The sequence below is a fragment of the Larus michahellis genome, chromosome 3 (genome assembly GCF_964199755.1).
Source record: "Larus michahellis chromosome 3, bLarMic1.1, whole genome shotgun sequence".
Lineage (NCBI taxonomy): Eukaryota > Metazoa > Chordata > Aves > Charadriiformes > Laridae > Larus > Larus michahellis.
Genome location: NC_133898.1, coordinates 79990314 through 80199756, shown reverse-complemented (window position 1 = coordinate 80199756; position 209443 = coordinate 79990314). Strand labels below are relative to the sequence as shown.

General features: G+C 43.3%; 1 protein-coding gene across 6 annotated transcripts; it reads right to left on the bottom strand.

Annotated features, from left to right (window-relative positions):
• Positions 1-1624: 1624 nt before the first annotated feature.
• On the bottom strand, positions 1625-141381 carry FYN (FYN proto-oncogene, Src family tyrosine kinase). Of its 6 annotated transcripts, none has more exons than XM_074580925.1 (15): positions 141017-141381; positions 114219-114364; positions 78829-78899; positions 54383-54517; positions 40175-40432; positions 39489-39585; positions 35910-36008; positions 34711-34814; positions 29902-30051; positions 26570-26734; positions 22141-22320; positions 20216-20292; positions 19959-20112; positions 11349-11480; positions 1625-2308 (listed from the first exon to the last, which is right to left on the bottom strand). In XM_074580925.1, the coding sequence occupies exons 5-15, from the start codon at positions 40419-40421 to the stop codon at positions 2100-2102; spliced, it is 1614 nt and encodes a 537-aa protein (XP_074437026.1). In that variant the 5' UTR covers positions 40422-40432; positions 54383-54517; positions 78829-78899; positions 114219-114364; positions 141017-141381; the 3' UTR covers positions 1625-2099. The 6 variants fall into 6 exon arrangements, with proteins under 6 accessions (XP_074437026.1, XP_074437030.1, XP_074437027.1 ...); XM_074580929.1 differs by lacking the exon at positions 26570-26734 and adding an exon at positions 25945-26100; XM_074580926.1 differs by lacking the exon at positions 114219-114364 and adding an exon at positions 90316-90426 and having other exon boundaries at positions 141017-141364.
• Positions 141382-209443: the final 68062 nt, after the last annotated feature.

Below are 209443 nucleotides of genomic sequence, written 5' to 3'. Positions count from 1 at the left end.
ATCATGTACATAACATTACTTACAGACTCTACATGTAGAACGTTAACCAATTCATCATGGAAATCTGGTAACAAGCAACATTGCCATATAAATTCACGCTTCAAGAAAGGCTAAGTGTGGAACCTTCCTTTGCAAGAGGATTTTCAGTCAGTGTTTTGTATAGAAAATATTAAAACAACGACGATAATTTGTTCTCTGAATCTCAATTCATTATTGGGTTAGTTTTGAGGAACGGAAAAAGGTTCTCTTTAGAAAATGTATGAATAGTCAGAATATGAATTCACAATCTACGTATTAAATAATTAAAAAAAAGTTTCAACTGTCAGGAAGTCTTACTTGGTTGCAATATTTCAAAGTAATAACAGCAATACAAGTCAGAAAATCTTTTCCTGCAGCACTTGTAAATGTAAAATTACTCACGTTAAATGCAACAGAACTATTAAAGAATAAACTGCTCACAGAACAGAGAAATGAGAGACTAGCTACGCATTCAACCATCTTCCTTGCAGTTGAACTCCACCTGCTTAAAAACATATCGACTTCATAATTTGGAAAACGATGCCCCATAGGTAACTGGTCTGCGTACTCCTATGAAATATGATGCCCCAAATGGCACGACACCCCTTCTTGAAAAGTTTTATCTCATCTCCACCGTTATCTTCACAGGTTAAACAAAAGAACAACTATCCAAATGTAAAATGCTCTTTTTTTTTTTTAATTACTAAATTAAGAAAGTTAAACAGTTTTAAAATGTAAACTTGCAAATAAACCATAACAAAATGTAATTAAGACTTTTAAATTTGCAACTCAGTATTAAAAACTCAATAGAAATAGAAAGGAATTTTTTGTTTTTTTGGTTAAACGTAAGTAATTCAAGGCTGGTACAGACAACTGAAAAGGTAATACTTTGTTCTGTGCATCCCCCATGAAATGTAAAGAAGTGCATAGTAATTCCACTGGAGAACTTGCAGACACAGAGAAAGTAATTTCATTAGCAGTACAGGACATTTAACACACTTATTTTACAATGGAAAAATGTTACACATAAAACAGAAAAGCCCTAGTTGCATGACCAACAGTTTAGCAGGTGGACATGGCTAAAATGCTATGGTTTTAAGACCATCTGAATGTGGTTACACTGTTTAATAAATCTTTTCGAAACATTTCAGTATACATGTTTTGATACAAGAAGTCCTTGCAGTTTCAATTTTCCAGTTCAAACGGTGATGGTGTAGTTTTCTTGCTTTAAATATGTTCGTTTTAATTTCAAGAACAAATCATCACACACTTGTCAAACATTGGAAACATTACTGTAAATACAGCACATGATTCCTGAAAGAGCAAAGTTACAACCATCTACAGGTACATAATCATAAACAAAAAGTGCAATCCAATTTAAAAAAATCATGCTTGGCAAAAGCCAAAAATTAGATCACTGGCTTTCAGAATCCCACCAGTGTTTTCATGTCTGCAGTAAAATTATCGCTTTCTGGGTACTGCTGCAGCAGGATTCATTCAATCCCAAATGAGTTTCCTCTGCAATAGCACCCATATACTGTATGTACAGGTATGTATATATATTATATATATTTTATATATAAAAAAGCAAAAAACCAAACACCTGTCCTGACTTTTTTTTTATTTTATTTGTTAAAACATGAAAAAAAATGTTTTAGACAAAGAGGCCACTTCTGGAAAATAATACTTTTAGTTGAATCAGGAGAAGACTAGTTAAAATCACATAGATTTTGCGTTTTAAAAAAAGGAAAGCACTAGGATCAGTTATTGGCACTGAGTTACTATTTACAATGAACAGAGGTTTTGCAGTTTACATAACATCAATACAATGCAGTTTTGGAGTCTTTGATTAAGAAAAAACAAGTGTTTTTCTCCTTTTCATCCAGGACATTCAGAGCGTTAGGACAAGTGGTCACAGGCAAGGGCTGCGGAAGTTCCCAGCTCCAGCCCCTCCTGTGCACGGCGGTGCTGGAAGATGCTGCACTCTGGAGAAGCCGATCACGGAGTTGGAAGCTGAAGGGCAGGTGGGGCAGGGCTGAGAAACACCTGGTAATTCATGACAGTGTCTGGAGACCAGGGATTTACAGGTTGTCGCCGGGCTGGTACTGGGGTTCTGTTGCAGTGAAGTAGTCTTCAAGGAAACCCTGCAAATATTCGAAAGTTGGGCGCTCCTCCGGGTCTTTTTTCCAGCAGTGGATCATAAGCTCGTGCAAGGAGATGGGACAGTCCTGAGGACATGGCATCCGATAACCACGCTCTACTTGCTCCAAGACTTCACGGTTATTCATGCCTGTAAAGGGCAGACAAATCCCCACGGTTAAATTACAGGAAAATTAACCTAAGTATATCTACAATACATATGGTTTTCTCACTCGTACCAATTTATTTTGGATCAGACACAGGAAAAAAAACCACCCCAAAGTCCTCTTTCAGCTCTTCCTCTACTGCAAGGTAACCTGGATTATTTTCTTTCTTGGTAGAGGGTTTTAGGATCCAGTGATGAGTAAAACGCTGCTCCCATGGTTACCCTCTTGGCTGACTCACAACGGGCAGGATTTGGCATGTTCCCTCCCCAACAACAGTAGCTGTGAAATATATTACGTTAAGTGGTTAAAGAAAATAACAAATACTATTCCAAATTCTAGAAACTAAGATGAATTTTTGACACCCTCAAACTGAGCGTGGGCCTTTCTTGAAGTGCTCTGTGAGGTCACGCTGCAGAGACAAACTCTGCTACTTTGGGCTACCAAGGATGTCCAGCAGCATCGCACCTTCAACACTGGTTCAGAAGCTTACTACTGCTGATAACCTGCGCTTCCTCCATCTGTGCTGGTTAGTATTGTTTCCACCGTATTCCGCTGTTGCATCCCAACCCAGAAGAGAACAAAGTTGCTCGGAAGACAAGTCAATTGCCAAGAAAAACAGCTCCACTGCAGAACCACAGTTCTTCTCACTAAAGGTAAAATGTTATATTACCATCACGCTTGTCTCTAAGAGGCGAGCCAGGCCCTTCGCTACCTTTTCTTTCCTATGCTACCCCTTCAATCCTTGATTCCTCTGATGAAGTGGTTTTTTGCCGTACATTAATTGCAGTCAACCTCAACTTTAGTTTAAATAGCTCTTCCAGTAATCCTTTTGGCTGTTTAGCAGTACCAGGAGTAAGACTAGCACCGCAGGCATGCAGAACTATTTCAGAGAAGGCATGCACGTTGACTGCAAGCTTTGTGGCTTGCCAGTTGGCAAGCCCTGCCCCAGTCCTCTGCTGAAAAATATCTGCAGGCTCCACTCCCCTGCCTTAGTGGGTCCTGCCAAGCAGCTCTGCAGGAGAACTAGGAGGGACGCTTAAGTTCCTCCATGACCGAATCTGGAAACCAGCACTTTGATGTTGCTCTTTCCATTAGCTTATCCTCCCCCTGTCTTCCACGGCACCATCCTTCCCTGGGTCTCTTCCACTCTGTTTTTTCAGGGGGTCCTCTTGAAGAATTTTCTTGTCCCACCTTCAGGACCCAGGGAATCGTCTCTTTGCCCTCTACCCTGTATTTTTTGTAAACTTATTTGTGAGAAATAATCCAACCACCTTCTTCAATACAGAATCATTTGTCTACTCTACACCTTGACTAGAGGGAATAATATGCTTACGCTGCATGGCATTCAGGCTCGTAACTTCGCTGTTTCCTTGCATTTGGTCTTTATTCTGTGTCCTCACGTCCTGGCTGTGTTTAATTCTTGAAGATGTTTTAAAAAAGCATCCGCAAAATACAGCCTTTCCTGACCATCCATATTTAGATTCTCATCTCAGGTTAGGATTACAAAACACCTTTTCCTCTTATCCTGACAGGGTAGTTTCCTCCTGCTGATATCCATTTGCAAGGTCTCTGCAAAGATCATTTTCCTAGCCTGTTGCTGTAACCACTCCTTGCTCGGTCTTGCCGCTTGCTCCTCGTTGCCTACTACGTGAAATACAAGCTGCGTGTCTTCACTTTCGAAGCCTCTCACAGGCCACCTCGCCAGCCTTTAGACTCTCATTTGGCCACATCCTGGTGAATCCACAGTTCTGGTTAGCCTACTGCAGCATGTTCCATTTTCAAACAAGCACTGATGTGCTGTTTCTTACGCTGCCTGTTGCACATGGAGGAACCTCCCCGGAAAACTGCTTCATCCTCCTACAAACCATTCCCTTCAGCAGTGATAATTGCAAAAACAAAGGTTAGGTTTCTCATTTACAGTATTTCCTAACCTGCAGACCAACACTTTAGCACTGGTTTCTTATGTTTGATTGATCACCTCCATCCATCCACTGTTAACATGTTTATGAGTAGAAGCAAACACTTTGTACAGCACCTAAAGTGGTCCGTGGTTAGGACTCCACAGAATGATGAACATAGAGTAATAATGGTCCTCTGCAGACATCCGACTCTGCATAGAGCTAAGGTTCTCCTGTATTACTGACTCCAAACTGATGTTGTTAGGGCACACAGGCTCACAACAAACCAGAAAAGCTTGCCACACACTGAACAAATGTTTGGGTGTTCCTCATTATCCAAACATATTCTACTTTTTTATTAAATTACAAAACAACGCTAGTGGTCTGTTAGTCATCACCAACCCAAAGGCAGCATCAACCCAAACCTTCTGGCCTTGCTGTTTTCATGATGCTACAAGAGAAAACTGGGCATTTTTCTCATGTTCTGTTCTCAATATTAATTTTTTTAATTCGTATTTTGAACAAAAATCTGCACCCTTTTTTCATATGCTTGTCTTTGAATCAGCTGATTTACCTCATGTTTTGGGGTAAGAACTTCTGCTGTGCTTTGCTTCCCTTACATATTAAAGGCTACAAAAATAAGCATTACCAGTAACTCATCTATTTTATATATCTAAAACACAAACTGCGTTCTTTGTTTTTATTTTGGCAGTACACCTCTAAGTACAACATGGGTGGTAGCAACAGCAGCAGCAAAGGTCCTTCCCAACTGATTTGTTATTCTAAGATATCAAATGTTTGGTACTTTTATCCAGTGTATTACTCAGTGCTGCAAAGCACACTCTGAAACTTGATAACGAACTGTATGCTGGAACAAAAACCCTGAGGAGAGAGAGGGGGGAGGAAAAACATCAACAGCTCTTCACTTCCCTTTGTTAAAAAAACCATGGAAAAAAGAACATGAAAGAGACATTGCTGTCTGAAATCATAGTCATTTTTTGTCTCTGGGAAGTCAGTGAAGCCAGGTTTCCTCATCACAGTATAATCCAGGAAAATACCCTTCTTTTCCTCTCTCCTTTCCCCTCCCTCCCAGTAAAACCCAGATATGAAACTAAACCAAGTAATCCTCATGTTCCTTACTGGAATCCATACAGCCAGTAAGGGCTGCGGCATCTAGGATTTGCCAAAGAAATTCTGTCGGTTTTGACATGTGCTGCTAATTTAAAAAAGGAGTTTCAAATACTTTTTTTTTTTGAAATTAATTGGATTATTTGTCAGACTTATAAAGATAGCAGTGTTTTGGGTATACTTTTTATCTCTTAAATGGTCTATTTTTGTTTACAAACCTATTATCTAGTTTCCCTTATCTTACTCTACAAGTTTTAGTGTTTCTCTTTTGATAGCAGGAGCCTGTTGTATCTGCACTTCTAACACCACAGACAGAATATTTGAGCAGTCTGTACCACTTCTCTCTCCTAATGAATACCCGAGAGTTTCAACTCTTTTAGTAAATAATAAATGAAATTCTGCTTACAGTACACTTCTAGACCCCTTAAAAATTTATCCTAAAATCCTTAAATCTGTGGAATAAACTACTCAGCAATATTCTTCTGTAGACTACAGCTATTTCACCTGCTTGAAAATCAGTTTGTGCTCATGATGTTTCAAGAACTACCATTTGGACCAAGAAGGAAACATCCAATTTCCAAAAGATGGCTTTTCCATTAGCTTTTTATTCCCTGAGAAGAGTAAAAATGAAATAAGCTCCCACCATTCAGCTTTATTAATGAAACCTCCAATAGTCTTAGGATGCCGCAGGATATGGCCACTTTAATGCTCAATACAATAAAAATCTACTGCCCATATAGCCTGGGGACTGAAATGCAATGCTACTTGACTTTTCCTAGAAAAGCTGCAGTAGTAAGAGTTACTGTGACATAAAAGAGATGTAAAGTTTCCAGTTGGGGCTAAAGAAAACACCGGAAAGTGCTTTGGAGTGCTCTGAGGACCTTGATTAGACGGAGGGCAGCAGATGTGCAAATAGCACAGATCTGGGCAACGCTGCTCTTCCAGAAGACAGGAAACATTACTGCAACCAGGCAGCGTCCCCACGTCCAGAGCTAATAGGCTATATAGGTTACTTTGGGCAACGTGAAGTCCAGTGAGGACAGTGATGGTTTTAAGCCACTTTTTCTGTCAGACTGAGAACTATGCTCCTTCAGGACCCACTGCATGATTTCAGACCAAAGATCAAATTAATACAGACACAAATGCTCAAAGCAGGACTCTTAAAGCAACAGTTCAGCTGCTGTCCATCCCCAGAAATGCCGTATTTCAGATTCTCCAGGAACCCAGAGCTGTGCCTCTGCTCATGTTCAAAGGTTCCTCAGACATGTTTGCCCTTCTCTAGTACAGTTGAGAAGGTAAAACTGTGTAGTCCTCCAGAGGGGCTGGATCATGTTAGGACTCAGAGCATGCTCTCAAAAGAGAGAGGTACAATGGAGACAGGTTGATTTTGGGGTTTTATTCATCTTGATCTAGAAGCAGAATTTCTACCTTCCATGGTGAGCGCCAAAGAAAAGCCAGAGGTGAGGGCACAGGGATGGGTTATGGGCCTTAGGCAGGGAGATTATTCCATACAGAGGCACAATAGTTGCTCCTAAAGGAAGACAGCCTTTGAAGCATAATGCTCTTCTTACTGAATACAATAGTTATTTTGTGTGCAATTCCGTTATTTCTGTGCAAAAGTAGTAACAAGTTTTAAAAATCTGGAAGTCATGCCACTTCATTTAGAAATTAAGGCCTGAAAACCCCCAACAACTCCTCATACTCAAAACACCCACAAAGTTAGGCTATCTATATCTGTTGGGGGTGGGGTGGTTCGTTTTGGTTTTGGTTTTGTTCTTTAAAATAAGTTGTTATTTGCTTGGTATAAGAGACGCAACTTTGAGCCACAGCATTTGTAAGTGGAGCTTTTCTGCTTACAAATAAACCCACCTGAGCTTATCTGTGCTATGTGCTGAGTACGCATCTCTCCCAACTCCTTACCTACCATCCATGGTTACGGTACACACTGATGTGTACTCAGCCCCAGCCTTGGGCAGCTGTACCATCCGCTCTCTGGCACTTGTGACCCGGCTTCCCCCAGGGATGAGGAGGCTGAACACAGCTCCCCAGGGACTATGGAACTGCTGGGAGCCCAAACTCAAAGACCTGCCTGGCCGGAGGCAGCAATGTGGATAGCATCGTGATGGCTGTCACACTTGACATAAAATGTAAATGCTTTTGATGTGACAAGTGCAGCAGAAAGCAGAAGGGACGAGTTCAGTGGTGCTTGTTCAGTGCAGCTGAGATTTTTGCCTATCCAAAAGGCAACATGTTAAAACCCCCCAAATTCTCTGACTACTGCTAGAGAAATGCAGCCTCCTACTCTTAAATTCCACTAAAAAACCCAAAACTAAGATTCAAGGGGAATTTGTGAAAGGGGAAAGAAACAGACACTGAAAAAGGTTGACTAAGCAGACTGTTTTTTAAACTTGGTTCCTCTTCTGCCCATATCTAGTTTTTATTTCCCCACTGTAATTGTGGAAATAGAACCTCAATGCCCAGAAAGACTGTGAAAGTTGCTTATTTCAATCTGCTGCCTTGTGAAAAAAACTGGGAAAGCATTAGGGAAGGCTAGGAAAAGCACTAATAAATTAGTTATCATAGTGGTCCATCACATCCATTGACAGAGGAACGGGCTTGGTTGAAGGACAAAGATGAGGACACCTGTCAAAAAGTCAGTCTTGCTTGTGGGAGCTGTAGGGTCTGGGACAAGGCTTGGTTATGAACTCTAGCCTGATTTTCATCTCTGCCAGCAAAATCTTTACAGCTCACATGTCCCACCACTGCTCCAGCTTGTCTTCCAAAATGAGTCATCAGGACAGGAACTGGTTGAAATCTGGGGGACAATGAATGTCAAGTCCTGTTCCACACAGTCTGTTCCCCTCCTATATACTGCTTGCCTTCTTCTTCTGTCCTCCTCGTTGTGCTTTTCCCTCCTTCTACAGAAGCTTAAAATAATGCCTGGTTCCCCAAGGCATGAGGTACAATGCCCTGTGGGCATGGTTACCACCACAGGACTGGGGTGTGTGCTATAAATAACCTCTCCAGGCACAAAGATCTTGTCAAGTGAGACAGCAATCCCTTTGTCTGAGGGCCTCTCCCTGCTACCCCTGGCCTGCTACAAGCTGTAAGCAGGAACATCAGGAGAACAAGTCCACAACTATTTCAGAAACAGATGAGTGACAGCCTCATGACCCTCTTTGTTTCAAGGCTGACCCTTTCCAGAGCTTGCAAATCCAAATGCCTTGGGTGTGAAAGTGGTTGGCAGTGCCTACAAACTGCATTCTCTCACCTATAGGCTGTCTACTTGGGTGAAGAGGGCTGAGTCTTGCCTCTCAGGGTGGTTGAACTCCCATCTTTTCCTCCTTGTGCAAGCCATGCCGCTATGGCAGGAAAAGCCCTGTGGGTGCATCTGAACGCTGCTCCCTGCTCCAGACAGGGACTTGAATTTATGAAACCTTATCCTTCCAAGAGGTCCTGCCTCTCCCCAGCATGAAGCAGGAGATGAATGATCCTTTTTATGTCAGGGGAAAATAGAGTCTTTTTTGAGGAGCTCAGGAGGTCTTTGTCACCTTGGGAAGTCTGAGCCCTCTTTTCAACCCACATGCAAAGACAGACACTTTTGAGAAGGTCCCAGTTCCCCTCCACCATTGCCTCAGCCTATCAGAGCTTTCCCAGTAGGGTCTGGGGAAAGAGATTGCATTGAAATCTCTAAAGACTTTGGAAATTCAGATTTAAAATAGAGGCTGCCCTTAGGTAAAAATGACAGAGAGGGGAGTAATGGTGACCATGAGGATGTTCAAGGCCTCCTGGCTGAGGCCGGTGGGAGTCCCGGTGGGGAGGAATAGCACTGGTGTAGAGTTTGGGCAGTGTGTAACTGAGGAAGTACGTGACCATCCAGAGAAATTGCTGTCTCTGTGGTATGTAACACACAAAAAAGTTGCTTCCAGCTACTTGATGTCTTCCTAGCATGGGTGGGGGAGAGCGAGCCGGAAGGACTTTCAGTGTGTGAGGGCTTTGTGCAGTGAGGGATGAAGGGGGAGGGCGGCGCTGAAAGCAGAGAGATGCCGCTAGTTGTCTTTGATGTGCTCAAACTGCCACATAATAAAACTGTCCACATGTTCAGGACACAGACCATGCCTGAGATTTCTGTCATGGGTCCTACAAGAAGTTATATATTGCAAGCACTTAAACACACATCCAGTGGCCTCTTTCTGCCTCAGGGAGGGAAAGGAACACTTGGGAAATGCAGACATCCTCTGCTGCCAATGGCCAACACTGTATTCAATTACAAACGCGTGAGTTAACACGGGGTTTAGGCAGTCACTTTTGCTCAAAATAGTATTTTTCCTGCGTGTTTGAGTGTGCCTGTGAGAAGGCTAGTCACCAAGCATCTCTGCCCCACCAATGTGGAGCTCAGGGAAAAAAATTCACCTTAACTCTGCCCTGGCTGGCGAGAGCCCCTGTGCACCCACTCTGCTGGTAGTGACTGGTAGAGCAATTTCCTCTTCCTGCAGCTCAGTGAGGAGCGTTGCCCACCCTCTGGGAGAAACTGTATCAGCCTAAGTCTTACACATCTTCTGTCTTCCACCTTTGCACACTGTGCCATGTCTGCATTTAACCCTCAATAAACCCGCAGAAATCACGTCTTTCCCATGCCACTGCCAGTAATCCTCATGGCAAGAAGACCTTTGTGCCAGCGACTGACACAGTCGCTCTGTGGGGTGGCAACACCTGCTTTTCTTTAACTGCATGGGGAAGTGCTGGGCAGAGGGACTCATCCATCCCACAGAAACACGTCATCTCACTTTCTGCTACCTCATTCTGTTGTCACTGTGACATCTTTATTAAGCTGCTCCCTGTTAATCATGCCAAAATTCACTGCCGATCACGAGAAGCCTTCCAGTCCCCATATTCTCTTCCCAAAAATCAGCTACTGGCTGCTAGGAGCTAGCAAAGTTGAAATTCCTGGTAAAACTCTGGGAGTTTAGTTTTGCGGAGCTCAGTCTTCTGAAGTGACGTGAGATACCACGGGATAAACCGAACTCCACCTTGATGCTTTTCCTGCACAATTTGATGTATAGATCTGACTGCTTGATTATAGCACAGACTGGAAAATCGAAACTGCTTTAGGGCACTTTCCATTAAATCATCTGCAGTGCACACACTCGTACTGGTGAGTATTTGGAGACATTAAAAAAAATAATAGAAGAATACAGATGCAGCTATGTTTTCAATATCTGTGCTGATAAGAAAATGAAGGGATTAAATTCTTTTCCGTGTAAGGCACTGCTTTCACCTCACCCCGTTCCTCTTCACCTGAATGCCTACAATCTTCAAGGGGGGCAACAGAATGAAAAGCTCTTTCTGCATAGGCAGATCTAATCACCCCTCCTACAAATCTTAATCCATTGGATACTTGGCAGGGTTTCAACAAAGAGCCATGGGGCCTCCGGTTCCCCCATGCAGAGAATCTGGCCCCGCTGTGACCCTGCCATGAGCTCCGGCCTGCACATTACAGAATTATTTTCTTTCCTTCCCATCTGCCTTGAAAGTAAGGTTTGAAATTTAAGAGTTTATAAAAAAGTGATTTGGTAATGCCAGACATTCAGACAGTCATCAAACCTTGTAGAGAACCAGACTGACAGAATAAATGGCAGAATAAACTCTGTGAGTTTAACCATTGGTATCTTAAAGTGAATGCGATACTGTGGAGAGCTCTTTGCTCCACAGTATAGTAATTTTACATTGCTTTCATTATTTGGCTAGAAAGCATATTAGTTCAATTGAGAACAATTAAAAAATGTAGAAATGAATACGTTGGATTTTCTGTCCTCTTGACACTTTTATCATGACCATCACACAGCGGCTTTCAGTCAGGACCATTTTCAAGCATACACAGAACTTATGCATGGTAACCATCCTCCTTTGAGCCCAATGAAAATAAATACACATTCCAATTTAAGCATACGGCTCGTTCCCACTCCTTTCCCCAGATGACGCAGGGCTGTTTTCTTACCTGGGTATGGCACTCTCCCTTTTGTTACCAGCTCTGTCAGTAGGATGCCAAAAGACCACACATCTGACTTTATTGTGAACCTTCCATACAATGCTGCTTCTGGTGCCGTCCATTTAATGGGAAACTTTGCACCTAATGAAAGAATAAATGAGACTTCATCAGAACAGAGACAGAATCAAAGTACCGGTTGGCAGGTGAGTGTTGTGTTCTGCAACACGTGCCGGAGGACAGAGCTGCAGGCAAGTGTTAACAAACAGCTCCATGGACTACGGTCAGAGAGGACGGGCGGGTGGAACGTGTAGGGCAGAAGGAAAGACTTAGCAGGGAAGGGGTGGGTTTGTCCCACATCCCAAGAGAAGGCTAAGACATTTTAATTCAGGTTTGAAGTTTCATAAAAGAAAAAAAAAAAAGTTTTAAAAACCAATAAGCCCAACATAATAGAAATTCTTTCTCGCGAAATGTTTTAAATTAACATTTCCCTGTGATATTTGCAAGTCAAACACAGTTAGCATGTATGAATAGAAGTGAGATTTATTAGAAATGTACCTCCCAGTTTCCCTGCTCAAGCTGAGCAAAATGCAAAACAAACAAACATGGTAAAAACGTAAATTGAAAACAAACCTAATATTTCATTAGAAACATGCAAGGACTTAAAAATAATACTGCCATTTGAGTTGCTTGGAGTGCAATGATGTCAAGGCACGACTTTGGCCTGTGATTTATAACTTGACAGTGTACTTTAAGCTCCTGGCACTGAAAAGCCTGTAGGGCCTTAAATACGTGCAGTTCTAATGTGCTCATCCATCATCAGAGCTTGCAGGAGCCAGTTGTGGTAAGGATGGTAAGATAACAAGCCTTTAAACGCTGATTTATTTGCTTTTCCAATCATTTACTGTTTTCTTAGGGAAAATATTTTCAGTATGACTTTAAAGAAAAGTCTTGTGGTAATAATTAACTCATAGTATGTACGAAAAAATATGCAGACATTTCCCTGGTGCCTTGTATTAACATACAGGCAAAAGAGTTGCATTGCTTATTGCTGATCCCTAGTGACAAACACTCTTGAATTTGGAAACAGGCTGACTTTGACTTCTCACCACTCTCTCATAAAAGTTCCCTTAGCTTTCAGGAGGAGTGTGGAAAGTGTAACAACATGGACAAATCACTTTCAGGGAGTGAAGTTACGGCACTGTTTACAGTTCCTGCCGGCACCGTTCTGCCGTCACATCCAGTGCCTGATGCCCCGTATCTTCTGCTATATGCCGCAATCTGACTTGACTCAGAGTATAAAGTAAACACAGTAATTCTCATCTCCTTACTTAGTAGAACATCAGGTGTGCTAAAGTTTTTCCTGCTCTACATGTAAGTGATCCTAAGAGAGAATATTACTCAGAAACAAACGCGTTTTTCTAGGGAAAACGGCAGTTGCTCAAGTACGCCATGCTAAATTAAGAGACGAAAAACAAAGTTTCAAATCCTTAGTGCCTGAAGACAGGAACTTAAATCTGGTTAAGCATCAACACGTCAGTGGTTAGATTTGCAAAGGTGCCGGAGGATTTTTGGATGCCTTCACTTTCAAAAAAGCCTGTCTCTTCTGTATTTTCATTAGTTGATATGCAAGGCAGGAGCTAAAATTTGGGTGCTCGGCTTTGGTCTCAGTCTCCCTAACTTACACTTCTTCATGGGACCAATCTTAGTTTACAAGACTCAAAATTTACTTAATCTTCTCTTAAAATTCACCTTGATGCCCCATCTCTGGAAGTGTTCAAAGCCAGGCTGGATGAGGCTTTGAGCAGCCTGGTCTAGTGGGAGGTGTCCCTGCCCATGGCAGGGGGGTTGGAACGAGATGATCTTTAAGGTCCCTTCCAACCCATTGTGTGATTCTGTGATCTCTGCAGCAGCAGCCTGCCATCACTTGAGCCTCTCTCCTGGAAGCTGTCCCCACTCCCGCAGCACCAGCAGCCACATGGGGTTGGCAACCGGCTCCCCCTGCCACCGGCAGGTCCTGGGGATATACACCCCTTACCAATCCCCGGAAAAACTGCAGGCTGTGTGTATCTGGTGCGTGGCTTTAGATGGGCTTATATGCAGGCATGCCATGAATATGAGGGCTAAGGTCCCTCTGCTCTCTCATACGTGCAGCTGAGATAGTACACAAACTCCACGCCAGCTGAACGAATAGCTCCAGGCTGGCCAGTAGCCTGAAGGCCTGGACGTTGGCTGGTGGTATGTGAGACAGCCAAACATGAAGGCTCGCTCATTCACTTGTTGCACACATTTTATTCAACAATTTTTATTTTTATTTTTTTTAAAGCAGCTGTGTTTTCCAGAGAAGCTGAGCCAAACCTGGTCTAATTCCCTTATGCTTCATACTCAGATCCAAAGGTAGCAACCACCCACAACCCATCTTTGGGGAAAAGAAATCTCTTCAGACTCCTTTGTGGCCAACTCCCCTGGTATTTTTGCCTTCCTCATCTACTGACAGTGTGGCACTGGGAGCTGAGTACATGGAATGTCCGGGGCCCATGGGAAGATGAGAAGCAAGCTAAGTAGGTGAGAAGCGGGGACAATTCCATCACATCCCCTCTCCTAAGAGCTAAAGCAGTACAAACACTATTGGACTGTGATGAGCACTGCTGGAGAAGACAAATGGGGTCTGTGCTGTGGATTTTCCGATGACAGGATAGCTACTCATTACATTTCTATGTTGCCCCTGCTGAGGGTGATTCTCTGGCTAAAACAACTAATACAAAAATCCCGTGTCCTGCCTTTTGTGCAGTATTTGCTGAACTTTGGTTTGAAGTGATAGATGGGGAGGAGGGACAGGCAAGGTTGGCAGAGAAGTTGCTAGTAGGGACCTGCCTCATGGTTTTCTGGCCCTGCGATGCATGCTGGAGGCTAGATTGTCCAAGAGAGCCTGTAACCCAGTATGGCAGTGCCACCAGTAAGGGGACAGCAGACAAGTGAGGATGTACCAGCCTGGCCACCTGCACAGCTGCAGGTACAGCGTGTGTGTGTGTGTCTGTGTCCAACGGGGCCCCCCAAGGTGCTACCTCCCATCTAACGCCTAGCACTGAAAACACAAAAGTCCCTGTTGGGCGCTGCTCCAAAGCCTCCCAATTGCTACAGCTGTACCAGGCGCTCGCACAGGCCAGAGGCTGTGCACGGCTCCTGACCGACACATAGTCTCCGTACTCACTCTCAAACCAATACACCAATTAAAAAACCCACCCCCTCCCTCTGCCCAGCTCTCAGCAGCTTATTAAACCAGCTGAGTTTGTGCTGCAAACAAATTACAGCATCACAACATCAGATAAAATGCGTATTACTGACAAGCATGTTAATAAATCTGATAAGCCAAATTACCCCAGCTGACAAGGCAGCCTCTCTCCTACTTTGAAGGCAGATTTTACATCAGTGGGGGGGGATTTGTCTCTTTTTTTTTGCTGGAACCTGTTCCATTACAAACTAGCAGGTCAGTAACTCCACACGTACAAACCAACCACGCACTGCGTTCATTAGGTCAGGATAGCCTGTCTTTGCCCCAGAGTGAGGTAATAATTTGCAGCTGTTATCTCTGTCCTTTTTTTTGAAACATTTCAGCCTGGGGAAAGCCTTTTTTGGGTTTCTGCACTGCTTGCAACCACATTGAGCCAAAGCTGCTCGTACGATTTACTGTTAGGGCAGCCGGCCCTGCCTCCTACCTCTGAGGATTTCTGTGAGGCTCAAACCTGTTCTTGGGACCGCTGCCCAGCTCTGCCCAGGCATTCACACAGGTTATCTCCCTGGGGGATTTCCTTGGGAAAAATCAATCCGTGTCCCTGCTTTAATTCTTCGTCGGCTATAACCAGGTCGCATGATGAGAACGAGTGGAGCGGGCTGGGATAACTGAGTGACCTTGACGTACAACTCTCAGCATGGTTTCTTCTGAGGCGAGCGAAAATCCCTCAGAGCTTTGTTTTTTCAAATCTAAATCTCGATCAGGCAGAAACCTCTGAAATTCATGCCCCAGAGCCACTGCCAGCTTGATAATGATCCTGTTTCTAGAATTGCTACAAATTCTCGTACCTCTCGTACCTTAAAACCAAACCCAACGCAGCACCCCTAGCAACTAAGACCCAAAACCCACGGGAACTCTTGGGTTAGTGACCAGAGAACGTAGCACAGCAGTGAATCGCTCCTGGGGCTGGAAAGGGAAAGCCACAAAAGGTAAAAACAAAGTGCTGAAGCAAGCATGTAACAGGAAACGAGTCAGCCCTGGTAGGCGATGATGAGTGCCGTGTGGGAGGGACTGCGCAATTACATTTCGTTTGTGCTGTGAGAACGAACATGAAATTACAAGCCTGGCAAAACATCAGCGATCAGAAGCGGGCTCCGCAGGCTGACCCCCTCCCCGGGAAGCGGGGGACAAGGGGCGGAACTGCGGGTCTAAACACCCCTCTCGCCCTCTGCCAGCACGCCCCCCTTCCCCTTGCCCTTCCTCTTGACCTGGCCACGCTCCTTCTCGCAGAGCAGATGGCGTCTCTGTAGGAGCCTTATGAGCGATCCCCCTCTGGGACGCCGGGGGCTGGCTGCTGAGAAGCAACAGTCCTTCCTCCTATCTGCTCTACGGCTTGCCTGTGGAATGGCAGGCAAAGAGCAAGAACAAAGCCCTGGACGTTACAGCCTGCAGTACAGTCAGTCGCGAACAAGAGAGATCTGATTAGCTGGTGAGCTGGGAGCCAAGCCTCTACAAAAGGACTGGGGAGAGCCTGGAAGGGGAAAAAAATCCCCACTCATTTCTAGGAAATCAAAATAAGAAGTGTCACTTGTTTTTAAGCAGGGCAGGAAGGAGATATTTCTAAGTGTTAAGGAGGCAAAAATGATCTGAGAGTTTACAAACATGTACTGGAGCTCCCAGAATAGCTCTGACTTGTCTGGAAGGCATCAGAAAGATCCTTATTGTTTCATGTGTGCTTGGAGCGGCATTGCTGCAAGTGCTGCCAGTGCATGCAGTAGAAACAAGGCCTGGAAAATAACTCTGTTCTTTTTTTATTAAGGCAATTTTAAATTTGTATCAGCTGCTACTGCTTAGAATAGTAACAACTCTTCCCCAGCAACTCTGTAGAGCACTCGGCACTCTCCACAAAAATGCCATGTGCTTGGCCAAAACTCCATGTAGCTGTGAACCAGATCACCGTAAGGGTAGCAGAACTGCATGGGAAATCCTGCGTTGGAGGTGATGGGAAGTTTCGCTCTGTCCTGTTGGATACCAGAGGTTTTAAGGCTCACCTTACAGGACTGACACAAGCATCATCACGGAGGGAAGGAAACAAGACTGAATGCCTGACACTGGTGGTGGTGGTGGGGGGGAAGATGTTGCAACAGCAACAGCCAGAAGAAGCAAGCCCTGATGGTGCAGGCTGCAATACAGTCCATCGGTGTAGCCTTTAAAATGGGCGTCACTTTAACAGGCGTGTTTTTCCCCTTTGATTACTCACTTCCTCTAAAAGCAAGAGGAGCCAAATGCTCATTACAAGCCAAGAACTTTTTTTTGGTATTATTTAATGGCAGTGTATAGCTGCTAGTCACACACTTTAAATCATTAGTGGCATGACCATCTCTTTCCTTCCTGACGATTGCTGAGAAATAGCAGTGCAGACAACAAACTGCTTTTTATTTACCTCTCATAAATCAGGAGCAGTCAGGCCTCCTTTGTTCAAATCAAAAAGAAAATAAACCGGTCAGTAAAACGTTACCACCAGGCTCAGTAATACCCATACAGGTTCAGGAATCCTGCACTCTAGCCCGCTGGGGCTCAAAGTATCCCCATCTGTTTCCTTTCAAAATATTTAATCGGAGACAAAAGTGACAGTGGGGGAAGGGAGCAGGAGATCAAGCAAGGCTGGAGAAAACCACCCCTGCCCCATGCCAACAGTGAGCTCTGTACTAACACACTTAAGCCAAGAGAAGGATGACTGCTGAGGAGAGAGTGACCAAAGGCTTTAATCTTCATATTTTGTAAGGCAAAACATTTCCTTTCTCTCATAGGAGCTGCCAGGCTGGAGTGCTCCCTCTCCCCCTCCCCTCTGCTGGCCAGGCTCTCCTCCCGTGTCAAAATTCCCACTGAAGCAGTAGTCAGCTAGATAAACACAGCAGTCCCCAGATGCATCCCCTTGGAGGCTAAAGTAATAGGTCATGGGAAACAAGCAGAGGCAACCATTTCCTTCTGATACTGTGGTCTCCACCAAGCAATGCTCGAATCTGAAGTTTAACTAAACAAATCAGGACTGAATCCCACTGGAAGAAAAATTCCAGTGGCACATTAGAAACCATGTTTCTTCCTCAATAAATTAAAGGTCCTAGGCTCACCCTGGCTGCCCAGCTGGCTTCGAAGCCAGGTTAATTGCAATGAAATGTAAATTGAGAGTCTGCTGCTCGGTCAAAAACGCACCCCTCCCTAGAACAAGCTACTGCTTAAGAAAGGGTCAAAAAAACATTAGTGAAAGTAGCAAAACCTTTCTACAAGGTGTCTGTGATTACAGCTCTGTGGGTCTCTCTCTCAAGGAATTCCGTAGCTCTCAAGTAGAAGGACTTAAGCCTGACACCCTCAGGTCAGGGGAAGGAAGTCTTGTCCATTGCCCTGGAGTACGGGAAGTACGGGTGACTTCTCCGTGCTTGCACCATGAGATGAAGCCAGGCAAACGCAATTCACATCTCCTGATCATCAGTCATGCAGGTTAAAAGCCAAACTAATTCTCTCTTCCCAGCCACTTTTTCCACAATACAAGTGATTTCCGTCACGGAAGAAGGCAGAAGATACCCATGACTACGCTCCCTCTCCCTGCCAGTCCCAGCATTATGCTTTTCTCAGATCAAAGTTTTCCCACCCAAAATCCAGTAATTTTTATTATCTGAAAAATCTAAGCTTCTCTCCAACATCAGTCAGGCAGGTTTTCATGGCTTTCTAACATGTGAAGAGGGCAAAACTATTTTGAGAGATTTAAACCAGGAAGCAAACAGGTCATCAGAGGATTTCCTAGGGATCAGGAGCCTGAAGACATCTGGCCAGAAGTAGGTCACATACTTGTCTATTAAACCAAATAATTAGTCGTGTCAAACTATATGTCAGGTGGTTTCCAAAGGGAACAAAAACATGGCAATAAACCAGACAGAAATAGAGATAATATAGGACACTGTTTCAAAGCCATTTTGCAGGCTGGATCTGTCTGCCTTGTTCAAGGAAAACTTGTCTCATTTTACGCAGGGGAAGGGCAAGCAGGCAGCTTTCTGTCTACCAGAGCCTGCAGACACTCTTGTTACTCTGGAGAGAATGACATGAGGCTATTTTTCCTAGCAAGAAGCAATTCCCACCCTTAGGCTGAAATCAATAGTGCTTAACTCTCTGTATTTGTACCTACCACAGGTTCTTCAAGGGCCCCCCTAAAATAATCAGGCCTCACCGCCATCCGAATGTGAAGCGGGCAACTTTTAGGGTGGACGGAGGCTGTGGTCCACATCCCTGCGACTGGGTACTGCTGACAGCAGTTGAGGGGGGTCTGAATGGCGTGAGAGCTGCTGCTCCCAGGCCAAGCCAAGGCATGCTGGAAACTCTCTGGCTTCTTCTGTCAACACTTGAAAGTTACAGAAAGTGGTTAGCTCTTTCTTAAGAATTAATGGCAAAATCCATGGTGAAACCAGGGCTTCTGGTCAAGAGAAAAAACCTCACAACTGGAAGGGGTAAATGCAGGTTATGAAGTACTTAACCGACCCGTGCTTTCTGATGACATACAACAGGGTTTAACGGGACACTCCTCGGCTTTGGCACTGAAATGGACGGAGTGGTATTTACCGACACACACTGAGCAAGCACTACCAATGTAGTGCCAACAGAAAGAGAACAAAACTGTAGCTCTGCAAACTTGGACCAACATCTGACAACTAAGCATGACTTGTAAAGAATGACTAACTACAAAGAGCCTGTGTCATGGCTCAGTCTGAACACACACATGCTTTTTTAAAAAAGCTACAATACTCTTTGATACATTTTTATAGTGTATCAGTGGTCGGCTGTGCCCAGCACTCTGTGTGGCACTGAAAAATGACTTTTCTATTAAAGTAACATTTTAAGTTCCCAGAGAAAACATAGTGCTCAGAGAGACAGTTCCATTGCACAGAGACACAATTCTTTGACCCATCTGAAATAAAGAAAATAAGACCAGCACAGCAATGTTGATAGTGGTTTGTAAATACTAGAAGGCACACTACAAAAGAAATAGCTTATATAGGCTTTTCTGAATTACCCCATTCAGGCTTTTAAGGCTGGTAAGTTAAGTATCCTCTTTGTTTTGGCACCATGAGGATCTTGTCCTTCCTGTCACTTCACCCACCTGTGCTCCCACTCATCATCTTTGTTTCATTGTGGTCAGTATTTAAAGGGAAGACAACTAAATAGGACGTTCTCTTTAGGCCATGCATTCAGCAGTGAAGTTCTGGGCTAGGAGTTAATATGAGTTCAGGATTTACTGAAAGCGACCCCAAAGCACAGGAGAGAAAGTTTTTTAAAGCCATGTTCTGCTCTTCCCTTGTCACAAGAATGACCCTCAGTGCTACGCCTGCCGCTGTATCTACCTTGTCTGGCCGTATATTCGTTGTCTTCAATCAGCCTTGCCAATCCAAAGTCAGCAATCTTGCATATTAGGCCATTCCCGACCAGAATGTTTGCAGACCTCAGATCTCTGTGTATGTAATTCATTCGCTCGATGTACGCCATTCCTGCAGCCACCTGCGAGAAGCGTGAAACACAATTGGTGCATTTTAAAACAGACTCAGACGTACACGGGCTATAAAACATATACACCGAAGTGCTCAATACTCTGAAGACAGACCTGGGCTGCCATGTCCACCAAATTTGGTAACTTCAGAGCTCTTCCTTCTCCATCTTTTAAGAAATCTAGCAAACTCCCTGTAAATGCAAAGTTGACACAATAGAGAGATGTTAGTAAAACAACAGCTATTCATCAAGATGGAGGTGCAGCAATATTAAAGACCGCAATGCTTCAAGTTCAAGTGGACAGTTTCAAAAAAACCCCCACAATATCTTAGAATTCTCCTATTATACTTGTGTCACTTGGCTTTAAGGTTGGCTTGCAGAAGAACACGTCACTAGGCGAAAGAGAGTTGCAGGGAAAAGAAACAACATTGTTTTTAATTTTCCTGACCATTACTGAGAAAACTGATCTTTCTTAACTTTTCCAGTGCTCTTTGAAACTACATACCTGCTGATCTCTAAAGGCCTCAGTTAGCTACAAAGTATCAGCTCAGTTCCAAGCCACACAAGCTATGGAAAGTCAGATCCCAGCTCAAACTGCTCCAAAAGAAAGGTCAGCCTGGAGCCTGGTAAGCCCAAACGGGCTAGCATTAACAGAGGCTAATTCTCCTTAGATTAGTAGTGCTCCTTCTCTAGGTAACCCATAACTAAGTGTAGCACGAACCATTAATTTTAGAAGACCACTATGCAAAACTACAGAAGACAAAGCAGAGATCAAATGAAAGCAATTTTCGCAAAAGCAATAAGGACACAGTTTCCCTGTGCAAAAGAAAGCTAGGAGGTTCCCTGCAGCTTTTAAAAAAAGCCTAGGATGCTATAGCTGCCTTCCCAACCATGTATTCAAACAAAGCAGTGCGGCAGTCTCCTTTAAATAAGGTCAGTGAATTGGTTTAACAAATAAGAGGAAAAGACAGATGATTAGGCGTTTCTCCCTTGATAGATCGTCAGCCTCAAGCTCAGATCCAAAGATGTAAAATGTTACTGTAAAAACTAGCAAAGTAAGCCAAAATAAACCACGTACTTCAGAAGGATTTTGAGAAGTCTTTTTTTAAAGGGGAAAAAGCACATGCTTGTCACTGAGACATATGATTAAAGTGTGAGTTAGTCAGGGCTTGGATGCCTCTGAGAAGGGAGGTGGGCAGGCACCTGCCAGGAAAATAAAAATCAACTCCAAATAGACTGAAAAAATGCACTTAAAATTTCAGAGTGTATCCTCCAATGTACAATGAAACTTCCCTGTGAGAACTTATGTTTCCTATTTGGTTCATTTGCTTTTCCAAAACAAGCAGATTTTTTGCTATGCTCTCAGCACCCCTGCTGGAGATCTGACGGAGCGAAAAGTTTTCCTTTTCTCATTTTACTGTATCGTTACCAGTTACTGTATCGTTACCAGTTAAGTAGCTTAAAGAAAAAGAGAAGAGAAAAGGGTAAAGGGAAGGGGAAAGAGGAGGAAAGAATCATATGTGCCAATGATATTAAAATGATAAATGGGGTAAACTGAAAATGAAGCTGTGATCTGGGAGCGAGGTGCATGTTACAGAACTCAGGATTGCCGAAAGAAGAAACAGAAATCTTAGGCTGACAGGTAAACACTGAAAGAAGATGCCATATGAACTCTCTGGCACCAGGAAAAGCTAGGATCTTGGGAAGCAGCATGTAATATCATTCAAATCTAGAAAATTCAAATCTCCACTTGTCGGGGAAGCTTAGATGCTGATGCAGTTGGAAGTACTTAGGCTGCACCAACATCTCCCTTCCCCACCTACTGCAAATTTTCTTTGTACATCTAGGGGATGGCAGGTTTTGGGCTTGCTTCAGAGCTAAATTCATAATTCTTCTGAAGCCAGAGGTGAATTTAGCTTCCTGTTCCTTCTCTCCTTCCTCACACGCTGTTCACACAACACACTGGGCCTCCCTGTGTATCCCCAAGGAGCATCAACAAAGAAAAAATATTGTTATCAAGGGCAGCAGCTCTGGCTTCACCTTTGCTCATGTACTCTGTGACAATATAGATAGGTTCTTCAGATACCACAGCATAAAGTTGGACCAGTTTGTCGTGTTTTAGCTTCTTCATGATTTGGGCTTCCTCTAAGAAGGATTCTGGAGACATAGTGCCAGGCTTCAGGGTCTTGATAGCCACTTTAGTATTTCCGTTCCACGTACCTACAAGCACAGATACTTAGTTAGATTAAACATCTCCTGCTCCTTTTTCTGCCAATGTAACCAAGGAATAAACTAGCAAGGACACTTAATATAATTATTATTTTTTTAAAATGTGGTTTCCCATGTTGCCTTATCATCATATTCCTCCCACGCCTCCCTCATATTTTAGTCTTTTTCTATTATACTGAAAAATAATACTCCCATTGGCACTGGGGCACAGTCTCTGCTATCCTACTCAGACAATGCTTCCACTGATGACCACAGAAACCTTCTCTGAGTAAGAAACTTGGGACCTTGGGACTGCTGAAACCCATCTTATGTATTCCCTTGCTAACAAGTAATTGCTCCAGAAAACAACACAGCTGCAGTCACGGATTTGGATAACAAAACTGGTTAAACCCAGAACTTTCCATTTGCAAGACATTTTGACATTTTGGTTTTGTTCTGAGTCAGAGGAAAAAAAATATTCTAAGAAAAATTCCCAAGAAACAAATTCTGAATCGATTTCATTTTAGAAACACGGGTGTGTTTCCAAACCAAAATGCGTCTTTTTCCTTCCCCTCCTCATCCCCAGAAGCCCAGCAGCTGCTGTTTGAAACCGAGGTGGTTCCTGTCCACTTCACTTTGTTCTTTACTTGTGGTCAGCACTGAAATGGACAAGTTGCATCATTTTTCAGCCATCATCTACCAAGCCTTCTGTAACACCTGAAAGCCTGCACAAGGACCTGGAGAGAGCCGGGGAAGGCTGACGCTGTGGCAGGCATACCACAAGAGGTGGGGCTTCACTCAGGTATTTGCAAGGGGGAGGAGGACAGGAAAGAAGAAAACCCAACAAAACCCCACCTACCTACGTTAACAGCTTTTTTGGGGGGATGAGGCAGCGGGGAAGGGAAAGGAAGGAAAATTAAAACGGGCAGAAATATCACTTTCCCAGCACCTTCTGGTTGTCCCTCACCTAGACTTGCCAGAACCCTGGTCCAGAGCCAGGGCCGAAATAGCTTTGAATGGGACGTGTGATCTGCTGATAGGGAGCTGCTGTGTGATAAGGCAGAACAATACTAAATGACTTCAGGAATTAATCACATTGGGTAAAAATTACTCCTCTGCACTTAAGCATGAGGATAGCAGAAGGCCTACAAAGTACATGAAGACTCAGATCTAGTTACTATAAATTATGAAGCCATCAAAAAAGGTAACATGTAAAATACGCCTGGTTTGTCTTTGTTAAAAGCACACTAACAGTTACCAGGGCTCAGCTGCTGCACGGGAACTGGTTAAGCCAAAATAACTTCATCATGAGCTTTTGCAACCTGCCAGAGCATAAAATCAGCTGGATTTTGTGCCAGTGGTCAGGTCCCAGCTGCCACCTCACCTAGCCGAGGACAGGGGAGGAGCGGTGGGGGACAGCCACCTCCTGTGTCATCCCTCACTTGCAGGGCAATCCCTGCAGCAGCACACGACGCTGTCTGAGGGGAGCTTGAGGCATGTATTAGCCAAAAGTGTGCAGCGTAAGTTCAGTTTTCATTACGCCTTGATTTTCTTTTGCCAGCTCAGTCCCCGATGCTGTCACCTCTACCGGTGTGGAGTAACGTCTTGAGCTACTACCACCGCTACCCCAGCGTGCCTGAGGAGGTCTCTTGAGGTCTTAGTTCCGCTCAGTCCTTCAAATCAGAGCTGAATCAGGACTTTGCTTTTGTGTCACTCCTGGGTAAGTTGTGGAAGATGCAGTTTCACCTTCTAATTTCAAGCGGGGTGGACAAAATCTTTCCTGATGGGTAAAAGGAAGCGTGTTTTATCTGGAGTCACTGAGGCTCCGACCGCAGAGTTCCATCAGTCACAGCCACTTTGCAGAGGTACCACAGATTATACGGACCAGGAATGAAACCCTGGTCTCATGGCGCCAGGGTTTCTGTCACTGGCATTAATCAACTAGGATTTTACCTGGTATGTTAACAGGATTAACCGTGTATTATCTGTTTGCATTGCCTTAATAAAAATCCCAGGACTCATTCTATTACTGTGAAGTGTTTTCAGCAGTCCTATTTTTAAACAGTTTTATGAATTTCTCCAGTTAAAAAAAGAAAATTCTCTCAGCCCAGATTTCAGTTTAAACTGTTAAATTTCCTTGTTGTGCTTTAATATTTTTCTCTCTAATAGAAAAATTAGCAGAGACCTCCCTCTGAATTCCTCCCATATGTAGATAGTTAATGCATTTTTTGTTAATTTTTACTGTGCTAATCTATTACTATTTGGTAATACTTCAGGGCTGTTAACATATTTTTACTATATCTTACTTTAAGAAACTTAAGCATTTCTGACAGATATTTGGTACCGATACTTGGCACTGTATTTCTCATGGCTGGTTTTTTTTTTTAAACTGCATTTGCTACTTTAGCTTATTGTAACAGTTTAAGAACTATGGCACACAGGGCTGACCACTAAGTATTAACATCCACTTGGAACTCTCACATGCATTCAAGATGGAGAACAAGAAGGTGAAACTGCAGTTATCTGGGGATGCTAATATAAAACACAGGTAGTTTTCTTTGCAACAGGTCAAAGTAATTTTCTGAAATTACATAAATGTCTGTATTTCTATTCTATAAATTCTATACATTTCACAGACTTGCTGCCATGCTCCTTGCTGTCGTCTTGCAAAGGCAAACAGCTGCAAGAACCCAGGAGAGCCTGCTGGTTATTTTGGTTGTACATACTTTTGTGTCACTGCAACAAAAAGAGCGTCCAAACTGCTCCACCAAATGATTCTGACATAAAGAAAGGGCATATAGCAATTCTTTATTTGAATCGGTCATTTTAAAGAGGCTACACAGAACGCAATTTGGCACAAAAATTGAGCCCACCTCTCATTAAATGGCCACTATATTGTGTTTCAATGCTATGGCTATACTAAGATTTATGTATATTTTAAATTGCTATTGTTTTATAGTGATTAAAAGAATGAGGCCCACAGAGAGGGGAGCAGTAAGTAAAGCTGGCAAGTGTGCAGAAGACAATGTCAGTGGATTTGGAAAATGTCAGTATTTCTGGACTTCAAAGTGAGGGTTCAGCTGGGCTGGGCAAGTCTTGCCTCTATTGTCCCTGCTCTCTGTACTGAGTTACAGGGTTCTGCTGCAGACACAAACTTCAAAACAGACTTAAAGAAGTGGATGCATGGGAATGCTAGCTTGACAATATCAGCTTGCTGATACTTGCCATTACTTTTAAACTGGGAAAGCGGGTAGAAGCTCAGGGTCCGACCCCATCCATGCTAAAACACACGAGGAAAAATAAAGTCTACTTACCAGATTAATTTCTGGCTAGCCATTCTGCCTTGCGAGTTTCCTTACATCATTCCTATTTTAATAGCTAGTGATTGTGTAGTCACCCAAATAAGCCCAATGCAATTAATGAAGTTTAGTGCCCTAACCTCTCATACCAGTGCGTACAAATGAAAGGAAGTTTCCCCCTGGATTACTGTATTTAGATCTGACTGTTTTAGGTGATACAGACTAACATTTCATACTATTCTGATCTTTACGCTTTAAGATCTCTACTTGAAATGTTTATTTCTGCCAAGAGGGCCTTAAAAGATCCATCCAAAGCAAAATATATTCTCTGCCTTACCACGCCACACTTCAGCGAAACACCCCTGACCAAGCTTCTGTTCCAGAAATAATGAATCACGTGCAACTTCCCATGCATCTTTAGCCAATCCAACAGTTTGTGGGGTATTATTCGTAGCAATCACAGTTAAGTTAAAACACAAACCATCAGCTTTCTCTATAGGAGAGGAAATTAATAAAAAAAACACACTTATAATCCAAAATTACGCATGCATTGAGAAAGATGGAAGGTGACTTTTCTCTCAGTGTTGCATTAAAGTTCATTTGCAAACACTGATTTTTGGATACTGAAGGTAAGGACGTTTTTGTTAGCTTGCAGAAAAAGGCTCCTTGGTATAATTAATAGATTACTATGTGAGCCTTGATTTATTATTAAGACAGTGGTAATTTATCAAAATTGAAACCTTCCAAGAAAACATGGAATTTCAGTTTTATTTTGCCATCAATTACAGTGAAAGTCGAAGATTAAAGAATTTCAAAGTCAAAGAGATGTTTCCAAAGGTATTTTTCTGAACAGTTTGAGCTTTGCTCATTTTTTTCTTGTGGATCAGTGTCCTACATTTTCACCTTCCATCTTGTAATCCCCACACAGAGAGCTATTTTAGAATAATTATTTTGCTCCATACCCATCCATACTTCCCCAAACTGCCCATTTCCCAGTCTCTTGATCAACTGTAGGGATTCTCGTGGAATTTCCCAGACATCTTTGGTTTTGACAGACAGATCAGTAAGCCTTGGCATTCCTTTATGACAGGGGACTACTAAGCGGCAGCAAAGACCTGCAGCTCTCTCTGATGGAGCCAGAAGTGAAGCCAACAGCAAAGGAGAGGAAAGAAAAAAAAGTGTGACATGAAACAAAAACAGTAAGCATAAAAACAATGCTACTCACAACAGCTGTTAGTTGCATACCACAAAGCATCCTGGAAGATTAGAAATTGAACACTGAAACGTATTCATTTGAGACAGAACAGGAAAAATTTTAGTCTCTGCTTCCACAGCCTGGAATGAAAGGTGACCGACAATGGTTTCTCTTATGGACTCAGGATTTCCCTTCTCCCACAATGCTGCGTTAAGATAACTTCATGAGTAACTGGTATGCTACAGTATCGCTTGTAAAAATCATCTGTAGGTCACAAACTGGATTGTTCCTGAACTGAGGAAAAGAAACACGGAGAAGACTCACTTTTTCTGAAAATCACAGCAATGAAAATTTGGCGGACTTTCTTGTTAATTTTTTTTCTAGTTATCCTGGGAAAAGGAATTTTCTGTCTTCTACTCTGTGAAAAGGTGCTTTTGTAGGTGTAAAAGACTTTTTCTGCCGATCTTTCTAGAGCAAACCTTTATTAGCATATGCAGCCAGTCCTACATCATTCGTGGCAGATTCATTATACTTATCTCTTGCAAAGCTTCACAGAAGACTGAACTGTGACGGAAGTCACAAGGTATTTTACAATTATATATATACAACACATATATATAAACAATGATATATATGTAGTCTGTGCAAAGCAGACTACAATATAAAACTTGCACAGCAACTTGTATCTTAGAACAGCTGCAGCAGAGCAGAACAAGGTGGGGAACTGCAATTGTAATTGAGACTCAAAAGTAATCTTTATTCTCTTGTGCAAGATTTCTTTCTGGGCAAATGAACAGTTTGTTTCAGCATCACAAGGTGGGCAAGCACTGAAGCTCCTTGCAACACCAAGCTCTGCCTCCTCAGAACAAATGTCGTGGACCTTGTTGTGTCTCCTGTAGCAAGACAACAAAGACCACAAAACAGGGAAGATTAGCTGACCAGTTGGCATGTCTTCTTCCAAGGCAGTTCCGATGGGAACATTAGAAGAGGGACAACTCAAAATATGGATAGTATCTGAAAAGCTTCCATAAGAGTTTGGAAAGCTGGAGAAAGAAACTGGAGGTTTTAAGACCTTGTTTTCTTTAGTTGAAAAAAAAAGCTTGGCATGCTGGTGCTCTAGCTAAGCCTAGACTGCACGCACAAGAGCTTATGCTTGACAGGCCAGCGGCTAGGGATTGCATGAACGGTGCTTTGACTGCAGACGTGCTGTTACTGGACTTTAGTCTGACGTCAGGACACCCTGGGGATCTCAATATTTTTCATTTGTAAATCTCATCTGTGAAAGTCCAGACACTGCAGTTGATTTTATCACCCAGGTAAGAAGGGGCCGGGATTAGAGGGAAGTCTGGGTTAGAAGTGCAATGGGAGTGCAGTGCAGGGATACCTGTGCTGCGTCTACACAAAGGTACACTTTGTACTTCCAACTCCCGAGCCAGGACTACTTACGTGAGACCAAACTGCACGCTGTCTACCTGGGTAGCCTGGTTTCCAGCTGCCTGGACAGGAGGGGTCCTCCAGCCTGAACAGCTATGAGATCAAGGCTGAAGAAGGCTGGGCTGCAGAGCATACTGGTTCTGCTGTGAAGGCATTGACCTGTGGTTCTTCAGGAACCATGCTGGTCTTTACAGAGTCATTTGGGCATCTTCAAGCTCTCCCTAGAAGTAAATCTAGGCACTCACAAGGAGTTGTGCAAATCTACCTCCCACAATCCGGACTGCAGGGCAGGTGGTTAGAGGCAGCCTTTATGTTTCGAGTCAGCTGGGGCTGGCATGGAACCAGGGCTCCTGTGTTGACCTGGGTCTGGGAGACCACAGGTGAAACCTCTGGAGTCTGTATCATGCCCTCCTGAGCTACCCTACCTGGATGCTACTGATTATGCCCCTGTGTTGCACAGAAATAGCTGTGTCCATATCTATTTGTTTCCGTGTCTGTGCATGGAAAATACACCACCCAAATAATTTGACCACAGAAAAGTAAAAGTTGGCATGTACCAGCTGGTATAGTGGGGTTGAAAATTGTCTTCCTTAGATGTGACTTTTTATAGATTATTTAGCTTAGTTTAATGTAGAGTCACCAGAAACAACTAGAAATTCTCCCAGGCAGCACACACCCATTAGAAACTGGGCGGAGAAGACAGCCAGATGTCTAGTACAAATAGCATAAGAATACAGCAGACAGAATACAAAGAATACAGAAAAAACACCCCACAGAGAAGTTGATTTCCCAAGTAAAAATTATGAAAAGTTTTTGAGCAGCGAGCATTTGGGGTCATCTGTTAATATTATGAAAAGCTAAAGTAAGGAAAAAATAAAAAGCAAAATAATTCAAATTACAAATTTCTGCTTAAAAAATGACCATGTTGAGAAGCACGGCAGCAGCCTTCTACGTAAGAATCGGTTGTCCTGCACAGAGGTTTGGGGGACTTTAAAGTTGTATCTGTTGTACACCAATCACCAGTGACAGCAGGATGCACTTCTGAGTTGAACAGTGCATGCCACAGGACATTTTAACCACAGGAATTTAAAAAAAAAAGAGTCTGGCAGGTAGACACAAACAGTGTGCATAAAGAAACACCCACCTTGAAATATTTATTTTTAAAATTAGACTGATTATAATTTAAATGTTAATACTTTCCACATTGAACACAAATCCGGTGGGAAAATTTGAGTCAGGTAATATATGCAAACCTTTTGGTCATTGCTTTAGGTGACTGAGCTCCACAACGCAATTCCCTATTTGCTTTATTAGCAATACTGTGCTGCAAAACGGTACGTATTAGCACTGGCTTCTGCACAGGGAATTCATGCTCTGAGATGTGCAAGTCAAATTCAGTAATTCTGTTTGCTTAGACGAGGGAGAGCGGGCAAAACCTTTACCTCAGTAGAATGGTAGCTTTATAAGCTCTGCTGCTGTACACTGTGAACAGCACTCAAAGCCATTTATAACTGTAATGGGAAAGGGGTAATGGAAGATGCATTACAACAAGCAAGAGACATAGCTCAAATGACTCTTCAGGGTGTCTTACACATACATCAGCTCAGCAGCAAATACTTTTGTTTTAAAATACTTCAGAATGCCACGTGTTATCTGAAAAATTACCTGAATAATGCTGAACCAGCTGCTGAAGAGTTTCAAATTGTGCCCGAGTTGTGATATAATATCCACCATTGTCAAGTTTACGAATCTTATAATGTTTGACATGATCTCCTTTCATATCATCCCAGTCTCGAATAGACAGGGAATAGGCACCTGTTCCAAGCAAAGGAGAGACAAAAAATTGTAAGTAGCTTTTAGACACAAAGCTTTTGGTTTGCTGCTCAGTTTTTAGGAAGTAAAAGAGAAATTACTTCCAAAAAATGCTTACTGTACCTTCAAAAAGAACAAGTGAATCTAACACAATGAAGTAAGTATGACAGAAATGTTATGATGTTCACACCATGTCCCTTTCACACTTTTCTAGAAAAAAATCAGGACTTCTATGTAAAGGAAAACTAACATTTTAACATTTACTGCTTCAGGTTGTTAAATTGACTTTTCCTATTCTAAGTGTCAGGTTACACCGCAAATACTACACTTTAGGTAAATGCCAGTGGGTCTTAAATATCAAGATTTTCACAGGAAGCGCTGGAGATAATGACTTCATATGTGTGTAGTGTTGTTACCCAGATGGATCCCAAACTTCTTGATAAACACTAAACAACCAAACTAGCACACTTTGCACGTCACAGTCTTTGGAAGGTGGTACCACACCAAGACTGTGCACCAGTAGATCTGCAAGAACTACATGTTACACTTTCCAAAACCAAGCTGGAGCTCTAGAGCTTACTGGTGGGATTCAGATGCCCAAACACAGGGGTTAAGTGACACGTGAGATGCCCGAGGACATTCTGCTTTGCAGTCTTCCCACCGGCCTTCACCTTTGTCCGATCCACGTGGATGCTCTGCAGGCATTTCAAATTGCTCTGGGATGCTCACGGCCAGGTAAAGGAACCCAGTTGAGGGGCTGGATTTAGTTTTAGGTGTAGCGATGTCTGTCTGCAGGTGGGCTATGGGCTCGATTTCGATGCCCACACATAAGCTTCTGGTGCTATTAGGGCAGCTGAATCCCAGCCTAGTTTCAATGAGTGTTGTGGCACTGTAGTCATCGATGGCATAACGCAGGTTTGAGTACTTGGTGTCTGCAGTCGTGGGCAGCTGAACTGAACCCCAGCTTCCCGTTGACTGTAAAGGGAGTTTGGCCACCTACATGGGGACCTGCACATTCAGGTGTCTTAATTTGAAGCACAGTCCTGTCCTACATACAGTGATGCCCACGTGTTGGTTCTCTACAGTGTCAAAAGCAAAGCCACATTTTACAGCATAATGCAGTTTCTGAGCAAAAGCACGGCCATTTCAAAGGCAGTGGAGAAGACATGTCTTCACTCATGGCTCAGAAGAATATTGTGTTTACTCAAAGGTAATTCAGGCATTAAAAAGAAAAAAAAATGGAGGTAACTGGCATCTGCAGAGATCTCAGGAATGTCCTCCTTCTGAAGCCTGGGCTGCTTTCATTGGTAACCATGTCAGCTAAGGGCAGGAAAGGAAAACCACCAGCAGACAATTTTGGACAACGTGAAAGGTGGAGTGATTTCCTACAGGTCTAATAGGAAACAGCAACGACTGCTGCTTACCCCCAGTCCAGGTACTTTTCAACACACCTGGCAGACTGACATCCTCCATAACTACCTCCAGACAAGTTAAATGGTTTAAAGAATCACCCACAGTTAGGTGGTTCAGATTCCTGGTGTAAGATGTCTTTCCTGGATGTCTCCCCAGGAAGAAGTTTCCCCAACCATGTTAACCTGCAACAAGTCGCGCTGGTGGGTGGCTCACTGCTGAGGGAGCTGCAGTGAACAAAACGTCTCCACCCTGACTCCAAGGACTTCTCAAATTCCCTGTTCTTTATCCTCTAAATAAGAGGAAAAGAGCCAGCACTTACACAGATGATTCTGGTTTATGCGAATGGGAGACACCCCGAGAGGAATGACAGGGTTTTTATTTCTAAGTGTAGAAAAATACTGCTTGTTTAGGATATTTTTCTGAGGAGGTTCTCCCACTGAGTAAGTACCTCTGAGTTCAAAGTATTTTGGGGATTTGCAAGGACATCTTGTGTATGCTTTGTACCACCACTCTGTGTTGTACACTGTTAGCCAGCCTACTTTCAAAATTTTCCAGGCAGTGCTCTCCACCTCCGCATTTGTGAGTTTTGATCCACTGGCAGCAGCTGTATTTTCTTTAGTCACGCTCCTTGCCTATCTGGTCACTATTTTAGATTCTTTAGGAAAACGTAAACAATCTGTGGCTCCAGGTCTGCAATCAGAGCTGTGTGGGTGGCCCTCTGTGGACCCCCACTGACCTCAGATCAAGTTGCAGGACTGGAGCTTTAGTTCAAATCTGGACAAAAACAAGATCCAAGATGGATTTCATTATTCATTTATTTAGGCTGTTGGTTATTTATACTGTTCATTATTAACTCATGATAAATTCAAATATAAGAGATGTACATAATAAAAATTTGGGTAGAAATACGACATTACAATATATCATACTAATGAATTTTTTAAAAAAACAAACCTAAAACCAGACAGCCTTGGAGGGTGCAGATTGAAACCAGGTGAAGGATTATACAGACAAGAGCTGATGAAGTACCTGGGTAGTCAGGCATTGAAAAAATGAAAAGCCGGCTCCATGTGATTTATTTTGGAAGTAAGAAGAGAAGGCAACCATGATCAGGGGAGGTTAAATTCATGCTGAAGTCATCCATGATGATACTTTTAACATGATCCTGATTAATTTTATTATTGTTATTATTTAAAGCAGAAGGGACGATTCTAGGTCACAAAACAATTCCTGCCTCAAGCCCAAGACTAGTTGGAGTAAGGCATTTTGAGAAGACTCACAGGAGAATGCACCATCTGAGCCCTCCCAGCTGACTTTTTTCTCTCTCATGAACAACAAGCTCCCTCTGCTTTCTTCTAACAACTTACTGAAACACCACAAGGATGAGAAGGGAAACAGGCATTTTTGACAAAAACCATGCATGTTTGGTTTTTTTTCCAACGGCTTTGATGCAAACTTAGCCTGAAGATGTAGAAAGCCTGAAGTTCAAATGGAGGGAAATTAAGCTTGCTGCTATAAGTTCGTCCTTGATGGATTACTCCATTTCTCCAATGCTTTTGTGCCTCACAAGAAGCTCCAGAGAAAAGCCCTGACTTAGCTAAGTAAACAGCCCTGCAAAACATATCCCCTATCACTGTATAAAAAATGGTCAAAACAGACTAAACTGGTAATGTGGTTCAGAGAAACAGTGTTGTGTTTGTTTTTAGGATCCATGGATGCCTATACGAGTGAGTTTTTAAACTCGGCACAGAATGGAATGAAGTCCTCCTCCTCGCGCACATCACAACAACTGCTGGTGAAAACGAACAGGTGGAGGCTATTTGCAGAAAAAGAGCAAGTTAGAGCCTGTCTTGCTCCTGGTGAGAATGTCTCACTGCTACATGAGGTATGGTGAAGCTGTGGGGTGACAAGATGGGAAATTAGCTGTCTGAAACAACAGCGTGTCTATTCAGATTTTGCATCAGAAAGAGTTTTCAGAGTTACAGGCAGCAAAGGATGAATCCAGTGACTGCAGGAGGCAAAAATGTAAAACTTACAATTTTAGATGACAGAATGCATCATCTGAAGGTAGGTCAGGTAGAGAGGAGTGGGAAGTAGTGCTTCTCTTCTTTAAGCCTCTTTACCAGCCATGACTCCAACCACTTTGCATGCTAGCTCTAGCTGTCAAGAGTGTGCTCTGATCAAAGCACTGACAAGTCAGTGCTTCAATTACATGAACCATCATTAGACTTCAGAACTTACATGGAATTAATTCTAGCGACTTACGCTTCCCACAGCTATTGTTTTGGATTGCTGGTTAATTGAGAAATGGCCAGGTTTGTTTTCACTTAGTTGCAGGTTTTCTCCTCGATCGTTTTATGAGTTAGAGAGATCTTTTAATACATTTGAAGCTTTGAAGAAGATGTTGACAGGCCTCATGAGCAAAATGTAAAAGCAAAGATAGCACCCACCAAGGAAACTGGAACTCTTCCAATATTTTCAGAGGGAAAGAGGAGAATACATCCTTCCACTTGACTTCAACAGAATGGATACAGTTGAATACTTTATGAATGTATTAATTAGAAATATTTTCAAGTCTTTTCACTGTTAAGCTATGAATTTAAAACGGCTATATCTTTTTTTTTCTTTTTTTTTTTCCCCCAGCGATGCAGCATTTCAAAAGGGAAAGGCCAAAAAATCCCTTAATCTTCCCAAACCAATAACTCCCTCCCACCATCTTATCTTACATCTTCCAGGCCAAGAAGGTTCAAATATTCTGCTTGTTCAGATGTAAGTAGTAATTTTCACCAAACTAAATTGGAGATTCCGAGCATCTGTTCACAGTAAGCTTGCTGATTATGCCTGGACTTGAATATGGACACCAGGAGGTCTGCCTCCTGTAGCCCCACAGCTGCTGTTCTGAGGGGCCGCTCTCCACCCAACACCATTGCAATGGTAGTATCCTCAACACATGCATGGAGAGAGACAGTGTGATGTTCAGAATGTGACAGCAGAGCAGAGCACCCTGCCTGTGCATGACTTGCACTGCAGGTACCATGGGTTAAGTGTGGCATGGGTTGCACTTGGATTGTTCTCTGCTTTGAACACTCACTCTAAGACCTGGGATGTCCAGACATCTAATTCCCTAGCACACATATATGCAAGACGACACTTGTCTCTACCTTCATACCACTGGAAACAGTAAGAAACTTAGCACAATTTTTCTCATATATTTCTCACTGATAGTCAGAATAGCTTTGGCCGGCCTACCTTTGGTAGTTTCACTTTCCCGGATCAGGAAGGTACCTCTGGGGTTTCCAAATGACAACAGCTGCCTCTCAGCATCTTTTCGGCCAAGTTTGCCAAAGTACCACCTTAGGGAAACATCAGAAATAGTAAGACAAATGCTACATAGGATTACTAGGTAGTGTCATGGAGCTCAGACATGGAAGATTATTTGCAGAAACTATGGTTACTCAAGTATATTCAACCATTTTTGTCATACTGTGTCTCTTTTATTGTGGTGGGACGCTAATGTAACAAACTGCGCAGTAGATGTTGTATACGTTGTGCAGTAGCACTTTGCATTAAACCTATAATCAGTAGATGCTGAGAATGCTTGTTTGGTTGGTGTCTTACGACAAAGGCCAGACTGAGAAACAGAGAGCAAGACTTGGCAGGGGGAAGGAACAGACACAGAAAAGGGCAGAAAAATGCATTGCTGCTGAAGAGTAGCGTTTTTACAGATGTTACTGTAAACTACATATTTGACTTACATAGTGATGTATCAGTATTCAATATTTTTGCTGCAGCACAGCTATAAAACCTCAGTAGAAGGACCAGATGCAACCACTTTACTGTGGTTGTATAAGGCTTTCAGAGTTTCGATACCTTTTTCCTTCCTGCAGCAATTTTTTTTTTTTTTTGGTTTCACAATCAACCAAGTACCAGCTGGAGTACAGACTACAGTAGTATCTGCTCAGCTATATAAGCTCCTCCAGTGTACCTTTTATACTGGAAATACTATGGATACACACAGCACTCCATTTTTCGCATAGATATGTCCTCATTATGCTGCCTACTGTTGTAGGCCTCCTACCTATTGGTAGGTATTTGTTGATAGAACATGCCCCTTTTAATACACAGTTTGCACACTAATTGACTCCAAATATTTTTACGAGTTGGTTCAGGAGAAGCAAGGGCACCTTTGAAATTAGTTGACACTGGAATAAAGGAAGGAGACCTGTGTTCCTTTAGGTTTCCTTCCTTTGTTTTGACATTGAAAAAGCACGGAGCTTGTGCTTCTTTTGTTACTAATTACCTAATTATTTATCAGTGCAGTTAAGAACTGAAATAAAAATAATGTAATGTAAGTCATTTGAAAAATTGCTGCAATCAATCAAAACCAACTCCTCGAACCTCCTTCAAATACAGGACTAATGGGTCTTTACAACAAAAAGAAAACATACTCCTCTGCTTGGATGGAATCGACTGGAGCCACATAATTACTGGGAATGTAACCAGTTTCGCCTGTTGTCAAGGACCGGGCCTCCCACCAGTCTCCTTCCCTGCAGAAACAAAGGTGAGGAGGAGAAGTGAGAGCGAGACACAGCTGTAAAGACAGTGATTTGACTTTGCTAACAGCACCCGCAGCTGCGCGGTGTACGAATCCACAGCAACTCACCTCTTTACCACCCGCGTGCTTCTGAGAGAGCTGTTTGCATCTAAACCCAAATAATATACTCATTTCTTTACACCTATTATTATTTCAGCAATGATTAGTAATGTAGCCTTCCAAACGTAGCATAATGGCATAAACAGGCATAACAACCCAGTGAAATCAGGTTTGGTGAGGGCTGGATTTGGACTAGAAAATTGAAAACCGTCTCCATAGCAATTATTCTAATACACACCCTTGAGAGATATTATAGAAAAACTGCCAAACAGAACACTGTCACATCCACTGCTAATTTTAAACTTCTATGGGGATAATTAATCTGAAACCCGAAGGCATCAGAAAGCTATCTATCAACATGGAGTTTTAGGTAGCTCTTAAGGATCACACTTCATTGTCTAGATTCCCTCTCCTGGTCACCTAGAGGAGGTATCTGAAGTAGCAAAGGACTTATCTGCATTTTCAAATACTTACAGAAAACAATTCTTCTCCAACATTTAAATACAAAGATGTCCATACAGGACCATTATATGGCAGTGTTCCACAGGCTTAGTGTCAATTTTGGCCATACACATGTGTGTACACGGTACTGCCCTTCAGACAATGCACATTGCTGTAGAATGCACAGCTTTAAGATAAGTTTATTCCTCAGCTTTTTACAGGATGCAAGGATTTGGAATTTAGCAATTTGTATTTCATTCTCAGCAACAGATTCACTGATGTTTAACTCCTACCGTTACTAATAAGCATCCTCTTTTCTATTTCTGGACTGCTTAGAAACTCTTTCTCAGTTCTCCTCTCTGTAAAACAGAGATTGGTTCACTAAATAAAACACTATTATCAAACATGGCCAGAGAATTCAGCCTCTTCTGTAAGCAACCAGTTACAGAAAACACATTGTCTAAGCTATTACTGGCAGGGATGGTTGTGTCAAGGTGATCTCTTATTTTAAACTCTCAACTCCACTTTAACAGTTTGAAGGAGTACGAACTCCATGGAAAACAACTAGAAAATGGCCGTGATTAGTCAAAAAGGAGAAGTTTCCAATTCTACAGTTAAAAAAAGTGAAGAACAAGTAGCTTTTCTAGAGGCTGGCAGCTGACACTATTTTAATACATCTTGTGTGCATTAGTATGTCAGGCAAATGGCCCTGTCTGTTTACGTCCCTAATTTTATCAGCTGAAGTGCTAACCCTTTCCCCATATGTTGCTGTAGAATATTTCTGAGAGATTATGCCATACTGTGGTGGATAAATCGTACCGTTACATTTTTTCTCCTTACTGTACAGAGAGTCCACTAGGTGGAGGTATTTTATCATGTCTAGGGCGGAAAAATGCTGTCTCGTAGGTGATCACAACAGCAGGAACAAACCCCCTCTGCTTTGACAGAGAAGCTTAAATCTCTCAAAGCACTGCCAGAAAGGAGGAGGAGGAACGCATTGTTTTTTCACAGCTCTTTACGTTAGGCACCCAACTGAGGTAGGAGGAGGGTAGTCAATGGGGCTAGCCGAGGTGTGCGGCGGCGGAGCTGGGGATGCTGGGCATGGCCGGGTGTTCCTGAGCCCTGGAGGCAGGCTCTGCTCTGAACCATCCCTGCAGTTACCTCTTTTCCCCAGACTGCCCTTCGTATCGTACCTGACTTCAAATCACCGGAATAGCTCTCTGTGTGCCATCTCAGGTATTGCTGTCCGGAACTTTTAATTCAAAGCGCAAATGAAATTTCATTTGTTGAGAGTTAAGGAAAAATCCAAACCCTCCAAAAATTCCAGACAAACCAGTTTTATGCACATATATGCTTTCTGGCTGCAACCAGCATGAGCAGATTCTTAAAAAAGCAGGCTTCTTTCATATAATTTCTGATATAAGTGAAGAGAAGAAGCATTCCCACAGAAAAGCTGCTTTCTGGAGATTCTCAGCCTGACTGTCAGCACTCCAGAAGTGTGTTAGGTCCACGTTTACAAGCAGACAGAGCTGACTATGATGGGAACTGAGCTTCTATAATCCTACAGGAAAATCATTGATTTTTTTTTCTCTTAGAAAACCCTCCTCCAGGCAGTAATTACCTGTATCAAAACGCATGTACTGAAACCGCCCACATGCAGGGGAATCTCTCCGTCCCACTGACTCCAAGTATGATTGCTCCACAAGTCCCGGTGAGCCCCTGATTTCATCACCTGGCACGTGTAAGGAATTTATAATGTGTGGAATTTCTTTTTGTTTCAAGTTATGGCATAGTTTGTGCAAGGTTAGGAAAGCAGCAGGCAACATGAACAAAAATGGATTGCTAGGTTAAAAAAGGGTTTTTTCCCAAGTGCTAATTTAGGAGTAGAGAGGTTTTTAAACTGCTGCTCCCTCTACAAGTCATAACTGAAGTTTTTGTGCTTTCATCTACATCAAAGCTCTTCGGCTTCATGGCTTCATGAAATATTCCACAGAATTACCTGTTGGGTTTTTTTTTTTTTATTATTTAACTTTAATGCACATTGAGCCAACTCCAACCCTGGAGTTGTTCTATTAAAATTAACAGGAGTTGCACCAGGGATGAATTTGTCTCACTGTCACATAGTGCAAGAAAAAAAGATCAGAACAATATCACAAAGTCTCTAGAAAGTGACATACTTGGTTGTTAACCCATTTTTACCTCTACATGATAGAAATACTGAACATAACACAGAGCCTTCAACTTTATATTCTTAGCCAAGAATTATGAGATGTTCAGATATAGGTCAGTAGCACAGTAACTTTTAGATGTTATTTTTAACTTGCTAAGGGATTTTTTTCTATGGGCAGCTCATAAAATGAATTTTAAGTCGATGATTTCCAGGATGGAAGTGTGGTTTTCATTCCAAATGCAACTGTACTATGGTGCATTCTCACTTAACAGAACTTCCTAGCATGTTCCGACTGTATCATCTACGTTTTAAAGGAAAAAAAAATGCTTTTAAACTCATGGCACGCAAGTCTGGGTAACATCTCTTTTGTGAATCGATTTTTAGCTTGCTTCTGTGTAGAGATACTTGGAGCAGATCGCAAAAAGTGTTATTATGTGCCTTGCAGAGCTTCTGTGACAACTGGTAAAGTACAGAGCTGGTGCTCTCAGTTCTGAATGTGAGTTTACTGTGAAACGTAAGCAGTGAATCACACAATCTAACACTTATTTTTGAAGTAAAGCTACATGTCTTTGAAGTTTGGGTTTTTAAAATAACAAAGTACTTTGCAAAATGCAAAGACAAGTAAGTAAGCATAGAGTAAAACCCCTCCATATCTTGAATATCCAATATTAGATTTTACTAACAAGATAAGCAGACAAATATGACTGTCAACATTATAAGTTTAAAAATATTAAAAAGCATATTCCCAAGCCTAAAACTTACGAGCTGTTAAGTATTTGAAATTTTTCTCCTTTGTGAAAACTCAAGTCATCCTCTGTTCTTGCTTCATAGTCATAAAGCGCCACAAAAAGAGTTACACCTAAAGAAGAAGATAGGTGAGTTACACTCCATCACAAGAAACAGGAGGGAGAGGAGCCTCAAGAGATGAGGTGGCTAAGCCAAATGTAAGTTACTCCGTTGCTGAGGAGCAAAATAAACCAAAGACTCCTACTTTTTGGTTGACTATTCTAATCCCTCTGCTTTTATGCAGCCAGCAGGCACACCACTGCCTTCAGTTTGTAGAGTCATCAGTCCTCTTGGTTTGGTACCCACACACAATGCAGGATCCCACGCAGGCAAAGGGGATTTGGAGGGAGGGTTTAGACGTAACCGTGCCAAGTATTTCGTGTTAACTACTTGAGGTGGCTCAGACCACACTTTCTGTTCCCTGGTAGAGGGATGAGGCAGTCAGTAGGCCAAATTGGGCATGAATATTTAATTTCTCAACTCCCAGGTGAACTAGCACCTGCAAGTTAGCAAAGGTAGGGCTGAAGATCCAGCTCCACCCTGACTTCAATTCTTTGCACTATTTCATGACATAACTCTTCCCCAAACCAGGATGCTGAGAGTCGTGCCCCTGCTGTAGTTGCGTGACTGATACAGCACTGAAAGAAGACTTTGAAACTCACCTGTTCCTCCTCTTGTACGCAGCGTCCCTGTATGAGAGGAGGAATTGACTCCACCAAACACAGTCAGTCCTTGGCCTCCTGTGGCATGGAAGTTGTTGTAGTTTGGGATTGAAGTCACACCAAAGCTAGGATAGTGCTGTGGCGTGGGATCTGTCCCATAGCGGTAGCCTGAGCTTTGAGTTAAACTGCCATCCCTCTCGTCAGTCAGTTTTGTTGCTTCTTTATCCTTACATTGCACACAGCCCATTATCTAAAATCCTAGGAGAGGAAAGAAAGGACAGATATTCATCCGTTGATGCTCCCAAACCTGCAGATGATGAGGATCAAATTAAGTTCCCTGCTTGAAAGTGAAGTACTTTGAAAAAAACCCCACAGTAGTTTGAATATAGGCAGCAACATGTTGGGAAAAGCTCACGCAAAATCTTCCTTGCGGTGGTTTCCCATCAGGGCCTGGGGAAGGAGGTTCTGGCTGCTCTTAAGGTGGTGGCAGCTCTCTGCCAGCCCTGCGGGCAATGGGGCAATGGCTTGTGGGGAGGCAGCAGGAGCTTCCCCTCTTGCTCACCCTTTGCCAGAAGGGCACAACTGGCAAACGAAGGCCACAGCCAAAACATGCAGCTGGAGGTGTCCAAGTCTGCCCCCAAAACACAGAGCGAGGCACTTAGCTCATGCTTCATGTTTGACCTTGCCAACTACACAAGAGCTGACTTCCCCTAAAGGCAATATTACCTTTTTGCATTGATGGAGCTCTGCATGACAGGCAGCAAAGCAGACACAATGAACCGATAGTTATTACAGCACAGGAAAGTAGGAGAGAGTTATCAGATGGCACAACTAAAACAAAAGGAAGCGCCCTTTTATGCAGTACCGAACAGAAGGGTAAAACCTGTTGGTACCAGACGGTGGGGCTGCCAAAGGTCTGCATGAGTTAAGAAACTAGAGAAAATCCGAGAAGAATTAACAGATCAAATGCAGAGCATCCCAAAGTCCGGATCCCAGACAGGAGGAAACCAAGAGGGTATGGCCTGGAAAAGGTTGCTTTAGGTTTTTTAATTCTTGTAACCTCTTGTTCAGCCCCGTCATGGGGCACTACCAGGGCCTGGGTTAATCTCTCTTAATTTTAGGTGCCTACCTCTCTTTAGTTGGAGGGAGACAGCAGGCGATTCGCCACATCTTAGAAGCAGCCCTGAAAGGTTAGTCCTGCTACCTGGTATTGCTTTTCATCTGTGAGCTCTCACATCTTGTAATCCGTTTGCTGGTGTTACCAAACCCTTTCTTATTGACTCGAGATGAATCTAGACACAAAACCTGAGTTTCTGAAGCCAGGCGTGACAAATCTAGGGAAACAGATGCTCGTCTGGGTGCGCCCTTGATCTGAACTGGTATGGTGATGCTTACATGCAACTTGGCACACAAGCAACATACTCTAAACCCTGGGGCTGCACGATGAGCAGTGACAATCGAAAAATCTTTACAAAATTAGACTTACTAGACATACTTTGTCCAGAATATATAAATAGACATGGAGAGAATGCAGAGAACTCTGCATATATAGCATAGCAAAGCACATTTTTTTCCCTCCATATTTCTTTTCATATTTCAGCCAATATCTGTCACTTAGAATAAAAAAAAAAAAGCCTATCCTTTTTCAAATATCCTCATTTTTCTGTAGCTGCCAGGCTGGCTATTTTGTATGCCTTACCCCAACATCAACACAAAAAATTGGTTTTGACAAACTCATGGGATTCAGAAAAAAGCATATTCCTCTGCTGCTAATGCTTGAAAAATTATACAGCAGCTCCCTGTTTGTCTGTGACAGTGCACAGTCTTTTTGTTGGCTTGCAAACTCACCTCCCTGTGAAACTCTATCGCCTCCTCCCTTTCTCCTCCCAGCTCTGTTTCTCCTCTTATTTTTTCCCATGTGTTTTCACGGGAAAAAATAGAAAAGAAAATGAAAGAAAAAAAGAGATGGCAAACAGGAAATCTGGGAGAGCGGTGGGGGGAAAGGGGTTTTCTTGTTGTTCATTCACAAACATTCAGCTGAGCAGGGAAAAAAATCTCCGCTGAAATCTGGTAAGATTTCACATACCGATTCACAAGCGCTGACAAGACAGCCCTACATGCTTCATTTACACACTGGTGAGGGAAAAAGCTAAAACGACAAACCAGGCGCAAAAATAAAACTGTTCAAAGTATTAATTCCGAAAAAAGTGAATAAACCAGGAGATGGTAAATATATGTACTGGTAGTTTCAGAAAAATAGTGGTTTGGGGTTTTCTTTTTACTAGAAATGATATAAATAGAAAACCAGCGAATTATCATTTTCTTGATTTTTGTTTGGGTTTTGCTCCCTTTATCTTTTTGCTGGCAATGGCAGCACACAGGGAAGAAGAATCTGATGCAAAGTGAATGACTGACAAAAAGGGCTTGTTCTTTCACTTGCCCTCTCCCACTCTGTCACAGCGTCTAGACAATCTGAGCATAAAGATTGCCTCTTGTAAAATGTGACAGAGGGTGTTACATGCACGCATCTTTTCAAGCCAAGCCCCTGAAAGTTGTCTGTTCCTGGCTCAAAGAAAGCGGCATCACGGGGATTTGGCTCAATGTGGGAGAATACATGTCTGCATGTACATGCTTAAAGTGATTTCAGCTAACTCAGGGGTTTCATAGACAATAAATATAACCTCCATTCAGCATTGGCCTTTGTGTCAATGAATGGATTCCAAAAACTAATCTCCTTCAGTATCACAGAGCGGGCTTTTAATATCCGAAAGTCTCATCTCCCTGCATGTCAGCATTTGGAGCTGTGGAAGGCTGGAGTTATTCAGCCAGCTCTGAGATCACCAAACAAAATCTGGAGCTGTTTTACACTAAACTCTCTGGAGACGAGCACACAACATTGTTCATCCAACATGCTGTGCAATTTACAGTAAAGGATCAAGATTTTATTCCAATTCCATTAGGAAAGGCAGCATTTCTCAGATGTGTGAATTATGGGTCACGCAGCATTATCATAATTTGACAATGATATTGTTAAAAGGTACGTTAGTAGCCTAATTAAAGTGAACTTTTCTGATGCAAGCAAGTTGTGTTTGTTTATTTTAAAGTTGTGTTTTTATGGGCAATATAAAACATGTGTTTTCATAAAAACATAAAACTTTTACATGGTTTTTGAGACTTCCTTAGAGACAAATGAAAATAACCATTATGTTATTTGTCTCCTTTTTTATCCTTGCTATACTTCTTGGACTCTAACACTGCATTTACATTGCATTTACATTGCAATCCAATATCAGCCTAACGAGAACAGTAGTTTCCTCCCACATGGTGGAAACACTATTCGACAAAGATATAAAATTAATTGTATCATTATTAATTATTTATATAGTCATAGCACCTTGATTGCTTTCAGTTAAGAAACAGATGAAGGCCAAGGAGATGTTATTAACACTATTATTATTATTGTAAATCACCCTCCTTCAGTTTTTCTGTTGGTTCTCGATGAAATGGAAACCAAGACTGAAACACCCACCAAAGCCAGACATCCATTCCATTAACAGAAACAAAACCATTCTCCTGTTAGCTAATCAAAACCTACCAAAAGTCGATATTTCGATATTTGAACAGCAAAAATTATCGATAAGCCTTCGCTTTGTCTACCTTCTGCAGCTGCAAGCCATCAGGAAAAGGTGATGTAAATTTGCTCCTTCAGAGCATCAGAAGTTTTTCCATAAGATTTTGCAACTCACAGCTGATACTCTGAATTATGATACTTCTTCAGAACCTGGTTTTTGAGTGTTGTAGGAGAGAACAGGTCCTTAAAATGTTTGAGAGAGGGGTACAGGGGGATGCAGGGAAACACCTGTCTATTCTGCACCCTCCTAGCTATGCCATGGCCTCTGTCCTCCAACCCCTTGCATGGGAAAGGAGACCACCAAGGGAGAGGGCTTCAACCCATTGAAGAGACGTGGAGGCGGTTCAGCCCCAGCAGGGCACATTCTCCTTCCTCTTGGTTTTCTCTGGCATGAAATTTGATGGTATATTTTAGGAGAACTTCTTTCAGTGAAAGACATGAAAGGGAAATGCTGGATGACTGGTAACTGTCAACTGTCTTTTTCTGACTGAATCTTACAAATCTTGTCTGGAAAGCATCAGCAGAAAAGCCGAGTTAAGAAACAGTTGTGTTAAAAGGGAATCAGAACAACAAAATCCTTGGCTTTTATTCAGTCTCTGTGGTGAACATGCTTGTTAATCAAACCAAGGATTGTATCCAGCATGGCTGTGAAAAATATATTCTCTAAGGGATATCTTCTTGGTGTTTTATGTTTTGCTGAGAGCACCACAGAAGTATCAGTCTGTGACATCAAATAAGCCAAATTTCATGAGCTACAGTAGGATTTAATATTCAAAATGCTACATTCTGAGTTACCGTGAAGATGCAAGAAGGACAGAAAAGGCTTTCCAAGAATAAGAACTACAAGAATTTTTAAAAGAGATTTTAGTTTTCTGTGGAATTCTTCCTGCAGGCTGGGGAGGGGGAATAATCAACACAGAAATTTACCCTGAAGTTGAAATGTCTTACTTTCCATGCCACCATTAGTAGCTCTCTAGAGAGAAACTGATGGAGTACGTATTTTGAAACATAAGCCTAAGACACATTAAATCCCCCAATTTTCACCCACTTTGACTATTACAAGTCGTTAGGAAGGCATTCCAACTTGGGCAACAAATAGGCACTTAAAACTAGTCCTATGTAGGTCGGCAATTCTCATGCTGTCTGCTTGTTGACCTCTCTTTGGCTTACATCTATGCTGATGGGAGCATTTTGGATTTCCAGAATTAATTCTGTGTCAATTTCAAGCCAGCTCAAATTAAACAGACGGAATAAAACAGCAACACTTGTTGCCTTATTTTTTGTTTTTAATCTGTTAACTCTGGGACCTTTTAGAGGATCACCTTCATTCCAGCTTGACCAGTGATTCCACAGTTGTTAGGTATCATAAAACAGGTCAGAAAGACACAACAAATACTTTAAAATAATTGAACTCTTGGGTGTTATTCATTATTTCTCAGGCTTGTGGTTTACTATATATATACATATAATTTTTATACTAATGGCCCGATCTAGAAAGAACAGAATTCTACTGCAATGTGATAGATCTGTTTCATCCTTGAAAGAGGCTGGAGACTGGGGATTTGTGTAGAATGCCTTCAAATCGACATGTGCACCGCACCTGTCATACAGCATTAAAAAATGTAAATCAGAGAAGACGCAGTACTACCGCTGGATATCCTGTGACTATTAGAGATATGCAGAAAATCTCACAGACACAATGTGGTATTCCTGAACAAAAGGCCAGAAACACCAGGGCAAAACTTCAAGTCAAGTATATAGCAGGATCAGCGACTGCATTGAAACAGCTTTTCCATAAGAAAAAGAGCACTAAAAAAATGCCTGGCCTGCATTAATTTGACTTTTGAAGGGAGTCCTTTAATGCTTCACTCCCAGATTTTGCTTTAGTGGTCTGAGTAGAAAATCTCAGTAGTTTAATTGCTTGTTTGCCTGCAGCAGTCAAAAGTCAGGCCACTGCTCAGTGTCAATGGACATCCATAGCCGGAGGAATAGGAAGAGCAGTGTTAGATGAGCTCCTGCTCATCTCCGACTCAAAGCAAATGCCTTTTACAGTGCTGGAGTGCTCTTACTATTGTTTCTTGTCAGCATACAGTTGCTTTGGAAGTCTTCTACAATGGTGGCAGAAGGGACTTGGGAAAAGGAGCAGCTCCTGCTGCCATAAGAAGAGCAGACCCTGCATAGAGTTTTGAAGTGACATATTCTGCCCTGCTGTTCCTCCCCATTTACTGAGTGACTGGGGATGTGGCCCTGGAAATGACAGCTTCCTGACACTACAGATGATGTTTAAGTTGTAACACATGTCTGCAAAGTATAGCACTGTGCCTGCCTTTCCTCTTTTCCCCCTTTGGGACCTGAACTAAAAGTCATTTCTGAAAGATGAAGATTTGGGCTTCTTGTCTGTTTAATTTCAGCCAGCCTCAGTGGCCAGGACCAGCAAAGGTGTGTGTTGAAGGATTTCACTGAACTACAACCAGACCCTTGGCTTCTGCCAGAGGTTGTGAGCATAACTGTCCATGGAGCAGAGTGGGTGGCCACTGAATGCCAGGATGAAAGAGAGATGAACGTCTTGACAAACAGATCCATTGTCCTGCTGGTGGGGTATAGTCCCTCTCCGGCAAGAGATTTATTACAGTCTAGACAACCTATTTATTACAAGCTAGATAGGAGAAAGGAAGTCAGTGTTCCAGCCAGGCAGGAGGGACAATAACCACGTCCACCTGTGGTTCTTGTTGGAGGGACAGTTGTGGTGGTGGGACTAACTGGTAGCTGGCTGGTGGGGAGGTCACCTGGCAAGGCCATAAGAAGATGCATTAGCACAATGCGGCTGTTCGAGCAGCAGTAATCAAAAGATCCTCAATGCAACCGATGCAAGAAGAGGAGACAGACCCTCCAAACTGTCCACAAAAGGACACATCGCCACCCTTCCAGTTTTCTGCAGCTTCTTTGCCAGCCGAGTCTGTGAATGTCATGGCCTCATCTTTTTCAAAAACTAGTGAATTCTTTTCCACTGTCTGTGATACATCCCTTTCAGCAAAACCAAAACAGAACAAAATATAAGAAGCAATTAAAGCAGAGTCTCACCCTGCAATCTCTTAAAGTAACAGTAACTGAGTTACGCCTTGTACTGTCTCAGGACTTTTATTACATTAAAAAAAGATGCCCTAGAAAAGCGCAGCACAGGAAGATCAGTCCTGAGGAAAGATTCTTCTGTGTTTTTTTCATTTTTCGCATCAACATCCAAACTTCACTTGTAATCTAAAAGAAAGAAGATTATGTACAGCTAACTTGAGAAGGAAGGCCTGCAGGTTTTATGTTCATAAACCAAAGAGCAAGTCAGAATCAAAACTGCACTTAAGATTTCTTTTTTTTTTTCTTCAAATGAGTTAAAGGAAGCTTTGAAATTAACAGCTAAAGGCAGCAGCTACACACAGTAAGCACACCGCTTACTCTACAGTTTACAGCTAAACCGCAAAGGATAGGTCTATCCGTCGTTCTGAGCAAAACCCAAGAACACCATGTAAATTCAATAGCGTGATTTCAAGCTACGTTCCTCCTTCATCAGGCTGCTTGTGGTAGCTCTATTCACGGGCAGAAAGAAGTGGGTGGATGGTCTGCATAAGCATTTTGAGCTAATGCGCCTAAATTTTAAAGTGCCTTTTAAGTATATAAATTAGAAAACCTGTATCAAGAGAACAACTGCTGCAAATCCCAGAATCATTTCATCTTGGAAAGAGAAGTGAAACAGTGTCTCCACTGATTTCCTCTTTCTTTTCCCTCGTTAAGAGAACAGAAAGATGATTGCAGGTTGATTCACACTGTTGTGATTTTTTTTTTCTTTCAATTCTTATTTTTAGAATCTACCTGGGATTAATGGATGTTCATCTGATCCACAGTATGGGAGCGCATGGAGCAGAATGCAAGATGTGAATCAGGATGGACAGGGAAGGAAGCGGGGAAAGGAAGCGGTATAAAAGTTCTGCCTGTTTGCTTCTTTGGAATATGTAAGAAGCATGGAGCAAGATTTTCTCTCAAAAAACCCCATTGTTTCCTCCCCATCCCCCTTTGCCTATGCACAAATGAAACTAACCTCTTCTCCACCTTGTCTGATTTCTGATTTATGACTAAAGAACTTGGAGGATGTGACAGTAAGGAAATGGGAGCAAGCTGAGTCTCAAATTAGGAGATTATTTATTTTGAGACCAGTCCAGACACCGTTCCCTCCCAAAGGGGCTCTCGTTTCACCTAGGTTGCTACTGCTAGTATTTTAGAAGCGTTATTTAAATTTCTTATTTGTAAAGTTACATTGGGGAAAAAAATACTCCCCTTCCTAAACAGGAGCAAAAACTTGCCTGTGGCCAGCCCACAAAAAAATCCCCAGTCTTCTCACCATCACTGCAGCTGGCTTCAGCTACAACAGCAAAGGTGCTTACAGATGGAGACCCCAGACAAGGTGCCAGCCACATAGTGACAAAGGCCAGTGAGCAACCAGAGTGCTGAAGGTACTGATTACATCAGTAACGGGAACACACGAAAACTCTGCTTACAGTTACACGCGACGAAAAAAGTGCTACTAGTGAGACCTGTTTTCTCAAACCCAGCTGTCGCCCCTGTGGTTTCAGGGTATGACAGTTTACATAAGTGTCCTGGGTCTGGATGCGGTTAGGTTCCTTCATAGCAGCCCGAACCCTGCTGTGCTTTAGATTTGTGACCAAAACATTGCTGATAACACATCCACAGAACCATAGATGTCTTAGCTGCTGCGGAGCAGGGCTTGCACAGTGTCAAGACCTTCTTTGTTTCTCACTGTGCCGCCGCAGTGAGTAGGCTGGGGGTGGGCAAGAGGTGGGAGTGGACACAGCTGGGACAGATGACCCCAACTGACCAAAGGGATATTCCATACCATGTGACGTCATGCTCAGAGATAAAAGCCTGGGGGTAGTTTTTTGAAAGCAATCATTGCTCAGAGAATGGCTGAGCATCGGTCCGCTAGTGGGACGTGGTGAGTGAGTGAGTGCCTTTGCATCACTTGTTTCCTTTGTGTTTCCTTCACTAATTAAACTGTTTTTATCTCAACCCACAAGTTCTCTTGTTTTTGCCCTTATGATTCTCTCCCCCATCCTGCTGGGGGACAGTGAGTGAGTAACAGAGTTGGGGCTTAGATGATGGCCGGGGTCAACCCACCACAGTGAGTAACATGTGATGTTCTTGGTCCAGAAAATAACTTCAGAAGCACACAGGTTAAGCACGTTAACTGGACAGGCAAGAATTCAGATACTGCCTGGAGATGAATTTGTCAGGATAACAAATATGACACATTACCATCTAGTCCATTTTTAGCAGAGATTTTGAAATCTAAAAAACAAAGAGAGTGGGAGGCTGAGGTGACAGTAAAAAACACCCTGGACAACGGGATGTGGAAGGAGACAGGTCCTAATTTCCTTCTTAGAGAAGAGTGACGGTGTTGATGCATACAGTCCAACCACGAAGCCACTAAGACCAGTAATTCTCAACTCTGTTTTGCCAACTACCCTACAAACTGCAGCTCCCCATATTCTACAATGCTGTGCTGCCACAGGCTGCCTCTGTGCCACCAGGGATGTCTTCTAGGAAGTCTATGGTCAGTCTTTCGTTCCTTTTAACCATACACTGGTTATGTACATACACTTGGCCAAACTGGACATCCATAAGTCCATGGGCCCTGACGAGATGCACCTGCGAGTGCTGAGAGAGCTGGCAGATGTTATTGCTTGGCCACTCTCCATCATCTTTGAAAGGTCATGGAGGACAGGAGAGGTGCCTGAGGACTGGAGGAAGGCCAATATCACTCCAGTCTTCAAAAAGGGCAGGAAGGAGGACCCAGGGAACTACAGACCGGATAGTCTCACCTCCGTCCCTGGGAAGGTAATGGAGCGACTCGTGCTGGATGTCATATGCAAGCACGTTCAAGAGCAGGAAGTTATTGGAAGTGGTCAACATGGATTTACCAAGGGTAAGTCATGCTTGACCAATCTCATAGCCTTCTATGATGTTATAACTGGTTGCCTAGATAAGGGCAGAGCAGCAGATGTCATCTACCTTAACTTCAGCAAGGCCTTTGACACTGTCTCTCATAACATCCTCCTTAGGAAACTGAGGAAGTGTGGACTAGATGAGAGGACAGTGAGGTGGATTGAGAGCTGGCTGTGTGACAGGACTCAGAGGGTTGTGATTAATGGAGCAGGGTCGAGTTGGAGGCCTGTAACCAGTGGTGTCCCCCAGGGGTCAATACTTGGACCAGTATTGTTTAACGTATTCATCAACGACCTGGACGAGGGGACAGAGTGTATGCTCAGCGAGTTCGCTGATGATACCAAACTGGGTGGGGTGGCTGACACCCCAGAGGGCTGTGCTGCCATCCAGTGGGACCTGGACAGGCTGGAGAGCTGGGCAGAGAAGAACCTAATGAGGTTCAACAAGGACAAGTGTAGGGTCCTGCACCTGGGGATGTCAGGCACCAGTATGCACAAGAATGTCAGGCACCAGTATAGGTTAGAGGTGGACCTGCTGGAAAGCAGCTCTGAAGAAAAGGATCTGGGGTCTTGGTAGACAGTAAATTATCCATGAGCAAGCAACGTGCCCTTGTTGCCAAGAAGGCCAACGGAATTCTGGGCTGCATAGGGAAGAGTGTGGCCAGCAGGTCAAGGGAGGTAATTCTCCCCCTCTACTCTGCACTGGTGAGGCCACAACTGGAGTACTGCGTCCAGCTCTGGGCTCCCCAGTTCAAGAGGGACAGGGAACTGCTGGAGCAAGTCCAGCGAAGGGCAACAAAGATGATTGAGGGACTGGAGCATCTCCCTTATGAGGAAAGGCTGAGAGAGCTGGGACCCTTTAGCCTGGAGAAGAGAAGGCTGAGGGGAGACCTTATTAATGTTTACAAGTATCTAAAGGGTGGGTTGAAGGAGGATGGAGACAGACTCTTTTCAGTGGTTCCCAGTGACAGGACAAGCGGTAACGGGCACAAGCTGGAACATAGGAAATTCCGATCAAATATGAGGAAAAACTTCTTGATGGTAAGCATGACAGAGCAGTGGAACAGGCTGCCCAGGGAGGTTGTGGAGTCCCCTTCTCTGGAGACTTTCAAGACCCGCCTGGATGCAGTCCTGAGTAATGTGCGGTAGGCAATCCTGCTTTAGCAGGGGAGTTGGACTAGGTGATCTCTAGAGGTCCCTTCCAACTCTGAAGATTCCGTGATTCCGTGATTCCGTGATTTTCCAAAGGAAGCCAGCAAACAGACAGAAGTTCCTTCCACTTTGGTCAAAATACCTAAGAATCACTAAGCATATGGTAGTTCTATTTTTAAGTTTTATGTCCATGTCTGAGGGCAAGCAGAAGAGAGAATTTGATTTCATCACGATCCTGAGGTCATTACACATACTGCTCAGGGAATGATCTGCAAGGGAGGCTCATGTGTATTGGGACTAGTACTGTTTAATATCTTCATCAATGACATAGACAGTGGGATCGAGTGCACCCTCAGCAACTTTGCAGTTGACACCAAGCTGAGTGGTGTGGTTGACATGCCTGAGAGATGGGAAGCCATACAGAGGGACCTTGAGAAGTGGGCCCATGTAAACCTCATGAGGTTCAACAAGGCCAAGTATAGGGTCCTGCACCTGGTTCGGGGCAATCCTTGGTATCAATACAGGTTAAAGGATGAAGGGATTGAGAGTAGCCCTGAGGAGAAGGATTTGGGGTACTGGTGGATGCAAAGCTGGACATGAGCTGACAATGTGCACTTGCAGTCCAGAAAGCCAACTGTATCCTGGGCTATATCAAAAGAAGTGTGGCCAGCAGGTCAAGGGAGGTGATTCTGCCCCTCTACTGTGCTCTGGTGAGACCTCACCTGGAGTACTGTGTCCAGCTCTGGAGCCCTCAGCACAGGAAAGACATGGACCTGTTGGATTGAGTCCAGAGGAGTGCCACAAAAATGATCAGAGGGCTGGAACACCTCTCCTACGAAGACAGGCTGAGAGAGCCTGGAGCAGAGAAGGCTCCAAGGAGACCTTGTTGTGGCCTTTCAATATTTAAAGGGGGCTCATAAGAAAGATGGGGACAAGTTTCTTAGTAGGGCCTGTTGCGATAGGACAAGGAGTAATGGCTTTAAACTGACAGAGGATGTATTTAGATTAGATATAGGAAGAAGTCTTTACAATGAGGGTGGTGAGACACTGGAACAGGTTGCCCAGAGAGGTGGTAGATGCCCCATCCCTGGAAACATTCAAGGTCAGGTTGGATGGGGCTCTGAGCAACCTCATCTAGTTGAAGATGTCCCTGCTTATTGCAGGGGGGTTTGGACTAGATGACCTTTAAAGGTCCCTTCCAACCCAAACTATTCTACGATTCTATGAAGATGACCCTTTTCAGTTTCCTATATGCTAATTACAAGCATCTGAAAAAATGGATAAACCCTCTGCCTGCAGAATAGCAATGCAAAATAATACTCCAGAAAACTAGTAGCTAGATTTACACTATTAGAAAATTAAAAGAAATAGTTGTAACAAATTTAAGATGTCCAAATGAAAGAGGGGAGCTGATAGGCACTATATGTCACAAATGATGTCTGAGTGACTGACAACTTGGAAGTAAGTAACCTTGGATATTTATAAATCAAGATACACACAAGATGGGGTATTGGTATCTGTTACAGACCATTGGAATCACTGCAGAGCACAGGATGACGGGCTTCTTCAACACCTACATACAACGAGCACAAAAAAACCCCTTGCGTTATGTCAGGGCCATTCAATCCGAACAATTTATGCTGGAGACCTTGTATCACTGCACTAAAACATGCCTGGACTTTCCAAAAAGCTATGAATGACTAGTTACTAACTAGTAATTTAAAGGAAAGATCAGCCTTCCTAACCCTGTGAACTAAAAGCTCTTGCCAATTAGCTAAATGAGTCACAAAGCAGAACGTTACTGGTTGTTTAGACTGAAAAGGACCAACGCTTTCCATGCAAACAACTAACATGGTCTGTGATCAAATCCAGACTGGTAAAAATTTATGCAATATACGAACATATCCTCTTCATATATACATAAATTAAAATCACAGTGCATGCTTCCTGACAGGCAATTTCACAAAACTAGAGTGAATGGAAGTCAAATCAGGCTGAAGACAGAACGTACAGAAAGTTGCTGACATCTGCGAATGGTTTAAGACATTTCCCAAATGCCTACAATGTTACAACCATGAAAAGAAGACTGGGCTAGATAAAAATAACACACAATGAAAAAACCCAACAGCTGGGTTTACCAGGGAAGTGAAAAAACATATAAAGCGTTATATACAAAATCAACACATGAAGAGCAAAAAGGAAGAAGATAATCACGAGTAAAAAAACTAAAATAAAGATTATCTAGAGGAAGCATGAAGATACTAGGAAAAATTAAGGCAGATAGACTCTAAAAAATGTAACTTTTTATCTTTCTAAGCAGATTATGAAAGATGCATCCTGAACAACAAAAGTGGTAGAATCGTTCGTAACAGCATGACAGAGGCAGAAGTTATTCAATAAATATTTCTGATTAGCACACAGGTAAAAGGCCAGACTATCTGTTTATAATGATGATGAAGTAACTTCCCACCACAGCAGCCCCGGGAGAGGGGATGTTAAGCAGCAGGTACACAATTCTAGGTGTTTCCGATTAGTTGCTAGAAATAAACTTGTCTCAGAAGGTTTACGAGAGCTCAGAGCTGCTCACTGCTGCATCTAAGGCAGTTCTGGGCCCCTGGAGAAGGATCAGGGGCAGGAGGAAGCTCATGTTCAGCGACTGTTTGAAAAGGGTAAAAAGTAATTACAGGACAGTTAGCTGAGTTTCCAGTATTTTGCATAGGCTAGAACAATCAACATTGGACTCAATTAATAAAATCTTAAAAAAAAAAAAAAAAGCAGCTCTATAATTAAAGTCAATCAACTTGTCTTTGAGGAAAACAGATCCCGTCAACTAATCTGATGTCATTTCATGCAAAAATTACAAGTTCACTTGACGAAGGCAGCGTTGTTGACAGTATTACAAGCCTAAGTCATTTGACTTGTTCTGTAGAACATCTTTATGAAGAAACTGAACGATTTGAAGCCTGTATGGCGTGTGCTCCATCTGTACAAGGAGAGCAGGACTCCATAGGTGGAAAGCACTGTATGAGGCCAGACACAAAAATCTCAAACATATTTTTTATTGAAGTCACTTCTTAGTCCACAATCATATTAAATGTATTAAAAAGCTGATAAATGAAGGAAACCAAAGTGTAACTGTAAATGGGAAAGTATTTATTAGCAAACAGATGGGTTCCTACTGGGTTCCCACAGGTATTGGTGATCATCCCTTTACTATTTAACAGCCTTATCAGCGCCCTGGAAAATTGAGTCATTATAGTTACATACAAGACTGGGGACAACAGAAAACAAACAATGGAAGGACAAACCTGACACAGCAACTGGGGTCTGTAGAAAGATGGGAAAAACCAGTTTAGGTGTTAATATGGCCAAGTGCAGAATCACCTTATAAGAATAAAGAATACAGGCCATACTTACAGGATGAGAGGGAGAGAGAGGACTCTATCCTCCGAAGCAGAGACTGAATATGAGACCGGGGGTCCTGGGTGGCAATCAGCTCGACATGAACTCCCCACACAAGGCTGTGGCCAAAAGGGCTAATGCGAGCCCCAGCTGTACAAACAAATGAAAATCAAAAGATGAGTAGGTAGGTTACAGTGATGCTATGTTTGGCTCTTGTTCCTCTGCTCCATGAATAATGCATCGGATTCTGCTGCTCCAATAAAGTGTTGGAAAACTGGAAGAGTGTTCAGGGGAGAGAGATTAAAGAACTGAAAACACTGTGTAGTAGAAGGCTTCGTAATAAACAAAAAGCTTAAAGGGAATTTTGTATTAGAATATTCATATGGGGAATAAATTTGCTACCAGCGGGTTCTAATCTAGCAAAGGTGGAAAATGCATTGGAACTAGAAACTAATCCAATCCAGATTACGAACAGGCAATTTTGTTTTGCTTTTTCAGCAATGAACTCTTATGGGCAATTAACCAGTAACTAACCCTTTACACCACAGGTTGTGATGTACTGTCTGTCTCCGCAAAGTTGTGAAAATAACAGTGCTTGATTTAAAAAGGATGCCCATCCGTGCAGTTTGGGTTATTAGACACGAAGCAGGAACTCCTGCAGGTGAGATCTACTGCCTGCATAAAGCTGGGGGTCAGGTGAGTGGTCACTGCATCAGACTGTGCTTTGTGTTTCCACTAAGAAACACTCACTCCCCTCTCAGGGTAGTAATCCTGGCAGCCTTCCTGCTCATGGCCTATAGAATGCCTCCAGGGGAAACCCCAACTTTTTGGGGCTAAGGTGCCATCTAAGTACGGACGACATCCAATTGTCCGTTTTCTGCAGGATCTGCAGGCAGCCGTCTCTGAATTCCCAGCACCTGGCTCCACACAAAACCTCGCTGTGCAAAGCTCCTCACACTGAGATGTCAAGGAAACAATTTTTAGGAAACCAATGGGAGATATTACAGATCTACCACTGAGAGAGTACCAGTGACTCCTTGTTTCAGCAATTCACTTTGCCTGCAGACTGCTACTGGGATCTAGTCCCAGGGATCTGCCTGGGATCCCATCCCGGGATCCCTCAGCCGCAGAAGGTGACCTCAGAGAATTAGGCTGAGGGAAGGAGTCCTCCATTCCTTACAGATATTTCCTCTCCTAACTTCACCCTTTCGGGATGAATTGATGTACTGGCTACCTTCTTCAGGAAAACATATTAGAGCCTTTAAGCGGGGTGAGTGGATGTGAGCACTGCTCCTGCAGGAGCACCTTCCTGCTCACTCGGGATATCCACACGACTTCTCCTTCCCCTTCATGCTGCTGAGGGAATTTTGTGCTGCCAAGAAAGCTTTTGGCTCTGCATCCCAAGGACAGGGTCTGGCAGGTGGGCTCCTAAGGACCACAAGATCAGCAGGGGGCCCTGGCTACCGAATTTGCTTCATCCCACAGCCTGCCAATATTTAATTCTGGTGGTTTTTAAGGATGCAGTGCAAGCTTTTGTCTGTGCTGCCTGTCATAACCTGGGCCTTTGGCCAGAAAGTATTAATCCTGTCAATGTGCAGGAGTGGGGAAGGCAGAGGAGTGTTTGAGTTGTGCCAGTTGCTGGCATCAGCTCATTTTAAGCTTCTGGAATGAACCCACTTATGACTGAATGCTGCAGTGTAAATTCTGCAAATAAAACAGATAAAATAATCTCAATTACTTGATCTCATCATTGGTTCATATATATGCCACTCTAGAGATTTACAAGGCATTATTTCATACAACATTTAATTATATTTAATTATGATTCTACAGATATTTCTCTGTTCAACAGGTGGGAAAAAAAACTGTTTTTCAAACTTCCAGTCACTTTCAGTAAGTGATGCCTGCTAAACCACAACATACATAGCATAGTAAAATCTCAGTGCTATGTTACAAACATAAAAAGAAACATCCCATCTTAAGCAAACTATTGTAGTACAAAACTTCTGCAGCGTGAATTAAAGCAAGAAAGCTTGTGAAAACTTCAGGGAGGAAGAAGGCCTGCCCAAGTGTGGTGTAAAAATAAATACATGCACATGCATTCACACCCCCCCCACCACCTGGTCTCTGCTGTACCTGCTATTCCTATCAACAGATCTCAAGACTCAAAACTCTGATTGGCAACTCTTTAGTAACTAAAAGAGCGAAAGTTTTGGGAAAGCTGATCCAAGAGTGAGGTTTCAGAGCTACTAATAAAGATGAATCAGTATCTGCTAATGTACAGTTTGAATTGTGCATTTTTGCGTCTTAATGCTTTCTGTCCTCCTGGATGCATTTTTCTCCCTCTTCCTCTGTCACAATCCCAGCTACATCCTACAGCATTAGGATGTTCTGTTAAGCACATGTCCAACTGTGTTTTTAAGCCTTGTAAAGGCTTGCTTATGTCAAAAGATGTACCATTACAAAGATCACACAGGCTAGACTCCACAAATGTATTTTTACAGATGAAGTAACTGTGGTAATCTTCCTAAACATAAATGATAAAAAACACATAGAAGCAAACAACTTTAATACATGGATTTGAAAAATCTTTTTGAAATATTAAGAAATAAGTCAGATGCAAGCCTTGTCCTTTTACTCCAGACACACAGAAAAGGAATTAAATGGGAGAATGTGAGACTAACCATCCCATCTACCTTTGTAAGTCACCCAGACCAGACGCAGAAATGCTATGGAAGTTAATGCAATGAACCTCAGAAGTGTCACTTTCACAAATCTCAAGAGGCATCATTGACCCGAGGCTGGCTGCAGTTTCTGCCCCAATTCCAGTTTAATGTATTCCAGTTTGACCCTCAAGCGACAGTGCTGCTCGAGAACACGCTAAGAAACAAATGCAGGCAATTGCTTTGACATAATTCTTTTGGACGCAGGCAGATCGAATGTGCTGATGTCAACAGAAACCAGAAAAGAGTTTTACCCGACCTCCTTTTCTCACTGAAGAAAACAATAGGAGAAAACATAGCACAACCCAAAACATAGCCAAACACATGCCCACCTCTCAGCAGCAAAACTAATACATCCTGTCTAATAAAGGGAGAACCAAGACAAACGTATCATTTGGATGTATACAGGGCATTTAATTTATAGCTTAAATTTACCTGACTTGTATGTATAATTGGCTCCTTGCACATAACACACATGAAACATCTGTTCTGTAGAGGATATTAATCCACAACCCCAGGAACAGCGTAATTCAGTCCTTTATGGCCATTGGACGTTCAAAAGAGTTCCTAACATAGTACCCTCACCTTGAAGCAAACTGTTCTTCTTCCTTCTCTCTTACTCTTCTAAAATTCAGGGGATTGCATGGACCTGCTTTCAATCCGACTGTCAGGATGAAAATTTCCTGCCTTGCCATTCATTTAAATGCCCAGGCTTTAGCAACTTCGAGGCTGCATAGTTCGATATCAGAGAACATTGAGGCAACACTGATAGGGACTGCAAGAATACTAACTGAGCATATTTTTTTCCAAGGGAAAGATGAATTACAGTAGGAAACCAGATCAAGGAAGCCACGATGACTCTTGAGAATAAAAGATTAAACTAAAGATTTTCTTCTCTACCTGGTTGCTGTTGCTCCTGAAATAACTTTTTTATTAAAGGAAAAGAAAAAAAACATACATCAATGGTATGGTTTTTCAGAACTCGTAAGGGAAAATACCAGGGTTGTATGTGGCTCGTCCCTCAACTTTATACAATGAAAACAGAAGAAGCAGATCCCAAGCTCATTCCCTCCACCCTCTTTTACTTCATCTCCAAAGAAATTCTTCTACCTCTGCTACTCGCAATTTTCCTTTTCTTCTGTTCCTCCAGGTCCCCATCAACTCCGTGCAGACAGATTGTCTGTAATGGTATCACGCAAAAACCAGATGAGGTCCTCAAGACTTCCCCTTTCTGTGTGCCTAGAGTGCTTCCAAGAAGAGAAAGTCTTGTGAAGAAATGTACTCTTACTTCCCTTTTCGGCAGCTACTTGTGTGAGTCACTCTACCACAATAAAAGTCCGCATTGCTATCTGACCACAATGAAGACAGAGATAAAAATTACCATTTTTAGTGTCCATAAGAAGCATGGTCTCCGAGAGAAGACTGATCCTGTGTTACAGCCACTGAAACTACTTGATCTAGAATGACAAGTCACCCTACACAAAGAAAAACCAAACTTTTGTCTTTCTTCATCTCTCACCCTTTATGTGATCTGCTCCCAAAATGTGGTCACAAAGCATGGTCCACACTTTGGCTGATGATCAAAGTCTGCAGGACCTTTTCAGCTTTGTTGGGACCTGTGTAAATGTTGTGATGTTCAGGGAATAAGAGTTTTAAGACCACCAATCATTAGGAATTATCAAACACTTTAGTCCCTGGAGCATGTGGTGTCCTGCTCCTTGCGTAATCTTCCAGAGAGAAAACTTTGGAATCACTGTGCTAGAGAGTCAGAGGAAAAAGGCTGATCAAAAACGTGACTGAATGTCATAATGAATTCCTTTAATTTCTCATGCTGTCATGTTATATTTTTTTAAAGCATTTGTCAAGATGCAAAAGTATGGCTGAAACATTTTTTTAATACTAGCAATGAGAAGGAGGCTTTAACGAAAATAAAAGTTTACTATCTACCTTGACTTCTGTAAGGTCTTTGACACAGTTCCATACAACATCATGTCTCTAAATTGGAGAGCTATGGATTTAATGGATGGGCTATTTGATGGATAAGGAATTGGCTGGATGGCCACATCCAAAGACTTGCAGTTAACGTCTCAATGTCCAAATGGGGATCAGTAACAAGCGGTGTCCCTCAAGGGTTGATACTGGGACTGGTACTGTTCATATCTTTATTAACGAGATAGACAGTGGGATTGAATGCAACCTCAGTAAGTCTGCAGATGACACCAAGCCAAGTGCTGCAGCTGATACACTTGAGGGAAGGGATGCCATCCAGAGGGACTTTGACAGGCTTGAGGAGTGTGACACTGTGAACCTCATGAAGTTCAACAAGGCCAAGTGCAAGGTCCTGAACCTGGGTCGGTGCAATCACCAGTATCTGCACAAACTGAGGGATGAAGTGATGGAGAGAAGCCCTGACGAGAAGGACTTGGGGACAATGGTGGATGAAAAACTGGACATAAGCTGGCAATGCGCACTCGCAGCCCAGAAAGCCAACTGTGTCCTGGGCTGCATCAAAAGAAGCGTGGCCAGCAGGTCAACAGAGGTGATTCTCCTCCTTAATCCACTCATGAGACCCCACCTGGAGTAGTGTGTCCAGTTCTGGGGTCCTCAGCACAAGACCTTGGACCTGCTAGAGTGAGTCCAGAGGAGGGCCACAAAAATGGTCAGAGGGCTGGAGCATCTCTCCTATGAAGACAGGCTGAGACAGTTGGGGTTGTTCAGCCTGGAGAAGAGAAGGCTCCAAGGAGACATAAGGTCTTTCAATACTTGATGGAGGCTTATTAGAAAGATGGGAGAGAGACTTTTTACCAGGTCCTGTAGTGAGAGGACAAGGGGAAACAGTTTTAAACTGACAGAGGGTGGATTTAGATTGGACATAGGAAGAATTTTTTTACGATGAAGATGGTGAGTCAATGAAACAGGTTGCCCAGAGAAGTTGCAGATGCTCCAACATTGTAAATGTTTAACTTTAGCCAGGGCTTTGTGTAACCTGGTCTAGTGGAAGATGTCCTTGCCCAGGGCAGGGGTGTAGGACTAGATGATCTTTAAAAGTCCTTCCAACCCAAACCATTCTATGATTGACGATTCTGTTATTAAATTGGCTTCCCACCTCCATGACACTTATCACAATACAGAGACAATGCAGTTAGCGCAGCTAGGACGTAATGGTGCTGTAAGACAACTTGTGGAACAGGATTACAAACCAGTATTACTATAGACAGAGGTAAATAAAGCACCTGCACTCTAGCATTAAGGCACATGAAAAAGAGAAGTTACCCACATGATTTTCTCTAAATGCATAGATATTACAAAACAAAAAGCAAGAAGCAAATACACCCATATCTTTACATTGCCATTTGTATGAAGAGTTGAAGTTTATTGTTTCTTCCATACTGTAAAGCTACAGCTGTTATGACAATCACAGCAGTTATTATGTAGTTCACGCTCACTATCTTTTCAGAGCACAAGAGATCCAATCATCTGCAGGCTTCAAACATTTCCTTTTAAACATGCTCGCCTAATATGACTCCAGTTTTCAGTGACAGTAGATTATCAGTTGTTTGGCTCCTGCAGGCAGTTACAATATTTTTACAACAGGAAATGTGTATTCCATACCTAAGAAGACTACACTTACAAGAAATAATGCAGGAAAGGAAAGTGATCTAATTTCTGCTGTGCTTCCTTCCTTCTGCAGCGTGCTGCATTGAGATGTTTGTTCCAAAACACAGATATTAGTTCAAGGCCAAGATTTTATTTACTCTGATCCTACAAAACAAGCCTGCAGCTAAACTGCAATTCAAACACCTCAGGCTGTTGTACTGCAGTCACATTTATGTAAGTGATTTAGGTAAGTGGGTTTAAAATTTATCTCTTCAAGGTTATTGAGCCTGCCTTGTCCATGGCTGGTAATTTTTGTGTCAATGACATAGTTTTAACCCCCCTGTGAATTAAGAACACTTCCCGAAGATGCAAACAGTACATCAAGCAGGAAGCATCAACTTTGAAGGGTCTTTGTTGTGGTCCTGACCCTCAATATTACAGACTCTAAGAAAATGGCCATTCTGCTGCATTTAGGGAAACAGCACAACACCTCCATGAAGCACTGCACCCATCCATGGATGTTACCCACCTACCACTGCCAAACAAAGAAACCTGACTGACTGCTATGCTTCACTTCTCTGCTTTTGCAAAACCAGTTTTTAATTCAGAAAGTCTGAGGTAGCTTTTTAAGAGAAGACTTTAAAGCATTCTCTTATACTTATCCCATTTATTACTGTGACCAACAATAGATGTATATAATAAATAGATGTATATAATAAATTATAAATGGCCACATGCAACTGCCTCCTGTCTGCAAGCTAAAAGCTGGCAAGAAACTCTATACCGCTTTGGTGCCAAATCTGCGTCAGGCATGTTGGTGAATCTGGGGAGTTTTGAGCACCAGCAGATTTGCAAGCTGACCGATCAGTGCCGACTGCTCATTGCCGGAGCTCTTAGGCAGGGTCAGGAAAGGAGAGGACTCTGAACTGGATTGCATAGCTGTAGAATTAACATCCAGGGTTCATTTGTCTCTATCTTCCATTAAAAACCATCAAACCTTTAAAACCCTCCCCACTATATCCTGTATTTTTGGTGAGCTGACAGCACTTACTCTTTCGTATTTATGTGCTAGAGACTTAGGGGAGTTAAAAATATACACAAAATCAAGGGACACTTCAAAAAGTTATGTTTGTTTTGTTTATGATGTGAGTAGTGTACTCTTCTGTCAAGGCAATATTGACTCTGAAATGCAGAAGATTTCCCCACGGCTGGGCTGGAGCTTCTGCCTTTTGTCTGCATTTGGGTACCTAACCATCTTCAGTGAAGATTTTCTTGAGCGTGAAGAATGAGGCTGCATGTTTTCTTTTGTATATATTTTTTCAGAGCAGTTTTTCAGATGCCAGGAGCATAAATGTAAGTGAAAGAAAACAGTCCCAACTTTGTGAGCTTCCCAGCACTATATTTTGTGTGCTAGTGCTTTTGTTTTCTTGCAAGTTCAGCATTGCTTTAATGGCAGCACCCTGGATTCCCCCTGCCCCCAAACAAGTGATACATATTAGTACATCTGTTTTCTCTGTAAAGTCTTTTTGCATTCTTTGCAGGGCACAGGAAGGATGTGGGCTCCTTTTCACATTCAAATGAGGCAAATTAGCCTTTGCCTGGTTCCTACAGTATAATGCTTATTTTACATTTAAGCGTGAGAAAAGGGGAGGAAATAAAACCCAATGCGTTAGGTGGCTTAGATGTTTCATTTTGGTACAAGCCTCACTCAGCCTTCTTTTGCGAACTGCTTTCCACGGGACGTAATTTCAGGATGGGGTTCAAAAGTTTAATCATGTAAAGTGACTGAATAGTTTGCACAAAGAAGCAGCAGCCACAGAAATGTTGAACGTGAGAAAAAAGCTGAAAATGCCAACCTGAATCAGCAGGGCTCAAGCAATCCAGGAGATTCCTGAAGAGCATCGATGGCAACTTCTTCAGACAGGTGACCAAAGAGTCAATAATGGGAAACGCTATCCTGGACCTTACACATGCAAACAAGCACTGACCATGAGATGGTGGATGGTCTTTTTTCCAAAAAGATGGATCACAATCCTGGACTTCAGGAGAGCAGACTTTGGCCTCTTCAGGGATCTGCTTAGAAGAACCTCGTGGGATACAGCCCTGGAGAAAATGGGGTCCAGGAGACATAATTGATTTTCAAGGATCACCTCCTGTGAGCTCCAGAAGGGTCCATCTCAATATGCAGGGAGTCAAGCACAGGCAACAGGAGGCCCACATGGACGAACAAGGAGATTCTGACTAAACTCAAACAGGAAAAAAGATGGAAGCATGGTCAGATAGGGTTAGGAAAGCCAAAGTCCACCTGGAGCTGAACCCAGTGAGGGTTGTCAAAAGCAGCAAGAAGGGTTTTCACAGGTATTATCAGCAGCAAAAAGACGACTAGGGAAAATGTGGGCCTGCTGCTGAATGGGGCATTAGTGGTGTACCCCTGAAGTCGATACTGTGGCCAATACTGTTTAACCTCTTCATTAATGATCTATATGATGGTAGACAATACATCCTTAGAAGGTTTGAGAGGAGTAGTTGATACCCAAGGTGGTTTTGCTGCCATTCGCAGGTACCTTGACAGGCTGGAGAAATGAGCCAACAGGAACTTTACGAAGTTCAACAAAGCGAAAAATACAAAGTCCTGTGCTTGGGAAAGAATAACCCCATGCTGGGGGGTGCATGATGGGGGCTGACCAGTTAGAAAGCAGCTCTGTGGGAGAAAATCTGTGTGTCCCAGTGGACACGAACATGAGCCAGTAATCACAGAACCACAGAATGGTAGGGGTTGAAAGGGACCTTCAGAGATCATCTAGCCCAACCCCCCTGCCAAAGCAGGTTCACCTAGAGCAGGTTGGACAGGTTTTGAATATCTCCAGAGTCCCTTATAGCAAAGAAGGCCATCAGTGTCCAGGCCTGCATTAGATACAGTATTTTCAGCAGGATGAGGGAGGTTCCCTTTACACAGCACTGGTGAGGCATGTCTGGAGTGCTGCTTACAGTTTGGGCCTCCCTGAAATTTTGGGGCACCCCAGTACAGAAAAGACATGATCTTACTCAAGCGGGTCCAGCAAAGGGCCACAGAGACGTTTAAGAGTTTGGAGTATCTCTCCTATGAGGAAAGGCTGAGAGAGCTGGGACTGTTCAGCTCAGAGAAGAGAAGGCTCAGGGGGATCTTATTAATGTGTACAGACACCTGATGGGAGGCAGCAAAGAAGACAAGGCAAGACCTCTCAGTGGTACTCAATAACAGGCAAGAGGCAGTGGTCACAAATTAAAATACAGGAAATGCCACTTAAACACAAGAAAAAAAACCCTTTTTTACTGTAAAGGTGTTGAACGCTGCAACAGGCTGGCCAGAGAGGCTGTGGAGTCACCGTTGCTGGAGATACTCAAAATTTCTAACTGCACATGGCTCTGAGATAACAACTTTAAACTGACCCTGCTTTGAGCAGGGGGTTTGGACTAGATGATTTCCAGAGGCCCTTTCTAACCACAGCGATTTGTGATTCTGTCAGGTCATACTCAGGCCTGCTGCACTCATTCTTTCCCTCCTTTTAGAAACTAGAGACAAATGCAACAATTAAGTAATGTAACAAAAACACTGTACACATTTTGCAGGGAAATGGTGTTGTTCAAATTCCTGCTTTTTTTGGAACCTGTGCTCTCATCCAAGTGGTAAAGCTAAGAGATGGCATGCAAGAAGCGCCGAACAAGTGCTTGGTAAACTGTGATTTAGTTAGCACTAGGTGGAAATTCAGGGCACACTCTTTATGCTACAGCAACTTCTCGCACACTTAATCATGCTATGCGTGAGGTAACATACTCCATATACAGGGAAGCAGTACGTTGCTGTAAATTTACACTTGGCTTTACTAATGGCAACCTCCCAGGGCAAACAAGCCCTTAGTTCTGGTCACAGTCATGTGCCAGGTTTGACTGAGAAAGCTGGAAGAAGTTTTGACGCACCTGCTAATGCATGGAAGTGCTTTCTCCAGCTCTGCTGCCATCCTCGTCCACAATTCTGGGATGGATGAACTGTGGCTCTGGTCGGCCATGGTCCAGCAACCGATGGTCTGCGCGCTTGGTCTGAGGACCTGCAAGATCCACGTCCCAAGTCCCTGTTCTGCTCACAAACTACCTCCTGAAATCAGTTACTTGTTGTTTCTTCTTGATTTTCCCTCTGTTCTGACCTGAGTCACTGTACAATGACCTCTTTTCTGGTCCTGCATGAGCACAGCCCTGCCACAGCCTCCCACTCACCCCCATGGGAGCCCTGAAGCCTCCTCCGGCTGCAACAGGGAGGCCACGGAGGAGGAGCAAGAGTTCCTACTGCCTCAGAGCTGACACTGGTTTTCCAGACACCTGGCTGTCCAAAACACACAAGCGCCTACTGTTCTCACCCACCTCTCTCCCCTTTAAAGCCAAAGGCATCCAAATTGATTAGTCTTGCAGCATACAACAGAACAGCGACACCATTATGTGTATCGGCCTGAACTCCCCTTCTCCTTCAAGGTCTCTCCTTAAAACAGCAGTGCAAAGCTCCAGCTCAAAGACCTAGAGTAAAGATAATCGGGTCTGGATTTAGATCCAGACTTCCACCAAAGCCTGAGCTTGCTTGGTGTCAGGCTCTCGCTGTCCTCAAGCCGTAAGAACAACGAGGCTGCTTGATTGGAGCCTGATGCCTTTAAACTGTTTTACTTAAAAGTGTTGCACCAAAGGGGTACATAGAGGGGCCTGAATAATTCAGGAAGTTCTCGAAAACAATGTAAGTGAAAATTTATTTTTGGCATGATAGGAACAGCCAGTTTCTCTCTGCTGAGGCATCCATAGCACTTTTAATCCATAATTTCCATTGTAGCCTCTTCAAATAATGAGATTTGTTATTCCCGTCACATGCCCTTTCTGAAGACGCTGGGAGGGTGTGGGAGAGGGAAGAGAGAAAATTAGTTATCAGTCACCACTTGCCAAGAGTAGATTAAGCACTCAGGAGTTATACATTCATGTATAAATGACTCAAGGGAGTTTCATTTATTCCTTCTCTTCTACCTTATACTTTTTTCCTCCTGTCCTACAGCCCTTGTTCCCCTGTTGTACTCGGTCACAACCCGCCTGCAATGGACAAGTTGGAGAGTGGTGAACGATTCTGGATTTTTCCCCCTTCACCATGAGATTTCATTTGGACTCTCTTTCCCAGACCTCAGAGCATGCCCGATTTCTGGGAGCAGAACAGAGAACAAGAACAGAGTTAATCTTTAGTGATGTGATAAAAATCACTCTCACACAGGCAACTGGGGAAAGATTTCAAAAGAGGTGTTGTGCCAAGCAAAACCTGAAATTGAAGCCAGCCCACACCTTCCTGCTCATAGACACAGCTCACTCATTTTCTCCCCAGCACTCCTTCTTCTCTACTAATGCTACCTGGTACTAACGTGTAAGTCACCACTGAGTGTATCCTCACACCAAAATGTGCTGTGCTTTGAAAGACGCCCCTATTTCCATAACAAAAACAGATTATTTTTTTTTTTTAATTATAGTTCGTAAAAGCACATTAAGCAAACAAATTGGAGAAATGGGAGAGGAGAATAGGACACATGGATATTTGATGGCTCTGGTGCAATCTGAGATGGAGAGGAGTGGGCAGGTGAGCCGAGCAGCTGGGAAGGGAGGGAAGGAGGGGGCAGCAGGAGATGCGGAAAGGGCTAGCAGCTTGCACTCTTAAATGCCAGAGTGCCAGCTGGCAGCTACGTGTTGCTGGTTGCGTGTGGGCTGTGAATATAATAGAAGAGATGAGCCTTTAGGGGAGGAGCTGTCTGATAAATCATTAATGAATGAAAATATGAAGTAATCTGTCTGCCTAGGAGGCAGAATCGTCTAATGATGAGGATGGTGGACTAGGAAGCCGGAGATGAGGTTCCTATCTCACCCACAAGACCGCTGGCACACCAGCTCCTTTTGCTGTGCGTAAGAAGATACACCCAGCCTCCTTACATCGAAGGGCTGCTTTCTTAAAATCATCACGGAAAACCCATGACCTAGATGAAAACGTGATAGTAAAATTTCCAGCGCCCTTTGTGAAAACTGCACCCCCTGCTCCTCTTTTGTCACAGGCAGCGCACAAAGAAACAGTATCACTTCTCAGAGAGCTTTCAGTAAAACAGGAGATTTGTCAAAGCCATAACAAAACCTATTATGACCTTTTGCCGGCACTGGTGGCATTTAATTCTAAATCGATTAACTACACACACAGTACTAATTACCCATGCGTATTTTTCAGCAATCAGACTATTGGTTGGAAACGCGAGGGTATGTCTGTGTGTGGACAGGGACACTGTGCTTTTTCTGTGCTCTCCGAAATGAAGAGGAAAAAGCTCAAGAAATGACGTTGAAAGGTGCATTAGTGTTTATAGAGAGAGCTGCAGGGGCACCAGACACAGGCCGTCGGGAAGCGATGAGGTTGTCGGAGGAAGTGGCAGGGGGTTAGCGCGGTTTGTTCTGCACAAAGCCCTAGTAGGATGTGTCGTGCAGCACAAAATCAATACGGACCCTGCATGAAAAGATAATCGTTGGTTTTGTACAATTCTTAGGCTGATTTGGAAAGATCTTCACAAAGGTGATTCCCAACTTCTGTGAAACCTTTAACTGTCCTCTCTTTACTCTGTCTTAAAACCCCCTAAATGTTCAGGGATTAAAATAGTTCTAAAATAAACACCTCAGATAGATACGGCACAAATCAGTGCAAACCCATCTATTGTTGGAGCTTTTGTGGGATATGAGATACAAGTGCTTTATCAATAAGTGTACTTAAAATAATGATTTTCCAGAGTAGATTGCAGCAGAAATCATAAATAGAAGACACATATGGCCATGACAGAGCCTATGCATACAGGAACTTAACCAAGCACCTGAGCAGATCTGTAGAGTTTCACTGCATACCTACTTGCGGCAGTGAAGTCCAGTTTAATTATCCTGCCAAACACCCCTGAGCCACAACAAGGTTATTACCGTTTACCAAAGGACCTGCTCAGGCAATTTTACAAGGAAATTGCCTGTGCCTAATCTAATTGCTAAGAAGTAGCTAAAATTACCTTAGACCTGGAAATACCAACAAAGAAGCAGGAAGCTCCAAAAGGTTCAAGAAGCTTCACAAGGCTGTTCCTGTAAATCACAGCTGCGGCGATTTGAGCTCCCTGGAGAGACTCCCAGTCAGAGCCAGTCACTGTTTTCCACTCAAAGCAAACATAACGGAGGTGAGATGACTTACAGTCCACAAAAGTATGATTTCTGACATACATAAGCCTTCTACCGGTTACTGAATACATTTACATGATGATGTCACACAGATTTAAATAATCTGCAGCGTCAGTCTGCAATTTGCAAACCATATCTTTAACAGCCTTTGCAAAAGATTTAACTGGTCTCCACTGAAGAATCTTATTTTTCATGCTTTTGTTTAATCATAAAATGAGCAACATCTATAAAATTCAATGAACGGATTGAGATGGCTTAGATGGTTCCAGACCCTTGCAGGAAAACAGTACACAACATCAGAAGGAATTACTTCTGTAAATTACAGAAAGTTTAATTGGAGACTGCTGGACATGTTAAGCTACAGTCAAGCTTGTTAGTACAGTAAACCTACAGTATTACCTGCCAAATAACCACAGAAGTACATGTGGAAAATCACTTTTTAGTTTATGTCCAAACTGACCAAGAACAGATTTCTCTCGGTGCCGTTACCAACAGCTACTTAGACACGTTGTGTGGACTGTCATGATTTTGACTTGCGTACTGCCTGCTATTTTGCTCATGTGTTCTGTGTTTAAAAAAAAAGGGAAAAATAAAAAAAAGCTCCCTTCACACTCCACCACTCCACTGACATAGATGAGCCGAGGACAGATGACCTGGATTCAAACTGGTTAAATACAAGAAAGGGCAAGTCGCGAGCAGACAAAGCAAGCTCCAAGGGGATTTCTCTCAGACTTTCACAGTTTTCTGGTGCTTCAACCAACCCTGACTTGCAGAGCATATTAAATTTGCTGCTCTCCCTGTCCAATATCATTAGAGAACTGTCTGTCAAAGAACAGATTTCTACCAAAGATGGTTATCAACCTGAAGAAACTACACAAGCAATTGTCAACCGTGCATAGAGTGTCTTCGTCCTCCACTATGGAACTGAAGATTTATTTATATCTCTCTATATATTATTTCCCCACCCCTATTTTCTTGTTTTAAATAAGGAAAATTCTTGTCCGGGTGATAAGTAGAAGCATCTCCAACCCAGAACAGCCTAGAGCTACACCTTAAAGCTCCTGAAATTTATCCCAGGCGTAGGAGATCCAAAAGAAAAAGAAGATAGCAAGACATTGACTATATTCATGGGTAGCTTCTAAAGGAGCTATATTCTGAGAAAAAAATACTGTGAGAATAGCTGGTTACAATGGAATTGAGGGCAGCAGTGATAATTTGACATAAAAATTCTCTACACAGCAGCACTCTTACAGTTCCTGCTGAAGCAGGATGGTGGCCTGGAATGGTACTGGTCTCTCATAGTATTGAAGAAGACTTTTCTTAAAGAAGAAGAGGTGGTTAAAAGTCATGGCTTATGATTTTTTTTTTCCTTTAATCAGAAGTACAACTTGGGAAATATTTAATACAGTAATAGAAACTTTTGATGATAAGCAACACAAATATTTAATACAGCAATTAGAAGTCCCCAGCAATACAGGTGACTTTCAACGATGTCTCAAATATATGCCTTAAAGAAAAAACATAATTTGATTTCTGGAGACTTAAAGGTGCTGTAAAAGGGGTCTTGCAGGTCTGTTACTGGAGTAACAGGTCTGCGTTTCCTACAAAATTTAAAACTCAGGTCTCATACATTCACCCAAATCATCCATGCATAAAAGCATGGGTAAAAGCAGACGCACGTTTGGTGACCTACACTGGATGGGGAAAGCAAAATAACAACAACGATTGAGTGTGAGATCTTCCCAAAGACCGCTCCTTGCCTGTGCACAGTGAGCAGCTCGAGTACTTTGGTCTTTCTGCCTGGAAACGGAGCTCCTTTCTCAGACTTCTGCCCAACATCCACCTTCTGAAATGTCTTTCTGCGTACTATGCAACACACAGTGCTTTCGCACGCTGCTGCAAGAGATACTAGATGAAGGATGCTACATCTTCTTCTGAGCATGAGCCACGTCAAACTCCTCAGAGCAAGACAGGAGCCACAGTTACGTGCAAGATTCACTATTGTTGATAATAGTCAATGGCATATTCCACACGCATGACCAGACAAGTTCCTCCAACTAACTGCTTCTGGATAACATCTACACCACGTGCAGAGGATGACACACACGTGGAAGGCACATGCCGTGCTAACACAGAAAGGATGAATACTTTAGTATCAACATGCAAGAATTCTGCTTTACACTAGCTATGCAGCTTGTGTCTTCAGCATGCTCTTACTTCCTTGGGGTTAGTAAGCAGCCCCTGGATTCAACGCAAGCTTTTCTTCTGCTTTGTCAGCTTTGAATAGTGTTCTCTGACATGTGAAACACTTGTCTTATAGAGTCTAATCCAGAAAAGAAAACGAATGTATATACTGTCATTTACAACTGTGCATGCTAATCCCCCCAACAACATCTAATGACATACAGGAAAGCTGGTGGTTAGGCTCAAACTAAACCTCCCTGTGTAATTACAGTCAATTAGAGGGCAAAACTCAAGAGCAAAACATTTAAAAAAGCAAATGGTATGATCTTGGGCTCCTGCAAAAGCATTTAGCATATACCAAAATGGCCACAGTGGATCTCTTAAAAATAAGACTGTGGATGCTGCATAGTCTTCCTAGCCAAAAAATATGCGATTTCACTCATATACAATTTTTTTTCCTGTGTGTTTTGACACATTTGGCGTAATTACCATGGTAGAAAACAATGAGAAGTCTACAGCATCTATGAGTTGTCAATCTCTATGTTTTCTATATATCTACAGATGTATTTGGAGATATGCTGCTCTACAGACAGAGCAGAATTTCATGTAATGGATCTTCCATCAGCCTCTGTCTTACAAGAATAAAGACACGTAGTTGCCTAAATATTTAACATCAAAGGACGTAAATGGAAAGAAATGCGGAGAAAAGGGGATTATGTTTGCTGGTAAACGGCATGCAGAGAGAGACTGATGCCTCAATATTGAAGAATTAGCCGAGAGGGGGAAAATGGACAACTCCTAAGTGTCATACACAACCAACAACTACCACAGCAAAATGAGGACTTCCCTAAACTGATGACTCAGTCCAACTACAGCTGACTAGACCCAGAATCCATCACAGCGATGGGTGCTGGTGCACTGATGCAACCACTACCTTTAAGTATACTGTACTATAATTTGGCGTATGTTACCACTGAAAAAAAGGGAAACTTTTAACTTTTAATAAGCAGCAAAAGAGGGCAAAGAAATGACCTAAACGCCTGTTTCTGAAGCGGGCAGTGGAAGTTTCTTTTCACAGGCTCTTCTTTCTAACTACCGTCTTAACTGCATGAACGGGAAGGTTTGTTAACCAGGGAACAAAGCAGTTAACAATTCAGATCACATCTAAGATCTACGTATATTTTCTAACTAATAATTTTACAAAGAATCTAAAAAGTCACGTGCTATTTGTATTTTTATCCTTTTGCCTGTAAAGCCACTTACTTCAGTTATCATGATTTTTGCCCAAAATAAAATACAAGGTAAGAAATGCAGTTTGAGAAAAAAAAGGGCAAAACTTATGTCGGTAAATTAATATGGTCTGAAAGGCTGTTAGAGGATTAGATACCACCTTGTAAGACTAGAAAGGCAGGATTCTCAGCACTCAGCACAGCATTCAAAACCCTAATAGACCGAGATAGTAGATTTTATATTTCTCACTACTGCTGTTGCATGACATGATCAAGGATGCACACAATCTTCAAGGCTTTTCAAGCTTTTACCAGAGGGAAAATTTCAAAGCAGACTTCTCCCTGCCTCATAATACTAAATGGGCTGGGCAGGAATGACATTTACACAGTTGAATCTTTTATTATTTTCCCTTAAAGAAAAAAAGAAGCAATATGACTTGCTCTGTTGGATATATTCCTATAGGTGGGCAGAGAACAGGTATAAAGGCCACAAGGACAAAACACTATTTATTAGAAGGCTGTATAAACCTCTGTTAGCTCTGAGGTTTCCAGGGTGATACCTTCAGCACGAACACAAACTTCTCATGAATTTATGCTCACTGGATATTTTTTAAAAATCGCTGTCAGTGATTTCCCTGATAACATGTCTAGGGAAGAGCTGACTCTCCCAGACCAGTGAAGGCTGTGTGGGACCCCTTGGAGCCCATGAATACTGCTCACCGTTGCTAGCAGGGCTGCTGCAGGACGATGTGGAGCGTTCCTCGACAGAGCCTTCCACCTCAGCTGATGGAGAGTGACTTGTCAAGCAGGAATTTCCCCCACCACTGAGCACTGCCCTTCAAGATCCACCCATCTTCATTTTTATTTTGAAATGGGTATTGTGACACAGTACTGCAGGCATTCTCGAACCAGGCACTAATGCATGATCTTCACACTATCTTCTTTAGTTTCTCTTCTTGGTTTTTCTGGATTGCTTCCCAGGCTTTCTTTTATCTTTGAGCTTAGCAAACTGATTAATATAAATAACTCAATGTCCAAAAATATTCAGCTTTGGTAATCTGCAACGAGATCTCTCCTCTTCTCTGTGCTCCTTTTTATGCAGTTTCATTATGTTCATGCCAGATGAGCATTTAAGCGAGAGGGAGACGTAATGAGAGATGAAGAACTAGCGCAGTGTGCTTATGCTGTGAGGTGGAAACAGACACTTGTGCCTAGACATCCATACCAAACTCTTATTGAAGAGATAACTTGTCTATAGTATTTAGTGCCCAACATAAAGATTCACAAAAGGCACAGAAAAATCTCCTAAACAAATCCCACAATAATTAAATCTTCTTGATACCACAGCATCCTATATCACACACACACATGCTTTCTTTCCTCCATTTAGTTTCAGCAACCTCCACTGTGCTTGGCCGATAAAATAATCTCCCAAATGATTCTAGCTCTAAAATCTATTAAATCCATGAAGTATTGATGAGGCAGAATTAATGTCGAGAGAATTACATTAACTGCCCCCCTTCCCCTGTATTTCATAAAAGAAATTCTCTAGGAGTAAAGCGGCACTGTGGCTGTGCTACAAAATACAGCACGCTCAGGTCAGGAAAATCTACATCCGTCCACACACCTTAAACTCTACCTATAGACTTATTTATCACTGCAACATGTATTCATTTAGTAAGAGTCTTATCCACAGAAACAACCTTATCTGACGCCTCTATTCCTTTTAATCTCTGGTATGATTCGTGTCTTGCGCACAGCTCATTATGCAAACCGGGCACTGGCTAAGAGCCCTGCCTCTCTCTGCGGCGTTCCTCGCTCCCTGCGCTGCGGGGCTCATTAGCTGCAGGTCGAGAGCGTTACCTACTAAGACCCTGTTGCTGCCTGATAATAAACTTGGCACAAACAGGCCCAAGTTTGGCAATATTCTCCATGCTGGATGCTTGCTGGGAGATTTTTTTTTCTCCCTTGCTTTGTTGTTGTTTTGGATTTTTGGCATGACGTCAGCCAAAATTTTTCAAGCTAATTCTGGAACAAAGCATGGGAAACTGGAGTGATTTGTTCACGTTAAAAACTTCTGGTCATCCCTTGAACAGCTCGAGAGGTTTCGTGATTTGTGATTTGGACCATAAACTTGCAAGGTGTCAAGGCAAAATCTTTGTATTTTGATCTCTGCAGAAAACTCCCAAACATGACTAAATTACTAACTTCTGAAAAAATAAATCTCTATTTGCATGAGCTCACTAAGGAGGTAATGCTTCCTAGCAACCAAAGTCCCCGGAGATCCCACCTACAACACCCCAGGATCCTGCTACCAGCTGGGTGGGACCTGCCTGGTCCAAGCTGCACTTACACTTTAATATTAAATCATCAGAGCTGGGCGTGGAACCAGGTGCAAGGCTATTCCATATCTAAATCTGAACTCATAACGAGTTGGATGGTAGTGGCCCCTGCATTCTATCACATGCAGGTTTTTTTTCAGTCCTCTAGAGGGGAGGAAAGGGAACAGAAGGTATAAGAACATGATGGAACAGGAGTTTCTGTATCAACTGCACAGTGACAAAAATACCTTGATGCACATATAAAAAAGAGCAAAGTTGATATAACACTCCCTAAAGCAACATCTGAACTTTCAAATTTAATTTTTTTCTTTCAATAGAGCATTTGGAGGACTTGCTATCTAGATGTAAAAAAAAACCCCAACCAATTTACCACTTGCAAAATGTTATCATGGATCTTCAAGCTGCTGTGACATCATGACCCACTGCAAACACCTCTGCCATTGAGCCAGCTAAGAAAGCTGGGAGGTACAGCTGCATGTAGTGCTCTGCTCCATCTGCTGTCTTAACTGTCCTTCCCTGTTTCTTCTCCAGGGACTACAGCAAGAGGGACATCCAGATGGATGGCCCACAGACCAGCTCTCTTTTGCTGAGCAATCCCAACAATTGGATCACCTCAACTTCAGGGGAAAAAAGAAAAGAAAAAAAAGAAAAAAGAAAAGCTAAACTAAAGGGATTACCAGTGAGATATAGGAAGACACTTGGGAAAATGACAGACACAAAGATCTCTTCTGCAGGAAACTGGAACGTAACGTCCCTGTGTAGGGTTATCTGATTTAATGAACACAAGTATAACAATGCTTCACATCTCTTAAAAGAGCAGACTAAATCCAACCTGATCGGGACTGGAGACATGCAGTTCTGGGCAGGGAACAGGCCCCATTCCTTAGAAATCTTATGGACCAGATTTAACATTTACCACACCCAGTGGCACCAACATGCTCATCTTTTACACAGATTAGACTGGAAGAAAAGAAACAGGCTAAAATAGAAGGATTTACAACCGTATCATACCAAATCTTGGTAAACCCCAAGATATTTTAAAATGCTCAAGCATTTCCACACACTTTCTTTCCTAAGGATGCATGATAATCTTCAGCCCATAGAAAGAAATAATGAAGATACATACCAGAAGCACATTATGAGGCACATTGCTGCCCAAACTAATGACTCTGAAAAATGAAGAGCTACTAGAAATAGGACCAAAATGCACCAGGTCAGCCCTAATTACAGAGAACAGCTAATGATTCCGGCAGAGCCTCTTGTGGGCATGGCAGAACACAGGTAATAAAGCAAAAGTTACAGCGCAGCGGGTTATTTTTGCAGTGAGAGACCATATTCCAAGCTCTTTGCAGGTAATGCATAGTTGCTCTACAATAGTTTATGTCAGAAACCTGACATAAGAAGAAGAATCACCAAGAGAAATTCAATATAATTTTTGGTAGACATCAAGGATGTAAATAATTGTATCATGCAAATCGGACACTCAAGAATGCACAGGACATCACAGTATTTCTAAAGGCAAACAAATTTAATATGCATAAAGATACCAAAAACCTGTGTCTATATAACTTCTAAAAATCAAAGCAGGCACTGCCTGCTAAATTGTTGTTTAAAATAAAGAGAATAAAAATGTGACTGTCCTTAATGGGACAAAAACCCAAACCAAAACACCAGATGAGTGTCTTAGCAGCTGAAATCCAAATTTTTCACAATACAAATAAGCAACTACGAATAACAGAAACCATTGTTTAAGATGTGCAATTGCTTCTGATCTACAGAAAAGTGTGCCGATAGGGACAGAACACCATAAGAGAGCATAAGTGACGCTTAGAAATACAAAAAACACTTCTGAAAGGCAAGAGTTTCAAGGGGAGTCTGAACTGGCAAAGAGCAGCCTGACTAGGGAAAAAATTAAAACACAGATCATCCCAAGGTTTTCTGTCCTACATCAGCCATGCTTCTTGGGAACCCTCTCAGTTGTGTAAGTATCTGATGCGGAGCGATGGCTGTTCTTTGGCCGCCTACCAAACGCTGTGCTCAACACAAGACAGGTCAAACCTGTAGTGCCATGCAAATATCTGCTCTGACATCCGCAAGGCTGCTTTACAGAAATTTCATCCAAAGAGGTCTCTTCTCACAGTGCTCAAAGATATCATCAGCTTAGCTGAGGGAGTTTTAAATTCAGCCAAGATTTTCCTCCCAGCATTTAAGTATACTTCTCTAATCTAACCTAAAACCACTATGAATTTTTGATCTGGAGGTTGCATGACCTTTTCTAGGACTTTGATACAAGATGAATAAATAACTGCTGAGCCTCTGAGCTCAGCTGCTACGTCAAGATAAATTCAAAATGTTCTCTTGATGTCCAGTCCTTCTTGGATTCAGTGGGTTAGGAAGAGAGACTGTGACTGATTTTTTGTAATTATTTTTAAACTCTCTGGGAATCTGGAATGCCATAGTCAAACCTACAGTAGGGTCAGAGATATTTCAGAGATCCTTAGAGATAAGAAACTCAAGGTTCCTGATCATTCTACCTCAAAATAAGATTTTGCAAACAGTTCGAAGTGGGAAGATGGTAAAGGACAGCTGGAAAAATAAGAAAAGTTGGAAGAGTCTGTTTATAATGGCTACAGGAAAACAATATTAAATTCTAGGGCAGAATCCTGGAGCATGGAATGGTACAAACGCAGCTCCAGACTGGCTTGAAGAAATTCCAGGATGTTTACAATCCAGCAGTGAGAAGTGTTTCTTTTTATTGGCTTGTATCTCTAACCAAGTCAGGAAAACATGTAGTTTTCAGGAGCATCAGTTTGTCAGCTAACCTTCTCCCAAGTTTCAAGATTCAACTAAGTAAAGCAGCCATGCTCTCCAAGCCTGAACATGAACTATAGGTTAAGAAACATTGCCTAAGTAGAACCTCTGTGAACTAGATTGTGTTTCCCCCCACCGCAACAAGCTTACTGCATCTATGTGACACCACATTTCCTTGGAGCTACAAGAAGCATCTTCCTTGATTTTGGGGTCTTCTCTAAGACTCCCCTCTCACAGTCACAGAAGATGCAAAGTCCACACTGGTTGACAGTGAGCAACAACGATGAGAAACAACAAAGAAGCACTTTTTCACTCTGAGGATGGTCAGACATGGGAACAGAGAGACTGCAGAGTTTCCAGCCTTGGCATCCAGTTGAATTTTAAAAATCTAGGTCCTGACCTAAAAGGACCTGTTTCAGATGACATCTGGAAGTTTCTTCCAACTAAAATTATTCTATGATTCTAAGAAACAAGCTGCTTCTGTCTCTTCCCCCTTGCTGCTCTTGAACTACGCTTTTTTATGCAGCTATGGAGATGAGGCTGGTCTCAGCTGATGCATCTTTGAAGGGAAATTAAAACACAACAATCTTATTACCAGGTCTGACAATAAACTTTTTTTCCATGGTGTTACACGGCATCACTATTTCTGAATCATGACTCTACTCCCTTTACCTGTGAGCACCATGGCTTTGTCACACCCCACACAAAGATCAGCTAATCTGTAAGGACACTGGACAACTTTGAGGATCAAAGTATTGTTACTACCACCAAAAAGAAAACTAAGTATAGCTCCTATCCTCTTTTGCAGTAACAGAAGTCAGCACAAAATCTCATGGACTAATGAGCTCATACTGCTGGTCTGTAGCTCATCTTTGACCCTACAACTAAACTCTAGTTAAATAATTGTTGTTCTTATTTCCCAGTATACGGATATAGGTGCAAGCTTACAACATGACATGGTCAGAAAAGCCCAACTGTAGAGAGAAAATTGTTTAAAAGAATGAGCTACAGTAGGGTTTACCCAGGTACCATTGTACAGGACTTTTCACGCGTTTGGCCAACTTCTTTGTAAAATTCTGATCTTGGTTATCTTGTGTTTTCTTATCTTTAAGACTATAAATTCTGCAGAAGGCTAAATGATTTACATTTAAACATCTGTTAGCTAATCCAGATCTTTCTGTATGATGTAACAACATCTGTTTTTTTTTAAATGGCAGAAAAGAACACGTGTTCTCACAGAGCCGGTCTTTGATTTTCAGTTTTCTACCCCGCAGGCTATCCGACTCTTAAGTCTTCTGCCAGTGGAGAATAAGTCAGTTTTCATCTGCAATCTGCACGTGCTGGCTGAAGAAAAAATGCCAGTCCAAGGGTATGCTTGTCCAAGGGAAAGAAGGGACACAATCTTCTGCTGGCTTTTTTTTTTCCCCAAGGGCGATGGTGATAGATTGGCACCAGTCAGAACTGTATATATTGTCAGTCTCCTAGAGGGAAAAGCAAGATGAGCCTACAAACTGCTCCAGATCTGCTGCTTTTTTGCAGGTTGGAAGAGTTTTCTCAGGATTGCTGCCCTCCAGTTGAGGCATGTCACTAATTACCACCCATTCTTCTCTGCTTCCTTCTCCTCGCAGCAGGGCAACTCAGCAGCACAGACACACCACACATGACGTGCCATATTCCCAAAGTGCCTGTAGGACCAGAAGTCTGTAGGAAGTTGGGGCCTCTGGAAGTGTTGCATACAGAACAGCCAGGGAAGCAGCAAAGCTTGTCACGTGGGATGGAAAGGAGGAACAGGAAAACCGGTATAGCACACAGGAGCATTAACTACCTCCCTATCTCTCTGGCATAAACAAATCACCCTAGCTCCATGTGGCAAGTGTGCCAGTCAGACATTCTGGGAATGGATGGAAAGATTTCAGGGTGACTGGACACCCCCACCACTTAGGGAGGGATGTGCTCCCTCTACATTATTTTTGCTCCTGATTTTTTATACCACTATACCATTTTTTTGTTCCCCTTGTTTTTAAATTAGGCCTTTGTGTTTCTTCTACTCTAGGTTTTAGCTCAACCACTCTTCAGCAGAATATAACAGCTACAAACACAATAAACGGATGCCACTGGAGCAAATGAAACTACATTCCTTGCCCTGAGGCCTAGCATACTGTTTTCTGTCAATGCTTCTCATACTGCGAGCCTCCATAGCAGAGGAAGAAAACCACATACAATCAACTGTCTCTCTGTATTTCTCATCAGCTAAAAAAAATTTAAACTGAAAAAAGCTAAAACAATCTTTCTGAAATTCTCATTGAAAACTAAAATTGATCAAAAGCAGCACTTACCAGAATTTCCCCCCAAAACAGAGCAAGTTTACATTCACCACATTTCCTCAAAAATGGCTCGAAAACATGCCCTGGAAAATAACAGAGAAAGGGAAAGAAAACGTTAGTGAGTGGAACACGACAATTTATGTTACATGTCTTTCTCACTCTGCTAGCATTTATTACCAAACTTCCACCATTTTTTCTGTTTTAGGGAAGGAGGTAATTGGATTTGAACCTTCACAACTAATTATTAAATTCCACCGGTATTATGCAAAATATTAAAATAATTGCAAGACTCCCTCTGACTGCTCAGACACATCACTGTCACTGGCACGACAGCTATTCAGACTTCAGGGAGACGAGGTCAACAACATGAAACACGCAGCAGCATACAGCAAGCGTGCCAATTATTTTAGATCCAGCCCTAAAAAAATTGGTCAACCCAGTATCTCTTTGTGATTTTGCTTTGACAAACTGTTTTTGAAATAGCATGCACGTAAGGCTCTCGACAGCCTCCTTGTTTGAAAACTACACACACACAAAAAAGGGTTTATGCCACACTTCTTTTTAGACTGTATTAATTACTCGTTGTTCTCTAGAAGAACAAAGAGGGAGAAGAAGTAAGTCAATGCAATATCTAGTATGACACACACTAGGGCCAGCTTGAGGAAGATGGAGAGCAGAAGTGACAAATGCCATCATTTTGCCAACCCTGAGTAAATTTCAAATGACAGCTACTCCTTATCTTTCCTTGAGGCAAAATCTTTGAAAGAACAACTCACAGAGCACAGACTAACAATGATGTTAAAACGTTTAGTCTGTAAACTCCTAGAAGACAAAGGGGCTATGATTCTGCTGGTGTTCAGGTTTGGGAACGGTAACTATAAAGCAAACGGAGAAGGACACACGTTTCAGCGCCCAGAGGTCCGCACCAGTGAAGCTAGACTGAATTTGAATTGCTTTAAACTCCCGTTCCCTCCCAAATACATGCTGAATTTTCCATGAGAGAGGCATCTGTGAAATTACTGGTGGATGAGTAACTTTACAGCTATACATGGAAAACTTGGAGCCCTGCATTATTGATCGCAGAAATCTGCCTCAGCTGCAGAAGCAGCAGTATCTCTCCTGAAGGATGCTGTAGGCATCCACAGGAGAGGAAGGGGGAATGACTTCTTAGGTCAAAAATGACTTTTACTGTTCATCGTTACATGAAAGGTAGCTAGGAAAATAAAATTTCTATTAAAGAATCACCAAATAAATCTTCCTTAAAACATGGCAACTGGATTACACTGCTCTAAATCCTGTGATTAGTAAGCAGACCTCTGATCTCATAAGGCTAAGACTTCATTTTGGGCGGAGAGTTCAGGGTGGAGAGAGAAGAAAAAAAATCATTACAAATCAGTGAAAGATTTTAGGAAGAGACATTTTTAATCACAAAACTACAAACCATAGTGTCTTCTTTTCTACTTGCTTTCTTTGTTTAGTAGTTGAGAAAAAAACCCGGGCATATCAAGAAATAAAGAAAAAAACCCAACACCCCCTCCTCCCTCTAAACCTTTTGTACAGCTTGGCAGAATTTGTGAAAACACTGAAAACAAGATGGGTCTTAACTGCTTTGCTCAAGCTCGGGGAAGGTGGTTATTATTCCAGTGTCATCCATTTCCCTCCCTAGCTTCCAGGCATTTGGCCCGGAAAGAAAAAATCAAGTCTAGAAACTCTACTTCTGCCTCAGAACTAATTGGATAACATCTGCATGCAGAAAAGTTAGGAGCTTAAGAGACGAGCCAGGTCCGAAACAATCCAACAGCACCTCGACTCCAGATTAGCTCATTATTTTCTTCTACACCAAGAAACTGATTTAATAATTTCCCGAGAGAAGTGACAAGTAAGGGAAACGCTGTACTCTACACTGCTGGTCCCATGAACATTTGACAGACAGGGGCTGGCACTGCTGCCAAAAGGGGCTGAGCCCCCCCCAGCACTGGTGCGGAGCTTCTGGATGTGTCCCCAGCAGCGCTCCCTCCTTCCCTTCCTCCCTCCCTCCTTTCTTCCCTCCCTCCCCACAGCACAAATGCCTGTGCAGCAAACAGGGCTGGGGGAGCAACTGGGATTAAAATGAACTGAGTGAATTCTTTAGCCCAGTTTGCAAATTAACTATAAAAAAAAAAAAAAAGAAAAAAAAAGGTGTCACTAGGGAAAAAGTGACGAAAGGATGGACAGACAGATGTAGGATTTGGGGAATGGCAGGTCGGCTTATTTGGCTGCAGTGCTAGTTTCAACCAACAGTAAACTCCACTGTTAGGGTACTGGATTGCAGGCAGCTGCCTTAACACATGCTAAAGGAGTCTAGTCCAAGCCCTCGGTTGAGACCGTGTATGACGAAAACTAGTAAGAAGACTAGGTAAAGGGCTGTCGAGTTAAATGTGAGACAGAGACGTGATTTACCACATTTCTAAGCTTGCCAGATCTTTTGAACTTTGGGGATGGTGGGTTGAAAGCTTGAAATCTTTCCAGAGGATGCGTTTTGCTTGATTTTGGTAGATGATGCAAAACATGCCCTGTCTCTCTGGCTACAAAGGAGATGAGGTATCTGGGTGTAGAGCAGGGCAGGAAGGGAGAAGGGAAGGGAACGTTTTTTGCTGTATAACTGGGGGCGAGGGCTGGACATGGCTTGCAGAGAAAACCAAAGATTATTCACTCTTGCTTTGTATTCACCCTGGGGTCTGTACAGAACTCAGTTTTGCCTTGGTGATTTTCATTCTACCTAAGCACATAGGAGGAATATTCATTTTTCTTGAAGGCTTTGGATAATGTTACTTATCTCCAAATTCTGACCAGCACTTTTTAGAAAAGCTTTGCTGACTTTGGAAAACACAGCGTAGGAAATGCAAAATAAATTAATATAGGCTTCAAGGCACACCAACTTTGGCTTCTTTTGCAATTAGTATAATAAATAGAAGAGGTGACAAAAGGGTTGCCTGAATAGAATTACTAATGGAAGAGAGCTTGCCTTCCCAAGATTCTGTGCTTGGGAAAAATGAAAACCTGGAAGTAGCCATCTGACTATTCAGTGAAAGGTGCACTTCTTTCAGATAAGTCTATATTCATAAACAGTTCTTTTAAAAGAAGGCATTGACCATAAAAGGTTTTGATTTGCTTCTGTTATGAAGACTTGGCTATGAGTGTTCAAAGGTATACCCTAATATCCAACAGGCTGCTGGCACCAACTGAATGGCACATAGTAAAAGCTGAAGTTTATTTGTTATCCCAGCCAGGGGAAGAGTGGGCAAAGAAGAGAAGTTGCAGGCAAAGGAAAAGCATTGAGAACGAAAGCCTTTTCTGAAAAATTTCACATTGAACTCCCCTTCTGCTTACCATCTAAAATCAAATACAGAATGAGAATGGCTTTAGAGTACGATCAATTGAATAGTATTAGATTTAAGCAACATCAGCTTCCTGCAAGTAGCTGCAACTTGCTACCCATCCCAGGCCAAAATATTTACAGCAGGGTCACCCCAAACGGTGACACACACACCACTGCCAATATGGAAGTGGTGACCAAATGAAAGCTGTCTAAGCATCTCCTTTTAAATGGTAAGATATGGTAAAATACTTAGCACACCAACAGACATGAAAAGTTGCTCTGAAGCTCAAAAAAACTTGATTTGAAACTTTAAAGAGAAACAAAACACTCTTAGGAGATAATTAAGCTTACTATATGCCAGGAACAGCCGTTTTCCTCTAAGCAGCACCAGCTTCAACAAATTGGATTTTTTTACCAAAAAATTATACCACCCCCCCAGCATTGCACATATACCAGCAGTCTTTTTATGTAGCCTTGTGTAAAAATTACTTTGTTTTTGTAAAGAAAAAAGTATTTTTTGAAACAATGCGGTGAGTAGCACACCCACACGTCATTCGTGTATTGTGTTTCATGACGTTGCCTGCTTCATGAGACAATCCCTGCATATTCCCATCAGCTTCCACATGCGTTTTTGTCAGTTCATACTGAGATCAGAATTAAGTTTATTACCATGGGCAAAAGAGAAATCACTGCCAGGAGACATAGTAACTACTGTTTTTTCAAGCCTGCCGTCCCAAATCTGTTAACATCCACCAACTTCAAGGATCTCTGGATCAAGTCCACCGTGAACAATTCTAGACAAGAACCCACAAACCCCCCTTATTTTTCATTAGAGGAAAACATTGTTAGGTGACAATTTACCCAACGTTTGAAAGAGATAAAAACATTATTTAAGGCATAAAAACAGTTCCACGGAGGATTCTGGTCTGGTACATGTTGCAGTTGCTGCAGTTCATGCGAGCGTCACCCAGGTGGAGGAAGTGGGCTGGCTGAAGTCGTAAGTGGTCTTAAATACTTTTCAAACGCTAGTAGATGCAATTCAGTTTATGATACTCAAACACAGAAGAAAATCTACATAATGATACGCATCTGTCAGTTTTCTCTTAGTAACATGCTTCTGCTGCCGTTTTTTTCAAACCTCAAGTAGAAGCAGGCATGCCTGGTTTTTGCGCTGCTATTTTACTTGGCAAAAAACTGGGAAGAAGGTTTTCAGGTTGGAGAACAGTTTACAAATGGATGTATCTGGGTCAGGATGTCTAACCTGTAAATAGGCTGGATGAACTTTGTAGAAAAAGTGCTGGGTTAGTCTGCAGAGAAATAGCCTTTCTTTTTCACGTGTTCTAATGTCATTCGTGCTTATTTTACAACACATCGTATTACAAAGATTTTGGGCCGTGCCATGAATTAATCCAGAAAGTATTTTTCAGTAGTAGGTTAGTACGGCCCTACAGCAACAGAGTCTTCAGTCACCCTTTTTAGACAGGTTCAGGACTCTGTTACCTGGGAGGCTGCTGACGCTGGTGTTTCGACAAATGTGGAGAGGGGTGCATGTTCAGTTTTGCCTAGAGTGCAGTATTTTCCACCTATTCCTACCACCTTAAGATTTCTAATCCTACTAAAACCCCAAAAAAGCATTAAAAAACCCAAAACCTTCTAAAGGCAACGCTGAACACAAGAAGAAAAACAATCTCCTGCGTGCTGACTTTATATGACCAGTTTATAAAGGAACTGCACATTTTAACTTACATAAAGCAATCTTTTACTACACAATGCCAGATTACATATAAAGCTTTCTTTATATGTAAAGCTAAAGAACATCTGAAAGCTTTCCAACAATGAAATGTTTAAAGTTTAAGGGAAGCTTATAGGCTTGCTCTTAGACAGAGACAGAAGCCTCCCTGTTACCCTGAAACTACCCCTTTCTGAGTGAGGGTCCCAGATAGCGGGCGCACGATATGAAAAAGCTCGGTCACCAACAGCGGGGGGAGAGCTGAGCGGCAGAAAGAGGGAGCGCCAACAGAAAGCCATTCCTGCAAGGAGGACAGACACAAGCCTGGACACCAGCAGAGGGGAAAAAACCCCAGTAACATCATTAGAAGACTCTACGAAGACTAAACACTACCATTCTGGTGGTTCCTCCTCCCATGCAACAGTGCCAAAACTTAGAAAGAGGACAGTGGCTACAGGACAACCACCCTGCATTTTTTCATGTGACACTCACTGGATTTCTAAAATAGTTACTTGAAAGCTTCATGCAGTTGCAGGATGTAAATAAGGATAACTACGTCCCTCTCTGAAAGGAGTCCCAAAGGAGATTAGTAGTTTCAAAAAAAAAATACGTTTGTGTGCACCATCAAACTTGCAGCTGTCTAAAAACACATCTTTCGAACTGTTGCCCTTTCACTTTGGAGCAGGAGGAACTCAAATGCAAAGTCACTGTTGCAGCAGCAGCAAGTCCTAAGAAACAGGAAACACAGGAGAAAAACATCAGGAAAATACAGAGACTTTGCTTGAACTTTTTCTACTCTTATAAACAGAGATACGAAGAGAAAAAAAACCACAAACTGTGTTAAAGATCATAAGCTGAACTGCTCCTTTTCTGTGCCACTTTAATCTCCTCACACATCAGATCCATTGACTTTTCCTTAGCAGACGTGCTGCTGTCAGCTGGTCCCCATGTCCTGTGTCCTGCGGCTTCCAGCCCTGCCGAAGCACGCCGCTTGCTCTCCTTCTTCCCGGGATGCTTCACTCTCACAGGCAGTTTAAGCCCCTCGATATTGCCAGGTCAATATTGGCAATACTAGTACCTTTTTCCGCTCAACTTTCAAGCAGGATAAACTAAACTAAATCTTCCTTACATTCACAGCCGCTTTTCCAGGCATCAGCTTGCTTTGTAACAACAGCACAGAGCTGAAAGCATAAAGGAGCTGGGCTCTGAAAACATCAAGGCACCATCTAACCAAGCATTCCAGCATGGAAAGTGCCAATACAGGTACAGCGAGGGGATGCATACAGAGACGTAGCAGAGGTGGATGCAACAAATCAGAAGATACCAAAAGCATTAAGAAACACTCGGTGGGACGGGTAGTGGTTAAGGTGAGCAAGTAGAGCACAACACTGTGAGGGTACCAGCCGCAGAAAGGCAAAAGCGGTGTCACTCACAGCCCATTCTTAAATCCTGTCTTTTGAAATCATCCTGAGAAGATCCCACGATCTGTGGCGTCCCTTGCCATCCACACTGCCTGGGAGAGAAGCAAGCACTTCTCTCTCTATACGCTGATAAGCCAGCCTGTGTATTGCCTACCTTGGCTGCCCCGTTGGAACTGCCAGCCCCCGTGCCAGGCGGCCATCAGCCATCACCAGGGCCGAGCAATCAATAGGGGAAGCCATTAGCGAGCTCAATAGTGAGCATGCACTTAGACTGTTACTCATACATGAGGAGCATGTGATTGCAGCAACATACTTCAGTTCTCAAAACAGTAGAAAAATGACTTCATTAATTGCGGGAAGAGTGCTCGCATTTCTCTTTGCGGAAAAATGAGAAGTACTATGCCCCAAACAATTTTTTTTTAAAAATAAATGAATGGAGCCCATAGTCCTAAAAATAGATTGCACTCTCCAACCCTCTGAGCTGGCTCCTAGGAACGCTGCTGGGCACCCCTGGAGCTAAGGGAGGGCACGGGCAGCCAGCGAGGCTGGGACGAGGTGGCTGGAGCCAGCACTGCGTCCCTCTGCTGCACCCTCAGCCTGCACATCCTGACCTGCCTGCTATCCCAGTGGCATCAGTGAACCGCCTCTACGGCCAGATATAAGCACTCACATCATTATGAAAGTTAAAAAAAATAGCAAGGAAAAAAAAAAGTAAGCATAATGTAAGATTTTAGAAGCTTTTGTTTTAATAATTGATTTTGCAGTTTGTCTCGAAGAAGAAAATGTTTTTCTTCTGAAGATACTGGGTTGACCCTAAAGAACCTTTAGCAGAAACTGACTAAACAGCAAATTTATAAACCCACTATAGAAGCAGTAAAGGCCAATTAGAAATACAAATACATTGCAACGTAAATACTGGGGTTTATATACAAAAACTTGTTTTTATAAACAATTTTTCCTCTCCCTCTTAAGAGAGAGTCTTACTCATGCAATAAACATTTTTGTGCTTTAAATCAGTGCGCAGGGCTTTCATTTAGGACATTATATCCATGACATACAATGAAAATGAATGGTGTATATATAGACTATATATGCTAATGTTGCAATACAATGTCATTCATTCCCATTGTGCAAGAAATCATAAAAATACACGCATGGGAAGAAACAGTCTCATGTCATGGACAACATACTTGCAAGCTTTAAACCTTTAAAGAATTCAGCATATATCCTGTATTCTTAGGACAAATTGGGGGTGCAACGGGAATTACTAAGTGTATTACTAAGAACTTCTTGCCTTTGAGACAATTCATAGATTTAGCTAGTTTTGCGTATGTCAACTCATATTTATATGTACAAGTAATACTTTAGTGCATTTAATCACTCCCTATTTTGTACATTTAGTTTTCCTTAATTACTGTAATTCCAAAAATGTCTTGAGAGTGAGACGAAAGCGTGGCGTGGTCTGCAACTGCGCCCCATGAGCTGAGGGGGTTGGGGGGAGGAAGGCACAGCGCGTCTTTGCAGAAGCTACGCCACCTACACGTGGTCACATTTCCTGATGTGAAATACAAAAATGTTGAAAAAGAGGCTGAAGTTTTGCAAGACTAAGCTATTTGTAAACCTATTTCTGCATCAAAGAAAGGCTCTGAAGGGAAAAGTAAACTGTGTAAGAAAAGAACATAGCAACACGATTAAAACACAAACAATGAAAATGCTGCACTGTAAACTAATTATTGACTACAACGAGTCGAAAATAAACTGTTTCCTTTTTGCCATGTTCTCTTTAATCTTCTAAGAGGCAGGAAGGGGGAAGACGGGAGGAGGCTGCAGTGTCAGACTTGTGGAGCTTATCAAATCCCAGATCGGATGATTAGAGCAAAGCTAAGAAGAAAACATCCTCTCTCCACACCTCCCTCCCTCCCCAGAAAGGAAGCACAGCCTTCAGGACCAATCTGCAATGTTTGTTTGTTGCTCTTTAAAGGATTGCTCTGGAGAGCATTTTTCCTAAGCTGTTTTTATCTCTTTCTGGAAGTTTCAAAATAAACAAGAGTACTAGAAATGGAAGAACAGAAAACATTGCATTCTGTTTTTTTGTTGTGTGTTTTTTTTTTTTAATAGTGAGACAAGTAAAATAAATAAATAAAGGTCCTTGATTGTCATACAACACAAAGCGGAAGGAAATAAAAGCTTCTAATCTGAGAAGCATCATTGCAAAACCTAGGAAAAATCACCAACGGGCCGAGGGTGGGGAAGAGTGAAAAAAAGTGGGCTGTCTCTCATGCTGCTTCATTGATTATTTATTTACTTATTTTAATGATGAGATTTCATATTGGTGAGTTCTATATCCAGGAAAGGAAAGAAAAAAAGAACAAGTCAAGAAAGTCACCATATTTTGACAGTTTACTTTCCAAAAACACCCCTGCTCTCTAGTGACTTCCAAAAAAACCTCTCCCATAATGAAAAACAGGAAATTATATTCTCAGGACAACACACTAGAAGTACAAGCGAAAAGATTTTGCAGTGTCATAATGCTTCGGCGTCGAGTGCAGGATCAAGTCTTTATTCTTTCACGCTGCCCTTAAATACATCAGGTCTCCTCTTAGAAAGCGAGTGTCCCAGTGTGAACCAGAGTAAACACAGGGTTCATGTAATTCCAGGATTGTGCTACAATAATATAAACCTCTTTGCAATACAAAAGCCACACAAAAGCATTTATTTTGCTGAAATATTCTATGGATTTAAAATGTCATTACTATTCAGTATAACCCCCCCTACTTGTTTTGTTTTGTTTTTTTTTGTCTTTTGTTTTTCAAGATTAAGCAAATGCCTGAGTGGTGGAACTAATGAAACTGGATTTCCAGCTTGTTTGGGCTCGTGATGCTAAATTTACTACATGAGCCCCTCCCGGGCTGCTCCTGGCTACCCCAAGCCCCACGGTGCCTGGTACCCGGCCACATTTGCTGGGCAAGCCTTGATGTAGCTGCTGGCCAACTGGTGCTGGCGTGCCCGTGGCACCCTGCCCCTGCCACCCCACACCCAGCCCACCTCCTGGCAGCAGCTACTGCATCGGAGAAAGGACCGGGAAGGCTGATGCTGTCCCCGAAGCCCCCTCCCTCCCTGGTTGGAGACAGCCTGCAAAGTTATAAAGAGGACTGGCGCGCAGACACACCGAGTTAACAGCCTAACCCCCACTTCCTCAGGAAACCAGGCTAAAAATCTGGTTTTTCTCTTGCTGTGCCCCCCCGCTCCCCACCCACAACTATGCAGATGCAGTAAAAAAAAAAAAAAAAAAAAAAAAAAAAAAGCATAAACGTAAGGCTTAAGGGCTATACTATATCCCCGAACAGCATCTGGATTACTGTCTCAGGCATGTTTCAGAAGTGTCATTGGCTTCCTGTTTAATATTCATGTTTTATAGCTGCACAAAGTCAGCCTCCGCTCAAAGACCAATATATTACTCTCACATCCTCCAAGCAGATCCTTAATGAGGATATTCTGGTTTCTTGATATTCAGAGACCTTCTGTTGGTATCAGCAGAAGATCAGCATATGCTTGAACGCACAGCACAAAGGGAAGGAGAAGTCAGCTCTCCCCATTAAAACTGAGCCACAGGATTAAAAGGGACCTTGAATGACTATCTAGGCTGCTTCCCCGCTCAAGGCAGGATCAAATACACTTATGTTATTCTTTTTATTAGGCCACCTGACCCAGCTGGGGGAAAACAGATATGCTTTGGGGCTCTGAGTCCCTTCCTGCGCCTGAAACCTCACTCTTGAGTCACCCTGGTCCAGCCTGCAGCCATGCCGGTTGGCCTAATAAGAGATCCCTGCCTGAAAACCCTGTCTGCCTTGCATTGCCATGGTTACAACGCTGCTATTACCATGCACGTCGAGCCTATTTTTAAAAGCCTGCAATGACAGGAGGTGCTGGTTAAGGCCTTAATCTCAATAAGGTCTAAAATTCCTCCAATGAGTGCTTACTATTTGTACAACTGCTGCACTCTGAAAGCAAGAGAGAGGTGGTGAGCTGCCTCAGGCAGGGAGTCTGCATCACCTGCATCCCAGAAAAAAAAAAAGAAAAAGAAAAAAAAAAAAGAGTATTTTAAAGGAGATACCTAAAGGACAAGAAGAAAGTAGTCCTGCCAACATTAATGGGGTGGGTTAGGTCAGCAGAAAACACGTAACTACTTGTTAGAAAGCAAGTCGTGTGCCGGAGAGATGGTCATCATGGGTGGCCGGAGGAGAAAGACGCCCACTCGGAGCTGGATGACAGATGGGAAGCAGAGGGGGAGTGAGAGGCTTTGGTGATGAAGATGAGCACCTTGTGCTGAATAATGAAGAAACCAGTAGAGGAACACATAGGGGAGGTTACGCTGTTAAAAAATGAGGAAACGGGACAAGTTCCTTTTGCAAAGACATTCTGGACAGAGAGAATTAGAATTTGAAGAGGCCAGAGAAACGGATGTTGCAGTAATTCAAGACATCAAATGAGTGCTTAGATGTGAATTTCAGCCGCGTGGTGTGGACAGCACAGGGCATTTCTTAGGAGACATTGCACAGGAAGAATCTGCTGAACTCAGAGTAAAGACAGAGCGAACTGGGAGATGGACAGATTTTTGCCTGACTGAGGGACGCTGGCGTTGTCCATGGCAACAGAGGCAGGAGATAACGGGGAGAGCTGCAGGTGGAGGGAGGAAGGGATGTATCAATGGATATCTGTTTAGCCACGCTGAATGAGACTTCATGGCTTGGTATCCACAAAGAAGTGAAGAAAGACGAATTGAAGTTATAGCTTGGACAAGGGGAGAGAGGACTAGTCTTACGTACCAGTCTTAAGAATCATATATATGTATATCTACGTATCTATGATGATTTATATATATTTGTGTATAAATACATATTTACATATATACATGTATTAGTTCTGTCTGTAGGCAAAGGAATCTGAAATAATTATAGTCAGAAGAATAGGAGAAGAGAAAGAACACAAACCTGCACTCCCTGCCAAAACCAGAAGTATAAAAAGGTCCTTCCCCTTATTCCTTTTTCATAGCTTGACAGGTAACAAAGCATGGAGCAGCAAATTGCTTGCCTGTTAACTCCCTGGAAAGTTTAAGCAGACAAAAAAATATATTAAAAATTTTTGTTGTAGCCAGATTCCGCATCCTGCAGCTCAACAAATCCTTCCACGTTTGGGGGGCAGGAGTCCCACACACTCACACATTTGACGGGACATGCAAGGAGCTACTGGCCCGGTCAGCAGTCGCTTAGCTGATACAACACCCCTTACAATGCCGGGGACGTGTATTTTGGTCCAGTGATAGATGCGTGTGTAGCCATGTGTCAAATCCGCCAGCACGCTGAGCCCTGGAAACAAATGGCACTTTCAGAGCAGCGCATCTGGGTCACTGCCTGCTCTCGCTGTGCCTGTGAGGACCTTGGGGAAGAAGAGTGGAGTAGGGAGGAGCAGGCTGCAGATTTGAGGAGCTGGCAGGTCTTATCTAGGCCACTGGCCATAAACTGGATACCTTCACCCTGAACAAGAAAAGTGGATTTTCAGTTCTGTAAGGGTAAGACTTTTGCATCCCTAAGCGATGAGATGGCACTGGTTTATTTTCTTCCTATTCTCAGTTTTGCAGGTGTAATCAGGGTTATAAAAGCACATTCAACCTACCCCACCCCCAATAAATAGACTATAAATTGCTGAGAAATAACACACAAAAAGCACTCACAGGCTCCGCTTTTTAGTTCTGTAACTAGTTTGGACTCGCGCATTTAGGAAATGTCACATTTGATTTTGACCTAGAATCAAGTTCACTCCGCCTCGCTGAAACACAAGACGCGCCATTCATGCGGCGCCCGGAGCGCAGCCTCCAGCTGCAGAATGTGGGTTACCAGAAGCAGGAGACATCTGAGAAGGAGCATTCAGAGCAGCACGTGTGCCACTTGCAGCCGCGAATGCATTCGATTATGAACTCTGCAAAACGTATGAATGGTACGGGCTGATGATACAATCCCTGGAAGTACATATCCATAACAATCCTATGGAAAAAAAAAACAGGGATGCATACCTGAAAGCCACAGAGCCAGGACTTTTTTTGTGTATGCAAATAAGCTAGTTAATTTCCCCTCCAAAACCAATTTGCACAATCTGGGAGCTGTTGCAAGGGCCAGTTGTGAAGATTTCAACAGCAGACATCATCAGCAACAGCTAAGGAGCCATTAAATCAATAGTCACATTTTAAAACTAAACTCTACATGCCAAAAACGTCAAATTCGTTTCTCACACATATACTTTTACATCTAATGGCGAAGCGTCAACAGAATCTGGGTCTGTGACAGTCCCACAAAGCCACTGGCACTGCAGCTGGACAGCCTGTGCAGAAACCTACCTGACGCATCCAACACGCCCTCCTCTCCAAACACTGCAGTATCCACCATGGATGACAACCAGTTTATTTGCTCTGCTTCCTCTCACCATGTTACATACGTCCCCGTCCACTGCTTACTCCACTTCTAACCCACCAGCACAGACATACAGCTACAGCAAGTACTTTGAAGCACCTCACACACAAAAAAGGGAATTGTATTTGACCTTGCCATACATGTGTGTGGGTAGTGAAAACAGTACGGCCTCCGCCAGCAGACAGACGCATTTAAAAAAAGGACAGAAAGTAGGAGCGAGCATGCTTCCTCATAAACACGTGTGTTTTATCAACTGCCTGAACTCCAGTTCACTTCCCTTTTCCAGACAGACACCTCTGGGTCACATCTTTCAGCTGTGTTAAAATTTCAACAGCTCACTGGTTGCCATTTCATGCGAAGAGGGGGAAGGGATGGGGACTGAACATCAGATAGTCAGACACAGAAACGTGTTTAAACAGAAGCAGAAAATCTTCTCCAAAGGAGAGGGCTTCCAGTATCAGGAATATGTAAGAGGAAGAAAATAAAAAGCTGGAGTTCTGCAGAGTGACAGATGCGTGTCATACAGCTGGGACCATTTATGTCCACAGAGTTTCCACTGCACTAGCAGTAACTGAAGACTTTTTCCTCCTGGGCAAGCTCTTTCTCACTCTAGGATTCACAGTGGAGCAATTACAAGTTTCCTAAAAGCCCTGTGAAGCTTTCAAGGCTTGCAGTAGCTACAGCTTCTGACCCAGACCGACTGCAAGCATTAGCAGAGAGCAGGGTGGTCGAAAACATCGCAGCCTAGTTGAAGGTTTAAATACCGGTGAGCAGGGACTTCAGCAAGTTCTGCCCTATTTGCCTTAAGAACTTCCAATGATCCTTTTGCTATCAATGATGTAAAAAGTTAAAGCCGTAAGAGGTCCGTTTATGAAGGCTGACTGCCTCACTCCGTCAGCGGAGCAGCGTCACCCTGCAAGTGTCAGGCTTAGCGCTCATTTTGAGGGGGGAAGTGCCGGCATCCGAACAGGCACGTATGAAGTGACAAGGGCATGCACAGCATTTTGTAGGCTTGGAACAAACCCCTGCTTGTAGGATTCACTCAGTGAAAGAATTTATGTTAACAGAGCAAGCTATTTATAGAAAGTCTCCACAGAAATGAACTGTCTCTTGGTTCCTGTCCTCGTGAAATGCAGCTTTCTAACCAGAGAAACCCTCTCTTTACTCTAAAAGCATGGGCAAAGGGGCGCAAACGGGGAAAGGGAAGCTATTCGCCAACATACACCCTGCCACCTCTGGTTATACTGGAGATAAGGTGTCCCTGTGCTGTTGGCACAAAAGGTCACGCTCATGGTTTGAGCCCCTGTGCAGTCACACCGCTCTTCCCCAGCCCCGTTGGTGAAAGAGCTGCCCGTGCCACAGCCCATCGCTGGCAGCTCCGAGCTGCGCCCATCCTGCCAACAGACGCACATAATCGAGATGGACTGCTCTTCCCAGGCTCCTCAATCCACGTGTGTTTAATTACCAGCTCTTAGCCAACATTAAATCCCATATACCTAAGGAAGACTGCATTATCTTGAAACAGCAAAGGGACAAACCAGGAAGGAGAGATCCCGGCCTTGCCCCAGCCAGAACCCTTCAGAAGATCCCACACCAGAGCATGTTCACTTATCCTCACATTTCATACACGCTCTGAAATAAAAGTATACATACTTTAATCACGCACAGCCAGCCAGCTAGAAACCCACACCCCTGTATACACACCTCATCAGGTTCGCAAAATCATCGCACAAAATCTCACCTACTTGTTACAAATGACCCAGATCCACGGTCTGCTTACTATCCAAGCTTAATTAATTATTTCTGCAAGTTTGCTCAGACAAGAAGCTGAGCAAACTGCAGACAGACGACTTTTCTTAAGAAAACAGAAAGCTGTTTTAGAAAAAAATGAAACCAGCAGATTTGCTGTTTCGAAGTACAAAAAAGTAGACAAACAAATAAATCAGAAACTAAAACATGCACATGCAAACAGACAAACCAAATAAGAAATATTTCCACTTAGCTCTCCCTCTTTTCTGTTGCTTAATTATTTCCACAAATAAGATACAATTAATTCTCTACATACATATCTGGGAGAGTTGTGCTACTGGGCATTTAAATCTCGAGACCAGAGCTACTTGGGCTATAAACTGTACCACACTGTTCAGAGCTTACAGTTTAGATCTGACTAGTGGGGAAGAAAAACAACAAAAAAAAGATTTTTTGATCTACAAAAGGTTTTACTTTTCGGCAAAAGCTTTATTTCAGACTAAAATAACCTCACTTTTTCCAGCTGGGACCCTACATATCCTCACTGTCCCCTGCCCTTTCCAAACTCTAAACAAAACACAGGCTCTTGCTCCATACCCTTTCCCCCGCTAAATCTCATCCATCGACAGCTTTGCAATAAAATCCCTCAGAGATGGTTCCCGCATACTGCTTCTTTACAGTATCTCACACTGACACTCTTTGTTGGTTAAAAAAAGGCGTATCTTAAATCTACTGATTGCACCAATAAACCTAAATTAGACTAATGGGAACCCTGAACTGAAAATAAAGCTCTAAAAGCTATAGGGTATACATATATCATGAAATGTTATTAAACTATAAATCTGTTGATTACAGTCTTATTTTCTAAAGACAGAATTATCTTAAGCCAATTTGTTGCCCAACATAATAGCATTTGGTGTCTATAATAAAAATTAGATTATATCAGGGTAAGTTTGTTTATAATTTTAGATTAATAGAATTAAACACAGTAAAGTGTTCACATAGATGAAATAAGGAAACATGATATGTTTTCCTTTTATTTTCATGACATAATATCTGGTACTCTCCAAGTCATAAGCAAGCATCTTCCTTCACAGTATTTGAAATATTATTTGAAAAGAGCAATTTCTCCTTCGTATTCCACAAAGAATTAGATTAATCTGATATATGACATCAGTTATTTTAAAGGTGTAGATCCAATACAAATTGGGAGTGCTGATGAAGAAAAACCCTGAGCTGTTCCTATCCCTTAGATGCAGAGGCTGTTCTGCTGCAATTCCTCACTATCTCAGCTCAAATGATTTGCCTGTTGGTTACACTGCTCTGACTGCTGGGTCCTGGAAACATCGGCATTTAAGTCAGTCACTCCAAAATGTTTAGTTTTAAATTCTGAAACAGTGGTGGGTGAGCTGCGCAGGAGAGTGAGCATGAGCAGGAACTTCGGAGATTGGCTATTTGACACTGTTCCCCATAGAATTCTCATGGAAAAACTGGCTGCTTATGGCCTGGATGAGCATACCATCTGCTGGATCAAGCACTGGCTGGATGGGCGGTCCCAAAGAGTGGTGGTCAATGGAGATAAATCCAGCTGGCGGCCGGTCACAAGCGGTGTTCCTCAGGGCTCAGTGTTGGGACCATTTCTGTTTAACATCTTTATTGATGACCTTCATAAGGACATAGAGTGTATCACCAGTAAGTTTGCAGATGACACCAAGTTAAGCGGGAGTGTTGATCTGCATGAGGATAGGGAGGCTCTACAGATAGACTTGGATAGATTGGATCGATGGGCCAACGCTAATGGAATGAGCTTCAACAAGGCCAAGTTCCAGGTCCTGCACTTGGGCCACAACAACCCCATGCATCGCTACAGGCTTGGGGAAGTGTGGCTGGAGAGCTGCCTGGCAGAAAAGGACCTGGGGGTTCTAATTGACAAGCGGCTGAACATGAGCCAGCAGTGTGCCCAGGTGGCCAAGAAAGCCAATGGCATCCTGGCTTGTATTAGAAATAGTGAGACCGGCAGAAGGAGGGAGGTGATTGTCCCCCTATACTCAGCACTGGTGAGGCCACACCTTGAGTATTGTGTCCAGTTTTGGGCACCTCAATACGAGAGAGATATCGAGGTGCTGGAGCGAGTGCAGAGGAGGGCAACGAAGCTGGTGAAGGGCCTGGAGAATAAATCTTACGAGGAGCGATTGAAGGAGCTGGGACTGTTTAGTTTGAGGAAGAGGAGGCTGAGGGGAGACCTCATCACTCTCTACAACTACTTGAAAGGCCATTGTAGAGAGGTTGGTGCTGGCCTCTTCTCACAGGCAATTAGTGATAGAACAAGAGGGAATGGCTTCAAGCTGCAGCAGGGTAGGTTTAGGCTGGACATTAGGAAAAAATTCTTCACAGAAAGAGTGGTCAGACACTGGAATAGGCTGCCCAGGGAGGTGGTGGAGTCACCATCCCTGAATGTATTTGAGAGTCGTTTAGATGTGGTGTTAGGGGATATGGTGTAGGGGAGAACTTTGTAGAGTGGGGTTGATGGTTGGACTCGATGATCCCAAGGGTCTTTTCCAACCTAAATGATTCTATGATTCTAGGCCACCCCAGAAGACTTGTCCTCAATCACACTCCAGAGGGAAAAGTAGAGAGCACCCAAAGTTTTAAGACCCTTGCACTCAATATAAGCAGAAAGGTACACACACTAAAATGTAAGCTAAAATGTAAGTGATATATTCTTGGGCCATCTGACAACTCAAATTTGGAGTCCTTCAGACTCACAGATCATTGACTCAGACTTTGCACGAGCTTATTCATTGTTGACTGACCAAATCACAAACCTCTGCATGAAAAACATCGTGCAAGATTCTACGTGGCCTTTTCACCATCCCCATCTCCCCTTCCAGCAATGGCTGTGTGATATGGTTGTGCCTGTATCATATCTAGCTCTCAGTCATGGCTGCATTCCGATTCCTTCAGGAGGAAATGGATGACATTTGCTTTGCCTCAAGCCACAGTTTTGATGTATGGGCTGTTTGGGAGGGTTGGGAGGAGACGAAGCAATGGTGGTGAGCAGCCAAAGCTGCTTTTAAGCTCTTGCCCTGCCCTACGCAGCCCTTCCACTCAAACTGTTTCTTCACGGTTCCTGGAAGTCAACTGCAAAAATGAGAAAATTTTCCTTCTAGCAAGCAGTATTTTTAATTCTCTCTCTGTCCAGTGTGATAGGCAAGGAAGAAAAGCAAAGGGCGACCCCACTAGTTATTTATTTAGGTTTGCTGCAAATATTCAGAGGTCTCAGTAGCCCTGATACCCAAAAGGTAAACAGCAGTAGTGACGCACTCCAAGAAAGCATCCCCAAGCCTACTCCGAACAACAAAAATAACTACTGCCAGCACCAACTGTCATGTGTCAAACCTCAATGCTATTCTTGGAGCAGATGCAGGCTCAGGATTTTTTTTTTCTTTCCTTTTTTTTTTTAAGCAAAGTAATTTCAAAGTAATCCAACCAACACATGTAATGTGCGTGATGGTCTTGGCAGCCGCTAATTTTCTAAATGATAATTACTGGCAGTTTATCAGTCTTAACAGTTTGAGACAGGCAGTTTGACAATGTTAACGGACACTGCTGAACCAAAATACAGTTCCCACGGGCTCCCTCGTGTACATTTCTTCCTTCCTGCCGGTTGGAGAATTTCAAGTGCTCTGCTATGATCTGGCAAATCCTCAGATCACTGCCAGTGGGGCTCCATTACATCTCCATAGCTTATACCATTCAAAAAAAATTTCATTTTTACAATGTATTAATTGTACCCCCTCTGCCACATGGTTGCAAATAGCTCTGGCAAACAACTGCACCTCAATGAATAAAAAGTTTGTTTGACCAAAGAGTAATTGGAGTTGCTTGGCACTGAAGATGAATACAGCAATGCTCCAGCTGACACATCTTGCACAGATAGTCCTACCGGGTCTCCCATACTTATTGTACACACAAAACACAGCAAATAACTTTTCTTGGAGCTTCGGACGTAAAAGAGTGAGGTTTCTGGGCAAACTGAAATATTAGCCTCTCTAGACTCTGAATGACTGAATTTATCTGCTAGCCCTTTACATTCAGTAAGCCACAACAAAGTGCCTTCACAGATGAACTTTGACAAGTTCTATTATTTTCCTCTACCACGTGCAGAATTTTTATTAAACACATCCATAGTCACAAAATAAACTGTCATTAAATGAATACCAGCAAGAAAAAAAGATAGCTTTTATACTCTTTTTTTTCCTTTAAACATGAAACCTGATCTTCCGCATCACATTAAAAAGCTGTAACTCTATACTTGGGTGAGTTGAACAAGTTAAATCGCAGGTCTCTGGAATGTCAGAGTGCCATACCCACTTTCAGACAAACTTTAGTTTGGCTGCTCCTGTAAAGCCCACTTCATGCTGTTCTGTGTCCACATGATGCAAATAATCATCAGCTATGTGTGGTTTTCCCCTCTTGCAGGTTTTTACACCTTCCGTCTCTTAGAGTTTCTAACAATAATCTCTCTGTGCTAGCAATTTCAAAGTTTCTGCCACAGAGGAAAAATGTGCTTTTTGTCCTTATTCTGCATCCAGAACTCACATTCTCATTGCCAAGGATTTTATGGAGTAGGATCTTCAGAGACGCAAAGCCAGATGCTTTACATCAAAAGGACCAACACCACTAAGGACTCCTAGTGCGGAAGCTTTGCATTTTTCTGATCATCCTTCCTGCCAACATCAATGGGAAAATTCCCACTCATTTCTATAGGAGCAGGCTCCAGCAGACAGGGGAAAAAAAAACACAAAGCACGTACAGCTGCTTCCTACTGTCAGTAAAATGGAAGAGGTTCCTTTTTAGGGGATAGCAAAATCCATCAGAAAGGCTGCATTCAGAAAATCACAACTATTTTCTTCTAACATAAACTACAACACCTTAGTGAAAATATAGTGCAGGCCTTTGGAAAGGTAAAAGGTGAAACCTTTTCGTTTGAAAACCTCAGACACGAACTGCAACCTTTCATTTCACCTTATCGCTACCGTGGTAGTCTGAATCCTAACGCAAAGGAAACTTTTGAAAGAGAAAGAAAACGATCCAAAAGCCCGGAACAAAAGCAAACCCCAGCATGTACCAGAAAAGTAACCCTGGGTGTTGCTCCAGATGACTCTCTTGATTGCCACTCTGCCAGGGATGCTGCTCTCCAGCTCTGAAGCCAGAGAGCATCCGTAGCGAGTCCATGCCCAGCTGGGGAAAACTCCTCGTCCATTACCACCATTGCTCACAGCAAGGCTGACGTGTGAGGTGACAGTGGGACCTGTGGTCCCTTGCACGCCCCCGGGGCAGGACCAGGGGCTCTCAGCAGGGACCGCAGGCACATAGCCCAGCCTCAGTCCCTTCTGCCTGCCTGACAGCTCTTGCTGTCTGTGGTCTTCAGAGGGGAGAGACTCAGTTTGCCTGAGGGATGCTCAGAAAAAGCATGCAAAGCATCACCTTTGTCTAGATTTTTATTTATCGATTGATTTTTCTCACAGATACCAACATTATTATGAAACTAAGTGCCCCCCCGTGAGTCAGAACATTTTCGATATTGAAAAGAATACATTTAAAAAAAAAAAAAAAAAGGACGATTTTTTTGGCCATCCCCTTCCTTTTCCAACATTTCAGTAGAAACATTAGTTACAAAAACCCAGGCAGTGGGAGAGGAACTAAAGAGGACACACACTGAAGGCAGGCCGATAGTGGATCAAACATTCACCCCTGTGTAGGAACCTCAGAAGAATCTTAAACTGTGGAGAGAGAGGACTGGAGTAAAAACCTACGAACGGGCAGAAAGAAGGTGAAGGAAAAGGAATTTCGGTTTAAGTCAAGGGCAGGTGATGTTGCCCAGTTACTGGAGGGAACCCAGGACAGTGAAGAAGGGGAGGGGTGGGTGCGGGGGGGATGTATCGCCACAAAAAAATCCCCACCAACACTCCTCCCTTGCACAGCAACACAAACAGCTTACCATTGGTAGTATCTGATCTACAAGTGGTTCAGCAGAGATCTGCACAACGCTCCCCTGGTGGGGACCAGGGCAGGGAGGCACCGCTGGCAGCAGGTGTGAAAACCAGCAGGTTAAAAATGTTCATGGGTTCTGGAAATACTGAAGCCCATCTCTTCTCGGGGAGATGTGGTGGGACTTTTTACAGAGTCCCTCCAGCGCTGCAGACCTCATAACTAAGACTCCACCAGCCACATCTTAGGATGTCAGCGTGCACATGCATGTGCCCTGAATGGTTACAAAGCAGAACCTCACCAGCAAGAGATACCCAGACTCTGGTCAGGCAATATGGGAAGGCAGAGCCCCTGTAGGTTGGTACGAGTGCTTTGACAAGCAATTGCTTATAGGTGAACTTATAGCATCATTTATTTCATGCCACCGTTTTCTTCCAGGTAGGTACTCATTCCCGCTATGAAACCGCTACTCGCTTTTTCAAAGGAGTACGTGGTTTCTGAGGAGGGAGCAAGCAGCTAGCACATCCCCCTGGACTACATCCCTCTGGACTACATCCCTCTGATATGCAGAAGAATAGTTTGTAGCTTTCTCAGCTGTGACAAGCTGTGAAGATGAACATAGCTACTGTTGTTAAAAGATTTAGGGACAAATCCAAAAAAAAAGGTGTTTAGGAATCTGGCTTTTAAATCTTATTCAATGTAGGTTTAAATCCTTAAGCACCTCTTTGGCCTTAGCCCTACAACTTTAACAGGGAAGCCCCAAAACATTTTGAGTAATCACGTGTTCTTTCAACTTTGCATTCTTACTTCCATGAAAGAGAATGTTGCAAAATAACTAGATTATGCTTCTTATTTAAATAAAAAATGAGAAAGTCTGTGTTATGCACAAGTGACTGAAAAAGGAGTTTAAATATTTGGCATTTGTAGTTCTGAAGGTAATCTGCATCAGAAACACTCATCCAGACAGCTAAACACAATTGCAAGCAGCCATGAGATTTATACATGCATGTAAAACACAGAAGCTTTCATTATTTGTAACCTGATTGAGATGGGTGACCATGCAACTCTCAGCCTGTGAAACATCTGTGTCTGTCTGCTTTCTCTTTCCCTTTGAGCTCACCCCCTTCCAGTTCTCAGTAGCTGTGATTAGTCATGTGTGCTTGGGAGACGAAGATCACTTAGTAGCACAGCAAGGTCAGTGGGTCCATATGCTATTTATTTCTATGGTCGCTCTACAGATTCCTCAATGCACCCAAAAATAACATCCTCTGGACCTCACTATGTTCAGCAGAGCACCCAAAACAAAGTTGGGTAGTACTTGAATAGGCTTCTGCAACTAATGGGGGTGGCAACTCACTAAACAACACCACCTGTTTTGAAGTGGGGAATTTAGGTGCTAATGATCGCCTGAGCATGGTGCTGGAGACAGAGGAACAGCAGTTATTAGTTACCTTTCACTGATAAAGAAAAAGAAATTAAGGTTCCTTCCTTGCAAGTGTAGAAACCTTGACAAACCCTTAGGGACCAACAATTCTTTAGGAGAAAAAGGGAGAGGAGAGGAACAAACTGTTCAATCCATTACCCTTCCAGATGCTATGCGGTATCTGAGATGCCAATTCCCCCAGCCATGTGTTTGTAGGATAGAGGAAGAGGGAGAATAACCCAGGGCTCACCACAGGCACTAACAACTTTAGCTTCGCAATGTTTTCTTGCCTGTAATTTAGTATGTTGAGCCAGATATCTCACGAAAGAAAAGAGCTTCCAGTTTCAAAAGCCTCACTGGAGTGCTGTTTCATGGGAGATTTCTATTGACACCGAGATCCCACTGAAAGCACCTGAGCATCTCCTTGTTCCTAACAGAAAATGGTGTCCCAAAAAGGAAAATATTCCATTAAATATCAAAGGAATCTTGTAGTCCACATGTTTGCCCAGCTCTCAAGACCAATATTGGAAAAGGGCAAATAATTTGTGATTTCATACGTGTGCTTTTCCTCAGACACATATGATAATAAAAACTCAAGGCTTCAGCCTACCTATAAGGCTACATGGGAGAATTAAAACAACAACAACAAAAAAAACCCAAACCCCAAACTATTCACTGTGTATATCCTGGGGAAACAGCACTTGCACAATTTAAAATTGCTTATATAAAGCTTCCTCAAAGCCTCAAATGGAAAAGTTATTAATATCTCCTACTCCTAATAAAATCCCACTTAAGAAGTTGCTATGAAATGATTCTATTCCATGCTAGAAAAGCATACCCAGTCTGTGAAGCACCCTGAGGTCTATGCAAATAGGAACTGAATATTATACAAAACAGCTCTAAAACACTAAACAAAGTAAGTTTCTATATGAAAATAATAAGTTTCATTTTTAAAAAAGTGATTAGTTACCCCAGGCATACAACTTGGCATTTGGATGAGGCTGGATTTTTCCAGGCAGTTTTCTCAAATAGCCCCAAGAAGCACAGGTCATTTTGTGACGGCAGCACCTTTGGGTGCCCCATAAACAGCTAGAGATAATCATAAGCATCCTTATTTCTTAGGAAGCCTGATGCAGAAAAAGGTAGTTGGAGAACAACCTAAAAATCTTAAAAGCTCATCTGAATGTCGTACAAGACACACATTTGTACAATCAGAGTAAGAATCTAATGTGCGCTCAGATTAGTCATATGCTGAATGTGCCCAGGCTGGCTTGCCTTGTGGTGCATATCTCAAATATGGGACAGTGATCTGTGCTGCCAAGGCACTGCCCACCAAACGGCTCTCCTCCTGCACACCTGAGCAGCAGGTTCTTGAGCAGCACCGCAAAAGGCACCGCTGCACCAAAGGACAGCCAAAGACTTGAAGCAATTACCTCTTTTTCCTCGAGGCCACACGATTCTCAAGATAGCTGCTGTTATTGCACCATCAATTGTAAGCTCCTACGCAGGAGGTTAATGGCAGCTAACTCCCTTCACGCTTAGTGGCAAGAACCGTTTCACAGACACAGATAATCTTTTCTACCAGTTTCCTTTTACAGTTTAAAAAAACCCAAAAACAAATCAGTAGGCAGTATTAACTCCTATCTGCAGATTTGTCTTCACACAGCTCTGCCTATAAACAGTCTCCTAATTCTCTTCAGCAATCAAATTTTGTTTCTAGTTAGGAGTTGCTGCTCTCAGCTCCATCATCTCTTGCTCTGCAGTCACTCAAGAAGCAGCAAGATAGAGATATATGATTAATTCAGATACTGACCATGTGCCATGAGATCAGAGCTTTTATGCCAGTGCGTCCTCTTCACTTCTACCCACTTCAAGTCCACCATTACATGTAGTTACCATGACTTACTCAACAGTCAGTAGTAGAGCTGTGTGTAGGATGGCAACTCTATAGAAATGATCTCTGACACGCTTCGCTTTTTCCCCAGTAAAGTGAACACAGGCAGTTTCTTTGGAACATTTGTTCATGGATTGCACAGGGGACATTGCAACACAAGTCAGCTTTAGCATTTTCTACGGGAAACAAGTCATCTGCAACTGGAAAGTCACATGTTTACGTCTGAAATAGTGATACACTTATGCCAACAGATAGCCAAGAGGCAACTCTGCACAAGCGATACTGTGTGGGAAGGAGATAGTTTTGTGTAAGGGTGACAGAGTCACACCTCATAGACCAGTCTCCCACTTGAGCACAGAAGAGTTACAGTGAACACTACCACGCAGGAAGGAGCATCTTTAAGGATGAGTACATATTACCCAGAATATTACTATTTCAGCACATTAGCTGGACTTCACAGGGCTGAGCATATCGATGTCGGCTTCAAACAGTCAATATAGGCTCATGCAAAACCATGTTCACCACCACTTCTACTAAACCATGTGATGACACAGTATTATTTCCAGGTAGGGATAAGACCTTGGTTACTGTAACAACTCCGCGTCCAGCTTTTGCTAAGGTAGTTGATCAGCATCCCATAGAACTTCAAGTTCATCAGAACTTGGCTAGATTATTAACAGATTCATATAATACAAGCTGCAGAGTCATTTATTTTCAAGATGGAAAATACACAAGGAATCCTCTCATAAATAAAGTTTTCGGTGTTTGGTTTTTTGGGGTTTGTTTTTTATTTTTTTTTTTTTTTACTTATTATGGGATACTGATCTCTAAGTCTTTATGCAACTTTTATTATACTTAATAGTATTCAAGTAAATGGAAAAGGGCATTCATGATTGAATGTTTTAAGGAAATAACATATCAGGATGTGTAGGACTGTCAACGTCAGAGCAAAGAACAGTGGCAAAGTTGGGCTAGCTTTACATTTACTTCCTTTTTCCTAGCTCCAAATGAGTCTAGGAAACGGGAGACTTGTAGAATCGTCTTTGGCTGCTAATTCATGCAGGAATGAAAATGGAATGCTATCTGGGAAAAGAAAAAACCCCAACCAGCTGTAGTTCTTTTGGATCATGGAAAGCACAAAACATGAGAAAAAATGCTAATTCTCGATAAACACAAACAACATGACACTCTGCATTACAGTGAACTTTAGGGAAAGGACAGTCAGAATTCACTTTTAAAAGACCAAACTCCTAATTCATCGATAACACTAGATCTATCAGAAAGTAGTATATAGCTATGATTCTGCATGGTTTATCTATTTGAAAGAATTAGCTCTCTGAAGTATTGCTTTCATTGAAACAGTTTTCATTGCAAAGATTTTCCTGACTTCGCAATCTGAGGTATTGGGAGACTGTGTCAGTAATTCAAATACAAGAATCAGGCCTTCCTTATACCAGCTGTCCAAAAGGATTTGGGAAAGTGATACTTCCTTTTTTGCCAAATATCCAATAATACAGAGCAGACATGCAGAAGTACAAGTATTTTGTACAGAGTACAAGGATGAAAGCGAAACAGGAAAGGAAGAACAGAAAAGCAGACAGATCTGAGATTCAAGAGAGCTCTCCAAAGAAAGCTAGTTTTTACGGCACATAGGCTGAAGAAGTTACCTCTTTTGGTTTGCATTGCAGTAGCACAATAAGGCCTGACATACTGAATTCACAATCTCAATTCAGTCAGGATGAAGGTGACACGTTCCTTTGCTCTTTGGCTAGCATGAGAAAGGAGAGATGCAGAAGGAACAGTCGCATTCCCTGAGCTGAGATGAGGGGACGTGACTGCCTCGAGAGTGATGCTGTTGTGCTCCAGAGAAGTTACATCAGCCATCTCTGAGGTTGCCACTTATTTAGGAGCTCTTAAGTGAGATTAGAAGTCACAGGGGAAAGGAAATAGACACCTTTCATCCCCAAAACTGACAGGATTTGGAGGTTTCTTAGTGAAAATAACCTCACCATCACTTTGCCAAATTATCTAGAAAAGGAATTAAAACCATTAACGTCAACAGCATGGTATCTGGAATTAGAAACATAGACCTGTCCGGTTCTCAGGCCTTAAAGTCTTAATTCAAACAACTTCAGGCAGAATCTTTTGTGCATCTCTCCTAGGAGCCATTATAATGAAGTCAGTGACTACGAGAAAGTAGATGATGAAATCATTAATACATTATGTATAAACACATACACATGAATTCCTTGGAAATAAATCTCAACTTTTGAACCAAATAAGGATGAGAAATTATGCTAACAGGTATAGAAAAAGTTCATCTGGACTGAGATAATTTCTATTTGTCTTGATCCATAAGTAATTAAGAGATATGTTCAACTGAGCAGATGCCCTTGACAGAATTTTATTTCACGTATTCCTCACTGCGATGTATAATGGGGCAAAACCAAAGAGAAGCTATGGCTGAAGGGAAGCACAATCCCTCCAGCTACTTCATGATGCTGCGTTTTCCCTCTGGACCAGGACCAGGCATGCCAGGCTCAGTAGGCAGGTGGGCCGGTCAGCCATGGGGTCCCAGACCCAAAGGTACTCACTGCTCTGCTGAGGTTCCTGGAGCTTGTGACATGGAACGGGATAGGGTTTCTACTGTGGGAAGAACCTCATGCACAAAACTTCATGAATTGGAGACCTAATTGGTTAAGACCGATATCCTTCAATGTGCAAACAAGAAGCTGCAAACTAGGAAAATACTCTGATCACCTTATGGGCAGGGCTACCAGCTCAGCACAAAATTTACCATGTTGTAAAACCGTAGGTTGCCCACTAGAGGTATTCGATCTATGGTCATCAACTTATTCCACTCCTGATACTAATCTTTTCCAAAGTGATAATGAGGGAAAGAAATACTTCCAGGGTAGTAGGTAGTTTTTGTGTTTGTCCATAAAAAATGCCTATGGGGTTATTCTGTTTACTTTTTAGGCTACATACGACGCCTTAGCATTCAAATGGATACACCTTCTCTGTATAGCTTTAGTTTGGTGCATCGATAGAGACAGAAGGTTTCTATCTTACATGCACTGCTTAGCCGAGCTGTCACACAAAGCAAGCTGTGTAGCAGGAATGACTAATGAATAAATCTCAAAAAACAGGGATATAAAAGGATGTTTACAGATTTCCACATGGATGTGGACTATTATGAAGCTATAACTTCCTATCTATTGAGTGTTTACTAGAAAGGCTGAGAATTAAGATAGAGTCTTTTGTGGACAGGAAATGATCCAAGGAAAATTAAACAGATACAGCAATTCACCGTCAAAATGGGAGGAAACACTTTAACCACTAAATAACCAAATGCTTATGCAGTTCTAGAATACTATTTAAAATTAGGAATAAAGATTTCTCTTTGTCAGGCACTTCCTCGAGACCTTATATGAGATTTTATATAGCCCTCCTTTACTTGATCAGATGGCTATAAGCTCCAGTGTGAGTTTGACAGATTAACAACTGTAGTATTAGATTCATGTTTAATTAAACACAAAAAAACACGTGATGTGATATATATGTTTTAAAAACCTATTCATTTTAAGCATGATTGATGAGATATCCAGAGACACATCCGGACTTCAAAAAAAAAAAAAAGCATTACACACCCATACATGAACAGAGAACTTGCGGGAAATAATATGCAGTAATATTTCAACCCTAGGCTCACACCTAATGGTCAAAACACCGCTTAATTTTTTCCTGTAAAAATTTCATGAAGTTACTTTAATATAAACAGACACCGCTGAGCTTGGGGAAGAAAGATATAATCCAGCAAAATTATATCTTTAACATTTCAATATCTGTTTTATTACAATCTAATCTAGATTTTCAAAGTGCAGAATTATATGCTATGTATGGCAATTTTAATCTAAATTCCACAGGAAAGGCACTTCCCATCTGCAGCCGAGCTCTCAGTACACACCCAAAGGCTTCACTCGAAATCTGCTCTTCAGCAGCCAGCGATAGCACTGCACATGTAGCCATGCACACAGCAAACACAAAGAGCTGTTAACTATTCATGGTAAAGAGCACATGTAAAGGGACTGAAAATGGTTACACGCAGCCATAGGTGCACTGCTTTTACAGCAGTACCCTGAAAGAATACCACAGAAGGACCTTTTCGTCAAAGAAATTGCACTGTAAATGCCTGGTTCAAGTCCCACTGATGTCAATTTAAGGTCTTCCCATTAACTTCAGTAAGCTCCCCATCAATTTCCAGATTTTTGTTGTTAGAAAGACTTAAAATAGGATGGCAAAGAATCTCATCTCATCTTATAGCTGAGGCTGGCAGCTTATCACCCTGCAACATATAACGGCCTGTACCAAATTTTACGTCGTCACAGGAGGGTTTATAGCCCCCCTCAGTGCTGTGAAGGAAGCTTCACGTGGAAGTTGAGTATCACTGGTTCTGAACTGGATACAGGGCAGTTGTTAATGGTGCTGCTTTGATTTCCAGCTCCTGTGTTACGTTCAGACAAGCATAAGTTCATCATATGTATATGTTACCCGACAAATTTTATCCAAATTACTAAACTGCAAAATGATTTAAAAATGTGGTAGCAAAATTATTTTTCATTAACAATTACTTAACAGGACATCAGAATGTTCTGTGGAAAGAAAAAAAGGAATAGGTTTAATTCTCCTTCTCATTTCTGTCCTTCCTCTCACCACTTCAGATCCAAGTAGTGTTAAGTTTTTGGCTTCCTCACCACAACAAAGCTGAGACTCCTCTATGTTTTCACCAAGATAAATGTCAGCTTGACACATTATCAAGGAATGAAATTTGTGCTATCTATTTATATTCAGAAAGGCAATAAAAAAATAAAATTGAGTTTTGATCTTAGATTACTGCCATTGCGAAACAGTGAAAAAACAAACAAAACCAAGTGTCTGGTTACTTATGGGCTATTTTAAAGTGGGCTCAGTCTTAAAGTTACACATCCAGCATGGCCAGAGACCAACAAAAAGTGGCAGCTCAAGAGAAGAGAGTGATTAGATCCTGAATCCACATATTATAACTGGTGATAGATGCAAGTTTACCTAGAAGTTTCAAATGTCATCGCCATTTGGAATTGAACTGAACACGCATACAAAGAAAACTACAGTCCTTACCCTGATTAATTGGGAAACATTGTTTACTATGAGGGAAGAATATGGCCCCCTTCAAACCAACCATCCATCCTAAAATGCAGATTGGACCAACACGGCTACATGGAAAACGTTTAACACAGATTTGTTTGTAGACGGAAACATGATCTGTGCAGCCTAAATTTCATGAACCTTGGGCCACTTTACGATCCCAAATGCTACGTAATAACTTGTGGTAGCTTGTGAACTTCTACTAGAAGGTGCATATTGTGTGTTAGCTATCCACAAGCACACTTTTATCCTGCATTATAGTTGCAGGAGAGTATGGAGTTACCCAAGGCAAAAAGCTGAGCATTTCACACAGCAGTTGCTGCTCAGAAACCCACAAGCTGCATGCATGCACCCCAACTTACCCCATACTGGCTTGTTCCCTCTTAATGCCTTGTTTCTCTTAGGTAGATAGTGCTCCCAACACTCATTTAAGTGGATAGTGCTCCCAACACTCATTTAATGGGGGCTATAGTAAATAAAGATAGTGCTGAAATCACCTTTAAAAAAAACTTTTGCAAGCAGTTTTTTACTTGCACACATCCACTGATGGCAAGTGTCTTAGAACTTAATTTCCCAGTTGGAAGCAACCAAAAGGACGAAACTGTACTCATTAGAATACACAGAAAGAAAGCAATAACCAAAAGTTCATGCATGCTTATCAGAAAATTTTGAATTGCTCTTCTTCTTGCTGGTCAAATTTAAAAATAAAATTATATCAACTCATTAGAACTAAGATTCAGAAACCAACCATTTAAAAGTATTTTAAAGGCTAAAAATAAGGTTTTAGACTAATATAAAATATTTTTAAACAAAATAGAGAAACCAAAAATGAAAAAAAAAAATCCCATAGGCTTTAATTAAACCCCTTAAGTGCTAATTTCTAAAATAAAATAGAAAACCATCTGGAAGCATTACTAAACATATTGCTAAATTAAAATTTACACGTCAACAACATAAAGGTAATCTCCAGTGCCATTCACACCCAAAAAGAAACAAATCAAATCCATCCACTAAGAAACTGCTATACGCAACAGTTTTTGCTCTTGAAAAACTTACAAATGCTTCTGCCGTGCAAAAATGGGGCAATCTATCAGTCGTCTTGTCAAAGGAAATGCCTCCGAAGTTGTGGCGTTTTGTGTGCGTGCAGCCTGCGAGGCTCAGCTTAGGTTGCAGACTATCAAGATTGCATTCCCAGGCATAAAGAGAAAAGTAGGAAAGCAACCTAAAACAGCGAACTAATAGAGGTCAAATTCAATTAAGAGAAATCCTGGCTTGTGCAATGAAATCTCATCAAGCCCCCAGAAGACATTCCTATGCTTCCACTGACTGGTGAAGAGGTAAACAGAAAGTTAAATTTGTTTTGTCCAAATCTAGCTCTGATTAGTGCTACTGAAACACGCACAATAAATTACTAAATTGCTTCAGTAGCCAAGATGATTCTAGCTTTCTTACGGCTGCCAGTGACATATGTAGTGGAAGCAGAGACCTTCAGCAAATACTTGAGTTTGGTGGAAAACACTGTTTCCCTTTTATCAAAGCCACACAAATTTGGTCTGAATAAATTCACGGGAGGAGGAGGGGAAGAAGGCGATGCTGACACAGAGATGCTGACTGGGAGGAAGACTGGAAGCTGAGCTCCCTGTCTCACTGCCCCATGTCCTAAAGCGAACCACTAGATAAAAGGAGACAATTCCGACGAAGAGGCAAACACTTGCTGGAATTAAGCTCTTGATTTCATTTCCCAGGACTTGAGAGTCCTGAGGAATCTCAAAAATACAGACTGATGAGACCAGGATAGCGAATAAAGCCTTACAAGAACATTGGGGGGGGTGGTGGGGGGGCGCGAGGGCAGAGCGCTTTCTCCAACATCAGGCACCACACTAGACAGCCACATCTCTTGTTTCATTTTACAAACTAGTCATGAGCATTGCACTAGCATTTCCCTTCACAACTGCCGAGTTTAAACTCTGAATCCACCCTGCTGCTGCTGCCGCTGCCACCACAAGCTCCACCAGCACTTTGCACCTTGTGCAGGGGTGTGTGGGAGCTTCCCCTCCACGAGATATCAATCCAAGCTCACGATGTTATTTAACCACAAATTTTGTCTCTTCTGCCCAGTTGGCTTCCCAAGAGTTACTATGTTTAAGACCACTGACAGAAGAGAGGGAGCAGGGGCTTATTCACCCATCTGTTTCAACGTGGCTGCCCCAGCCTTACCCTGATCTGTCATGTCAGAAGATCACACTCTCTCCCCTCCTTCCAGCTCGTCACACCCTCTGCAGAGGAAGAGGAGAAGAAGGAGCCTCTTCCGTGGCTCTGACCACATGCCTCAGCACCAGCTTAGCCAAGCCATAACCACTCGCCTCATTTTAACAGGGTAAAAATCAAAGAGCCAGCCCAAGGGAAGACCCGACAACACCAAAGAGTACGTGAGCAAGCATATCGCTGCAATCTCCCTAACAATTAGAAACTGAAGTGTCAGAACACAGACATTATTCAGGCACCACAAATACTACAAAATCCAGTGATGAAAAATTCTGAAATAAGCTGTCTGCGGCAACATAGTTATTGTAATACTGGTTTCCGTATTATAAACCATAATGATACTTGTTTATAAAGTCTTCTGTTTCAAAAGTTTAAAGCGGTAGGTTTACACAAAATTTTCTTTCAGAAAGTGGAAGTCTGGCAATTCTGACCTGATTTTGCCATTTATGCGATGGCTGCAGCACTGAATATTCTGATGAAAGGAATCTCAGCTGAAGCCTATACTCTCTCATTTCTACTTCTTAGAGCTTATTCTGCCGCACTTCAGAGAGCTCCAAGACATCACTGTGTCTCTGTCCTATAAGATACGGTACAGATACAGCTGCTTCTCGGGATTTCAAAAATAATTAAGGCAAGATACAACAAAGGAAGTATGGAAGAAAGAAAAATGTGACAGAAGCAACACAAGTCTCTTGCAAACGAATGCATGCACATTCAGGTCTGTTAAAAGGTGTATCTTTTTCCATGTTATATCTTTATCTTACCTACAAAGCTAATTTGATGGAATAACCCTGGGGCTCTTTTATCCCAAGAAAGTAAGGTGGCCAAAGTGTATCCAATTTGCTACATTTCAACACCCTCCCAAAATTCTAAAAAATGTGGGACGAATAAGGTCTGATTAAAATTAAATAAAATTCTGTGGTTTTGCTGAAAGATTTATATTTGACAGGATTAAGTTTACAAGCCCTATTTTCGTTCTTAGTGGCAGTTCAGAAGCTTCCCTGGTTATATTAACAAAAATGCTACCAAACAAAAAACCAGCAGCAGCAAACCCAACCAAATAAAAAAGAAAGGGAAGGAGGATTACTTCACTGTAGGAGGAGCTGCCCCGACTTCCTGGAAATCTAAAACCAGCTGTAGTCTGTGTACAGCAGCCAAAGAGGGCTCTGATGGAGAGGTCTCACCCATCCTGCATATCGCTGCTTTAACCTACCCAGCAGGTGGTTAAGAAGTGCCTTCAGCCCGAGACACCCAGAAGGGTGGAGGGATATAGTAATAGGAACATTTAGGCATGGAAATCAAGTATCACACATCACACTCTTGCAGGCAGAGGTTGCTTCTCCCCCAGTACACCAGCACTCCTCAACGAGGTGAGCTCCAGGACCTCTGCACACTTGTTTGCTACCCAGGTCCCAGCGAGCTGCAACTGGGCAATGTCACTTCAGACAGCACAACACTGAAAGGGAAATCCACAAACAGTCCCCTTCCCGCCATGACACACTTACAAGATAAAGCCACTTCTTACAGGAATTGCCTGTAAGTCCCGTAAAGGAGCTGACAGGGGTATGACAGATGACTGTCATCAACCCCATAGTCTTCTCCCCCAAAGCAGAATGTTACTTCTTAAGCACTTAAGTAATCACAAACAGAAAGCAACAAGGGTAATGTTAGGCTGAAGATGGCATAATTCCTGCACAGATACCATACTAATGATTAAATATATTAACATAAACATGTATTATTTATGGGTGAAACGCATAACTTATTGCTGCTACCATCTAGAGTATTTACAGTTTCCAGAGTGAGGGAAATGCTCATGAAGCACAAGTAGTTTGTCATTTTATCAACAGCTCTCAAACCTCCAAAAATACTTTTTAACTACATCCATAAAAATTACAGGCCACAGCCATGTTTGCCTTGTGATTACTTGAAAGCTAAATAAATCTTCTCTTTGAAGCAGAAACAATGTTTTTGAAGTTTTTACCAAGTTTTTGGCCACAGATTTTATATATAACAGCACAGATTTAAAACTTATTATACCCCGACCAGGATCATTTTTGGAAACACTCTGCTTGCCTCTTGGATGGGTTTCTGTTTGATTCAATCACAGTAATTGTACACCTCTCATAGTACTCAGAACAAGTCAGGAAAACAAAGAATATTACAGAAGTTTCCATTTATAGATGACTGGGCTGCAGTTTAGTGATCTTGCAACCATGAGTGGGAGAAGTCATTATCTTCTTTTCAATATCACATGGCAAAAGCAATTAGAAACAGCCTCAAATTACATGAATTCTCTTTTCCTGATTTAATATATGTGTGTATGTATATATATCCTCTTATCTTAAGCCTTTACATAACCATTGAGTCCCCAGTCTGAAAAACTGATACTACATTTACATCTTCGGTCCCATCTTTGCAATCAGAGATTTCATTAACTGCATATAACAAAACTGTGTTTTGTTTGGAAAAATTACTTCTGGACCACATCAAAACACCAAGGCACAGAATAGCACCCCCTTCAGAAAAGCCCATGTAAAGAGATGGCACTTGACAACATCTGCCACCTGCAGAACCATCCAGGCAGGTTAGCTGCTGGTGAAGTGAACATGGGACATAACTTGTCTCATCTCTTGAACAGGGGCTCAAACTCAGGAAGAAGAGGCATTATGGAAATTAAGCCACAGCAGAAGGAACAAGTTTTCCTATAAGCTAGCAGCCTCTTGAAGTCACCATCATAAGAAGTCAGTGGGCCAGAAACCATAGAATCATAGAATGGTTTGAGTTGGAAAGGATCTTAAAGATCATCTAGTTCCAACCCCCTGCCATGGGCAGGGACACCTCCCACTAAAGCGGGTCCAAGCCCCATCCAACCTGGCGTTGAATACCTCTCCAGGGATGGGGCATCCACCTCTCTGGGCAACCTGTTCCAGTGTCTCACCACCCACACAGTAAAGAATTTCTTCCTAAATAGCTATAGCTAATCTAAATCTACTCTCCTTCAGTTTAAAACTGTTACCCCTCGTGCTATCGCTACACTCCCTAATCAAGAGTGTAATCCCCATCTTTCCTGTAGGCCCCCTTTAGGTACTGGAAGGCTGCTATAAGGTCTCCCTGGAGCCTTCTCTTCTCCGGGCTGAACAAACCCAACTCTCTCAGCCTGTCCTCATAGCAGAGGTGCTCCAGCTCTCTGATCATCTTTGTGGTCCTCCTCTGGACTTGCTCCAACAGGGCCATGTCCTTCTTACGTTGGGACCTCCAGAGCTGGACACAGTACTCCAGGTGGGGTCTCACAAGAGTGGAGTAGAGGGGCAGAATCACCTCCCTTGACCTGCTAGCCATGCTGCTTTTGAGGAAGCCCAGGATGTGGTTGGCTTTCTGGGCTGCAAGCACACATTGCTGTATCATGTTGAGCTTCTCATCCACCAACACCCCCAAGTCCTTCTCCTCAGGGCTGCTCTTAATCCATTCTCTGCCCAGCCTGTATTTGTGCTTGGGGATGTAGGACCATTTCTCCTCCGTACTCTGTTATACACAGAACAGCACCTAGCTTTGCTGTATTGCTGATAATGGTGTTAGAAGGGCTATTAAACATCACACGTAAGGTTTTATTACAGTCTAATTACAAAGGAGGTAAGAGAAGACTCATTGTCTCCTCCTTGTCTCCTGTGGTATTAAAAATCTTTCCCAAAGCACCATGATCTGGTTAAGTCAGAGACTAACTCTTTATTGTGACCCAGGTATGACCCAGGTATAGCAACTCTGGCTTTTGTTTAATATGGAGGAGAAAAAAAAAAAAAAAAAGGCTGTATGATAGTACCATCAGAAAAGGAAGAAATAGCCCAAACTGAATTCTGACACGCAAATTTAAAATCCCAAATCTAAAAGAAAAAAAACATAGCAGTTTATGTTTGGGGGTACCTGTAGCTTCCCAACACGTTGTTCTTCATTGCTTAGGAAACCTTTGCAACTGTAGACCTTTTGTACTGAAGTTGTATGCACTGAGTTCAGGCTGAGTTTTCCAAGGAGCTGCAGCCAAAACAACCCGGTCACTTCCAAGAATGTAGCTGGGTGAAAAAAAAGGAACCTTTTATTCGCAGAACACAGGGCATTGAAACTTGTCCCAATGCAAACGCTTTTCACTCCCCAACTTGTGAGTACTTGAACTTGGAATCCCGAGGCAGCTCTTCCGCAGTGTTTTATCTGTGGGTTCGTATAAGTCAAATGAAATAAAAACATCATCCTGACCACTGTTTTGCAAACCCTTCCTATTTAAAATTAGGTATGAGGTAATGGGTGGCCAGTCTGCTAAATCAAGGAACAAAATTAAGACTTCTCAGTCATTTGATAAGCACAAGTTTCAACAGCACTTTCTGGTTCAAAAAGATGGTGTTGGGATGTGCAATACTTTCATCTCAGAGATGTAACCAAGTTCAACTAAAGCCTATCGAGGACTCTTACCAGATGAAGTCTAAAGAGATATTTACTTGAAGGAAGCGAGAGATATATTTAAACTTCTGTCATAGTCCATGTGATTTTCTTGAGACGCTTCTGTTTCTACCTGTCAAGGACATGAAGCCTATGTATAAAATATACTGTGTTCTACAGCATCTTCCCTTCCATTCAAAAAGGCTGATTCCCATTTTAATACAAAGCAGAATTAAACTGCGATCTCAGCTTAGCATTAATGGGGACAGCAAATATAGCATCCTAAGATAGAATGCCTATAACATACATAGCTTATCTGTACAGAGCAAGCTGGCAGAGCGGTTACGTCTTTAGCAGACCAGACTCAATATAAAAAGGATTTACTTGCATGCAAGAACATTTGCAGTCTCTATGCAGTTTTACTTTGAATAGATTTAACCTTTAACTAGTTCAACCATGTTAATCCTTGAGCTCCAGACTCCTGGAAAAGTATTTATCATTTTTCATTTAAAACTAAAAATGACATTTGCAGCAACAAAAGGTGGAATTTCAAAGAACTGTATGCAAATTTTAAAACGTCACTATCTAAATAAATATGAAAACCTCCCAACTTTCTCAAAAAAGTAAGATTCATAGCAAAGCTACACTTTTCTCATTGATATCAGAATGAGTTTTAAGCTTTAAAAGCCAGAATTTGGTGCAGCTTTTTCTTAGATAGGAAAGCCCATCATTTTTGAAGTGTTCCAATTGCAAAGGCTAAATTGCAGCAGTAATAATGAAATACTCCAGTCAGAAGGAGCTCTAGATTGAAAATTTAAATGAGAAACCAACTCAGTGCAGTTACTGATAATGCAAGTTAATTAAGAGCATTTTTGAACATTTGTCCTATTTCTTCACTGTGATTTCCAGGTTCGCTAAAGAGTTTCCTATTGTGCTGCACACCACGCTCTAGGGTATGGCAATAGCTGCCCTTTATCCAATTCCTTTATTTGATACTTTGAATTTTAAAGTTTATCTTGAGATAAAGGCATAGAAACACAGATTAAAGGAAAGTGTGTTTTACTGCCATTATGCTTGCTTTCCTAACAGAGATGGACAGATGGGTTTTTCTATGGCTAAATCCATCTCCCATTCCCTGACACTATTCACTGGCCCTCTGCTGCAGACCACAGCCTTCCAAAAAAAAAAAAACCCACCTACCAAAATGCAAAAACCACTCCCTCCAGATGTTAATCCAAGAAAGGGAAAAACCATGAAGCAACTGAGAACAAACATGAGAGCCCTAAACCTGTACATCTCCCACTCCAAGCTAGTTAAAAATACACAGAAGTGTTTTGACATATTACCATGTGTGCATTTCACAAAGACGGCACATACAGACCAGCAGGCAGAGAGGTTGCCGTCTTTTCATATCCCGAGTAACTCCTATGTAAATCGCCATGGCACCTGGCCCGCAGTTCTGGTTCAGAGAAGTATAACTTGCTCTTCACCTTGATGTAACTTCGTCCCTCTCACAGAGGGAGACTCACACCACAGCTCCACCATCGCTGTGGCTGGCAAAATCTCCTTGGAAGCCAAAGCCTCCTCTGCTTCAGACAGACGCGAGAGATGACTCTGCCTTCTGCAACAGGGTCTGATTCTTCAAGAATAGCTCACGCGTTGGTTTGTGAAACTGAATCTTGAAGCGTGTCTCCTATCAGCTTAATCAGATCCTCCCCACAATAAGCTGCAGCTCCAGTAAGTCCAGGTCCTCTCCCATTCCCTGGAGTGCTGCAGGAGAAAGGAGGCTGTCTCCTGCTCCCCACGTTGAGAATCCCTATCCCTCTCCAGCAGGCAGTACTCCACTTCCCTGTCACTACGTCTCTCCAACAACTTGTCTTGAAAAAACACCACAACAGCTTGAGCGAGTCTCATCTAACTAATGGGCCCGAACTCAGATACTCCTTCACTGCCCGAATCTCTTCCCTCACGCTTTAACAAAGCGTCTTTCTCTTTCTTTTTTATTTGTTTTTTTAATTTTACTGTCCCAGACAGACCTCAGAAAAACCCCCTGTGCAGCAACTTTTGCTCCCCGTACCACATTCAATTTGCATCTCCCATGTAAAAATTCTCATCTTTTCTCCCACCAGTTGAAACTTCGGCTGCCAACTATCAGAGCCCTCTTAAATTAAGCATATTTGTCAATGTGCTTGCAAGTATTCATAAGTTGCTGAACAGATTTACAACTTGAACAAGACATTAACCTCCCTCCTGCTTCCTTCTCCCCAGTTCAGTCCCTCTCCAAGGGCTTCTATCCTCCTTCTGCCTGCAGCCACCTCTCTGCCTCTTTTTCTGAGCCGTTGTGACCTCAGTTTGGTTCAGCCTTTCTGTATCTCAGCATCTTCACCTCTGTCTCACCAGCCTCATGCTCAGACTGGGACAACGGAAAAACCATTACCCCACTCTTTAAGGAAAACCCGAGTGGAAAAAAAAAAAATAATTTCTGCACTGCCACATCTTAAGCAGGCACATTCTGAAATATCAAAATGCATATTAACACATTTAATTATAACACAACCGAGCTTACGGCACCTCCAGTGGTTTTGTTAGAAACTTTTTGACCTCTTGGCTTCAATCCACTCTCATCCATATTACAAAGTACTGTGGGTTTTACACTCGTTCCAAGGGTACGGTTTTTGATTTAGCTTCAACAATTTTGCCTTCTGCAGACTCTTTCCTGTCCTGGCTGTATATATTCTGCCTCCACCACCTCCTCCCTAGAACCTTTCCTCAACCTTTATTAAAAAAAACCACCCATATTCTCTTCCTCACCTCACCCACGCTCCAACAGACACCCGCTCAAACTCCCAGGCTTGCTTGCGATCTGCCTTCTGCACGCTCTGCTTAAGAGCGCTTCTAGGCAGCTCTGCTCCCCCAAGCTCCCTGTAACACACACTGACGAGGGAAAAAACCCAACAAGCCCACCCACCTGGGCACTGCTGCTCTTTCGCCTTTACCGTATAAGCGCAGCATTCCACCAGAGTTATACTTCCCTTTGAAAAATGGGCAGGCTGCAGCTATGGTCTCCCAGACAGGATCCATCCACCCCAAGCAGGGAAACGGGTTTTATTTCCAAGCAAAGAAACAGCCTCCACTGAGGATGGGAGGAAAGCAGCACAGAAAAGGAAAAATTGCAAACGTACCATTTCTAGTAAGGTCTTTGTCAGTGGATCTTAATTTCTTCACTCCCTGCAAAGCCTACACTACCGATCTACTTAGATGTTATTTAGTTTGCAAGAAACAGCACCATCTTCCTCACAGCTGATTTCCTGACTTCAGCAGGCTCATAGAAGGGCTCACAATCCCTTTACTATCCACTCCATTAGCAAACATGAAGCTTTCCACTTACCACTTCAGCTTTGTGAGCTCTAAAGATCAGGAGATACACTACTAAAATGCAATTTGCTTGCAAGTAAGCACAGAAAGGATAAAGTGGAATGAAAAGGTGCAAGTACTGGTTATTTCAAGGCTGATGGCTGGTGCTGAGATCTCTCATTTTGTGGATAAATTCTACATTTTCTTCGAAGATTGAGCAGCACAAGCAACATCTCCCCAGGCTGTTCCACTAACACCACTTTTTCCCTGAACACAAAGTAAGTCAGCATGGTTTTCACACCAGTTCGCTCCCTGACCTCTCCAACAGAGCAGCGGTCAGATGCTCCAGTTAGCCTGGGTGGCAGCGATTTCTGGGAGTGGAAACAGAACATTGGTATCGTAGGCCAGTGGATTGGTGGGGGAGAAGGCAAGGAGAAGCATACACAGATAAATTGAAATCCCTTTTTTTAATCCTTCTGATCCTTAAAAGTGTTCAGAAAACTACAGATGTGGCATTTCCTTTTTGTAGGCTTCAGTGAAGTTTTGCAAGCGAGATTTTCATTGTACTGAGACACAACAAGATTGAGGTCTGGGCTTCATTGTGCTCCCCGGGTAGAATGAAAGCGGGTCTTAAAACAACGGATGGCAGATGACAGAAAATTTCTGTTACTAAAGCAGCAAAACCCTCAATACCATGGGCATCTATCATCTTTTCACAGTATTTTTGTGTCAGGGATGCTTTGGTCACACAATAGTACAATATGTACTACTGTAATCTTGCTTAAAAGCATCTTTCATGGATTCTAACGCAAGTGGACTAGAGATATATTTCATACATTTTTTTATTGAATAATTTTGCCTTCACATGCTGTTTTAACAGATGAGTGCCTCCAAAATGAATCACAAAATGAGAACATCTCCACAAACACACACTACTGTAGTGAACCAGCACAAAACCAGCACACTGACAGTCTTAAATAAAAACAAACAAAAAGACAGAATAAGACCAAAGGACCGTACGGTCCATTTGGGAAATTCTTCCTGCAGCTGGAGTGAGAACAGTTCCATGCAGCGCTAACCATCTGCACAAGCCAGAGGCAGAATTTTTTTCCCCCTCTCTCCAGACAGAAACAGAGAGGGAGATAGAATAGGAAATGGCAGACGGCAGATAATCTCTATTTTACACCGACAGACAAAATGACAATGGAAAAGACCACCGTCCTCTGGAGACTGCAGGAAACCAGTCACAGGATGTGCCCCTTCCAATTCAGTAAGTTAAGTGTATGCTCTGTCTACTTGTGTCCTGAAATACAAATGGATTTTTCTTAAAGTTACAACCACAAGCAACAACACATTTTGCAGACCCTCTTACTATTTGTACGTTAAAGAATATGAATACATTCTTAAATAAATATACATATATTTAAGTCTAGAAGCAATGATACAAAACCAATTTGATATACATACAGCACTTATCACCTGCTTTACTTTGTTCCACTAAGCCCAAAGAAGAAAACCTCTCACAGACACATCTGATCTGTTTTTTTTTCTGTTTAAAGAAGCAAAAACAAAATTGCAAATCCAAGTTCCATCAAAAGGCTTTCATGTAACCTTTTCTCAGAGCACAGTATAAATGTTTACCAACTTCTCTCAAAATGTCATCAACATCGTGTTGGGGACATGCAGTATGGGCACTGAATCAGCTTTTATTAATACAATAATGTTAATGGGCACAGGAAATGGTTGGGTTTTTTTTTTCTTTTCTTTAGACTTCTTGAAATGTTTAATCAAGTTTCCAAATACTTCTGACCAAGGGCTTTTTGGGATTTTTTTTTCTATTTTTTATTATAACTCATAAGCAGCTTATACAAGCACACCGAGGTTTATAGGAATCAAATGCTATTTTGTGGCTTTAAAAATATTTTTACTTCAAGTAAAAGTGTATCGCCAAACAAGATCTTCTCTCCCCTAATCTCCTCTAACAATCATCTCCCCTTTCCTTCTAAAAACCAAGTAGTAGTAACAAAAAAAAGGAAATAATATTTAATAAAATAACTTTTCATAACTCTTTCCAATAATTTGTCAAGCCCACCATGTTTAATTTAAAAAATTGTTATGGCACTGAGAAACCAAATTTTTCAGAAAACACAAAGAACTTAAGTTTTCCTTTTTATCCATATTTATAAACTTTTTCTGACTGCTATACTGCCAGCTGTTTTTTATGCCTTATGTGACAGCTGCCTTTATGCCTTATATTTCCTTTCACTCTGTCAGTACAAATGATGAAAAAAAATTCAGTTCTCATTTAACAAAGGCTTCATCTACAACCACCTCATTTAGCAAGTAAAAGTCGTATGTAGTTTTTTTCCTTTTGTGCCTTCTGTGCATCTTGTAATCTCGCTTAGCGGCACAAGTGCATTTCATAATGTCCTATCACCCCCATTGCAAGCACTCCAGAGTTTTAGGTATTTCCCTGAAGTCTCCTGCTGAGAGTCAGAAAAGGACAATGATGACTTGATGAGTTTATGCTTTGACATACAGGGGGGCCTTCAAACAGTTTTGAGAAGTGTTTTACCCACTAATTTTTAAACAGAAGATAGCCTAGGTTATAAAGTTAAGAGAAATTAACATTAGAGTATTAACTCTCAGATGAGATGAGGGAAGTGAGATCATAGCACTGGAGCTGTTCACAGAAATGCGTGAAAAGGGGTGGTGATGGTTAATTAAGATTGTGCTGGTAAGTGCCAAAAGTCAAGTTTTCAATTTCCCCAACACCTTTCAAGTATAATTAGGTTTAAAATAAAACAGAGTAACAGTGCTGACAGACACGGGGCCGCTTGTTTATGTTCTGACTCTGCTTTGTGTTACCTGTGAAGGACAGTAAGGTTTATTATATATCCATTAAAGAGCTGCTTCACATTCTTTAAACTGAGTTCTTAGCACAGTACAGACCAGACTCCTAAATATCAGTGTATTAAAAAAAAAAAAAGAAAAGAAAAGAAAAGCCACTTTGGTCACCCAAAACCACACGGTATGAGCCAGAGAGTTAGAAAAATAGAAGTTTGAGTTGTAAGATCCTGCAGGGTGGGAGGCTTCCTCGCAGTGTAAAACGCAATGTCTCTAACCCACTTGGGCGCCTCAGAAAGCCGACCTGTGGCTCAGACCTTCCCCTCCCCACCCCCCCAACGCGTGTACAACACCGTCCCACCCGCAGGAACGGAGAGACGAGGAGCCTGTGAACGCCTACAGTCCCAACAGCACCAAATTTCCATTCTGCACTGGGCCTCTCTGGTTTCTCGCTCGCACAAAGGCTGGTTTGTCATCCTCGCCACAAGCGCTGTGTGCAGCAGCGAATTAGCGCGGTTCACATGTGCTGACTTGCAACACCAGTTACCAGCGGGACCTCTCCGGTTATTGAGCGTGCTCCTTCGTACCCGAACAACGTAAAGCTTCGCTACTCGGCTTTTGCTCCCCCTTCTTGTCTCACTGCAGATTCATATGCAAAGATCAGTTAGACGCATTTGCATGACAAAAATGTTAAGGTTAGGAAGTGATGCACGAAAACGCTAGACTTTCCAGAGCTGTTACTGGTTGTGCCGCTCGCGCACGACTTGCCCTCCCTTAACCTGCCCCGGACTTCACTGTGATGCAGTTCTTTCTTAATTACATGATTACACTGAAAGTTTTGCATAAGAGCACAGTCTCCTTCAGTGCCTAAAACAGTTGGTGATTATTCAATGCAGTCATTTAATACTTTTTTTCTTTTTGACTTTCACTGTCATTTCACAGAATACTCTTCCCAGCCTGTTCTGAAAACACAGCCAGTTCACTCATGGGTCCCTGCACTGCTCAGCGCCTGAGTTTTTCCTCACAAAGCATGCATTTTTTTTTTTTACAGCATCCTAAGACACCAGGAGTATTATTGGCACTTTATGACAAAGAGAACATAAATTCAAAAGTGTTCTTTATTTAGGTGCCCAGTTTGAGACAACCGAGGCCTGACTATTCAGTACACTCACAGCAATGAGTCCATTGACTTCCTTTGCAGTTGCACGTACTGGACACTTTTCCAGTCACCCCACAGTCTATTAGCATGACTATGCAGCAAAATAAGTCACTTTTTGTAACGGTGTGTGCTTAAGTAGATTTTCTTTCCCAGATGCCTAGCAGATCCTTGCCTTTTCCTTCCTACAAACTTCCCCACCTCTTTCACATGGCATCTCCCAGCTCCTGTGACAGATGAAGCTGTGATTCAGCAGGAACCAGTCTCTCTTGTTACAGTCTCGGTCTGCTCCTGGGTGCACTGAAAGAAGCAAGGATCTTCTCAGCTGAAAAACCCATGATCGCAACACGCAACTAAAACCCAAACTGTATTGCGCATGCACACTAATGCTGCAAGTACTTATGCATCCTCGACTAAAGAAAAAAAAAATAAATCATGGAAACGTTCTTTGAAATGAGGCTATTTTAAGATTGTTAAAAGCAAACTAACCTTTCCCATCCCCTGAGAAATTTCATCACATGAGCGCCTGTGATTAATCAGCAAGGCTGATGCACAGTCTCTCCTTTTTAAGCTCCGGGAGAAACTGGAAACTTCATGCTGCTTCTATCTCTGTGCTAACCAGAATTGAGGTGGAAGACGGGGGCACACAACACTCCATCTATCAACAGATTTCATGGGTTATTGCTACCAGAAGAACGGAAGAATCCGAGCCCTCAAATCCTCGTTCAATTACCTCCAGATCAGACAAACCAGACTGAAATCTGCGATTTCTTCCTCAACCCGCTTGAAAGTCCTTTCCTTGCCATGACTTACGGAGAGCGGCTAGAGAAATCGGCCAAGTCAATTCAAAAGGGGAGAGAATGGGAAGGAAGTACAAGAGCAGCCTTGAAAGATGGAGGCTTTTACAAAGAGGCAAATTTTGCACAAAGTGACAGTCTATTTTACTATCTTAAGTAACGCAGGCAAGAATAACAGACAGGCTTTCAGGACCTATGCCCTTTCAGTCTTTTGTTTCTCCACGTACACTGAAGATAATAGAGATGCTCTGTACGAATAGTGACGTCAGTTGGATAGTAGATGATCTCCAACGACTGAAGTGTACAAGAGATGTTGGAGGTTCTCTTTCCTTGAACCTTCTAGGATTGGGTTAGGCTATTAGGGGTCAGTAATGACTACGTTCGCCATGCTGTAACTTGTACTGTAGGGCATGAATAATTTAAGATCCCTCCCTGTCCTAAGCTTCTACAATACACAACTTTGTGCCACTCTCCGACGCTGTTCTCAGAAAAGCAAGATTCACAAAACCTCACCTTGCACCCGCCTGCCCTTATTTCAACACGCCTGTGTGCTTTGTGGTTTAAGACCTAGCCTGAGTCAACGCAGATTTAAATACATACATGTTGTGGCAGTACTGGATACAGACACTGCAAAAAGCCAAGTGAGATACTTGGTAGAGATTATGGGCAGGCACTCCTCCCACTTAGCACCCATTACTGAACATGTACACGCTCTAACAGCAGCCAGAAAGCTCTGGGCACGTGTTTACAACTGAGCTGGCAATAAAAGACTATTCTTTGCCGTACCAGTACTTAGAAAAAGTAATTTCCCTTACGGAAGTAGTAGGTCATTAGTATAGAAGTATTGGCAATACTTTAGGAATGACACTTCTCCAAACACTTCACTCTCCTTTATGAGGAGTGTAGCAAGTCCCTCTCAAAAAGCAGCAGAGCTATTGCAACTGCAAGCTCCTAACTCTCTGAAGTAGCTGTGAAATGATCTGTTCTGGACACGTATTAGCAGCCCACACAAATATATAACACAGAGAAGATTATAAAAACAAATGACTATGAACAGGATTTTTTCCTTCTAGACGCTTTTGCGTAGCAGTTTAGGTGAAGATGACTGGGAAGAAAAGAAGGGGGTTGTGCTGGGTGTGAGTAGACACAGCTAAACCTTCTGGAGTTTAGGGTGCCCTCATCTCTGTGGTGAGGGTAGGTGTCCACAACGTAAGGAACTGCAGCTCAGTCAGCCTACAGCTGCCAGGATGCCTTTGCACTAAAATGTCAGCCCAGGTACTCTATTAAGAGCGGTGTGGAAAGACACCTACATCCCCCTTTACCCTTTTCACCAAGACCAGGGCCACCACTCCAGTTGGAGCAAGCAGCCTGCGATGGGCAGACACATCCCTTCCACTCTCTCATAGGCTCCTGTACTTAAGAAGAGAGTAAAACCAACACAAACCGTGCCTCAGCATAACCATAAAGGTCCAACTCAGAGCTCTGTACAGAAAAGCGCTACTTCATCGCCCCTATGAGGGCAGCAGCCTCTGGCAGAAAGGCGGGCCCCAGACTAGCAACACACTAAGGAAAAGAACCAAAAAAAAGGCACTGTCAAGTCTTGACTATATCCATTAGATATAGTAGGTGGATAAATCCCTTTCACTGTATCAGTTTAACAAAAGGAAATATCAAATTCAGCCAAGGCGGCACAATTTGTCCATCCCTTCTTAGTGAGAACTAACACAGGATACTTACCTACAAAACATAAAAGGGGTAAAAGATGGTTAAGCAAAACTGATAAATCATCCAATTTTTAACAGGAGCTCCCACAAACACCAAGTTTCTCACCCAAATAAAATTGCAGCAATAGGTTTCTTCCTCTCCCCTGACTCCTCCTTCCTTCCTGTTCTCTAGAGGATGCATTTATCTTGAAGAAGTCCAGTAAAAGCAGAAAAAGTGCAGAAAAAGTGCAGAAAAGAGTGGCATGTTGACTGGCACCTTCGCTGCTGTTGGAAACGCAGAACAAATATGAAGGGTCAGAGCCTGATACTCTCAGAGGAAAGGGCTGGCACTAGTCAAAACTGCTAGATTAAAATGCAGAGATAGAAACCTCAGCCTAGAAAACAGAATGAAAAGTTTTGTCTGCTCCCCTTTCTTCTCTCTTCAGCCCCAAATTTCTCTTACATCAAGTAGCCCCCATAAATTTTACTGAAATCAGACCAGCAAGACCTTAAAGAGACCAGGCAGACAGTTCCTGGAATGGAGAATGCAAGAGATAAAGTGAAGTTTCACTTTAAAGATGTTAAAAATCCCTACTCCTGGGAAGAAGAGACTGAAAATTTGTTTTACACATTCTGCATATTACCCACGTGAATTTAAATATAGTAAGGCATTATTTCTGGTTACACACAAGTCAACGTTTTTTCCGACAGACTTCAGGAGGAACATTACTCAGATGCAGATGCAGTCAACTCGTGCCACTAAAATGCCGCAACTGGCTGGTAGAGCGAGTCTGGGAGATTGCTGGGTATGCCTAGAAGGCAAATCAGCTATCAGGTTTTAAAATCCTCTATTAAGCATTGCCAGTTCAAGCAGCTTGGGTTACTTTCGCTCTATAAAAGCCTGAAAATAAGTCTACTGACAATGATTTTTCATTTAAAAAATGTATTTGTTTCTTCAGGTATTGAGAGGCTGCAGTTTTGAACTTCTGAGAAATAAGGGTCACTGAATTTAAAAACCAAGTTGTAATCACCGGGGCAACAAAACTTTGTTTTCTATCAATGCTATCAATGTTTCCTATCCTCCTGTTGCCCCTTCCTAGTTGCTTGGATCCTTGTGCCTTCCCTTTCATCTACTGTTTTCTGCCATCTCCCATGTCTCCTGATACCCTAAAGAGATTAGAGAAGAGCTACAGCTAGTCCAGCAAAACATACGTGCTGACTCGGTTTGGCAGCACACAGTTGTCTGCGATCTGTAGGCACCGAGTTTGACTGTCCCTCCAGGAGGGTTAAAAGCATAGTGTCTCCTCTGCATACCTGCCTCTCCTGAAAAAAAACCAGTCATGAAGATCATTCACAGCCGTCTTCAAATTTACTCCGAGAGATCAAAAGGCTCCAAGTTTGAGAGGGACAAGTGAACGAACTGCTTAAGGCTTATGCCTACAGGAAATCCGGAATATAAAAATATCCATGCTTTTAACATTTATTTCTTTACTATATTAAAAAAGAAAACCAAACAACAAACCAACACCCCATATCATACTTCTAAATTCTTTTTAAATTTTGTACTATACAGTCAACTGTATTGTGTGGTCTCTGACACTACAGCAAGAGGGACAGGAGACTGCAGGTAGTTTCAGGAAGCCATAAAAGCAGCACAAATCTTTAAGTAGTCATCATGTAGACCTGAAGAATTTATTCTACTCCATATTATTAGGCTTGGTTTGATAAATACTCCTCCTAAAGAAAGCGAAATTGTACATCAGGAAAAAATGAGATGGTACTAAAAACCTCAAGCAAAGAAACCCAACTCACAGGTGCCAACAAGGAACTTAAAATTAATTTGGGGAATTCTGACAACTCATCATAAATGAGCTCTCATAGGAATACCAAAATTAGGTTAGCAGTTTCTTGTTGAACATCTGGTAGAGAGAAATAACAACAACAATAAAGAAAATACTTAAATAAAAAAAAAAATCAAGAACTACTGTGAAGAAAGCTTATGCTGTTTTTATAGGACAGCCACTGCTAACTAGTAAAAATCATCATCCAGTTCTCTCTCTTCCCTTGAGTCAAAAGGACGTCATTTTCCTTCTTAAACGTGTTCTCCCATCCTGCACAAAACCAACCCCAAAAACCCAAAGAACTGTTAAAAGCTAATGGCATGTACTATACCTCTAGTCCAAGCATGTGGCACATACTCAAATTTAAGTGCATCAGCTAAGGCAATTTTCAGAGTGAGGTTTAGAGATTGGAGCCCCTCCCTATCCCCTTTTTAAAAAACAAAACAAAACAAAAAACCACATTGTATCACTTTTAAATACATTGTATCCCTCGCTTTGCCTCTTTAGCAAATGTGATAATTGGTTTTAAATTGCTAAAAAGTAATTCTTGACAAGATTGACACATGGAAATTCCTACAACAAAGAACCAGAGGGAATAAGGAGACCTTAAAGCAGCAGCGGGTAAGGGATGTGCTTAGGGTCAAAAGACTAAGGAGCCGCTTTTCAAGCCGTAAACCACCGCAAGCTTGTCAGAGAATAAAGTCACAAGTTGATGGAAAAAAAGATCTGACTCACATCTATAACATTAAAGGACCGTTTCTGACATTTTTGGTTCATACACATATTGCACACAGCAGCAGGTGCGCTTGAACAGCCCAAGGTCAGTTATCTTGGAAGGCATCCACATCTTCAGCAGGGTTTGATATTTAGCTGGGGTGGGGGGGGAAGTTGGTGGGCTTGTCTGTTTGGGCAGCACTGCTAATGCTTTAACTATTGTAAAACAGAGGAGAGAAAGTGCTTTTAAATTACTTATTCCTCCTAAACAGCACACTGGGATGGCCTCAAGTGCCTCATACTGAGCAATGCCCCAGCTCTTACCACTCCTTTTATAGATGCTTTTGCTTCTTTAATTTTTTTTTTTGCCAAAGAGATTAAAAACTATATACAAAGAAGTCAGTGTATTGCTTGGGAACATCTGCCAACATTAACAGAAGAAAACTGAGAACATTTTTAGGATCAGCCTCTATTACACCCGTCTGTGTACCAGCAATTTCAAAACAGCATATATTAGCCACAAATCAACTCTACTAACTAGTCTTCCAGACAGGGCAACCAAAATACATATATTAAAAATACCTGAGTCACACTGGTGGAACTGATCTCCAACATGATTTGAATATCTTAGATTTAATTAGAAGGTGTTAACAAGCACAAACACATTTGTTCCATAAGAAAAAGACAGCAGAGACAGATCTTCAGCAGCAGCTCCCACCAGCCCAGGCTTGGACCTCAGTGGCCCAATGAACCCATGCAGTAACTCCGGCTCTAAACTCCAGCACCTTATTCCTCTCCTCCAAACCCGCTGCAATATTTAAACATTTGGGGTTGGTAACACTTGCTTCCAGTCCTGCCACCATCCAAATTCTACTCAAATGTGTGGTCAGGGACAGGATGCAGCAGACTGAAGGTGCTGGCATCGTCTGGAGCAGGCATTGATCTGCGCTTGGTTCTGTTGCCTCACCTCCTAGAGCTTCTACCAAAATAATATACTTTACACTTTATTTGGGGAAGGATATCTTTTGTGACTTCTCTAGTTTGCTAGCAATAACCTGAGTTATCTTGCATAACTTGTTTAAACAAATATTAAGTATGAGCTGATATACATCCCCCTCATCTTCCCACTGAAACTATTTCACTCAAGCTGCCACCAAACACCAGAAAGCTGGTAAGCTTTTCACATGAATTAAGTCAAAACCAGAACAAAAATTCAAAATGCTTTAAACTCTTGCTGTCTCACCCCCGAGAGCTTATATACAGCACCAAGTGACCCTAGTTTCTGATGAAAATAAAAGCTAATAAATGTGGCTTTTCTGTTCTGGAAGGAGCGTGCGCCCTCCCAGGTTGATCAACCTCGCCTGGGTGGCCATTGCAAGACCCGCTCTCCAGCACCGCCCATGGTACCTGGGGAAGGTCTGTGTCCCTGAGGGGTCCCGGGGGTGCATTTATTACTATCAACAGGGAAAACTCCACATTTCTCCACATAATACAGGGATTAGTTTAGTAGTAAGCCTCCACTTGGTTATAGCTCTCACACACAGTCCTTCTGCTATGCATCAATGCCTAGGTAGCCTGAATGAGCTGTGCAAACCAAGCTTCATTTCCACACCAGGAGGGGCTTCTTACTCACCTCTGAGCCCCACTCAACTCAACCTATGGAGTTTCACTCCAATTGTACAGAGTGAAAATACACAACTAATTCTCCAGAGCAGGGCAAAAAATAATCCACCTTTTCAGTTTTTAATCACCGTGAATATAAGCAGTTCTGTGGTATTATGATCGGAGCATTGTGAACATCCATTAGCTCAGGGATAAACAGCTCATTTGTGCTGGGAGATGAGAGGATTTGCGGACAAGAAAAAGAAGGTGAGCAATGGAGGAGACTGAAGTAAGCAAGCATGAAGGCAGGATTGCTGTAAACAGCATTATGAGGAAAAAAAAACAGGTGAAAGAGGGACCTCTAAAAGAGCCTCTTCTGGCCACAGGCAGTGCCACAGAGCTAGAACAAATACCCAAAGAAAAAAAAAAAAAAAAAATCACAGGAGGAAAACAGTGGGGGCAACAACCAGAGTAGAAAGGGAGGCTTTGAAGAAGTTCCCTGGTGGGGACAAATACTGAAGAAGAAAAAAAAAAGCCTGACAGTCTACCTTCCCAATACAAACCTCTCTACCAATGCCTCCTTTTGGGTTTTTAAGGCTTCTTTCTTCTTTGGTTGTACCAAGATACCTGGGAGGTCCTTAAGGCACGTCAACTGCTCAGCCCAGCCACGTCCCTCACCACCAGCCAGCTGAGCAGCAGTCAGGATCTGCTCAACACCCCAGACACTTACCTTGCCACAGAGAGGCAGACAGAATTGTCTTGGGAGACAGAGTTTCCCAAGCTAAATACTAATAGCTCACACATTAAAGCAGGCATACACATGTAGAAGATTTATGCCTTCAGCTGCTCTCCCACACTGGGGCATGAGGACGTCTGAGCTAGGAGAGGTGAGCCACATGCTCCTCGAAGCAGCAGCAACTGCAGGACAAGTCCCACGTGCACGGGTTTGGTGGTGGCTGTGGGTTTCTCTTGTATTCCAGTTGTTCTGGAGGTTTTTTTCAGGCAAATATTAATTTAAGTACTTAAACCATTAATCATAAAACTTTCATTTTGCATGTGTTTGAAAAAAATATATAAAAAAATATAGTAGGAAGATTAACCTTTAAAAAAGCACAGACTCTAGCTAGTCACGTACTTCAGTCACCTATAACAGTGCAACTCGCAATGACAGAGTCTCAGAAACGTAGCAGAGAAGGAACAACTTCTGGGTATAAAATTTTAAACATGGTTATTGTCCCACAGCTCCCACAAGGCTCATCTGGGTGGTACACCTGTTATTTCAGTCTTCATATCTCCTACCAAACATTCACTTTAAAGTGGGTAGCTTAGCTAATAGCTAAAGTACTGCCAGGAAAACAAACAGAATGCACACAATGCATCTCTTTACATGTGCTGTTTACCATGCATTTTCTTCACTGTATTACCAAAATAATCACTGTGATACAATCTTATTGCTCCAGGTTATATTGCTGTGTGCAGTGTGAAAGTTTGGTGCAAAAATTCACTGCAGGGAAATGGAAACCTTTGCAGTTTTGTGTATGTAAACACTGGTTTGGTCATCTGCTTCATGTAACTGAAGCAAGGGGCCATCTCTGTTCCAGCTTTTGTTGAGGTGACAGAGGAGCCTACAAGTACTCCCCTGCAAGGGAGAGTTTCCACCACTCCAACTTGAGGGAAGCAAAGACAACTGACAGCGGATGAAGATCTGGCATCAAATAAACAATTTAATTAGCCGGCAGGTGGAGGGAAGTAATTATTCCTCTCTCTGCAGCATTTGTGAGACCACATCAGGAGTATTCAGTCTGGTTTTGGGAGTCCTGGGAAAAGAAAGATTGACATACTGGAGTGAGTCCAGTGGATGGCCACCAAGATGCTGCAGCACTTGACATATGAAGGTGAGATCGAGAGAGCTGGGTTTGTTCACTCTACCCTGGGAGATACTCAAAACCTGACTGGATGAGGTCCCAGCTTTGAAGTTTGCCCTGTTCTGTGCAGGGACATAATCTCCAGAGGTTCCTTCAAACCTAGATTCTTCTGTGTTTAAATTTTAAAAGGAAGAAGAGCTCATCTCAGAGAAGTTAGGAGGACTATTAAAAAGTGGTTTAATAGAAGAACTATTGCGGACACCCCTTCTCTGGAAGTGTACAAGACCAGGCTGGATGAGGCTTTGAGCAACCTGGTCTAGTGGGAGGTGTCCCTGCCCATGGCAGGGGGGTTGGAACTGGGTGATCTTTAAGGTCCCTTCCAACCCAAACCATTCCATGATTCTATTAAAAAGTACTTTTAGAAGAGAAATCTGTTAGCTCTAGAGAGAGCTCAGTCACAGAAAATAAATTGTTCAATATGATTGGAAGAAGAAAAAGAAAAAAAGCACACCAAACAAAACCCCCAAAATTGTAGGTGATCATTCCTTCAAACAAAACTAAGTCGCCCCCCAGGTTTAAAGCAGGATGTAAAAGCATCCAAAGCTACACGCTTGTCATGATATACACACGTTTAGCAAGTTCCCATACCAACAATCATAAAGTTAATCTACATCATGCGGTTTGACTGACATTTTCAAGATATTTTCTCAGAAATTATACCTCACAGCAGCAACTTATTGTGGGATAAATTCTTATTATTGCAGTTTGGGGTGACTACATTATTGGCAAACACAGATCTTATTTCCTTTGCGGGGTTGTTCATACCTGCATTTTTTTTAAAGATCTGTGATATTTCACTTTTGGAAGAGAGTGTTAACAATGGTCTGTGGCAAAATCCACAGAAATGTATTAACACTTCAAAATTAAATTTGAGACAGTTTACTTTGAAAAGATCTCCCTCATCAGGAAGTATTGTCCCACTCTCATGGTGACATAATTTGAATGGCGATTGCATCCTTCTTTAAAAAAAAGATTGAAAATAAATGCTGCATACAATTGTAGCACCATGTCATTTTAAAGCTTGTGGGTAACTGTTATAGATGGAGCTCCTGAGGAACACAATCACTCTTCTTCAGCAGGGCAGATAATGTAAAATAAAAAAAAAACAACAAACAAACAACAAAACCAGAAGATTTCTTTCAAGTTTAGTACCAATTTTTTGAAAAGATAGTTTGAGTTGTCTTTGGTGCTGTAAAAATGAATGTTCGTCTAGTTAATCCACTCTTTCAGGTTATCGCTCTCACGTCTCTTCTTTTTTGTGTCAAAAAGTAAAGTACAGCCTCCACAGCACCACACAGTGCTGCGCAGACACACTCCCAACAACTATGAACACATCACGGTGGTCCTGGAAGCCATGTAGGCACATCAGCACGATGCTCACACACAATGCCTTCTATCCACCTCAGCACAGTGCCATGCAGATGTATCCCAAGTCTGAGGCATGATCTACCCAAGGAAGTAAAACCAAAGCGATGCTTTTTTGACCCACTTGTCCACATTCAGGTCCAGATTATTCTCAGCTCAGTCCTGCTGTCCCACATTAGCTCTAAAAGGATGACGACTATCTTTTGTGAGACATGAAATTGCATAGCAAATCGTGGAGGAGTTGACCATGAAAGAAAAATTTGGCTGGCTTGTTTAACACCTACAGCTATACAGTCAGCTTCATAAAGCAGAACTAACTCTTTTGCATGGGGAGGAAACAAAAAAAAAAACCCCAAACAACATAACCTTACAACAGTTCAAATTAAGCCTTGCTGAAAACGTAGCAAGAGCAGAGCCAAGGTCACCTCACCCTTGAGGAAATCACTGAAACACACTGATGGCAGAGGAAGCCCACAATTTTTTTTTAAAAAGCCTATAAAATAAAGAAGTTTTTTAACCTTTTACAGGACTGGCAGCAAATTGTTCTGAATGTCAAGTCATCAAGTATTGCAAACCAATGCTCTCCCCGTTCTGCCTGCGACGATTGAGGAGGAGGAAGAGGGACACAGTCTTCCCTGTGCACTTTGTCCACAGCCCTATTTTTTCCTTTTTGGCAGCCCCACTTGAACATTAGGACAAGGAGTTCTGCAGTTTTTAAGCATGTTAGTAATGCTGCCCTAAGCAAGAAAGATAGTCAACACTCCTCTCCTACCTTCCCCAATGCACACAAGGAAATTTTTGACCTTCAGATTTAAGAGATGTTCCTTTCACGAGGTCACATCATTTAGCGTCTCTCTTCTCGGCCAAACTTTTGGGCTCATTGCTTTTCCTACAAAAAGGAAACTGTTAGAAAGGTGGTCAAAAGAAATCAAAGCCAACACTATGCATGTATTTTTGAGAGCATACAGCCTATTAGACTGAGAGTTAAATCTGCCTCTTCAGCTTGCCAGCTTCTGTACAATGACCTTATGTGAATTATAGGCCGATGGGCTCAAAGTTTTTCAACTGTGATTACAGCTAATAAAATGGGTTGCATTAAACATGTTTGGCTCTTTTTTTTTTTTTCTTTTAAAGGTGGTTTGCGTCAGTCTTTCTGAATGAAAGAGAGATTAAAAAATAAAATCAAAATCCAGTTGCTATTCCCCTCACGAGTCCAAAGTATGAGGTCTTATGAATATAAGATTGCTGACCATTCAAAGACACCCAGAGAACTTAATATTTGTAACAAATGACCTGCATATTCGGCTAAAGGCTTTAAATGAAAATTATGAATGACATCAGATACTATGCTATTCAAAGGATTAGGCTGAAATAGTTTTCTTCCTTCATGATTAGCGAAACCAGCAAAACACGATCAATGAATTTGGAAATGGGACCTAGAATGTCTTTTACCAAAAATCACCAATTCAAATGCCCCTCAGAGTGACAACAACTAGAAATGCCATTGTCCATTGGTGATTTCATATCCAAATGCCAGAAGGAAGTTTAGGAGTTTTCATTTACTTCCGAGCAAGGCAGGCAGGCAACAGAACTGGCATTTTTGTTCATCTTTAGAGAAAAATCTTACTGGATGTGGGCTCCCCCTCTGAAATCTTATTATTCAGACCTGCCCATTTTCAAATGTTATTAGCATACAGTGACAGCACGCAAGAGGACCTGTCCACAGAGATGTCTAAAAACATGCAAGAGGTCATTAACCTCACTATAAAAAAAACCCCAACCACCATTAACCTCACCACTAAAAATAAACACTGAGCGTTTACATATAGTTTAAGACAAGAAACAGTCTCATTGCCTAGTCAGACAATCGAGGTTTTCATTACAAGTCTGAGAGATGCTTTTTTTTTTTCCTGGAAAAAATATATAATTGCTTCCTAATGAGAGGCTGTCCACAAAGAAAAACTCAGTCCCAGGAACAAACAAATATTCTTTCTTTTAACAGTCTGAGAGCTGCTTTCTCTTACACCTGCTCTGTTCTCCCTGGGGTAAAAGCAGCTGGCTGTAGGACGCAACCATCACCGTCTTCCAAACAGGGGTATCAGCTAGTCTTATGCTAAATCCTAAGAAATTACCAGGTCTGGGATTGAGGTGTTTCAGAAGAAGGAAAAGTACTTTTGTGGAGAAGTGATACAAATCCAGAAGTTACAAAGGAACACACAAACTTCTGCTGTATTTTTTTTGACAGATAACACAGCCCCCAGAGTCACAGGATGTTGATTGATACAGAGATAGCTACAGCCCTCATTAACATAGTCATGAAGTTTGTACAGGCTAAAAACGGAGAGAACAAATTCACTAATACTCTTACTATGCGCCTCACTGATGGCCCGGAGCCGACACGAGGTCATTCACCAATGCTGCTGTTAATCTCAGCTCCAGCTAGATGCCCAGCTCTTTCGTCTCCCACCACGATGCTGCGACGCAGCACACCATCACAGCTTCCAGCTTGGAAAACTTCTGAACTAACCAGCAACAAGATTGCCCAATTATTGTGAGCAAGAGCATTAATGTCAACTATAATCCCCATGGCAATTCTGCAGTTTAAAGGTTAGGCACAAAAGGGAAAAAAACAACATATTTGTAAAAAAAAAATAAAAATCAACAGTTATCTGTTCACTGATATCAGGAACTACGTGATATTCCAATGTCATGCCAGGAAAACCTTCAGAGCTGCTTCTTTTGTAACTGGTACAGCTGCAAGTCAAAGATCAACGTTAAGCAAAGTGCTCTTTCACACACAGGTTGTTCTAAAACAAGGGAGGTTGGAAGGTCTTTATTAATACAATAAAAAGCCTTCAAATGAATGTTAAAGTTTATTTGTTTAAAAAAAAACCCACACAAGTAAAATAATAGAAATTGTAAAGAAAAAGCATGCTAGGAACCACCACATATGGTCATTAGAGAACTCTCATGGAACAGAAAAGTTTTTCTTAAAAAAAAAAAAGCTGATGGGTATTTAATATTAATCTTCATTTTCACATCCCATTTAACTTCTCTGTATAGTTTCATATAGCAAACTGAAGTCTGACAAGATAAAAATTATCTGACAATAATATTTTTATCTTGGAGTACAGCAAAAATGCTTGAGAACTATTTTGGTCAAATCTGTTAACATGGTAGAACCGGAGCCAAGAGGAAAAGGACAATTTCAAACAGAGAAGATATTTCATCTAAGTCAAGCCAATCATTTGAGGTTTCCTCCTTCCTCCTCCAAAAATCGCTGAAACAAGAGTCATTTGCAAGTTTAAGTGGTGCCAAACACTTTTTTTCTATTAAAGCAAACGTTCTCACTCACACACACCAGAGCAGCTTCCTCTGCCTGCTTCAGCCAGCTCTTCACTTGGGCTGTTCAATGTACCTCCACCCCAGGTGCTTCTCTGCTTCTTCATATGTTGTGCTGGTGCCATTACTGTCACTTTCAGCTTCAAAACACTTTCCAAATTCATCACTCTTAGTGACATAGCTTTGGTGAATAAAACAACATTTTTAAAGCATTTCTGGAAGCCTGAGTACTGACAGCAGATTTTGCCTGAAATGTAAGGTCTCGATTTCAGGTTAAAATAAATTGTTAAAGCCCTTACACAGCCAAGGCTTTAGATGTTTATCTTTCTTTTAGAGCTCCCAGATCTGTTGCAAGGCAGCATCGAGGATGCAAGGAAGCTCCTCCTCAGGCCACCCCAAGAGCTGTGAAGCAAATTGTGCTATGTGAGGTGGCGCCTTCATTCAGGGTTGGCTGGCGATAGTGCCACCAACCACAGGGCCGTGCGTTTTGGGGACAGCTCAGTAACTGCTCTCACAGCACAGGATCTGATACCGTTAAAAGTATCTCTTTTGAGGAGCTCTGGCTGGGCTGCTTTGTACTTCAAAGCACTAAGCACATCACTCAACAGCCGCTTTTCAACATCCCTCTTTTCTGGTTGTAGCCACAGCGTACCTGAAGCAGGATGGGACGAAGAATTTCCCTAGGCTAGAAAAGGCATCCAGTCATTGCCGCCTCCTAAAAAGGCCACCAAAATAAAATAAAATAAATAAGCGTAGAAGGGTGACCTTCTCTGTTCCCATCAAAACATTCTCACATCGCAGCTGCCTTGTATAGTTCATCACATTAAACCATGTCTCAGCGTAAGAACATCAACTATCTTGCTCTAAGAATTTAGGTTACTGGCTTAATCAAGTAGGACTTATTACTTACAGATAGTCTAGAAAATTATAGTGTGGAACAAGCAACTTTCAGAGGTGCAAGACTTCCTTGAATCAGAAGAAGCTGAGCTGGAAAGCGTGGCGAAAACTCTCCCCATACCACCTTGTCACAAACAACAACAGTAGATTCACTCAAGCTGGGATGCTTTTAATACAAAAAAGGAGCTGCATTTTGGGAAGGACATCAAGTTTAAAATCCATTTGCTATCCTCTCCCCTGTTGAAAAAATGATTTCACTCAGGCCATCTAATTCTTATCAGTTGATATTGCAAGGCTAGATTTTTGGTCGCTTTTCCAGATGAAAAGTGTTCATTCAAACTCATGGTATACAAGGAGTAGAGCTGGTCAGGAAAAATATGACAGTCATTTTCTGCAGGAAAATTCAGTTCTATCCATATCTAAAACCTCTGTAAAACTGTTGCTGACTTTATACTTCAGTAAAAAGTCAAGATGTCAAAGGTTCTACTTTGTTCCAAACAGGTACCAATATTTTAAGTTGAAATCCTTGCTTTCATAGCAAGTTACCATTCAAAACAGTCAGAAGCAAGATGAGGCGACACGTTTTGATTGACTCGAAGTAATTATATTTTTCACTTCCCCTGGCAAAAGTGCTGATATTGTTCAGTTTTGTTCCCATTCCAAATGAAGGAGAGTTCTGAAAATCCTTTACAAAATGCCATTGTTTTCCTGCGGCCAGTGGTAAGGAGAACAACGGGGCACTTCTCCTTGGTTGCAAATTCCCATAAGGTCAAGCCTGTTTCTAGTTTCAGGGCTCAAGGACACCTCCTGCAGACAGGTCCAACTGGACTACTCAAATTGAGCTTACCTGCCTGAAACCAAACCAGTGCTTGAGCACATTAAGAAGGGAGACTGCCCTACAGCTCAGTGCTAACGAGGCCCATGTGCTCCTTAAGGAGTGTTGTAGGCTTCTTGGATGTACTGGAAGAACTTAAACCTTTCACCTTTCATCCGGACCTCTCATTTCTCAGTTTAGAAGGAAGTCAGGCACTACGGGCAAAATCTGTGAGAGGATGCAAATGCTAAAAATCCCAATTCTTCTACACCTGCATCTTTGTCACCTATTGAAATGTAAGATATAAGGGGGTTTTTTGTTGTGTTTGTTGTTGTTTTTAAATTATTGCTACCTTATCAAGTGCAGCTTGGGGTTTTTAAACTATAAGAGCAAGCCATTGCGGTGCCAAGTGAGACACCCAGCAAGTAGGCAGACACAGCACTGGAGTTCCACCTCTTTCTGAGGCACTTGGTATTCGGTGGCCCAGGCAGCATTTCCCCCGGCACATCGGCACCTGGGAGTGCAGCTCCAAGGTGCGTAATGTATTCAACACAGCACAGCAAGCAGCTACATCCCCTGCTCAGGGGTGTGAGATCCACAGGGGTCACAACCGCCCTGGTAGTGAGGCCTCAGGATGCCCCACACTGAAGACACTAACCCTTTTGTGGGCTGCCCCCTAAGTAAATCGCTGACTTGCACGATACAGATCTGTAGGCCTTTTGTCACCAAAGGAGTCCTTTATTGCTACTTTTCAATGAGATTGCTCGGGTGAATTAGATTTGTCAGTTCAAGTCCTGTTTTTGGAGTAATGGGTCAAAATCACTTGTGAAGACACTTCTGTGGGAGCTGCAGGGGTGGGAAAGGGACAGGAGTTATTGGTTTTCTCCCTCTTGAGGGAAGGTCACTTTGACAATACACCCTGCCAGCAACAGACCTGCCCATAAAGTAAATTACAAAGCACTGTCCACGACACAAACAAACACCATTATTATACATTCAAAGTAGTGCCCAAAAGGAATTAAGCAGAACTTTACAAAACAAGTTTGAATCAAATATTAACGTGCACCCCAGAGTGAAGGAGGAAGGGAAAACATGTCAGTGAAACTCTTTCTCTCCCTGAAGTAAAAGCACTATAATGCAGCACAACAGCAAAGCGAAGATGTTGGTTAAATAAAAGTAATCAGGCATAAGGTGGCCAACAGCTCTCCGCCTTCTTTAACACAACTAAATATATGGTATTGTAGATGTATCATATTACAGTGTTAAATCATCACAAAGGCACTGAACAGTTTTCACTCATCTAGCCACAATTTTATTACACAGTAAACCCAGTGCAGACCATACCATGTCCTGATTAGTATATTTGGTTTAATTCAGCTAAGACATAGGGCCAGTGACCACAGGGGTCCTCTCTGTCAGACTCCACCCATGCATTTCAGATGACACTATTCAGGCATTTCGTATAAAGTTATTGTGAAATCTAGTACAGTACCTCATAAATATCTAGTTCCTCAGCAATGCTTACTTACTCAAATGAAATATAAATGTTTCAATGGGACACAACTTTTAAAGATACTTAAAATGAAAATGATTAATAAGCAATTTCTCTGTACCGCTTTCGTCATGTCTGCCTTACATCAACTGCCATGCCCATATGCCAAAGTTGTTTATCCTTCACTGAAGACATGGATTTATTCAACATCAAAACAATTTCTAGAGAAGCCTGTTCAGGGTTTTACACTTAACTGGTATTTCACACCACTACATCTTCCACCAGCAGGCAACACAGAATTTCTGAAACAACATGCCTGAAGCATAAACCACAAAACACCACAGTCAGTGGCCTACCATTAGACAACCTCATATTGGAAATTCTTATTTTTGCCAAAGATGAGCCATGCAGATGAGGCAGTAATTTGTCAGAGCCGGAGCAGAAGCAGGCTTACAGGCACCCTTTAAGAAGCACCTGAACATTTTAACAAACTAAGAGAAATCTGCAGCCTACTGCCAATGAAATACAAATGTTTAAGGCATTAATTAGGCAATCTTCCATTCTCTTTTTCATCAAAATCATAGCTTTGTGAGGTAAAAAAAAGGCTCAAAAAGGAACTCATTGTTTTTTCCGAGAGATTCCCTTATCAAAATTGTTCTTAAAAATTGTGAAAAGGCACCCATCTGCTGACATTCACCAAGTGTTACCAGTTTTCTGAGCATATACATCAAGGTGCTAGAAAACTGTATCACTGGGGGAAGGTAATAATCTTTCCTCTGTACTGGTACTAAGCAAATGTTCTGTTGTAAAAATTAACTTTTCTCCCCTCCAGTTTCCCACCAGGTCAAGCAGTGGCTGCAATGGATGTAACTGAGAAGTTGGAGATGTTGCCTTCCCTTCCCACTCTGGTATTTTTCTTCTGGCCTCCTTTGTTCACTTAACGGAACTTTGTTTGAAGTGTGTTTTTACTCCTTCACTGCATGACAAACCCACACAGTCAGAAGACAGGCTTATAAAAAACACAGATCTCCAGCAGGGAGCTCAACGGTGGGTGTAATATTGGACACAGCTCTCCATTCATCATGCACATTCTCTGGATTTCAAGTTGACAGTGTCCCTTTAGCTTACTGTTCCTCCTCATGGGAGATCAGAAGAGTCAACCCTAACGAAAGCACTTCCTCTACCAGCACATAAACAAACAGATCTTCACCTGCAATTGTTCTAAGCTTTGGCCACAGAACGCTAGTTAAAAAGATATCAAGAAAAAAAAAAATATTAAAAAAAAGGGTGTGTGGGGAGGAGATACTGGAAAGTGTTACAGCTGCAGGGACGGTGGAAGGAAGGATGTGGGAGTTAAGGAGGTTGTACACAAGGAGGAAAATGACAAACTCAAAGGCGTTCCCAGTCCCGTGCATGCATTTCAAAAGCCCAGTCCATTCCCACTTGTTATTTAGCATTTTAAGAATCAGAGCGTACCAGAATGATTGATGAACAACTGCAGAGGGTTGCTTTCCACTCAGCCTAAACCTTCTCCTCCAGCACCGTCTCAGCCCTGCCCTCCCCGTCACCACCGAGCGGACCAAGATACCATGGTCTTGTTTTCACAAAGTGCCCCCCTTCCCTCCCTGGCCCTGTCCTAGTGCTCACGCACAGGCAAAATCTACACAGAGCAGAAATAAGGGGAGTTCCCGAGGAAGCAGGGACCAAACTGAGCATTATTAAGGAGGTCGGGCGACACGTACACTGTAGCTCTGCAGACGCAGCAAAATGCTGGCACCCATGGTGTGGCGTTTGGTATCTCTCGCTAATCTAAAATGTGGCTGGAAAGGATCTGGCACCAGATCAGCGGCCTCATCTGGGGAGGAACAGAGAGGCTCTAGGGGGAAGACAAGAAACAAGCCTCTTTTCACATCCTACCACCCTTGGGCATTTTGTGCGTCCCTTCTTTCTTCCCTGAAAGAGGCCTTTGTCACAGACGCGCAAATCCTATACCATTTATTTCAGAGGGAGAGAAGGTCTTTTTATTTATACCCCCCGCCCTCCTCCCCTCCCCTTTTTCGCAGTTCGGCGGCAACAAACACAGCCCTGTGCTGTGCCCCCTCCCCTCTCCCCGGCCGGCTGCTCCCACGGAGCGGGGGGACGACACGGACACGGGCGACCCCCGGGCACGCCGGGGCGCAGCGCCCGCCCGCCCCGGCCCCGCACAGCCGCTCACCGGCGCCGCAGGCCGCGGCCGGCGGGGAGGGCGGGATGCGTGGGGGTGCGTGGGGGACACCCGCAGCGGAGCGGCCGCCTCCCCTCCCCCGCAGCCCCCGCACCTCATCACCGCCCGGGCGCACAAAGGAAACAAACGCGCCGCAGCATCCATCCATTGCCCCCCCCCTCCCCGCTCCCCGGCTCCCCCCGGGGCGGCGGCGCGGCGGGTTCCGTCCCCTCCATTACCTGAGGCGGCTCGGCTGGGCTCGGCGCAGCGCGGGGGCCGGGGCGGCGCCGCCGCACTCACATCCTCCTCCTCCTCGCTCTGCTCCTCCGCCGGCTGTCCCCGTCCGCCCGCCCGCAGCGAGGGGCGCCGCTGCCTCTGCTCTCGGCGGGCAGACGCGCTGCGCCAAGCCCCGGCCGGGCGCGGAGGCGGCGACGGCTTCGTGCCGGGCAGGGATGAGCTCACACGGTCTTTCCGCGCTGCCTCCCTCGCTCCGCTCAGCCCGGGCGAGCGCGGCTCGGGCGCTCCCCTCCCACCGGGGCTCCTGACAGATGGCGCAACCGCAGCGCCGCCGCCGCCCGGCCCCGCTCGCTCGCCCGCCCGCACGGAGCCGGCAAGCCACCTCCCCCCGCCCGCCGCGCCCCACGCGGGGGCGGCCTCAGACTGGCAGCGCCGCCGGCCTATGGTGAGGCGCGGCCGGCGGCCGTCGCCGCTCCGATTGGCCGGCGGGGCGGGAGGCGGGGCGGGCGAGGCGGCCCCCTCAGCGCCCGCTCGCCGCGGCTGCTCTGAGGGTAGTGCTCGGCCGCCGCCCCCGGGTAACGGCAGTCGCCTTCGGGCGGCCCACGGGAGCCCGGCGGGGCTGTGCCGGGGGCGAAGTGGAGGAAGAAGGAGGAAGAGGAGGGGCGGCCAGCCAGCCCGCCAGCCCGCCCGCGGCGGGGGTCGCGGCTGGCAGCCGCCGCCGACGGTGGAGCGGTTCGCGTTGCTCCGGGCCCCGCCGGGGCGCCCGGGGGAGGCGTGAGCGGAGCGTCTCGACATCCCCGATGAATGGGAGAACAACCTTAAGCAGATTACGCCTCTTTGTGAAAGACGACGTCTTGTTTGTTATCATTTTTTTTTTTATCCCCAATTCTTGAATTTGGCAATAGTGGGTTATACGGCAACGGTGGTAATGAAGTACGCAGAGGTTTTCCAGAACTAAGTTTTTATTCCGTTTGTCGTGTTTAATCATAGGGAATTTCATCTGGTCGTGTTGGGAGGAGTGTCAGCCCGGCCGTGGCCATCTTCCAGGGGTTGTACCTACTGTCCCTGTGTCTACCACAAGCCAGGACACCCCGCAGTGCAGCTGGGCACCTTTGCTGGGGCCTCGGTCTTGCTCAGCCCCCAAAGACGCGCTGGCTTTGCTGCCCTCCTGATGCCGTGCACCTCCCTCCACAGGCAGGTGATCAGAAAGAGGTGTCCGTACACTTTGTTCCCTTCATGTCCTCAAGCAACTTCGTAACTCTTCCCGTGTTTCTCAAGGTGTTCACAGCCACCTCCAGCACCCACTGACAGTGTCACACACTCCACCTTCAGGCTCCGTCTCCAGCACCACCCTGACCATGACCTCGGATGCTCCCGTGTTGACAGATTAGCACACTTCACTGTCACTCGTCTCCTTGGAAAGCTCCCTGTCCTTAGCACTGAAGAAATCACAGTTTAAGCTTCAACAAAAAAAAAAGAGACACATAAAATACAGGTGCAGAGGGAGAGAAACTTAATAAAACATGTTGAAATAGCTAAGAGAACTATAACAAAAGTTTTCAATAATAAGGTTTACATTTCTATCTCCCTTCTCCTCCCTAGATATCATTTTTGGCTGCTGGTATTGAATTTCATCTTGATGATTTGATTTCCTCACGAAATTACGGTTTTACAGGTTCAAATGTAACCTTGTTTCCTATGAGGATGTCTACAGCTCTGTTTACAACAAAAAAAAGTTTCTCTTCTCTGTCTAGGTGACTGTGTAGGTTCTGTGTAGATGACTCTTGGTCATTGCATTTCAGGACCCTACAGAGTTTGTTCCACTAATGCATATAAAGAATTTGGAGAGGATGGGAATTCCAAAAGATAGTGTCCCTCCTGTCACTTCTCATTTAAAACCTGATTATAGATGTATAAAAAACCAAAATTTTCAGGCTGTTTTAGTTTCCCTTCTAGTCTTTCCATGCAAATTGATTTTTTTAAAACATATTATTTTACCATATAGAAGATATAAACAGCACAAGACTAGAAATGTATAAATCAATTGGAAATACAATTTTTGCTTTTTATCCTGTTGGATGATAACAGCAGCTCAGTGGAGAGGTCTGGTTCTGCCTTTGCAGAAACGCCAAGTGGGACCCTGGTCCTATGGACTTTGAGAAGCTGAGGCTGCACCCGCAGGGCCAGCAGCAGGTACCGGCTCAGGCAGAACAGAGCTGGTGGCCAAAGACCAGCCTCAGCTGGCCCAGCCCAAGTCGGGAGGGAGAGCAGTGTTACAAACTTTCTTTTTGGAGACTATCAATCAGGACTGCAAATGGTGCCTTAATACCCCAGGCTCCTCAGCAAAAAAACAGTGCCTTGCTCTAGGAAAAGATGCGTTTTTGCATGCCCTAAGTTTGCCTTTTGTACAGGGTTATGCATGATCTTTCTTACTTCCCCACAAATCAATGGAGGTTTATATTCTTGGGGATCTTAGGCATCGTGGAAATTAATTGAAGAACCAGATGTTCTTCCTGCAAGGGCTATAGGAAATAAATGCACTTCATTTTATAATCAAGAAAGTGAGAATAAAGAATCCTTGTCCAAAACTTTGAACGCTCTTGCTGTGAATTAAAACCAGAATGGCACAAAGAAAAAACAAACAAAAAAACAAACAAACAAACAACAATGAGCCATTCCTTTTTGAGCCAAACCAGAAAATAACCAACTAATCAATGAAAGCAGACCAAAACAATTTCAGACATCAGCCACAGAGCTGCTCTAAGCCTGGGCAGATAAAGTGGCTTGGCAGTACACTGCAGAAAGTCTGACGCTCTGAGCTGGTACTGCTGGAGAGGGGCGAGGAGTGGAGTCAGAAACCAAGGGCTGGTAGTTGCATGGGAAGCATGGGAAGAAGACTTGAGTTTCCCCTACAGGGGAGCTGTAATTTCTTTAGGATCGTAAAGACCAGCAGAGCTGCTGTGAGTTCCTACAGCCCCCGCGGGAGAGGTGAGACGTGCTGGAGAGTTGCCTCTGCGTGAGTCGAGCCCGTGCATGCCCATAGCAGCTCCTCCTCCCACCAGTCTTGTTCTTTGGTCCTCACCACCATGGTCTGACCATGTTGATATTTACCTTCAGGAATCACCCAGAAAATCTGACAGGCATCCTTTCAGCTAAAGAGCAGAAATAATTAAATTTGCCTACCTAATACAGGAGGAGCTCTTTACATTCTCCTTTTACTCCCTCAACTTCTCTAAGCATCTTAGCCTTAAGTCCATAACACTGTTTTCTCCCACTTTCAGCTATGTGGCCTTCCTCCTCATGCCAAACTACTTTCTCCTTATTTCTCCAACCCTAAAACACTTATTCATAAAAATCTTGAAATAATGTCCACTGAAATGCCACTTCCCCATCAGCCTTTTTCATGGAAAACATAAAAAATACTGTCAAAACCTTAATTCTGCAGTCACATCAGTCACATGTGTTAAATGATGTGGTGTCAAGATTTTCCCCTTTCCTTCCTATTCCCTACTCCTATCTTCCTATAAAGTTGCGAAAAGCCATGCCATTTTTGCAGGTGAGCAATATGAAAATTACAGAGTCTGATTAGGATTTATTTGTATTGATAATTTAGCACCTGGGAATGGAGTGCAACAGTCACAAAATGACACGAGTGCCTGTCAGACTTCTCAGCGGGCAAGAAATCAGTGACAGATATCATAAATGTATACTGAACAAATAATAGCCACAGTTTGTACTGGAAGGCAATATTTTGAGAAGCAAAACATGCTGAAGTTGGTAATAACAAGGGGATGTAAAGGCAGCTCTTCTGTAGAACAGGGCAGGACGTCAGTTCAGTTTTCTTAGTTGTTTCAAACCACTGCTGGTAAAACTATGCTGTCTCTCAGAAAAACCCATCAGCATCACTTGCTAGTTTCTTCTGAGCCATAATTTGCAAAAATGAGAACCCGAGAAACTTGTATTTTAAAAGATCCCCAAGGTGGTAAGTTTCACAGTGTCTTTTTAAATCACAAACTTTTTAACTGAGACTACCTTTCAGAAGGATAACCAAATGCCATGTTCAATTTCTTCACTTCAGACCAATACACTAATCACAGACTAATAGGTCACTAGTTGGCTTCCCCATTTTATATCCTCTCTTATGCTTCCTTCCTTTCTACATTGCTAACTCGTCGACGCTTCCATTGATTTTTGGTTTTGTCTGTGTGTGTTTTACCGGCTATAGCCTGTCAAGTATATCATATTATAATAATAATAATTACAGAGTAGTGGGGGAAAAAAAAGGATCTGAACTTGCCTACAGTATTTTAAGAGGCTGACAGTATTTGCCTGAAACATCCCACTGTGTTTTCAGGAGGTGCTTGGGCTGAGGAGTGCTAAATGGGTCCTGCTGACTCACAGGTGATTAGTGCCAGGGGATGCTGAGGTGGCAGCTCTGGCTCCCCTGGGGAGACTCTCTTCAAGGTGGGAACCACAGCCTGGAAGCGGAAGGGAAGGATTTGAGCTGAGCTCCTCATCCTGCTCGTCAGCGCTAATCACACTAGTACGTGGAAGCTGAAGGAAGGATATTGGCAGGGATAGGAAAAGAGCTTTTTGCATTTTGTGTAAAAGATAGACCATTTGTGGGAGCAGGTAGATGGAGGAAACTGGATCACAATTACATCTTTAAAGAAGAAACAGAAGAGGCCTTCCTTATTGCAGTAGAGGGCCGAATCTCAAATGTTTATGTTCATATCAACCTGGTTTTCTCATTGTCCCAGAATATCCCTAAAACACAAATTGGAAGAGGTGTTTCCTCAGACACTGCACAGAGGTTTTCTCAAACCAGAAAAGCAGGTGCTAAACTCTAAGAATAATATCTTCAAGTAGGATCACGCATTTTCTAAAGGTTGACTGTCTGTGCTTATAAGCTCTGGATGTGTTTGCACTCTCTAAGGCTACACATGGACACAGGGAAAAAAAACCCACACATGGGGCTATGTGAGGAATTCCAGAAATAAAATATTAAATCCATCTTTTCATAACTTCAAGACTTATTAAAAGTTGCATCCTACTAACGTCACCAAAAGATTTCTTACTCTTACTTTACTTACTCAAATAAACATTTTAAGCTCTCTGTGAAAGTTGCTATAATGTATTGACTTTCAGCAAAAATATTTTTTAAATGACAGCGAGAAGCCTGCAGGAGAAGGACACCAGGAACAGGGGCATATATAATCCAACCAAGGAATATATTCATTCTTTTTTGGGGACAGTATCTTTTTGAAGATACAGGAGGCAGTGTGTATATTACATTACATGATTTTGTAGAAATGAAGCACAGGTAATACACTTAAAGATGCATCATTGTCCTCCTTCTTCTGTCAACATTAGCTCTCTGCTGAGCATCAGGGGAATGCTGGGAAGGCTGGCTTCCTGTGGTGGAATAAACCTGGAAGAAAAATCCTGAGTTTATTCTTAAATATCACTTTCTTCTTTTGCTTGTAGAGACCAATCCTGTAGCAGATGCACTGACAAATTGCAGACATACACTCCATCTTCCAAAAAAATAGGCCTCCGTAGGGCTCTGTGATTCCCAGAAGCATATACTTTCCAAAGAATTATTCCCAAATGCCAAAAAATAGAATTAAACTGTTTCTTGTTGTTCACTGTTTGTCTCCAAGCCACACTGTGTAAGAGAACTAACATAGTGGTCTTCAGGTCTAAAAGGTAAGCAGGTGCTAAGAAATAACTTACCCCATAAGGATACCTCAGATTAACCCAGGGAAAACTTTGATTTTAGTGCTTCTGTCCCCAGCATATAAAAAGGGGATAACAATATATTCTTACTCGCGCAGCATGAAGATTAATTACTATTTGTAAAGAATTAAAGATATTCTGAGCAGGCTGTACTGCAGAAGCTCATGAAGAAAATTAATAACTTTGTTTCCATTGTGGGCTGCATTTCTGCATAGTGCCACCTCCTGAATGTGAGGAGAGAAATATTTCTATTTTTTTCTTTACTCCTTTTGGCCATTACATCACCAAATGAGTCAGGATTCTCTGGAAAAAAAAGCCCCACGATCCTGTGACTAACTATTGCATCCACGCAGGGAGGCTACAGCAAGGTTATGTAAACTGTCCCAGTTCTGGCACTACCCAACTGTTGAACGCTTGACCTTCCACTTCTCATGTTCTTTCAGTCCATTTTCGGATGTGATTTCCCAGTTTTTAGTGGTGTTTTTTTTTGTTTGTTTTTTTTTTTTAATGGTGAAATAACCCAGAGATCTGTCATATGGGACTAGTCTGGTTCCATATGTATCGTTAGCAAAGACATATGCTAATGAGCTTATTAGAGGGTTGGGAGAGTCGTTTGGCTGCCTGCACTCCTCCTCCTGGAGGCCGCCAAGTTCCCACCCAGAAGCAGTGGGCTGTCATCATCTGTCTGGGACAACGATTAGGAAGGTACAAAGTGCACATCTTACCAGCGCATTTCCAGCTGTCTGCTGACAGTGGAGTGCTGGTGGGTGGTTTGGGCCCAACTTCTCATAAATTGTCTTACTCTCTTTCCTAAATCTGCCCCTTTCTACTCATGCTCATAGAGGCTGTCTTCGCTCTAGTGAAGATGATGATGGGATCTAGTGAAGAATGATGAACATCCATTCATCCCTGTCACATACCTAGGGCCTTGAAGCACTGCTTTACTGATACTAACGCTATTTCTAGCAACATGCTGGCTTGTGGACTGGATTCCAAGTAAGGATTGATAAGATTTGCATTTGCTTCCAGCTTATTAATCGGAGCCTTTCCTGCTGCTGTTATCTCCAAGGAGAACACATCCAAGCCAGCAGTGGGCTCACTGTGCTCTTTGCCCACACTGTGTCTGCTGGCACCTGTAAACAGATGTGATTCAGCGCGAATCTCCCACGAAGCAGCCATCACCTTGGCTGTTGTTACGCTGACAGCACCACAGGCTGCTGTTGTCAAGCTGCAGGCTTGAGTGCCACCGCCCTCGTTTTGCCTCATTCTCCACTTGTAGTATTTTGAATTGACTATTTTGTTGACAATGTCAAAGTGAACGTGTGCCCTTACCAGCTTAATTTCTAACTGGGAGCCTTTTTTGCTAGGGAATTGTAATCACACCCATCATTAAGGGTGAGTTCTGGATCTTTCAATTAAAGAAAGACAATAATCATGGCACTGTGCCAGGGCTGCCTGTATGCAGATAGACCATGCTCATCATTTGGACATTCCCTAGCTTGCAATGGAAAACAGATATAGGATGTAGTGAAGCCAGGCAGGAGAAACAAAATTAAGGCAGCCACACTGCTCTCTGAGACAGACACGCGGCCGTGTGCTGAACAGATGCATCAGCACTAAGCTGGTGAGTACCCAAGTGAAGATCTAAAAACTCTCTAAGACTGCTTCCGCCCAGAAGGAGTATCTGCTCAGTGCATGCAACCAAAAGACTGCAACAGATAATCATCTTGCTGAACACTTCAAGATTCATGTGATTATCAAATCTTAAAGGATTTAAAGTCTTAAAAGAAGATTCCTCAACAAGCCTCCAAAAGCTGGAGCTGTATGTAAGAGTAAGGTGCAGTTTCCCATGTAACTGCAAGATTTAAGATAGACCAAACCTAGAATTTTTAATCCACTAAGAGAAAAAAACATGAAAATATACCCAAAAACCTAATGTATAGAGGTAAAATGTAGACAAAATTAAAACCAAAACACTAATAATCTGAGGGGTAATAAAGGATGTCCTGCATATAGACTTTGAATACAATAACCATGGAAAGAGGAGTAATTGAGATCAAATGTACTGATAAAAGGAAAAATAAAAAATAATATTGTCAATGAGGCAGGAAGTGAGATCGAGTTAGATTTTGCAGGCACATAATATTAATAAAATGTAAAGGTGTGGAAAAAGAAACGCTGCTGTAAGCCTCAGACAACCTCATGATACAAATACAAGATGGCATCAAAAAACTCTGCCCCAAATCAAACCCTGTGACACAAACAGAAAAACCCCTCAGGAAATGACAAAACAAGCAGTAGGGCGATAGCAAACATGTGAAGCGATAAAGACTTCCTCAGCGTTGTTTGAGAGACGAACTCAGTCAACCAGAGACAGCTCGAGTAGCATAATGGTGGTAGGATGGTATAAAATTCAAACTGTCATAATTATTCTGAGTCCCCCGAGAGTGAGGTCAAGAGGGCTGTCCTGGGTGTCACCATGTGAATGACTGTACCAACTTGGGCAGGATAAGCATCTTTTGTTACATAGATGATGAGTCTTTGCATGAGTGTTTCACTGCACCCTTGCCTTGTGCACTTTTCCTACCCAACAGGATGCTCTTTCTTTTCAGATGCCTATGCTTTGTTTCACTTCAGTGCGGCCTTCGTTTGAGAGCTTAGAAGAGTTGGCTGGTAATCAAACTACCTTTGCCCAAAAGTGCCTTTTGTGCGTCCGTGAAGCACTTCTGTGACTGTGCTTCCAGTTTTCCCAAGCTACGACTGGATGAGGAAAAGCTAGGCAAGCACTGTGGGCAGACAAGCTGCACATTTGCAGACAAGTGGAGTACATGACTAAATACCTTCCTGTGTGAGGATTATCTACTTTGGAGAAGCAGAACAATTCCCAGCGCTTCATGGCAAACAGTGGTAATGGCAAGAGGGCTCTGGTAAGTCAAACAGCTCCTCTGCAAGATTATGGGACACAGGAAGTTGGGAATGGCATTTAGGATCCCATCTGCAGAAGAACTGAGTAATGCCTGCAACAATACGAATGGGATTTGTTGGATCTACTGGGAGCAGCATGTGTCTCACAACCTTCTGCTGCACCAACAAGGAAACCGCACGGCAGCACCTTGAGCTGATCATGGCCACAACCTGTTTTGAGGGGGTTCGGGAAGTGGATTAAAATTTAGCTGAAAATGCAGTAAAATGCAGTTTTCTGCCATGTCATTCACAGGCATTTGCTGACCTCCCGAGGATTATGTGCCGAAGAGATAAAAGCAACACAGTTCTATCTAAAGGTAATTTCTAAAGGGCTTTAATATTAGATTTTTAAACTAGTTGACTACTTTTCTACTGGTTCCCCACCATCAGACAGCTGGAGAGTTCTGAAAAAAAAAAAGAAAAAAAGATAGCATAGACATGGTTACCACATATAACCATTAAATACCACTAGAGAAGAGGGGATCGTTTATCCTGTCCCAAAATATGGCAGTATGACTGAAAAGGCAACCACAGGATGTGATGCTAGTGAGATGTAGTTTGGAGTACCAATTCTACAGCAGAGACAGCAGGTAGATTTTGGACCGAGTTCAGTATCGCCACAGAACCATGAGACACCCAAACCAAGAAGAAACGTCTAGTAATTGTGTTTGCTGTGAGTTGTTTCATCATTAAGTTTGAGGATGTAAAGCAACTGAAGTAGAAAATGACACTAAATCACTGGAGAACATTTTAAATGAGTTATTGCTAGTGACTCTTCACGATGCTGAAAGGGCAATGCTACAATTTTGAGGTACACAAAGAAAAGAGGGAATTAGATATACATAGCTGACTTCATTTCCCGGTCATGAAAGTACAGCAAATGAACCAAAATATGAGACCCTCAAATTGCTAGAAAAATGGATAACAGAAAGGCACAGAAAGCAAGCAAGCCAATTATTTACCATTGTCAAGGAAGCGTCTGAAAGGAATCTGAGAAAAAACCATATGAAACAAGTGCTCACATCTATCATTTTGTAGAGCTGGGCACATGCCAAAGGAGAACTCGGACCCACATGCATAGAGTACTTGAATTATCGAGACAGTCTGAGCATATGAGATAGCATCATAGTTAAAGGCAGTTGGCTCGAAGTGCTCAGTTCACAGAAGCTTCCTCAGAGCACCTTCTGAAACTGAAGTGTGTCTCCAAAAACCTGGAGATGTCACTGTTTGGCAGACATGACCAGGGATATCAAAGACCTGTTAAGCAGTTGGGGTTTATATGGGAATGTGCAAAACCAACCCAAAGCTGATGAAATGTACATAGCATTTGCTTTGCCTGCACTCTAAATAAGCGACGGTGTGGGAATGAACTTAAGCATTGGTAGCATGTTGTCCTTGCTGTTTAATTGTCACTCCTGGCTTCTCTTGGGTGACTCAAACTTAGCTTTCTTCAGGACAGTCTTCTGTGTAGGTGACTACCCCGCAGATGGGTGGACATGATCTAGTCTGTTCCACTTGGAAAATCGGGACCAGGGATCAGTCCCTGTCCCTCCTTTATTCAACGGTGTTGACATAGACAGATACAGGTGCCTTGGGCAAAAGTTAAAGCTTGCTCATCCCCTCCCATCCACACCACAGATGCTTTCCACTGCTGCCTAACAGAGCTGACCTAACCAATGCCCTGAAATTGCCTTGGCTGCTCATCCCTCCCTGTCTGTGCACACACTGTGGTCTGTCTTTCAGGATGCTGGGAAGCAGACGACTGTCAGACACTGCACTGACCACAGCAGGAATCATTCCAGCAGCCCTGGTACCCTCAGCCTTGTGCTTTCAGAGAATGGCCCTGATTTGGGCCGCTCTGTTCAGATGATTTACCTTGGAAGAGGAGTTCTAGGTCACCATCATATTACAATGACAAAGCTTATCTCTGCAGCCTTATTAAAGAAAGCTGCTAAAAAGAAAACATATGTCAAACCACTCCTGAATGGAGAAACATTCCCTGCAGAAAGCGTTAACAGCAGTTTAGTAAAAATGCTTGCAGTCAAGGTGAATATAGCTTCCGTATTTAGCTCCAGCAAGCAGCAGCAGTAGTAAGTGCAAGAAATAGGACAAAGGGGAAACAACTATGGCCCAAAACCTGCCACTGTGGGCAAGCTACAGTCCTCTGAGAACTTATGATAAATTGGTAAAGCCAGACAAAAAAATATCAGCCCACAATGACTAAACATCACAGCACCAGAAGTGCAAGGCTGTTGATTGCCAGTGGGAGGAAAAACCTGATACGTGTTTCAGTATCGAGCACCCCGAAAGTGGACACCTGAGTTTTTACAGTATCTCAGAAACCCAGGGCTTTGCAGCCAAGCAAGCAGGTCACCCAAAGAGAGGTTATCTCTATAGATAGTAGGTTAAGTACTACAATGTAAACAAGGAGCAGTATTCACGCTTTCTCTCATTTCTGGGGAAAAAATGAAATATTACAGGGAAAATCACCCAAGTAGGGGGCATTATACCAGGACTGAGTGACGGATCATGTGTAGGTACCTCAGAAACTCAATGTGTGGTGTTTGATAAATGCAGAGAGCTGCAGTGTAGCTCTTGGCTATGCTGGTAGTGGCAACTGCAGTAGAATGGGAGTAACCGGGGACAGTTGGGGGACCTGCTGAGGGCTTCCTGGAAAGGGGGGCCCGGTCCATTCCCTCCACCACTGCCACATGAACCACTCTGTGCCCCTTGGCCAGCGAAGGGCTTGGAGCCGAACAGCTTGTTATCTTGTCTCTCCCTCTTTCTGTCTGTGCTTGTGTACAGAACAAGAGGCATGATGTTTTGGAAGGACTTGAAGGCCAGCCAAAACGAAAGCGAGAGAAATCATTGGAGCAGCCAATGGGCTGCGGCAAGAGGAAAAAGGGGGCACTGAAGTAAACAGCCTCTTTCCATTAATTTCAGGGCAGGCTGGATCAAACCCATTTAAGCCCAAGGCTAGAAACAGTAAATGTCATGCTGAATATTAGGAAACAAACTGTGGCAGTGAGTGCAATCAAGCAATTTGTGCACAGGGAGGGAGCAGTCTCTTGCCCTACTGTGGATGGTGACATACTATTACAGCGCTCTAGAATCCTTTAGAATGGCTTCCCTCACTGTTGCCTCACTATTAAGGATTATTTTTTTGTTTTTAATCCATTGTGCTCTGAAAGAAAAATACAAAGAGAACCCTCTTCCTCCCTCCATCCTTGGGAATAACAGGCCGTTTCAGGCGAAGAAACCTCTGACACTTCAAACAGCAGCAGTAGAGCTAACATTCTTTAATGAATTATTTGGCGACATAACATGACAGTGCCCAAGAGATTCATACTTTGAAAAAATATTTTTGTTATTTAAATTTAAAGAAAGGAAAATTTAAATCCCAAGCCAGGAGTCTCCCTTTTCTCTTTGGGGCCTGTTACTTTGTTCTTCTTTGAGGCGTGCAAAATTTAGTTTGACATCTCTTGGTTTTGGAATATTTTAAGTGAAAGCTGATTTTTTGACAACGCAATCTAATTTTCAGAGGTTTGTGTTTCAACACCTCACAGACGCTTGGAGTCAAATGGGCCAGATTCTGACCCCTAAAAAAGAGATCAAAAAGCCACGTTAATTGCCCCCCTGAGGTGGTTGCCGCAGGAAAAAAGGAATCCTTAGGTTCAGCACAGTGAAAAAAAAACCAAGGGACTTCGCTATGAACATGTCTCACAGATGTAAAGAAACAGGATCAGTTAGGTTAAACCAGTATTTTATATCACACCGTATGTGGTGTGCACTTTATTCACTTCAAGTCTTCTCCTGAATCTCTGTGGATGGTTTTCTCTGCAAAACGCACATTGCCAAATACTATCACTGAAAAAGATGGAGCTGGGGAAACCCTCCATAAACAATCCCAAAATGCCCAGAAAATCAGCAATCTATGGCTTTTCCCCCTTGTTCTAACCTGGGCTGTTCTTTTGAGCTGTTGCTGGCACAGTACTGGTGTCATGTCCCACAACTTGTTTAAGTGCAGAGACACAAGATCAAATCAGTACTAATGACACCAGGAAACTAAGGGCTTTACCAGTTAACACTGTGCAGCACACTGCAGAGCTCCACCAGTTAGCATCACATGAGCTCTTCTGGAATGGGAGAGCCATATCATGGTGCTGCTTTTTTTGAAAAAAATTGCTACTTTGGCGAAGCAGTGTTGCTTTGGGAACCCAGACAAAGGTTTCTGCTAGGGGCTTTGTATGCCTTGTGCCACATACCAGCAATTTCAGAGCAAGAATTTTGGTGTCTGGTGGGTTCAGGCATGTCTGGTGGGTTCAGGCATGTTAATGCTCTGCTCTTGGGAGTAGATCTACCTGTAAAAGTAACTAGAACTCCCAAATGTAAGACTCTCCTGGAAAAGAAAGGCAGACACTAAGGTTGGAGGGCTGGCCTAGGTAAAAACTGAAACTTGCCTATAGTCATCATTTTGTCCATACCCTTAGCAGAATTTAATTCCTGTTGTCCTTAATATCAGTTTGGAAGTCAGCAGCTGTGGTGACGCGTATGTGCTGGGATAGCTTTGCTAGACGGAAGGAGTTCTTCATGGAGGCCTGCTTTGCCTTTCGTGTCAAAATCTGAGAATAAGCAGCACATCTGACCTGGCTGTGTCTCACACCCTGGGCAGTAAGAAGAAGCAGAGCTGCTCCTTCTCCAGCCTCCTTATAGAAAGCATGGAAGGTCCTTCTCTCCTTTTACTGACTGGAGAGGATTATGAGCTTGTGGCCTGGGATTAAAGGATGTCTGCAGGAGATGCTGTGCCTGGACAGACCTAGAAAAACAGTGTTTGAATAGCACCTCACTTATTTGTGGTATGTATCCCAATTTGCACTCAGCCTGGCTGTTGAAAAAACAGCCCTCTGAAAAACTCTTGCTTCTTGCTGATATTTCACAGCGGGCTCAAACCCGAAGCCTTTCTTCCTGTGTGGGGAAGGAGCACAGGAGGTACCTACCGTTCCGCCACCAGCTCCCGTCATGCGTCCAGAGCGAGTCGCTATCCCTGTGATGGCCCCGACTCCGGCATGCTCACCAGGCTTACTCCAGGTGCACTCACACTGCAAGTGTAAAGGGGCCTTTGCAGAATTACAAACCCAGCCAGCTTTCCTAGCACTAACACCAACTTGTACACCCAGGAGCAAAGTTGTTTTGGAACTGCAGTCAACAAATGTGGTAGCTGGTATTACATTGCACATCTAACGTTGTCATTTTCAAATGTAAGGGTCAGTTATTGACAGTGATGTAATCTGTGCTAGGACAATTACAGAGCAGTTTCAAAGTTGCAAGGAAGGAAGAGAACATGTTGTAGCAACTGTTGGTTTTTTTGGTTGGTTTGTTGTTTTTTGGTTTTTTTTTAAAAATTAGTAGCGGCATGAAGTTACTAATGAAATGCTAGAAATAGTTCTCAAGAGTGTTTGGTCATTCAAAAGCAGGGTGAGATGCTCAAAAATGTCCGATAAATAGCGTTTGAGGATGTATCACATATCTAGTAACTACAACATTTACATTTTACATTTAAACATTCACATAAGAATAAAGAGAGTGGTGGAAGCAGCTGTGTGGAGCTTGATCAACTCATGACCTAGAATAGTAATAGGAAGCTTAGTCACAAATTTTGGGAACTCCAGAATACCTAACAACTAATGAAAAAAGAATTAAGGGACCAAGAAGTCCCTTGCCTTAATAGATACCTCTTCTCATTCACCTAAACAGCCTCTGTTCAGTGTTAAAAACCTATGAATGAGCTGGCCTGGCCACCTGAACTGTGCGCAGGCTGTTGGAATTACTTCATTGAGCCAAATGAAGTGAGAAAAAAAAAAAAAAAGAAAATTACCCTCTTTGACTCCAATAGTTAACATACCCGGAATTAGCCATCTGCACTTCTACATAAGTGAAGCTGACAAGAATGTTTGCATCCTCACTTGTGGTCAAGAAGGAGTAACATGCTCTGTTGATGATCTCTCACTCCAGTACAGTCCATGCTGGTAGCCCCAGTGTCCCCCGTTACAATGGCATTCAGGCTTTCTCCTGTGAATGGAATTCCCTATTTGTGCTGTAAATTTGCTCAGTATGTTATGTCTCATTATGAAAAACAGTTTTCTCTTTTAACGTATTTCCCTTTAATACGTACATACAAATTGAATGTATACTTACGTTTATATAACTATGACTAATTGTACTCATTTATAAGAATCTGTGATTTTTATTGTTACGCAGCATGGCTTTTTCATATGCAGTTTTGGAATACTGAAATCTAGTCATTTCTTTATTCTTCACCAAGGGTGTTTTCCTCGATCAAAAGTATTCATATATCAATGGTAAGAGCGTTCAAAGGCATTCAAGCCCCATAAATTATTCCACACAATACAAACACACTGCATTCACTTTTCTTCATTCATCTTCACCTACTGCTGTCATTTAGCTAGGAAGCCATTCTCTTTCTCTTTCTTTTTTTTTTTTTTTCCCTTCCCCCTCCCTCCCCCTTTTTTTTTTTGTTATGCAAACTTGGCAGATTTAGGCTGTGGATTAGATATGTTTAATGATTACCCTTTTGCTCTGTACTGAATGGACTCAAAACCTAGTTTTTTGTTTCAAGAAAAAACTAAGAACATAAAGCTATCCTTGTTGGAAACTCAGGCCTGTAGAGCTTTCCAGTTGAAAAAGAAAATCAGTATTGCTAAGTTGCATGTGGTTTGTGAGAGACTTAAGTGGTCCATAAAGCCTGATGAAAAGATAAGATTCCTAATCTAAGATTATTTAAAGAAGTACAAACCATTCCAAATGATCAAATCTGGGTTTAATGCCTATACTAGTACCAAAATACAGGCAGATTTCTCCAAGATTTGTGTTTGTTTCTGAAAGGACTTTGCTTTTTGCGACAGATTTGAGTATGTTGGAAAGGGAAACATTAATAGCTATTACAAGTCCACTTCCCACAGCTTGAAAAGCTCAACTGTTAAAACAGCCTGCTTGTAATTTTAAGCAAGCCTTTGCTTCTTTATCCCCAGTGCACCCATAACCTCTCAAATGCTATTTTTTCATCTACTCAGCCACTTTTCATATAATATCCCCAAAGTAGCAAAATTAATCTTGGAAATGTATTGTTGTAAGTATTTTGACTTTGACTTGACTATGCATTTGGAAAGCAATATCAACTTAATACATGAAAACATATAGGCGTTCTCATTTTATAAAGTGTCATTCTGCAGTGAGTGGAACTGCGAAGTGCCTTTATTTAAGCTGTTTTCTTCTCAATTATTGCTAGAGGCTTTCAAAAAAGGTAGCATCTAAATGACAATTGATGAGAGCACTTTTGGGACTGATCATGCTGTCACAGTGGGACTACACTGATGTGCACTTGCTATATTTAGTGGAGTTGCTCCCAGTTTATACTAGCACAGACAAGAATATTCACAGAAATAAAGGCTGTAAAGCCCTTAGAAATATATCATCTTATGTCTTTGCTGTTTTAGACCTCAATTTTCCCATCATCTGAATTCTGCTTTGAATCTCAACAGTTCATTAAGTCCTGTATGCCAGTGAAGTCAGAATTTGGAAAATCTGTTAGTGAGTTGCTATTCGGGAAGCCACCTTAAGGTGATGGATGTGGTATTGGATTTTATTGAAGTAAAAGGGAAGATTTAGGAGGCTTATATAAAAGTACTGTATGCTTTAAGAAGTAAAGGAAGCTAACTGTAATTCTCAAAGATGGTCCTGTTGGCCTTGAAGACAGACAGTTTTCTTGTATCTTCCATGGGAAGGGGGATATCCCAGCAACTTCCTCCTCCACCCAGATACGCTGAAATCCTTGTGTATAGCATGAGACATGATAAATTGAGACTGCGTGACCTGAACTGTGATCATATCTCTAATATTTTTAGCATAAACATTTATGGCCAGCTTAATTCTCTCCTTCTTTCTGTGTGTGGTACTTAAACTTTAGTTCAGCTTCCTGGAGCTGGGATTTTTCTGTGCATGTTTTTTTCTGTTCTTTTTGTTTGTTTGTTTTTGGTTTTTTTTTTTTTTTAAACTTTTACTTTAAGCTTTGAATCTCTTCAAAAAGGATTCTGAACATTCTATAGCTTTGCTCACCCAGGTAATAGATGCCCTTCCTCTCAGGAGGCCCACCACTGGACAGATATGAAAAACTTGATGAGGCATCTGAAATGACTCCAGCACGCACCCAAATTTTCCCCTTTAGTGGCCTCTCTGAAGTCAATGGGCTTCTTAATGCTCCCTACAGGGTGGTCATTTATATTAACTTAATGGCAAATGAAAACATAACAGAGGACTCTTTGAAGACTAAAGCACACCCCCAGCTACTCAAAACTTGACAATGTTCAAGGTCTTTTTTTCCACTATTCTTTTCTTGAGATAGTTTTGTTTGTAGAATTTAATATTGACTCCTCTCTATCTATGAGGCACGTTATCACCAAGTATTAAATAAATAGCTCTAGAAGGTGCCTTGAGTAATAAACTTGTCCACAGTCCTTGCCCAAAGACAGGCCCAGCTATACTGGAATGATTCCCAACTTGCATCTGTCACATTTGCTCTTAGAAACCAAGAGTGATGGATATTCTGCAGCTTCCCTAGGCAACCTTTTCCACTGTTTATGGTTCTTATCACTAAAAGAAACTGTCTCTAACACCAACCCTCAGTCTCCCTTGGTGCAATCAAAATGCATTACTCTTGTCCTATCTCCAAATAATATATGAACGATTTCTTTTCTCCCTTTTTGCATCTTTCCTGTCCTAAAGACTCTTAATGTGTTTCCTTAGGTTTTTTTTTTTGCTTTTTTCAACTTCAACCTTTCCTAGTATGTCAGGTTTCCTACACCCTCACAGTTTTGTTTCTGTCCAATTACTCTATGCCTCTTTTGAAGCCTCATGCCCAAACCTGGTTGACATAGAATCACAGAATCATACAATAGCTTAGGTTGGAAGGAACCTTTAAAGGTCATCTAGTTCAAACCCCCCTGCAATGACCAGGGACATCTTGAACTAGATCAGGTGGCTCAGAGTCCTGTCCAACCTGACCTTGAATGTTGGACATCTAGGGGCATCTACCCTCTGGGCAATCTGTTCCAGTGTTTCATCACCCTCATTGTAAAAACTTCTTCCTTCTTAGTCTAAATCTACCCACTTTTAGTTTAAAGCTGTTACTCTTTGTCCTGTCATCACAGGTCCTACTGAAAGGTTTGTCCCCATCTTTCTCATAAGCCCCCTTTTAGTATTGAAAGGCCTCAATAATGTCTCCCTGGAGCCTTCTCTTCTCCAGGATGAACAACCCCAACTCTGTCAGCCTGTCCTCACAGGAGAGGTGCTTCAGCCCTCTGATCATTTTTCTGGCCCTCCTCTGGACCTGCTCCAACAGCTTCATGTCTTTCCTGTGTGAGGACTCCACAGCTGCACACAGTACTCCAGGTGGGATCTCACCAGAGCAGAGCAGAGGGGCAGAATCACATCCCTTGACCCGCTTGCCACGTTTCTTTCAATGTGGCTCAGGGTACAGTTTGCCCTCTGAGCTGTGAGCACACACTACTGGCTCAAGTCCAGCTTTTCATGCACCAGTACCCCCAAGTTCTTCTCAGCAGGGCTACTCTCAATCCCTTCATCCCCCACTGTATTGATACCAGGGGTTGCCCTGACCCAGGTGCAGGACCCTGCACTTGAACCTCATGAGGTTCACATGGGCCCACTTCTCAAGGGTGTCCAGGTCCCTCTGGATGGCATCCCATCCCTCAGACATGTCATCCACACCACTTGGCTTGGTGTTGTTGGCAAACTTGCTGAGGGTGCACTCGATCCCACAGTATATGTCATTGATGAAGATATTGAAGAGTACTGGTCTCAATATGGACCCCTGAGGGACACCGCGTGTCACTGATCTCCTTCTGGACACTGAACTGTTGACCACTACCCTCTGGATGTGACCATCCAATCAGTTCCTCATCCACGGAACAGTTCACACAGCAGTTCCATATCTCTCCAATTTAGAGAGAAGGATGTTGTGGGGGACTGTGTCAAAGGCCTTACAGAAGTTCAACTAGATGACATCTGTAGCTCTTCCCTTGTCCACTGACGTAGTCACTCCATCATAGAAGGGCACTGAATTGGTCAGGCAAGACTTGCCCTTGGTGAAGCTATGCTGGCTGCTGTCTTGAATCACCTCCCTGTCCTCCATGTGCCTTAGCATAGCTTTTATGAGGTTCTGTTCCATGATCTTCCCAGGCACAGAGGTGAGGCTGGCAGGTTGGTAGTTCCCGGGGTCCTCCTTTCTACCCTTTTTAAAAATGGGTGCAATGTTTCCCTTTTTCCACCTGTTTCACCTGACTGCCTTGACTTTTCAAATATCATGGAGAGTGGCTTGGCAATTACATTGGCCAATTCCCTCAGGGCTCTGGGATGCATCTTGTCAGGTCCCAACGACTTCTGTATGTCCAGGTTCCTCAGGTGGTCATGAACCTGATCTCTTACAGTGGGAGGGACTTTGCTCCCCCATTCCCTGTCTTGTGGTCCATCAACTCGAGAGGTGTGGGGAGAGAGGTTGCCAGTGAAGACTGAGGCAAAAAAGTTCTTTATCATCAGAGGCATTATCAACATTAAATAGAACAGTACGATTATTTTATATGTTTTAATACAAATTCTTCTGCATGGCTTACTGGAGTCCGTTGGACCCCATGTAAACTTTATCAGTCTTGTACGCCCAAGTTTCCATCAAGCTGAGGTGCAAGTCACTTCCTTCAATGGACTGCTCAAGCTCACAATGACCATGAACAGACGTGCTATTTGAAGATGTAATAAGGAAAGCCTGGAAACCAAACCAAAGGAATGGGGACCTACTGCAGGAAGCACTGTGCAGACAGTCCCTCTGTGTTTTCAATGTGTTTGGATTCATGGAATATAAACAAGTGAAGAGATCTTAACTTGCCCTAGGAAAAAATCCCAAAAAACAACCCCCAGACCAATAGCTTATTTAAGATGTAGATTTCACAAGTGCTAAAGGGATTCAAGAAGTTATCCAAAATGAAAGCAACTGGAGTCATCCAAGTCGGAAACCGCCAGTGTGTGGGGAGTGTCAGAGTGTGACACAAATGCTCTGGTTTTAGCAAGCCAGAAGCAGCAGTGGAACAAAACCCTATGACATGGGGTGCTGAACTAATGCTGGCATGATTAATAAAACCATCATTCTTCATTTACATACATTAGAGAAGCGAGTCAAACCTTTAGCCACTTACTGTGGATGAGATAGTTTGTCCAGAGAACATCCAGGCGCTACCATCTGACCTGGAAAAATGCCCAAATGAGAATGTTAATTTTTCAGATGTTTTAAATTAAGAACTGTATCTGGAAGTTAACTTTTCACTTAACAATGAAACCTCATTTTAATCCAATGCCTGTCTATTGTAAGCAGAGCTACCACCAGTCATGCCTCTCTTAGTGCAGTGCTGACTTTACGAGTTGCACATGGTTTGTAAATGAGGGGATAAATAGGATACCAAATGCTCTGTGCAAATTTACCACAAAGACATCTGGATCTGAGAACCTCCCAGCAGGCAAATTGCTAATGATCTCGAATGTTTCCTTCAAAGAGAATGACTTGGTTGGGTCTCTGTATTCTTTAAAGATCTACAGGAAGTTCAAATAGGGAAATAGTGTAAGTTTATTCTTAGTGAAGGACAGAGCTTCCTTCAAGATAATACGCATCTCTGTCTTGTGAAGTAACCTGCTTCTTGGTGTTGTGCACTCTCAAAATGCTCGTGCCTTCCTGCCTTTCAGAATTAATAACTTTTCTATTGAAATGGCAATATTTCAACACAGTAGTCATGACTGTTCCTGTTTTGTGGGTTCTCTTTTGGGCAGGCTCATGTGTCCCTAAGGGAAGCACAGTTTGGATAACTTTGCTTCAAGGGCTACCTTTCATCAGCCTTGGGACTGAGGAGGGACAAGGCAGGGTAGAGAGACAATGGTGCTGTGGCAATTCGTAACCACTGGTTCAACTAAGTAGTGTGGTTCAGCAGATCCTGCTTGGTTGCTCTTCAGGACCAGCCGCTAACAGTTTGACTTTCATCCTTAAGGCATTGGTTCAGTTTCTTATCTCTGCCCTAACTGGACTGGCTACATGGAGAAGTCACGGCAGCAAATCAAGCCAGCTTGCTGCTGCTCTGGTAGAAATTAAGGGTGAGGACATAAAAGCTGTTGGGAGTCAATGTAGCCATGGGTGTCCTAGGCCAAATCCTGTGAATCTGAATAGCTTATTTGTCCCTAAATCACTCACTACAGCTTTCCTTGAGGACTGGAGCAGCAGTCCACAGTGTTGATGGAGTCTCGTGCAGGATCCCATGGCCACAGGCCTTCTCTGCCCGTTGAAATGCCCAAGGCTTTTCTCAGTCTAAATAAATATGTTGCTAAATGTTGCTAAATACATCCTTAGACTACTCAGGGAGCCCTATGTGTTTAGTCTGTAGAATACCTTTTAACTTTTTTTGTTTTAACCCACAAGACGGGTCTTTCCCTTTAAGCCCAGTCCACGCAAGCATGTGTACACAAAGCCCATCTTTTCCCGGAAAGCAAGGCCCCAGGACGGAGGATGTTGACATTGGAAAGATTTCCTAGCCAAACTGTTTTCCTGCCCTGATTCCTCTCTGGGGTCCCAGGCATGATGTGCATGCGGAGGTAGGGGCAGAGAGAGGAGGGGAAAAAAAGCCTTCAAAAGGTTTTGTGCTGCAAGTTGCCAAGTTTTGTGTAGTAACTGCCTTCAGAAACTGAGCTTCTTTTAGAAATCCCACCTCAGGGAGATCCCTCCTTCCTCGAGGGAACCAGCCAAGTCCATGCTGTAGCTGGATCACACCCAAGAAAAGCAGAACTACTCAAAGCTACCGGTCCCTGTCCTGCTGTTTTCCACCAGCTTGTTTTTCATGTCACATGTGGTCTTCTTGGGGTGGCTTCAGGTGGGCTTTGGTTGCTTTTCCCCACTAACTGTGCAGGCAGCCAGGCTTGAGTGAATCTCATGGCACCCTTAAACAGAAAAGGCTACTGTAGTTGTGGCGCTGGCAACGAGAGCCCTTAAAAACTCATTGTTAATCTGATGAGGCTGAGGTTGATGATGAGAGAGAGACGTGGCTGGGGATCCCTCCCAAGGTTGGTATCAAGTGGTGTAAAACCCCAGCTTTCCTCTCCCCTCTCTGAATGGGTGGTTGCATGGGTGGTTGAGACCAAGGCGGCCTGCTGAAAGGAGAGAAAGGCGACAATGGTTCAGGAAAGACGTGGCTTGTTATTCCGGCTGCCCCTCTCAGGATGCAGGCCCCTCTATTTGCAGTTCCCTTTGTTCTGCCTGAAGTGGTTGTGTACAGCAGATGTCCCCAAGCATGTACTCTCTTCTTTCCTCTGACGGAAATGGTTTTGAGGCAGACATTAGTTTGCCTACAGGGCTTTTGATCTGTGGAGAGAAGTTAAAAAAAGCCCGGTATGGCAAGGGATATTTCTCTGGCACCAGGCAGTTTGTCAGTGACACATGTGGGCATGCTCCCTCCCTGCCCGGAGTCTGTCTGTCTGTCTGCCAGCTGATAGCCAAAGGTTAAGGCAGATTTACTCACTGGCCACCGTTTCACATCTCTTGCCTGGACTAACTGAGGCAAACAAAGCAAAATATGGACAGAAATAGGTGTGCGCGACCTCATGGAAATCTTGCTTTGGATTTGGTAGTGACTGAACCTGGGGGTGGAAAGTTGTTGCTTAGTCAGAAAAAGCACAGGAATAACACCACAGTACAATCTACAGTGAGACAGCATCGACATGAGCTCTGTGCTAAGCCCTGTGATGGTCTCTTGGCAGCACTCAGGCGCTATGAAAACTGAGGGAGGGGATTCCCTCGCCAGAGAGGCAGGAGTGAGTTGGCATAACAGCTCTGTGCTAACCCTACCCAGTCCCTGGGTTGTGGTTTAAAGCAGCCCAGCAGCAAAAGTAAAACAGGAAAGCAGCTAACAAGATAAGGATGCTTCCACACCTTACTTTTTACGTATACCCAGATCCTCCACGGTGCTCCCAGGTCCAAAGCTGGAGCCCATGGGAGCAGGCAGGAGCCCTGGTGACCTCAGTGGGGTCACGTCTCTCCCCGGCATTGCTCATCTTGCTATACCATTTCGTCACAAACACAGGCATGAATTCTCCTGCCTTTTACTCCCTCTCTAGATTTGCATACAACTAATGCAGACTTGGCAGTGATAAAAAATGGGCAGCGTATCCCTCTTGCAGCCACACCTACCATTTGTGCTTGGACCACTGGTTGCCTATGGGCAGAAGGGCAGGAGGTGAGCTAGAAGGAGGCCTCCTGTGATGGAGCCAACAGGAGCTGCTAATCTTCTCCCAGGGCTACCTGCATCTTTTCATATTCATACCCTCTTGTCAAAGATTGGACTTGGCCTTTTAGCCTTCCACCTCTCCTACCTAAGCCATGTTTTCTTCATCTCTCTTCTCTGTGGGACTGCTATTCAGAACAGCGTCATTCTAGACCGGCTCCCCCCTAAACAAACGCTTCTGTTTGCTGCAAGTTTGGGGAAAGGAAAACAGGAATTTTAGACCACGTGGTAGGAACTGTCATTGGGAGAGGTCCAATACTCCTTGTTCAGGGATGTGAACATCTCACTCCAATTAAAGGGCTACCATTCTCCTATGAGAGTGAGAAGAGAATCTTAAAATTATTATAAAATAGTATAATTCTAAAATTATTTACTGCTGTAACTCCATACCTTTTCGTGCAAATTTTGAAGAAGTAACTAGAAGGCAAAATTGACCTCAAAATGCTGTTTGGGTGTACTTACAAGCCAGGAAAACAAGGCAGTGTTCATGATCCTGGGGCCAGGTGGTGGGGGACAGTTCACGCTTAAGTAGGTAAATTCCTGTCCCATCCAAAACAGGGTGACCCCATCCAAACTATGTCAGGGAAGTGCTCCCCGGTACCTGTGCTCCCCTGGGAGCATGCTGGGTGGCACCAACCCTGTGCTGTGCCATGTGGGTGCAGGAGCAGGCCCATGTCTGTGCCATGGCAGTGTTTTCTTTCTCAACACAGGCGAATGTGACAGCCCAGCACATGCCCGGCTGCGCAGGCAAGCTGGCTACAGGGGATGGGGAGCCCCATGGTGTGCATGCATGGTGACTCTGCCCCACAGCTGGCAGAGGCAAGGTGGTCCTTGAAGGTACGCTGGTTGCCGATCTAAAAAGCGCCTCATGATCCCTGATGAGTAATCTTTGATGGATTAGTTCAAACACATAGAAGCAGGGGGCACATCAATGCCGAGCTCTGCACCACGAGGCATATGCGAAGGCTGCGGGGGCTTCTTTTCCCTTTGGGTAGCTTCTGAGGCTGTTGGGACCATATTAACCCCACCAAACTGCTTTCTGCAGCTTTGGAATCGGCAGCACCACTTGGAAACTGTTTTTCTGGTTAGTTTTCCTTTGAAGTGGGTTGTTTCTACTCCCAAAATATCACGTCAGGGTGGGTTTTGATCCCTGCGAATGGATGAGGATGTTTGTTGCTCCCAGCAGGACCCCTGCAGCACACCTACTAAAAGGAAAGAAAACAAATCCCTGCACTGCCATCAAAATAGGCTGTGATAATAAACATCACTGTCCTGAGAGGCACGAGGGGAGAGCAGTAGGTTAGAAAGCATGGGAAGCCGACGGCTTAGATCAGCTTTTCAGCTCACCCTGGCCAAGGCTGATTCTGCGTGAACGGCAGCGAGGAGCGTGCTCCAGATAAGGGAAAATGCTCGGTCATCCTGAGGCTTTTCCACAAAACTCTGTTAGACTGAGCTTCAAAAGGTCAAGAAGGAATTCAAAAATTTGAGGGGCACAGCTGATTTCTGCTGTGAGTTGCAGCAAAACTCCTCTCCTCCCAGCCACCCGTATGGTACACCCAGCTCACACGAGATGGGTTGTCCTGGGTGAGCTGGGCTGGTACTTATCAAGCCTTCCTCTAGCCCAGCAGCACCTTCTAAATAGTATCATCTCATACCCCCAGTCGGCAAGGTGTTTAGCTCTTCCCTCTTTGCCATCCCTTTTACAGCATGTTTTCTCTTATGAATGAGATCCCAGTGTGACCTGTTGTATAAATCCCATGTTTCGGAAAAGCCTCTTATGTTGATTTGAAAGCATCAGCAGACAAGTGAAGGGCTTTGATATAGGATGTAGGAAGTCGGACAGGGAGGCTGGTAAACTCTGGGTTCACTGTAGGTTACATAGCTGAAGAAGAGTATTTTGTTATGTGTTATGCTGCAAACTAACCAGCTTAAACAGACTACTTAGATGAGCCAACTTCCAGACAGGTATTATAAACCTACATATTTTATGAATGATGCCATTGATGGGCTTGTCAGGAAGGCAGATGCATGCTAGATGTAGACAAATCCCTGACATTGAATGTTTCTTTGCTTGTTCAGACGACTCTAGCACTGGAAGTCTTCAGCCCCTCTGAGGGGGCTCCCACTCTGCGCTCCCTACAGTGCAGACAGAATAAGATTAAGCCATTATATTAATTTATTGTGGACCTCTGTAATTGCAATGGAAGATGGTATACGTCTGGTGAAAGTTTTATTTTACACTGTGCAATGAAGCTGCTGCTAAGCCACGACTGCAAGCCAAAGGCCGGCTTTCTGATGTGATCTTGCCAACTAAGAATGAAGTGAATTTGGGTGGAAACCAACAAAAGGATTCAATTTAGAGATCACTATTTCTTACAGAAGAATCACTTTCCTGCTTTGTACACATACTTCAGACTAGGCCTGTTTAAACCCCAAGAGTCCGATATTTATCAGATTTATTCTGCTATCTTTCGGTTTTGGAAAGGAAGAGTTTAATTTTGGGAAGCTTTTATACCCTGCAGTCTATATTCTTGCTTTCAGTATTGAAAATTTATATTTTAAACACATACTTCTTTACTAGTGCTACCAGCAATATCCAAAATTATTAAATTTGAGATGAGTTAAAAAAAAAAAATCACCCTTTATGTTCTGTGTTTGTTTCTTGGCTTGGGGACTGAAACGCAGTTTTTAATTTGGGTAGTTTTGCTGTTACTTTCCTAGCGTTGCATTGTTTGTGCTGTGACTATTACATGGTAACATAAGGTTTATTTGCCTAAACCCAGCTGTTTTTACTGGAACAACATTTCCCCCCCAACAAACCTTTTAAAACATTTCTATTCACTTCAAGTTCTGGCAAAAAAAAAAAAAAGAAAACAAGAAAAAAGAAGAAGGGCCATCTGTAAGCTGACAACAGCCTTTTAAATGTAATGGTAACAGTCCAGCTAATTGATAAAAGTACTTTTCTGGTGAGAGGGAAACTTGTGCAGCAGACAGATGCTCGGGGACTGCCCTGCACAACGACGGTAGGTCCATGGCCATCCCTTCACCCTCTCGCTGCAGTCGGGCAGCAGGTCTGGGAGCCTGACGGGCCGGCTGTGCCTGCGCCCAGCACCTCCTGCCCTCCGGGGACATGCCAGTGGAGCAGACGGGGTGGGTGGTCCCCTGTCAGGGCAGCAGGTCCCCAGCCTGCCTCCCCTGGGGCTGCTGGCAGAGCCCTGGGCTACCAGTGCATTAGGATCTCATCCCCTGTCATACGCCCCGTTTATTACCTTCTTTTCCATCCTTCATGGTGGAGCTTTCCTTCTTTTCCCTCCACCCCCTCTTCTGCTCCATTTCTGTCCTAAGGAGAGCAATACCCCGGAGCCTTTTGGAGAATATTCAAGTCGGACAATTCACTGTTCAAGTGGAAGAAGTTTGTCCGGTTGTGTGCTGATTGTTTCTGAACACTGGAAGGGAAGAAGTATGCTGTAGTACTTCCCTGAGTATTTTTTAGTACTTATTTTATTTTTACTGTGTATTTCAAAGTCAATGCTGCTGGCAGGCTGGCAGCTTCCCCATGGGGACACTCCATCCCCTGGTTTGAAATCTGGGCTTTCAAGTCAAGGTCTTTGGGAAATTTTTACTGAATGTGCAGCCGTCCTGCATGGACCTGGTGCTGCTGGAAAGGCATGTGGGACCAGGGTGCCAGTGGGTCCTCCTGTCAGCCCCGTGCTGGGAACCCCAGTGTCCCTGGCATGCAGCAAGATGTTGCCCTCAGTCCTCATCCTTCTGGGAGCGCACAGCTGCCCAAAAACACCTTGTCAAGGCCTGTGGGCTTCAAATCGCTCCTTACGCCTGTCCTCTGCATCACGCCATGTGCCAGCCCTCTTGCTGCTCCTGATGGACTGGGAGAAGCCAGTGCACGTCTGGGGAGGCCACCGTGGCCAAGCTGGGGGTGGCACCGATTATTCCCTCTGCAGGCCAAGGCTTTGCCTGCACTCGTCCCTGGACGCTTTACAGCCATTTGTTCTTATTGCGAAATCTCTCTTAGCTGAAATAGTCCTCCCCTCCCCCTGAGGCTTACCCCCACCCAGTGTATTTATAGAGAGCAGTCGTAGTCCCGCTCAGCTAGACTGAGGCTGTTTAAATCCTTGCTACGCTACCGTCGCCTATGCTTTGACAGCCTGCATCTAATAAAAATTCAGTCCCTCGGCTCTAAGCCTGGAGTTCACATCAGCATGCAAAAACAAATGCAAATACAGGAGAGGTCTTGCTGGTTGATGCAGGTGATCAGAGAATGGTGCTGCCCTTTTGTTCATCTTTTCCCTGTCTTGGCTTTCATTTTCGACCTTATTGCAAGTCTTGGCTCTGGACTTTCCAGGGCCTTTTCCTTTGGCGTCCCTTCTATAGGGACAGAATATGTTAGCAATCATATTCAGCATTGTTTTTTTCACTCTGTCTGGGACTCTGCAGCTCCGAGGTGTCACCTTTCCTGCTGATTGGTCTGAAGCTATTTCTTACTGTCTCAAAAGAAATGTTAAATTTTGAGACACCTCCTTGTTAGGAAATATAGGAAGATGTTGGTGTTCAATTTTCTTTCCATTTCTCCACTCAATTATTGCTCAGCACAGCTCATTGTAACATGCAATCATTCTCTTTCTGTCCAGCATGAATTCAAGTCAGTTGATTTCCCATCAAGTGCAATTTTTGCTATTGCTTAACTCTTTTTTTTTTTTAAAGTGTATGTAGCACATAAGATTACTACAAAACCATTTCCAGCCTGTTTCTGTAGCTTCTTTATTGTTATCTAGTGATATTTATGTAATATTCATTTTGAATACACGTACTTTAGAGCTTGAGATTTTGGCAATTACGTTGGGTCATTAGCTCGTTGTTAATTTTTGGACATCTGCTCCTCTGTCACATTTTAAACACTGGTTTTGGTTAGGGATGGTCCAGCCAATTTATTTCAAGTAAGAACAGATCAGAGCCATCATTCCTCAGGCAGGCTCAGAGGGGAACAGCCAAAACCGTGGGAATAGGATAGATTTTTTTGCCCTGTGGCTGCAGAGAAAGTTTCATTTAGGAGGCTCACTCTGTTCCTCTTCAGATGTCAGTCAGGTAAATTGTTCCTTCAACCTGGCTGGCATCTTTTTTCTTGGCTGAGAGCAGACAGACAGCTCAATCTAATTGCACAGAGAGGTTAGCCTGCTTTCCCTTTTCAAGTAAAACAGGTTTATATGTTTCTGTGGGGCTGGCTGAACAAACAACAGGTGGATCTAAAAAAGCACTCTGGAAAATCCCTACAATTGACGCATTGGGAAATGAAAGGAGAGTGTGTTAGAACCAGCCCCCTCTCCAGCGAAGCCTGTGTCCTGCTAATGCCTTGAGAGAGCAGGGAGGAGGAGGACGGTGCGATGCAGGGGATGACAGTGCTGGGGGGAAGCCGGGGGATGGTCCTGAAAGTTTAGACAAACCACAAAAGTCAGGATTTTATGTGCTTGTCCACATTCAGCCCCAAATCTCTGTCTCACTGAAAGTTCTAGGGTTCTGCGAGGAGCCCACTTTAAATATAGACAGGCATTTGCGTGCTTGTTATAAAGATCAGTGTGAACAGGGGGGTGGCCATCTAAAAATGGGACATGATGACTTTTCATGTAGTAGCTAAATGAAAATGTGACAGCACAGTGCAAGGTGTTAAATTACTTGGTTGTCTTTGAGGATAGTCCCACTTACTGTCTTAAAAAATGCAATCTGTACCTCTTTACCTTACTGCCCATACTAGGTCTGCTACTCATGTAATGGGATCAACCTCCAAACAGAACATTTTAAAAAAAACCACAAACTTTCAAAAGGAGCTTGCAATTGGATCAGATTTCATTCTCAGCCATTGGTCTCTAAATCTACTACAGTCTTTTTCTGCTTGGGCTACACAAGCGGAGGAAGGGCAGCCTGAGCAGTCCCCATTCAGGGCTGTGGGGTGAGCAGCAAAGGATAAGGAGGAAGCCTGCACCTCCCCATCCTCTCCTTACGCATCCAGGTAAATAAACAGGATTGTTGGTACCTTAGGGCAGCCAACTGGTCTCGTTTGTCGGTGAAGTAAAATACCACAGGCCTTTCATACTAAAGAAAAAGCCCAACCCAACTCAAACAAATCAAATATACCCTCTAGTCTGAGAGTTTTAGCTGTCTCCAATAGGAAACTCACTGGCACCATTTGCCCTGACAGTGACTTGTGTTAGTACACACTGGGAGAGACTCTTGACACTGTGGTGCTGGGCCAGGAAGAGGGTGGGTTTCTGGACACAGGCTTTACAATGATGAAAAATGTCCCCCAGATCTTGTCAAACACAAGCTTGTTGTTTTCTCTTGTCAGGCACTGCTGCTCCCACCCCTGCCCTGCCAGTGGCTCTGGCCCTCCCTCTCTCCCCTGGTGCCTCCCTGCCTCTTTTTGTGAGATCTATTAAATGATGCAAAGCTCTCTTCTGCAATGCTCAGAGATGTTTCCTACTCCCCTGGTGGAAACATGGTTGGAAAAAACCTATATGAACAACTGCTGCTCCAAAACATGCAACCTTTGGTTGCACCATGATGCCCCTCCTCAGCACATGTGCCTCTATTCAGGAAAACAATTCACACTTCTAGCAAAAACAAGGGCTGAGAATCCATAAATCTAGGCTGAGACCATGCTGTGTCTGGTCCTGCCATCCCTGCTTTCTGTCTGGGTGCCTGCGGTGCCACCTTCCTCTCGTCTGGCTCACAGGTGCCTTTCTGCCTGGGGCAGAGGGGGGTTGTCTGCGCTGCACCCCTCTGCCTAGCCCCCTGCCTGCACCAAGGGAGCTGGTAACTAGGAATTTTATTTAATGAGAACGGAAAGCAGCATTTAATGAGCAATGAGACCAAGAGGCATCCCCACGTGGCCAGGTGGGGCTGGTGACTTCCAGTGACGGCAGGGAGCTGTGAAGGCTGACACCAGCGAAGGGCCTGGTTCGTGCTGCTGCCTGGTCTTACTCCTCTGCTGGGTGCTGCCTACTCAAGAGTAGGGCTACCTTTGTTGCAGTTCTTTTCAGGCTGACCTGATCCCTCTAAGAAGTTTTTGTCCTTATGGTGACATAGCAAAGTGCCACCCAGCCAAAGTGCATCTTCACGAAGGATTTTCTGCAAGAGATGAATTTCTATCTTATGCCAAAGGCCCTCTGTGAAACAGCTCATTCGTGGTCATTTTTGGTGTGCTGTGTGTGGTGTTTGTTTGCTTTAATTACTTTTAACTTTTGCTAACAGTTCTCTGGTAAGCATCAGCAAAGCTCGCCACAAAAGCTGCAGTAACCTTGTGCGATTCTCTCAGTACGGAGCCATTCCTGGGATGGATCCACGGTCCTGTGGTTCAGCACAGCCCGTCTCTGGTTTCTCTCCCTCTGAGTCACAGGGCTGTGTCACCAGGAAGGTCATGGGACTGCAGAACATACCAGAGGCTGGAGTTGGGGTTTCTTTCATCATAACCTCAGCTGCTACCTCTTCTCCCTCAGTGGCCTCCTGTGGGTTTTTACAAAATCTAATCCATGTGCAGTGTTGACGTATAACCATCCAGTCGACGTTTAGTTCCAGGGAAGCATCCCTTCCCTGGTGTGGATGTCACCAAGTTCCATACCCACAGATCAGTTTCCATAGTAACCAATGTGCTTCAATGAGAGGAGGAAAATCAGAAGAATTTGAAAGGTGAAGACTAACACTGGAAGGGAGTAAGCGGAACAAACAGCAGGCACAGTGGCTTGGAGCACACCACAGGTTTTATGATGCGTGTTTTAGGAAGACTTGCATGGCCTGTGAACCATTCCTTTCCTCATGAGACATGTGGTCATGCCAAAAGCTTGGCGGTGCAAAGTATAATGGTACCTCACATTATTGCACACATAAAAATCCCACGTCAACTTATATTTATTCACACGCTCCAATATTTTATGGCCTGTGGAGAAGAAAACATGCATTATTCCGATCCTCCTTCATCTCTTCTGCAACAATGGAAGATGTCAAACAGCAGAAAGGAACAGGACTTTGGCAGAGACACTTTCCAGCTTCTCATTTATTCCATGCTGTCACAAATGCCACCATCCGTAGGTATAAAATGATGTTGCTGCTAACTTATTCTTATATATGCTGGACAGAGTCACTACTACTGATCCATTTCTGCTTGAGCTGCTTGGAGGACTAACTTTACTGGATCTGATGAATTAGACAGAAGTCTATATTCTCCTTCAGCCATGTGGTATAACTCAGGTAACAAATATGTGGTTTAAAAATATATCTGAAACTCATTTATGACATAAATCCAGAATCTAGCACATTGTAGATTGTATGGCATGACATACAACCCTCTGAAAAGGGTTGTAATTAGTGTTCAGAACATTAATTCTACACAAATAATCATTCAGAAGTCAGGAACCATCACCTCAGAAAAGCCTAGGAAACTCTGCATTAGGACATTTGTACCAATAGCGTACTAGTTTGACTGGAAGCGTGCATATTGCACTGCCTTGTCCTAGGACTCAGTAAGACGGTTAGAGAAAAAAACATAAAGCAAGATTCACATCACCCAAGTTTAGCTGGGTGAAGACTGTTGTCTGTGTTGGTCCTCTTGGCTCTGTCTTTAATTAGTGGATAGTAACAGATGTCTCCTGTTGGTGACTCACCCCATCTATTTCGGTTTGCCCATTAGAGGTTCCTGTTTCTGTCCCTTTACTAAGGAGGGAGACTAATGACTGCAGTTTAGATTTAAACAGCCAAATGTTGGTGAGGTGAAGCTCACCCTGAGGTGTGATCCAGTGAAGATCCAGTGAAGCGGATCTGAGATTCAGTGAAGGTCAGGAGGTCATAATTCTACAGAGAAAGGAGAAGTTTGGCGCTCTAATCCTTAGGCCCATCCATAAAAACAGCTAGGGTCCATTTGCCGTCCCTGAAGCACGGCATGGACTGTGTTCATATAGTTACACATTTCACCCTCCAGATCAGGCTAACTGAACCCGTTTTGTCTATTAGAGATGGCCCCTGCCAAGTGGTAACCCTAGACCGGTCCTGGGCACCATCCCCATTGACAGTTTGACAGTGTGGAAAAACCCCAGCAGAGGAGCCATGACACAGTATTGCTTAGTTTACTGGTAGAGGTGTAGCCAGAGCATCGAAAACAGGACGCTGTTAGATGGAAAGGAACAGTGACCGGTGTGACCTTATGTCTGGTAGATAAGGAAATGACTAAAAAAATTTGCTGTAACTTGAGCAGCACAAGTGAGCGTTGTGACAGAATTAAAAAGGAAAATCCACATGGGCACACGCTGATTACGGCTATTCTGGGCCTGGTAAGGCCAACAGCCAGACCTAGCATTTTCTGGCTATGTGCTCAGGAGCAGTGGCTTGATGTTCAGTTTAGATGTACAGCCACTTCTTGCCTCCATAGGCAACACAGGTAGGGGCAACCGAGCGGGGAACGTCACACAACGCAGCTCCAGGTCAGCATGGTCTTTCTTCTGGAGAGGAACTTCCTCCTTCAGGAGGAGGAACCAAAATGTCCGAAAGGAGGAGTCAAACACCCTGTGAGGCTGTGGGTGAAAGAAGGGCTTTCCGAATGCTCCCCGTGCTCTTTTCCAGGTGGGTCCTGGGGCACGAGGGTGAGCAAAGTGAGCAGGAGTTATCACTTCTCAGCACCCTTGGTCCCTGCTGCATCAAAGAGAGAGAAGAAAGGTAGCTGCCAAGACTCGAGTGCCCCAAGGACTGTGTGAGACGTGCAAGGAGGGGGCAGCCCGGCCGGCACAGTTTCCTGATGGCGGAGGAAAACCAGAACGCAGCCCACAGGGCGCTGCTACCTCACGGCAGCTTGGGCTTTAATGCGTTTTTGTCCCGTGATAAAGAAATTACACAGATTACAGCTGAACATGGAAAATATGATTCACCCAGTCTCCAGAGCACTGGTTCCTCCGTTCACCCAGCGCTGAAACGTGCAGCTCCTGCAGCGGCTGAGGCGAGACGAAGGCCGCAGGCCCTGTGCTGCCGGTGGGAGCTGTCTGTCCAGCTCCATCTTCTCCCGACCTGTCTCCCTTTTTTCTAAACACGGATGACAGGCTCCCATATGTGCTAATAGGACACTGAGGGAACAGTTCGGAACCCGGGGGTGCTGCCGGTGTGGGTGAGCCGGTCTGCCGTGCTGTGTGAGCTCCCTCTGGTGCCCGCCAGGCTCCCCTTGGCCCCTGGAAATCACCCCTGTCCTCCTCCTCCTCCCGCCTTGGCCTGCCATTTTCTTCTAGGTGCAATATGGATGCCTACAATAACGCCTAGACCCGGAGTTGCTGCTTCTCTTTGTCGAAAATAAGGCATTGTATTCCGTGTGTCGAAGTGCTACCAAGAGCAGATAAAGCGTAGCGGATGTGCAAGGGAAACTATGACTTGTTTTATTTCTGTAGATAAAAGTAACATCCCATTTGCAAAGGTGCGAAGGTTTCCTGTATAACATTGTTGTTGTTAAGCCGGTATTCAAAAGGAGAATGATGAAGTTACTTAGTTTGCTTCCTGAATATGCACAATTGAAAGTAGTAATTGTTTTATTGAAGATGTAGGAGCCACATCCAAAGCATCTATATAACTCCACTTGTAGCTCAGGTCATCACCTGCTTTAGATGATGAACAGTGAACAGTTCTTACTTCTTATCCACCAGCGCTTTTGATTTACAATAGTCACATGAATTTAGAGACTGCAGCAAAAATGGTATAGGGCTTTGCATTCCTCACAGGAGTTAAAGAGAGTTTTAACCGGAGTAATATAAGAGCTGAGAAATTGTAGCAGAATCTTTAATATTTGAAATTTTTCATTCAGATATGATTCATTACCTGATTTTGTCATTGTAGAAGCCTCAGGATCCAACAAGGACTCAGAGCTTTTAGGTTTCAATTAAAACACCATCATTTCACACGTGGTACTGTAAGAAATAAGTAGCTCATTGTTCGGATGTGAAGGAACAGACAGCACGTAGTCATGTTAGGGCAAATTAATTTTATACCTGCCTGTCAGCCAAGCTGTTGATGTGCTGCTCGTAGCCTTCCCCTGCACAAGGTAACGTTGCTGTTTTAAGCTTCAGTGAGGGTGGATTAACCTAAGGCAGGTTTACTCTGCTTAACCTGATTAGGTTTAACCTGACCCCTCATCTCAAATAAGGGCATAGCAAAATCATACGGAAATATAAGATTTTAGTGCCATTTCCCTCCTACATTCTCATCTAAGCCACATTCATTCATGCGGCCTGCTTGGGATTGCCCTGATCCACATGCAGGACCTTGCACCTGGCTTTGTTGAATTTCATGAGGTTTGCACAGTCCCAGCTCTCAAGCCTGTCCAGGTCCCTCTGGATGGCATCCTGTCCCTCCAGCGTGTTGACCGCACCTCACAGTTTGGTGTTGTCGGCGAACTTGCTGAGAGTGCACTCAATCCCACTGTCCATGTTGCCGATAAAGTTGTTAAATAGCACCAGTCCCAGTACCGACCCCTGAGAAACGCCTCTCGTCACTGGTTGCCACTTGAATATCAAGCCAATGACCACAGCTCTTTGAGTGCAGCCATCCAGCCAGTTCCTTATCCACTGAGTAGTCCATCCATCAAATCCATGTCTCTCCAATTTAAAGACAAAGATGTCATGCAGGACAGTGTCAAATGCTTTGCATAAGTCCAGGTAGCCGATGTCAGTTGCTCTTCCTTTATCCACCAACGCTGTAATGCTGTTACAGAAGGCCACCAAATTTGTCAGGCACGATTTGCCCTTGGTGAAGCCAGGTTGGCTGTCACCAATGACCTCCTTAATCTCTGTGAATATTGCACACAACAGGTGCAGCATCTCAGCAGATCAGCAGCAACTCCTAAAGACACTGCTTCCGGATTAACACTCAACTATGTACCTATGCCCTGAGTCCCAGAAAAGTGAGTGAGTGATGGTGAAGAACTGAAGTCTGGTGGTTTGTATGCCTGCCTGTAGAAGACCAAACTCCCATTTCTAGCTCTACCTTGGCCTCTTGTATGCTTTTGGGAAAATTGCTTAAAGGCACATTTTTCAGAATAATGCATTGGAAACTTCCTTTGATACAGCTTCCATGAGTATCTGTGAATTAACTCCTAGAAGCCAGTCCATGAGAAGGTATTTTAACTTGTGTTTGATGGTGGGACATGGGAGAGCTTCCCAACCTAGTCAGGACAATGTTCATACACTGGTAATTCCCTTTTTGCTCTCCATGACCTGGTTTCCATCAGAAGGAATCCTTCATGTTGGGAAGGAGAGACAGCTTGTTCCACTCGGATCTCCCTCATCTGGGCCAACCCCAGCTTAGCCTCCCTGTGATGAGACAAAAATACTTACTGATGCTGATGGAACAGCTCAACCATAAATTGAGCTTCTGCTAGGGCACTCAGGATTAGGTTAAGGGAAACTGCTCATAAGAAAGTGGAGAGAGAGCCCTAGAGACATGAAATATTTTAGTTACACATTCTGGTTTGGGTGTTTAAATGCATGCAAAGGTTAACACTTTAACACTGTCCACCCAAACTCAAAATGTCAGCCTAATAAAGTTTGCAAAAGTTTATGCAAATATTGAAAGTGGAAGGTTAAAGAAAGATTATTGAAAATTGAGACCTTGAATAAGTAAAACAGTTTTATAACTTTTTACTGTTATTTTGACCTTTCAATATGTTTTCCCATGTTTTATTATAAGGCAATATTATGTTTGGAAAGGAGGTGTATGACCTGTGAGGTACTGTTCAGTGGGGAAGACTGCATAAGCAGTGAGGAACCAGCTAGGTCCCTCTTCCACACAGGGTAGGGTAAATTAAAAAATATTCTGTTCATCTGTTTTCCTAACCCACTTTGCTCTCCATGGCCCAGCACAGACACGCATGCAGAGCAGCCATGAAGTTGTCAGTTTGTGCAGTTCTGAAGGGAGAACAAATGACCAAATAATTTTTTTGAAGCACACATGACTTCTTCCTTCCTTTACAAAGCAGAAGGTTGGGAACGCAATCACTGACATTCTTGTCAAGAAAGACCATTAGGCCAGATGACCCTTTTAGCCTCTGAGCTTGAATCTTTTTCTGTGTTTAGTCAAGGTACTACTGTCATCCTTGCAAGTAATATCTTCTGCTGTCTGTGCTTCTTGGCTGTAGCTTTGTGTCTGGTTTTCTCCGTGGATGTGAGGCCCATTAGAAGAACATTTAGTGGTCTCTTCCCTCAATGACAGCGTCTCAGGTGGTGCCTTCAGTGTTACCCTGCACAAGTAAGACCAATCCTCAGGCCCTACAATTTTGCTTGTAGGTGGGTATTCTCCATGGGCACCCAACCCAACCTGCACAGCTCTGGTGGCATGCCTTGAGCCTTTCTTTTACCTTTCCTTCTGAACCAAAACTAATCCAAAAACTCTAACCTTCAAAATTCCTTAGATTCGTGTTACAGTCTGTTGTCCAGAAGAAGTTCATCGTAAGTATGATACTCGATAGAGTAAAGTATGGTCTTGGGATGATAAGTTCCCTGCTGCTCATTTGGATTCACAGGTGATTCTCCTGTGTTCAAGCAGATTCCATGCCTATTGCTGTTAGACCTTTTATGGGACATCATGAATCATCTTCAATTCATAGCAAGTCTGTCTGCACACAACTACTACTGCTATTTCCTGCGTTTGTACATGACTCTGAGACCAGGGGAGTTCTGGCATGGAAGTACACTTGTCTGTGTTTTATGAGTCTTTATTGGAAATCCCTGGGTTCATTTTCTTTGGAGCACTCATTTCTCTTTTATAATATTATTTCTACTCTTTGGAGTCGAATTATTTTTAGTTAAAGATTCTGATAGCAAAAGCATGGTATCCTGACTTTCCTGCATCTTTAAAAAGATTAATTTGCTTCTCTTATTGCTATATTTGATTTCCTAAAGTTCATGTTCCTTAACTGGTAATAAACAATATGCTACTTGTAGTTTCAGAATAGATGCTGCTGGTTAGCTAAGGGCTACTTCTTGTGGGTTAAAACTCAATGGGGAAAGAAGAAAGAAATACAAGCATTTTCTGAGCAAATACTGTAGTCACTGGTGGACGTGTTAGTATCAACTGCATCAAGTCCTTCAGGTTATATTCCTCTTTTGCACTTTGTTCACCTCAAAATAATATTTGCTATAGAAATTTCTTTTCTGGGGATATGCTTCATTTTCAGATTGAATTTTAAGATCCTGCACTTGCACCTTGAAAATCTTAACTTTGTTCTTGATTGAACAGAGATTAGAGATATACAACATTTTTGCTAGGTGCGTGCAGCGTGCTTCAGCCAAACACATTGATAACCTGCAGCAGTGGCAAATGTTATTTTGTTTTCCTGTCTGAGCACAGTTTTGTATCTTTTTATCCTTGCCCGGCTTGAATGCTCTCTAATCATATAGGTGCTCCAATTGCCACGTGAGCAACCTTTTCTGGGAGTATGGTTGCATGGCAATATTTCAGTTTTATTTTGAAAGTGATGATGTCCTTTATGTACTGCAAGCTCTTGCCCCAGTGTCCACCCCAGAGCCAGTCCTCACTCTCTTCTCTTGTCTTGTGAGCTGCTGTTATTTCTGAATAGCTTTTTATAATCTTTATAGATGATCAACCTCATTACGTTTTTCCAATACTTTGTGGAGAGAGAAGTTATGTTTTTAAGTACTTTGTTTTATATGGATTGTGTCTGAGGCCTCCTTCTCCTGCAGATGTTCCTATGCTTCATCTGTACTTGTGCAGTTTGTTGTGCCCCAGTTTTATGTTACACTCCCTATTGCTTGGGAGTAGCATTAATAGTGTTCTCTGTGCTTCTTTCTAATTTTACCAGGGCTGATGATCTGACTCTCCTCTGTTCCTCTATTTTGGCATATGCATTTTTCTTGCACAGCTGTTAGGACAAAGAATATTCTTGTGAGATGACATCTTTCAAACCAAACTGGAAAATGGTTGTCTGACAACTGCGCTTGTCCAGTCTGAATAGCAGTAGTGGGTACAGTAATGCTCAGTATGCAGCTGCTGAGGAAAAGTTCTTGTGCAGAGGGTTTTTTCTTAGAAACTAATGAATCAAAGTTGCTCAGGCTCTGTGCTTCTCTGGACTTGCCATGAGAGACTTGTGCTTTGTGGTGGATTTCTTCACCTTTTCACCAAAAACATTTTAGAAAATAAGTTTGGTTTTAAATTGCAGGCTGTTTATCTCCTTCAGATGCTGTAAAGATGAGCCCCATCAGCTCCTTCCATTGAGCTCATTTCTCTGAAGTGCTTCCCATTTAAAGTCTGTAGGTAACATTTCTTGCACTATTCTGTGTGAATGCAGTAGTAAACAAATTTCTTTCTTCTGATATGAAAAATTGTCTTAATTCTAACTTTACAGAAATGCAGATTCACACAGGGGTCAATGGTGATGGGTAACGGTTTTCATTTCATTAACAAACTTCTCAAGACTTTGCCCTCACCAGCTCAGCTAATATACAAGTAATTAAGATTAGTGACCAAGGTGTCAAGCCTTCTACCCTGCGCATCTCTTAAACTACTTGATTAACCAGTCGCCCAGTTGTACATAAATCACATACAGAGAGAATGGTGATATTGTTAGATTAGATACAGGCTTTGGAGATATTTTGTTAGCTGCTGCCATCCTATTGGGAAACTTGGGTGACCCATTACATTTTGCTTTTCTTTTTCCTTTGCACTTATTAGGGCACTTGGTACCCTTTTGTTGTTCCTAATTGAGAAGGAGTTGATAGTTCTGTTTCATGCATGCAGTGTTACATGGGCATGGGGGATAAGATGGCAACGGGTCACCTTGTACTGTCTCCATAAATCCCTGTGGCCATGGAGCTGCAGTTTATGAAATGCCCTATGTCTGTGGAAAATGATCTGAGCACTGAAAGCCTTAGAAAAAAAATCATCTCTGTTTGCATCACATCACCTGTGAGCAGAAGAATCCCTCACATGTCCTATTTTAAATTGAGCCCCTTTGCATATTTATGTTTTCCTTTGTTTTCTACTAAGAGCACATAAAATCATTGGCAATACTGTACAAGCTAATTACAGGATCCTTACTCCAGTCAGAACATCTTGCAAATAAATTAACGAACTTCTCCACTTTTCTCTGAAGCAGAGAAGCTTTGTTAATATTACTCTTTGTAGATAGCTTGCTATTGTTTTGACATGTTTTCCACACGCAAAGGACAGCAATATGCTTACAATCAATACACTTTTATTTTAATCGGGGAAAAATGGGATGGGAAAGGAGGAATAGCAGGTGAGAGCCAAATTAAATTCTTTATGAGGATGCTGTTTCCTTTGCAGCATGGGGCATCTGCATGGCTTTGCTGAGCGGCAGCCTGCATACCTCCCATCCTTTGCAAATGGTGGGATAACCTTCTCTTTGCAGTCTCAGAGGCTCGGGAGTTTCCACAGCCTAAGCCTGTGCTAACTACCAGTCAGTGAACACAAGGAGATTTGAAAATGTTTTGTAAAAGTCCCTCTGAGAAAACTTACCACTCAAAGGACCTCTCTAGTTATCTCAGACCTTTCCAAGAGCTCCACACTAGCCATGCTTGCTGTTTCCAGTGAAGATGTCTTGCTAGGATGGTGGCCGGCACATACTTCTCAAAGGGGCTGTACTCTGGGACCACATGAACCTCTTGGCTATTTTTATACCATGGAGACAGATTGGTCCCCTAAACAGCCCCAGATTATGGGGGATGCAAAAGTGGTTTAGAGCTTCCTGTCCCAAAAGCCTGAGAATGTCCCAAATGACTGAGAATTAGTGCTGTGGTTTGTGGGTCTGTCTGTGCAGTCTGGTATTAGTGTCCAAGAACTTTCCAAAATCCTCCTTGGAAAACAACAAGGAGAGGGTTATAAGGAGGCTGGTGCCAGGCCTTTAACATTCTGAAAAGTCCACCCGGGAAAAAAATAAAGCCAAAACCATTCAAACAATGCAGTCCTGCACACAAATTCCACAACTCAGCAGTACATCATGCTAAATGTTAGTAGTGACTCATTTAGCATCCAAAAATTCATCATATGCCTCTATCACATCCCCAAGAAGTATTCAGCCAAGTAACATGATGAAATTTCATGTGTACAGTTGCGATCCTATTCCTTGACATCACTTGGAAACAATGAAGAACTTCATCCATACAAATACCGTGTAAGAGCATGACCTCACTTAGGGAGAAGTGCAGCACGATCAGACTTATCCGCTGGGGAACTTGGATAAAGCAGATGTGGAAATCCTGGCCCGGAAAGGACCTCAGGAGTCACTAAGGTCAGGTCCCTGTGCTTGAAGGAAGCCATGCAATGAGTCTCATCCCAGCTCCACCTTAAAGCTAACTAGGGGGTTTGTCCTTCCCTCACTCCTGTTTTGGAAATTTTTTAATCTGACATTAAAATTATTGCTTATATTTGCACCAACATATCTTTATGCAATCCAGGTAAATTCATGATGAAGCAACACATGTTATGACTCATTTATTCTTCTCTTTATACACAAGCTTGAAATTTCTGTAAATGCAAACGGGAGATTGGTGCCCAACATAACTATTATTAAAATATGGAGTTGAAATATAATGTATCTGGCTTCTATTCTTACCAGAGTCTTCCAAGCCATTCCTTTGCAGGATTAATTTGTATGAACTAGAAAAATGAATGAAAGTACCACATTACTTAGCCTGCTTTTGTTTGGTGATTAAACTTGAGGAACATTCCTATTGTGGTCTTCTGACAAACGCTCTGCCTTCTCCAGGTGTCATGTGCACATTACTAAAAAGCTTTCCAGAGAACAGTAGGGTGATGCTTGTGTGCAAAATCTGCTTCAGATCTCAGGGTCCCAGGTCCCTGCAAATAAAGAAAAGGAATAGGGGCATAAGCTGAACAAAATGCATGTGCACACAAGTTCAGACACCTGGAGGAAGAATGAAGAGCCCATGTAGATTCAGAGCATGTACCGTGGCCCATCTTAGAGATGGAGTCAGCTTCTGGATTTATTGCATGTAACAACATCAAAATACGCCCAACCTTAATCCTGTCTCCACTGTTTCTTATGACGTATTAGAAAGATCAGTGAGAGAAATAATTTATAAAAGCATTTGAAAGAAAGTATCTTTTGAGAAAAATTTACAGTCTAAAGGACTGATGTTCAAACTTTTCTGCTCATGACCTTGCTCCTCCATGGCCTCAAGTGGCCGTGTCACTGGCATGAGTGCTTCCAAGCTCCCAGCTCCAAGAGGGGGAACTGTTGACCTAGAAACACCGTTTGGTCAGCAGTTCTGCGGCAACCCTCTTATTATTTATTTGAATTGCAGTGTGACCTAGAGACATGCTGCAGGGTTAGGTCCCAGCAGGGCGGCCAGCAGTCGATGACAAGGAGAGGAGGATATGGTGTGCTGGCCCCAGCAGACCAGCTGGCTCACCATCACAAGGCTCGGGGTAGGTGGTGCGGCAGAGGGACGGTTGAGGGAACATCAGAGAGGGCGGTGCTGGGGTTGTTGTGGGGACTTCCTTTCGCAGAAGATGTATGGCAGGGCAGGAAGCATTCATGTATTTGCTAGAAAATCTTTGCAATTATTGTGCAATACTGGGGGAACTATGCTGTGACAAGATTTCCTCCAAATGACCAATGTATTACAGTCTGCTTACTCTGTGCGAGATCTGGAAAAGAACTGGTCTTCTACTTCTCTTTCTAACCTCTCTGCATTTCAACGGTATCACAGCAAGGTTATTTTCAATTACAAAGAAGTGTTGGGAAGGTAATGGATATGACCAGAGACGTTTTGGTAGAAAGCAATCTTATACTACAGGGAAAAAACTCCCAGTACTCATAGTTCCAGATTACTTTTTCCCAAAATTTGCTCTAGCGCACTGCATGCTGTATATAACAAATGGTACTTTAAATGAAAATTACTAGACTGAAATAAAACATGATAATTTTTTTTCAAATGAATTTTTCTTGGGTATGGAGAGACTTACAGCAATGAGATTAATGTTGGAAACAGTCCAGCATTATAGGTTTTGGTGTATACAAATTGGAAATGGATACTCAAGTAGAGGTAGGAAACCTGGGAAATGATCATGCTGAAAAAGGCACAGGAGAAGTAACAGGCTCAGGCAAAGGGTGAACTGGACCTGGAACTGTAATATGAAGTAGCTTTAAAAAGCTGATTGTAAGTTTCAGTTGAAGATGTAAAGCCTAAAAGGCCCAAAAGCATATCAAATGTCAGAAGGAAAAAATAATTTGCAGATATTTGAACAATGTTGCCACTGGAGATGAAGAGAAATTCTTTGGCTACCCCTAGCTGGGGAAAAGAGGTAAAAGAGGAAGACTGCCTAGGGATAAGAAGCATCATAGCTACAAAAGAAATATGTAAAGCTGGGCTCCACGGAGAATGCTTTGGCAGAAAGCTGTACAGGGATGGGCGATCTGAGCAGAAATTGGTTAGACCTTAGGTGGCTTCTGTAGTGGTGATGGGTTCATCTCCTGGCGCATGACATCTGACCAAGATGAAACATGAAAAAACATACAAGAAGTTAGCATGGAGATGGGCCAGGAATGTGAGATGAGATGAGATATGAGATGAGATGAGATGAGATGATTTGGTATCACAGCTGCCCACCATGAAAATACCTTCCCCTGTCGTGTTCCTTCTTGATGTGCCATTTGATACAAGAAAAGAAAAAAAAATGTGAAAATGAAGTGAATGGGCTAAAATAATGCCAGAAGGACATGAGATACTGGAACTAAGACTGAATAAGGAGAAACAGCTGACAAAATATTGTTGACCAATGTGATAAGAAATTCCCTGGACAGGATGTGCCACATGAAGATGTGCAAAATCATCAGGAACCATGACTCCTATAAAGGAAGCAAAACAGGAAACATGTCATGAATCATCAGCAAGCAGGCCCTGGACAGGTTGCATGGCTCGATCTTGAATGAAATTAATAATTTACTGGGTCTGGGAAGAAGATATTTAAATAGCATCATAACATTATGACAGAAGCTTAGAAGAGACAGACCGAAAATTCAGGCTGATCACGTCTGCTCAGCATCAACATGTGAGAAAGAGAAGTTAGCACTGCCAGAGTGTGGGATGCCTCATTAAATAAACAGTCCCAGACACTAATTAAGAGTATACAGAAACAGATACAAAAAGGCGAGCACGCTTGGAGACTTAGGAAGCCTCGGGATAAGTTGACTGGCACATGGTTAGCAATGACAATGTCTCTACAGGCAGCTATTTCTCAGCATCCCACCTGTAATCTTCAGCTAACTACTCACTGGTTTGCATCTCTGATTTGTATTAAAGTGCCCTGTGTCCATTTATTACTGGCACTGTTTAGCAGAACTCAGATGTGGGAGATGAAGGCAGCAATGGGCTTTTGGTCAAGATGGGCCAACCCAGTAGTATCTCCTTCAGAGAAAAAAAAAATGGGGGAAAAAAAAGGCAAGAACACCAGTGAGACAGAAATCCCACAGGCTGACATAATTTTCCAGTTCTAATTAAACCAACTGAAGCTGATGAAAGTGAATTGGTGTTTCAAAATGAAGGGTCCCAACAGTTCCATCTTTATCCCTTTCTCCAAACATCTGAAGATCTCTCAATTTTCATCTATAGCTGAATAGTCTTTATTCAGTGGTTTTTTTATATTTGATGAAGTACAGTGTAGTTCGGTTAGTTGTTGCTTTTCGTTATGAATCACCTTACAATAAGGTGGAGAGCAAACCCTGCCTTACCTGCTAGCTAGCTCTTTCCTTTGTTATAGCAGTGACCTCTAGTGTACAGCTCTCAGTATCCAGACCTGGCATTTCCAGCTTACTGAGCAAGGCCATTTTCCATCTCACGGGAAGGAAGTAGCTTTACAAAGTGACCTTTCTGTTTATTTTGGATTCCTTTCAAAGAAAATAAAAAAATGCTCCCTTGAGACTTTGATAGTTGATAAAATAGCAACAGCAGTGTGTTGGATCTACGGCTGCCCAGCCCTCGTGCTCTAAAGCATTTTCATATTGGTGTGGCTCAGGGAGAAATTTTGCAGCCTCTAGCACTGCCTGCGCTGTTATTTTATACTTTGACATGCATAAATCTTTGTTAGAAAGCTAAATCTCAGGTGCATTTTAGTGCAGGACATACTAATCTAGTGCCTAGTAGGTAAAGTCAGCTGGGATTTCTTGAAATGAAATGTGCTAATTACTTGTAAGATGAGTTACGTTTAATTTGTTTCTGCTGTAGAAATTCCAGGGGAATCGCTAGGAGCCACAGTAATAATCCTTCTCTAGCTCTGAGCTCTGTCTTTGATGGAAGCCAACACAGGATGTTTCACCACTTGTATTGCTATAGGACTATTGTGAGTTTCGTCACGTGACGCTTCTTCTTGACATCACCTTCCCAATCAGTGAGGATGGTGGTTGTCCTTCCCACTGTAGCTGCCTGAAGGGAGGCCTCTCACACAGGCCAGTTACCTGCCAGTGCAGAGGGATAGGGTGACTTGGGGAGATCAAAGAGTTGACCCTGAGATCTCCCTCCATGAACCACTGAGGGGTCCCAGAGAACTGGATCTTCACTCCTGTCCCTGGATCACCCAGAAGACCTACGGCCACCCCATCTTTATCTCCCTTGCAAGCAGAACTGCATGGTGCTTGGAGAGGAGCTTGCCAGCAGCAAGTGTTGGGCACCAGAGATCTCTCCAGGCCTCCTTCTTAGCTGTAGAAGGGCTGGGATACAGGGCTGGGGCCACAGGGCTGGGCATGTAGCCAGTGGGCTTTCATGCCCACAAAGCCAGCCCAGGATTTGCCACTGACAGAGTGAGTCCCATCATCCAAGGTGTGATGTTATATCACATCTTCTGGTGATATGGCAGCACAGGGCACCTCTGACCTCCCACAACCAAATTTCCCTGCTTGCATTTTCGTATGCAATGGCTGTTGATAATTACCAATACTAATTTAGCTTAAGGACATAAATGACCATGTCAGGAAAATAACTCTTCCTAAAAAAATGATTGTATTTCAGTCTGTCCATCTTGACAGGTATTTCCATTCAGTAATCACAAATGTTTCAACATAATTGACCATAATCCAAGTAATGAGGAGGTGAATGGTGACTGGTAGGGTCTACGCACTGTAATAAATAAGCTAGCCTCACCTGTAAATTGCTTTCTAGTTGGTGAAGTTAGAGAAATTCATGCAGGAAGGGGTCAGGAGCTCTCAGGAAACTGAAGAAAACATATTTCAACACAGTTGGCTTCCTGCTGCAAAACATCCAGCCTTACTGCTGAAGTGTTCCAAAAATAGACAAGCTTTCTCATTAGCCTTATGAGCATTTAAATAGGAGAGGGATCGTTACCCAAATTATATCCCTTAAAAGGGACTTTCACACTGGGGTAAACTTAAAAAAGAACATTTACGCAAAAAGCAATTTTCTTTGCCTGCAATCTTCTGTATTCCCCTAACTCTCATTGGAATAAAAAACTTCCTCCCTCTCTGGCCTGATTCTCTTTTTTTCTTAATCCAGCTGTGAAATCATAAAGCTCAGTGTTTATGACAATAGTTTGCTACCATGGAAACAGTTATGTCATCATAAATTTAGCCTTATGATATGACCTCCCTGGCTGCAGGAACAAGTCGAAAAGGAAGATATGTTAGAAACAAGACCTTGTTTAACTGGAAATGTCTATTTTAAATCCTTTTGCATAGCACGCTCAGCAGCTCTTTAATAGGAGGACCTTTGATAGGAACTGTGTACCTAATTACATACTGCTTTATTATGCCTTTTGAATTGCTTTGAATGTCACCTTTGAATGCGAGCTCTCTTTTTATTGTTGAACATTTTGAATTCCCAGCGTCCTAACACAGCGCTGCGATGATTTCTACAACTTCAGATCGTTGCCCTTCTGCGCAGTTTACAGTGCCCTGTGGTTTTGCTTGTTTTCTTCTTTTCAAACTGAACAAAATTTTTTAAAAAGGAAAAGAAAAATCTATTATTGTGCAGATGTTGGAGTGAATTCTGGGTCACCTCCTGCTGCCACACGGTACGTGCGGTCCCCTCATTATCGCTGTACAGAGGAAGGGTCTGCATTGGTATAGCCAGACATTTAAAATCTGATGGGCGTCTGTCACGCCTTGCTGCAGTATCCTCTGCCTCCAGGTGAGATAACCTACACATGCACACACACACTTGTGGTTTCTAATATAGAAGGTGCTGTCTAAATATAAAAACTAAACAGCAAAGGGGCTGATGAAAGACAAGAGCAGCATGAGCCACACTATACAGAAGCAGATATAAAATTTGGCAGCCGAGGCCATATACAATCTAGTCCTCCTGTGTCCTTGCTCACTGAGCCCGTAAGATGTTTCCCCATAGACCTCTTGCTTTCCAATGAATGAACACATCTGCTTTTGTCATGCAAGCCCAGTGGTTTCGAGGGGCTGCAGAGCATTGGAGGGCTCCAAGGGGCTTCCCGCTCCCCAGCCTCTGCAGAAGGGAGCTGTGGGAGGAGGCTACTGCATAGCATAACCTTTCCCCTGTATAATTAAAAAAAAAAAAAACCTTTCAGAAAATCCACATGACAACATTTGGGAAAAAAATTAAGCCCGGAAGTTGGGAAAAGGGTTACAAATTTCTCCTCAGCATTTTGAAACAGCAACCCACCATTTCTGCAAGAGACAGTGTTCAGCTCTGACGCGGGGCAGAGGGACCCCACTGAAGGTGTCATGTTATGGGAAGGTCCCTCTGCACCTCTTTGTGCTGGTTGATGTGCTGCTTTGGATCTCCACTCAAAAGAAACTCACATTATTTTCAGCATAATACCTGTAATATAAAAATTAAAGCCTCTCTAAGAAAGATGAGTAACATTTTGAAGTAAGCAAATCCTGCTGAGGATAGCTAAGTTGAAAATCCTTGTTAAAATTATTACACTGAATGATATGTGGGAGGTGCTATCAGAGGGGCGATGGGGCAAGGCTCCAGTGAGTAGAAGGGGAACGGGGCTTTGAGTGGCCGGCTAGAACCAGCCAGGGCACCAGCACCCTGTGGCTGCAGAAGCTGGTGGGGCTGCACTGCTGTACATAAAGAGCGCGGCTATGGTCCGCCCATGATGTCTACAGCTGGGAGCACAGTCCTGCCTGGACAACACACATCATGTCATATCTATTTCCACCAACTATGGCAATTCTGCATGTTTTCTTAAAAATACATATCATTTTATCCTTGTTTTGTCTTCTTGTCCCCTGCTTGTTATTTTGTCCTCAATAAATGGATAGCGCAGTCGTCTGTGCAATTGTAGAAATGCTCTTCTACACCTCACTAACCTCTTTGGACATCTTCTTATACCTCTTGAACACTCTCAGTTTCACCTTCTTTAATTGTCCGATTTTTAAAAACTTTTTGTGGTTTGTTTTTTTTTTTTTCATTTCTCTGTGAATTTCCTCCAACATTTTTCTTGTCAGTTCTGGCAGAAGGACACCCCTGGATGAATGCTGTGTTCACACCAAGGCCTACCCGGGGCAGTCAAGCTCAGGAAAAGCCCCCACTTGTTTTATGCTTGAGCAATGTTCCTGCTTGGGATGCACATGCCTTTGTGCCAGTGCCTCCTGTATGGCCTAAGATCAGCTCTCCTTCTAGGCTGGGCTGTGCTGTCAAAAGCTACATCTCTACTTTCTGTGCTTAGGCATCTGATGTTTCCCTCAGATAGGAAGCATTTCACATTTGTCTTTTTAAATCTCAGTTTGTTTGCACTCTATTTTTGCAATTTATATAGCTCACCCTGTATTTTAAATCTCTCCTCCAAATCACTCCTCAATTTTCTGTCATCCGCAGACTCTACTGTATACATTTTCACACGGTACTTTCATACAGTATGAAAGTATCAAGTAGAGATGAACTCGAGGCTTTTAAAAGATCCATCGAGGCCCATCTCATCATGTTCGTTCATCGCCATATTGACTTGTCTATGAAAGTTGTCCTCCTTGTTTGGCGATAGCAGAGGAATGTTTACCTCAAGAAAGGCTCTTAGCCCTAAATGGCCTCCATGTGTCAGACTGCCCCAGTGTCCTCTGTGCTTAAGCCCTACAGAGCCACCAGAGTGTTTCCACATCCCTCCTTCAGCCTCACACCCATTTTGGGGTGGCTTGTCAGCTGCTGGGGCCTCCTTTTAACATGCTGCTTTTTTCCCCCTCCGGTGCTAAGCAAAACGTGAAGGGCTCAGACCTTTTGGTTGCTGGCTGTGGCTTGCAAAGTGCAGATGTACAGTAAATGACAAGCCTTGTGAGGGGTGTTGAAAGGAAGCAGTGGTGGGAAGCATTTCAGTTTAAGGAGGAATAGTGTGGGTGTGGTGCAGTACTGAAAGAAAATTGGATAGAAAATGAAATTGGGGAGTGAAAACCTATTTTTAACAGGGCTTTGAAAATCTGGCTGTGACCAGGCCTTGTCTGAAATGATTTAGAGCCATAACTATTTCCTGGGGCTTGCATTTTCCATAAGGGAAAACATCTGATAGCAGAGCAAGAGGTTTGTTCTTTCTGAGTACATCCAGAGCCTTGTCGTTCTTATGGGAGAAAACAGAGGACACTTGCTACCCTGCACATAGCACAGATGTCTGGCTATTCTCCATGCCATGTGAGATCTTCTGGGCATGCAGGGAAAACGAGAACTCAGATGGTGAGAGATGCATCCCTTTGCAGTAGAGAAGAGACAGCATCTCACCCAGGCAGACATCGTATTTGATGAAGAACTGCCAGGAGATGGATATGCATAAAGAGGTGATGCATGTAATTACTACATCCACTGAGTTTATCACAAAAATATACATTTTTGTTTCTACAATCAGGATTTTCTGTGCTTGTTTTTTAGATCAAGTTGTTCACTGTGAAAAATAGAATAAAACAGGAAGCCTGCTTACTGTTGAGCATTATAAGCCTGGGAGAGGAGTTGGGCAGGAGTTGCGTGAAACTTGTACCACGGCAGCCAGAAAACACAAACACAGAGAGCAATGATGCCATATGCCTACTGGCCCTCTCCTTCGCCACTAGCAAGCTAAGCTTTCTCTTGAAACACCTCACTTGTTCAACCTCACTAAAGTGGAGAAAGCCTGTCCTACAACCAGCTAAAGAGGCAGGACTCTAGACTGTCAGGCTCATCTTCACACCAAGTTTTGATCGTGTTTAGCTATGTATTTCCCTGCTTCTACTACCAACCTTTGGGTAAGTAATCTAAACAAAAGCATTTTGCAGATACTGCAACAGGATGAGAAACAGCAGCAAAAAGCAAATTTATAACTAAGGAGATATAAAACCAGGGAAATAAATTATCCTATTGTTAGGCTTTGTCTTTGGATGAGGTGTTACTGCTTTGGTGTGTTTAACTTCCAGCTCTCCACGAGGACCACAGCCCAAATATCCCAGCATTTGTGAAAAAGCCAGAGGACAGCATAGGATTTGCACGCTCAAAGCCATGACATTTCAAACGGTTATTCTGACCCAGCCTTCATGACGGTGCTGGGAAGGAAAGCTGCACCAAGCTAAAAGCAGATGTCTGTGCAGTTCCAAAATGGGGGTCTCTGGGAGCCAGAAGGGGTACTGGGGAGCACCTGTGCCGCTTGCATGGGACCACACACCGATACTGCTGCCCTGGGCACCCCCTGCTCCCCTTACAGCTGAAGGACAGAAGTAGACACTTCTTGCACGTGAGTCATTTGACCTGCTTAGACCCCTGCTTTCTGAGGAGACAAATTGCACCCAAAAAGTACTTATTTTCCACTGAGGACAAAGGGGGAGTGGATATCCTAGATGTGCATTTGAAGCTGACATCTGCCTCATTTGCAAATGAAGACCTGCAAAAAAAGAATAAAACCTACAGACAGCTGCATCTGGTCTGACAAATTACAGCCCTGAGCCTTCCTGGTGGAGGAGCCAAGCCCCAGCAGGCAGGAGCCGGTGGTCACTGTGGTACACTCAGATAAAACACCATGGCAGGAACAGAGGAAATAGTTCAGCTCCTGTGGGTCACTGCTGCCCCGCAGACATCAGTGGAGCATTTTGCTGCAAACCACCTTCCCCCAATTACCAGACACTTAGCAGCTGTGCAGCGTTGCTCAGAACATCACTAAGTCTTTGAGGAATTTTGTTCTCAGGCCTCAGGGTTCTGGTCAGCTGCACTGAGCTCCATGCTGGCGAGCCGGCTGTGGGAAGCTGGTTGGTGAAGGCCGTGCCTGCAATGGCCCACGCTACTCCCAGCCCCAGGCGACCCCCTGAAATGCAGCAAACCTCACCCTGCGCTGCTTCAGGAGCCCGTTTCCACTGAAGCACAGCCCTTAAGTCCTTTTTCTACCCGGCACAAGTGATTCAGCTGCTGGCACCGCAGGTACCTGCACCCAGGTGATGGGCGCCCAGCACCACTACTGTGTCTGTGAGAGGAGCCTAGCCTCTTGAAGGAACATTTTCAAGAGCTTATCTAAGCAGTCTCCTCATAAGGATGTCAAGGACAGATGGTGACATCCCTGGGACCAGGTTCTGGCTTCCCTCTGCACAGAGGGATCCACTCCAGGTGGACGTGTCTACTGGTGCCACCCTTGGGGGACCTGGGTTGCTTCCACCGGCCTCAGGGGGGTTTGGACAGTCCTGAGGCCACTTGCTTTTATGCTGAGGGTGACGGGAAGGTCTGGTTTGCCCTGCAGTGAGGGAAATGCAAACATGGTCTGGAAGCTGTGTGCCGAGGATGGCAAGGTAAGAGCAGCAGTATCCAGGCTACTTAATACAAGATTTTTAGTCTTCACAGAGAAATTTTGCATAGCAGAAAGGCAATCCTGCTGATAGCCATTGGCACTTTCTGCCTCTGGACAGGCAGTGAATTTGGCCTTGAGGCTGTGGAGGGGGACCCAGCAACCAGCTGGTGTAATTTTTGTGTACATTTGTGACAGCGTCCACATTTCTTCTTTTCCTTTTTTTTTTTTTTTCTTTCTCCTCTTTGTTCACCTGAATAATAGCTAGTAACAGGCTATTATATATGCTATGCAACACATTCATAGTAGTGCTGTGTATATGTATACACATGGCAATCTTCTATTTCTGGTACAGTTAGCCTCCTTTTGAAATGCATCTTTTACTGCCAACAGCTAGTTTTTAGCTGTGCATGAAAACCGTGACACTGAAACCTCCTTCCTTCCCTCCCTCTGCACGCACTGAATCTGACAAGAGGATGAACAGCAGAAGCAGCCGCATTGCTGATAATCCAAGGTAAATTCAGGCAGGAGGAGCCTCTCAAGTTGAAGTGTATTCCTTATCTCCACATCCCCATGACTCAGGTTTCCATAATGCCTCAGTGTCTGAAATCACTCACATTCAGAAGGGAAGCATTGCCCTTTTGGGTGCTGCTGTATAAAATGTTCTGCGTTTGGGAAGGACCGTGCTCCTGCCAGCGTGCACATACTGCCTTGGCCCCGAGTACCAGATGCCTCTCAGGTGAGTGCTAATACAGCACTCTTTATTTATTTCACCTTCATCTTCTTTATGAGAGGAGAATCATGTCCCTGTTTGTCACCTGCCAGCTGGTAAAATGGGGCTGGTTTGGTCTTTAACCTTTTAGCAGGATTCATTTCTGGGGCAATTTCAGTACGTGTGCATGCAGTCCATGCGCAGCGCTCCTTACGACTGTCCCAGCAGAGCCTCGCAGATAGTGCTGCAATACTCCTCATTTCCTACAAAGACAAAAGCTCTGGCTGGGGAAATTGTCAGTGCACTGTCAGCAGAGCTTCAGCTGGGGCGTCTAAAAGCCATTAAGGTGGATAGCTACCAAGCATCAGGCAGGAGAAATGCAATATCCTCCAGTCTCCAAGAAAATGTTTACCCTCGCAGACATTTTTCCTAAGCAAATATTCAATTAATCCACCACAGAATTCTTTAAATTCACATACGAGCACCCGTGGGGACAGACTCTGCAGCTATGGTAAGGAGGTACTGACTGGATTTCTACAAAATGTAAGCTGGTGGAGGTGGCTGAGGTCACCCATAGTCACCTCCACCCAGGCTTCAGGTCCTCGGGGTCAGCTTGGTTTGTAGGCTGGTTGTATGCAGCTTTCCAGCCAGCCTGCAGTGGTAGTGGTGTACTGGAGGTAATAAATGTTGGGAGGATTCGGCTCACCAGAAATAGTTTCTTGAGGGGAAGGGAGAAGATGGAGAAGCGCTGTAGAACTTCATCATCTAAAATTGGATTTTCCCTTAGGTCTAACTAAAAATAAATTAGCTAATAGTATATTCAATTAATTTTGCCAAATTTGAGCAATTCTTTTAATTAGGAGGGAAGAACTTAATCTCACAGAAAACAGACAATTTCCAAAGGCTGGCGCAAGAGTATGCCACCAGAGTATGTCCCTATGAATTGCTGTGAGATGAGGAACACACAGACTTACACAGAAAATATAATTACATGCAAGTAGCAGAGACAGCAGTGCAATGGGAGCTATTTAACCTTGAGGAAGGTGCACGTGCTGTTGGGAGGGCAGGTATTGTGGAGCTTTTAATTTCTTTTAGTGAAAGAGATTGGCAAGCTAGAGTATTATGATAAAATCAGAATTTCATCTTTTTGCTAAGGCTAGGCAAATTAATTGAGTGTCCTTACACACGTGCTGGTGAGCGGAGGGGGAACTGCAGCTTTCACAGTCCTGTTTCTGAAAAGCACATTTGTCCGTAGCTTAGCAAATGCCACAAGAAGTTTATTTATTAAACCCTTGGGAAGCAGGAGGGGAGAGACCTTGTGTGATCATGACTTTATTGAAGTTACTGGGCAATGGCACCAGTTCCAGATGTAGACGTCAGGGTGCATAGGAGTATTGAGATGGTTGTGCCTTTTGCCTCCTTCCCAGTGCTCACTGGTGTGAAAGGCCTCGTGATGGCCACAGCTTCAAAAATGCCTATGTTGGGTCACTTTTAATGCCTGGCACCATATATTCATACACGCTCTGACTTTGGAGGAGAGATTATTTAATTCTGATTTCTAGCTACTCTCCACTACCTCACTGACAGTGCAAACAGACAAAATGCAAAACAATACAAAATTTTGCTGCCTCACATTTCTTTTTAAGGCAATTGTTAATCCACTGGTGGTAAGCTATGTAATTTTATTATTTCTTTAACCAGGTTAACAGAACTGTGTATGGGATTGCAAACAAGAAAATGTCACAAAACTCTTTTTACCTATTTTACAAACTCATTTTTTCTGTACCATGCATCTATTCCCGTTTTCCCTGTGTCCGGTTGCACAATAAAAGAAGGCAGTTTAGTATTTACTCCACTCTCATGTTATTTGAGGATCTGAACTGGGGAATATACTGAAGACAGGAGTCAAAGTTTCCCAGCTGAATCCAGCTGGATAGACAGAAAACTCCCTCTTTCTCTCCTTGACATAGTCAAATTCTGAAATGCTAAGTATATAAATACTCTAAGTACTTCAGGTGGCACACTAATCCATGAAAAGAGAAGAGAAGAAAAATAAAAATAAAAATGAAAAAGAAAAAGAAAAGGGAAAGAAATAGTTAAAAAGGAAAATCCAGTACGCAGTTCTTCATGAGTTTCTGTAAAACCAGAGAGCATTTCTGAGGATTTTGAAACCATCTTTCTATGCAGGCTTACATGACAAATCATGTGTGATGCCAAGTCCAGAAAATTGTGAGGAGTCTTGTGATCTTCGGTGGTTTTTTTCTTAAAGTCTCAGTTTGTGTGACTAAACAATTCCTTGACAAACTTGGCTTTAATTTTTGGAAAAAAATTGTAGCCCTTTGGCTGCAGAACCGACCTCAGGGACCAGAAGTCTAGAGACTGAGTAAACAGAAAAATAATAAAAAATGTTCATTTTTTTTAAATAATGTGCTTTTCGAAACAACTTTATGAGTTTTGAGGTTTGTGGCATGATTGTTGAGCATGTTAATTTGGCAGTATTGATCCATGTTCAGGAGGACTCTGCATTTTCTCCCCTGCATGCTGACGTGGGACTGCTCCTTCTGTTGAGGAGGAATTACTGGGACTCGGGTGATGCTCCAAGAAGTCATGGGCCTGTGGTCCAAACCTATAGCTTTTCCAGGCAAATGGTGTTTTGTTGTCTTTTCATGGTGGAGAGCTGCTGTCCTGCTGCTCCGGATTAAAAGGAAGGTGGGTGGGGGCATTTAACCTGGCTGCTGCCCCTTCATTTTGAAGACAGGTCAACCCTTGGCCCGGCACTGTTATGGAATGAATTTTGGCCAGTTTTTCAAATGAAAGAGTATAAGTAGTGGCTTTTTTACTGTGTATTTTCCTGCAACATTTTGCTGTTTGGTGGGATTCCCAATGTGCAGACACCATTCCTGTCCACTCCTTGGGGATGGGGATGACAGAAGGGCGCAGGTGGCCTTGGGGGCCCTTCACAAAATACCTCCAGGGATAACCAGGAGCAAACTCTGGAGCCGGTTCAGGTCTGAGAGAAATCTGGGGGTCTGGATTTTCCTGGGACTATGCTGGGCACTGCCCCAGGGGCACGTGCAGAGGAAAGCTCCATTGCTCTGCCTGCAGCAGGAGGGGGTAACGACGCCTGTACGGACCTGATAAAGTCAGAGAATGGTCTATATCTGCACTGACAAGTTTGACTATACTACATAAAAGAAGTTGTATTTATGGGGCTCTTCAGTATTTATAGGATCTGGTATAAGAGTAAGGTCTGTCAGAGAAAAGGCAGAAAACATGAACAGGTGTTATACATATAACACAAAATATCTCCTAAGCCTCTAAACTTTTCTTTCTTTTGAAACCACAGTGATGGTCACAGTGGAGACACCTCTATAGCTTCAGTGGCACATTACAGCTGCATTTAAATTCTATGTATTTCTATTCTTAGCCAAATTAACACATCGTTATCTACATCTTTTCCCAGATTGCCGCTGGTCAGATGAACAGCCTGTTTTACTAACCTATTTCCACTCTGAAAAGCATTCATTCATTATTAATATTTATTTTCTCCCAGCAAATTTGGAGTTTACGCCTCCTTCTTTACTTACTCAGCTTCTGAAAAAGTCTCTGGGGCAAATATCATAATAGTTTTCTGCCTCCCTCTGACAATACAAAGTAAGCTGCTAAATCAGCAGCAGTATGTACTCCTCTTCTGTAAATTGCCCCAGTTGCCTGCTTCCCACTGGCAACTGCCAAAGCCCTGGCTTGCACCATGGGCACCCTCCGTAACGCAGACCCTCCGTAACATCTCGATCGTCCCAGACTTCCCTTGGCTCTCCTCTGGTGCTGTGGCTCTATGCCTTTTCCTAATGTGAGGCACGTATAGCACAGCTATAGGCTGGCTGGAGACAGGCAGAGAAAGGACAACCCATCACCCGATGGTACCAGCCTCTGAGCTGGCACACTCCCGCCCAGTACCCTTGTAAAGAGCACATTTTTGCCCTCCATGCTTGAGAGTGTGAACCAACAGTTGCTTAAGGCAGTAGCTAAATAGCTTTTCCCTAGGAACAAAAAGTTCAGAAGAAAGTTTCCTCCGCCCCAGGGAGAGCAGGAATGCCCTGACCATGTCAGTCGTCCTGTCCTTCATTAGGTAAGGCAAGCAGCAGCCTGATTGTAAATCCTACTGCAAACTTTTCTGGCCAAGCCATGTTAATGCTGCTGCAATGGGAAAAGTTGCAATGCTTCCTGGTGGGAAGGGCAGTGCTTACTCAGGTGCACCAGTGCTGCCTTTTCCTCTGCTTCCTGCCAACGCTCAATGTGTGGCACCGTGCAGAGCAGAGTCACGTCTGGAAAAGTCTCTTTGCAAGAGCTCCCCCTTATCATGACCCAAATTCTCCGTCCCCATTTGGTGACACTGGAGCTCTTGTTGCTATAAAAAGAATTCTTCAGTGGTTGCCTCTCAGAGCTGCAGCCATCCAAGAATATCACAACAAAGCCACTTTCGTGTTTGCTGTGGTTTTTTTCCTGATTATCCTGATTATCAGAATTTGGTCTCCTGCACAGTGCTCTGTTTGACATTTCCGGAATGGCATTGATAATCCAAGCGGTGAGAAATGTTGGAGCTGCTGGACTTGGTGCCCCATTGTGGGGCAGTCACTCTCTCCTGTCTCCCATCAGACATCCCACCTTCTGCAGAAATATCAATTCTGCAATGTGTAAGATCTTGGTAAGACACAAAGGTGACTGCAAAACATGCCCTCTTCCCCCTAATACTAAATTCAGCCCAAACTCCCCTCCTGCTCCCCTGGGAAGGAGACCAGTGAACCCTGTGAGGTTCACACTGGTGCCACCCACACTTCAACCAGACAAAATATCCAGCCTCAGGAACATGAGCTTTTAGAGTCTCCTGACTGTCGCACCAGGGTAGCTGCCTGTGAGAGCCTGGACAAAACCAGGAGACAGTGGTAATGACAGTCGAGTCAAAGCCCTCATCTCCAAGTGGCCATTGCCAGTGGAGAGCCACCACTGCACAGCCTCCCTTGCTGCTGCTGGGCATGCAAGCACCCATGCTGGGCTGGTTCGTTGCCTCTCCCACTTTCTTTACTAAGTCTGCATTTCAGTAATTTTCCACCCCCACAACAACTCTGCAGACACCAGGGTCAATGACGAAGGAGGGGGAGGAGGTGCTCCAGGCGCAGGCCATGGTGAAGACCGTGGTGAGGCGGGTTGTCTCCCTGAAGCCCATGGAGGTTAATGGTGGAGCAGATATCCACCATGGAGGATCCCACAACAGAGCAGGTGGATGTGCCTGAAGGAGGCTGTGACCCATGGGATGCCCGCACTGGAGCAGGTTCCTGGCAGGACCTGTGGATGCATAGTTGACCCACACTGGAGCAGTCTGTTCCTGAGGGACTGCACCCCATGGAAATAACCCACACTGGAGCAGTTCATGAAGAACTGCAGCCTGTGGGAAGGACTCACATTGGAGAAATTTGTGGAGAACTCTCTCCTGTGGGAGGGACCCTATGCTGGAGCAGAGAAAAAGTGTGAGGAGTCCTCCTCCTGAGGAGGAAGGAGCAGCAGAGACAATGTGTGATGAATTGACTGCAACCCCCATTCTTAACCTGCCTGTGCTGCCTGGGGGGAGGAGGTAGAGAAATTGGGAGTGGAAAGAAAGAAGGGGTGGGGAAAATGTGTTTTAAGATTTGGGTTTATTTCTTATTACCCTACTCTGATCTGCTTGGCAATAAATTAAATTAATTTCCCCAAGTCAAGTCTATTTTGCCTGTGACGGTAATTGATGAGTGACCTCGCTGTCCTTATCTCGACCCATGAGCCTTTTATCATATTTTTCTCCCCTGTCCCGCTGAGGCAGGGGAGTGATAGAGCGGCTTGGTGGGCATCTGGCGTCAAGCCAGGGTCAAGCCATCACAGGCTGCTGGGAAGCAGCTAGCCTTGGCTGTAGAAAACCTGCAGGACCTTTTTGTTATGTTATTGTTTTTCCAATAAATGCAATGCTGCTTTGACCCCCTGAGAGATGGTTGTCCAAATCATTGGCAGTGAGTTTCCCTGATGCAAGCACACGGGCTGTTAACAGGACCATTTCACTGAGGGCTTCAAAGTTACTGATGTGTCCCAATTGAAAGGAGAGGAAAAGACCAAGAACAAAGAAAATATGACCCAGACACCTTTCTATTCCTTCCACCTCCCTTTTAAGGAAATAAAGCATTTCTTAAAGGAAAAAACATGTCAGTTGGAAAAAAGCTCCAGCTTACATGGCTTCTCTATTTATTGTGCAGCCGACGTGAGTGGTCCCTGCTGGGAGAAAGGAGTCACTCATGGGAACTGGTGGCTGAGGGAGCCTGGGCTAGAGGGAGTCCCTTGCCCAGCACAGGGTTGTTCCCTGGGACTCATCCTGGTGGGAGCTCACTCCATCAGAGGTCAGGTTTCAGATGAAGTACAACAAGAAGATAAAAAGGCTGACTCAGTAACACTCACCATGAGAAAATGAGAAAGAAAATATAGAAGAAGATGCAACAACCCTGTGGAAGAGAAGGTGAATGGGAGGATTCCTTTTGGCCTATAAATGTCTGGGATACATTCAGACAGGAGTTAGTATGTCAATATTGAGAAGGAGAAAGAGAGTCAAGTGGCTGAACTTCAAATTCAGGCAGGCTGGGGATATGTGTTGGACTTGTTTACCCAGGGCAAGAGAATTCCTCAAACCCAGACTGAGTATTCTGCGGACAGAAGTGCTGTAGGTCAAAGGAGGCTCCTGCACTCAGCTCTGGAGCTGTCTGTCTCAAAATAAAGCTCTAAGTGAAGTTGTATATGAGGATGTAGGAGTCTTAGAGATTCCTTACAGATTTTAAGTTATGGGTCAAGCTTCATTTAGGGCATAAATCAGAAAGGATTCCCTTGTTCCTTCCCTGTGTTCATCGTTGCACAGCTGGACACGTATTGTGTAAGCAACTTGACAGAGACAGGGATGTTTTCATCTCTCTGAATCATCAGGTCTTGATGGGACTCAATTAGTTTGAGCATTTAAGAAGAGGTCCTGCGTTCCTCCGTCATAGGGACAGAAGTTACTGGTCATAAATGGCTTTTGACGCTGCCGAGTGCCTCAGCTTCGATTTTGTCTAACCAAGATTGAACTCCTCTGCTACTCTTACTAGTTTTCTCCAATTTTCTGTGCTCATCAGGTCAGGCTCCGGCCCTACAAATACTTAGACATAAACCTTTATGCAAACCAAACAGCCCAGACAGCACAACTGCTCCGGGCAGATGAAAGCACGTCCTGAAGCCTTTGAAGAACTGAGGCCAAAGGTCCTGGAGGGCAGATGCTCTCAGCTGTCTCTGTAATTCCAGTCAAACATTAGACAGTCCTATGGCACGATGAAAATACTATTTTCCTGCATAGTGTGTGCTTTTTCTAAATGTTTTAAAGCAGCGCTGCTATTCAGGAGAACTGCAACAAAAGCTGTCTACTTGCCGAGTGCAGTAATTTCTCCTGTCAGAAGGAAAGTAATGAAGGAGGATAAAGGCAGGTAGCTTCAACAGCAGCAATTGCTAGCGCAACAGCCATCTGCAGAAGGCTGAGGGGAGAACTGCAGCACTGCTGTGCCGAGAGCTGCTCCAGCCACCGGCAGCGACATGGCTGTGTCCTCGTTGCTGGGGGCTCACTCTGATTTTGCATCAGGTTTTCATGGGTCTCTGATCCCAACGGGCCTCTCACGCCACAGGCTTACCCCTTTTCTTATGTGACTAGTGATTTTAGGTCTCAGGTTGATGCTTTAAGAGAGTGGGGAGACCCAAGTTTTCTTTAAGCCCAGTTTGTTTTAAAGAAGTAGCCATTAGATGCTCTGAATGGTTTGTCACCTTTGGAAAGGCAAGCAAAGATGTCCTGCTGTGCCAGATCTCTGCGCTGCCATGGCAACTCTGTTTGCAGGACCCCAGCTAGACATTTTAAAGGTGTACGTGGTATTTCCATGAGACCTACAAAGGGCTGACAGTCACGTAGGTATGCTTTCAGTGTGGACTCGAAGACAAAAGTTGGTAACTGCCAGGTGACTATAAAGATGATTGAATAAAGTGATATTTAGTGATAGTCATTTCACGATTTAATGCATAGTAGGAGCCCCTACTCTAGATCCTGTTAGCAGAAAGTACATGGAAAAATGCTCAGTTACGTTTTAGACCCAGAGGCAGTCTCCCCATTATAACAAAACAGAGCAGAGACCATTACCTGGCCCTGAGGCCAGCAGGTGCAGCACAGCTCATATCTGTACTGCTAAATTCACTTACCCCCAAAACTGGATCAGTGTCTCCACCTGAACTACCATGAAGGGTGCCAGACCCACGCTGACCCTGAACTCTGTCTGGGAGACCGCGAGTGGCTGGAGGTCCAGCATCACTGAGGAAATGTCTAGGTCAGTCCAATGCTTTGAAGATGCCTGGACACCATGTGGGCTGTGCATGGAGCTGAAGTAGTATGATCCATGTGTGACCTCCTTAATGTAGGTGGTGTGGCCACCCTGCCTGAACTGCTGTGTCTTTTGGTTCTCCCCTCCAGCCTCTTCCATGGCTGTCCAAAGTTTATGTTGCACGTACATGTGTATGAGCAACATGGATGCTAAGTGAGACTTTGCTGAGATGTTAATTGACTGTTGAGCTTTACCCCTCCATATGGGTGTAGTTACATGCTCCGGGCTATGGCTGCGAGAGTGCATTTGCCCATGGGGAAAGGCTGGAGTGCGTGTTCTGTGATTCGCTTAATGTCACCTTTTCGCTACTGTCATAACTCGGGCTGGGCATCAGGAAACGTTGCTCATCCATGCACGTTTGCCCCAGGCTGTCTCCCAGCACACTGTGACCTTGCCTTGAATCAGATACATGACTCAGGGAAGCATTTTTGATGGGGTTCTCCATTATTTTTGTCAGGGTCCAGCTGCAGTGAGGGCAGGACCAAAGTTTCCCAAGAGGTGTTGAATGATTCTGTTGTGGGGAAGAACTTCTGGAGGGTGGGTAAACCTCTCAAGTGCAGACTAGATATGAGCTTTTGCCTCTTGTTTCTGTGGTGGCTTCCTTTAGCTGCCTGCTGGCTCTCAGCGAAGAAATTTGCCTGTTTTGACACAGCAATAGGAGTTGCGGTATGAGACTGGACAAGCCTATTGGAAGAACAGTGCAACCTCCCCGCTGTGAACACACCAACTTTTCTAAAAAAACCACTTCCAACAGCATACTTCAGGGAGTGTCTTCTGCCATTGCCTGCAGTTGCAAGAACATCTTCAGTAAGTAGTTTCTAAACCCTGCCTTTCATATTTTCACAAGAAAAAAGATCCAGTTGCCAGTTTAACTAACCTTACCTGAGTCCCTCAACCTGGGGCTTCTTCTCTGTTGAATGTAGATTAAGTATATGAAAACAGAGGCCAGAGTGCTTGTTTCTTCTGTTCAGACTGAATGAGTAATGTGAGCATATTCAAAATCATCAGTCTTGAATCAGAATGATGGTAACAAACATATCCTCCATGCTCAGAGGCTCTCTGGTAAGTCTCTCTTCTTTTTTCTTCTTTTGAAACCCTCTTCATGTTGAAAGAAAGGAGCTGGTTCTGGGTGTTGTGCTCGGTGCAGCTGCAGAGTGAGTGCTTGCTGGGTAGCTGCAGCTCATTTCTCCTGTGGCTGGACCCTGAGCACTGCCAAGGGGCATCCCCTCCCATTGCCCCTTGCATAGAGCAAGGAGAGACCATGGCCTGGCCCTGACCACTGATGACAACCCTGTGGCAGGCTGCACCATGCCTATGTCTCTGTTGTGGTACCAGCCCCAGAAACACAGAAACAGAAAGAGAACGAGGCAAGAAGGGACTGTGAAATCACCTGAGGACATCTAAGTTTTACACTGCACCTGAGCTTTGGGCATCAGTATTTGTGTTTTGTTCAAATGATTCTGCCAGAGTGATGCCTAGACATGAAAGGTGCACTTCTCTGACCAGATGTCGTCCCAGGCTTCCTGCATGGTCACCAGAGAGAAAAAGGTACAGAGGTATTTCGGGCATCGAAGGACATCGGAGGACATCTAGGAGAATCTCACCCCAAAAAGGCAGAGACCTACCACTTTCCTCCATATATTGTGTTATAATTCATCCTCTCTAAAATATTTGTGTCTAATAAGAATTTGTCTGGCTTGAGATGCCCATTGCTGGGTCTTCTTAACCCTATTTTTGTTAGGCTAAAGGGTCTTTTAGTACCCTGGTTGTCTTCTCCTCTTTGTCTCTCTGGAGCCTAGACAAACATACATAACAGATGATCTGTTAGTCTTAGGTGAAAAAGACAATGTTTTTCTCTTACAAGGAATCTTTTCCTTTTCACGTGGGAAGATGCCCGCAGAAGCAGGATGCTTTCATCACTGAAGCCGTTTTACACCTTTGGCAAGACCGGCTCTGAGGCAGGAGCGCAGCCTTGGGCGCAAGCTGTTTGGATGGGGCCCTGGATTAACTGGACTCCCCAGGAAATGTCAGGGTTACCGCTGGTTTCTGAAATCCTTTAGGAAAGCAAACACATATTTGACTGAAATAAAAACCCAAGCAACTGCTGTCAGGTTTTTTTTTTTCTTATATTAAACAAGCGTTTAATTTTTAAAAAAAATCTGACAGATGGCAGGGCTGTACCTAATGCAAGACTGAGCACTTCTCCAGTGGATTTAAGGTGGTCTGCAAGAGATTTTAAAAGACAGGAACTGAAAGATCCATGCATTATTGAGGATATATAAAAGGAAACACTAATATCTTTCTTGCTTTTAGTTTCGTTGGAAAAGTTTTCTTGTCTTTTCCTAATTCATTCCTAGCTTTGCAGTGTGGGGCCATGCCTGCTTTATCCAGAATTCTCCTGGGTATCTGTGCAAATACCTCTGGGGTATCCTTCCTCTGGTGACCGGTCAGCAGATGAGGCAAGGCAAGGTGTTAGGTGCAGCGCCTGTGCCCCTCATCCCCACCCAGGGCAGCTATGGGGGGACACCACCTCCAAGCTGGGCCCAAGAATGGTCTGGCTCCAGAAGCACTAAGGCTTCTGTTTCTCTCCCGTTTCCTGTTTAAATTCCCATGGTTTTGCTCTCAGCCACCACACTCTGGGTGCACTCCCACTAGCAGTCAGTGCCATGGCTCCCACTGCACGGGGAACCAGAATTTTAATGAGGGAAAAAATAAAAAAGATGACATTTCCGAGGCCCAATTTTCTCAGAAGCAATATAGAGGCTTTTGTTGCTATCAATAGGTCATGACTCATTTATAGAAAATGCAAATGAATTAATCCTTCCTGCAAAATAGGACTGAGAGCCTTGGATCTCAGACACATTATTCACTTGTTTATGTTTGAGCTCTCCTGTGGGCTTTTCCGTATTGGAGATGACTGAGCCAGGCGCAGTCATTCACTAGGAGACTTCTGCCTTAACCCTTTCCTGCTCTTTTTTTTGTTCCCCCCTCCACCTACGTGGCAAACGAGGTTTGGACTACTCGCTAGCCAACCCCTGCCTGCCATCTCTTCTCCTTACATCAGCCTGGTGGTGGTGGAAGGAAGCGTTGGGATGAAATAAATGGACACAGCTGTGCAACGGAGGTGGTTATTTTCATTTTCCTTGATGGTTTACAGGGAATTCTGCTGTAGGCATGAAAAAGGAAGGGTAACCATGCAACTCAATTGCTGGGGCGGTCAACCCAACACAACTCGACAACATTTTCTTGCAAGCCAGGCAAGCTTGCAAGCCCTCTGGAGAGTTTGACTGGATGTGGGGTTTTGCTTGGGTATTTTGTAGATTTTGACATTTTTTTCTACAGAGGAAACTGAAAAGAAACAAAATGTGGCTGTTTAAACCGAGTTCCCCATGGTTTTTTCCACTCTTTCATACACATATACTGAGGTGAGATTCTTACACAGAAAAATAAAGAAATGTTACACTATTCTCCATACCCATGCAATATAGAGGTATGGATTTTTTTCTTTTGGACACTTCATTACTTTCTAGAGCCTGTGAGAGACAGCCAAAGGGCCGTGGCAAGAACGTGTTTATGCCCTTTCTGAAATCTTCCCTTACAAGAGCCTGAAGAAAGGCTGCCACCAGATCTGATGTCCCCACCCAGCATTTGCTCTTCAGACTCTCCACCATCAGTTCCCCAGCTTCTGCTATTTTAATGGACCCAGTCAATAAAGGAGCAAATCCCTTCAGCCCTGAAAGTCAGAGCAGCTGCCTTGTATGTGGGAGGAAAGAGGTGGAGGTGACTGCAACCAGCAGGAAGGAGAGCGGTGGGCGCAGCCTCCCTTCCCATTGACGGGGGTTTCTCACACCCTGGGACACTTGCCATGAAAATGGGCACCAGATACAGATCTGTGGGTGTCTCTAGGTCTCTAGAGAGAATCATATACTTTCCCTGTAGACCAACAAGCTGAGTTTGTCTTTCGGATGACTTTGTGCCAAAATAAATCTGGCGATAGCAGTGGGAATACACCAATATTTAGTATTTAGGTGGGATGTTTTTTAAAAGGTTAATAAAGTATGTACTGGGAATAAAATACAAAAAAATAATCCCAAACCACCAGTTTGTGAAAAAATACAACTCTTTTTCTGTGTCTCTCCCATTCCCTCCCCTCAAGGAAGGTTTGGATAGGACGTTGGCTGGGACCTTATTTTCATTTCCATCGGGAATGTTTTTTATTTGGCACACAAACTACATATGTAAATAGGCCAGGAGTTTGGGAAGCTGCTTTACTATTTCCTCCGACAACTAACAATGGAAACCCTTTGAGAATCGTATGAGCCTCGGTGGAGGTTCACATGTCTCCTGCCACGTGGGATCAGCCGCCGTGCTCAAATATTTATCCTGACGGTGCTTCTCCCCGCGGAGCAGCTGGCTGCCTGCTCTGCAAAGCTGTGGCCAGCCGTGGGGGCAGAAAGGTAGCCGAGGCTGGACTGCCATCATTGGGATGCCCACAGAGCCAGCCTGTGAGGAGAAAAGCTGCTTTGCGGGTATGATTTGGGCTGATTCGAGTTTATTCTGTCACAGTGAATTCACCATCAAATTAAAACGAGAAAGCAGAGCCGCTGCACTGTATGCAGAATTGGCCAATTCCAGCGTGTAATAGGTTAGCTCAGCACAGTTACACTTCTTTGCCTTGCTTGGTGGGTCCCCAATTTGTCTTCATTTTTATTCCTGTCTCTGCCTTCACTCTTCCTGGCCTGCATTTTATATCCTGTGCCTCTCTGGATTGATTGCACAGACTCTGTTTCAGAGAGCTGGGCAGAGCACAGGCTAAGCCTGTTCAGCATGTACAGATATTTTTAAATGATCTGCTAACAAGAAAAATGAAAGCTCAGCCTCTATTTACTGACAAATATTCAACTTAAACAATTCTGAGAGTTTCTTGTTTCACATGGTTGACGGTCATGGAAAGATGAAACATTTCAGAGATGCGTCCTTAGGAATACAGGCACTTTATGGCATCTTATCTGTGTCTAAGGCCTGTTAGAAAAACCCAGGATATAGACAAATACCTGTGTAAGTCAGTTTTGAAAATGGGACCTAGACATCTTAAATCAGCGTGTAAATATTTTCATAAATCAGGTAGCATGTTATGGCTCTGAGAAGCTTTATAAATTAGTTTAAAAGTAGACAACAGCTGAAAGAGAAACAGCAGCACACTGTGGGTATTGTATTATAGCCACCCTTGTACAAAGCATTTCTGTCCCTCTGACACGGATCTCAGTGTTGCACATGGCCTTGCTGAAGTGGGTAGGAAGGACAAGATGAATTACCCTCTCATTGGCGATACCCCTGTCATCTCAGGAGGAGTTCCTTACTCAGCTGTGTTGAGGAACATGCTGTTGTTGGTGGCGGTCCAGGAGGAGAGGTATGGAGCCTTTTTGAGTGCACCTCATGCCTGAAACACCATTTGAAGAGGAGCAAAAATGGCCCAAATTTACAAAAGTTGAGCTGCTGACCAGCCGAGAAGGGAGACACCTCACAAAGCTCATTGGTGGTGGACGAGTGGCTCCTCTGCAAAGACCATCAAGGTGCCCGGCCTAAGTGACCCAGCTGGGAACTTCACTGCACATTTGAGCATGGCTGAGCCTGGGACCTGGCTACTCCATGCTCCCCGGGAGCAAATTCTGCTGCTCCCACCAGTGAGATGTCTGTACCCTGGTGTGGCCAAGCTGCCATCAATAGCAAACCTTGGTGAAGTCCATTGGTGGTTCTTTGAGAACAGTTGTTTGGAGGAAGGCAGCTTCTTTGCAAAGCCCAAGTGAGCAAACAGCATGTGAGACAGGGCGAGCCAAGGGCAATAAGCTGTCACATAACGTGCCTATTCCTTTTTACTCATCTGTTTATTTTTTTGAGCAGAGAGCCACAGACAGTAGGTTTGACTGACTGAAATAGAGGAGTCTCTTCGTAACATCCATGCACGAAGAGTGACAGAACAGGACAACATGTTAAAACCTTCCTGCCAAAAGGTGAGCCCCCAGCTGTGGTATGTGTCTGTGAGTGACGCCCCGTTATTAGGAATGACTGAACTCAGCCCTGGATTTGCTGGATTTAGACACAATAACTGCACCAAGCCCAGTAGGGAATATTGAAAATCCTGGACCATAACAAATATCAATAATGAATACTTCTGGCATTTTGTCTAAGTCAGGGTATCCTGTTAGAACGCACAGTTATATTTATTTATATCCCATACTTTTCCACCCCTTCAGACAATGGATTTACATGGCATATTTCACAGACAGGAAGATGATTTTTCGGCACCAACGAAATGCGTGCAGTACGTAGAGATCACTGAATATATAGCTAAATTACATTTTCCTTCAGGGTAGTATTAGAATGGCACCAGATAACAGAGCAGGTTTAGTTCAGGAAATGAATGATGCTTTATGTAATCAAATCTGCAAGGGAGATTTGGCAAGAAGGATGCATGCAGACAAACTATTGCTGAGTCTGGACATGGTATTAAGAACATTAATTTTTAAGTTGTGGGGGATCACTAAAGATCCGCAGGAGAGGAGAAGGGCACAGGGCCTCCATTTATTTAGATCAGAGCCAATACTAGCAGAGACACAGACTCTAACACTAAGTCAAAATGTTGGTGCATTATTTATGCAAAGGAGTTAGTGTTGCTGTCTTTCTGGTCTTATGGCTCCCTATTAAATTCACTCAGGGTTCAGTACTGCAGGTACCGCAAGCTCCAGACAGCCTCAGTCGATGCATTTGTTAGGGAGAGGCAATGCAGGCACATTATTGCTTTGGAGAGCTGAGTCCTACTAGTAGGAGTGCTGCTCCTAGCAGCAGGCCCTTCCTGGGCTGAAGAAGCATGCTGGTTGATTTGCACATGTGTGGGCAACCATCCAGAGACATAAAATCACATTTTAATGTGTTATACCACAAGGAACCTTCCTCCCATCCCTCCCAAATCCAACATTTTTTATCAATCAATCAGCTTAATTATACTCAAATCACAGTTTCACACTCTCTGATCCTGAAGACATTGTGGTCTCCAGGTGAATCCCAACAAAATACACCATATAAAACAAATGGACAATCCTACAATCCTACATCTCTCTCCTGTTTCCCGATAACACGGGCTGTTATCCACAGCAGACCAGTCTTTGCCAGCTCACACAGAGCATTCCCAGCCCTGCACTGGCCGCATGCTTTATTTCTGCGATGCAAAGAGGAAGAACACAGTTCAAATGAATGCTGTGTGCTCCCCTGCAGCCTGAGGAGGAGGAGAATGGATGTTATACTCCTCTGACCTCCCTCACTTCTTCCAGGTTGGAAAGTGAAAAGGGTGTCTTTGGATCTGCAGGAGAAAACTGTACCTGGGATCTCCCCAGACAGCCTGCATTGCTCATTATTATCACTCCGAAAGGCTGCCAGGAGAGGTCTGGCAATCTCCACCCTTGGAGGTTTTCCAGACCCAGATGGACAGAGCCCTGAGTAACCTGGTCTGATCTCAGGGCTGACCCTGCTTGAGCACTGGTTGGACTAGAGACCTCCTGGGTCTCTTCCAACCGCAGCTGTTCTCTGATCCTATGAATCAAGTTATGTTTTGAAACTATACAGAAGAGACTTTTGAGAAACCTAGGTGCTATGTTCCTAAGCTTTTAATGGGAAACACAAGGCTCGAGTCAGACCTGGTCTGCACGGGTGCATACTCAGAGTAACGTCACTGAAATTAACTGATTTGTGGCACCCACTTGGTACTCAGGTATAGTTTGGACTTTATGTTGAAGTACGTGACAAAGCAGATGTGCTAAAGAAGAGCAGTTCTTCAGTGGTTTACAGCTGACTGCGCAAGAGTTTGAAGGGCAGTTTGGGATTCATTTGTAACTGCAAGGGGCACGCGGTGCTCCGAGTCAGGGAGCAAACAAGTATTGCTTGGACTGGATTCAATCTGATACTCCCACCACCGCCTCTGTCCACGCACGGCTGCTGTGTGAGCGTGGGCTTTGGCAGCATCCCCTGGCAACTCTTGGACTTCACAGGAGGTGACTGAGTGAGGACAAACTTTCACCAGGGCACCCCCAACACCACTGTTGTGGGGCTGGAACTTCTACCTTACCCTGGAGACCCTCACTTGTTAGCCTAAAAATCGGGCATTTCACCTCTATAGCCTTAGGGAGGAGGAAATTAGGAGATTTGAATGGTCTTGTGTTTAAGCGGGGTGGCATGGCAGTAAGACAAGGTGCATACTACAGGGAAAAGTACATTATAGATTGGGTTTCCCCATTAGGATTCCATGGAAGAAAGCAGTGCAGAATATGTACTAGCGTTATAACACGCTATAGCATCTCTTTCCCTATTTAAAGAGCATGTACTGACAGTGTTAAATTTTACACTATGATTCTGCTAGGCACA

What these genes read in the sequence shown, in the direction of transcription:
- FYN (XM_074580925.1), bottom strand. Translation starts at nt 40,421, where the DNA reads ATGGGCTGTGTGCAATGTAAGGATAAAGAAGCAACAAAACTGACTGAC. An exon ending in TTTCAAATACTTAACAGCTC is followed by an intron (nt 36,009 to 39,488) that starts GTAAGTTTTAGG and finishes TTGTTTCTGCAG; the next exon opens with GGAAGGAGACTGGTGGGAGG. An exon ending in GTTTGGGGAAGTATGGATGG is followed by an intron (nt 22,321 to 26,569) that starts GTATGGAGCAAA and finishes CTGTGCTTGTAG; the next exon opens with GTACGTGGAACGGAAATACT.